The 288,358-nt window shown below is 42.1% G+C and overlaps 4 protein-coding genes and 3 long non-coding RNA genes across 7 annotated transcripts; 4 read left to right on the plus strand and 3 right to left on the minus strand.

Moving 5' to 3' along the window:
• Window positions 1–3,956: 3,956 nt before the first annotated feature.
• AKR1D1 (aldo-keto reductase family 1 member D1) lies at window positions 3,957–38,455 on the minus strand. The gene is made up of 9 exons (XM_056508456.1): window positions 38,126–38,455; window positions 21,974–22,141; window positions 17,667–17,783; window positions 13,204–13,281; window positions 10,800–10,922; window positions 8,920–9,029; window positions 8,276–8,441; window positions 7,413–7,495; window positions 3,957–4,118 (listed from the first exon to the last, which is right to left on the minus strand). Exons 1-9 carry the CDS (start codon window positions 38,216–38,218, stop codon window positions 4,076–4,078), a joined length of 981 nt encoding a protein of 326 aa, XP_056364431.1. The 5' UTR covers window positions 38,219–38,455; the 3' UTR covers window positions 3,957–4,075.
• Window positions 38,456–128,144, plus strand: LOC130261857 (uncharacterized). Its single transcript, XR_008842034.1, has 10 exons — window positions 38,456–41,273; window positions 43,746–43,892; window positions 44,074–44,167; window positions 68,846–68,999; window positions 111,957–112,075; window positions 115,288–115,480; window positions 118,143–118,236; window positions 125,819–125,923; window positions 127,231–127,287; window positions 128,018–128,144. It is a non-coding gene; the product is annotated as an uncharacterized LOC130261857 (long non-coding RNA).
• A 1,315-nt stretch (window positions 128,145–129,459) lies between these two features.
• LOC130262814 (uncharacterized) lies at window positions 129,460–143,525 on the plus strand. Its single transcript, XR_008842155.1, has 3 exons — window positions 129,460–133,480; window positions 140,819–141,009; window positions 143,204–143,525. It is a non-coding gene; the product is annotated as an uncharacterized LOC130262814 (long non-coding RNA).
• Window positions 143,526–143,772: 247 nt separating this feature from the next.
• TRIM24 (tripartite motif containing 24) lies at window positions 143,773–197,694 on the plus strand. Its single transcript, XM_056510244.1, has 19 exons — window positions 143,773–144,227; window positions 164,751–164,869; window positions 173,600–173,747; window positions 175,610–175,742; window positions 177,010–177,126; window positions 178,124–178,238; window positions 178,854–179,000; window positions 181,352–181,469; window positions 182,575–182,840; window positions 183,470–183,634; window positions 185,153–185,332; window positions 187,007–187,142; window positions 188,166–188,238; window positions 189,497–189,665; window positions 190,183–190,481; window positions 193,447–193,579; window positions 194,508–194,582; window positions 195,765–195,914; window positions 196,948–197,694. Exons 1-19 carry the CDS (start codon window positions 143,840–143,842, stop codon window positions 197,155–197,157), a joined length of 3,141 nt encoding a protein of 1,046 aa, XP_056366219.1. The 5' UTR covers window positions 143,773–143,839; the 3' UTR covers window positions 197,158–197,694.
• Window positions 197,695–199,274: 1,580 nt separating this feature from the next.
• LOC130263966 (translation initiation factor IF-2-like) lies at window positions 199,275–202,951 on the plus strand. Its single transcript, XM_056511836.1, has 3 exons — window positions 199,275–199,287; window positions 199,327–200,269; window positions 201,957–202,951. The coding sequence occupies exons 1-3, from the start codon at window positions 199,275–199,277 to the stop codon at window positions 202,117–202,119; spliced, it is 1,119 nt and encodes a 372-aa protein (XP_056367811.1). The 3' UTR covers window positions 202,120–202,951.
• A 3,196-nt stretch (window positions 202,952–206,147) lies between these two features.
• LOC130262786 (uncharacterized) lies at window positions 206,148–211,600 on the minus strand. Its single transcript, XM_056510256.1, has 4 exons — window positions 211,070–211,600; window positions 208,914–209,548; window positions 208,266–208,357; window positions 206,148–207,597 (listed from the first exon to the last, which is right to left on the minus strand). The coding sequence occupies exons 1-2, from the start codon at window positions 211,450–211,452 to the stop codon at window positions 209,428–209,430; spliced, it is 504 nt and encodes a 167-aa protein (XP_056366231.1). The 5' UTR covers window positions 211,453–211,600; the 3' UTR covers window positions 206,148–207,597; window positions 208,266–208,357; window positions 208,914–209,427.
• Window positions 211,601–255,249: 43,649 nt separating this feature from the next.
• Window positions 255,250–277,428, minus strand: LOC130248421 (uncharacterized). The gene is made up of 3 exons (XR_008839631.1): window positions 277,351–277,428; window positions 257,948–258,059; window positions 255,250–255,363 (listed from the first exon to the last, which is right to left on the minus strand). It is a non-coding gene; the product is annotated as an uncharacterized LOC130248421 (long non-coding RNA).
• Window positions 277,429–288,358: the final 10,930 nt, after the last annotated feature.

Genomic DNA, 288,358 nt, shown 5'->3' on the forward strand with positions numbered 1-288,358 from the left:
TCCAGTTTTACTCACAGTAGAAAGGCAGTATCTCACTTCAATCTTCAAATTTGACTTGCTCTAAACAAGAGATCTGAGTTTGTCTTCTTTGCTTGCTGTGGAGATTTGAGAAATGTGTTGCACATCCCAGGCATGTGATTTCTTTTCCTTTTAAAAGTCCCTATAACACTGACTTTTCTTCCACACTTAAACAATTCACACACTAAATTGAAGTATTAACTTTGATTCTAGTTACGAGATTATCTTAATTAGTTCATGAATGTATCAGCTTCTCTGCTGTTGGATACCTTTGCACCTCCCAAGAATGTGGTAATGGTTAAATATTCTGCCAGTCTGGAGGTGTGCAGCTTTTAGGCTTTGTTGGATTCCAGAAAAGAATGAAATGAAGAAGCATCAATAAGGACCATGCTGCATGCAGCCAAAGACTTTGCATTTTGTGGTCACCTGTCCTTTCTGACTTCATCCATCAGCCCTCAGTTATCATTACCCTTTGACCAGGAAAAGAGATTTCATTTTTGCACCCAGGACTTACTGGCAGGCAATGGGTGAAAACTACAGGAGGGACTTTCTTCCTTTCCCATTCCCATTCCCATTCTTCTTTCCCATTTCCCATTGTCCATTTCTACCTCCCCAAAACTGCATCCTAATTCTGGCTGATGGCTTGATAGCTACACTTTTGTGAAGTCTTTTGGCAGCTCTGTGGTACAAAAATATGATATAAATCCAAAGGGTATTCTTCAATGTGGGTCTGTAAAAATGTACACAGTGTCCATCCCACTTTGTCTCTTACTATTTTCCCTATTTCTCTTGCACAGCATTAGGGAAAATTGGATGCATGTCCTTTCTGAAACAGATTCCTATTCCAGATACTTAGTCTGGGGAAGAGGAAGCTCTGTCTCCCCGAGAAGGAACAAATTCACCTCCCCATGCAGTGCAGGGTGGGGTGATTACTGTGCCAATGCTTTCCTGTTGCTTCACCAGTGAAACGTGAGCGTGCACATGCCCAAGGCTGCTCCAAAGCCCTGTGCTTTGCCCTGAGCTTGTGTAACAACAGGGAATGCCAGGTAAGCCCAGGCTCTAATTAGCTGTTATGGCAGCTGCTGTGCTGCTGGGGATTTTAGCACATCACCTGGGTTTCTGCTGACCAGACCAGCTCTTAGGCTGCTAGAGAATCTAAAGTGCTGCATCATTTGTTCTTTTTGCTGTAAAGTAACATGTGCATAGCTGAAACAAACATCTTTGGTCTGGATTTCACTTCATTTTGCAGCTTTACAAAGAGTCACAAACAATTCAGGTTATTTACCATAAAAGTGAGTAAATTTTCCAGTACACAATTGGGTCTGATCTTGTCATGTGTGAGTGCTGTCAGAGCAGGAGATGCTGGAGCCCCCTCTGTCCATGTCTGACCCATCCAGTTGGAGCAGGGCTGTATGTGACCATTCCAAGTAACATGTTTCACACCAGCAGTGAGGCCAGTAAGACTCTGAAATGTTCTAGATGGAAGCAAATCATACTTGGGGTTGTGGTTTGGACTTTTCTCTCTCTTTGTGGAGTTGCTGATGGAATGGGTTTCCCAAGCTTCCACCTCTAGGCCTGTTTATATCCCCCATCTAAACAGTTTTTTTGTAGGACAAGCTGGAGAACAATGGGGAGCAATGGTCTGAAACTGAGCAGAGTGGGGGGGAAAAGTAGGCTATATGTCAGTAGCAATTTCATAACTGATGGAAACTTGTATGGGAGCATTTGCCCCTGGGAAGAGGTTGAATCTTTTTTTCATCAGATACAAATGAGGCAATGCAAAGGAGGAGGAGGAGGATTCTATTAAAATTAGAGGGGGGAGGAATTTGATGGCATGACTAGGGCAGGAGGAACTCTCACAATCTGTCCTGTGTTATTTAATCAGTATAGGTCAAAGATTTGATTATATGGTGTTCCCTGTTAGTGAGGTTTCAGCATATTGTCTTCTTTATACGTATAAGGTCACCTGCTTTATTGGAATCTCCAGTGCTGCCTGACCTCAGGGAAGGGGATGCCTGGAAAGAGCAGTGAGCTGTGAAAGGGGCTGGTGTGAGCATTTAAGCTAAGCATTAGTTGACATTTGCAGTTGTAAGACAACAAGAGCTTTGCCAAACCTGGCCTGAACATTGGCTGTGACTGGAGAATTGCACCTGGTCAAGTTACAGTGCAAAAATTTGTACAGTGCTACTGTTAAGCAGTTGAGCCTTGTGAGCTCTGTTTAGGGCTTGTGCTTATGAAGCAACTGGAATAACATGTTGGGTATGGTGGTAACTCCTCCTCTCTGGCACTTGAATTTAGCCTTGGATTTTATTCAGTTTTTTGACCAGGACCTCAGCTGTTTGCAGAGGGGCAAAGCAGGACTTGTGATAGCAGTTCTGAACACCCCTGGGCTCAGAGTTCCACCTGACCTTGGGGTTGTCCTTAGATCTGCACCAGGAGGTTTCTAATATACCTGAGGAGAAAGAAGACTTATATGCCCCACTTTTGTTTTTTATATCCCTCTCTGGTCTAAGTGGGTAATAGAATAAAGTGGGAATTGCCCTTGGGTAACCTCCAGGAAGCAGAATTCTCCTTTGTTGGCATAGCTTTATGAATGGATTTATAAATGCTACGTGAAGGCCACCCCTGCTGAAGGGGCCTGATTTCCCCACTGAGCTCATCCAAGGATGCATTTGCACTTGACTCCATTGGGAGCCTTCCCTGCTGCTCCTGTGGTCATCCCTGTCCCTCTTTGTCTCAGTTCTGAGGAGCACACCACGACCATACAGAAGAGTTTCCGTGAACTGTACGCTCTGGCATTTTCCTGTTCCAGTCATTCCAGGGATAATAAATAGCAATGGTAATAAATAAAAGCAGATGCTATAGACTGAAGCTTATGTATGACACATTTTCCAATGTACATACATTCTAGTACATGGAGTACTCTCTCTCTCTCAGCGTGTATGGTTCAGTTTCTTCTCTGATAGCTCTCCAGGGTACTCCTTCAGTGGCAGGAAACTGTGGTCCTTGGGCTCAGGAGGAAGGCAAAATAGCCTTCTGCAGATGTGGGTATGGGCAGATACATGTACAGGCTGCAAACAAGTGGTCTGAAAAAGAAGTTCATGCTGAAGGAGTCAGTCTTCCTTATCACAGTGTACCTGCCACTGCCTTCATGTTTATAAGAATTTTAAGTGAACAGAAATTTTCTTGGGTCAATATCAGTTAGAGGAGCATGTAAGAAGTTCAAGGGATTTTTAATCTTGTGAGATGAAGATCTCCCTAGTTGTAGCTGCAGGTTTTGTGTGCAAAGCTAGTTAATACCACCCTTGAATAACAGGTATAGTGTAATACAAGTGCCATACTGTCTTGTGTTTGACTGAGGTCCTCAGCTGAGGGGTGTGTGTGGGAATATGAACATGCTTTTAATGCTTCAGGGCTTGAACTAGTTCCATGTGGAGTCAGCTGGGATGTACCTATGGAGCAAAGCTCATATGTGCAGCTGCAGAACACTCTGGTCAGAGTTAAATGGCCTTCACTGCATGAAGCAGTGCACATACCTAGTCCATATCACCAAAATATGTGCATATATATCAGATTCAATTAGTTCACCACTCTTGACTTTCTCTTACTCGAGCTGCAGAAGAAAATGGTACTGGTTTGGACCACATGCCTCCTCTGTGGTCTCTTCAAACTTTGCCCATTATGTGATTCTGATTCTGCCTCACACCTACTGAAGTGGAAGGTTTTGTTTCAGATTAAGTGAAGAATATTCCATTAAGTGAAACCAATTTGGCTTGAACTAGTGAACTTGTTTTTAGGAAAAATCTCCAGTTTTATCAGCAGTCAGTCTTGAACTGTCAGTGTTCAGCATTAAAGCCTGCTAAGCCAAAACCAGAAATTCAATTAATTAAATAGATTTGGTCATCAATAACAAGAAGAGACTGACAAACAAAAAGAAATAAATGTCATGTTTTTAATGCTGATTTGAACAGCCTCACATGAAGACAAAGCACCAAACATTGAGTGTCTCTCAGCAAAGCCTAAGAGCACAGGCTGGCTGTCCAGACCCACCTCTTTTTCAGTATTCATCATTGAAGGGATACTCTGGATGGTCACGCCACCTGTGGAAAGGTCAGATTGAACAAGTGAGCTCCTTGGGTGAGGCAAGATATCAAATCACTGCAGTCATCCTGTGCCCAGCAAACCTCTTCTTTGCAATATATCTGTGGCCTTCATGGTAGGCTCTTCTAATTAAGCAGTTCTGCTCTGAATAATTGGCCCTGCAGAGTTGGAAGCAAGCCTGTGTATTTAAGGAGAGGACAGTGAAGGACCATTTTTCAGACTGCATATCTTGAGGAGAGATGGGGAAAATCAACAGAACTCTGGATGTCAACTGTTCTTACTATTTAACTCAGGTGAGTAGAAGTGTTTTAACAAAGGTGGATGGCTTCACCATGTGCACTGTGGAAGGGGAAGACATTGTTCAGATATCTAAAAAGACTCCTAGAAATAAGGGTTATGTGTGAAGAAGAGGTGGAGACACCAGGCTGTCCTACTTTGTCTACTTGTCTGGGTCTGGGGTGGTGCTTTCCCCAAGCAGCTGCCATATCTAAACTAAGTCTGGCTACATGTAGATACTCTGCCAGCATCTACCGTGGCAGAGAATTTACAAAAAAGCTTTAGGATGACCCAGTTCAGGGGAGAAAGGGATGGTCATGGGTGCATCCTAACAAAGACAGAGGTATTTCAGGCTTTGTTTTAGAAACTCAGGGAAGATGCACAATTCAGGATCACTATAAAAGGCAAGAAGAAAATTTCCAGGGTCAACTTCAGGTGAAAAAATAACACCGTGTTTGCCCATTATTGGCAGACTTAAGAGAGAGGTGGCTGTTTTCTGTTGTGGGTTTTCTTGTTTGTTAGAGAAGATGATGCTAAATCACAAGCCCTGGCTTGACAAACACTTTCCATTAGCTAAATGAAAAATTTCTGAAGAGCATTCTCAGGTGCACCATGGCAGCTGTCTGCCTTGCCTTACAGCACAGCACAACAAATACTGGCATTTATCCAGCTGTGAATCGTTCCAGTCTGGGAAGGACACATTTCACAATATTGAAGATAACTAACTGGAAGGCATCAAACATTTTGCATTGGTTGTGTCAAAACATTTCATTCCAATATTCAGCCAAGATCAAGTGTTTACACATTAACAGATTGAGTTGGTTGAAAAAAAAACGACCAAAAAACAAAACAAGCCACAACATTTTGGCTTGTTTGACTTCAGTATAATTTGATAATGTCTGAGTTGCCAGTGTCATTATCTCTACTTTTCATCTATTGAGCATGCTTTGCTAATCAGATCTCACATATTCAAAAGTCTGAGTCCTTTGAGTGAAAATGATTCACTTGAAGGAGTCAGTGCAGCTTGGTATAACTGGTAAGGAAAAACATCCATAGCAGAGAGTGGGAGAATAAGATAAATCAAGCAGATACATTAATGTAAAACTTGCCCTGCACAATGCTTCTAGATTTCTCCAAGAGGAGAAGAAACAATTTCAGATTAAGATTTCCTGAAGTACTCATGTTTTTATAAAACCTCCATTTTTTTTTTTCTCAGACTCTTTACTTGCTAATTCATTCCACTGATTGCATTATCCTGTTTGTATGGGCTTACTCATACCATCAGAACCACAGGTTTGCACACAGTACTCTTATGGTAGCTGATAAGGGGAAGAACCAGAGGAAAGCTGGATTTTTCCATTCCTGCTAGCATGTGCATCACAGCAGTCAAAGGTTTTCCAGGAAGTTGGCTAACCAAAAGTTTTTCTGTATCACGGTTTGACTTTTTCAGATACAGATTGCTTGGTGAAATAAGAAATGTGTTTAGGCTGGTAATTTGTCTGATGCAGTGTCAATTCCAGACATTTCAGTGTGGTAATGCAGAGGAGGCATATATATATATATATATATATATATATATATATATATATATATATTTAAATCTATATATCTGTTCCTTACATGGTAACATCACTTTTCCAATGAGGCTTTTTTCATAGCTGAGATCAGATTGTACTTAAACATTTTTCCCTAAACATGGAGCTCTTGTGAAAGCTAGAGCTGCCAGTGCCTGTCTTATGCATCCTATTTTCCTTATCCTTGGTGGCCTCCTGTGGCCAAATTCACTCTAATAAAGCAAAGCATTTAACTTATTAGTTTTTTAGATTGGTAGCTTATAAAGTTCCTCCCCTATGGGCATTTGCAGCCTTTAATTTTGCTTCTGGGAAAGGCTCTTGCATTTGCACCAAGGTTACATTTCGAGTATATAATCTTTAAAATTTAAATGATACTATAACTCAATTTTGCTATAGAAAACCAAGCTGTGTCAGATACCAAAACACACTTAAGAATCTCCTAGGCCATTTGCGAGAAGCCTTCTGGAACTAAGTACTGCTAATTGATGCAAGGCTATTTTAAGTTTTAAGAAACTAAAGCTTCAGAGCACCTGGCTGAGCTTAAATGTGAAAAATGAGCTCCATTATGATGCTTTTAACTTAGTGAATATTTTTGATCATATTTATGCAGCAGAGTAAGTGGTTTGTTTGTTTCTTTGCAACATTTGCCTGTATCTTTTGAGAAATGGTCAACATTTTAGAGTGCTATTGATGCTATTTGATGCTGTTATCAATGTTTTTCATTTCATGCTACAGTTTAGCAGGACACAGATAATCTAAGGTAAAAAGAGAAATGCGTGGACATTAATCTCTAGCATTTGGCTACTTATTGAGTGCCCTGAAAAGGGGAAAACAAAGTTTGGCCTTAAGCTGTAGATGCTTTTGAGCTGAAGGAAAAACAAACAGCCTCATCCTCTGGAGGAGGGGATGTTGGGTAGTTCTGAGCTTTCAGGTGGAGCAAAACTATATTGGGTGGTAAGCTTTAGGTGACAAGTGGCAAGAGATCAAGGCTTGTTAGTTCTCAGAAGAGATAATTAGGAAGTGGTCTGGCAGTCAAACAAGCTTCCCATTCTTCTGTTTTTCTTAGAAGGTACAACTCAATTTTATTTGAATTTCAGCTTCAATATCCACACTTCTGGACAGGGATGATGCTATGCCTTATCAGTGTCTGGGATCACCATTCCCACATAGCAGAAATAGTTTAAGGAAATGGAGTAGAGATGGAATAGCAAGATACACTCACTTTCTTCTAGGTGGACTTTGAGAACCTGAGCTGCAGGCAAATATTGTACACTTATTTTTGCAATAGGCCTGGCTGCATTAAAAGTCTCTTATGTTTAAGCCTTACCTTAGAGTAGGGTTGTTTATGCAAAAGTTAATATTAAAAGGAAGTGATTTTTTTTTTTTAATTCTCTGAAAGAACAGGAATGCTCTATGAGGATGTAGGATTTCTCCTGTACTTACATTAACAGTTCCACATAACGAACGTTTTTGTTCAGGGCTTCAATTTCTTTCATCTCTTTCTCAGTGAGGGAGAAATCAAAGATCTGATGGAGGAGATGTTAGGAATGAGTTAGCATTTCATTTCATAATCAGCCTTCATATCTTCCAGATTCTAGAAGTACAATCCCTCCTTCTCCCTGTATCTCTCCCACAAACCCATGCTTATTTACATTTGCAGGAGTCTCGAGGACATGAATAAGCCCAGTCACATTTGCCTACACCTTTTTTGCAAGAAGGGGAAGGTAGTCTGGCAATACTGAACCACCAGCTTTGAAAGCAATGTATTTCCAGGGAAAGTAGGGAGTGAGTACTGTGAGTACTGAGTGCTGCAAGGGATGCAGGAACAAAATCATCTTATTTTGGGGTGGTGGTCAAACCAAATGTTTCCTGCTGGTGTGGTTGTGACCCTTTCTGTCACACTTGATTGCAGCAACCCTTCCCTAGCACAACTGTCCTATACCTGAAGACAGGGCAGAACAATCAGTCATTCCTGAGCTCCTGCAGCCTTGGGCTGCTGACCTACTGAGTTATCTCCTCTCACTTGTGCTGCTCACTGCAGCAGCAGGTGCTGTGGGACACACCACCAGCTGGAGCTTTAGCTGCTCCAGAGGGTTAAAAGACACCAACATTTCCTCTATGTATTGCTCTATTATTTTCATATCTTGTTGCCATTTAGTGGTGGGGAAAAAAAGCACCAAATGTGGTAAAATTTACCATTGGTCAGGTCTTATATATGTCTACAGAAAAAATGGTGGAATTACCTTCTGTAGGGGCTAAGCCAATGTAAGTGGATTTGTCCATGTACTACAGGGGTATGAATTTACCTGGAAGTTCTCTCTGATGCGTTGTGGATTGAAACTTTTTGGGATCACCACCACCCCTCGCTGGACGTTGAAGCGCAAAGCAATCTGTGCCGCAGTCTTGTTGTACTTCTTGCCAATGGCGTTCAGCACAGGATCCTTCAGTAAAGGAGGGGAGGACACATTTACCCTGGGAAAAAAGTGAGAAGAAAAAAAAAAAAAAAACCTCCTCATCTTTAATGTCAAAACATAGGGGCATCTACTTGTTTGTGGACAGAACACTGCACCTTTTGACAAGTAGGGTGAAAGACAGGAGAAAAGCTTTGGCTTTTAGGTTGGTGAGTTGTCAAAGGCAACTTCCTATGTGATGTCCTAACATTGACTTAGTTTCTTCTTCCTCACCTAAGCTTCACAAGTTCCCCATTCCAAACACTTGCCTTCTGTTAGAGGAGACCTAAGGCAACCTCCTATGCAGACGCCTGGCATTCTTTGATGACAGCATGCAGCAGGAGTGTTGAAAGTTTACACTCACAACAGTAATATTTAGACACTGAAGTTCAAAGCCACTTTAAAAAATGGGGGCAGAAATATTTTGCACAGAGACTCAGCAGTGGAGAAGTATGTTTCCCTGGATATTGTCCTAGTGTCAGAAAGTAATGGGGACTTACCATGATTCATCCCTTGAGGTTCCCAATGGGCTGTACCCAACAATAACGATGTCATGTTGTCTGCAAAATTCTAGGAGTTTGGGTTGGGTGAAGTAGGGATGGCATTCTACCTACAGGAGTAACACAGAAAGAATGATTAATTAACAGGACAGACACAGAAGCAGAAGAAATCACAATACTTGTGAGAGCTATAGACCAGATGATGCTTTCAGGAAAGGATAGATGTAAATTAGGGAAAAGGGAACTTCATCTGTGTTTATTATTCTAATTGTACATTGCTGGGTGATTTTTTTTTTTTTTTTTTTTTTTGGTTTTTTTGTTTTTGGTTTTGGTTTTTTTTTTTTTTTTTTTTGTGAACAGCAGATCAACATCTGCAACTATAATTTGGCTGCAAGGAACTTTTATTGGCCTGCTGTGGAAAGGTGGCAATAAGTGGAGATTATGGAGGTAAGGCAAACTCACTAGACAAGTAGACTGAGAAGGGAACCCATCTCATGTGGGTCTGCACTCCATTTCTCTGCCTCTTGCATTCAGGATGACTTATCTGATGTTTTTAGGGAAGTATTGGCATAAGCTGTCCCAGCTAGAAAGGTGAGGGGAGGGGGTATACAGAAGGAGAGATTATGACCTTGTTGTGGGCTCTGCCCTCCCACATTGCAAACACTGTTCCCTCACAGGCATGGATTTTCTGGCTGTGATCTCAGACTGGGAAATGGATGTCTAAAAGGTGACAGAGCAACCACTGTTTGCAGTGGTTGCTATCTGGCAAGTCTGAAGCTATCTGGTACATCTGTGCTTGCTGGCCAGATGCCCTACACTGGGCTTAATCTTTTGCCTGGTTTTCCTCGACCCCAGGAAGCATCAGCAATGCTCGGCGCAGTCTTAGGGGCACGCCAGAATCAGCAATTGCATTTTGCACCCGCTGGGCATTTTAATACCAGGGAAGGGTGCTGGAATTCCCTATTCTCGCTGCCAGCCTTTCCCTTCAGGCCAACTACAGAAATGGAAGCTGTGGCCAGCCTCCTTCCCTGCCTCGTGGCCATTCTAGCCCTCCAAGCCAAGTGCTGGGAGTGGGAAGTTGGTCCCTGTTGGTCCCTGGCCTCTTTTCTATTACTGCTAATGTGGATATTTGTTTGTGCCAGATGAGCTTGTGTCAGAAGGGCTTCCCAGAGATTTCTAGGAAATGCAGTGACCTGCCAAATGCCAGAGCCAAAGGTACTGGGCACTCAGATGGGTCGCTGCCACTTGTCACCTTCTCAGAGCCCCGCTGCTGTAATTTAACTCGGATGTGCCTGTCATCCTCACCGAATTGCTCAGCTCGGGCCAGGGTGACAGGGCCTCCTTTAACTGAGTGTTTTCTCTATCTCTTACACAGGTCTTTTAGGAAATGTACAAGAGAGCAAGTACAGGAAATTCAGGAGTTGCTTCTAGTGGCTTTCACATTTGAGAAGCCTGAAGTGACTCAGGATCTGCAGGGTTGGGCTGGTGTCAACTAAGGTAGGCATGGCTTCATTGAGGACCAGTTACCTCTGAAGGGCTTTCTTGGGAATTTTTTGGACTAGAAGTAAGGTACATGGCAGAGATCTAAGATCTGCTTTGGCTCAGCATTCAATCTTGTTATGGAGCTTTGGCACAGAGTCATCTGTTTTATAGTCCTGGAGCAGAAACTGAGGAAAGTGATTGCTCCAGAGCCTTCAAATATTGATCTTTAGCCTAGATAGGAAGAGTAATATTTTCAAGCTAGAAATGGAAGTATGGAGGGCAGCATCTGTGGCAAAGTACACATCACCTTTCTGTACATGGTGGTTTAGGCTGTGTGTTTGCATTCCCCAAAGGGCAGTGGCACCGTGGCAGGCACTGCCCTTGGCTTGCAGTCATACCTGGTTGCTGACAGGTTTGTGCTTAAGTCCTGGCTTGTTCATGATCATCTCCAGTTGCCTGCGGTTGAAATTGGATACTCCAATAGACTTTGCCAAGCCTGCATCTTTACATGCCTCCAGAGCCTGCAAAGAAAGCAAAGGCAAGAGGAGTCCCACATGTTGGCTTGATTTCTTGGAGCATGCATTTTAGAGAGAGGTGGAGGATAGACCATTATTGAGACCCTTGGCTGCAGCAGAACTAACAGCTCTGCTAGCATGAGGGCTAGTGTGGTCCAGACAAACTAAACTGTATTCCTGTGTCGACCTGCTTTCCAGACCAACCCCTAATGGTTTTTACCTCCTGTGAGGGTAGAATTTGTCTGGAGAGCAGAAAGATTTAACCTGAGATATAGATATTTAAGTGCCAGGCAACCTGGTTTAAAGAGTTTTGCTTATTTTATGCTGCTTTAGCAGTGCCTTAAAGCTGGAGAAAGAAAAGTGAACAAAACAGATTGCTTTCCTGATAAGTCAATTCACTCTTTTTGATTGTAAGACAGTTTTTCATATGAAGTCTTTATTTAGTGAAATCCCCTCAATATCTGGCAAGGCACATCACAAAACCTGCACAGAAAACTTCAGTACTGTATTAAGCAGAAAAAAAAGGATGGGAGAGAGGCATTCTTTTGTTTTCCACTTTAGGCAAATCCTACTAGCTGAGAAACTCTTATGAATACTGGATATGAATATGTTCCCTGGACTTTGTTATCTTCATCTGCTGGGTTGTTAAGGGGAAAGGGGGTCCTTTCCTATAGTGTTCCCCTTTGCTGCCCAAAACACAAATAATTCAGTGACTGTTTGAGGCAGAGCAGACCCCACCATGGAGCTGGATGCCCTTCCAGGCTTTGTTATTCTTTCTGTCTCACAGGAGCTGAAAGCAGGGAGGTAAGAGGCACTGTGTGTTTGATGACCTCTAGTTGGCCTCATATGCCTTCTATCACTCAGTGACAAGCCAGCAAATACAGTCATCTGGATTAATTTTTGTCTGCTAGCACCACACTGAGAGAGTGAAATTATCTGAATTGAGACAAGCCATTTTAATTTAGATTAATGTTGCTATTTGCAGGCACTTCCCACCACCTATTTTTCTCTTGATTATTAGCTGAAGAGAGTGGCCTGCTATAGAATAACCTTTACATTAAATACCAGCTCAAAGATAAAAATATAGCAGTGCTGGGAGAGCTATTGCTTTCAACATGTGAGCAACCATTCTGTGAAAAAAGGGGAATGAGCTGCATCAGCCAAATTCAAATGTAACATAAACAGCTAACGTGGAATTCCCCCATCCCCCTGAGACCCAGCCTGGATGGCTCAGCTGCCAAGGGAAAGTTCAGGACCCTCTCTGGCTCTCTCCCCATTCAAAACTTCACTCAGAATTTCACCATTCTTCATCTTTATCTGTTGTACCTCGAGTAGAGCTAAACTGGGACATGACTATCCAGATCTGGACAGTTGAAGCTGAAGTGGAGCATGTAGTAGCACCTCTTATCTCTTGGTGTGAACTGGATGTAATTAGTGATGCTATTTCATCAGGCCTGGTGCAGGAGATCTGAGCAGCTCTGGCCATGAACCAAAGAGGTTTTGAGAGGCAGAAATGTGAGCAGGTTGCTAGTCTCACTTTCTGCCTCACCCAAGATCCTGAAGCCAAGTGACATGAGTCTTAATGAGACTTCTGCCTAAAGGACTAGAGCACATCACAAACAAATGTAGGGTGCAATCTTTCAGGCAAATGCTACTTCCCTCCAAGTTTTCTTACCAGAAAAATCTTGTGTTCCCATCTGATAAGTAAATTTAGAAGTGAGTGAACTTGTTCTAATAGCAAGTGATGGCAAGGTCTTGGGCTTTGTTTTTCAGAGGTTATGAGTGGAAAGGTGTTGCCTTTTTGTTTTGTTTGTTTTTGGTTTTATTAATACGGTTTTTTTGGTTGATTGTTTGGGGGTTTTTTATGGTGAGCTTTAGGGCAAAATGTGTTTTTTTCCTGCAAATGGAAAGATTTTTTTTTTTTTTCAAGATGACCTAGTCTCTTTTGAGGGCTCCAACTTTCTTGTTCCCTGAAGATCAGATAAAGGGAAAGGATTGGTAAAAACCTAATGATAAAAGCTTCAAGTAGTGAGTGTAGAGTGCACTCTCTTAAAGAGGGAATGTGGACATCTGATGTTTCAACAATGTTTTGTTATTAAAATAATTAAATGACAACAAAAAGAAACAAGCTTAAGGATAGAAGTAAAATTTATCCATGGAGCTTGTAGAATTATATCCATTTACCTTGGCAATTTGCTTCAGTTATGTTTATTAAAACCACAAGTAAAAATGAGAATGAATATCTGTGGGTTTAAAGCATATATGGATGGATGTTGTGTTTACTTACCTCCCAAGTGGCACATAAGTCTGTCTCATGATAGATAAATTTTCCATTTTCATCTTTTGGGTAGAGTGCATCTCCAGGCTGAAAAGTAAAACCATAGTGCTGTGCTTAAAAGAAAAAATTGGCCCTCCTTAGACCAAAAATTTTTTCACAGACTCTAGTAAACAACAAAAAAAAAGAATCGTTTTTGAAACATCCTAAGTTCAGCAGGTTGTTTATACTGGGCTTACCACATCCTCATCTGCTAGATAGTCCTTGGATACACTCCTGAGCTGTCACATGTGAGTGCACCCAGGAGTTCCTCAATGGCCTTGTTTTTCAGTAAACTTTTGACCTTTTTGTTACGGCATCCAAAAGTTTACTTCCAAAGGGCTGGGTTAGAGTACCAGCCTATATTCTCTTCTTCTCTCTTCATTTTAGCCCTTCCCTTGCCTCCTGCTTGTGTCCTAGGCACTTGGGAGCTGGACAAAGCTGGTACAGCTGGAGGGTCCAAGAGCTACTAGCAGTAAAGAGCTATGGGCATAGCTAACCTCTTAAGTGTGTTAGCCACATTTCTTTGGGCACTAGAAACTCTTTCTTCCAATCTCTATACTCTGTAGGCTTCAGAGATGATTTATGAGCTGTTATCTCACAAGCACAGCTTTCTCTTATTTACTGGTCATTTCACTGCTGTTGCAGGCAATGCATTAACACCTCTCTCCCTTGAGCCTGATCAGAATTTCACTTTTGTGTTTTGCTGCGGTTTGGTTTTTCTTTTTTTGAGCAAAAGCCCTTCAGTGATGTTTGACATTTAATCTGACTTCAAACTGCTACATTTCAAAGGCCTGGGTACAAGATGTTGACGTGGTAACTCCTTGAGAACGTGCAGCTGTGACTAATATGATCAGTAACTATCACCTCCCAATTCAGTCGAGTTCAAATCCAAGGCATTTAATGGGAAAAGTGAGCCTAAGGAAAACACAGCCTCAGATTTCAGAGGGCCAAGGTCTCAGTTACAGGCATAAGCCTCTCTCCTCCAAATGTGCTGATTTTCCTCAGAGAATTCCACAAAGACAACTTGTTGCTTTTGTTGCGCTGTCTTGCTGGAAAAAATATCTTGACTAGAAGGAGGTAGGTGGCTGCTGGGTACATTTTTTTTCTATTAGAAGGCAAAGTGTTTGCCATCATAACGTGAGGTGGAAAAGCTTTATTTGCAAAACCATCCCCATGGTATTTTGGAACAAGCCATTCATCCCATGATGCCCCAGCACACTTTCAAAGGACTGCAAGTTCAACATATTAAACAGTTGGACCTGTTTAATTTTAGTAAATGAATCTGAATTCAGGACCTTTTTACTCTGTCCCATTTCCAATTCACTAACTTCTAGTCAACTTTTTTTTTTTAATAGTAGTCAAAAGGCAGCAATTATATCAGCTAATTTACCATCCTCCCATTTTCCTCCGTTATTTGTGTTTTAAAAATGAACTCAGTCAGGATGAATGGTGCTTGAAGATGAACTTTCCTTGACTAAGATGTGGTGTGAACTACTGTGGATTTCTACAGTGATCAATTAATTCTTCCTCCTACCTGCAGAGAACTCTGCAAAGTGTTGGAGTGCAGTTGTCTCTGCTCAATAGTCTCCGGACAAAACTTTCTCTGTTTAAAACTTTTTAATAACTCTAAAACTTTCTCTACCAAGCTATCTTTTTATGAAAGGGAATTTCTGAATGGAAGAACTGCCTGCAGATGGATAAAGTGCTGAGAGAAAGGCAGTGTTTTGGTGGTGACAGCGTGATGGTTATGGAACAGGTCTTTCAAAAGTTGGTCATGCATTTTAGCCCTGGGTTCTCATGAACTACACCATACCAGTCATCCTAGAAATGCTGGTGTCTTCTCTTGCAGTTCTCTTGGAGATAGCCTTGTGTTTTACACTGGATGAAAGGTGGCTTGTTACCATACTGCTGCATGAGCACTGAAATTAATGTGGCAGTCACTGCAGGATCACATGTTGTCATGTCATGTCTGAAGTTGGAGGCACTCCAAAAGATACCAGACAGCTCATTTGCCAGGTTAAAACCCTGCAGCTGTTAACCACTGAGAGGAAAGGTCCCGCTCCCATTATAATAATTTTCTCACCAACACACATACAGAAAGACAAGTCTGCACATCCCCTTGCTTTCATAAAATGGTCTTTGACAAGCAGGCTTTCTCAAGAAAGCAATTTTAACAACCTGTGAATGCCTGCCCTATAAATAGAAGGGCAACAGGAAGTCAAATAGTGATGGAAATGGTCTGTTTTGTGTTATTCTTTTACAATTACAGGATACTTAGATGAGACTTGCTCAGAGTAACACTAAAATGTCTGCTTTCTTGTCAGATGACAGAATCACTTGGCTGGGATGGATTTGTAGATCATTTAGTGCACAAGTTGATGCTTACTTGATGAATCAGTCATCTGAGAAAGGTCACCTAAAAATCCTGCTGGGTTTTCACCCCTAAAATACCTGCTGGCTATGAACTCCCCAGGCAGAGGAAGGACACATGGTGGCCTGGAGATCTGTTTCGGCTGGCTTCTGCCTTGCTAGGGTGGAGAAGCTGAGCAACACTGCTGGGGGCTAAAGGCAGGAAGGATAGAAGTCCTGAATGGGGAATCTATGTGAGGAAAAAACACAGGAAGGTGTAGGCTCATGTTGGTAGGTCAGGGAATAATTTCACCCCATGTGGTGGCCATTCTTGAGCTGTTGAAAAGCAGTGGGACTTTGCTGAGTGGTGCTTTTTGAAAGCATAGTCCTCTTACCCTGCCTGAAAGCCCTGTGACAAATTGCTGGCTGGGAACTGCAGGGGGAAGTTTCTTACTGTTTTCAGGTGGTAGTGTAAGTGTCTTAAGTACATCACTGCTTCCAACCAGAGATTGCTTTTGCTAGACTTCTGGGGAGGAAAACACATTTGCAAATTAGGGGGGAGTAGGAGTTTCTTAGAGTTACACCTGTGTGCTCCTCATCAAAGGCAAGCATCACAGGCAGGATGGGTGTAATTGTGAGAGAGGGAGCAAAGAAAGGAAAACCTGTCACCACTGCAAAGAATGGGGTTTTTTCATTTTGTATTTGATATAGAAAAGTGTATATTTTTCAGGAAGAAAGTGAGTTATTTTTTCTCTCCTCTCATGAGAAACATAAATGAATGTCTAGGTCTGCTACTCCTTTAACTACTCAAGATTGTTGATACAAGCCTCAGGGAGTCAGATGTACATTACTTTAAAGCCAGCTGTCTATATCTTTATATTGTGAGACAATGACCTTCACTATGTGGGAGAATGAACTACTAAAGAATACAAACATAAGAAAAAGGAAACAGGAAATTGCTAGTGGTGGGAAATTTTCAAAAATGTACCCAAAAGGATTCCATACGTGTGACTGTATAAATAAAATTTTAATATCAGAGTCTGGTTACTCCTATACAGGTCTTAATAGGATATGGCCTCCTCAGGGGAAAAAAAGGCCTGCAAGTGTAATGTGATAGCCTCATTGGTAATTTGCTTCCTATCTGATAGTTCTGGTAATTTGGAGTCAGCAGCAAAATATGATTTTAATAATCAGAGGTCTACCTTTCTTGCAAAAAGAGGCCAGTTTTAGAGCTCAAACCTTGTTCAGAAACAATTAACCAACTAATTGTCTGACTCTATTCTCTCTTAGAAGAAAGATTTAATTAGTTCAAAACCACTTAAATGTTTTGAATATAATTTATTTCATTTGCCATTATATCATGTACTTGTAGAGGGAAATTGTAAAGCAAGGTACAAAAAGCTGTGAAAGCAGAAAGTTTGTGGACTTGCAAGAGGGAGGGATGCAACTGAGGTGTGAGCTCCCTGCATTCAAAGGTTTTGCCTACAAGTTGCCCAGAGCCAGCTGTATGAGGGAATATCAGAGTTGAACATTTTAGAATGAGACATGGACAATGCTTGGCACCAGTTGGGATCTAGTGAAGCTGAGTGCTGCAGTTACAGAGATTAAAATCATAACCACAGTTTGCCCAGCAGCTTCAATTTGGGACAGAGTAAGGAAACCAAACTTGGTGACTTTTTTTAACCTTTCCCTCTCCCCCTCTGAACTTTCCCCTGGCCTGTTGCTGCTTTGTAGGACCTCTTTCCTCCAGTGACTCTGCTCATGGCTTAGAGGGGATTCAGATACATGTACTGCTCAGCTGGGGTAATTTTTCAGAGTAGGATCAAATGCAGTTGGGAGACCTGTCCTTCCAGCAGAAAGACTCCAAGCAACATCTCTCCTGGCCTGTTCCCACACCACCTATAAGCCTCTCTTTGGGTGGGTAGTGCACAGGAATACATGGATAAGCTATACATCAAAATACATATGTTGTCTGCCCAAAATGCTATTGACAGCATAGGCTGGAAGCTGCAAGGAATATGCTAGATGGAGACCTTTGTTCAATCTATGTTCATACACTTTTTCTAAGCAGTTTTTCTTTTTACCTTGAAAGCCATTGGCAGCTCAATGATGTAGAGGTCAACATAGTCCAGCTGCAGGATCTTCAGGGTTTTCTCCAGGGTGGGACGCACCAGCTCTGGGGGGTGGCAGGTATTCCACAGCTGGGGAGGCAAGTACAGGCTTATTTTGGGGTGCCAGGAGGAACAGTGAACCAGCTGAAGCCCCCCATCACACAGTCCCTCCCTCTTGTTCTTCTGACAGAGCCCATTATACAGAGTGAAAAGACATTGTGGTCTCCATGCCTGCAAGGCAGAGGTGAGGGTCTTACCTTGCCTTCTGGCAGAGCCAGGTGCAGAGGTTAAAAAGGAATTCTTTCCCACGACTAATGAAGTGTTGTCCCAGTAAAGCCCTTACGTATATTTTTATTACAACACAGGTTCTTCTGAGCTGGTTATATTGCTCAATGAACATAGGCAGATTCCTTTTGTTTTCCAAGCATATGCTTTCACTGAAAAACTTTGTTCCCACAAGGAATCTGTGGTCAGTTTTATGCTTGAAGGCAGAAGCTTGGATCATGTGAGTCAGATACTGAACATCCAAGCACCCAGCAGTAAGAGAATCTTCTGGTTTTCTCCTGTGTTTGTGGAGCCTCAGAGACTGTCTGACCTAGGGAAGTTATCTCTTATTCCCCCATCTGGAAGATGTGTCTGTGTTTAGTCACTGTAATGCAGGTGTGAGTAGTTAAAGCACAGTTTCTGTATCTCTTTAATGCAAACTGCTTCCTTTCAGGGTTATGCCCCGAGGTTGCTATGGAGTGTGCTTAGCTGGTGAGTGTTCAGCACTATCTCCCACTGAATTCTGCTGATGAAAGTCTCTTACAAGAATGAAAGCATAGCATGGTAATTAGTAACCAGGAGCTCTTTGTAAACTGATTGGGTTTTGTCAATTTTAACTGCAGCAGAATTAACACACAATAGAAGGTTTAAAGTGCCATTTGAACACACACAGTAAGTCGGGCTATTTTCTTTCCTTGTTTTTTTTCAACTTACAAAACTAACTGTGTGGAGTCACGTTGAGGTTTTTGTGTTCTAACTTGTGTTGGCTAAAAAAACCTGCAGTTTGCTGGTATGGTCATTGTCTAGTCAGTTCTGCCACGAAAGCTGATAGCCACTGCATGCCAAGGTATAGAATAGACACAAAACTTGAATTGTGATTTGTGGGAGAAGATGTTGATTGTAGGTGTTAAAGGGCATAGCCTGTGTAAGTTTTAAGTTATTTTAGGTGTTTGTTTTGTTTTTAAACTATGTAATAGATGGGTAAACAATCTGCTCAGTTCTGCCCACAGAAGCAAGGACATGTTAAGTTGTGACTGAGAGCAGGACATCTGCCCTAATGTGACAAGCCAAAACACCTGGAAATTCCTACTAGGCCTTTCTCAACTGTATGCTGAGAGATGTGAAGAGTTCATGATCAGCAGACAGTGGTAAGAGGCTAAGGTGTACTACAGAAAGGGGACCAGGGTCCTGTTCTCAAGGGTTTAAGGTTGTTCCATTGAATTTACTGAAAACCTTTGGTTTATGTGTTTTTTAATAATTTTGCATGCAAAATGAGCTTAATTTGTATTTAAGTAAGGAAATTACTTTGTAGACCTTTCATGCCCAGTTTGTTACTGTGTTTTAGAAATTTGGTAACCTGAGATATATTGCCTAGAAGTAGTTTTTGTGAGTGTCCTTTCTAGCCCAGCATTTGCCAGTGAATGTACTTCCCTCTAAAGACTGCAGAGGTTCTGAAGAACCAGCCTTTAAAACCAGCAAACATTTGTGCTGTGTCAATACATCAATGCCATGGAAACTTGAGAGTTTCATAACTGTTTTCATGATTTGTACAAGTTATTGTATTATCTACCTAAGTAGAACCCATGTTTGAACAGTCAAAGCTGCCAGCTGGCTTTGGCATTTTAGGACACCACATTTCCTGGAAATGTTACTTCTAGTTTAATGAAAGAAATATCCTGGGATGAAAGAGGAGACCAAAAAGGTCTTGCTGTATAAGCCAAGTGAGATGTTGGCAGTTGATATAAAACCTCTAAAATTTCTGGATGCTGAGCTGCTGTGCCTGATCAGGCAGCCAGCAGCCAGAGCCAAGTGCAAGTGCTGATGATTTCAACTGGCAGAGGCAGCGCGATCACACCGGGTCACTGCTCCAGTAACGCTGCCACTCAGCAGGGCTGCTCCCGTCAGTCCCTGCTGGTGGATCAGCCTTCCAGCTGCAGCATCCTTGCTTAAGGAAACATCTGCACCAGGGGCTTGGGTCTGAAGGCTCTTGGCAATTCCCAGTTCTTCTGATGTCAGTAAGGCAGAATTCTGTAGTGCCTGAAGTATCTATTGGGTTGAGATTTGCCTGTAGCTCATAAGATACCTAAGTTTGTGAGGTACATTGAACTAAAGATACATAAGGCAAGGGAGATCCACTCCCACTCCTTCTGGGAAGTTCAGAGCTGCTGTGAGAGCTTTGAGTGAAACCTGTAAAAATCCTGTAGACTGCGATGGATTGAATTAGTTACAGAGTATTTTCTGTTTCTGCCTTTGAACTCTTTTCAAGATTGTAGAAATGTTACAATGGACTATCACCCCAAGCAGCTGACATTTTGTCAAGCACAAACAGGACACAACTGTGAGAGAAATCCATGTATGTGTCATCTCACAGACACACAGCAGGCTGGGAGCACAGGCATTGGCTGCTGTGGTACTGCATGCTGCAGCCCTGTGGCTTGCAGGACCTGCTGTTTTCCAAATGACTCAGTGATTATTGACTAGGAAAATCATCTGGTGATCAGATCAGACAACTGAATACGGAAAGGCTTAATAAATAAAGGAAGCTTGGAAATTTTACCAGGAGACGTGCTCTCATAGAGTCTAAAGGTTAATATGGGCAAATAAACTGCAGGGGAAGCAGTTGAGAAAGTTAAAATATTCAAAATTGTTAGGACATCTGGTTCTAACCTTTTGGCACAACTTGGTGGTTTTGATTTGTAATTTTACTGATAATTCGCAGTAATGAAACTATAAAACTGTTGAAACCAAATATTTTCTCTGATCCAAATCAACATATTTGGCATATGAGAGACTGAGAAATTCCCCTGATAAAGGCAGAGAATTTGAGAATGTGAGGCTTTTCTCAGAATGGCAAGGTTGTTATCAGTAAAACCAAGCAGGAAACTTGGAAAAGAGGTGCATATTTTACAGGTTGGAAATTGCTGTACTTGGAAATTGGTCTATAGCTGCTGAAAATCCACTTGGTCTGCAAACTATCCAATCTGAAGCTTAGTTTTCCCAGATCATAGAACTTAACAAAATTGCTCACAGTAAGCCAGGCTTCTCATCCCATGGGATCTTTCACTCTAGGAACAGTGGTGTTTATTTGCAAGTCTGTTGAGTAATTGTGGATTACGTCTTGTTTGGGAAAGGAGAAAGGGAAAATATTAGGCTGATATGTTCAAAGAACATTGAAGGAAGGACTATTTGAGGCCATAAACTCCCTTAGAAACTGGACAGGCACCATCAGTCTTTATTCTGCAATGTGCAATGAGCTCTCTTATACCTGGGGTATTTCATAGTAGTTGTGACAGCTTTTGTTAGACACTTCATTGGACAAGGGATTTCACTCTTTTAGGAGAGAGTCAAGTCATAGAGTTAAGACTTGAATGTATAAAATAGCTCATGTATTACTCCAGCCTCATTGCTCTAGAGCAGAAGTGTAATGACATCTTCTCTCCGAGTAAGTCGATTCACATCCTAACATTTTTTAATAACAGGTGATACAGTAACTAAGGGTGTAGCTTGATGAGTAATTTTCTGGCAGCACCAATGTAGGCATTTGCTGTTCTCCCATACACAGACACTGGCGTGCACGTGCTTGCTCCCACCCCTTTCATTGTGCAACCTCATGGCAAATCCATGCAGGGAATTGCTCAAGCAGAAAATAGCTCAGTTGCAGGATCATTGTCCAGCTGGGGTTCTGTGTTTGACAGCACAGTAACAGGTTAGGCAGCACTTTATGCTGAATGCAGCTGTGGTTTTAACTTGCAGGTACCTGCAATACTAAGCAGAAGGGATGTTGCATGGCTCCTACAGCTATCAGAGGTTTAAACTGAGAACAACAGTGATTCCTGTGTCTCACAGCAAACCTAGTGTTCATAAAGATCTGCAGCATTCTGGTAATGCTAGGAAAGAAAAATAAAGGATGTTGGATCTGGAAGGAAGCATTCCAGATGTTGACTGCCAGCATTCTTAAGAAAGACCATTCACGAAAATCCTGGATTTAGTGTAAATAATCTGAGTGATGTTCTCACCTTGCCGCAGTAAAAGATGTCTTCTCTCTTGATCTTCCCTTCGGCAATCTTCTCCCGGATGGCTTGTCCCACTTCATGCTCATTGAAGTAGACAAAGGCACCGTCGATGTGGCGGTAACCAGCGTCAATGGCAATCTTCACCGCCTCCAGGCAGGAGCCTTTGGGAGTCTGATGGGAGAAGGAAAAGAATGAACATAGGCTCAGCCTACTGCTTACCTCTCCTTCAGTGCTGGAGAGTCCCTGAGATGTGCAAGGTTTGTGGTGTAATTCATCCTGAGTGACCATCCCTTAGCTCCCCAGGCAACCACATTGCAGCTTCTGAACGAAAAAGTGCTGTGCACTTTTTTCTCAAAATTGTTGGGCATGTGGGATGAGACTGGGAAAAGGCAGCAAAGCAAAAAATTGTCTCACTGTCTCTGTGAGAGAGAGAATACTAATGTCCTCAGGAAGTAGAATCGAATGCATTTGATATGAAAATAATTTCAGAATTTCTTATCTAGAGAGCAAGGGCTTTCCTACAGCCATTTGATAAAATCACTTGCTCAAGAGGAAGACGACTTTTTGGTCAACCACCGGCTGATCACAGGCTGTTTGAATAGCTTGGACCTTGCAGCAGTGCAGGAATTTGGATTTGACTTCTTTCTCCTCAAATCAACTTATCATTGTTGGTATCACAATCTGAAGGTCAGGACTATCTACTGGTATTCCCAGTTCTGAATAGCTGCTTTACTGTGTGGTTAAGAAACACTAGTTGCTTTTGTGTATATTTATATATATTTTACTGCTTCAGTTGAAGATGAGCCCAAGAAACCTCCTAATAAGTGACATTTTTGTACTGTGTGCTGCATTTATGTTTGTTCATCATTGCCAAGCTTCAGAGTAAGCTGTTTTTTTCAGAACAGTCATATTTTCCATTAGCCAATGTGGCAAGCAAAATTACATGTAGGCCAAACTAAGCAAAAAAGCAAAAAACTGGACACTGAAATTATTTGTCTGGTCACTAAAATTGTACTGAAAACAACTTATGGTTCCTACGCTTTTTATAATGAGAGAACAGCTCTAAGTGGTGGTGGCCAAGGGTGTGCAGCAATGCTACTCTCACATCCTTTTCATGGGCATTGCTCTGCTGCAACAGGGGCATCTGACTCACTTCAAGAAAAACTGAGGTAGGGCAAGTCAAGCTGCTCTGCTGTGCTGCTGTCTGTCAACAACAAATGGCAAGAGTTGGATTTTGCTATCTGCAAGTGCAGGGCCAAGACCACATTGCTTCTCCTGTGAAGAAAACAGATGCCAGAGCCATCTGAAAATGAGAAAGTATGAAGAGAGGATGTCAAATTTGTTGGTTTTGACAATGCCAAAGGAAGAAGAGAAGCAGGACTGGCACTAAGTGTTGTTGGGAAGGACCATTTTTCACCATAGCAATAGCTCTCCTTCCTCTCTCTCCTAGCTGTCCTTTTACAGCTGCCACTGGCCTGGCTGTCCAAGAGTTTATCATGAAAGAAACAGTTTCTGTTCCACCACCTGCTGAACTAGAAGGTGTGAAACTCAGAACTGCTTTAGGATGCTTCAATGATTAAGGACATTGGTCTTCCCTTCCATGTTCATGAAAGAAAAGTCTTTGGAGGACTGCTGAAGACACCTGGGATGTCTTTCAATCCCAGAACTGTAGGCTGGTGACAGATCATTCTGGGATGATGGGACCATATTCCAGCCTTGGATTCCAGCCCCATCTTGGCTGACTCTGAGGGACACAAAATGGACCAACTTCTGTTTGGGCTTGAGAAGAACTTTGTGCTCCAGCATGCAGTGCCTAAAGGTTACTTAAAATGCAAAGCTGCTCACATGTACTCTGATTTATTACAGACCTGAATGAGGGCCTAGAAGCAAAACAGCACAATTTGGCACCCCAGAGTATTTACAGCAGTGATGATGCAATACTGTGTGCTTAATTGAGGGAGACAATGCAACACTTGTTTCAGTGCTTTGCTGCTTTCATTGTGGAAGCCTCCCAAAAGCAGGCTCGGCCCCTGGCAGGGCCTTTTCCTGGTTGTTGGTGGGATGTAAGGAGGGCCATGGCAGCTACCAGCTTTTCAGGCACACTCAGTGGCTACTTTTCACTTGGGCAGCGTTACAGAAGTGCAAGGCATGGAGCAGTGGCAACCTCCAACATGTTCTCTGCTTTGTCCCTGCCTGAACCTGCAGGAGAGGATTTGAGAGAGGCATCAGGATGAAAACTCTGCCATGAGTTTAACAAGCCTGCGGTGACTGATGACAGTAAGCTCAGACCTCTGCCCCAGCAATGAGCTGCACGAGGCTGGGGCCACAGTGGCAAAGCTCAGGCTGACTGGCACAGAGCAACAGGGCTCAGCTGAAAGGTCTGGGGAGCTCAAGTGTAAGTGATATTAGTTATCTGAAAGACAAGTGTATTTCCAACAGGGCTATCAGTGTTTTTTCTCTCTGAAACATGATTTTGCAAACAGTGTGTCTTCTAGATTTCTTCAGCCTGTTTGACTTTTACCATTCATGTGTATGAAAGCAGAGCATTTAGAGGACACTGATGTATTACCATAATATAGATTTTGAAAAAAAAAATTCTTCTTTTTCCATTTGTTGAAGAGACTGAAAATGGGATATGAACCTAGTATTAGAATTTCCCCTCTTCATGCTCTTGAGAGATTATATGAACACAGCTCCCTGTTGTTTCCTGGCGCTGTAAACTAAACTCTACCAGGCAAGGAAATGTTGATTATTGAGTTGCATCTTTTCTCAGTCACCAGGGCCAGTTTGGTCAATAAGAAAAGCAGAAGGAATAGGTAAGGAAAGGTAGAGTCTTACATGTAAGGGAACAGCACATGTTCAGGCATGGAAGGAGGGTAGAATAGAGGAAAATGCTTGCAGTTAATGCATCTGCTTTCAGCTGAATCTGTTGACTTGTGTTAATGCTTCTGTGAACTTCTGTGAATTTCTTAATTTTTTATGTGGGACTTACATCTGTACAAATAATCTTGTGAAAGACTCCTCCATCTCAAGGAATAACCTTATTCTTTAGGGGCTTAGGGTGGCTTTTTTTGGATCAGGTCTTGATTACCAATGGCTGGAAATAGGTTTACATTATATATATATATATATGTGGTTTTTTCGCACTAGTCCATTTCATCTGATGTGGTATATTAATTCTGACTGATTCTGATCCAAAGGTGCTTCATATAAAAATGCAAAGCAATCTAGGGAACAGTTTTTGGAAAATATTGCCTCTATTGAACCATCTCAGCTGAAGGTCTGAGACATCTGTGAGACTGGAAACTTTATACCATATGTTTATTTTCATTCTAATGGAGAAACTATCATTTCTGGCATTTCATATATTTAATCCTTCCAAATCCTGCAGTAATGGGCTGTGGTAAACTGTGCTGATGAGTTGCACAGGCTAGTCATGTTGTGGTATTGCCACTTTTTAGAAGTGTTACTTTAGGTGTCATGTCTCATTCCATTGTTTCCTGACAGACCATACCAAAGTCGGGTGACTCGGATCACCACAGCTCATCCATCTTTCCATCAGAGAGGCACAAACCAGGATCTTTCCCCTCTATTTTTCTGCTCAGTCTGAGGTGCTTAAATCTCTTCTGTCTTTCACTGGTCATCAGTAGTGACCAGATCAAAGGTTACCAACTGAAAACCAACTTTTATTTAAGTGCAGACAGAAATTTGCAATGTGTCTGTGTTGTATATGGGTCAGCACCATTTATCACAGCAGCTGATGGAACAGCACCTCCCAGACTGTTTGGCCATGGGGAACCACCTTATTCTACTCAGAACCCTAGACCTCTTCCCCCTCCTTCCCTCAGTATGTTACCTAAAATGCAGTTGCTTATTCTGCCTGCTTATTCCAGACAGGGCTTTATTCTTGCACCATTCCTGAATGAGCAGGGCTCACTTTTAGAGTAGTACAAATACTGAAATATCTCTGTGTCATAAACCTTTGTGCTTTGTTAGTAGTAATTCAGGACTCTCTAGCTTTGGCCTTAAGACAAATCTCTGCTTCTTTATTACTTTTTATTTAAGAGTAGATAAGAGGTGTTCTTGATCCTTCGCCATAATTAATGTTTCAGCTTCCAATCAGCGTGCCTTGCAACTTTGCAACTTTGATCGAGGACTTGTTTTAAAACTGGAGTTTTATAACCACTTGTGCACTGTAAGTCAGATATTTATCTTCAGTGCTTTTGCAGACAGTCACTAATTTGTGCCAAAGAACCATATTAAATTTATTGCACATTATATGATAAAAGAATGGCTGTTTGGTTGACTAGGAGGACTTGCTCAATCACTAATAAATTTCTTCAATAGCATCTGTGTTATTTTTAAGGTCATAAAGCTTAAGGAAACAAGAGACACAATTATTCCCTCTATCAATCAATAGCTTGTAAACTGGCTGATTTACCATCATGCATGACAGATTTAACTGGTATCTGTTTCCTTCAGGCTTCATGATAAAAAAATCCAGCAGAAGGGCTGGGAGAGCAGACTCAGATATGCACCTTCACTGAAAGAAAGGAAGCAGCAATTTGGCCCCTTCTCCACAGATGAAGTAGCCAACTGGCCAGTTACCACTTTCTGTGAGTCTGAAAAAGCAATGTGCTTCATCAATTCTGTCTGAAAGGGTCTGCTCTCTTTTTCCTCTGAGACCATAAACTTTCCTAATTTTTAATGTTTATTCCAGACACCTTACATCACATCCCATTTTGTCAAAAACTATTCTCCCTACCATAGCAAATGGTTCACCTTCAGTTTTGTTTGTGAGTGCACATGACCAAGCCACAGGAGAATATTTTTGTGCAGGCATACCCATGAGTTTTTCTTTTCCCACTCCAGTAGAACAGTATTTGCTCAGCAGTGTTAGTGGTTGTCTGACTTACTACTGTTATATAGTGTCACAGTTCAGCTGCCCTCCAATTCTTTTGCTTTTTCTATAGCATCTTTTTCTGGTCAAGTTTCCATTTGCTTTCCAGGTGATTAAGAGGGTTATCTCCAAAGAGAGCTAACAGAACACATTGGCAGTAGATTATAATCTTGCAAAACCATGTGAACTGCTACTGTAGTCACTACTTTTATGTCTTAAGATCAGTATTATTATTTATTTTTTATTAGTGTGTATGGTAAAGGAAAACAGTCTGACTTGGGCTCCCAGGTTTTGCTCTGCCCTGTTTTACAGGAGCAGCTTTACAGAGTTGCACCAATGTCATCAGCACTTGAGGGAAGAAGCCCTTTACCTCAGTCCTGAACATGTCACCTGTTTAGTGGAATGTTTTGCAGTCTCTCAGCTTGGAATAATGATCCTGGGGGAAGAAGCTGAAGTGTTGGGAGACGCAGGGCCATCTTCTGGAAAAATCTGAGTTTAGCTACAGCAGAATTACACAAGGCATCCAAGCCATGGGCCAAGTGCTCCAATCCAAACCTATAATTTAGGATGTGAAGCTGCTGTTTAGGAATCTTAGTCAGCTAAATACAGGAAGGAGAAAGTAGGTACATTCCTGGGCTCAGAGCCTCCTTCATCAGAGCTCGGCACTCACACACAGATTCTTATGCAAGTTTCTAGAAGCCCAGTTGCTTATTTCCATTTGCCTCTTTTTTGGACAAACTGGCAAAAAGGATTGGCTTAAGATGTTAGGAACCGAGCATAGAAAGCATGTGTACTGAAGGCCCTGCAGGAAAGCACAGGTTGAGTTTACAAAGCCAGAGGATATGAGCCACACAAGGGTACATTCTTAGAATTGTTTAATCTTGTAAAAGAGAAGCTGTACTGTACACCTCTTTCTTGGAAAATGCAACCGCCAGCACATCCCTCTCTCTCATACACAGGAAAATCTGGCTTTCATCCCCCGGAAGCATTGGCAGCCACCATCCAGGAAGCAAAACCCAGCAAAAGGTTCTCTGCAATAGCAGGTAGAGCTGGGAAAGGAGGTAGAGAACACGACTAAGAGCCACAAGCTGCTGTGCCAGCCCAGAACTTCTCTTTATGTTGCGCACTGTGTTGCCTTGGAAGGTGGAGGACAGTAGATATGTGCAGAGAAGAATGGGAGGGAATGGTGTCACTTGTGGCCTTGTGTCACACCATGAATGAAGGTGGGAAAGGGGTGCCTTTTTCCTCTGACTTGGTGCTCCATCAGTGGCCTCAAGCATGGGGTTTGTCCATACAACAGAAATTAGATTGCATAACTGCAGATTTAGCATTTCTAGAATTCCTGTGACATTGTTATTCTAGGATTTAGCCAAAGCTGTCTTCAGGAAAGCCTTATTATTGTAGCTGGCAGAGGGTTCTGGAGTTATTTTTAATGCTTGATTGCAGAATCCTCAGTTTTAGGAACACTGCAACTTTTCACCTGACAAAAAGTCAGTTAATGCAAGGTGAAGCTAAAGAGCTGCCATACCTTTTCTTCTGGCAGCAAAAGGATTAAAGTAAACCAAGAACATGATGTGCACGCCCAGGTCCCTGTGCTCACAGTGCTGGTGGGGTGGACTGGGAAAGTTTCCTGAAGAGCTGGAGGACACAACAACCAGCCAGCTGGGCCTGGAAAGCATGGATCTATCTGGGAGGGTGGGTGCTATCAAAATACCCTTCAGACAAGCAAAGCAATCACAGGGATGTGTGAGGTAGGGATGTGGAAGATAAAGCACCAGCTTGTGCAATAAAAGACAAGAAATGGTTGCCAGTAGCTCCTCTGCTTCATTCCCTAGAGTTAAAGGGGAGAGGTTTCTGGCGCCAGTTCGAAGAAGTGTTTGCAAAGGCAAATGTAAAACTTGGGGAATTCCACCACCTAGTTAGCTGAACCAACAAGAGTTGGCTTCGAAGCCCAGAGAGGCATTTTCTGCACAGTGCTTTCAAGTTTTGACAAATCTGGTCTCCTAGGTCAACCAAAGAGGCAATCCAGATGTTAGCTTCCCACATGAGCTGCAAGAACATGCTTACACTGTTTTTTGGAGAACTGTGGGGAATCAAGGATGCAGAGGAGTGCACAGCCATATTTAACGTATGGAGTTGGTCAGGGACATTTTAAAAATGGAGCTTTGCCTGGAAAATTTGGCTCTAAATGCTCTTGCCAAAAAGCGTATCTTTCAGTTGTGGTAATCCAAATTACTCACTCGTAGGGGTTCAGTTTTTCCCCTCTTCAACAATGCCAGTGATTCCCTGTCTCATCTTTTGCAAAACAATCTTAGCTTTTATTTAGATAGAATGGCTTTCCTTGTGGCTTTTGAGCAGGTATATTTAGAAAGCCATAGGAAAAGAGAAGAATGAAAGTGCTATTTTTTGGGTGTTAAAATTTGGCTTAGTATTATTGCACTGGTAACAGCTAACTTGTAATTTTTGGAAGAGGAGTATATTGAAACAGCTAGTGCTTGTCACTGCAGCACACAGCTTTGGAATGGAAAAGGTCTGTTCTCTGTTTGGTTATTTTTCAAATAAGAATCCTTGTGAGTGGTTTTGAGTAGTGCTACTGTCCTAAAAGCTTATCTGGATTAACTCTCTATTAGCTTTGGATCTGGACTGATCAGACACGATTCTACCCTGTGTCATAGACAGACACATAGTTTGGTGGGTCATGCTGGTACCTGATATCCACCATCCAAAAGTTGTTCTGACTGCCAGACAAAGTTGTCGCCTCCTAAAGCCCCCCCCTTCTTCTGGGAGCGTTTTCCTGTGGAGTGTTTTTGCCGTGTCCAAGTCTGCACGTGTTGGTACCACGTTTGGGAGCCAAATGACACGGTGCCAGAGTGGCTGCAAGAGCCAGCCCCTCTGCTTGGATTAGGCAGGCATCACTGCACAAGGCCTGGCAATTATCTGGCTGTCAATGGATTCATTAGTGCAAGTCCTCAGCTCTGCATGGGGTTACCTCTCTTGGTACTGGAGCAGTCTGAAAATGTTTTCATGCAGCAGCTGAGATGTCATAATAGGTTAGAGGCACTATCATTTTAAGAAGATTTTTTGTTTTAGGCATGCTGTGGTGGCCAGGGGCAGGGGAAGAAGTTGTTCTGAGCACAATCTGTTCCTTATAGCAAACTAAAAAATTCACAGTTTTCCAGGACCAGCAATTATGTGTCTGTTTTTCTCACAAGTCCTCCCTTGGTTAATGAACTTTGTAGCTAGAAAGTTAGTCTTTCATTCACACTATCTACAAGGCTGGGCTCTTCTTCATTAGGAATTTTACATGTTGACTAATTCTGTAAACACAGCTTTTAATCTGTTACACATGATTAGACACTGTGTTCACAACTGGAAACAGAAGCCATTAGCACAAAGTATAGATTAGTAATACTGTTATTTTCTTTCTATTAAGCTTCAGGTTTTAGGGAAATGAAGAACCACAGAGGTTTCATCAGAGAAGATATATGGAGGTAAAAAAGCATTTTGCAAATTCATCAACGTCCTAGAACCATGGGTTTTGTGCAAATTGAAGTATTAGGAGCAAAGCATGTGTCTCCAAGAAAGTTGAATGCAAGAATCTTTCCTCCAGGTTGACAGAGTGTGGTAAGTCATTTTATCGAATCTAAATTTAAAATATTGCTAAAATACAGCCCTTACACAAAAGCTAGGAGTTTCTGAGTCTGCCACATTTCAGGAAAAAAAAGCATCTACCTCTTCTAATTACGTGATTTTTCTAATTACATTACTACGGCTTCCTTTCTTAATGAGGTAAAGATGCAATCTTGCATTTATGCAAGCCAAAACTGTTCCATTGTATAACACTAGATTACAGGGAGCTAGCAGGAACTGAGGCATCAAGAGGCAGTTGCAGGCAGAGGAGGAGAGGTCAAGGCTAAACATGAAGAAGGAAGTGTTGAAGGCACCTGTTGAAAGAAATGGAGGAAGACTGCTCCAGTGGCAAAACAGAAAAGCTGTGTGGTCGAGGAAAAAATGAGAATGTAAGATAAATCAGAGGTAGTAGACATGCCACTCGAACACTTAAGAATGGGAATTTTAAAATGCGTCACACAACAGTAAGCTTTTAGCAAAAGTCATTGATGAAATCAGACCTTGTTCTGAGACCCTTTGGATTTACTTTAACCTTCTAGTGTGTATCATCACCTCTTTGTCAGAAGAAGTTTGATCTGTGAAAGCACTCTTTAATGTGTGAAACCACTTATTCCCTGGCATATTTGCCACCTCTGTAGCAAACAGCAGGGATGAATTGAGGCAATACTAGAGCCCAATCACTGCAGTTTCTTGACTCCTCATACAAGCTCTTGCCCAAGAGCCAAGTTGTTCTGTTGCCTTCTAAAAGCTGATGCCCACTGCTGCACCTCCTAAAGGCATCTGGGCACCAAATATCAAGAAATCCTGCCTTTATCTGCTCTTGGCAACTGGGTCTTGCCAGTAACTGACTTAGTTAAGGAATAAAATCTGAGCAATTGATCAATGAGGGCATCACTCAACACCAGGATGCCAGCCACTGAAGGAAAGGCATGCCACCTGCAGTCTGTGCAAGCAAAATTGCCTCAGTGTGGTTTAGTCCGTCAAGCACGAAACTAACTGAGTCACGACTCCCTGAGCAATCTGGCTGCAGATATTGGGTTTCAGGATAAATATTGCTCAGTGTGAAGGCTAGGCTAAGAGTTTACTAACAGGCAGGCAAGGAGCCCTCCAGGACATGTGGCAGATCAGGCACAGTTGTCTTTCTGGGCTGCAGTAATGTGTCTCCTTCCCTTCATCCCTAACTCAGGTGTACAAATCTCCACTTGGGTGTATCATTTTGGGATATCCTCAGGGACCAAGGGAACATGAGGCTACCCTCTGAAACATCTCACAAATCCCAGCTCTGAGAGACCTCATGTTGCTACGTGTCAGCCAGCTGTGGCTCTGCTGCTCCAAAGCGTTCCCTGAAGACAAGAAGGGCTAGAACTGCATGAGGTAATACTGCTTAAAAAGCAAAGAGCTTGAGAAAGCCAGTGGTGGTTACCAAAAGGGACTGTGAAGGGACATAATGTCTTTTGGAAATGCTGGTTAGGAGATATAGCCCAATAACTTTAAAAAATTGTTTCAAGAATTTTATTTATTTATTAAGTTCAAGGCATAAATAGGAGGCTTTGTAACCAAACATCCCAGCTGACTTCCCCAGCTCTGTTCAAATTGGGTTCCCAATATTTTACCTCTGAAAAAAATAATTCCCTGGCCTACATCTGTGGAAATTTCATGTAGGTTCATAAAGATCACTTCAGTAGAGAGCTAACTTCATACTTGCTGAGTTCAAACATATATTCATGTGTAATCATTTACATTAAAAGGACTGAGGTGTATTCTTTACATATTTATTTTAATAGAAATAAGATAATGCTGCAAGAACACTTGGATGTTAGAGCAGTTCCTGCTCTTGTCACTGCCTTTCTCATCTCAAGAAAACAATGCAGTAGCCAAGTTTACCTCAGGAGGAAGACAGTTGTCTGAATCAGAGTAGAAGAAATTTACAGGTAAGAAATCAAGAAGTGGAAGCCTTTAAGCTCAACAGTGTCTGCAGAGATCTCCCTGGAATGCTCAATATATGATTTATTTTGTAGCTTTGTGTCAGGCCAGGTGACTTTCTTTTACAAGTCACCTGAAATCATTGCTTGTTTCAGAAGCCAGTGGTGGCTTTCCAGGAGGAAAACAGGGGGGATTAAGTTGTGTGTAATTCCTCCCTTGCTGCAGCTCAGAGATCCAGATCCCATCATGGGGACAAATCACTTAAAACCTCTTTTGACTTAACACCAGGCTATGGCAGCTCCAAAAGCAGGCAGCCTGCAGCAGGGGTGCAGCCAGCACCATTAAGAATGATTGAAAAAGTTTGAGCATGCACATCCTTGTGCTAGGAACTTTTTGGCATAAATGATTCTATGAGAGCATTAGAGGCTGTTAGACCTGTACAATGAAAAATTACTCTGTTCAGCTTCTAGCTTGGGTGTAAAAAGTAATTCAGGGTGCCAAAACAGTGTTTTTACTTTTCCAAACTAGATTTTTTTAACTTGGTCACTCAGACTGGATCTGGGAGCCCTGGATGAACTTTTCCTCTCCCTGATTCAAACTAGCAATTTCTTCTTAAACAAAACCCAGACTGTCTGGGCACTCACAAGGGTTACTTTGTGGTAGTTAAAGATTTGGGGAAATGGGTCTCTCTTCCTCCTGGCTGGATGCCATACCAAGTTCTTCAGCATCCAGTGCTGTGGGGCTGGTGGGCAGTGTGCTTTCCCATGGGGAGGGTGCTCCTCCTTCTCCAGCCTGTGCGTGTTTCTTCTTGCCTCTCTCTAGCTATCACCTACCCCACAATCATGTTATTTCCCTGAGCTGTCTGATATGAATTTAATCCCCAGAGGCTGAGAGGAGGACTGAATCTGGTTTCCCACCGCCCATGTGGATTCCCTTACCAGCAGGCTATTCAGGGAAAGGCAACTGCTACCTCCAAGTGCTTTAATAATTCTTTGATTCCTCAGCTTGTACTGCCAGTGCCCAAAATGAAATGCTTTGCCATTTGTTTTGCCTGAAACTATTCCACAAAACTGCTTCCAATTTATGAATGGATTTGGCTACCTCAGAACCTCATTTTTAGCTAAGTTGCAACTTGCCAACAGCCCTCACCCAGTGCTATTCTTGAGCGCTTTGCCCAATCTAATGTTTCAGAGGTAGTGCCTGTGTACAGTGTGGTTGCTACAACCTTCTCTCCAGCCCTGTCCTCCCTCAGTCAAAACAGGAAGGCAGGAGAGGAGCTGTGGCCAAGGCCCCTTGACCTTCCAGGGAAACAGCAAGTATTTATGTGGAGACACTGGACTGATGATCTTAGCTGTGTTGACAGGGATGAGTTATAAAGTGAAGCAAGCGTAAGTGCAGTTTTAACGAGGCATAGGATTTCCAGGATTTAGGAGTGTTTTTAGCACCTTTCCCCTCTAAGACTGCTTGTCCCCACACTTCATCTGCTTCCAGATGGGTACCAGTACAACTCCATGGGCTGTGCTGGGAGGTGGTGGGAGCCTGCCATGGACTGGTCTGGTTCTGCTGCAGCACAGGGCAATGCCAGGGGCTCATCCAGGGGCTCCTCTACCACCCTCCCTTGTGGGGCTGCCCTCTCCCTCCTCCCCCCCCCCCCCCATTTATTTAATACCCTGGAGAATTGGGTCAACGGCTTGGGGGCCCTCAGGGAGGGAGAGCTGGACACGGTGCATCTGCTGGAGCCTTGGCAGAGCCGCTCCTGCACTCGCAGGGCTTTGCCAGAAGGATCCACAAAGCCAAGCAGAGGTAGAACTGGCCTCAAATTTTAAAGCTGTCTGGAGTGCATTGGTAGTCCTGAATCACAGTTCCTACTGTGGTTGCCACCCAAACCCATAAGGAGAAGGAATATTTGGGGAAGGGAAGAGAGAAGAGGGGAAGGAATCGGTGACTGAGATTTCCACTTTTTCACTTGAGTCCATCCTTGGTAGGATAAACAGCCTAATTTTTTATGTAGGCAAGAATCTAATGCAAATCATACATCTCCTTCCTTGCATGAAGGAGAATGCAAAACCAACTTCAACACTCTTAAATCTGCCTGCAAAAGAAAATTAAGCTTAATAGTTATGCAATTATTGCATTCCTTTATTTTAAAATAGGGACAGGAAACACCAATTGAACCTGTTAAAAAAAAAGTATATGCTTCTCTTGATAAATAACCTAAGTTTATGGCTAATTCTATTCTGTGACCCAGTGAAGACTCCTTTGTTCCTGTTAGCAGATGGACTTATAGCCAATGGATTCATTGTACTTTCTTGCTGTGGTAGGAGAGTAAATGAAAAGAAACCCCCAATGTTGCACTTTTTACCTCAAAGAATTAGCAGAATTGTCATCCCAACCTCTGTCCAGTCAGAAGAAAAGCTCTTTTATATCTAGGGCAAAAGAGCATTCAATTAAAATGAGTCTGATTATCAAACAGACCTTCTCTGCAGTGGTCCAGCTCTGCTCCTGTTGAGTGATATTCTACTTTGAGTCAGTAAACTTGTACAGGGGACTTTCTGTCAATAGATGTAATTTTTGTTGAGTATTTCACAACCAGAGAAGTATGACTTATCTCCCAAAGTAGTCTTTGGGAGAACAATTAAGTGATTTAAGATGAGCAAGGCGAGCTGCTGACACACTTCAATTTTGAAGGCACTGCTGTTCAGTTTATGCAGACAAAGCCTGAAACGTGAAAGCTGGCCTCCTGCCTTTGTTTTCTTCTAACCGACTGCAGGAGAAGCAGATTTCCCTGCTCCATGGCTAACTAGATCTGCCTGCTTGGCTTAACCAGCAAGCACATTCCTGCACTTCAGGAAGAACACTCTGGGCTCATTACGAGCTACTGGGCTCCAGCCTGACACTGAGGAAACAGATTTGTTTTGGACAAGCTGCTCTGACATGGAGGTGCCAGGGTGAATAATCTTTGGGGGGGAAAAAAATCAAAACAACAAACTAGCATAAAATCAAAAACCTGTCTCCAAGAACAAGATGAATAATCTGACAAATGAATGGCTCTGTATTTTTTTTTATCAAAGCACAAAATAACTAGAAGTTGCAGGGAACTGACTCATGAGCAGAAATAGTGTGCTGGGGCTGGCTTGAGCCGTTGCTACCACCAGCTGCCTGCCTCCACCGCTGGAGAATGGGTGGCTCAGATGCTGCTTCTTAAGCAATTCAGCCACAAAAGGCTACAGCTAAGCTTTTTAAGGGAAACGTGTCAGCTCTAGTTTATCGCCTCGCTCCTTAAGATAAAACTTGAAACGGTCCTGCGTTGCCACAAAGCCTCTCAGCTGTTGAGGCAGGAGGAAAAGGACAGACACCTCGCCAGGCATCCCGGTGGAAGTTGCACCAGGCTCAAGTCAGCACTCGGCAAAGCAGCTTGTCCCAGCCAGGCAGCACTCCAAGCCACAGGGAGGAGTTGACAGAGGCCCCACCGCCCTTATCAGCAAAGGAGCCTTTTTGAAACGGGCAAATTTTAAGCCGTGACCTATTTAAACATCCTGCCCCATCACCGACCAGCAGCACAAATCTGCAAAAAATCCCACAGCACGCGGCTGCCGCTGCGTCTCCCCAGCTGCTCTCTGTGACAAGTTCTTCGACTCAAATAGCAGCCCTAATCCTAGCGTAAAGCTCCAGCCCAGCTCCGCCAGATAAACACACATTGTTTCACCTGGTCTGCTGCGAAAATGAGACTTTGGCGAGTGCCTTATCGCTGCTATTTTCTCTACCTCTCCTCAGCTCCTCCTCCCACCCATAACTTTCTAACGTGTTTATCATGTAGAAAGAGAAAGCTCGGAAAATCGAACTCCTACAAAGGCAGGGGGAAGGAGAAAGGGTGGTTGGATATGTGCACCCATGTACAGTTACACAGCGGCTTCAATTGCTCCAAATCAGGAGTTGCCGTAGCAATGCCTGCCCTGCCTGCATTATCCTGTCTCCCCCACCTTCTGTTAGCAGAAAACAAAGGACGTATATGCGAAAAGCAAAAAGCCACTACCTGGGGCTGATTCGGCTGAAAACCAGCCCTCCCTAAAAATGATTCATTTTGGCTCATTGAGCGCCGTGCAAAGGCTCTCCGTACACCTCGAACCACGGGAGGGCAAATAAGGAAGCATCAGGGGTTTGCAGGACGGGGGGAGAAAAAGCAGATGTGTTGCTCTGTTGGTCTTGGGACAGCTGAATTCCTGCAGAATGAATTCTTAGCAGGGTAACGGCAGTGCCGAGAAGCAGCCTCCGTACGGGGAGTCCCATCCAGCTCCCCTCTCAGCTCCGTCAGGTTACTTTGCCACTCCGGGCACCCTGCCTGATGCCACAGTATTGGGCCACGGCTATTCCGGGTGGGAAGTGCAGCAAGGTAGGAGCTCTCGTGCTAGCTGCATTTTTCTTAACTTAAAACTAGGGCACAAATTGCAGCTTGAGGGTTGGGGGCATGATGTACACGTCTGGGAAAAGATGCTTCAAGTTCACTCAGGGCTATTTTGACACTGAATTATGCAACATTCTGCTTTGCTATATCAAAAGTCCTGTTAGAGACCTTAATTTTGTTTCACTAACCATTATTCAAAGAGCGCCATAGCTGAAGATACCTCCTGAAAGTTTAGTGGTGTGGGGGACAATGCCCAGGCTCTGAAGTAATGAATTTCTATTGATTCTCCCCATGAAAACCAGCATCATTAACCAGTGAGATCTGCACGTCCTGGGGACGTCTTACACTCTTTCTGCATCACTCGTGCATTACCTGCAGGAGTATTTGTCGAAGATTAGACACCGTTATTGAAGAACCATGGTACATTTAGTGGTTGGTAAACGGCTTTAATCAAGAGTTCTCTTCAAAAGGTACTTTTAAATACATTGCGATATGTGGAGTCATACACGCACATTGCATCGCAGCTATTACACAAGAGGGGTCCTGGCCACGATGCCTCTTTTCCAACTCTTCAAACAAACAAAAAAGAGAACTGATGAAAGATCAGCTAGTTTAGGAGACCTTTAAAAGGCAGTGGCTACTGAATTGGCTTTGCGCTCCCAGGTCGCAGAGGGAGGAAGCATCAGGTGTGCTTCCCCAGCCTCCACGGGGGCAGCCGACCGGCACGGTCAGACGGGATGCCTGCGCGGCAAAAAACCGAAGGATGCAGAATATTTGAGAGTGGTTTGGCCGCTGGCAGTCAGCTGTGGGAGCAGCAGGAATCAGGATGCAGGAATTTGAGTCTTTGTTTCAGGAACATTACTTGGAAAGTATCGGGGGCAGCCGCAAGACGGTCCGAAATTCCTCATTTTATCTACACTGGGGGCAAGGCAGGGGAGCCGACGGCACCGTCCCTCCTGCTCCGGTGGGGCGAGGGCTCCCGGCCGCCTTGCCGGGGGTGTCCCATCCCTTCCCGACCCGGGCATCGCACCCGGGCACCGTCCCGACTCCAGGTCCCCCGCGCCCCTGCCCGTGCGCCCAGCGGTGCAGCACATCGCAAGCTGGGCGGGATTTTTTTCTAATTTCTTCCCACCTTTCCTCATCTGCCCGCACCGCTCATGGTAGAGCGGGTCTTTAACTTCACATGGGGAAAGGAGCAAAGAGAGAAGTAGCCGGGACAGAAGGAAAGGAGGAAGGTAGCCGCGGGTCGGGGGGCTGTAGAGCACAGCGGAGCAGGGCGTCCCGGCGCCCCCGGACTTACTTTCTGGGGGTCGGCGTAGGTGCCCAGCCCCAGGAGCGGGATGCTGTTGCCGTCGCTGAGCGGAACGCGGTGGCTCTCGGCGGTGAGGTTCATCGCGCCGGCAGGTAGACCCGGGGCTGACTCCGCAGGGGGCGGGAGCCGCCGCTTCGCAGCCAACAGCGGGCACCGGCACCCACCGATGGCTGGACGGAGCGGACGGGCGCTGGCTCTGGGGGGGAACGCAGAGACGAACTGCCCTCTCCCGCCGCCGGGGAGCGCCTTTTTGGGGGGCTGAGCCACGTGTGCCCGCGGCTGCCCTGCACCGCGCCCCGCCGCGCACCGCCCCGGCCCCGCCCCGGCCCCGCGGCCGCCGGCTCCCCGCGCACCGCCCCGCGCAGCGCCGCGACCCCCGCGGAACCCGGGGAACGCCGCTCCTGCCAGCCCCCAGGCACCTCGGAGCGGCGTGGGGCACTGCTGCAGGGCACCGGCTTCCCGTGGTTTGGGGTGTCAGGTCTTGGAAATTTCCCCATGGAGGTGTGAAATAGTTTGCACCTCTCCTTTGCACTTACACTACTGCACTTTGCACTACTGTAGAGCAAGGAGCGAAGGAAGGAAATCCCAGACTTGTGAGTAGTTTCTCTGCCTCAGCGTGAGTCCCAAATTACAGTGAATGGGCTCAGGTTCCTCATGGTCTGGCTCTGCTCCACAGTGGAAAAAAATGTATGTATTTCCTAATGCTGATAGCCCAGAAGGAGACAATATCCTTTGTGAAATTCATCACACAGCTCTTACCGTCTTTCCTGGTCCTCATAAAACACTCGGGGCCATGCGTTTACACCACTTTGCAGTTGTACCCAGTCCTGCACTACCTCCTTTGTGACATCTCTGCTGAGTTCTCCCCATTTCATCTGGAAGTGCATGGTCTTTTATGTCTTCCTAGATCAACCTGAAATTAAGCCCTCGGGGAACATTATTCCTTAGCCATAACAACAGTCTTTGCCTGTCAGATTATTTTATCTCCTGGAATACCCCACTTGGCTTTCTGTGCATGGTAATAGTTCAACAGGTTATGCAATTCCAAGAGGGGTTAATGGATCCATCATGATAAGTTATCTCTGCAGTTCTTGAAATCAACAGGTGTGTACTAGTATGCATTTGGGTAAAGGGTTAGTTGCTGGTAGGGCTGGGAACTTACCTGGAGAATACCCTACCACAAGACCCTTTTAGTGTTACTGTTAGATACCTCCAAGGGTCTCCTAAGAAGATGGAAATAGAACCACTTCCACTTTAGGAACGTTCCAAGAAGTTCTGGACGAAGTGCAAGCCAACTAGATCCCAACCCCAAAATTTCTAGATAGTTAGGATGTCCTGCAGGACAAAGGCACTGTGGTAAAATGCTCCTTGGAGAGAGGGCTGAGTGTGGCTGATGTTTTTGGAGAGCCTGTGCTTTACCTGGACAACACACTGCAAAGAGCTGCCTGTAGGGGTGGCTGGGTTCCATCTCAAGGAGGGGAAGCTGAGGCAAACTGCAGCCTGGCTGTAGTTAGTGTGGGCAAGCTTATCCTGCTAGACCTGTCTGTGTGCTGCTGTGAGCTGTGGGTACCTGCACAAGGGAGGAAAACCAGTGACCACCTCCATGCCCCCCTGTTACTCCCATATAACTGATTTCCACTTTCTTGCTACAGGAGCAGATCCAATCTCCTCTCTCTGTGCCAAGCACCCTCCATAGGAGGACAAGTCAATGCCAGCTGCATGTCTAAGCTAGAGCCATCATTCTATTCTATTTCCAACAGAGGAGCAAACACATGGAGAGATGGAAATGGGGTGAGCAAAGAGTCTGATGTGGCAGAGGACAGTCAAAGACCTCCTTATTTCCAATCCCATACTAGCATTCCATGAAGAGGCTCTGCTGCCCTGTGGCTGATTCCTATCTCTTAGCTTCTATGATCCAAGTCCACTCCACAACCGTAATTCCTCTCAATCCAGCATCTTTTGGGGAGTTTTAAGACTCAGTTTTGGCTTATTTGCTTTGGGCTCGGAGCACATCCAGTTTACTCATGTGCCCTGGCAAGAGAGCAATGCGTGCCCGGGGCTGCGCGTGATCCCGAGCTGAGCAGAGCACGGCCGTGTCTGTGGTGCCTGTCCTGGGAGAAGAGCAAGTGCAAGGAGCCTCTCTGGCAGCAGTACATGAGCCTGATACGTGATAGCCTTCAACAACAACTGTGAAGGAAGGATTGATGGACTTGTCATAATGCACAGAACGGGGAGCTTGGGCAGAAGGACTTGTGCTTCTAGGAACAGGCAGGCAGAAGTGGTCCATCACCCACGAGGCAAGCCAGCCACACCAGGCACTGCTGCCCTGCCACAGGCACGAGCCCCCAGCACTCATCAGGGTAACAGGCAAAAATCACCTCACTTCCAGCTTCACTGCTAGACTGGTCCTTACAAAACAAGCCAGTGTGCTTGCCTGAGAAATTGGAGAGAGGCAGAGGGTTTTACAAGTCCTTCCCTCCACTCCTGCACCTTAACTGACAGCAAGTAATGTGAACACCTCTTACACATGAGACTTTTAAAGTCCCACAGCTCCTCTAGCACCCTACCCTATGGTTCCACTGCCTTTTCAGATTTTATATTAAACCCCATAAAACAGATAGGGAAATGCGGTTTTTCCCCCTTTACATCCAAGTTACTTAAAAAAAACCAAAAACTTATTTCATAGAAGCTAGAAATACTAGCAGGTTTTCAGTTGATAATGAATATCCTTTAAAGAACAAAGGAAGCTGATTAATGAAGCCTGGAGCCTGTCATGTGTAATTCTTGTTAGCAATAATTTCTGTTAGCTGTTCAGGGAAGCACAGTTCTCATTTTCAGAGCTTAAATGACTTAACCAGACTTTTTATGAGGGCACGGTATCTAGCAACTCTGACTGCAAAACAATGCAAGTTTCTAGAGGCAAATCATTGGCTGCTACTCGTTATCGATCAGTAACAATTCAGGAGCTTTTATAAAATGCAGATGTGATGTCAGTTCTTCCTCTAGGAAACAAAAACAATGAAGTTTCAGCCTGGCCTGACTAGCAAGTAATGAGTGCTGCCATCCTATCAACACAAGTTTGCCTTTTCCAGTGAAGCTCTTAAATCACACAAAAACACCTTCAGAAGCATCCAAGGTAGGTTTGTGATTCATGTCTTGATGGTGCAGGGTTTTAGAATTGCATTAGTCATCCCAGACCTAAGTAAAGAGCAGGGATTTCAAAAGCATTATCTTATATGTGTTCTGTTCCCCACCCCCTGAATCTCCACACAAATAAAATTGACTTTAAAAAAATAAAAAGAAAAATTAGATCTAAGTTTTTTTGCAGGAAAAGTGGGTCAGACATTTGAGGATTCTTGCTGTTAAAAACTTGCTGAAATCTCAGGTAAAGAAAGTACTTAACGGCCTCCTTACCTGGGCAAAACTGGTCAGGGATCTTTTAAAGTAAAGAGGTCACCTTTTTACTCATTTTATCTCAAATTGCTAAGTACCCTGGGAACAGGAGAAAACGTGTGAGGCCTTTAAATATAGAATACCCAGTTCTTGGAAGGAAGGAGAAAGAGTCACTGATTGAGAAGGACTGGCCTTGTCATCATTTAGATTTCATGTTTCCTTGGATATTCATGGGTTGCCTCCCCCTCCCTCCCTTTTTTTTTGGACAAGAGGACACGTTAAAAATAGTATTCACCTGAATATTCTTGATCTAGGTGTGTTTATATATTGTAGGTTAGTTCAGTGAAATTCTAGAGGTAGGTAACCTTTAGTGCCTAAAAATGAGGTTTTTTTAAAAAGGAAAATTGAAAATACTTTTATAATACTTGTATTTGTTAGATAAAAAGTGCATGTTGCTACAGTTTCTATTTTCTCTATGAGTCGTGCTCCACTCTGTGTAATTATCTGCTAGAATGCATACTCTGCATGTGTTTTTAGTTAAAATTTCTTAAAACACGGTCTTAAAGTCTGCATATTTTCAGCCTAGTCCTTTAATAACTCACATAAAATAGCATGTGTCCATCCTGCATGTGGGATATCTACTAAGGTATTTTCAACTATTTAGCTTAGAGATCTTGGTAGCATGTGTCAAGACTAATATTTATTTTCTATTTTGCCATTACCTATAATAAACTAACACATATAAAGGAAAACTTCTAGCTTCATTTTTAAACCAAGAAATAAAGTTTGTGTATGCTTAGTAGAGGGCCTATACATGAAATGAGATTGCTTTTTTAGTTCTTGCTACTTCTGCCACAGATGATACAAGCTGAATTGGGGAACACTTCTCTGTTAAAAAAAAATAAATCTGTAGCATCTTTTTATTCTATTTTCACAGATTATCACAATAATCATCACATATATCCCAATATACTTTCTGAGGGCACCTGATGAGATGAGTGGTACCATACACTGCCTGCATGATTCCTTCATTTAGTGACCAAGGGGTTCCTCATATGGAAGCATTTGTGATCTTTTCCCTTTGGTGATGTTTGTTGCACAGTGAGGCTGATCACTGCCAGGATAACAGCCTGGGCTTTGTTGGGAAGTGTGATGTAATGGGCATTCCTAGCAGTTTTTATGCAAACACCTTTTTTTCACTAGCTCCCACTGGTGCATGTAAACTACTTAGCAAACAATGAAACACTTAAGTGACATGCTCTTTTTTTTTCTTTTTCTTTTTTTTTTTTTTCTTTCAATAACTTTTATCTCTGCTAAGGACTAGTTATTGGTAAATTCTTCTTTGAAAGACCAAAGATTGCTTTCAAACTTTCAAGACTTACAGATTAGCAGTGATGGGAATATGATATATGTACACTTTTAGTGAAACTCTTCACTGCAAGTCCTGCCAAGCAATATCTGTCCTCCAAAGACCTCACCTGGCCTGACTTTTCCAGTGCTGGTACAGTACTTCTGCTGGATCCCTAAGGAGAGCATGAGGACAGGGAGAAAATGTGCCTACCACTTGTGCCTGTGGAGAGATTTAGGAAAATACTTGATGGCTGGGTCACTTATCCCTTCTGCTTCCTATAAATGCTCTGTGGCTACAGCTGTGATAAAGGGAAATTCCAATGTATCCTTGATGCTGTTCCATTGCTTCTAGTAACATTGGAAAAGTGAAGCCACTGCAAGCCTTTGATCGCTCCTGGGGTACAGGAAGAATGCCAGCAGCTGCTCCAGATTATGCTCCCACCACTCCTGTGGCTGTGGGGAGGTGCTCATGCTTACAGGGGCTTCCCAGGGACCAGCCTCCAGTGGCCATCCCGGTCCATCCCTGTCCCCATGCCACCTCAGGACAGGTGCAGAGCCCTGGGCTGTGGCATCCCCTGGAATGCCACTGCCACAGCCCTTGTGCTGGGTGCTGTGGGGTGTACAAATAGGCAGAGCCTGCTCAGCAGTTTGGGTTGTAGTCGCTGAGTGAAGCTGTGGTGGATGCTGTACTAGAAGCAGCAGCCACATAGAGAGTAGAGCAAGCAATATGCCACAACATGGGAGCCAAATTAGCCAGGCTGTTGATACACCACCACCATGTTTCCCATGGCACAGCAGGAGAGGGCCCAGCACTAGCAGTATAACCCCTAAAATGCACCCTTTTCCCTTTTGGTGTCCATTGCAGGAGCTGAGTTGCTCCATTAGCATCCCGGGAGTGTTACCTATGGGCTGGAAATCCCTGTGGAGGATGAGGAGCTCCTTTGGAAGATCAGAAACTGCTGGGAAAGAGATGCTCAGTTTGAAAAAGTAATCCTCCTAATCCTTTGGAAAGGTAAGCCTTTAGTCCCTTACTAATGTCATTAATACAGGCACTGTCTCATGAGCCTGCTCTCTTTTGGGCACTGTCTTCATGCTCGAGTTTGGTGTTAGTAGGGCTTGCAGCAAACTGAACCAGAAGCCAGCTTATTTCCTCCCCCTGACACTCTGTTTACTGATTTATCACTTTCTTCTAGCAACAGTATCTTAGTTTTCGCCCCTGACTCTCTGCTCTGGCACATGACCGACCTGGGAGCTGGTGAGCTCTGCCTCTCAGATCCTCAGCCAAAGGTCAGTAGCTGCATGGTGGCCTCTGGATTCCTCAGATAGCGACCCTTGTCATGTGGGGAGGCATTAACCTTTGGCCCTGAGTAAGTGTCCTCGTATCTCACCTCAGTTAGTCTGGCCTGTTATTTGATCCGGTCCTGTATAAACCCCTTTCTTTTGGCATCCTGTGAATCTAAGCCCTGTCTTGATGATTTCCAGCATGCCATCCCCCTGATGCTGGGTGGGAGATACCCTGTATTCTGCACCCAGGGCTGAGTGAGCTGTGGCAGAAGGGGCAGCTTGGGAATAGCTGACTGTGTATTCACAGCCCCTCCTGCCTCTGTGTAACCTCTCTTCCTCACCCAGAATAGGGATAGCTACTGTGGGAGAACACTGCCTGTATCATGCAACTAAGGTGTTTTGAGAGTTTGAGGTTTGGGGGGTTTTTAACTCCTGATTTGCGGGGAGGGAGTCACTGAGAGTCCCTTACTTCAAATCAGGCTCTTGAGACAGAGTTAGACTCATTACCAGATCTTAGCATGTTCCAAAAATGTGAGATCTCACTCCTCTTTTTAATGCAGAACTTGGTCAAGGGTTCACCTCAGTGCACCACCACTATTCCTGCCAACTCCCATGTTTACTTGACACGTAACCTTGCACAGCTCCCTTGGGTCTGTCTCAGGGCTGTACAGGCGTTCTTAGTTCAGCTCTGATGAATGATCATTTTACTTCCTTGCACTGGGTAAACAGCTGTTTTCCATGTTACCTGCTTTAGGAGCCTCACTGGCATGTTGTTTCTTTCCTTGCCTCCAGCAACAAGCAGACACAAGTGACTAATTGCAGCAGGACTGCACCAGCACCTTCTTGCAGTCAGGACAGCATGAAAAACACACATCATTTTCATACAGCTCACCACGTGTCAAATGGCTGCAAGATAAATTAACAGGGAGCAGGCACTTGCAGTCTCTTTTCCATATCTTTTACTACTCAAAAGAATGAAAGCAACACAGGCTTGGAGATGAGGGTCCCAAAGTGTATGGTATTGTGGGTTTTTCTGGTGCCTCCTGCTAGCGGGCAATGTTCTGTGTCAAAAGGAATAGGGAATTTAGAAGAGTAGGTTTTAAAACATCACATTGATGCATTTTAGCCTGCCTGCATGCTTTTAAAATTGTGCCAGAGTGCTTTGAAAGGCCAGAGCTTGTCTTTGCTGTGTTCATCCTCGTCCTGGAGCTGGCAGCCCAGGAGGAGGGCAGTGCTGGTGGGAGCAGAGCGGTGCTGCCAAAGAATGTGAAGCTCCACTTGAGTGCCTGTGCTTTATGAGCAGAGGTTCTACCAGGGCTGGTGGGATTTACACCTGTGTTCAGCTCTTCATTTCACACTTTTACCAAGGTGCTGCACTCAGACCAAGGGTGGGTTTTCCCTCAGGGGGCTCTCAATTTGCTGTGGCCATTTCTTTTGTCTGCTTTGCAGAGAGAATTTTTTTTCCATCTACTACTTTCCTTTTCCCAAATTGCCACTGAATTTTTGATGTTTGCATGTACATTGGCAGATTGAGAAATCTCCTGATGTATTATGAGACATGCTTATCATATTCTGCCAAGCTCTACCAGCCTTCCATACCACCTTCCATGCCACATTGCCTTTGAAACTTCATTGTCAAGTTTACTCAAGCCTGTGCCCAAATATCTATATTTTATGAAAGTGTCATCCTTCTGCCTTACCCATTTCCATGCCTTCTGTCATCTTGTGCAATGAGGCAACATAATGCTCACCTCCTCTCTCCAAGGTGTTGTGTAGCATCCCTGCAAATCAAATGGTAATGATCCAGTTTGGGATTAGGAAATAGAAAGAAGTGAAGGATTCCTTGTTTGCATAAGACTGGAAGAACTGTTGGGGCAGAGCTGGGGCTAGAACCCAAAAAACGTCATGGGACTGCCTGTCATAACAAGAAAGGGGAGCTTGTAGCAGTTTCTTTTTCTGAGATGATTTGTTAAATCTCCTGTACTTGGTTTAGTAAACACTAATAGATGGGACACAAAACAAAATGTTCTCTTCCAGCTTTCGTGGGCTGCGTGGTATCTCTCACAGCCATATGGGATTAATGGTGGCTGTAGGGTAGGATTGTATCATAAAACTTTTATTAAATGTTTTAAAGCCAATTAAAGAGACATTGCCAACTTGAGCTTTCTAAGATTTTACAAAGTAAATTTTTTCCATTGTAGTCAAAGTGCCTTTGAAGTGCTAGATGCTGAATTTTTTAACTATTTAAGAAGTAAATTGCTATATATTCTCTGCTGATGCTGAGCCAATACTGTGACAGAAATTCAACTAGTTATGCAAAATACTCTTGTGGGCAGGCAAGGAATAAAGTTCTCCAAAGCAGAATTCATTCTTCCTATCTTCTTTCATTTACAGAAGTATTTTAAAATTTAATTCAAGCGTCATTAAGTGACATTTTAGACAGGAGGATTTGGATTCTCCTACCAATTTGATGATGTGTCTTTCAGATAAGCCTTTCTTAAAATCCTCAAGTCTCCAAACAGAGAAATGAGACCTTTCACGAGTGTAATACTGATTATTAGAAAATCCTTATGTCTGGATTCTTGAATTTCATTAAAAACCAAGCTTCCATTTCAGGTATATAGTTCCCCTTATTGTAAGGTGTAAAATGTCCTTTTTCTTCCCATGGAGAACATTCAGCCTACATTTCAAGGAGCAAGCAGCCCATGACAGGAAAAGGATCTGCAGGGCTCAGTGTCTAGGGTAGAAAGGAAATGGGTGGATGTAGATGCAGTCACAGTTTGCTTTCCTAGGTAGTGTTGTACTTGCAGTCATGTGAGAAATATGAATATTTTGATGAAGCTCAGGATGCACTTGGGTTTCTGGGCTGCAAGTTCACACTGCTGGGTCATGTCCAGCCTTTCATCCTCCAGTACCCCAAAGTCCTCCTCAGGGCTCCTCCCTATCCCTTCATCCAGCAGCCTTTGTTCATACCAGGGGTAACATTTTTCAGTTGTCACTGTGATTAAAACTCCAGGATCCTTGATCTTTAGATATGAGCCTGTCAGGGCACATCTTGTCCTGTAGCATCCCCATCCTCTGAGAGGCAGAATCATCTCTTTGTTCCCTATATTTCCTTGGATGTGATCTACCTCTGTCTGTGACAGGGCAGCAGATGCTGGGGCAGCAATACCTTTTTCCCTGCCCAATCCATTTCCAGGGTGCTCTTGGTGCACATCCTGAGCTCTGCAGAAGGCTGACCTGTCCCTGCAGCATGCCTGGTCATTTCCTGCACATTTTCAGGGCTGCTGCGTGCACTTGGGGAGCCCAAAGGCTGGAGGTGAGGGGGCCTTGGCACAATGTCACCTTCCTGGTCTCACAGCTCATTGCTCACCCGCAGCTGGGACCTGACAGGCTTTTTTTGTCTCTGTTTTGTATAAATCTTCGTCACTGTAGCACTTCATCTGATGTGACTAACACGCATGGTTTTTCTCTGCTCTCTCCCCTGAGGAAGGTGGGGGGAGAATTAGTGTGGGCAGTGCAGTATTTCTGCTTCGGTCTGGTTATTTTAGAAACAAACTTAAAAACATATGTTCATTTCAGTTCGTTTATGTGACAGAGACAAGGTCGAAGAGATATGCCTGGAAAGTGTAGCTGAAACCTCCCTAAGAGCTGGGCTGTGTTCAGGGATCATGTTACACAGAGTTTATTGCAGGCTGGTATTTAAATTCACTATAGCCCACCCCATCATTGTATTTTAAAGATCCCTTTCTTTTACAAGTCTCTTCATTTTGTCTCCTTCTCCTATTTGTAGTTTTTCAATTTATTTTTCATTTTGGGACAATTTCATTTTTTGAAATATTCTCTGTTCTGCAGAAATCATCATCTGTACTATAGAAACACTTTTGTATAAATCTTGATTGCCCAAATTTTCTCCTCATCTAGATCCTCATTTTCTTGCATGTTGTGTCCTTGCTCCACAATTCCTACCTAAATTTCCAGTACTGGTGAGACAGACTGTAGCTCTGAATACTTTTGTGTTAATAAGGCAGCAACTGGGATTGGCAGAACATGATGATGGAAGATTTCCTCATGAAAAAGTGAGGATTGGCAAGTCTGGTTTTCATTTTTCATCAAAGCAAAAGGAGAGTTTTGTAAATGATGGTGGGAAGAAACTTGAGGAGGGGAGATTTCAGGAGATAAAAGCCTGTCTGCATGGGAGGGAGGTGAGGGGGGCAACTCACTTCAAGCCTCAGCTCAGCTGGACCTGGATGTAGACTTGAAGCCCCTGCCTCTGTGAGCTTGCTGGCTGGGCCTGCTCCCCTCCTGACCGGTGTTAAAAGATGTAGAAAGTGGGAAGAAAAATGAGAAAACAAATGGTGATTAACTTAATCATGGGAGGAGAGCACCCGAGTGTGATGTAGGAGACAGATGTTCAAGCCTTTGCTGAAATCTGTCACAAAAAGTAATTAAATTTTCTCCTTCATATTCTCCTCCAGTGCTGTAATCCCTGTGACTGCCAAAGCTCTTCCTGCTTCTTACCAGCCAGACTTTCCTTGGGGATGGGAACTTACAGCCACACAAGTCCTTCTTCTGGGAAAAAGGTCCCATAAAATCCTTCCCAACACTTGCAAGATTGCAAATAGGATTTGAAGTTCTCATTTGATTGTACCTCTAAGCAACATCTTCTGGTCTTTTGCACAACTATGGTTCAAAGTTTGTTTAAAAAGTGGTGTGTGGGGGGAAAGGCAAATTGAGATTTTTGGAGGGGTTTTGGTAAAGTCTTGCACTTTGTTAATGTGGTGATACTATGGAAACTTGATTTGTGGGTCCAGGGAGAATCTAAGTTGTGAAGGAAAAAGCTGAGATTTTTGGTCAGAGCATATAGTTTTGAGCACTCCTTTTGATTTTTCCTCCTAGTGATATTGGTGGGGATGTAGTTAATTTTAATGGGAACAGGATCAGTATATAAACCATGATAAGCCTTCACTAAATGAAAACTGGAAAATGTCTACTGAACTGCTTTTGAAATGTCTGGATGTAAGTAAAAGGGATCAGAGGCCTGTTTGTTGCTCAGAGAATATATTTGACTCTGGACTAATAAATTTTCCCAGATTTTCTTTAAAAAGTTAGATAAATGAAAGGCCAGTCCCATTTGTAAACAAAGCTGTCTGAATTTATTGTTAAGTAAAAGCATCAGGGGCTTTTGCAGTACTTTCCTCTGTGGCTGAGTGCCGGCACAGTTGCTTTTTAGAAAGCTTAGTGCATATGATTCTTTTTTATTAGAAAATAAACAGAAAAGACATGCCAATCAGTGGCTTCAAAAGGTCCTTGCTGCAATATCAGTGTAAGAGCTGTGCAATAGCCTCCTGATGAAATGGGAAAGCAGACAAATTGTTTTTGGGCTCTGTGGTAGAAAATTGAAGCTCTGGCCAGCTTAGTGAAAAGTTTATGAACCTTCTGGGGAGCCTCTGCTATGTTTGCCCAACCTACACTGATTTTTTTCACTGATTCTTTGGAACCAGGTGAAAACCAGTAGTTTGAGCACTCAAACCAAACAGAAAAGAGGAGAGAGGGACACTTTGAGGATGGGAAACCTTGTACAGACACCTGCAGAAACCAAAGCAGCTGTTTGCTGTGTGGCACTGGCAGGAGTGCTGTGCAGAGTAGGAGTGGTTTCCTCACAAACTTTAGGGTGAGGACACTCTATTCACTCTCCCCCTCCCCTGTGGTTGATGCTGACAGTGCTGCCAAGTTCTGTTTGCATTATCTGCCAAGACTAGAGGTCTGTGAGGTGTGTGAGCACCCTGCAATACAGTGGGAGAGATCAGCTCTGTGTAGGGACCCAGGCTGCACAAGCTCAGCAGCTGCAGAAGTGTCACAAGTGGGACTGCCTCTCCAGCCCTCCTTAATTGTTTTGCCATGGCAGTGCTAGGTTCAGCACAGGCTAAGATTCTGCTTTTTGAGCAGGACCTGTTGCAGTGGTCACATCATTTAAGTGTAGTGTCTGAAGTGCTTCATATCCCATGCCTGTGCCTCCTTCGCTTTTTATATAATGTGGCTTCTGCCTGGTGTCATTTTACTAGAACAACGCTTCTTAGGCATTGCTGTAACCAGAGATACCCTGACCTTACTGTCACATGCTGGGTCTTTCTTGTGCCAAAACAAAAAGGTGAGAAAATAGAAACTAAAGGGATATAGCAATTGCCATGTATGTATTTGCAATTCTCTCTCCTGAGCCTGTAAATAATCTAGTTCGTGGCAATGTTTCTGTTTGGGTTTTCTGCCTCATTTCTGCTTGGCAAATGGCTTTGGAGAGGCTTGGGAGGTTTTATTTGCTTTTTCAAGGGAGAGAAAAAAAAGATAAGGGTGGTGGGGGGGGCGGGTTTGACTAAGGCTGTCATGAGGCCAGTGTAGCTGCAGCACACCAGCTGGGAGCATGGCTCACTCTTCACGTGTGCTTAGGGAGCCAGCAGGTTCCCAGCCAGGGTGGACAGCTAGCTGGGAAGAAAAGGACAGCCCAAAAAGTTGTGTGGTCATGTGGCTAGGTTTTCCTTGGGCTGGCCCTCAACCCCCCTGTCCCCATCACCATTCCTAGGCAAGGCTGTCTCTCGAGGCTTGTGTAAAAAAAGAGCTACAACCTTTTAATCGAAGCTGTGTGTTTAAGCAGGTTTCTAGTAAATCAGTGCTTGTGCCTGGACTCTTATTTCAGCATGAAGTGGGGTTTTTTGTTTGTTTTTGTTTTGCTTTGTTTTGTTTGACCATTGTGTTATTTTAATTTAAGGAAAACAATTAAGAGCAGACTGCAATTAATATACCATTTTCATACCTCCTCCAAAAAATGCATGGTACAGTGTTTAAACTTGTAGAAATCATGGTAAGCAAAGCTTGATAAACTTTGGCTCCTAAAAAGAAAGGTGAAGAGGAGGCTCCTAAACAGAAAGCTGAAGAGGAGGCTCCTAAACAGAAAGGTGAAGAGGAAAAGGCTTTTCCTGAACCTGGATTTTCAAAGTGAACTCCAGGCAGTCTTTGCTGTGCCTCACTGTATCCAAGCTCCTTCCTATTATATCAGTGTGTGGTGCCTTATAGCAGCTCCCAAGAGTGACCTCTAAGAGAACAAATGCATCCTTCTCTGTAGAGAAACTCAAGGATGGGAGCACGGAAATTTCTGGCATTTGAAATTTCATTTCAATGTTCAAATTTTAGAAACATATTTTTATTAAGTAATTAAGAGTCTGTTGACACTGAATGAAAATCACAGGAACATTAGGTTGTTGTATGGGAGAGTGACTTCTTGTGTGTCCTACCAGATGAGGAGACCTCATAATAGCCAAAAAACTCTTCTGGAATCGCTGATTGAAAGGACACAGCTTTTGTGATGGCTCATTTCTCTGAAATTTTCTCGCCCACTCTGCCTTTGAACTAAGAAGCATGAAGCCTAAGGGATGCTGAACGACTTCCTGAGTTTTGTGCTCTGCATGGATGGTTGGGCGTTGCTCACGCCGCGCGTTCAGACAAGAGGGGAGACTTTGCATCGGTGCGTCCCCTCCGAACTGTCCCACCGGGCCACCTCGATGGCTGAATGAACAGCAGCTGTTCATTAGCAGGGAACAGAGATCCGGCCTGGCCATAGGAAGTGAAAGCCCTAGAGCACACTGCAGTAGCCTTGTTCTGCCTTCACAAAGCTGCTCTCTGTTAAACTGCGGCACCGACCCTCGCTGCCGTACAAACGCCCTTCGTTAGGGTTTGCACGCTGCGTTATACGAGTCCGCAGCTAAAAAGCAAACGAACAAAACCTGCTTGTGGTGATTTACTGTAATGGCACTGGAAGTCAGTTTAATCAGGGGGGAAAAAAATGATTGGGGTGATTATGCTCAACTGTAGTGCTGGAAGGAGCAGGACAGCCGGGCGCTGAGGTGGTGACTTCACCGGGGACTGTGGAGGAGATGGATTATTTGCAAAATCTCAGCCTGACATGGCTGTCCCAGAATGCAGCCTGCTCCTAAGACACACATCCATATATGTTTAATAAGGTGTTAGAACAGAACCTGAAATGTTCGTTCACATTCTCCTGCTGTGGATCATTTCAGTGACCATCTGGTGCCCCCCTTGTTTCTTTTAAAGACACTCTTGCATCCTGCACACTACTTTCTGTTTACCCTTTGGGCCCCTGCTTGGCAGAGAGCCATGGAATGTGCTTGGTGTCCTGTCCTTTCCTAGCTCAGCAAAACACTGAAGACAGTGCATAACGATAACCCATCGTATTTCCGCTCCCACCTCACCAGGAGAGCCTCATCTTACCAGCTGCAAGAGCAGCCTTTGCTTGGAAGGTGGGAGAAGGGTGTGAGAGTTTGTACAAATAGTATTTTTATTCCCAAGGAGATTTTTAACACACTTCTTGGTGGCTTGCTCAGATTTGCATACTTGAGTAGAGAGCAGCCTGGTATCCAAGAGGTAGGAGAGAGATCTGGTTGAAGAAAAAAATAATTCTTTTCATGTGTCCAAGGGTTACTCTCTGACACTAAGAGCTGAAAGACTTCCCAGCTGAGCCACCATTTTCCATGTGCTAGTGCTACAATTGCAAGCCTACTTGGGCTTTCCAGTGTGCAAATTCAGTTAATTTGCTTAGAAAAGCAGTAACTCCACCCTTTCTGAACTGACCAGTGTGGAAATCTGGATTTTAACCATAAGAAGACCTGGCAGCCTTGAGGAATGCCACTAGGAAGTAGAACTCAAGCAATTACACTGAACAAACAATGAGTTGCATACTTTTCTTAGTTTGTTTGCCTGGGCATGATTGAGAGAGGGAAAGGAAGAGGAAGGATGGACCTGACATCAACCATACTCAGTTTAAGAGGGAATGCAGAGGAGACTGTGGTTACAGACTGATTTAGGGATGCATTGAAGGAACCTGGTGTAAGTGGCTGTGGGTTGATGCTTTCCACATGGCAGTGGCCCTGCTGCTGTGCTGTGGGCACATTAAACCATCAGAGCTGCATCATCTCCAAGAGACACAGGCTGAGATAGCTGAGCCCATTTCCACCAGCACCACTGCATCTCTGACCCAGCTTCTGCCAGGAGAGGTATTTTGTTGAGGGGATGGAGCTGGGATGATTCCCAGGGCCTGGGCAGGCCTTGCTGTGCTGGCACAACACTGCTCTATGGATTCTCTGACAAGATAAAAACAGCTGAACCATTTTACCTTTAGTTTGTTTAAGTGGCCTTTTGCAGTGGCGTGAGTACACTGAACATTTTAGTTGTCCTTCTCTGGATATCTTTTGCTTTGTCATGTTGATGACGTTCTTACTCAGTTTATTTAGCCAGCATATTTTGGCTAACACTATGTTGAACTCTGCTCCAGGAGGCCTCTTTGATTCAGGTGCCTCCACAGCTTCTCTAGGATGCAAGTCAGGATTTTTCTGGTCAACAAGAGTGCATTTGCATTTGTTCACTATTGTTTCTCTTCTCTTATCTCTATTTGTATTACGTTATCATTCAGGGTGTTCCTGCACTCATCCCATGTTGGTATGGTGCCCAAAAGCTGACACTCCTGCAAGCTTGTAGTCTGTATGTGGTACAAAAAGTACCAGAGAGAGTGGCTAGGGATTGCTATAAAGATCTCAGTGTTGTATTTTGTTCTAAATGAAATCCCTGCAGTAGATCCTCCTACACACTGAAGTAAGGAATCTGTGTGAAAGTGTCTTCACTCCATGTGTGTTTATTGTCAAAGTCCTTCAGGCTTTGTTTGACTGTTTTGATATGTCCAGTTTCTTATCTGATGCTTTCTAGTTACCTTTCCAATTCAGGGACAAAGTCCAAAGTGAGACTGGCATATGCTTATGGAGTTGGCAGAGAAATGGTTTAGCTCTGCCCCCTTTTTGATTGGAAAGTTGTCCTTGTAAAATAACCCCAGCTGAGGTCTGAAAGATAGGGTTTCTGAATCTTCCTTAAGTGCTATTGTCACAGTTCCCAGAGGAATATATCTTATTTTAAATTTGAGGAGCATGGCTGTTCCCTCTGTGACACTTTGGTACACAGACAGGTGATGGGGCTGGGGCACATGTTCAGAAGGAGAATCAGCTGCAGGCAAATGTCTCTTGTGACCTGTCCTCAAGGATGTCCAGGGTTCAAGGTCCCACACCACCCCCAGGTGCTCTGCTTCATTCCTACTGCTGGAAAACAGGCCCTTACACCTCTTCTGAACCTCCCTTCCCATGGTTTAAAGATTATTACCTTTTGCTCTTACCCCAGAAAAACTCCACTGTGGATACTTTATGAATGCTCTAATGAAGAATGTTTGAATTCTTGAGAGAAGACAGAAGAGAGCAACTCATGCCTCAGAAGGCAACTCAGAGCCTTTCTGGCCAAAGACAGAAAACCATACCAGGACAGATTAAAAGCACCTAAGAGTGTCCTGACTGATAGTATTGAACAGGTGGCAAGGTTTGGATACTATGTGAGACTGGAAGGAATCTGAGAAGGTTTATTACAAACAAATTGTGTTTTCTTAGCAGGTGCTTGTGATCTGCCATCCATCCAGAGCAGGAGCAGCAGTGACTGTGCAGGCTCACTCAGAGTGAGCATTGATGAGTGTGGGAGAGTCAACCATGGAACACCTAAGCACAGCAAGACAGCAGGAGATCTTGTGGTGATTATTAATGGAAAATTTGTAACAGTGTCCAGACAATTTACATGATGAGTAGTGTAAACAGAGAGGTTATTGAATGAGGAGTGAAAACTACTAGGCAGGAGGTTAGTGGTTGTTGCTTTAACTGGGGACCAAAAAGAAAATCCTCCCTGGGGTCATTAGCTGTATTCTCCTGACACTCTGCTAGAGCAGAACTTACCTCAGCTCTCAAGTGGTCTTTCTATCTCAGCTTGAAATGCCTGAAGTGTTGATGATTCTTTCATTCTATGAGCTATGACATAAGCTGCAAGTGAGTGTCAGTCTCAGAAGATGATTGCATTTCTCAGAGGAGTTTCCTTGAGAACCTTTTCTGGTAGCTAAACAACCCACTTCAAGCTGATTTTTCCATGTTACACCAAAGCTGCAGAAAAATCAGTGGTTTTGAACAGTGTTCCACACCCATTGTTTTGATTTTTGAAAATTAATTAAGAACAACGACAACAACAACAAAAAAAATCATTCTAATCAGCTGAATAAAGCTGAACTGGCAAATCCCAGATGCCCAGAAGAAACAGCGTCCTGTTTATAAGGAAAGAGTGTGGTTACTGTGGTCAGACAGTTGGGCTACAGGCCAGACCATGCCTCCTAAACATATTTTATCTAACCTCATGTCACAGGCAGGATGTGGGCAATGTAAGATTTTCTCTTCTGAAAGGTAAGGGCCATTCACACAGAGCATACACAGGCATTGCTCCCTTACAGCTGCTTTGTCTTGCACCCATTGAACCTCTACTTCTTCATTAGGGTATCAGAGGAAATTTCTAGACCTGCTGGCATCAGGATTGGGGCAGATCCACCTTGGTGGCTTTCCCCAGGCAGTCAAAAAGGCAAAGGCAGGCTGCAGCCAGGCCTGAATGGATCTGTTCTTCTCAGCCAGGTGTGTCTCACCTGAGCATGGGGTGTGATTGTAGCACATTAATAATGGGTTCAGCTAATGTGGTCCAGAAACCATCAGTCTGTAGAGTCCCTGGAGAGTCCTTTCTCCTTCCCTGGCTGCTGATGTTGCATAGGGTGGCTGGAAGAAGCCATCAGGGCTCCAGGAGCACCTCTGCTTAGTTGGCTGAAGTTAAGGGGATGTCTAGTGGTCGTATTTGAAGATCCAGCTTTTCCTTTAACTAGAGGCATCTAATTTTTCCACTAGGAAACTGCTGCAGCTTCCTTGAAAGTGATGGGCAGAGTCAGAAATGAGATTAAAGGTGTCTTGTGTCATTTTTTCCCTGGGAAAGAAACTGCCAAATTTAATTACTAGATACAAAGGCAAAGCTCATCTCCTTGTCTCTGTGCAGCAAGGCCTGTGGTGATAGTGGGGTTTTAATGGACAAAACTGGCATGAAACTGATGCAGTCTTCCTGACAGGCCTGATGGGGTTTATTCTGCCTCTCCTCTGCAAGTGGAGACCTCAGACCATAACCACAAGGAATTTAAGCCTTGTCATTTGAATTTTTTAATGTGAATACCAGGAATATGTAAAACATTCATGGCTTAGACAGTGCAGTGAGACCCTGATGTGTGACACAGTTGCTGGTTACTCAATGTACTATTGATTTTTGCAGTAATATATCACCTCCCCTCAGACAATAATTGGGGCCTTGGTGTCAGGTAAAACTAAAAGAGACAAAACTGTATTGCCTTTATCTAGATGCTAATGTGCTGCTGTGTATATAACTATATGTATATAACTATATGTATATAACTATATGTATATAACTATATGTATATAACTATATGTATATAACTATAGGTAGCAGCATGAGACAGCACAGTAAATAAATATTGAAGGTAGATTACGGAGGTTCACTAATATACTGCTATTTTATTTTAGAATTTACAAAGATTTGCCTTGGTAAAAATTATACTGTTGGTGGCAAGTTTGCTCTAAAGGAATGTACTCACACAAAGACAGCTCTCTGGCAAAATTATCTTTGAGGCTGTGCCAGTAACAGGTAGAGAAACTCAGGTGCAGCTCCCAAAGGGCTGCTCCTCCCTGTATCATTACAGGATCATTACAGCAGGCAGACGTGGTAATGTATTGCTAAACTGTCTCCTTTTATTTTCCTCAGTCTAGGAAATGCATAGTTTTCTCAGTACAAAGGAACTAATTGCTTATTTTTCAGGCTGTTTAACCAAATGCAGTGTATACATGCCCCCCTGGAATGTGCTCTGGGATTGCTGCTGCTGTGATCACAGCAGGGAAGGATTTCGCTGCTCCTGTTGTCAAGTTTTTCTTGTGGCACATTATTAGACAAAGCTGTTTCTTGTTCTTGGATGTTTTTTTAAATGCACTGGCAAACTTCTGCTCTAGCACCTTCACCAGTTTTCTTTTTGGAACTCCAGATTAATTTATTTGAATGTTTCTCAACAATTCTTTTGTTTCTTTCTCTCTCTTTTATCATGAAGTCTTTTTCTCCTCCTCAAACCAGTGATCAGCAGAAAGACTAAGAACCTCTTGCCCTTAACCATATAATCCTAAATATAATTTAGGTCAGACTTTTCTCTACCTTTCTGTCTTGAGTGTTCAAGGCTAGTCATCACCTTGATTTCAGAGCAACCCTCAGTGATGAAATAGTTCTGGTGCTGAGCAGGGAGCACAGGCAGAACTCAGACACTTTTTTCAAACTTTCATGCTCCTTTACTTGGAGATGAATAAAATTCCCCATGTGAAGTACTGAAGTGATTTCCTTTTCCATGGATTCACAATGAAATGTAGTTGGAGTTGTTTTGGTTTGGTTTTTTTAAGTTCCTTCCTTCTCACCTCCCAGATGTTTCCAATTTATTATCTTTTCATTTCTTTGAGTTTAACTTGTTCCTATTTAATTCTTTACATACTCTTCCTCATAAATATTTTTGCTAATGTACTGAAATCCAAGAGGAGCAGTTCCGTGGATGGAGGCTGTATTTTTCCCCAGCGAGATTCTCCCTGTCATTACTATACAGGTATAAGTAGTTTAATTACCTTTTTTGTTTGGTTGCTGGGGTGGGGTTTTTTGTTGTTGTTGTTTGTTTTGTTTTGTTTTGTTTTGTTTTGTTTTGTTTTGTTTTGTTTTGTTTTGTTTTGTTTTGTTTTTGGAAGGAGCCATAGGGAATAGGTAAGGTAGTTGTAAAGTCACAAGATTTAATTTTGCCTTTTGCTGTTCTGTGACTTTTCCACGGCTTGTGAGGTACTGAAGGGCTGTATGATGGGAAGAAAACACCAAAAACCTTTTTATTAATATCAGCATGTTCTGTCTTTCCATTGTGACATCCCCTTTTCTGGCCTGGTCTAACTCATCTGCACCACCTGTCACTACTCTGGGCAGCAGTGCCAACAGCAAGCCCCTGGAGGTGAGGCTGGTCCCTCTTCTTTGCAAGAAAGCTTCCATTTTCTGGTCTTGGGGTGAGTTTGGAAGTATCTTGTTGCTTTTGTGAAGGACTTTGTTGTTCTCTACTTTGTGACACATCAGTTTGGATTTCCCAACTCCTTGGCAGTGCATCACTGCTTTCCCAGCTGTCTTGAGGGGCAGATTTGGATTTGCACAGAGTGTGTGCTTCACATGGGTGTGCTCATGTGCAGGCAGTGTGTGTCATGACTGTGCCTGCAGGTGATGCTCGGGACATCTGTCCCTGAGCTGCACTCCCCGTGCTGCTGCTGCATTCCTGGCTGCTGCTGCCCATCCCTTCTCCAGTGGAGCAACAGTGCCAACTGCTGGCTGCTGCACCTGGCCTGCCATCCCCTAAACTTAGTGCTGAGCTGCCTAAAACACAGCAGCATCCCTTTTGCTGATGGTCTGGCTGTTTAGCAATATTATCTCTGTTTATTAGTCCTTCTTTCCATACCAAAATAATATTCTGTTGAGCTCAGGTAAGCCTGTTATTAACTAACCGTAATGTTTCTGTATATTGTTGTTAAGAAGGAAAAGAGGGTGTGGGAGAAGGGAGGAGGGGTGGTCTAAAGGTTTTATTCTGAATTTATTAATCCTCTAGGTTGTTAATAAAAGTTTTCTTTACACCCTTTAAGCCTGCCTTGCTTTTGCTCCTAATCCTATCTCACAGCAGAAAATCAGTATCTTGAAATTGGCAAATCTAAATCACTACACATTTACTTTGTCTAATGTTGGTTTAAAGCACATGTCTCTCCTGGTCTCCCAGGGCTGGCTGCTCAAAGAGGGGAGAAGGTTTCTGCTCTGAGCAGTGGAGTGCCAAAAAGTGCTCCCTGAAAGTTCTTTAATCATTCAGTTGTGGCAGCAATTTGCCAGCTCTGTTTTTGGGACATTCTTATTGTTATAACCACAATGAGCTCTAGGGAAAATGAGATGGTGATTTATTTATTTCTGCACAGAGTGCACATTGCACTTTTGCTCAGGAAAAAAAAAAAAGAGGAGGGTAAGAAAAAGGAGATAATCTACAGCTGTACATACAAGTGTCATTTTAATAGCATTTCAGTGAAATGTTTTATAGCAAAAATAATTTATGTTTGTGTTTTGTTTTTGTTTGCCCAAGAAGAATAGAAAATGGAAAAGACAAGTTTGTTTCTTTAAATTTTTCCTGTGAGAAGGGGGTTACAATGTTTGCAGGAGGTGAGAGTTGAGATGATACATTTATGGGGAGTAGGAAACAGGGGAAGAAAAAAGTGTAAAAGGAAACAATTAAGAGAGATTTTCAGAGGAAGGAGAAAGACAGGGAAAGGGTAAAGCAATAAACCTGAGAGAGATGGGCAGGGGAATTTTGCAGAGGAAAAAAAAAAAGAGGGATAGGAGGCAGCCAAACAAACTGAAAGTGAGTTTGATGAGTCAGGGTTTCTGTGGGTTTCTTGCATCTCCCAAAAGTCCATTTTTTACTTCCTCCCAGCCACAAATGTTCTTCATTATTTTTGGAACAGAACACGAAAGGAAAACTAATAAATCAGCTATTCTTAAACATGCATGGCAAGTCTAGGCTGAGGCACAGGTGGACCACAGCCACAGGAGGTCTCTTAAATCAAAGTTGGAGAGCTTGGGACAGCCAGCAGGTTTAGCACCGCTTCCAGCTCTCTGATACTCTTTCAATCATGTACTGTTTTGGGGTTTGGATAGGCAAATGTAAACCAGGAAAAAAGAAAAAAAAAAAGAAAAACAGCATTTTGATGCTACCTTGATAGACAGGACCATCAAAACTCCTCTTGTACAACTAAAACCTCAGTAATTAATTTCTTCTTCTCTGATCTAAACCCACATCTTTCAGTATGTACTGCTCTGTTCCAATGACAGTTTTGACTTTTTATTACTGATGTAAATACTTAAGCTATAATAATATAGCCATGTATATAATGCCCTTATTTACTTTTTCTTTTTTTCCCCCCAGAGTTGTGGTTGTAATTTTCAAGAGTCTTGTTCTAGCCATGCACTGATTTGTTTTACTTTCACACAGACAGGTATTCCCTCTGAAGCAGTTTGTTTCTCTGAAAAGCTCCATGCTTTCTTATCCATGGCAGACCTTTGTCACTGACATAAACAGCCTCTTACTGAAAATACATAGTTATATGTATAATATATTATTATGGTCTTAGGGAAAATTATTGGGAGCAGGACTGAAAAAGCTGAGCAGACCTGATGGAGAGAGGAGCATGTGAAGGAATGGTTCTGCACACAGAGGTGGGATGTGAGGCTGGAGAAGGCAGAGGGCTGTCACTGCCTGTACCAGCCATGGGTTTTCCCTAGGATGGGAGGGAATGCTGTGGGACAGGTGAGGTGGCTGTGTCTGCTGTCCCTGCAGGCCGAGCAGGGCAGTGGTGCTGGGAGCCACGAAGCCACTAGATGTCCCTTGTCACCCGAGTGAGGTAGGCAGCTCGTCCCCATCTCTGTGATGTAGTGCTAGAAAGAAGCCTGTTCTTTAAGTGTTAAATACGGAGAAAAGTTGTGTCTGTATGTAAAAAATAAGTCTTGTGTCAGCCTGTCATGGATAGCAAGGAAAAAGTTACTTCCTTAGCCACTTTAATTTTTATTGGAAGATACTTACTTCATCATAGGGAGGATTTTGTTTTGAAGAGGTATTTACAGAGCAGTTCAATATTTCCTGAGGGAGAAGAAGTCATGCTAGGAAATACTTGGGGAGCTTAACACTGGTTTCAGCTAACCTTTCCCTGCTGACACAGACCTGTCTGGTGCAAGGTGGGGGCCTTCATCAGCTGAGCTGGTGAAGGGGAAAAGAAACCCGTGTCTTTGTGCCTTCTTAGTCACCCTGCCATTTTAGGCATGCTTATGTTGCAAAAGGCAGGTAAAATATGTCATTTCTATGAAGAACTCAGCCCTTCCACCTCAGTGGTGCAGCCATCCACCCAAAGGTGAGGGGGAAAGGCTGGTGGGAAAGGGAGCAGCTGCCGAGGGAGGTGGACTGGTGTAGCCATTTAGGGTGAAGGGCAAGAATGTCTAAAGGTGTCACAGGGAAACCTCCCAAACCTGCTCACACCTGGCCCTTCAAAAACCTTTCCTCATGCTTCCAGTCCCTGTGGCACACACAGAGCCACATGGAACCCGTGCTGCCCAGACACATGGCTTGTGTTTGTTCCTCCAGCCAGCTGTGCTGCTCCTGCCTTGCCAGTGATGCTAGTGCCTCTCCTCACCAGTTCAACAGCTGGTTTTGTGTGACCTCCAACAGCAGGAGTGTGCTGGTCTCTTGGTTTGAAGGACAGATGTTTGCTAAAACAAGGCAGAAGCTTCTTTTTGAAATGGAGAATGTAAACTCCCTTCTTCTAAGTTATTATTATAATTTTGAAATTAAGGGGCTCTCAGGCAAAGATATGGGAATTAGGAATAACAGTTCTTTACTAGGAAAATTAAAATAGCAATACAGTATCACAAAGAACAATCCCTAAACATTGACAGAGTCAGAATACAACCTGACACCCTGTCAGTCAGGGTGTTGGTAGCAATCCCATTAAATGGTGGCTGCATCCTCCTGCAGTGGCAGATGTGGTTCAGTTGAAGCAGTGGAGAAGCTCCAGTTTTCCTCTGGAATCCAGTGGAAAGAAGGTAACTGCCGTCCCAAATCTCAGTTTTTATCTGGGTAGGAAAGGCTTGGCTCCTCCCCCTATCTGGAGCATCTCCCAGTGGGATGATGTAATTTTATCAGTCATGCAGTGGGACTCAACGGCCCATCAGCAGATGTTATCCTCCTGAAGGGAGGATGGGCTGTGGGAAAGATAAAGATGATTGCCCCAGCTGGTTTTAAAGATGGCCCATTAGCAGATAATATGTGCCACAGAGATAAGGGTCACTGCCCCACCCAGCTTCAAAAGATGGTGATAGAATACACATTTCTGGCCACATCCTGTATTTCAGCCCAAGACAGCTGGTCTCTTGGCAGCCCTTTAAGAGTTAATTCCTCCCTGTGCCCTAGGCACATGGCCATGTTCTCCCCCCAGTGGAAGCTGTGTTTCCATATGTCCCTGCCTCCCACGGCTGGCACCTCGGCGCGGGCATCTGTGCTGCTCTGCATGCCTGTGCCCTTGGAAAGCTCTGAGCCTGTGGCAGTGGGCAGCCCTGCAGCGCCCTGTGTGCCCTCTGCACATCCCATGGCTCAGGGTGCAGTGGGGAGGGTTGCCCCTAAACTGCCCTAAAGCAGCTGCAGGGCTTTACCTGCCCAGACAGCATTATGAACTTTGCTCCAATATCAGTAATGACTGACTGACTGTCACCTGTGTCTCACTGCCATGCGTGGCTGAACAAACCAAGCTGTTGAGTATTCAGAGTCGTATCTGCCTGCCTGAATGACAGAAATGAAACATTTGCTGCTTCCTATTTCATTTAAGCCCGTGGGAGCCTGTAGGGCTCATCCTCCTTATGCACCAAGGTATCCACGTGTGCCACTTACCAATCAGGGGCTTCTTCACCAGTAATGTCTGAGCAAATCTCTTGATAACAGAGGGGGTACACACAGATTATTGTGATCATAATTTGGCCAACATAGGCTTTATTACTAATGGTGATGTTGGAGATGGAAAACCCAGCTTGATTCTCAGATCCCTGCTGAAAAGCAATAAAATAAAGGGGAACAAAATCTGTGTGTGAATTTGCTACCAAACCTTTGAAAAACACAAAAGTGGAACCCTGCCAATGCTATTGCTGGCAATTTTTCATAGTGGAGCCTCATTGTGAGGTAGGATTAGAAATAGAAATGCATTTTTTGTCTCTGACATTAGTATCACGTTGTTGTGTACAAATGAAGGACTTACAGTTATTTGACATTTGTTGGATGGTAATTATTGTGTGCCGCTCTTATACCTTCAGAGTAATTTTTAGTATCTTCTGATAACAGAGTAATTAGACAATAACTTCAGCTAGCATTAGAAAAAGGTGTTTATTTTATTAACACAAAGAACAGACAAAGGAAGCACTTCAATGGAAGTGCTCTGTTAAAAATGGAGCCATGTTTCTTTTTGCTTTGTTGAGAATATGGATGAAGGCAGGCTGGCTTTATGTAGTCTTTTGTTCATCCCTGGGCAATGGCAGAACTTGCAGCTGAATTCTGTTGTCATAAAATTCTATGATGGTAGCTGAGAATGATATAATATGCATACTCATTTCAACAACAACAACAAAAAAATCCTAACCCATAGCCTGGATTTTGAATATCAGAAAGAGCCTTCTCTACCAACATATGAGCCTTAAGTACTAAAAATACAGAAAAAGCAACTAGAATTTTTTAAACATAAGAAGAGCCGCTAGATATAACCAATAGCAAATAAAAAAGGAATGTAAATATAATTTTAAATTATTTATTTCACTCTCTCTTTTCTTTTATGTTAATATATCCTTGGCTTTAGTTTAGATACATGATAATTATGAATGTAAGAAAACCTAACTTTTTATTGTGCTAATTAAACTGAGTGCCACATAGACATTTGGGGAGAATTTCCCATGCTTTCTAATGGGAATGGAAGGAAAGAGCAGCAGTGCTCACTTAAAACTAGATTTTTTTTCCTACTACCTTGCAAAAAGGCATCATTGTATTTTGATTAATCCATGCTTGGTCCACCTCGGATGTTTCCATGGAAACAGAATTTTTTTCCTTGATGGAAATTGTTAGGCTCAGGAAAGCTCCTCACTGCACAAAACCACTTGAGCTCCTGAAGAACTACTTGTTTAATGTGCATAAACAGAACTCCCAAATTCCTCCTTAGTGTTATTGTTGTCAATGCTAATACAGAACTGTTTTCTTAATTATACACAGTGGTGCCTTTTCCCTTCACAAGAAAATAAAGTGAGAGTGGTATTATTTCCATTGCAAGAGAGCACATTTCCTAGTCCAGAAACAATTAGCCTGCAAACCCTCCAAAACTAAATTTTAAGAATTCTGATGTGTGTATATTATTTAATTCTGGATCCAAATATTTTGGCTTAATGGCTTTTAAAATTAATTTAATTTTGTTTTGCAGATTGGCAATAATTTAAAGGTTTTATTCTTGTATGCCTCAGTTTTGAATATGGAGTTTTGTTGAGGTTTGGTTGCTTTTGGTTTTTTCCTCCCAAAGAAAATATGCTCTTTTACTGGATGCTACTGTGATATTTGGAATAGCTTTTGAAAATCCACCAACAGAGGGAGCATTTGTGTATTATTATTAATTTAACCAAATGGTTGGAAACATGGCTCTCATTTTTCCCATCATTTCTGAACAGCATGTTTATTGTGTAAAATTATAGGATTTCTTGACCATTAAAATATCTTGGTTTGGAGTGTTTTAGTATAAAAAAGTCCAATCTTGAGTTTAGCTGACAGTGCAAGTAGCTATTTTAAATTGATTGTGAGGTTTGTATTTTTTTGTTTCATCTTTGTTCATCGTGGCAAGGAATCTGCTAAATGGAAAAAGGAAAATCACTTTGAAAGCAACCACACTTTTCAAACTTCTTCCAGAGACATACTGAAAGCAGAAATTAAATGTCAGCCAGAGAAAGCAGAAGCCTCAGTATTTCTTGGTACCTCTTTTACATTCTCACTCTTAGAATGTGAATAATAAGGATGATGGTGATGTGTACAGCATTAGAATGTGGATGATGATGATAACAATAATGATAAAAATGTTTTGCAACTGTATTCTCTCAAAATCTTTCCTCTTCAGCTTTTGGGGCACTGTTACTTTTAGCCACTCTCACTGCACTTCTCAGTTGTCCTCATGAGGAGTGAAGCAATTGCTGCTCTTTGCATTGTCTCAGCAGATCAGAGCCAGGAACCCAACTGGATGATGTGGGAGGCTGTGCAATGCTTTAGAACTATGAAATAACTGGGAGGCACCAGGACTTGAAGAAACTAGGAAGAGACTTGATGCAGCATCAGGGCTGAGCATCCCTCTTGGCTGGGAACCCTGACACTGCCCAAAATGGTTCTGTAGTCGGGGTCTGGAGGTGAGGTAGCACCAGGCTGACTTTGGAGAACTGTGCTGCCCAAAGCCTGGGGTTTCTTTGAAGACAATCTCTCTCCTTTACAGGTGAGGCTGCTTTAATGAGTGCTCATTTTGAACCTCAAGGGGATCATGTGTTAGATACCCAGAGTTAGTAAGATCTTTCAGTTAGGAAGATTTTGTTTTCCCCCGCTTCTTACTGCTTTCCCTGATGATTCAATTAGGATGCAACTCTTTGCCTAAGCCCTGAGAATGAACAAACCCAGGAACTTGTGGTGTCTCTGTCTCTTGGGGACAGGAAGACACAGAACTATTTTAATGGCATTAACAGCACCTTATAATTAAGTGGAGAGCAGTAAGTCTGCAGCAGAGGGAGAGCCCTATTTATACGCCAGCAGGCTATTCTGGGAGTGCTAACACTGGGAGTGAGCAGCTGTGAGAAAAACAGAGAATAAGTGCTAGTACACTCAGAAATGGAAATCATAGCACAGTGCCATATGTGTTGACTAAGTAGTCCCGCCAGCGCCCTCGTTTCCGTGCTCTGAAGTGATAGCTTCCAACTTGCTTGACGAATTTTCACCAAATTGCTATTCCAAGCAGCAGTCTCCAGGAATGTAGCCATTCCATTTATACAGCACATGGGATAACATGAGCCTGCAAACTTCAGTCTAACACTGCTGGAAGACCAGACAAGAACTGAAATATTTGCCTTCTTCATTGCAAGCTCATTAACCCACGTATCATCCCCTGGGAATGCAGATTCCTGATGCTGAGGTTCTCCTGTAAGCTCCATGCAGATGGATTCTTGTGTGCAGGACTCACACATTCCAATGTTTACCTTCACCTCTTAAAGCTTTAAAACAAATATCAGAACAGAATATGAATTCCCTTGGCAAGGCTGCTTTTCTACATGGTTTGGTTGTTTATTTGCCTACCACGACACCAGTTACTCTCAATAGTTTCCTTTCAATTTTGTTCTCGGGCTCTTTGAAGATTTGAGAAGATCCTGTGAGACCATGTTTGTGCAATTTGTGCTAAGCTGTGGCACCTGTATGCAGCAAAGGTCAAGCCAATGGATGTGATAGTGGGGACCTGGGGTGAATATCCTAAAATTTGTAAAAAGCCAGCCTATTAAAAGCAGTCTCTGTTATAGACTCATCTCCCAAATCCCTCTGCACTTAACATTGTAGAACATTGAAAATCCAGTGGTTCTTGAACACTCCATCACAAGTGTTAAGCCCTTCACAGGTGTTAAGCCCCTCTCAGCATGGCAGCTCCAGGCACCAGCTTGGAGTCACTTACTGCAGTCCTCAATGTAACTGCAGCCCTGTGTACATCCCAGCATGGCCTTCCAGACCCAGAGACCTGTGCCACAGCTGTGGCCCCACTTCTGTTCCCTCCTTACTCCCAGATGCAAATCCTGGTGGAATTCCTCCTCAGATCAGGCATTGCTCCCACGACATCTGAGTTCTCTGTCCTTGCTGTATGTGTGTTGGCACACCTGGTGGTGTCCCAAAAATTCAGAAAACTCTGTTTTCTCATATTTCTCATGAGGGAAATCCACTGCTCCCTGATCAAAAAGCCTGGGATCACATGGACATTCTCACTTCCTGCATGCTCAAGACCTCAAGTGACCTAGGCCAGGAGGTGTTTGATAGCTTCAGTGTTCTCAACCTGAAATCTTATTTAATGTTCATTTTCTACCTCAGGTTTGTGTACTTGTGCATAACAGCAACCTGTGCATCTAATATCAGAGGTTTTCCAGGTAATTCTTTTAATTAACCCTGGCAGTTTTGCAGTTTATTAGCTTCTCAAAAAATTTATGCATTTTTCTTATGGGAAACACCAGGTAGATGCCAGAGGAACTCACTCTGTCAATTTATTCTTCTGGATTATTTGAAAGAAAGAAAAAAGTAATTTGTGGTTTGGTTGCACAAAAAGGTGTGAGTCAAAACCAGAGTCTCAGCAAATCTGAGATTTATATAGAGAAATCCAGCTCTGCATGCCTCACAGAAAATCTTGAGGATACAAGTACACAGTAAAATATGTAACATATCCAAGGATCTAACAGTGCTGTGAGCAACCCAAGAAGTTTCCAATTCTGTAATCACTGTAGGCATCCAACTCCCACTGGCTGTCGAGGTTGTGTGTCTTACTATGACTCTTTAAAGGTCATGCTTAAAGATTAAACACAAGAGGTTTCTTGCTGGTGTTGATGAGCAGGAATAATTTGCTGTCATGATGCAACAACAGCTGTGCATGAGAAGATTGTCAGTGGGAAGTGCCCTGGATTAAGTTAAACACAGGTTTCAGGGCCACAGTTTTGTAGGACTCTGCAGCTTCTGCTTTCATTTTATTTGACTTCTTATTTGGGATTGTTCTCTTACAGCTGTAAGCTCAGAGATGGTGGAAGTCCAAGGTGAAAAGGAGGGCACTGAGTCCAGCTCCAGACCAAAATTCCTCTCGTGACTCAGATTCCTCTCACCTTGCCGTGGGCCAAGGGTGCTGATGCAAGGGCAACAGGTCCCATGAAGGAGCACAGTTGAGAGAACAGAACTTTAGGCACATGCACACAGTTGTGTGGTTAATAATGAATAAGTGGAGTGTGCTTTGGAAATGTTGCATAATGTAATTACTCACTTCTGAGCTGCAAACTCCTTGGAGAAATTACTGTTGTATGAATGTACATGTTGAACCATACAGCCATTGTATATAATGTTGTTTTCAGGCAAAAAATAGGTCAGTCAGTAATTTGATCTAAGTTCTACTTATGGGTCGTCAAATTAGTCAGAACCATATTTGCTGAACTTTAAAGTGGAGTTATTTTGGGGCCCATGGGATTTCAGTGTTCTGAGTCAAGGGAACTATCTTCATAACTTTTTTATTGATGACAGTTAAATGTCCTTTCCTAGCACCTTTAAATACAGAAATGCTTTTGCATGCCTAAAATCCAAGAAATCTAAGTAGTCATTAGTTTTTCTAAACATTCACCATTTGAAAATTGGCGACTTAAAGGAGTTGTGAGCTAAGTAGAAAAATGGCTTAAAATAGAATAACTGAGGCCAGGAGTGATGTTTGGAAGCAGCATTCTTCAAAAACTGTTGCCATGCCAGGGGAAAGGAAATAGCTGAGAGAACTTTCGGTAACAGTGTTTGAAAATACAGTGTGTGTGTGTGAAGAAAAGAGATATTGCAGCCAAAAATCAAAAAAATTTAAACATAATATACATATGTATCAAGCAGTTTTTGATCTGCTTCATTCCAAGCTTTCTTGAGAGTTTTTGATCTGCTTCATTCCAAGCTTTCTTGAGAGTTGTCCTATTCCATATTCAGACTTTTTGACTGTGTTTTTGCCACATGAGTTTAAGTGTAAGTACGGACACCTGGGAAGGTTCCAGAAGTTCACAGGTCCAGAGCTTTGTCCCTTAACCATCTCACACATGGTTACTTCGGCACTTTCTCATGCCTTGTAAACTGTGCTGTGCTTGGAGTCTTTCACAGCCTCAAGGACCACCTGTGAAAATACTTAATGAGCATTAATGAGCCTAATGAGCCCATTGGCCAGCCTTACCTGGGCCCTGCAACCCCCCCCATGGCCTGGGGTCATTCCAGTTCAGCCTGGAACTGCTGTCCCTTTCCTGAGTTTGCTTTCCTCTTGCCCCTCCCAGGTGGCTCCTGGCTCATCCTTGGCTGTGCTGTCGACCACCAATGGATACCATTGCCAGCCCTCCATGGCCAGTGTTGTAGGTCTCTGCCTCTTGGTGGAGCTGGGATGGTGGGATGTGACCTTCTCCTGCTTCATCCTGCTGTGAGTGGATGCAGGTCAGTACCTATTTTTATACCTTGGACCTGAAAAAAATGTTAAGGTAGTACTGTCTATTCTAATTTCCAACCCATATTGTTTTATGTTCATTCTTGTTTATCATAACTTGTCTGTTTTGCAATATTTTGCTATTATTTGCTGCCTCCTTTGTTGACATGAAAATTTTCATTCAGTTGTGATGGATGTTAAATAGGTTGGCTCTGTACCATCTGAAAGACCTTAAATTGAGGGGTTTAATTCATTTTAATTAGACCTTATTTGACCTTTTGCAGCCATAAAATTGCAGACTTTGAAATTATGTTCTGTGTTTATCTTTAGTTTCAAAAAATATTGTAATTTAACTCGAATTCCAGGTTTTATTTGACTTCTCATTAAGCTGGAAAATGTTATTGTTTGCCTGTAATGGGGGTCTTTGATCTCAAAACAGTCACAAGCCACATGAGGGTGAATAGTCTTTCATGTGAAGCATTCCTGTTTGCACTTGACAAAAAAAAAAAAAAAAAAAAAAAAAATAAAAAGAAACAAAAAAAACCCAACTAAAAAAACCAAACAAAAAACTCCAAAACAATCACCTTTTTTATAGAGGGCAGCCACAAAATAAAGGAGGGGTTGTCAGAGGCTCTTGGCAGGACCAAGCAAACTTTTGCAGCCTGCACAACTTCTTTGACTGAAGGTACAGTGCTTAGGTAGATGGTTTTGGAGGCTTGAGATGTCCACACAATCTTCTGCAAACCTGGGCTTGTTCAGGGCTCCAGGATGGAGCCAGCTCTGGAGTGAAATTGCTGTATCCTGTTAGATGTGGTACTTGCTGGAGATGCAAATCTCTGTCTCAAGGCAGAGAATTGAAATTCTCCTTTTGAATGGTTTTCTTTTGGTTTTAGTTTTGGGTTTGTGAGATAGAGGGAAGCTTTCTCTGGGGGAAAATCAATCAGCTCTGTGGAGATCTGGGAAAGAAGCCTCCTGACAAAAGGTGTGGGTCTGCTTCTTGGTGTGCCCCCATGTCTTGTGGGGCTGCTGTGTCTGAGCACTTTCAAGCCATGCAGGGTGGGTGTTTCCCAGCTGTCTTATGAACTAGAGGTGAATATTTTGTGTACATCAGCCTTCTATCTACTTAGTGACCCTTGAAACAATGTGTGTGGTAGGTCTTGTTGGTATTGTGAGGGAATGGGGTGTCTCAAGGGCTGGTGGGGCACCCTCATGGTAGGGGGGAGAGGAGCACACCCAAAAACTGGTTTAGGATGAGCTCACTGCAGAAACTCAAGGCCTGTGCAGAAAATGTAGCTGCTAACAGTGAGAAAGTGTGATTGCATATGAACTCTGATGTTTCAAGGGCACATGTTCCCCCCCTCCTTTGTGGCTCATCACAGGCTTGGCAAGAGGCAGACCTCCCAGCTATTTTCCAATCTAACTTCTGGAATCTTCTCCAAGGCTCAAGAGCCCTAGGGCAATTCACATAAAAGGTCACTAAGTTTTTGTTCAATACAAATTTATCTTTATGTGACTGCTGAAGTAGGGGGAAAAAGCAGAGCAAAATCACTCCAAATCTCTGATTCTTACATTCAGTGTTTATCAACCGTGCTCATGTGTGACAAGTGCTTTGGTTACTTGAAGCAAAGAACCCCTTTGTAAGTGAAACTGTTTCCATAAGAGCTAAAGATCCTTTTGTATTTTTGGTTGTGATTTTTTTTTTTTTTTCAAGTAAGGAAAAACTGATTTCATTTCTCACATTACCTATATATTCTTTCTAGAACTGATAGAACATGGCTGAGCTATTAAAACTTGTGTGACCAGAGCCCAGGCAGGGCCTGGCTGGCACTGACTTCAGCACAAGCAGCCCTGTTGCTCTACTTGTGTTCTGTCCCTTTTCTGTTTGGGAATTTTGGCCAGTGCAGGGCATGAGGTGGAAGAAAAGCACTGGTACTGCTGAGGAGCAGTGTGTGCAGGGGCAATGAGTGTGCTGGGAATTGCTGATTCTGACATTGACCCACAAAAGGAAATAATCATCAAGCTACAGCCTCAACTCATGTATGCAAAGTGGGTTTAGCTTTCGTGGTGGAGTGGTCAGAACCATTTATTCTGCAGCAGGTAAACAGTGTTTATGCTCTTGCCTCTGTTAACACAGAGATGCAGAAATGCTCCCACTGCTGAAGGCTGGGTGAATTATTATGCTGGCTGATGAGGAGGTTTGTACTCCAATTCCAGTCATAAGTCCCTGGGAAAATCAGTTTAGCTTCATCTTAGACCTATTTACTTCCACCACACTTGGACTGAATATCTTTCAGGGACAGTTAAGAATATTTGTGTTCTATAAAATGGCACAAGTAATAGATTTTCTGAAGGTATAACACATTAGTTTGAGGCTTTTAGTGGCTCACATGCCTTATGACAGTCTTCTACATAAAACATTCATAAAATAAAATCTGTTGTAATTCATTTCCCACATCTTACCAATAGCGTGAAACCACAGTCATCCAAAATGCAAAATATTTCTTATGGCATGCACAATTCCCACTTCGTCCTGTGATTTAGATCTCCATTCTTTCTAACCATAATAACTACCCATCACTCTGAATTATTTCTTGTTAATGATGTGTTTGTTTCTTTGATTAAAGGCTTTAATGTCAATACATGTTACAGTCACTCTTTACCTCAGACTTCCTAATCACCATAACAGCCACCACAATGTCTGGTCAAGTAAGTCCCATTTTGACCTTTTTGTTTCCCTTGAGGGAATGCATTTTCAATAAAAATGTTCTTTTTAAATGTTGGACTATGTGGCTTATCATTCTCCCTAGCATAAAATAGTTTCTAGCAGTCCTCAGATAACCAGTTTGGCATCTCTTCTTCCTTCAGCCTAAAGCAGAGTTTTCAACAATTTGTTCTTGATAATGTCACTGGACATGAGGCTAAAGGCAGGGAAGTTGAGCATTTGTGGTGTAGTGTGCAAGTCTCCCAAAACAAAGGTTCTGCAACTTGAAAGCAGCTCTCCTGTTCATTTTATGGTCTCCCTGTACCTTCCAAATTCAGATTTGCTCTGGCACTGCAGGGCTGACCCTCTGAAAAATGTCACAGTTATCTGCTTTTACACTCGAGCTTGTCTAGAGGGAAAAATTGCTCTGCTTAACATCTCCAGCAATGCGTGTACGTGATCTGCATCTTCTGTTCTTTCTGATAACTATGGAGGGCATCAAGGGGAATTCTTTTTCATGTTAAGCAGAGGGGAAGGAGGCTGGTGGCACTTCTGGATTCCTTAGTGAGCTCTTGCAGCAATGTCTCCATATTCAGCATGGGGTATAATCTGGGAGTCAGTAGCTTTATAAGTGGGACCAGGACAGAGAGAATGGGTGGATTTTTAGACACATCTAAAGCTAATTTAACCTGAAACTTGCTTGGGTATTTGTAGCAGCCTGTTCATCACAGTCTGTAATGCTTACCAAAGGTGACAGATCAACATCTGGGATACTGGTAGTGATATCCCCAATTTTTGTGGTTAAATTGCTTTTAGTGCCTGACTTGGTATTGTAAAAGTAACTTATGCCAAAGTGAAATGCAGTTGTGGTCACTGAGATCTACTCTCTTATGTAATATGGAAAAAATTATCATCCACAATTTACTTATGAAATTTGCTTTAAATGTACTTGTTCCTGGGTGACAACTGCTGATAACAGATGGAAAAACCAGGGTATGTTAAAGTGTTACCATTTTGCCTATACGTCTGCTCAATTAGGATGTAAGCATAAAAAGAAAGGTAAATAGGCCCCATGTTCCTTATAGCAGAGTGTCTGTACCTCAAGTTCCTACCAGAACTGGCTAGTATTCACTGGATAACCCATAATTCAGAAATCAAATTATTTGTGCATTTAATAGATAGCAAAGCACTTAGTAATTTGCTTCTTGCTATTTTTTATTTGCTCTATATAGGAATTATCTTTGAGAGTGGGCTTTCAAGGCTTGTTTCCCACTCTCATAGTTATCAGGGGATAGTGTGGGAGGCATGAAAGGGTATAACTGTGCAGCCAGAGAGGCCAGAGACTTCTCTCAGAGAGGCAAGAGTATCTCTGGCTGTTATTTCCAGGAAGCAAGCTTTTCTCTCTGTGCAGTTTTCCACATCACAAGCACATGGGTCAGTTAGCATTTGTCTCTAAATATTAATATGAGAGGTATTTACTCTCTCTGTCCTATTTTCCTATGTCTGCTTTTTAATTTTTTACTTTTTCATGAAAAGTAAGATGTGCAGGAAAAAGCCTCTGCACATTTCTGTCCTCTTTCCTCAGCACTTGCCACCTCTGGAGCCCTGCTGTCTACAGATCCCATCCTGACTCTGCAGTTTTCTGCACTACAGCCCCTCACTGCCTCCCTGCCATTCATTCTTATGGCAACCTTCACTTAATTTCAGCTGGCCTGGGTTAGAGACCATTGGTGGAAAGTTGAACTTTAAAAAAAAATTATAAAATTGTTGCTCTCTCTTTGGCAAAGGCTCAGTAAATCATTCATGTCAGTTTTCCTCTGTCTCCAGTTCAAATAATTCAGCATTCATTTACCATCCTCACCCCATAAAATACTTCAGGGACTTGAGTTTTCCTGAGTGTCTTCTCCCTAAAAGCCACACAGAGGACTGTGAGCCTGTGGATCACCCTCAGAGTTTGGAATACCATTTGTAAATGGCATCTCCAGAGAGAGCAACCTGCTTCCCTGGGGTCATTCAGAGGTGCTCTCCCAGCTCTTTCCCAAGATTTTGCAGGGTATACCCTTCTTTGGATTCGACTTTGGGGTCAGAGTGATCATGTTTTATGTCTGCTCAGCTTCAGGAGAAGGGATACTGCAGTGCTTTCCACCTGTGCCCCTTTGTGTCCCCTCTTCCTTTACCCCTCTGGGAAGGGACCCAGCCCATGCACTGAAGAGCTGTTCTGCTTCCTTGCTCCCTGTCACACTGGGATGAGTCCTAGCTCCTATTGGCATCTATGTGATACTGCTCCCTGCAATGGTTACTGCTCCTCCCCTGTGGCTGCTTGAAAAAACCCACAAAAATACATATTGTAGGTAAGGGAAGGTTAAATCCCTTTGGGACCCAGCCAGTGCTCATTTACAGCTCAGCTCATTTGCCAGGGTCTAAATTATGATTAAGCTTTCAAGAGACATCTCCATCTCTGGAATCAGTTTACTTAGTTTTTGCTCAGTACTGTCTTCTACATGGTAATCAGTCTCCATGATAATCTTGTATTGATACAAGTGGGATCCTAATTTTTGTTTTGTGGTGGGTATGTGTTTTGGCTGGTTGGTTATTTGGTTTGGTTGTTTTGGTTTGAGATTTTTTTTGTGGTTTTGTTTGCTTTGTTTATGTTTAGGTTTGGGGGTATTGGGTTTGTTTGGGGGTTTTTTATTTTTTGGTTTTTTGTTTGGGATTTTGGGGGGGTTGGTTGAGTTTTTTTGGGTTTTTTTTGTTTGTGGTTTTTTTTTTTTGTGGGATTGTTGGTTTTTTTTTTTTAGTTTGGTTTAGAGCTTTTTGTTACACCTTAAATATTGATGTTTATTGATTATAAGTAGATGAGTTCTTTGAAATTAGAAAAGACCTAACAATGACTTTGTGTTCATTGTTAGAGTTTTCCTCTTACTATATGGATGCTGTGGTCCATGCTCACCAGAGCTCTACAAGTCTGGGTAAATTCTGCCTAAATCTGTTCTTCTTACAGTAAACATGAATGTTTTGTGCACAGTCAGCAAGGCTGGTGTTGCATCAGAAATTGAAGCCCTTTGTGACTATACCATATACACAAACTGTATATACACTAATCAAAAAACATGAGACCCACTACTGTAATTTTGTTACAAGCACTAACAATTCTTTCTTACTTTATAGCACATTGTTCTAGAAGGCAAATGCAGGGCATTAAGATGGAAACAGTATCACAGTTTTAATTTTTTTCCTCTCTCTCCAGGTCTTTGTTACCCACCATCAAATTTTTTAATAACTGAGCTGTAGGAGAAGTTTCTACTATTTTACAGTTCTGTAATAGAAGTCAGTTATTAATTTATGTGTATTTGTTGATCTGACAGGAATTGATGTGTTCATATTTCACAATTATCAGGACTTTTGTGGTGATGGTTAGGTCATTGGCCAGTTGTCCAAGTCCCCTTTGGCATTGGTTTCCAGCTATGAATTCCAATGGTATTGGATTCACATTTCAGGTTCAGCTCTAAATTCTTGTCTGGCATTTTGCAGAAGTTCAAGACTGGATTAAAAAGTTTCTGTGGTCGCTAATAACTGAGCTCTTTGAAGATAATGGCACTCATTGCCCATAATTTCACTTTCACAGGAATCCAAGATGGAATCTGAATTCCTGAGATTTTTGAAATATGTAGTAAAAGCTCCTTTGTTTGCCTAGCTTGGGAAAGATTCACTGATAATTTCATTCCTTTGCTGAAGCTTTACAGCTTATTGCTCTTCTTTCCCTACACAAGTTTTAGTAGCATTGCAGAACAAAACCTTGCACAAACCAATTGCTGTTCATCACAAATCAGTTACAAGGCAACCAGTTACTTCGTCAACATCAGTAAATCTTCCATGGGTTTACCTTCCAACACTTTTTGGATATACTGCAAGATATATTATTGTTGAACCTATTGCTAGGAGTTCCTAAATCCTAAAGAAGAAAGAGGCTGCCAAAACTCCATCCTCAAAGGTCCAACTATCTGTGGACCACGTGTTCCCAAAAGATGTGTACATGACACACATGTGTGCACAGGGTCTCAGGGGTGAACAGACAAACACTCATTGCTCATGCACGAGGGGATATCTCCTCCAAAATGTAGTGCATGCTGAATACAGAAAAGCTCTTGCTTATATACTATATTTTACCTACATATTCATTGATTTTCCCAGAATAAGCACATGTGTGATGATAGTTTCCCTGACATTATTAACATATTTTCCTCCCCCATTATGCATGCGTTCTCTGATGGTTGACCCCAAAGTGGTATCTGACTGCCCAGTGAACTGGTGAAAATTGGCACAGCTGGGCTGGTTGCTTTCCAATTCTTCTTCCTACAGAATGTGCATTGTGCAGCTCCATAGTCCAGTGGTTTTTGAAGAAAAAGCATTGTGTTACCTCACCAGGTGCAGACCATTTTTCATCTGGCAATGATGTCTCTCCAGCCCTAGGTCTGGATTTCCTGAACCTGCTGTTTGTCTCAGAAGCACAGCTGTGTGCACCCTGGCTCCCAGCCCACTTACCTTCCTCTCTAGCTGTCTGGCCTGATGCTCACCACAGATCACACACTGACAAGTGCACCCTTTCTTGCTGCAGTTTCAGGTGCACCTGTGGTGAAGATGTGATGAAGTGATGCCAGACAAGATGCCAGCCCTGCTCACACGTGACTGGCCCCCTTTTCCCCACTTATCCCTCTATTATACCAAGCAGGTTTTTCTACAGAACATCTTGCATCCTCCCTTCTTTCACGTTCAGTTCCTCTGTTAAACATTCTTTTATAAATCCCGTGCAATCCTGGAATGCTCTTCCCCTCTGTCCCATAACAGGTCTCAAGCTTCCAGAGGTGGTATCCCACTCCTGCCTGATGCCGGGTGTCCTCCTGTCCACTGGGGCTGAGGCTACCTTGAAGCAGCCCTGAGAGGGCCGAGGGCTGGGGCTTCTCTTTCTCTTATCAGCTCCTGATGTTTCCTCTGAGCTCCTTTTGTGTTCATGGAAATGAGCCTTTCATTACACAGCCAAACACCTAGTAAAGGCTTCGTTAATTTGCATCTGGATTGTGCAGGTAGCTTCATAGCAATTAGTGTGTTCCTCATGACAACAGTGTCTGAATTCACCCTAACTATTGTTTTTCTGTTGTAAACCAATTTTAGATTATTTGAGGAGGTGTTTCCTCAGCTGGATGCTTGCTAGCTCAAAGCAGAGGGATTTGCCTGTAGTACTGCAAACTCTGTGGCACAACGTAGGCTTAGTCTTGGTTTGCTGTTATAAAAAACTTGCTGAAAGGTAAAATACATAAATGGGTAAATGTTGGTTTTGTCTGTTAAAATTTTGGATAATGAATCTTTCCTTCCTGGCTGAAACGCCTTGTGCTTACTCATGCAATTAACAAACATAACAGAAAAGTTCGGCACTAATTAGGTAAGTAATGACGCAGTTGTTCAGTAAGGGCTGCAATTAAAGCCAAACTAGATACTTCACTTGATTTCATAGCCTGCTTCCCAACTTTGTGGAGAAGAAGCCTGAAGGCAAAGTTTCCCGTGAACTGAGAATGGCATCAGCCATCTGGTAGGACCACATTCCCTTTACTGGCAAAACCAGGGATTTTTCTGTCCATCTTCATTGCTGGAACACTGCACTACCCCTTTGGATATGGCATCTTTTACTTACCCAGCATTTTATGAGTCCTTTGGATAGTTTTTAGGGTACTTGTTTTTCTTTCAGCAAAAGATATATTCTGCCTTGCAGTATAGCACTGTTAACCCATGTAGAGCTAGGTGACTTCTTGGAAATTTCTCCCTTATTCTTCATCAGGGTCGTTGCTGTCCCGTTATTTCAAAGTAGTGGCATCAAAGAAATGTGGGTTTTTTGCATATGCTGCAGAGTTTCTGATGGTTTTGATCTGTGACATTTTGTCCTCTTCAGATTTTGGCAATGACCTGTGGTCAAGTGAGATCAGACCTGAGATTGTAGGTGGAGAACACTCCCTCAATTTATGTCTGTAGGTGACACCAGACTGGCACCAGGACTTTCTGAAGAGATGTGACTCATGGCTCTCCCATCATTGTTAGGAAAGGCATTGACTTGCTTGTTCTTTTCTCCAGAGCTTCACAGCTATTGCTTACACTTCAACTTCGCAATGAGTTTGTTCATTATTCTGGAATAATTTGCTTTGCTGAGAAAAGTGCTAGCACATATGCAAGCCAAACCCATGTTGTGACATTTGTTTTTTATTTCACTGGCCATCCGAGAAAAGCAGTTCTACATAATCACATCAGTAAATCTCTCTGCCTTAATTTTTTTTTTCAACTTTAGAGGATGCTACCAGGAACTAAGTGCAAGAAATTGTCCTAGTTGCTGTGAAAGAGGACAATTATTTTTGTGTTTCCTAGTTTATACTTTTCAAAACTTTTAGCAGTAGGCATGTGATTGAGGCTTCTTCCTTCTTGGCAAAAAAGAAGCTTAAAATAAAAATGCAGAACAACTGGAGTGGACATCATCTCAAGAAAAATTTCTACACAATCTGACTTCCCACAATAAATGTCTTCAATCTATTAATGATTAGGTGTGTCCTGCAGTGTCCTTTCTTTAAAGCCTGATGAACACTCTTGTTTGTGCTATATTTTTGAATAATTTCAGTTGTCTAGGCTCAGGCTTGAAAAGCTTACAAAAATGCATTCTTGGTGGGCTAAGTAAGACTTCAGTTTGCCTTAGTCAGCTCAATACATTTGAAAAAATCTCTTTTCATTTAAGCTGTTTCTTTCAACACTGCTCAGTTTCTGATAATCCAAGACCAGTGGTACGGAGTATACAGGAAATAAATCATGAGAAATCCTGCAAGGGCACTTAAATTTGATGCAGAAATGTGCAAAGTGGAGCCTGGCAACAGGGGGAGGTGCCCACCAGGTGCCAAGGCCATGGTTACATATTTAGACAAATTAGACAAATATCCTGCTGTTCTATTGTCCATATGTGGTGTTCTCAGCCAACAAGAGCCTGTTTAGGTTGGTCCTTCAGGTCATGCAGCCCCTGAGGCTGTAAGTTCCTAGTCCCAGGTAATACTTGTTGTCCTAGGCAAGTCATGCAGCTGCTAGTGCCTTGCATTTCCTATGTGACTGAAGACTAATGCAATTCTTGCTCTTTACCCCCTGAATGGCCATTTCTAAGGTTTGTTGCACTGCATTAATTGCTAACATCTTTCTGTACTTTGGAGTAACTGCACTGCTGCTCTTATTTTCCACTGTGAATCATGCTCAAAGTATCTCCCTTGGACGCAGTCAGTAGAAGGCCTCCTGCACAGACTTGTCAAGAATCTCATGTCTTAATTTCTGCTTAAAAAAAAAAAAAAAAAGTCATGAAGGGAAGCTGCCAATGAAGACAGAAAACAAAAACGAAAAGAAGTAATTTATTTCCACATGTCTGTCAGCTCCTCTGTAAGCATGCAGAGGTTAGCCATGACTGCTGGCAACTTGACCCCCACCTTTCCAGAGGGTCAGCACTGTGGTTTGTAGTAGGTCATGTGAGAAAGTTCTCACTTAGTCCAGACTTGCAGGACACTTTACACATCTGTGGTCTCAAGCTGGCGAAAATGTGCTGGTGAAATTGTGGAGATAGGCAAGTCTTCTCAGTGGGTAGCCCTCTATGCACAGAGACATCAAATGAGTCAGTGGAGTGCTAAAAATAACCAATGGTGATGTCTGAAGATCTTGGAAAGTAGGGCACAATGCTCACATATCAGAATTATGGCTGCTGCTGACAAGGATCAAGGGAAAGCTTCACAGATACTAAAGTACAGGGAAGATTGTGTAGCAGATCATAGAGTTTTATCCAATAATTCTTGTGTGAGAAGCAAAGGTGAGTCACGTGTGGACTGAACCTCAAGCATGTTCTGAAGTATTTTGTTAAAAGAAGTCTGGCTTCTTTTCAACAGAGTGGGTTTTTCCTCTCCCCTCTCTTCCTGGAGCAGAAATAGGGAGAAGTACAAACAATCTCTTGGTAGTTCTTAATTATTTAGCACAGAGGAATGCAGGGCAATGAAGAGAAGTAAAATTTTTGTTGAAGTGAACTGTTCAGGTCACAGTCTCTCTTAGCTCCCTTGTGCTTAGTTTTCTTTTGTAGTGTGTTGTCTAGATTTGTATCTTGTGGAATTGGCATGGCCTTTTGAGGGGAAATTATTAGCAGATATAAGGCAAAAACAGAAAAACTTTTTAAAGGTATCTCACTTGAATAATCTGCTTTCTGTCTAAATGATGATCAGTTGAAAAGCAAATCAGTTTGGTGTTATGATGTACAGATAATCTTTTCCTGTGTCTGCTTTGGTCTTCTTCATTGCCTGTGACATGAGGAGCCCAAATGGAATAAAAGTGATTTTTGGTTGTTTTACTTGCCACTCATTTAACGTGAGTTGATGGCTGTTTGGGTTATCAATCCATTTGCATAAATAGAAGAGAAATTGCATTTCATTGCAGGAAAGCTTAAAACCCCCATAAATGTAATTTTCCTTGGCAAAAGATAATCTAAGGAGAAAAAAAAATTAAGAAAATACTAAGTAAACATCAAGTAAAAAAATCAGAACCAGGTGAAGATAGTTGGATGACATGCAATATAAAGGACATTTTGCATATAGCATAAAAATGTGAATAAATCTGTCAGAAAGCCACAACAGAAGACAAATACATATACTCAGATATTTCATATTTTTCTAAAAGAAACATGTTTTAATGAATAATTGAAAACTGGGTCTTTAGGATTTGTCCACAAAGGGAGACAACACTTCAGAAACATTCAGCTGTTCAAAATAATTCAGGTTAAAATTCAGGAAAATTGTTCATATGTAATGAAATATTTAAATAACTTGGGAACAAAGGGCTCAGACTTGTATTTGTTTAGCTTTAAAATATATATATAATGCCATCGAGATAATCACATTAAATAAAACCACTGAGGAGAACTTAAAATGAAGATAAAAACAGCATAAAATCTCATAAAAATAGAGTAAATGAACAGAAGAAGAAAGCACACAAGCTTGTCAAATTGAGAAGGAAGAAAATCAACTTATAATCAACGTGAATGAGCTAATGGATAAAGCAGAATTATTGCTTAGGAAAAAAAAATATTTACTAAAGAGCTTACCACAATAATATGGCATATCTGAACACTCTGGATCACTGGTGGACACAGAACAGATATTTAATATGAATTACTGTAACTCAAGAGGAATGATCTCAAGGGAAAAAATGCTTCCAGAAACAGGTGAGGTAGAAAAGAAAAAGGAATGTACAAATCCTGTCTAAACACCACTGGAATATATGTGCATATTTTAAATGAAAGCACCCATGTACTCATAATCATATGCTCTTTTTGGGAGCATATAAAGTACCTATGAAAATTTATTTATTATGTCTTTATTTTGCTTGTTTTTATGATTGTTCTGATCCAGCCATTGAGATGATTGAGATGTGAATATATGTTTGATCTCAGAACCAAGCTGGATGAATAAGCATTTATACATACCTGTGTATGTCAATTTTAATCAAACATATCTGAGTTACTTCAATTGTTCTTTCTTTCACCAGTTCCTTAGTATTCAGAGGTGTACCTGTCAATGATTTTAAATCTATTTAGTCACTTTTTTAATAGTAACTGTGGTAGTGAAATCAAACTTGGAGGATGAAGCTTGGGTTTGTGCACATAGTGTGTAGTATGAGGTGGTTTATTGTGGCTGCAGAATACACAGTTTCATTTGATTTTATTTAGAAATGACATCTCTATCTGAGAATAGCAGGTTTGAGATGTGAATTGCATTCAAGGTCCATGTTATATTCTGTAAGCATCACTATAGGTTTACATTAGCACGTTGTCTCTTTTCTAATATTTAACTCAGGTTTTTTTACCACCTTGGAGTCCTTAGCCATTATTTTAAGAAAATGTGGAAAAAAGAGAAAAGGAAATGAGCTCTGTCTGATCACTCAACCCTAAAGAAGTTTATGGCTGGTAAAGAATAGCATTTCTTTTACCTTTTTGTGGTTTATTTTTTGCAGGGTAAGGGATGGTGTTTGTGTGTTTTTTGTCAAATTTTATGCATCTGAATCTAGAGATTTCAAAGGGGCTGCTCATTTCACATGGTCTTAAACTGTGATGATAAATCAGTGCAAGGACAAGTATGTCAACCACCAAGTTAATATTTGTCAGAGATTTGAATGTATTTTATGTTGGAAGTGACAGGAGTGCCACAGCTTAAAAGAATCCTGTATGGCAGAGTCATTTCCTATGTGAAGTGATAATTAAATTCTAGTCCCAGATCGTGGAGAAACTATCTACAAAACAGGATTAAAATATTTTTTTTTTTTGTCAAAGAGACTAAATCCATGTCATTAAATTCAACATATGAAGTTTATCCTTGTAAAATGAACAGTAAAAAAATGAAAGCAATCTTGCAATGTAGTAAGAAATTAATCACTGAAGGGTTCTCCTCAAGCCTTGTGGTAAAGACTAATTGCCTAAAATTTCCATCGTTTTATGGAACCCTAATGGTTGAAAAGTGAGTAGGGGGGATTTAGTGAGATTCAGGATGACAACAGATTTTTTTTTTTCAGGTTTAAAATGTTCAGTGAAAAGAAACATAAAAAGTTTTATTCATTATTAAAAAGTGCATTTTGTTGGAGTTGTCTACTTTGAGCAGCCTTCCTTCAACCCCCTAAGCTATATTGGTGAGATAATGCTGAAGTTCTTACAGAAGTGGGCACATGTTTTAATAATAAAAACGTTGTATTTTATTGCTGAAAATATTTTTAAATTTAGTCCATTACATTAATGAAAATAATTTAGTAATTTGGTACAGAAAAAGGTTGGAATATATATTCCAGTGCTTGAGACTAGACTAGATATGAAAAATGAATTAAAAAACTTTCAATCAAACTAACTTTTTGATTAAAAGTCAGACAAGAAAAAACACTGATTGCTGGATGCTGTGAGCAGAGTTGAGAACAAAAAGTGGTGCCAGAACAGCTGCATTCATTTTGTCAGCAGGATATTTTTAATATGTTTTGAATTAACATGACCAGGCTATGGGGACTGTAGTAAATATTAATGACCTTGGAAGGGTGAGGGCCAGCAGCTCATGGTGCCAAGGCTTGGCTGGGTGTCTGGGCAGGTGGTGATGCTGAGGGGTGAGGTGAGAGATGCCTGGGCAGGCAGAGCTCTGGGCTGGAGAGGGGACTTTGCACAGCACAGGTACAGCCTTATGCAAGGACCAAGGCATAGGGATGAAAACCACACTGAGGTTTCTCACAGCTTCCCACCATTTAGCTGTTTCCACTCAGATCCAAGATTACAGGTGCCTTGTACCAGGGATCACCTAGAGAAGAGGTGACAGGGTCTGTTGGTGGCCCAATGGCCACCATAACCTACATGGGGATGTCTGGCTGTGGGGTCATCCAGAAAGAAAAAAAGTCAAGGATGCACAGGAGGTGTGCTGAGAGCATCTGAATTAGAAGGTCATCAAGATCACAACCCAGCCATAAGGGTTTGCTGGGGACACCCCAGATAAGAATACAAAGCTCAGCCAAAAAAAGGCCAGTCTGCAGCCATTAAGGGATATAATGGGAAGATAATAAGACTGGAAATCAGACACCCCTATAAGGAGAAGCAGTGAGGAAATATTGATTGGAGGTGAGACACAGCGAGGAGAGAGAGAATCGGAATTGCTATTCCTGAAGGGGACATATATCCAAAAATAACTTGTGAAGAGCCCTGAAGAGATGGTGAGGATTTGATAACTGTACACCTTGACCTCCTACACAGCAAGTCATCATGGCCAGATACCTTAAAGATGTGTGAGCCTGGTGCTCAAATGGCAAACTTGGGCAGATGCATCTTAGTCCTCATAGGTACAGCAGTGTCAGTGGGTGAAATCTGTTCTGCTTTGAAATAGGCTTGCCCTCTGCCTCCTCCAATACAGTCTGGAATTGAGATTTACTACATTGATAGCCTTGTGCTGCAGCATTTATCATGTTCCTTCAACTGTGTGAATGGGAAAGGTGACGTTTGCAGAGCTTCCAGACAGCATGGGTGCTCTGTGTTTGTGCTGGGATTTCACTCCAGCCAGGAGCTAAGCCCCACGCACCCACTTGCTGACTTCACCCCACTGTGGGATGAGAATCAGAAGAGTGAGAAAAACAATGGGCCAAGACAGAGTTTAATAGATAAAGCAATTCCCACACAGAAAGGAGTACTGCAGTACAAGACACAAAGAAAGCAATGTATTCAAAAATGCTAAACCCAAAAACATGTACTTGTGTAGCAGTAAAATTTTGCCACACCCTTAGAGGTGACAATCTCCAGTTCTACTTTGGTGCAGAATTTCTTTGTCTTCTTGGCATACTTTACAGCCAGATACAATGGCAAAATTTGATGATGAACTAGGTTAATTATCTCTAAATTGTAGTGTGCAGTGTCATGATGTTGTGGTAGGAGTGTGATGCAGGGTTGTGTTTTACTGCTGTTTGTCATCACATTAAATTGGCTGAGTTGGGAATTGCAGTAAAGGCATTAGCATTCACAGCCATTACTGCCTTGAACACTGTCCAGCCTTTTCACTTCCCTCTCTCTCCCCACTCGTTCAGTAATTCTGCTTTATGCCTTTTTTGAATGCAAAATAGATTCCATCAGATTGCCACCCCTCTCCTGACTGCCTTTGCTGGAAACTGCTGTAGAGAGGAAAGCTGCCTTTATGTTCTCCACATTCTTTCAGACTGGTCATTATGGGTGACCAGTTGTTTGTCGCACCTTTGAGTTTTGTTCATTTTCTATATTGGTGAGCTGTAAAATCCCTTACAAAAGTTTGAGCATTTCAGTTTACACTTATTATTTGTATGTGTTGGAGAATCTGGGCACTCAATCTTAAATATTAATAATTTTACTTCCACAAATCTATATGCTGATAGGGATGAGAAAAATTAGGGGTTTCAACACATCTAGAATTGGACTAACAAAAAAAAAAGTTTGGGTTGGGAAACTTTTAAGTAATGTGTTTCATTCATCCTTTCTGAAAATTTTCATAATAAATGTATCAATCTTGTTTTCCACTTGAAGTGTGGATTTTATCCTCATTTTCCACTGGTAGTGAAATAGAATGGATAAAAAGCTCACACTGAGGTTGGTAGAGGTCTGAATTGGTCTTAGTGGAAGCTGAGTAAGCCCTGAGTTGCACTGAGACTTGTGGAGGGAACCTTCTGCTTTCATCCAGCTCTACCCCCAGCTCATGGCATGATGAGCTGGGTTAGCTTGTCATGGTCTTGTCCTGTTGAGCCCCTAAGCTCAAATACGTTCACTTTGCACCTTCTCTGAGTGACTTTGCCAACAACTAACCACATCTGATGGGGAAAAGTGTTTGTTAAGATCCAGCTGGAATTTCTCTTGTTACAGCTTGTGTCTGTTGCCTGTAGCACTGGTTTCCCTCTTGTGCTTTTGCTGTGTACGTACAAGCAGGTTTCTCTGTCTGCTCTGCAAACCACCACCAGTTTGTTGAAGACAGCCATAAGATCTCCCCTGAGATACCTGTTTTCTTCCTCTTATGGCTGAACAAGCCCAGTGTCTCAGGCATTTCTTACACTTGTGTGAGCCAGGGCTCACAGCTAAACCACAATAGCCATATGTGTGCCAGAGAAGACAAAAAGATGGCCAGGGTGACTAAAGCCTGTCAGTGTCCCTGGGGTCCAGACAGTTTTGTACCATCCTACATAAATTTCAAAAGCTGCTCTGAAAAAACCTGATGAAGATTTGCCATTGGTCCAGACTCACCTTTAGCTACCAAAAATTAAGGTATCATTTCTAGGTGTTCCAAACAGGTGAACTGAATCACTCCCCAAAATATTTTTGTCTGTGTGCAGACACCAGGGGAGAAACTTAGTCACTAAGTTCAAGTTTTGCTTTTAGGCAGCTAAATCCAGATGAGATGAGAATTCAGATGGGATCATACCATCAGATGGTACTCTTGCACCCTTGGAGGAAAAAACAAATGCTTAGACTGTTTCACTTCAATGTAGAAATTTCTTGCTCAGCTTCAAGCCTCAAGGTCGTATCTTCAGACTGGCTGGTTGCAAACCATGGCTGTGTCTTGCCTGTGTTTGGTTGGGCATGGTAGAGTTTTTCTTGTTCACTGATGTGGTTTCCTGTGCTTTGGGTAGGCTTGTAAAAGGCTCAGAAGATATTCTTCAGGGGTTTTCCACCTGAATCTACATGAAACATGGCTTGCTACTGTACTGAAGAATGCTCAGTTTTGAATGAGATTTTGCAACCATTAAGTATGGATAATGGGAGTGTGCTTAGGATGCTGGAGGCTCTAAACAGATGCTATCCAACATCCACCTAACCTGCTTTTGGATGTATGGTTTGAATGAAAGAAAATGATGAAAGGAAAGCTCAGTGAAAAACACAACTTCCTAGGCAGGATTGAAGGAGAAGGAATTTCATCTTTTGGAGCATTTTAGCATTACTTTTGTCCTGAAAGCAAGTTCAGGAGTCTCTGAGTGTAGTTGAAATTGAATAATCAGGGCTATGACAGTCTTACATCATGCACATGAACTATAAAGTCAAAACAGTCTTAAGCTTGAAGTGATGCATCAGATCATGGAGAGAGAAAAGGACTCTTTCCACAGGTATCTCTTCAATGCTTTTCCTGTAAAAGTCTTCACAGTGCTCCAAAATCTCAGATCTGCTTAGCAGATCTTTCTCAGCTGTTGACTTTATTACTGTAAAACTACTTCTCTGTTTTCAAGTGCTGAGAGGACAATTTAATTAGATCAGGAATTGGTCTAGAAGCACCAGTGCACGAGACTCTAACCATAACCACCCGTGAGGGAGAGAGATTGTACTTTATTCCATTAACAGCTATTATGAAATTTGGGAAGAAAAGGAGGGGAATGACAGATGGTTAACAACTTTATAGAGGGCATTGATGTGGATGAGATTTTTCCTAAACTTTGTGAAGAAGGGGGTCCACTGTCACAAGCTCACTCTGAGGCTGTAGGGTGCTGCTGGGGATGGACATTTCTGTTGTGCAAACACCACAAGTGGCTGGCACTGGCACTGACCCCTCTGATTTCCAGAAGAGCACAGCTTTTCTTTCTGGAGAACCTGGGAATGGTATCACAGCAGCCAGCACAGAAAATTTTAAGGCTTACTACACCAAAGCCTGGTTGCTTCCCAGCTGTCTTGAAATCACATTTAACACAAGTAAAGATGAAAGCAAATGTAAATGAAAACTTGTTTACATAGCACAAATGTCAGCAATGCAATTACAATGAATTTAGAGACAGAACTAAGAAGAAAACTCTTCTTTTATCCACCCATACTTTAATGAACTTAGAGATGAATTTCTCTGTGCAGGGAAAAAAAATGTTTAACCAAATTTGTTGTCTGGGATTCTTTCTGGATATAGTGTTTATGCCTAATTTATTCTCTGTGGCTCCATTTAAATATAGTTTAATCTAAATGCTGATTTCAATCTTTTCCCAAGGGTTTGCCTCCTATCTACCACTTCACTTTCAGAAATAGTTTAATGTAGCTGTGCCCAAAACCCATATCTTCTTCTTAGATAATAAATAGTTTCTGCTAGCAGACTTTCTTCACTGTAAAGAAACCCCAAATTTACTCTAAGCAAAATACTCTTGTTTGCTTGGTACAGTCATATTCATGGCTGAAGGTAAAAAGCCTTTTTCACATGCTGAAAATCATATTTGCATCAATGCTCAAATTTGCCTCGAACTCTGCAAGCCTATTTCAAATAAACTGGTACACAAAGTTGTGTGTACATGCAGCACATTTAGTGCTTGTTTTTGACTGGTGTGGCTGTCACCCATGTTGGTGTGACAATGCATCATTGCCCTGCCCTTAGGAGAGCTAGTATGTGATTTAATAAATATTCATATTTAAGTACAGCATTCTAGCCAACACAGTGTCTCCCAGAGACCAAGAGAAAGTGCTAGATATAGAGAATGATTTAATTTGTTTTGAGGCTGGGGTTTTGGTTGGGTTTATTTTTTTCTTCTTCTTCTTTTTTTCCCCTGATTACACAATTTCATGGAAATAATCTCATTGTTAGTTTAGCATTAATCTGTTCCTGGTACTTTTTATTTACTTCAGAAGTTCAGTCACAATATTTTATTTGCAGACTTAATTATCTCCATAGCAACTAATTATGGTTTATTAATAATAATACTTGTAGTAATTGAAACAGAGAGATAGGAGAAGCATACTATGTACCAAACATGTTGATAAAATAATTTGCAAACAAAACATATTTTGAATTTTTTTAAGAAAAAGTGGGTGAATTTAAGGCAGTGATTGTACAGGGCAATGGGAGCTTTTCTAGACTCTTCCTGTACAACAAAATGTGTTTAGATTATTTGTACAAAATTTGTGTTATGCAGTGACTGATCCAAAATCATTGAAAATTTTAATTTCGGTGATCTTGGGGTCAAGTCCTTGTTTAAGCAATTTCTGAACCCCTTGTCAAGCAATCGTTGAGATTTTGCATCTTTCATGTGGGAACAATTAAACTGAAAATAAATTAATTAGAATTTAATCTGCTGTTGTGGTGAGGATCAGGAAATTAAGGATTAAGATTAAGGATTGTGTTTGACTGTGGAATTTATTCAATAGTCCTAAACTCACCGAGGAAGATTTCTTTCCCACATTGAATAATCAGGCTTTACTAATTTAAAGAACTTACTCCTAGAGCCCACAAATCCACGCTCATACATTTTCTTTAAAGAGGAAGAAGGCAGAGCTAACCAGGATTGCATTTTTATATTTAAATCCCAGGGGTTACAGGAGCCTTTCCTGCCTCTGTGCTTTACATCACTCTCCCAAGTAAGCCTCCAGAGTGGGGCAGAAAGCCTGGAAAATATCCCAGCAGGTCACCTTGAAATGTGTTTTCTTGCTTATGTCTTGGTTGTGGGTTAGAGGTGGGGAACAAAAGTCTTCTGGGGCCCCTGGAGAGGAAAGCATGCCATTCCTGAGAGCACAGACATGCCAGGAAGGCTGTGATAAATCTGCCCCTGAGTTTGCAGGTCTTGTCTGCTCAAGGAGGTTGATGCTCTGATGCAGCCCCTTGTCCTGTGAGGTACCCAGCAGGTTCCCTCAGCAGCAAGAAAGTGTGAAAGGCTTGCTCTGCCTCACCCTGAGGAGGCACCACTGTGGCTTCTGGCAGGGCCCTGCCAGCTCTGAGATCCCTGACACTTGTATGGGGAAGGAGACTCCAAACAAACAAAAACACCCAAACCAAACCAAACACCCCAAGGTAAATTAGTGATATTTATTGTAGCAGTGAATACCCATGCAAGTGACTCTGAGCAGTAAGATCCTACAATAAATATTTGCTCCATACAGAAAACCCCTTTCTCACAGCTTGCCCCAAGAATTCCCATGGATCTTTAGTGTTATGACAAGGTCAAAGATTCAGCCAAGGGGTGGAACCTGGCTTCTTTTCCAGGTTGCTGTTTTAATACATGGGAGAGGGAACCTGTCCAGAGATTAGGCTGCCAGCCTTGAACTTGGAAAATTGGATTCAGTTTTCTCTTCTGCAGCTGATTACTTCTAAGACCTGAGGGAAATAATTTTGTGTCAGATTCTTCAAGGAATGATGCCCATTTGTTTTCCATGGAAATTGGTTAGGGTTAGATGTGAAGTACCTTGACGTCTCTGCAGGGTCTTTGAACTTGTACCTGGAAAATGGAGATGGGATGATTGATATACTTGATAAATGTATTAACAATTGTGAAGTTCTTATACCTAACAGCTACAGAAGTCATAAATTTACTGCAGGTAGAGCTTCATAGTTCCAGATGCTAATTTGACCTTTCCATCTTGTTTGAAAGGATATTTTTGGCTGTAAATATGAACTTCTTGTAATATTCAGATCAGTGATAAATTTTATTATTGACTTCTGTGAATCCATCAACTCTTTAGGGATTTTATTCTTATTTATATTTCTTTTCTCATTATAATTGAAATAACACCTTTACCACTAGGTCTGTAAATTAGACGTACAAAAGAAACATTCAGCATCAGTCAAGGCAATTAAGAATTTGTCTAGATGGAAAAATACTGTACCTTGCAGATGGCACACAAGAAGCCAAGGTAACATTTTTCTCTAGAGCTCGAGAGATTTATATTCAATCATCCTCTCAGGACTAGACACAGCCTAACCAGGATAAAGTGGTGCTCTTAATACACTTCTCAGAAGGGCTTTAGTTACTTTAGTTCTTTGAGCAAGTTCATTCAGGGTCTCCGTGTGACCTGATATTGTGCCATGAAGAGGTATCCTGAGACACTGGGCAGAGTTCAGAGGTGAAAATAAGGATTGTACGTGGCCACAAGTAATCTTGGAGCTTAACTGATAGAGAGCTTCTGCCCCTGAAACACCTCAGAATGTGTTGGCTTTATACATTTGACCTCTGCTTTTTGCCATCTTTTCCTTCTGTGGTTTTCTCCTACCTGTCAGATGCTAATTTTTTGGCACAAACCTGCATTGTTTCATTTAATTTCATGGTGCACAAGTACTTCAGGGAACATCATTAGTATGAAAATTTACAACAGTGCAGAACACTTATTATTTACTTGCTGCTGGAGAATCAGTAGAGAAAAAGTGGTTCAAGATTCCCCCCCACACCCCCTATATATTTTTCAGGTTTTTTTCTACTGAATATATATTGAAAAAGGTTGATTCATGCCTCTTCCACCCAAGATGCATTGACTTAAATTAATGCATTTGTCAGAATAGAATTAAATTCCTGGTCACAATGAACCAAGAGGATCCTCAACGTCATCCTCCATGAATTTTAAGGAAGGAATATTTATTTTTCTTGTGTATCTTCAATCTAGGAAAGAACTGAAATTGTTCCTTTGCATTGTGCTGAATCAATCACAGGAAATAAATAGTGGTGTCAAGCTGCTTCTTGAAGGACCTTTGGTACTTTATCTCACCTTTCAGAAGTGAGCAGTTTTTGGGCAAGTGACAGATTGCTACAAACTGGTCAGCATAGGATCCAGGAATCAAAAAGGATAGCACAGTCTAATGGTAGCAAATAAAACAAGTTGACTCTCAGAGACCATTTTTTGTAAGATTTTTCAACATCAAGCAAATAGAATCTGCTAATAACAGACAGGCAGTCATTCTAATGAAGAAATCCTGATTTAACCACTTTGCTCTTATTAACCTTAATGCTCTTAGTGCTCAGAATTGATCAGACTCTGACTTACAAGGGGTGCTCTGGGATAGGGACACTCAGTTCCACCTTTGCAAGACTGTGAGAGAGAGAATTAAACAAACCACAGGACCAGTCTTATCATGGCGTGATAAAAATCTGTGCAAAAAAGAAAAATGCATCTGTGCAGACTTCCCAGACTGCCTTAACATCGTACACATTCAATATTCAGAATTATTCTGTGAATAATTTATGCAAACATATTCCAGTGGTACACCCGTTTCAGTGGGTATTTGCTGTTTTGAGACTTGTGGTTGGTCATCTATTTCCATGTGACAATTACCAGTTTCTGCATTCATGATTCTTACATGTGGCTCTTTAGGGTGAATATATTTAACTATTTGCTGAGCTTTCCCTATGTGCAAATAAATTTTGCTTTCAGCAGTGTGCAGGAAAAAAAAAGTAGAGAGAACAAAAACCAAGCAGAGATAAGGGGTTGCAAATATTTGAGAAGGAGCATAAGTTCCAATGAAATAAATTCTACGGTGATTTTCGGTGTTATGATGCTCTAGCTGTAAAAACTGCATTTCCAAGGGTTTAGGAGTCTACCCCTAAAAGCTACATCCCAGGTCAGGTTGGGAGTGCCTGGAGCCCTCCTTCACAGGACAGCTGGGGTGGAAGGGACATTTAAGGATCTGCAATGAGCAGGGACATCTTCATCTAGATCAGGTTGCTCAGAGCCCCCTCCGATCTGACCTTGAGTGTTTCCAGGGAGCAGCCCAGCACGGCTGGGTCTCTCAGCCTTGCCAGCCCAGGAAGCAGAAAGCCACGGTGTGAAGTCCAAACTCTGGACCTCTGCACTGCAGCACAGAGCCCACCTGGCTGCAGGGCTGAAAATAATGATGGTGGTTTACTGTGATTTATGGAAACGTGTGAAAAATACATCGATTTTTCCCGCTTCCTTCCTCTCCATATATTATTCTATCCTTGTTCTTGGTTAGATGTATCCATTTTGGGAAAAAAAAAAAAAACAAACCCTAAACACCAACATATATGGGCATGGCTTCTTGTTTCTGCTCTCTGTCACGTCTAGTTGCCATTCCCACAGCTTGGAGACTTCTGTGGTGCAATTCTTTGCCATGCAGCACCCAGACAGCAAAGCTGCACAGGAAAGGGACATTAATAAAGGCAGGGAATTTTCAGTTTTCCCTGGATGTGTTCCCTTCCGCTGAGCCAGATGATAATGAGGCCATCGATCGCAAACAGGTGCAGAGGAGCTGCAAACCTTCGCACTCCAGCGCCGTGCTCGGCGTCTGAGCCTTGCTATCATTCACAAGGAGTGACAGAATAATAATTCTCATCTCCTGTTAAGGCAGAGACTTGTTAAATTCAGAACCTTCTGGAATTAATGCCTTTTTTTTCATAGGTTCTTTGCATTTGCCAAGCTTCATTGCAGGAATTCCTTGAGCAAGGAAATGCACCCTTAAGAATTACTGTGTAATGAATTATTTATTCTTTATCTGAAGCTTTATAGCATTTATAAACCTTTAAGTACTTAGAGGTTTAGTATACTTTTAATTTTTTAAAATATTCCCTATTTTAAACTATAATTTTTTAACATTATGTCCACTTTTAGTCTGACCAGGTGCTGTGGTCTTTTTCACCTTGCTATGGAAAACTAGAGCAGAAATGCATATGTGCACAGCTCTTTATAATTCTAGTTTATTTAACCTATGAACACAAATATAACACTTGATGGATAATCTCAGTAGAGCAGCATTCCTTCTTCACAGAGGGGGAGAGAGGACCTGCTGTGGATAAGTATTGACCAGGCACAATGCTCTTACTGCTGGGATGGGGGGATGGCACAGTGCAGGGCACTTCCTCTCACCCTCCTCTTCCTGCAATCACCATCTTGCAGAGGTTTTTTTTTCTATTCCTCCTAGTTTTTATTCTTTCCTTTTTCATTATATAGGAGATGTTTTATATCTGTTCAATGTAAGTTTTTTATTCCCTTTTTTTACAGCTTCTTTCTTGCACCCTGAAGCAAACCCTCTCCAGCTCTCAGGCTGCAATCTTTCACTGACCATCCTCAACAATTCCTATTTGTGCTTTTCCCTCCGAAGTCATCCTCTGCCTGTATTTCAAGGCCTTTGCTGTTACTCTATGAGCATATTCTCAGGGACTCCCTGTGACAACCTGCTTAAGAACCTCTAGAAAGAAAAGACACAATGCCTCATATTCACTTGTGTCTCAATCCAGGTAACTTCTACTCAGCTTTGAAAATATGCTGAAACAACTTCTCCAGTATTTGAGTAATATATTTTAAGTTGTTACTGGAATGACATCTTTTCCTCTTCCTCTTTGAAACTATTTTATCTGATCTTTTCACTGTTCTTTGTGTCTAGAAACTTCCATAGGAAGCTCTGCTGAGAAACATATGTACACATGACTCAAAAACCATCTGCTTCTCTGTCACCTGAAAGACTTTGCACAGAAAGCTAATGCATAATTTATCATAGACATTTTTTTTTGTCACATTTGGAAGTTGTAGCTTTTTTACCTTGGCTCTACAAAGGGGAAGATGCTTTTCCTGGACCAAAAAGCTTAAAATCCAATCTTGGTACCACAGATAACAATTTACATTCTTGGCTTGGGCAGCACCTGCTGTGTACCTGGCACAGTCATGTCTCTCTGTAGCTCCAGCAGTGCAACCCCAAGCCTGCAGGTTTCATCCACTTTTATGGGATGCAGCCTTCAGAAGTCTGATACAAGTAACCAGTGACATGAATGGGACTATAAAATAGCTTAATAATTATTTTCAAGGCTTCTGTAAGGCAGCTTAAATGCAGCCTTATACTGGGGCTCTGCAGAGCCTGTAGCCAGGTGAGGAGGCAAGTCCCTGGGGTGAAGGATACTATCCTGCTTAAATAGCATCACTGCCCTTGCAGTGACATCCTGTGAGTTATGTGGGGCAAATACTGTGGACAAAATATACCTGAAAGACAAAAAACTGTTTGCAGACTAAAGGATGTGGAGGTAATTTAGGCTTGGCAAGCCTGCTGTCTAAAGGGATGCCAGTGCATGCACGTAACCTGCTGTCTAAAGAGAGGATCTCCAGACTTGATTCTCATGCTGTTTTACTCATGACAACATTGGGAATTGATGCTAGTTCTGGTGATAACATTCTTAAGACTTTAATCTGTGCTAATTACCAAAGAATACAAGTGTCTTTGAAAATAGATATCTGGATATTATGTCCCCTGAACAAGTTGCACTTGTCTTTCTCTTTCAGTACCGTATCAAGGATGCTATGACTCCTCAGAATCAAAAGAGAAAAGTTCAGTAGATATAAAAATAGTTTTATATTCCTTATTTAGGGTTTGTTAAAAGCAGCTGCTGAGGGTACCAGACCACAGTGGGTGAATCTGAGATATAGCTTTGACTGTAGAATTTTGACTTGTGCTTTCACTATAAACCTGAAATACACAAAGTGAAACCCTCACCTGTTGTTTCTGCCACGTGGTGAATAGTAACTTGACACAATATCATGTTTCTAAACCTGAACTTGTTCTTTCAGGGACTGCTTACAGCAGTGTGGGAATAGGTGTGAGGATTCCAGTGCATACACATTACCCAGCTTTGTGTAAAATCTTTCTTTAGGAACTTGTTTGAGCGAATGGCTGCAGTGCCTTTGCCTTTTGACAATGGTATTTCTTCTTTAATACTGCCTTACTATGTACCACAAGGAGTATTTTTATAAAATATGATTAAACATAAATTGTACCATTATATATTTGAAAGTTATTCTGCCACCATCCTAAATATGAAAAAGCAGATGTTTCCCTCTTAAGATCTTGTTCTCCTTGTTATATCTTTGGACTTTACTAGTAAATTGTAGCATAGTAATTTGAGCTTCACCAAAATATAAATGCTGTCTTAAGTGACTTTATCTCCTCCTACATGGTCTTAAACAACTTTTTATATTATTGTCAAGGTTCTTGGCTGTCATGTGTGCTGTCGAATGTGCTAACTGAAAATATCACTCCTTATTATATTATTCTACTTATAGTTTTCATGACAGTACAAAAATTATGCTCTTAAGCTCTTGATGTGTATCAAAGTGGTGTGTTCCCTGTCTTTACTTTGTCATTTCTGTTATTATTCCATTACATACAAATTCTATTATTTACGGTTCTATCACATTTTGCCTACTGGAGGACATCCAACATTACAAGTGAGGACACTTTTGGTTTAAAAGAGGTGTTTGCTAAGGAAGGTAGGAACCTCTTTTGAAATGGAAAATGTAAACCTCTTCTTTCCAAATTATTATAATTTTGAAATTAAGGAGCTCTCAGGCAAAGATATGAGAATATGAATAACAGATCTTTTACTAGGAAAATTTAAATGAAAATACAGTAATTACTAGAAAACCCAAAATACTGACAGAGTCAGAATCCAAGCTGACGCCCTGTCAGTCAGGGTGTTGGTAGCAGTCCCATTAAATGGTGGCTGCATCCTCCTGCAGTGACAGATGTGGTTCAGTTGAAGTAATGATTCTGGAGAAGGGTGTAGTTTTCTTCTGAAGGTCTAATGGTGATGAAGATGGGCTTGGTCTTCTTCCAGGAATGTAGTGGCAAAAAAGGCTGCTTTGATGTTCTAAATTTTAGATTTTATTTAGGTAGGAAGTGCTTGGCTCTTCCCCCTGGGTGGGGCATCTCACAATGGGATGATGTAATTTTATCAGTCATGCAGTGGGACTCAATGAGAAGATATCTCCCTGGACAAAGGGTGGGTGGAAGAGATAAAGAAAACTGCCCCACTTGGTTTTAACAGCTGGCTCATTTAACAGAGGATATCCCCCCTGGTGTTATGAGGGATGGGTCATGGGAGATAAGAGATAAGGATCACTGCTCCAGCTGGTTTCAACAGATGGTGACAGAATACATACTTCTGGTTACATTTTGCACTGCAACTTAGAACACACAGAAAAATTTAAAGGACTTTACAGCTAAATTGCCTTATGTCTTTTGAAATGAAGAGTGTTACAGCACAGCACCAATAAATAACCTGTGAAGGCCAGGACAATACTTGTGCTAGTAAAAGGCAGCCACTGTTTGTCAGTGAAGTCCATTTTTAAAAAAGTTTTGGGCAGCAGCTGTCTGCCTCAGCAGTGTATCACTGGTGTGTTTGGCCAGAAGCCTAGTGAGGAAAAGCAAAGGACAGAGGGAGACATCCTCCACCAGCTTTGGGCTCTAAACATATACTGATATTCCAGAATCCATCACATGCAGCATTGCATCATTCCTTTTGTATTTCCTTCAGCAGTCAGCAGGCATAAGACAGCACACAGCTGCTTTGGATTAATCTGATGCTTTAGTATCTTCATTTTGGCTGCTTGCAAATGATGTTACCTTGGCATGGTTTCATTCAATGACTCCAATAGATCCAGACAAATACTGGTTTGGGACTTTTTTTTTTTTTTTTTTTTTTTTTAATTCAGAAGCCAAACCGAAAAAGCAGGAAAAAATGTCTTAAGTCAGAATTTTCTGAAGTTTTCTTTGGCAAAATGAAACCAAAAAAATCTATCATGCCAAATGTATCATGTATCAAAACCTTGAATGAACTAAAATATTTCATTCCATTAAAATTACATGTTTCTGTTCTGATTGCTCTTGCTTTTTTTTTAATTGAATAACACTTTGAAAATAAGTCACAAAATTTTACTTGCAAATGATTGGAAAGGAAAAATTTGCCATCTTCAGAAATCTATAACTTAATCTTTCTTTTAGCCAAGAATTTAACTGAATTGAATCTAAATTTACTTGTTGTTTCCATATTTTGTTTTTTGTGTTGAATGTTTACAGAAAAATATCCCCCAGAACTTTTCTTTTGCTATTGAATTGATTCTGGAGTTTTCTTTCTGCTCTATCCTTGAGATCTTCTTCTACCTTTGCAGTTTTTCTTTTGACTTTTCTTTTTCGTGATGAAGAATATTTTGGTTTTGTTTCTTAATGATCTGAAAGTACCTGTCATTTGGTGTGTGAAACTGTTAAGTTTCTTCATCAGCTGTGACTTGGCCTTCCTCTGCTTATTCTGTAATAGAGTTACAGGCTAATAAGGAGTAAGGTAAATTCTGCCTGTGCCATTTTAGAGCAGGTGTTGCTGTCAATATACTTTTTTCCTTGATTTGCTTTGATTTCTCTCCTCCTCCTTTTCTCCTTCTCTCTTCCCTTCTCCTCTCCTTTTCTCCTTCTCCTCTCCTTTTCTCCTTCTCCTTCTCTCTTTTTTCTTTTCCCCAAACAGGGACATTCATTTAAAACAGAAGTGAGAAACTTTGCAAGGAGAGAGGAATCAAAGGTTCGTATTTAGCTTGGCAGGTTGCATGCTCTTTAAACACCTCTTGCCTTGAGGATGCTTGGCTCTGCCAGGGAGGCCCACAGTCCTCAGGCCAGAGTCCAGAAATGTTCATGTTCCTATTTGTTTGCTGCTTGGCCCAGAAGCCTGGTAATCTGGGCTTTTCCCAAAGTATATGTACTTGTGGCATAGGCCACTGTGCTGCGTCCAGTGCATTTGGAAGAGGTCTGATTTATGGTTTTATTATGGAAATAAGAATTGTCAGCAAGAATTTTCAGTGAACTTCTTTACAAAGCTGGAATCTGAGTTTATTTCCAAGCTCTGCACAACTGATATCCTTCTATCCATTTACCTTTAATCTTCTGTATGTGATAAAAGTGATATTATTTTTGGAGGATGAATGTTGTTTCAAAGGCTCATAATCAGCCTCTTCCAGCTTTGAAAACATCACCCTTTTGAAAGAGGTTCTCTAAGTCTGCTTTGTCTGCAAAAGTGAGTTTTAAATATTCCCATAAAACCTCTTCATTTCCTGTGCCATGTGGCTGTAAGCATACTCTTTAGTTTGTTGGGAATTTGAGGTTTGAAAATAATGCTGCATATATATATAGAATTAAAGAGGATTGGAAATAATCCTTTTAAGGACTTTATTTACATGACCAAAAATAATCAAGATCAGATTGTTTGAGAACTGGAGGATAGAATGCCAGTAATACTTTAACAAGCAAACTAATCAACTGGTCCTCCTACTGCCTAGAACTGATGAAATAAAGAGATTCTTATTAATTCTGCTTGTAAATGCTTGGGAGCCTTGCAAATTGTCACTGGTGAGAGCCAGATGGGTCCCTCGATAGCGAGATTCTTTTATAGGTTCATTGCTCATTTCTGTGGCTAATGCTTTCCTCCTGATGAGGAGATTGTCCCCACTGATCCTATTTCTGGTTGCACTGTTTTTCTCAGAGGCAACAGGACTACAAATCTGGCACATCCTTCTGGTGGCTCTGGGCACTGAGACTTGAGCTCACCTCCAAACTGCTGCTGCTGCTGGGCATGAAACCTCACACTGGACTGAGGATCCCCACTTGTGGCTGCTGCCTGGGCCCTTCCTGGCAGCTCAGCAGAAGAGAAAGAGGGCCAGGATGGGTTGTCCCACTGTCACCAAAACTGCAGGAAAAACATAAACTCTCCTACAACATTTTTATTATTAGAGAATCAAGGCATTACTTTATTCTGGCCAGGATATGCAACAGAAATAATTTCATCCTCACATTGCCCAGGTTATGCAGGGAAAAACCATTGCATCACACATGACTCTTTACCAGATTTTTCACATACATATACAGCCAAAACCCAGAAAAACTCATTGGTTCCTTGGACCAAGTTATGCCGTTCTTAACATTTGATTTCATATTGTTTATTGATCCCTTCATGTTCTATGTTAATTAGGTTCTCATTCTTCCTTCTCTTATCTAGCTTTTCCCCAACCAGGTGTCTCCAGACATATCAGGGGTGATGTTTAGAGTTGATGTTTGTTAACAGTCGTTATCTTTTTCATATCTTTTGTGCTACTCCCAGTCTGTTGAGATGTTAAATTCATCAGGCCTCAAATGGAACAGTCCTCTGAAAAGAAGCTTCAATTCCTTCCCCCCTGGGCAAAGGTGAACAAAACCCCTGACTGAAGTTATATAAACGAATTTCAAGCTTGGTATCATTTCCAACACCATGTGTGGACCTCTCTGAACTTGATAGCTGGTATTTTTGGTTGGATGAAATCACTCTCTGTAGCTTAACAAACCTAAAGTTTGCCTCCTTCCTAACACATTTTAGATGTGGTTGCATCCTTTGTTATGGCAATTTATTTCCTTCTGTTTTTATGTCCAGCATAAATGTGTCAGCATGCCTTCCTGCAGAGCTCAGCCTGATGAGATTGGCAGATTCACCTCTTGCAGATCCTTTTACTGAACAACCTGTTGCAGGTGTCTCAGACATCTTTAAAACCCAATTTCTGAGTGGACCTGTGTCTGTGTGTGCTGACCTGCTACAAGGCCCATGGAAGCTGCAGACATCTCTGGTTGCTTTCTACAGCCAAAATGCTTTCAGTGGTTGAAAGAGTAAAATCTAGAAAATGCACTATTATTGAGCTGCAAGGAGAGAAAGGAGAGAAGGCAGATTTAGGGTTACTGCCATCCTTCAAAGCGAGGGATTTCAAGCCTGTATGTGCCTGTGGGTCCCCAATGGGTTAGAGCACTCCAACATGTGCACTGGAGCTGCAGTGTGAGCTCTCCCAGCCTGGGCAATCGCCCTTTAGGAAGAAACCCCACTGAGAAGCAGAGGCTGTGGGAATCAGGTCAGCCTGATGAGCAGCAAAATCCTGTCCAGGGATACAAACAGCCATATGGGACAGGCTGGCTGAGCCCCTGGCTATGCAGACCTCATTGCTTATCAGCACTGGAGAGCCCTGCCCTGGACTTCAACCAGCACGGGATGTCAACCAGAACAAATCCATGGCTGGAAAATGACAGATCCTGAGCTGGAGAGCTCAGGAGCAGCAACGTAAGGAGGGAGGCAGGAGTGTAATTAAAATCTGCAGGAGGCAGGGAGAGTGCCAGCTGGATGCTGGAGGGCTTTCATGAGAATGACAGTGAGTTTTCCTCTCTACAACCAGGGATCCTGAGATGAATTGTGCATCTCTTTTGGTTAGAAGGATCAAAACAGTGCCCTGACCAATGTTTGACACAAATTACTGAGGATTGCATGAAATTTGAAAATGCTTTGGGCAGCAAGCAATTATGGAAACTGAGATTTTGACAAAGAGTGAGTACAGATTAGAGTTGAAATCAGGTGTAACCATGGCATGGGCTTTTACTGGTCAGTAAATTCTGGCCCCTGATGTGACAGAGATCCACTGCAGAATAAGAGGTCCCAGCTGAGTTTATGACAGAGGTTTTCTGTTGCCTGGGGTATGTGGCTCTCCTACTACACATTTCAGAGTCCTCTCCCTTTCAGGGTCAGAGTGCCAGTAATACATGTTGGATGTAGCAGAGAGTTGTTAGACAAATTGCTCTGGTATTTTACAGTGATGTGAGACTTCTCAAAGAACAGAAATCGGGACTACTTTTCTCTGCTGAGGAATGGAGTCAGTCTCAACAGGTGCTCAAGGCTTGACACCTATTTGGGAAATGCATCCTTTAATTTTTTGGCTGCTAGGGCTGTATGTAAGCAACCTATAGTGGAGAACGTAATGTTAAAAGCTGCAACAGGGAATATTACAGCCCAAATGAAAACACAGTGGTAACTGAGAGCTAGAGATGCCTACTGAGTGACTTTTTTTTTTTACCAAGAAGGTGACATTTGCTGTTGACTTGCTGTTTAGAATAGATAAAAAGAGCCTTGCTTTCCCAAACATGATATTTGGCAGCAGAACCTCAATCAAGATGCTGCTAAATTAGAGGAGCTCTTATATTACTCTGTGGAGCAGGAAATACTACATGAGAAGTGTAGGAAGACCTGTGGTATTGCTGGGAAACCTGTAGGTCCCATCCCTGTGCTACTCCAGGAGCTTGGCATGGCACATCCTATCTAACCAGGAGTGTGGTCAGCAGATTGCATTCAGGTTGTACCTTCTGCTTTTGTTTTAAACAGAAGTCTGCACAACAATAAATTGCTTCCAGAGGTGGAGCATTTTAAGAGCTGTAAGGCAATGGTAATATGCACATTTGTGTGTGAATTTGCACAATTTACTTCTTGTCCATCCAGGGTAAAGGTTATTAACAGCTCTAGACAGGGAACTGTTTCTGTTCCCTTTTCAGAGCGTCAGTTCATGTCTGCCTTGCCCTGTCAGTGACTGCTTCTGTTTCCCACCAGAAGCAGACCTGGGGTGGAGTTATGCCAGATATTTATAACTGGAAGTCATGTGACAGACCTTCTGTTTAGTTTTCTCTTGCCACATTTCCTCAGCTCCATTCATGAGCAAGCAAGCAGGCAGCGTGTCTGCGAGCAGTGTGGTTGCCATCCCCAGTGCCTTCTGTAAACTACTGCCACACAATACCACATTGGCTCTCTCTCTTCACCAGGCCTGACAACACTCTTCTTCCACCCCAAGACTTCTTCTAGCACACTGGGAGCACAGCAGACCACCCATATTCCAGCCACAGATCCATGGCTGTGGCTGTTGGCGTCGGCCAGAATTTCCCTCTCACCCTGCCTGCATTGCTTAGGGTTACAGGAAGCTTTGAGGGCCAGGATCTTCTCCTCTGGCAACACAGCACCTACTGAGTTAGTCCCCTGTTGAGAATTGTCACAAGGAATGTCACAAACAACCAGGCATACAGACACAGCATTGAAAGGAAAAGCATCCTGTCCTGGCATCTGAACCTTCTCTGGTAGCTCTCAGGGGCTGCTTGGTGTAAGAGAAGTCTAATCCATGACAGAGTACCAGTGGGACAGAGCCCAGTTCTGTTTCCTCCTCTTTTTCTTGCTGTCAGAAGAATTCACTGAATTAGCTCAAACTCAGGGTATTTTTCTCAAGCATTTTACAGGGAATTAGCAATACTTGCAGGCTATATTCCCAGGAAAAGACCATACAGTTATCTACAAGTTCTTGGCCTGAGACCATGCTTGTAAATAAATCACAGATGAAGAACTGCAGTCTCCTTAAAAAAGTGCTCCCAGGGTGTTGCAATGATAATTATTGTGATCATAAGGGAAGCAGTTACAGACCAATGAAGCTGTCTGCAGTGGCTGGGGAAGAGGTTAATCAAGGTGGTTCACCCTGGTCTAACTGTATAAAGCAGAAAGTGATATAATTAAATACAGTCTCCACAAGCACAGTGCTGTGCTGTATAAGTTTTGATGTCTCTAGAAACAGGTGATAGAAGTTTGCTAATGTCACATAGGAAAATATGCAGTGAAACTTAGACTAGAAATCATTAGATCACAGGCTTCAATGGCAGGTATGTAGTAGAAAACAAAAGATCTAATCCAGTCTGGTTTTAAAACAAGTTTATTTTGGGGTGTGTAATTCTTCTGTTTCAAGGGTATGTAATGTAATCAAAGTAATGAGTGTGTGTATCTTTCTGATTGATCAGGCATCTTAGGTGACCAAAATAGTGAATATGGTTTCCCAGACTCACCTGTCCATCTAGCTGTTGGCAAACTTCTGTGTGTATCAGGCTTCAGCTGTTGGGGTTTCTCTAATTATTTACTTTTTCACTCTAGGTTGAAGTTAATTAATTCAAATTTTCATTAACTCTTCTGTGCTCTAATAGACCAAGTCATACTGAAATAAAATGGACTTTGGAGGACAGTTGTCATAGTCTGTTTGGGTATTTCAGATTTACAGGACAATGTACTCTGTAAGTTAAGCTTTATTTTATAAGCTCGTTGAGAAAGAAAGGAAGAAACACAACAAACAAGGGTTTGCACAGACTAATCTGCCATGTGAATTCACCAATTCATCGTGTAAGTTATGAAGTTTCTAATTCATAACTTGTAATTGGCAGCTTGTGACTCAACTCATGCACCAATTACAGTTACCTAACAGGTGGGAAGATGCTCATCCTTCCTCCTCTGTCACTGCACAGCAGCCCCAGTGCAGCTGCTCTTGGATCAGCTTTCAACCTTTTTGCTTGGGGTTTTTTATACCTTCCAGCATGGAAATTCTGTCTGTGCCATTCCCATGGCTTAGCAGGTTCTGATGAAACTGCCAGACAATCACCATGCAAAGGAGTGGCTGCAGGAGACAGCAATGTGCAGTGTTAATGTCTGGGTAATGGCCCTTTATCTCTTCCTGTCCTTCCTACCCCACCTCTTTGATATTATTCCTCTGAACTAAGGACACAGCTCCCAATATACATCAGGCATGAGCTGTGTTAGCCAAAAAACTTGACCTTATCCCTCTCCCCAAACACCTGAAAGGAAATTGTAGTGATTTAAGGGTTGGCCTTTTCTCCCAGGTAGCAAGTGAAAAGAGGAAAAGCATTTAAGTTGCATAAGGGTAGGTTTAGATTGGATATTCGGAAAAAAGTTCTTCACCAGAAGGGTTGACAAGAATTGGAAAGACTGTGCAGGAAAGTGGAGTATAACAATCCTTGGAGTATTTTAATAGATGTGTAGACCTGGCACTTAGGGATATGGTTTAGTGGTGCACTTGGCAATTTGGTTAGTTCAAGGATCTTAGAGGTCTTTTCAACCTAAATTATTCTAAGAGTCTATTAAACTTTGCCAGGAGCTGTCAGGTTGATGAGTCTCCAAACTCTCAAAAAACCATCAACTCGGTTTCATATGCTTTTGGAATCAAAGAGGATAATTCCCTCTCTTGCAGCCAGACCACAGTTCTGTCAAGGACAATGATATCTTGCAATACCTGGTTAGACAAAAGTCCATTTTGGAGTCATTGTTACTGTAGCCACATCCAGGATTGGAAAAAACAGCTCTGGCTTTTTAAACATTGAGTCTGAATATCAGGAGCAGTTTTGGGGATTTGTATGCATTTATTATGCTCAGAAGCTAGTTGATGGCTATGATGTGTTGATTTGCTGCTCTAAAGCTGTTCCTGTATTATTTTATCACATTACAGATAAATTGCTGCTAAATTTGTGTAGACTTACTATTTGATCAGCTGTCACCTAATGTTTACGCTTTATTGACCATTTCATAAGATTGAACTTTCCTCCAAATGTACTGCCACAGACCTCTCCCTGCTTAGTTCTAAAATATCTGCTCAAGTGAAGCAGAGGAAACAAACGAGTCCTTTGTTATTTATTTTACTGTTATTTTATATTTGCTAACAATGGCATGGACCTGTTTTAAGATAAATGATTAGCTATTAGATACAGAAAATAACCTAATTCTCGGGGAATGTTGACTGTGACCAAGTATTATATTTGTAGCTAGCCACACACTGAAGCAGTTTATTTTGCCTGGCAATAATCAGGTTGCTGTGTCTGATTGTAGCTGTTCTGCAGTAATTGAATGGACCCCAAACTAAATGTTCACCTGTAAGGAGGGCAGAGCATGGTATACAGAAAAATACAACTCCAGTGTGTACTACTTACTCACATATAAGCAGAGTTTTCAGCCCTTATGACATAAGGCTGTAACCCAGGCTTTTATTTGCAGTGCTATGTGGAAATGAATTAGTTTGAATCTCTTTTCAATGCCTACCTCTGTCACAATGATCCTATATGGATTGATTCTTGTTAAAAGCACTTTAAAAATTAAAATGCTAATTAAACTGTGTCAAGGAAAATACAGGTTAGATACTAGGAAATTTATTTTTACAGAAAGAGTGATAAAATATTGGAATGGTTTGCCCAGGGAGGTTGTGGAGTCACCATCTCTGGATGTATTTTACAAAAGACTGGATGTGGCACTCAGTGCAATGGTCTAGTTGAGGTATTGGGCTGGGTTGGACTGGATGATCTTGGAGGTCTCTTCCAACCTGGTTATTCTGTGTGTGATTCTGTGTGTTATGCTGACATCACAACCTAAAACATAAGAAATTCTCACGTGAATATGAGAATATTTGCTATCACTTTCTAGCGTTACAGTTACCTGTAAAATATCTTAGTGCTCATTATGAATGGGTGACTACCACAATCTTGTAAAACATTTAAAGGCATGTGTATAGTTCCATGCAACAGAAGTTTGCAAGGTCATTAATAGGCAAGGGAGGAGCAACTGTTTGTAAAGACTCTGCAGGGTTTGGTATTTAGAATCTTCTCCCCAACCTATGAAGTTTGGTGGTGCCTCAGTGGCTTGATGACCTAAAACTTTGCGGGGATCTGGGTGTGGAGATGGATGTCATCTTTCTGCAGAAGTAGAGGCAACCAACTCAGCTTATCAGTGATTACAGAGGACCACATGAAGGGCCAGGGAGTGATGCTGGATGGGTGAGATCATATTTTGAAATCTGCCTAGCGTTCCTTGTGCAATGTCAGATGCTGGCTTGCAGCTGTGTCCCTGCACAAGAGCCAGAGACATACACCCATGCCCACCCAAAACCCTTCACCATGTGCTGAATCTTCTCCATCATCTCACCTGGGGCTCAAATCAAACCACATTTCTGCAAGGAAATCACACTTGTGGGCATGTGCTGCTGCTTAGCCAGTGCAGCCAATTTGCTCATTGAGGCTTCACTTGGTTTGAGGGGAGCCATGGAAAGGCATCTAGAATCTAGAACTGTTCTGCAAATCTTAACTAATGGAGCAAGCCTCAAAAAGAAGCAGCATAAGAAGGAAAAGTAGTTTTATTTTATATAAACCAGGCATCACTCAGGCACTCTTCTTGTAGTTTTAGTCTTGGGGAGCTTGAAGGGTGTCTGTCCAAAAATATTTGTGGCCACAAAGAATTAGTAAAGGTAGGTATTTAGCTCTCCTGGTGTCTTCTGGGTTGTTCTTCTTAATGGCAGCCATGTGTCTGGCTTCTGAATGTGTCTTTTACACCTTTCTAAAGTGACTGTGAATGTTTGTCTCTCCTTTTGTCTCACCTCTGTGAGTCATTAGGTAAAACTGCTGATTAACTCATTGCTCTTTTGTCTCTTTCTGGGTGTAGGCTGTTGTATTTAGGTTGTCCTTTGTTTTTTTTTCAATCTGGATGTTTCTCCAAATAGAAATTGCAGATAGTTGTGCTGGAGACTTTATGATCTACTAATTTAGATGCCATTAACACGTGCTTTTCTTTCATCACCTTTTCTTCCACTTCTTCCTGTTGTCCCACATCCACGTTTCTACTTTTGCTCTATCCATACCAAGGCTGATATTTCTACTAAAGCTCATCACAGAGTTATGTGCAGCTTTTCTGCTAAACTTGGGATCTAATAGGTCTGGGAAGGCAGAGGATTGAGAAATGTGCTTGATGTTATTTTCTATTGGAAAAATTTCCTGCTGGTTATGGCAGCAAGTCAGTCTTGTTTCAGGTTCACAGGGAGCAATGCAAACATCAACTTTTAAAATTAAAGGTAACTCATGTGAAAGTGAAGAATCATGATAAAAGAAGCTCAGTATACCTGTGCAGTAGTTACACAGTTGTCTTCTCTCCTTCAAACAGTAGGTTTGGAAAGGTGGTTTCTCACTTTCTCACCCTGCTGCCCAAGGAAATGCCTGGTGAGAACTCAGGCTGCAGATGGTCCAGTGGGATAGTCTTGCCCCCAAACAATCAAAGGTAGAGATTCCTAGGCTTGCCAAGTGACATGGTATTCCTGAAGAGAGGAAGGGGCTGCAGTTTCACACAGGGATGGAAAAAAAATAGTGAATGGTCATTTCTTCTAGAGGAAACCCACACAGGAATCCACCACAAAAGAATGTGAGCTTCCCCCCTCCAAAAAAAAAAATAATTTTTTTGTCATCTCACACTATTCTAAAACATAAAAATAAGAAAAATGACCCGATCTTACAAGGAGATTAGAGATATTAATTAATGTTTATGAAGCACTAAGTAGTATAGCAATAAATTACATGGGTGATCCTATGAGGATGTTGCTGATTGTGTATTCAGGACAGAGTTTGAATAGGATATAGTAAATGAGGCATGAGGCCATGCACTTAGCAGTGAGGATAAAACAGGCTAATGAATCGTTGCTCATTAAGTGTATGCCATCCATGTGCACAGAAAGGGTAAGGTGCCATGTAAAAAGGTACATGTTACCCTGTAATTAAAGATTTTACAGTGCATATAAGAGTTACAAATTTAATTTGTCTGGGAAACAGAGAATCAGGCATTTCCTATCCTCAGAAACACAGCTTTGCAACTCTTACAGTTTTTGAAGAGAGGCTTTTTATGGAATTCAATAAAAATTGTTTAAATATTGTGTTTCCCCTGTTTGTTTTGCCACAGTTGGCACTGAGCTCCTTCTCCCATGCTGCCTTCACCATCTGGAAGAGACCAAATGGCTTTGAGTTACCTTAAATCCCATCACCAAATCCTGTCTTCTGGGTCTATAATTCCTGACCCTCTTCCTCATAAGAGAACTCAGTCCCATTTCTTGACCAAGCTTGGCTCCATTAAACTTAGATCTCTGTCAGGTCATGCCTTTTTTTTTTCTCTACTGTGTTTTTATACCACAGAGACATGAATCTAGAAGATATCAATACAACTGCCTACATTTATTAATATAAAATGAGACCATCAGTGATTTAGTATTCTGAAGTTTTTTCACGTTGGAATAATTAGTTCAGAGAAGTGTTTAGTTCAGTCTAAAATAGGTTTTAATGAAATAGGAGCAAACTGACTATGTATGGAAACTCAAACTGACTGTTCTCTTTCTAAAGAAATTTGAATTCCAGCATGCTGATGAAGGTAAATGAAAAGCAGAGAACCAGATTGCATCCAGAATTGGATATCATCCAATATGTTTCAGTTTGGTATTGTAGGTATATTATAAATACAGTCAAGAGGAAATAAATATCCACCAGTAAAAGGGGTATTAATCAAGTTTGATATTGATACCTAATTTTCCCCCATGCTCAGCTTATACCATTTCTTTATGTTTAGGTGGAGCTTGAGGGACTTTAGTCATATACACCTTTGTTAGTGATTGCTGTAAAATTCTCTCACTTTGCTTTTAAAGACAACAGTCCAAAAATATAGAGCACACGCCCAGTGAGAGGTGGTTGTACCTTTGGGATGAAGGTGTGGGTAATTTTAGAATTATATAATATGCCGAGTTCATCTAAGGACAATGATTTCACCATCGAGTTCCCCTCCCTGCAAAGATTTCAACAGCACCAGGCTGCAGTTTCTCCACACTGCTCCACCCTCCATTCCATCCCCCTTAGCAGGTGCTTACAGCTGCAGATCCTGTGCTTGGGGAATCACTGTGGAATAGATCTCTGAGCATGCAAGCTGCATTCCATCCAGGGAGAGCCACTGTATTTTACCCTTTAATTTCTGTACTGTTACCACCTCTGTTAGAATGTGAACAAGTCTCCTCAGTTTCCTCCAGTTGTACCCCCAGTCCTCTGTCCGTGGGGTCCCCAGTCATCTTTCCACTCCTGTGGCACAATGATCTCTCTGATCAGCACATAATAATAATAATAATAATAATAATAATAATAATAATAATAATAATAATAATAATAATAATAATAATAATAATAATAATAATAATAATAATAATATAAGCTTTTTTATACAGGGTAGAAATAACAAATAGTGAGAAGATGTTTTGACATGGGCATCCACAGAAAGTGGAGATGGCACTTGGTGTCCTTTGATCTTTTGTTTCTAATATTTTTTTGCTCTAATTGTTCTAGTCTTCTGTTCCTTTACATAATTTATCCATCATTACTTTATAAGATATATTAGGGTATTTTGTTTTCCACTAAATTTAAAATATCAGGCATGTTGGTTCTTCACATCACCCTGGATTTGTCAAATTGCCACCTATGTGATCTCTCTCTGCTTTGGATAAGGCTGGTACAGTGATGCTGTTATCTCCATCCTCCTCAGCCTCCATGGCTTGGCAGAGATGACAGATCAAATGGTCACATCCTGCGATTTTTCCTGAGACCACAGAACCAGTGATTGTCCAGACATCAAAAACTCTTCAAATGTAAGATTCTCAGCCTGAAAAAATACATTGACTCGTGTGCTATAAGAATTCAAATTAATTTGTATGGTATTCACTGTGTTCTGTGCTCTTTTAAAAAGAAAATAACATTAAGACAGCATACAGATGAATTTGAAAGAAAAGAAACCAACCCTTCCCTGCTGACAAGCTAATTTTCAGTGCTTTAACAATTACAGAGTGAAGTAAAATTATTTTATTGCCTTCTTTCATCATTATGCCACAGTACTAATTATGCTCCTGGTGTTCTAAAGTTTATAATGTTATTTCCTGCCACTGAGTTCCTATTTCTTTATTAAATTATTTCTTTAAACACATGCTTTATGCTGCTAGTGAGGCCCTGGTAGCAGACTGTCATCTTACAATGACACCAGTGGGTAAGTTTTCATCCACTGCAAAGATAGAAATGATGGAACAATGGCTGTATAGAATAGAAACCGTAGAAAAATGATTAATATTTTTCAGAATGATCAGCATATGCTGCCACAGAGTGAATATGAAATCATCACATTTTAATATGGAAAACTGATGGAGTCTGGAGCATACATAATAAAAGTTATGCAAACATATCTTTGCATGCATATGAGAGACTGGAATATGGAAGGCACTATACATCCTAAAAGATTCTTGCTTTGCTGCAATCACTGCTTTGCACAGACTTCAGTAAGAGTGACCTTCCATTTCAGACACTATTCCCAGCTGATTTCAGGAAGATCTAAAAAATTTCCATCAAGAAATGAGCACATCTCTGATAAAGATAAAACCACTGCCACAGCTCTGATAAACTCAGGGCTTAACATGGAACCAAGGGTCATTGCTGTCTGGTTTGGGAAGTGTTAGCAAACTGCTTGCCAGCATAGGCAAGCTTAATAATGGCAACCACCTTCAAGGTCATTCCCAGCCACTGTTAGAAAGAGAGAGACATGAAATATGACTCTGTTCTTGTTAAGAGTGTAGTAAAATTATTGACAGAGAGAATACACAATTGAAGAATTAACCACCAAGGAGAAACAGTCCTCATGGGAACCATGCCTGTGCTACCACAGGGAGTGCCTTAGGGCAATTTAGTCCAATGACCAACTTCAATTCAAAAACATTTGAATGTAGTCCTTAAAGCAATGTTATACCTTTTCCCATGGCTTCTAGAGGCCTTTTGGCAGCTGGGGATTTCTGCACAGAAGCCATCCCTGTGGCACCCCTAGGAGAGGAGCTGCCAAAGGTGATGGCACAGGGTTTGGCACTGCTGGTTCTAATGCATCTGAGGATGTGCTGGGGACAAGTCCTTGGCCAGGGAGGAGAGGTGAGTTACTGCAGCCTCTTTGCTCTATTTGAGCAAAGAGAGGCAAGGGACCAGGGCTGGAGGTTAACAAATGCTGAGCCCATAGCAAATTCCAGCATGAAGACTAAGGCTCTGCTATTAAGGAACACATTTATGCCTAAAGGAGGTCTCCAAAAACAGGATGCCTGTCATCAGTGCAAAATATACTGGTGTGGGTTCCAGCCATACTTCCAGCAATTGTCACAGGCTTGTTTGCAGACACTGTCAGACATCACTTTGGACTCTCTGTTTCCATGTTCTTATTTTTCTCTCTGTTCACAGATTACAGATGCAACCCCCAACAAACCCATTGGAAATCACACAATATTTGGGAACAGAAACTTGACCTGATCACTTGAAGCCAATGTAGCCTTTTTCCAAGGTCTTTCAGCTACAGTCAGGAGGTTGTTTATGTTTTTAATAAATTGATGGATAAGACAGTTTTATTTTTAAGGAAAAAAACCTATTTTTTTCCCTTTTTTCCCCTCTCATTAATTACAAAATTTCTGGTATTGACTGCAACAGTACATAAGTGAGGCAACATTTTGTTTCAAGAGCTTTGTCACTGTCTTTCCTGTCCTATTACTTTACTTTAGTGTTCAACCTTTTCTGTGTGAAGACTACTAAGTTAGACAAACCATTGTAGTAATTTTGTCATACAGGCAAGTGCTTAAGGCAAATTTAGATTATCAGGATAATTTCCCATTTTTCCTACATTTAAAGGTATTTTGTATCTTATTTTCTGTCCTGTTGCTAATTATCTTAAAAGGGACTTTGTAATAGAAAAGAATTTTTGTCACTGAACCAGTCATTTTTCTGGCACACTGCACTGCTAGTAATGTGATTGCTTAAATAAGAATTGCTGCAGCTTTAACATCATAATATATTCACTCATTTCTTTGCCTTTCATTCTAATAATGTAAGACATAATGAACTCTTGGTAGATATAGTAATATCCCATAAGTATTTCTACAGGATTTATGTTGTCATTTAATATTATTTCAAAGGACAAAACATAATTCTTGCCACTTTGCTCAGCTACTCATTTTGTGATTTTTTTGTTCTCCCACTATCACTGAAAAGAAATGATCAAATTAACCATTTTAACAAGCATTTTCTAGTTGTGCCTACATACCGTTCATTTAAATGACTTGTGAAATCAATCAAATAATGGGGCCCAGTCTTCTTTCCCTGAATAATGACTTCAAGGAAGATCCACCTCCCTCTCTGGGAAAGAATGGATAGCTGGGAATGCTCAGGGGAATAAAAGGATTTAAAGCACTGCACATAAAAGGCTGACTAGAGGAGCCTTTGAAAATAAATGCAGGCTTCAACAAAGAATGAGAAAGAAAAGGGTACAGAGGGAGGGCTGGGTGTAGATATGGACAGAGCACACAGAGGAGATGCATAATACACCAAAAAAATGAGCTATAGGTGCTGGGCTGGAGGCTGAGGAAAATGCATTTTGATGAGGGGCACAGGATGTGCAGGGTCTGTTGGGGTAATGAAGAGACCTCGAAAGGAAGCCAGTCTGGAAAATTAAACTAATTATCTCCAAACAAAGTGTTGGCATTTCCACTAGTATGCAATGAGCTGTTCTTCACAATCAAAAAAATGGAGGAGAGAGAAAGAGATGAGGTCCATTTAATATTTTTAAAATTACAAGAACTCTTTTTTCTATATCCCTTGTTTAGGATTAATTGAAATAAAAGGCGCCTGATTTCTCATCAATCCAGAGTGGTAAAAAGACTCACAACATTGCCTCTCAGTTACATAACTTCTGTCTGAATTTTTCTCATTTGTAGCAAAGTCTCTTTGGAGGATTCTCTCGGAGCAAGACTGAAGTAGGCTGTATCATTTCTAGTGAGTGTTTACATACACTTCTCCAGAAAACGAGCAAACATGGAAATGATTAAAGAAGATGGTGAGTAATCTTGTTAGATTAGCATCCTTAGAGTTCAAAAGATTTTTTAAAAAAATAAACTATTTTCTCAGTTTTTGTTACTTCAGTAAATTGTTGGTGGGTTAAACATGTAATTAAAAAGGAATGCACAGATAGTTAACATTTTTAATTGTGTCAGAGCTGACAACTTCATGGAGGAATGCTAGATCATCATCACTGGCTGACAAAATTCCAATAATGTATATTCAGCCACCCCTAATTATTGAAGTAACAGTTGAGTCATGAGATTTACTCATGGATATTTGGCATTACTCTCCTCTGAGACTATTTATTGGACCAGACCAGTCATGGGTCTGACCAAGTATTGTTTTTCTAGGAGTGTTTGCAATGCTTTTGTGACGATCATGTTTGAGCAGTTCAATAATGTTGGTCTGGAAGTGCATAAGAAATGCCACTGGCCTTCCATAATACTTAGACTTCCATAATACATAGACTCAAATAGACTCAGTGTTTTCTGAATATAGGATACAACTTTTACAATAAATGTAAGTTAGGACTATGCTGACTGTGACAGATAAACAGGATAACCAGAGGTGGGTACAGGACTTTTGGGTTCTGAAGAGCGTCATCAAGGCCCTCTTCTGTAAGTTGGTGCCATCCTTTCACCATCCTCTCATGAGATTTCAGAACCCAGAGCCATGTCCAATTAAATGACTGCCATCCTTTAGTCTGGCAGCCTCTGACTATTGCTCCTTGGTCACTAATTCCTTTGATGTAAGCAGGTACCCCACAGGTCAAGTGGGTATGGAGATTTTGTCTTCAGTAGTGCTGTGAGTGACATCTGAGAAGCTCTTCAAGACTTTGATCTCCAAGATTTCTGAGAGAGAAGCCTTGATAAGATTCTAATCTTACTCTTGATAAGAGTCTTATCTTCTTCTTCTACTTCCAGCCTACTGCAGCTATGACTACATACAAAAGGCTTTGCTCAACCTGAGTGCCACTGGGTTATCCTGCCCCTTGAAAAACTCTTCTTTCTATCACAGTACATGTTTGTTGGAAATGTAATTTTTTTAGGGCTGCAAACTGCAATTATCTGAGTGTTTTGGCAGGTGGAAGAGGGTGCTTCCAATGTGGTGGAGGAGACTGGAGTGTAGGGAAAAGAAAGCTAATTAAAAAAAAAGATGGGTTCAGCAGCAAAAGGCAGAAAATATGAGAAAGGAAAGGTTTCAGCTCTAAAATTCAGATAACTGAGGGTAAAGCAGGAGGGATAGACACTGCTAAATTGATTGAGGAAGGAGAGTTGGCAGCAAATAGGGAGCTAAAGGCAGTACCTGACTGTGCAGCCTCCTCCAGGCTTTGAGGCCACCCTTCAGGGTCTGCCATCTTTGGGGAATGCCTGTACCTTAGCTACATACTGGAGGCTCTTGTCATGGAACATCCACATGAGGATTTAGGAACAATTACTCCACTGAGTGTTGGAATGCTGTAGAGTTCTGGATTCGTGGAACTGGAATCTGCTTTGTGTACATCATCACTTTGAGAAACCAGTTAACATGTGGGTTTATGGGTAAAGTTTGGGTATTTGCCTCAAAACTACCCTACTGCTTAAGTAAATTACTTAAATTAATAGAATGACTGTGCCTTACAAGTGCATGAATATATCTCTTCATGGCAATGATCAAGATTTTTTTTTTTTTCCTTAAGAGTTCTATTGAAAGGCATATGATTAAAAAGAAATAATGTTATTATTATTATGTGTTTCTGGCTTTCTGCAAAATGGAGAAAACCGAAAAGAACATTTTGTTAACAGGACATCTTTGTAATAATACAAAGAATTGCATTCATACTTTGCTTTTCTGCCATGTTGTAAATATTTCAACCCCAAATAAGTTTGTGTAGTAGCTGACAAATGTATTGAATTTGTAAGTATAAATCTTTGAGCAGTGTCATATGCTTCTTTTTTTTTTAAAGACCAAATAAATTGAAATATCTGCAGCCCTGAGGAAGGAAGGAAATAGCAACCATCTGTGAAACTTGATTTCTATATTTGCACCATAATGGTGAATTATTTGCATGTCCTTTGCCTAAAGGTTAACTTTTGTTGATTTCCTAAAGAAACCCCAAAGAATAGTCTGAGCCCTCAACTTTGCAGTGTCTGATGCTCTGCAGAACTGACCTTGATAGGCCATACCATCTTGAAAATAAGCCCTTTTTCAGCTTTCATGTGAGTAATTTTCTTTCATACTTGGGTTTGTATGTAATGCAGCTTTCAGGAAAACCCAGAATGTAGCAATGTCATCCTCTGTTGGTAATAATCATGAAGGCAGTCTTAAATTCAGGGTTAGGCCTTGCTTGTGGATGATTGCACCTGTTTGTTACCTCATTTGAGAAAAGTAGAGATCTGAAAGACAAATTAGTGCATTTTTCTCCTCAGTGCAGAGCCACTGTCTGTATTTGATTTTTCCCCTAGACTATCTTATCAAAGAGCTCATAAAAATGGCACCTGCCAAGAGAGTTCACTGTTAACAAATATTGTTTGATGCACTACTTCACTATGTTTTTGAGGGTGAATGTATAGCTGATCACACATTTTTTCCTAGTGAATATAGACTATAAAGTCATATCTGACAAAAGGGGTTTTCCTCTAATTACTTCATTTTGTTGAAGACAGTTCTCTGCACCTTTTTCTGAGAACCTGGAGCTGAGCAAGACTGACCAATAAACACATTTGTGGCAGAGATCTGGCCTGCAGAGAAACACCCTCACAATAAGAAACCCATAGAAGCTGTTGCAGCAAGATGAGATATGGTTTGCAGAAGCTCTGAGCCTCAGTTATGTTTATCCCACAAGCTGTTACCACTGCAGCCACACTGTGAAGAAGCACAATCCCTAAGATGGACTGGTAGAGAACTTTACTGTAATTTCATTGAAACATCAAAACTTAAAAAAATATGTGTACAAATATTCCTGTATCTCTGTCATTTTGCTACTTTATTGAACTAAAGTTGTTCTGAACTAAATTCAGCTTCTCTCAGCAGTCCTCTAAGCAGAAACACGGGATCCAAGAACAATTCTACCTAAGAAAGGGCTGGAGATGGAGGATTGTTGAACTGCAGTGTGTGAGGTGGGGAGTGGCAGAAAGAAGCTCCTTTTTGGTACAGTTTGTCACTTCTCTTCCTCTGTGAGTTAATGTCTTTCTCTGTTCATGCTTCACTGATTCTCTCTCCCACTAGGCTCAAATTCGGCCTCTCAAGCAGTCAAGGGGTATGGGGAATAAATCCTCAGTGAAGACAAGGGATGCTTAAGATGAGGAATCTCAGTCTGCAGGATGAACCAAGAAGCTGGATACCCTGGCTGAAGTGTGCCAAGGCTCAGAGCAGCACAGCAGCATGCCAGATCCTCCCTGGATTTGGGCATATCAGCTTGGTAAGTGTCCAGTAAGGGGGCCCAAACTGCAGTGCTTTTGTGGTACACTAGCACTATTACAGTGCCTTTACTATGGAACACTTCTCAAAACCAAACCAGTTTCCCAAGCTAATGCAGAATAAGGCTTTGAAGACAAATAATGATGTATTTATATAGTGCATTTCTTTTTACTAGCAAACATGAAAAAAAAGCACATTGATTCCAGATTACAGTACTAGAGATGTATGAAGAACATCTGTCATTATGACAGAATCATAAATCATCATGCTGAAACCTTGACATGCCTTTTTTTCATTGGCAAAGTAATTTTTTTTATTGGGATATAATTAAGTTGCTTAGAGCCACACATTATCTATTTTAAACCTATTATTTTTCTCATGTGAAAACTGTCAGGTGAAACACACTGGTTTGGTTTTGGTTTTAAATGAAGCTAATAAAACACCTGACCACTGTTCATCACAGCAATTCAGGGTGCTGCTAGGTCCCATGTGAAGAAATTATAAGGGAAATAAACCTATGAGTAAGTGAAACCTTGCTGTAGGTGCACCAGCAAACCATCTTGACATGGAAGATTGATAAGTAGGAAGAGGCCAGCATATTTGCATCAGGAATTCTCCAGTGACTTGAATATCAAAAAGGAAAACCTACAAAGATTTGATCCTAAAACCTGTACACAGGAGAAACATGCAAATGCTCAGGTGTGTTTTATAAAGGTGATCCTGCTTGATGACAAAGTGGTGGCCAATTCTCAATCCCAAAGCAAATAAGTGAGATGGGTAATAAAGCACTGGCATAAACATCTAGGGATAAAACTAGAAAAAATCAGTCCAAAAATGAGTTACAACTGTCCTGGAGAATAAAATGGAAGAAAGAGATAAATACTACAAATACTGAGAAGTTAAAGGAAGAGAAGGGCAGAGGCACAAATACCCAGAGTTGAGGGAAATGTTTTATTAATTTTACATCTTCCTTCACATGCACTATAATGATAGGTATTTAACAATGCTATTTTTTAACAGAATGACATGTGCCAGGGTAGGGAAAAAAAACAAGTAAAAGAATGTTTGAATAAGTCAGATGTATGCAAGTCTCCAGTGCTTGCTGAAATTCACTTAATACCTACTGGGCTTTTGACTTCTCTCTGAAAGTTCCTGAGGGAGTCACCAGGGCCTACAGCTACAGTGTAGCCTAAGAAGGAAATGCAGTCAGCATAATACTTACAATGTTTGGTAATTAGCAGAAACCTGACATTACAATACATATATTTTGTAAATTATTTTAAACCAAACATGCTCTCGGTTTAAAGTCTTGCTCTTCCTTAATTCTTCCCATCATGGCACCTGAGTTGTAAAAAAGGAAAAGAAAAATGTAGTAAAGTTTATGTTTCTTAAATTTGGCATTAGCAGCAGCCTTAGATTTCGACACTATTAAGAAGTAGTTGGTTGTTTGCAGAGTTATAACCATTCCTGCTTTAACAAATGGGAAAGAAAGAACCCAGGGAATTACAGAGTACTCTGCCTAATGTCAATACTGAGAAAGATAGTGCGACAAATAATTGAGAAGTAAATTCATGCACAACATAAGAAGGTGATAAGAAGCATCCAACATGAATTTGTCAAACTAACCTAATTTCCTTCTTGAATAAGGTAACTGGTCCAAAAGATAAGGGAAAGCAGTTCAAATGACTGTATGTAAGACCCAAGATGTATCTTGACCTGAGTGAGGCTTTTGACATCATCCTGCATGCTCATAAATGAACTGGGGAAAGCTGTTCTATTTGAAATCACTCCTAATTCAATCCACTGTCAAAAGTACACATGGTGTACTAATACATGGTGGTTGGTATCTGCACAACTGCAAATGCATAACTCCTTTATTGAAATGTTAACTCCTCTGTTAACATTTCAATAAAGATTTAGATGACAGAATTAGAAATAATTATGTATCTATAAGCTTGTGAGGTGACAATATGTAAAGATTTGCAGGATATGCTCAGAGACAGAATTAAAATTCAAAAATATCCATGTGAAATGTGAAAATGAAGAATTTGAATGAAGGCGTTCACAGAGGGCTGCATTTGGGAGGATGAAATCAAAAGCATAACCACAAAATGCCACTGCAGATATTGATGTAGTGATTAATGAGGGCCATGAATGAGCCAACAGTGTGATGCTGTTGAGGAAAAGAGATAAATGTAATTCTAGATTTTCTTGAATTGTCTGCTCAAGACAGTGTATGTAAGATGAAATAATTAGCATGCTTTTCTTGGCACTGGTGAGGCCTCAGCTAAAATACTGTTTTACTGAGGCACCATAATTTCAGAAAGGTGTAGATCAGCTGGATGCAATCCAAAGATCAACAAGGGTGAAGACTGGAAAACTGGATCCATAGAGCAAGGTTGCAAGTTCTAGTTTTGTTTTAATCTTAAAAAAAAATAAAAATAAGGTTATATGGCATTCAACAGGCTTTAAGTATGTAAAAGGCTATGAAAAAGAGGGTAGTTTAATGTTTTTCCATGCCCACTAATGACACAAAGAATGTCAAAGAAACCTTTTCCAACTACAATAAGTATGACAATAACACATTCTAACTAGAAGAAAAGATTACTGCTGGAATATATTAGCCAAGAAGGTTGTATAATATTTGCCATTATTGATTCTAGATACAGATCAGAGGGACTGCCATCTGCACTTATCAAGACAGTTGTGGACTTTCTTTGAAGCTGGGAGATGGCCCAGGTGCATGTTTTGTAGCAGGTGGGTGAGATCTCTGGAACTGTGACAGAGCATACAAATTATTACAATGTAATCCATAATGTATTTTCACATTATTTTAAGAAAGCCTTTGAAAATTCCATGTGTGGTTCTGAGCTGTTATGGATTCAATTGATGTTATGGATTATTGCACAGGCTGCTCAATGGTATTTCTTTTTCCAACATCTTTCCTTTGATTTTGTTTTGTAGAATTTTTGGTTTGTTTCTATTTTACCTCAGGAAGGTTTGGTACAACTTTGATTAAAAATATTGAGTAATAACAAACTACATAACCCCTTGAGGTTCCATCCAAATCTATACTTCTATGATTCATGTGTAAGCTACTGTGTTTTTCTGAGCTGTTGAAGAGCTTTGCATGTTCAAGTTTAATAATTAACTAGTTCTTTTCCCAGGGCAGTAATGACCTAATAATTTATGATAGTGCTCAAATGAGGAATTAAACAAACATCTCCAGAATAAACACAGATCAAATAATCTTTGCCAATGGAAAAGGACAAAATCTTGTTTCCATGCCAGTGGGTCTGCAAAAAAACAGCACAGATATAGACGTCAGCAAAACTAACAAGTGCAGACTTCTCAACCTGTGAGAAATTCTGTTTTAGCAATTCTTTTCAGTCAAAGTTTTAGGATGTTTTTGTATTTTGGAAAATTAGAAGAATGGGAATGAGAAAAAACATGTAAATGTTTTGCAAAGGTTGGAAAGTTTTGAGGGCTTGAATTACAACTGAGCATTTCAACATTCAAAACCCAAAATGTTGCAGTCATGGTGTACCACATATCCACATATATATATATACACATATATATATGTGTGTGTGTGTAGATATATATATATATATATATATAGATATATATATATATATGTAGATATACATATACATATATATATATATATATGTAGATATACATATACATATATATATATATATATTTATCTGTATATCTTAGCTAGGGGAGTAGAGAACCCTTGTATACACAAGAAAATTCCAACCAGAATTACTGTGCAAGTAAAATAACATTCTGCAATATGATATTTTTTTCTGTTAGCTCAAAATAAATCTCTTTAAAATCATACAAAGGAAAACTGAGCAAACCCATTTATTTTTTCTATTTCATTTTTTTACTGTTTATAACTAAGTTTTTTTTCAGAAAATATGCTCTTTGTTAGAAATTCAAGCCCACATAAAACTTCTGACAAATTCTAGTCACTACTTAATATGAAAATAACTGGCTCAAAAATGTTTTCTAGAGAAATCTGTGCTCTTCAGTGTGGACTGTAGTGTTGGCCAAAATATGACTCTAATCTAGGAGTGTTTTCAGTCACCATTGTTATTTTAATCTAGTAAAATATGATCCTCAAAGACAGGATCAGGGTTATGACTTTCCAGAAATTTATGAATATTTAGTTTTGGTGTTTATAGGCTATACATCAGTGAATATCCACTGGTTCTTTTGTTCTTTTTAAACTACATATGATATTAGACACCAAAATAAGGATTTCATACTGCACAAGAACTTTCTCTCTTATAAGAAAACCACTGGAGCGTGTGAATTTTGCTGTGCAAACGGATAAATACTGACATAATACATCTGGCTTGCATCAGGTATGTCATTAGACACCCCACCCTTGGATCAACAGCAGTAAAAAACTTGCAGAATTTCAAAGAAATTCTGGGACAAACATGTCAGGTGTCAAGGGCAGCCTTAATCCCAAAGCACAGGGAGTGGCAATTAGACAATGAGGTTGGGGTAGATAACCTTTAAAGGTCTCTTCCAAACTGAGCTCTTCTATGATTCTATGACTCAAGAGAAGAGAACTGAGCTGAGCTTGCTCAGGGCAGCCCCAGAGAGGTGATTTCATTGCTGGCACCTGTAAATATGAAGGTGGACTCTGCTTTGCAGGCCAGGGTGTTGGTACAGCCCCATCGCACACACCAACAAAGTAAAGTGTCTTAAGAGGCTTAAATAGCTTTAAGCAGCTTTGAAGACTTAAATACTGTAAGCTTATAAAGCAGATTAAGCTGCTTAAACCACTCTAGGACTTCAGCAAGGGCCCCAGGATGCTGCTCCTCGCCTGGAGAGTGAAACAAAGCTGGTGCAGCTCCCTCACCATGGGCTGGCAGGATGGAGCTGCAGGGCTGCCACAGATCCAGCCAGGAATCTGCTGATATTGCCATGCTTTGTCAGTGATGTTGTATGAAATAATGCAGCATATACTTTCTCCCCCTGGTTAACTCATTGTTACTTTCTTTTCTTTTAGCTACCTCTCTTCCCCAGCCACTGCTGTGTCTTTTTTTTTTCTATTTTCACCCATTTAGCTCAGGCTCTTTCAGTATCTCTTTTCTGTCTAATTAATTCTTCCTAAAGAAACCAGTGGGCTTCTCTTACTGCAGTGGTACACTTTTATGAAGAAAACACGTCTCAATTCAGCCTATTCAATCCACAGAGCCGTGCTGGGGGTAACTGTTCATTTGTATCACAATGGTTTAACCTAAATCTAGACTTTTTTTCTCAGAAGAAGGGCATGAGTTCATAGAAGCATTGTGGGAAAACCCAACCATGTAATCCCAGGAAGTACCAGTGGCAGTCATTAAGTTATCACCTACAGAATCAGGAAACCAGATGGGAGAGCATTGTTCAGAAGAAGGAATAAATTGCACCGAATCTGTGTCGCAGTTTCTGGCATTTTGGAGGTTTCATAAAGGATGTAGCAGGAGGAAGTCTGGACAGCTGTCCAGAAAAATGGGTAAATTTATGTTCCTACACTGAATCTCTTAGGGCTGAAAGGGCTCTGTTTTCAGTTTTTACTCCACCTGTCTGCATTTGGGGTATGCTGTGCAAACCACAAGTCATGATGTTCTCACCAAAGGATGTAACACCCCCTCCCCCTTACACAGAAGACAGCAGCTGGGTATAGGTTTGGTTTGGTTTAGTGGCAATTCACTTTGAGTTCCCATGCTAATAGCTGGGGCAGTGGTGATGATGCATTTGAGTTGGATGTGATATCCCTGCTGCACAGGGTCCTCTCAGGCCTGCATCATCCCATTTCTCTTGTGTTTGAATTCCCTTTCCAGTTCCTTTACAAGGAACATTCTTCTCTTTTTTTTCATATCCTTCACCTACTTCCTGGGGCTGTATCCTAACTTCTCAGGTGTTCTCTCTCCATAGTCCTCAATTTAACTGGGCCCATATTTTTCACAGATTTATGGAGTCCCATCACGTGCCTTTGCATATATCACACACTTCAATCACAATTTAGCTAAGAAATGTAACTGTAAAGATTATCATACTGAAACAATGTGTTTTAAAGACTTGAGAGTGTTAGCAGGAGGAAGGATAATGGTCAGCCCTCCTTAATGATCTATTTTTGCTGATTATCTATGTTATGCATTCCTAAATTACATTGCCTATCACCATAGTGTGTATTGAATGCACACCATGTTGAATGTGACAAAACTATAAAAGTTTACAAAAAGCCTTTCATTAAGGCTTGATTAACACCAAATGTTATTATTTTCCAATATCCTGAGAGCATGTTTGTCTCCATTTTTACTAAAAAAATTATTTGTAGCATGATCTATCCTTTTCAAGTCATCAATGCATTTTAATCTCTTCTCCCATTTATCCGCCTATCAATAATTACTTCCTTCAAAATGTGTTCAAAACCCTCACATATGATGTCAAAAGGATCACTAGCTTGGTGAGTGATTGAATTATTTTTTTCTTAAGTATTGGTTTGACATGCTTCCATCAGGTGACACCACTGGTAGTTAACAGATATATCTGGAGCGGAGTGTTGGAACCATGGAAACATGGGTTCATGACTTGTGTCTGCATCATCCTCCTAGTTGTCCCAGTTCCTTCTCCAGTTCCAGCCAGTTTTGCAGGAAAAAGGGCAGGTTGTCTGGACTAGCTGTGGGTTTTGTGATCAGTGTCCATACAGCTACTTGGTATCCATACAGTTCTCAGGCTGCCTTCAGCTCCAACAGTAATTTGGGTCTCGTTCTTCTCTAGGAAGCTGCTGATTTGCAGCAACAATTAATGATGTGAATTGAGGAGGGTAAGGTTAATTCTGAGCATGGAAGGGTCATCTTTTTAATCTTGAAAGCTGTATGCAGTCATTTATTCACAACTCGGGTTTTTTTTGCCATATATTCTATTTTATCTGAAGAAACAAAAGTCTTATTCATGTTGCAAGAGAGTTTAGGTAGTTTCACAATGAAGGATTTTTTGAACAATTTAAACCAGAAAATAGAAAACAGGCATCAGGTCATGTATACAGGCCATGGTTTGGCAGGCATTGACATTGTGCCCAAATTTCAATTGGAACTTGATTTCCCTTGACTTCCAAGAAACATCAGGGTGTGTTAAAATTAACTCTGCTGCTTTGAGGTGACAGCAGCACTGCATGCTTGCACGGCTTGGTAAACAACTGCATGTGCACCAGAAGTATTTTGTTGACTGTGTCAAGCCTGGCGAGGTCACATATCTGTGCTGATCCATTCACCAATGGAGAAAGAAAGTTTTCAGTGCTGCTGCTGGACTAAATCACCAAGTGCTGGCAGGCTGCCGGGGTCGTGTTGCTGGGCAGATCATCAGGTGCTGGCCAGTCACTGAGGGCTGCTCACACAGCAAAAATGTACAGGACAGCAGACTCACCCTTCCTTCCTTCCCCAAGGTCAGGACAACTGTCTCCTTGATGAGTCTGGAGGGTTACAGCTGACCATGCTACAGGACAGCATGGGGCTTCTGTTTTTTTTTTCAAAATCACTTTTTCTAATCCCTCCGTCTTCTTCAGCATTTTCTTCCAAACCTTGACACTCCCACTGCTGTTTAATGTATTTTTTAAATCTTGTTGAGCTGAAGAAAAACTTACTTCAACTTCAAAAAATAACTTTTATTTACACTTGTTCCTAGCTATTTTTTTTCTTTTTTCCAGCTTTGGTGGCTAGCTTCTTCAGCTAATGGGTGACACAGAGAATTGCCTGAATCTATTATGTGGCTGTGAAGACCAAATTCCTAAATTGCAAGATGAGCCCAATTCTTTGCTCTGCTGGAAATTATCTTAAGAAGTAGATAGAGCTTAAGATCTTAGGAAGAAACCCAGAGTTTGCACTCTACCAATATTTATTACAGGCATTCCCACCTGCATTCTTCATTCTATAATTGGGCTGTGCTTCCATCTCCTCCCACATCCTGCCTTGACTCACATCCACGTGTGGAGGACAGGGGCAGTGACAGGTAAGCCAGCAGCTTGCAGGCTGAGTCACCCCAGGAAGACAGACAAGTCATCTGGCAGCTAGGATGGAAAAGAAGGAAGTGTGCCAACCAAACAGGTGATCTGAGCAATGCATGGCACCCCACATGCCAAAACAGAGGTTGCACAATGTTGGCTATGACAGAGAAATGTGGAGAAGAACACAGGAATGCATTTACAAAATGGCCTTCATAGTAGGAATTAAGAAATACCAAAACTCAGCCTATTTCTTTTCACAGACCACTTCAATAACAAAGATGAATATAGCAATCAAGAAATAGAGCAATGGTGTAGTATAACCCTCTCAGTATTTTTGTTCACTTTTATATGGGTGTCTTTTCCTCTGCATGGAGGCTCAAAAGCAGTATCACAAACACAATTTATGAGTGTGGAGCAATTATGCTATTTGTTGGACTGCACACACAACAAATGGGTGTGAGTAATGTGCTATTAGCCTAAGCATTAATACCCTCACCACCTCTGATGCAGGTAACCACTGGATTTCTGCTGGTCAGGCAGATGGTAATCATATGGGGAAGTGCCAGACTTCATTGCTCCTTACAATAGGGTGATCCTCAGTTCTGCTGAGGTGCTATATTCTATTTTGATTTTTTTTTTCCTCAGAGTTTTAGAGTTATTTCAGTTGTTAATTTTTCCATGAGACCTCAAGTGACTGCTGCCAGCTCAACAATTTCACTTCTGTTCTTGTTTCAGCTTTTTTTTTTTTTTTTTTTTTTTTTTTTTTTTTTTAATATATCTTTCTTGGCTTAAGTGCTTGTATTGTCACTTACAAATTAGCAACCTTTTTTTAGTCAAGCAGACTTGGGGTCACATGGCCTACCTAGGCCTTGTGTTAAAATAGTATGAGTGTGAAAGATCTACTAATATGGTGGGAGACAGACTTATCTGTACTTGTTGTTTGATGCATTTTTAAGCACCTTGCTGACTTAAACACATGGGTCTTGCCAGATGGCAAAAAGTCTCAGAAATAGATACTGACACAAACACCCTGCAGGGTCAGATGTTCTATATCAGGGTCAGATGTTCTATATAACTGCAGGTACCAGTGATGGTCTTTTTAATGCCAAGCAGAAAAGTCTGGGAAGGATGGGCAGAACAAATCAGGTAAGCTCAAAAAGGGTGCTTCATAAAGCAAATTAAAACTCAGAAATAAAAATTCTATAGTGTGATGATAGATAAAAATTCTGTGTGGTGATGGAAGGAACATGGACCATGCTATGCAATTGAAGCCAGTTTATTACACTAATCACCAGTGTTTATAGTTCTCTAATGTCCAAAATTTTCCACCTGGACCCCTTTGCCTCTGTTCCCTTAGCAACACAATCTCTTCGGTTATCAAGTCCCTGTTACATTCTCTTGCACCAGCACTGTCCTTGTTGCATCTTCTCTCATCAATTAGTGACCAGACATGATGTCTTCGTTTTTGTTCTTGCCTTGAGTTTATCTCTCCCACAGCCTCCACTGTACCAGGGCCAGCAGGTCTGCAGTGCCCAGCTCAGCTTCTGCAGCTGTCTGATCTTCCACATTGCTGAGACAATGAAACGTGTGGAATTACAGGAGGGAACGTGAGAGCAAACAAATCAGTGAGAAATAATGTCCTTTGTAAAGATGCAAAGGAAAGATGAACAGAGATGTATCAAATACCTAGCACTTGAAATTGAAACTCATGCCCTGGTAGGAAACCACAGATCTTGTTTCCCGAGTTACAGAAATCCTGTGTGGGTAGTTTAAACAGGAAATGGGCTGATCAAAAGCAAAGGTAGGGAAATATGTACAACAGAGATAATATGGATCAGCAATGCATTTTAAAGAAGTCAGCAGCAGAAAGTTAGCCCTACTTTGACATGAGATTCTGTAACATGAAATGATGTGAATCACTTTAAAAGAGAATGCCTTGGTGTGGTTATTACATCAAAAAAGCAAATTGCAGTCCAGTAGGTAGCAGCAAAAACACAATGAAAAACATTTTGGTTGCAATAGAAATGCTGAGAGACCATGATGCCACTGCATAAGTAAAATTTAAAAAGTTGTTGAAAAAAACCTGGGAAAAAATTGCCAAATTTTTTCAAGATGAAACATGGAGTTAAAATATTAAAATGTGAGACTGGGAAAGTTTCTCTCTGCCCTGTGTTACAGGGGAGGTCATTTGCAGTGGAATACCATGCAAGATGACACAGAATTGGAGGAGAGCAGCCTCTGGACTCGGCCCAGAAAACCAGATATCCATGCAAAGAACGTGCAATGACATGCTTTGCTCATCACCATCTTCATTGATTATTTTTTCAGGTTGCTTGACATGGGCCTCAGGAATGCCTTGTGGAACTTCAGCTCTTACTCCATCATCCCAGCCTTGCAGAGAGGGGTGATGGCTGCATCAGGGAGTCCATCTAAGTAAGAGACTGGTTCACTTTGAACACTGGTGTGAAGCAAGGCTACACTTGCTTTCTGGGGCTGTTTAGCATCATCATACATAGCTACTGTGCAGGCAGCAAAAGCAGCAGCATTGGGGTGGGTTGCACATATCTTGGAAGCATAAATTGTGCTAGTAGCACTGCTTTACTTAGCCATAGACCTGAAAAAACCTGTGAAGATACATAACCTAGAAAAAGAAGCAAGCCAAACAGGATTCAAAATCAGTTATCAAAGCAAACATCCCTGAAAGCTTAATACCAAGCATCAAAGTCATGCTAGAAAACACAAATTCTGGGAAAGCAGAGCTTGCCAGTCCTGCCCATATCCCACTTCTGACTAATTAGGATAGAACTGACAGTAAAAATAGGAGAGTCTTCCACCACTCATACTCATTTCAGCATATGGAAATTCAAGATATTCTGTTTCAGATGAAAAAAAGAGATTTTTTAGAATTATTATTTACATATAATTTCAATGCTAAAATAGATCCTGGAAAACAGAGACATCAAAGGTGCTAGGAAAACTAGAGAAACTTGAGAAAAAGAAAATGCCTATAAAAAAGTCTGAATGTTGATCTCTGTCTCAGCATAGAGCTGAACTGCCTACCCCAATCCTCTCCTTCCACCACAGTCAGCAGGGAGCACAGGATATAATTGTTGTGCGTTCTCTGAATAGTAACCCCAGAGAATTCCCCCAAAGATGATCCAGTGTGTGTGAAGAAGACCCACCTGACAGGAGTGATGGTGATCAATCCCAACCATGTGTGCTAGAAACAGCAAAGAATGATGGCAAGAAATGGAAGATGCTACCTTCCACAGGGAGAGTAACACAAGGGCTGCAAAGAGAATCCAATATATTCTCCATGAGTGTTTTGTTTGCTTTGCAAAGCAAAACTTGCATTAGCTAGCCTGCCACTGGAGGTAATAGTTGTGAACCTTGCCAAAGGAGAGGAAAATAATGCTCTTGCTCCAGAGATGCAAAGAGTAGCTGCTGTCCAGGTGAAGGCACTGTGCCAAGTACTTCAAGGAGCCAGGGAAAACTTCTTGCCCAGGCATCACTGTGAAATTGCTGCAGCCATGGTGGACTGGGAGAGAGTCCATGTCAAGGAGAGTTGGCAGGTGTGGGACTCAAGTAGTCATGCCAGTGGAAATTACTTGATCCCTAATTAAAGGGGCTTTGCCTTTCCTGAATCTTCAAAGAGTCTACTGGTGTCATTAGCAATGATGGTTTATTTTCATGACCTAGACTGAATGAAAGATCTTTAATCAAACTGTGTTGTATTACAGACAGTTCTGCTGTTTAACCATAAATATTTGGTGTGCAATCTGGTGTTGATCTGTAAGGTTAGTAATATCTATAAAATAAGTAGTCCTCTTTTTATTTGCACTATCTACCAAGTTGTTTTTGCTTTTGAACTTAGATCTGAGTGTGCTTTTTGAGGTGATTCCTTGTTGAAATAAGGGGGCACATTGAATACATTCTGGATATATTCTTCCTGCTACAATTCTCAATCATTTTCTTAGCCAAGTTTTAACAAAAAAGCACTAAATCTCTGCTTCTTAGAAAAGTAAATCTCTACAGTCTGTTCTCAGCTTTCTTCTACATTTCTCATAATATCAAGCCCACACACAGCCCAGATTCCTCAATGGTAGCTGGTGAAATTTTCCCACCTTCTAGCACTAAATATATCCCTATGTCCTGAGCAGCAGCCTGTCTGTGTTTTGAGCACAGACTGCTGTTATTTTAGATACCTGCCTCCATAAAGGAGCATCAGTGTTTCTTACATGTCTTCATAATGAGAATTTTTTCATTACTTTCACAGAGGCTTAACCTCATTTCCAAAATTAGCTTGTTCTTGTTCTCCAAGTTAAATAACTAAATACAGATATGTGTTTGTGAGTATGTGTACGTGTAAAAAAGTTAGGAGTCTGTCCATCAAGATCCATATGTATTTATATGTATATAGTGGTTGAAGTAAAGAGCTTCATTCAGGAGGGACTCTTAAATATGTACCTTCTTTTTAAGCACCTACTGAAGAGAAGTTTCAAAGTGTTCACACACTTTTCTGAACAGGGGTGCATTGAAGAACAGGCTTATTTTCTGGAATCAAAACCTTGACTGAAATATCACTGCTTGGAACACCTCCTGCTTGCAAGGCTGACAGCAGCAAGGATAAAAACCACAGCTCATCAGTAATATAAGGACACATTGCATGTAATCATACAACAGGGTGTTTCCCAGGTGAGACCATGTGCTTTAGTAACCCAGCTTTATGCAGTGGGAGAATCAAGATGAAGGTCATGGGTCCCAGGACACAGCTGTGATGAAGCAAATCTACATTGTGACATTCAAATTTGTTATATAATTAGAGCATTCAATTATAGACTGAAAGACATACTTAGACTGTATTAGAATTTTCTCTGATGTAAATGAGGTTGGGTTAATTCCTTAACAGGCCAGGCAGTGACAAGAGGTGGAGATAAGCTCCCAGCACTAACTGGGGACAAAATTAAGCAAGAGGCATTCTTGCCTGCCCTGCCCTGCCTCACCTCCTCCTGTGCCCTGCTCCTATGGCCACGGGAGCCCCAGCCACAGAGAACAATGGGCAATGTCCATCTTTTGTTGTAATCTGCTAAGAAATGATTTCTCCTTTGGGCTCCAGCTGCAGCTCTGCCCTTGTGTAGGGTATTGGTTGGGTGGAGCAGCTGCAAGCACTGGGAACAGCTAAGACTTTTCAACAATTCCAGTAGTTTTCTTGGATTAATACTGGATTAATTTCATCTCTGAAAACAATAACTTTTGATAGGAGACCTTATTTCTCTAGGCTGATCTGGCAGGTTCAACCATAGCTTATGTAAGTGGGAACACTGAGGTTTGTTTCAAAGAGAGAGGGAATGCAAGCCAAGAAATGTAGGCCCCTGTTTTCCTCTGAAAAATATGATTAGGTTTCCATTTTCCTCTTAGGCAGCAATAAGCTATTCCTCTGAGTGAGCAAAGGGTCCTTTATATTTTGGAGATATTTGAGGAAATTGCCATGGCATTATTGTTCCATAAGTCACTTCCAAAATATTCTAGATCTCAGGCAGAGGTGAAAAGAGTCTGTGACCAGACTGCATAGCCTAGAAACAACTGAGATTAAATGCAAGGGCAGCAGGCACAATGTCCAAAACAGATAAATCAGAGTGACTGCATAGTTGCATTCTTGCTTTTCCACTGTACTAACAGAGAGGGTAAAATAAGCCTGTGTGGGAAATACATGAAAAAACACATACTGGAAGAAAGATTTATGTTGTATTAGCATATTCTCTGCTCTAAGTGAGTCTGGGCTAATTACTTATCAGACCAAAATGGGATAAGCAGGGGAGATAAGCTCTTACTATCACATTAGGAAAAATTAATTAAGCAGAATAAACACAATTTATTTGATTCTTCTCTTTTCTATTTCAATTGCTTTACTTATCAATCCCAGTAATGTTCTTTAACAAATTCTTTATTTTTTTTCTTAAACAGGGAAAAACAAAAAAAAGAAAACAAGCTGGAAAGAGATGAATTTTATCCTGGTTCCTCGTTCTCCTCAGCAGATGAAGAACTGCAGCATCAGCACAGATTTCTGCTACTCGAGTTAATGGAGTGCCACTACCAGTCACGGGTTGTCATCCTCTGAGTAAAGCACTCCCAGAAGAGGATTGCTGATGGGCACTGGTGACAAACATGGACTGAGGATTTTCTTGTTGGCTGGAATGGCGAGTAATTGGATAGATGTATATTCCAGATGCAAGGTAATCCACTGTGTCTCGTGCCATCCTTGTCCTTTTTCTTTCCCCACTTCATTCCAGACCTCATCTTCTCCTGCAGGGAGTCACAGTGGATCCCAGCTCATGATCTCCCAACCTGATGAGCTCTTTGCTTCCCAATATGACACTCTTTGCTTCCAACCTACTTGGCTGGACTGCCCTAACTCCCAGTCCCTTCTCATGATCCCATTTCTCATCTAGAACAGGTTTGGTATCCAGTATATCTGTCTGAGAAATTCTTCACAGTGCATTTGAACAACTCTGTCCTCTGTACTCTAGATTTTAACATAGGTGTTGCTGGGACTCAAGGAAGGCAGACCCCTGCTTTTCTTTTGTTGATAGACCTCTTACAGCTCATGTCCATCTGTAGCAAATAGGACCTTTTAGGAAAGTGTTCTGTTGAAATCAAAGTCATCTTTATTAAATATGCACCATGATTTTTCATATACCTGTCACTGACATAAAAGCTGTCTTCTATCAGCTTTTAAGTCCTTACACCAAACTTGCAAGATGTAGGTTTTGTCACAGAAGACATCAGAATTTTTAACCACAGCATATTTTCCCCAAAAGCCTGCCAGACATGTCAGAGATTTCTGAGTTGTTTTACACTGGTTCCCCTTGAGAATGTGTGTCAAGTAAAACGTCCTGAATGATACAATATCACATTGTTTAGACGGGACAGCAATATTAATGCATTTAATCTTATAAAAAGCATTCTAATATCTTTAGTGAGCACTATACAGACTTTTATTCCTTAGAGAAGATAAGGGATGTCCTTGCAAACAAGAAAAATTAGATCCTGTTGTGCCAAGGCCTATGCTCTAAGTAGTTCAAGGTGACCAGTGTACAGCTCAGACTGTTACATAAAACAATTTGCAAAGATCAGTGAAAATTAAACACACAATGACAGCTTCTTCAAGAAAACAAGACCCAGTGAAATGCCTCAAGGACTACACTGAAATAATGTCCAGCAGAGATTTGAAAAAAGTGATACTAAACTCAGTGGTACTCTTGCAGAGTAGCTGAGAGAAGACTCTCAGTCAGGTACGAGAAGTATGACAATGATTATGTGAGTGATTATGCTGAGATTTATTGCTAACACAGTATGTAAATATTGTCAGTGCATTGTATAATTTAAGTAGGTCTGAAGGGCTATAACATGGACAGGTTCAGCTGCAAATGTGCAGGTTTGCAGGAAGCACAATTGCAAAGCAGCAATGCACCCATAGAGCTGCTTTAGGATTTTATCTCCACCTGTTACTCACCTGTCCAAAGCTGAGTGTTCCCATCCTTGTGCTGGTTGATGCTGGGCTGGATCCACCTGGGAGCTGCCCTGCAGTCTCAGGAGGTCACTTTGCCCAGCTGGCCCAGTCTCCAGGAGCATTTTGTACCCTTCTGCAGGCCCACGTGTACCAAGATCAATCACAACCATCACCACTCCCCCACCTCTGGAATGCATTAATTATGCAAGCATCCAGACAGCTCCTCCTGCAATTCCTACTAGTGTTCTTATTTTAGGACAGATCATATTCAAGGACTGCATGGGAGAGGGGGTTGGTGTGTATGGAGGACACACTCCAAGACCTGACTTTTTTGTCACCATCACTGTGGATAAATTGATAGAGTAAATCTTACTAATGAGCAAAATCATGAGTGGTGGGCTACTCTGACTCCCTGATGATCCAAATCTTGAGCTGCAAAGATGCTGAATTTGACCCAAACTGCAGAAAGATAGGTAGGCAGCAGAAGCATAGCAGTCTGGTTTGTACTTTTTCTTTCCTCCCCAGTTCTTTAATTTTCCACATATGTTTCCCTTCGATTTCTGAGAAAAATCTGCTTAAGATACTGAAGCTGTCCTTTGGAGAGCTGCTGTGATGCTGTTCATAAACATCCAAAAAGCTGTGTTGGAGACAGCAGGGCATTGCTGCAATTTCCATGTTTCCCTGTGACCAACAGACAATATGCTGTCCTGAAGTTTTCTAGCAATGAATTTGTTCAGTGCCAGCACCAGAGAGAGAGGCTGAGTTCCCTTCCCCTGCAGCCCCTGAGCTGGCTTTGTCCCTCTCCCATACAGCCCTGCCTCTCCAGGGAAGGACTGGGCTCTGTCAACAGCTCCAGCAGCATTTCCAGCCCATCTCAGTGAACTGAAAAACTCTCTTTTCTGAAATAGAAAACCCAATACTTTGTCTTTCTTGCTATATCTAAGCCTGTTAAACAATGGTGTTTTTCTCACAGACTTTAAACAGTGAATGCAAGTTGGAGTTTTAATATTAAAGCCCGACTTTTCTGCATTCTAAATATTTTTATTCTTCTTTTCTCCTTATATTTTTCTATCTTTAACAGAGGGTTTCAAAGGTTTTATGTGATCCATATTGACACAGGAATAAACAAGCATTTGAAACATCAAACCCTATCCAAAGCTTGTTTAGCAATACAGTTTTGTTAGTGACACAGGACCTTCAATTCATTTGACCCTCTGGGTCTGTTTGCTCTACTGAAATTTGACTCAGCAAAGTTAAATCCCTTTCTATCATTCTGCAAGACAACTCATTTTATGTTTGGATACAAACCAATTCACTGCCAAAGCTGCATAATCAACTCCTGCCCTAACATTCCAGTTAGTGCTCGTAGGGCTGAATGGAAAAATGAAATGGTGAGAGTTGTATAGAAATATAATTTCTATAGGATGCTCAGTGAATATCAGAACAATAGATTGTGTATTAACTACTGTGTTTACCAACACTCTTTTCCCTTGGTGTAGCCTATATATTTATGTAAGGGGGTAGCAGTCCGCTGTCATTTTATTGTGCAAAATTCTGGAGTGGAAGTAATGAAGTAATTTTGGTTTTTTTCCAAATTTATTTTTACTTGAGAAAGTGTTCTGTAATGACAAGCTCTGGAACAAAATTTAAAAGGCAAGGCATTTTCTGTATTTGAAAGATTTCTCCATATGATTGCAAATAAGAAAATTATGGAAATAGCTATTCTCTTTTTATTTTATATTGTTCAATCAACATGGTTTTTTCTTCCCTCTTGCTATGCCATCATGTGCAGCTTTCATTTTGTCTTTGGTTCATTTTTAATATTTATACCTACTTATTATCAAACAAAGCAGAGCAAACAGTTCTTAAAGGATGTGCTGGAGCAAATCATTATAGGTTATATTTATTTTCATGTTCAGGCTATGGAAGGCTAGCCAGGGATATCTCTTTCCACTTAAAATGTCTAAGTCCATTGGAAAATAATTAGAGGTTGGTCAGATAAGGATTTTCTTCTTTTTTTTTTTTTCCTTCCCTCCTCCATTTTGTGTTAAACATTGAATCCATGAAAAGCAGCCTATTACTGTAAGCCATAAAGCAGTTCTTTCCCTGTTTCAGAGAAATCTACTTGAAATATGTGCAGCCTTTTTGATCTCCAGGCTCCTAGTCTGGGCAAACAGATGGAGTGTTTCTACCTGGGCTATTATTTTCTTTTCCTCTTCTCCCCTTTGAACAAAGCCATGCTCCCTGTGCAAGCAAAGAGGGAAGGACTTTTAACCCTACACACACCATGGTGGGGCTGAGCAGATCACAGAAAGTTCTCAGGACTCTTCAGTTCCAATAGACAGCTCTCATGGACCCCAAAGCATGGCTGCACACCTGCCTCATTTCCCTGCACTGCCTGGATACATTCCATCCCAGCTGGTGATGGCCACAGGACCACAGCCTGAAGAGGGAAACACTGAAATACTGCTTTCACCAAGGTACATATGAGAGGTATTTGCTGGTTGCTTCTGACTCACTCAATTTTCAGTGGCTTGCAGTATCACTAAAACAATTTATTTTTTCCACTACCTTGTTAAATGGAAGAGACCCTTCTCTTTTATTTGAAACATTGGTTTTCTTCAGCTCCTTATATTTCCTCTAAAAGTCCTTAGGCATTTTTTTTTATATAACTCTGTGCCTCAGCTACTGCACCTCACAGGTAACTTTGTAAGAAGAGTCTGGTATATCTGATGTGACTCCTGCATGACTCTGATCTGACACAGCCCTATAATGCTACTGGGATGTCATTGCTACATAGCAGTGAGCACCGAGCTAGCACAACACTGGGAGGAAATCTTAGAGGCTGCAAAGAATGCAGCAACATTGGGAAGAAAGCAGTGAAGTGTGGCAAAATGTGAGTAAAGGAATGGAAAGACTGGAATGAAATATTAACAGTAATGCACTCAGGGAAAAAATATGAGAAGTGGGGGCTCCTACTCTCTGCAGACACTGGAAATAGATACTGACAATGATAATAGATAATTGCTATTTTCATCTGTAATACAAAATAATGTACATAAAAAAAATGAGGCAGGAAAATGAAAGGAACAGATTAACTAATGCACCTGAAACTGTGAAAGGTATTGGACTGGCATCATTCCAGTGGCAAGAGTGGGAATCATTAACTTGAGCTATTTAGCATTCCTATCAGGGCAAAACGGTAGAAAACTACAGAATGGAAAAAATTCTGTACTGGTCTCTTGGATAACTATAAATAATTTAAAGCAACTTCCATCTTATCCTTGACAAATCAATGGGCAACTGATTATGCTGTTATGTAGTTTTACCATAGCTACCACCTTTATCAGGAAATGGTGGGGGGCATTAGGATCATGTTCATTTCTTTGGCCACTCCTTTTTTGGCTGTTCAATTTTTTTCTAGGGAAAAAGAGTTGTCATGTTCATTGCTTGATGCAGCTGCTATTCAGATCTGGTTTTACATTAATTCTTCTCAGTTTGTCACTCACCTGTGATTAATCAAGCAGAAACTAAGAAATAAAATTATGTATTTTGTAAAGGTGAACTAAGGTTTCAGTAACTCTGAAACTGTGGGTAGGAACACTGTGACAAACTGTCAGGAATTTCAACTTGGTCTAGTTCTAGCTACTTTGGTGAAAACCATATTTTCTGAGAATCTGAATTTTAAGCATCCTTGCTATGTTCTTCATAATGCAGTATAATCTCTGTAGGAGTAATAACTTGGGAAAATTTTGCTTTGGTCAATATCTGAAATGAAAATTATGTCATTAGCTGTGAGCTGTCTCCCAGGGCAAAAATACACCCAGTTATTACTTGAGACCAGGAAAAAAAATTGCAATATTCTCCTTATTTTAATCTTTTACTAGATGATGATAATGGCAAATTAGAAATTACTTCCAAGTTCCAACTTCATTTTAACATTTAGGATATCTGCCTGCTGCACATTTAAAATGATTTCCAATTACAACAGTATGTGAGATATCTCAGTGCTTGAGGTCCCTCACAACAGGCCCACAGGACAGGAAAATGCAATTTCTGTGCAAATGCAAACAGAGCTATAGACTGTTTTCCCCAGGGAAGTAAGTGATTGATACATGTGTATATATATAAAATATAGATATGTATGTTTTATATATATGTGTGTGCGTATCTATAAACTCAATCCACTTGTGTTTAAGTCCAGAGTATGTATCTGATGCATGAACCATAATCCTTGATCCCATATCCTGAAATGTCAAATGATACCCTCAAAAATATATTAAAATTCATTATACTCTAGACATACTACTAAAATGTTCCTTTGGGATATGACTTGTTTGAATAGAAGAACAAGAAATAAATTAGGCAGTTATTTACTTACATATTGCCCACAGTTCTATAGATTTATGAAGAAAACAATTCTGGAGTGCTGCATTGCACAACTCCATAACACTGCAGTTAGATTCTCCCTTGTATTTACAGACTGGCTTATTTTAAAATCTATTCAAGCGCTGGAAAAACATAAATATGCAGCTCCACAGATCTGGAGGTCAGGTTCCTATGACTGTAATACATCTCTTCCTTTGGCAAAGCTCTCCAATTTAAGGTAAAACTCTGCTTGCTTTCCTCACGTTTGATTTAGGATGGAAATACACATGAGTGAAGGAACAGGTTTTGTCAGAGTATTGTACACAGTGCTGACTGCTCCAAACAAAAATATGTACTAAGGTTGTCATCTAAGAGGGGCAGAATATGACAGTGTTTGGGAGAAATATTTCTAAGAGATCTATTGGCACATTCATGGTTTTATAGGAAATCTAACTAAAATATGCCTGATATATGGCTATTTATCCCTCCTAACCTGAAGGCTCATAGTTGAAGCCTCATTTTGACACTCTATTATTATTGGCATTTTTAAATAAAATGAGTCAACAGATATAAAAGCTGGCATCAGTCTTAACACCTTCAATTTCAGATCAGGAATTAATTTCTGTACAGCTGGAAATTGCACGTGGAAAAGCAAAGGCAAAGTGAACCTTATTTATCTCCCTCAGATATTATCCAAACCAAAAGATTTTTAAAAAGGAAATGCTCTTGGATGTTCAGCATTTGTCTAGATCCATAAAGGTCTTGAGGTAACTGAGAGCAAAATACGTGGGGTTTAGATATTGTCTATCCAAAGTTCCTATATATATATATATAATCTACTCCTTTTAATTTCATAATACCCTAAGAATTAATACCATAAATAGTTCCATTATTATGTAATCCCCTAAGAATTAATACCAAAAATAGTGATGGCAGAATGAACAAATTGGAGAGAAGCTTGGGATATCTCATCCTTTATGTCTTGGGGCTGAAATGAGTCATACTGCCATGTTTCCTATGGCAAAGAAGACTTTCACAGCTGAGAGGCCAGCTCTTAAAATTTCTGTGCAGCTGTCTTGAGACAGATGGTTGCATGGTTCAGAAGGTGTTATTCTAAGAACACAGTACTATGTCTATCCAACTGTGGTTTTCAACCAGGATTGTGACTTGTTTATCCTCTATTTTGTTGTCCCACCCTCTATTCAGGGCTGTTCAGAGGAGTTGTGTAATGAAACAGAAGAGTTGGTTCGGCTCCAGCTGGTCCTGGTGCCTGTTGTCCAATGTGGATTGGTTTAGTTGTGGGGACAACACTTGGGACACAATGAGAGAGAAACTCAAAATACTCAGAGGCTTTTGAAGAGCTCAACATTTTGTTTACTAGCTAGCTACCACAGCAAATAAAAATTTTAGTGCTCAAGATAAGATTAGTTTTATCTTTCTGCTAGGAAATTTGTAGCATATTCCTCTGACTTAAATTGATAGACTCCAAATTTTCTAACAAACTTTGCCTCTTTGAAAACTGTCTAAAACCAGCAACACGTGAAAGCAAACCAACCTTTCCTATTTTCCCTGCAGGTATAGTGAGAATCCTATCTCCAAACAACCTTAAAGAAAGTTTCTGGTGCTACTTTTCTATTCTTGTTAGTTCAGCATAGGCAACAGTAAAGGCCTTGTTGACATTAGGCAAATGTGCAATGATGCAGCAAAATCAATTTAGTCACACTGATGCAAATCCCTCACATGGATGTAATGCCTGTGTGCAAAGTAGGGCATTTCTGAATATACACAATATTTAAAATTAAGTCAGAGAGACCCTATTCCTCTCAACAGATTCCTTAATGTGATTCATATAGGTGCCCCTGGTAGCCTTAGTTGAAAGAAAGGAATTTTCTCATCAAAAATAAGGTTTGTTAGGAGTACTGCTTGGAAGGAATATTATGACCTTTAAATTGCAAGTTGCAATAGCTTAACAAATTTTAAAAATACCCTTTACCTTTAAACTGAGGATATTTGACCTTAAAATCACTAGGAAAAGAAATACGTGATTTCACAACTCCATTATATGGTTACTTTTCAGAACAGAAGTGAAAATTAATATATTTTTGGTCCTGGGCTGTTTTTAGTAATTTAATGTGATCTGCTGTCAACAAGAGGGAAAACAAACCTCTGATGCTCAATAAGACTAAGAGAACAAAATGTACCTTACTCTGGATATTCAGTTAAAGTTCTATGGGTAAAAAATGGCACAGCCTGTGAAGGTGTTATTGAAAAACAGGTGGGGTCAGCAAGGGAGGTGACAGTAAGAATACCAGTAATGAGGTAATAACCATCTTTCTTTGCAGTCTGAAGAGGTTTGGGGATTTGTTTTCTTTGTTTTTCAATACCTCGGCAAACTGTGAATTTGAAGTAAAAGTTTTAGTAATTTTGTAAGTATCTTCTAGATGTTTTGGAGGAAAAAACTTCCAAATACTTCATGTGGCAGTATATAATTTATTTAACACAGTAATAAATGAAATATCAAAATCCAGATAAAACATAATTATTGAAAGCATAGTTTTTAATCAAATACAGAATATATGGCAGTATTTTTTTAAAGTATTTTAAATTTGGGGAAACTCTTTCCCATCTGAATGAAACACATTTTGAAACCTGGGATCCTTTTTTTTTAGTGAATCTTTGATTCCCCTGGCAGCTGAAGACTCATGTTAGGGAAGTAAAAAGATATGCAGGGCTTCTTTTCCATGTCCATGTACCTACAACCTGACTGTTAAAGCAACATTTTCCTCCTCCACCCTCCCTCAAAAAGAAGACTAGGAAGTCCCTTTTCAGGAATGAAGTCAGGGCAGAATCTCATCCTGGTGGATTACAGTCTCCCAGCAGAGCCAGGTGACTTGAGGAAATGCTGGTTTGTTCATATATTGCCAGGAGTTGGCACTGCTTCTTTTTGTTCTAGCAACAACGCCAACCTGAGTAGGAAACCCTCATGAGAATAAGGAATCACAGAATATGCTGAGTTGGGAGGGACCCACAAGGATCATGGAGACAGGGCAAGGGAAGTGCTTAGGCAGGCAGGGAGCAAAGCTATCAATTATTACTGAATTTCAAACCCACAGGCGATACAACTATACCCCCTGCTTTATAATTACTGAGATTCATCCACAGGAGCTGTGGCCCCCACTGGGCAATTCCCAAGTTCCTTGAAATGAGTCTAATACCCAATGAGGTTACTTGTGCTGCTGCAGAAAGATATTCCTGGCCTTTTATGTGTCAGAAAAGAAACTGGATGTGACAGATTTGGAGCTGGCCTGTGATAATTTAGGAATATGGTCTGTTGGCCTGATTATCTCATTGAATATCTGGGTTTAACTCATCAGAGATTAGCTTGCAGTTGCATCCTTAAATTGTCAGGGTTGATCTGTGCTCATTACCCTGGGATGACCCACTTCCATTGATGATGCACAGCCAGGGAGCACAGGGACTTGAAAGGGGAAGACAAATTTTGAACCACAGCATCTGTACATGGGCAGGCCTAGCATCCTACTCAACCCTATAGGGTTCCAAAGGTCCATTGGGAATTAGAGATGGGACCTCTGGGTGTCTGATAAAACAAGTGGATAGAGCAATGTTAGGAGATATTAACTGGGATATGTTTGTGGGTATCTCAGCTGTTTCTGTGTGTTTGTGGAATTTTTGATGAAAGTGAACACTAAAAAATAGCTTTGAAAGAAAAAGGGGTTGTGAATACCACAGTCATTTCCATCAGTTTTTACCTAATCCTGGGTGTTCAGAACTGCCATATTGTCTCTCACCTTAGGCAAGCTCTTTTTCCCTGAAATCTAATCTAACAGGGTGAACCCAGGCTTAATTTACAAAAGCAGAGTGCCTTCTTTGACCATGAAACCAATAGGAAACTGTGCAGAGGTGATATTATTCTTTAGTTTACAGTGAAGGCATGTTGTGTGGAGAACTGGAAACATTAGATGGCAGCTGGCCCACTCCAGAGTGCTGGACCCAGTCTTATCTGGATTGAGCTTCCAGCTAAAACTGATCAAGCAAATCTCTTCTCAATTGTCAAAGTGTCAGTTGCTATTTGCCAGGCGCTGGAGAAATATTTTACTTGGGTAAAGAGCATATATAATAGGACACAAAAAAGGTTTCCAATCTGGAAGAAAATTTTTATGTGTGTCTCTGTGTATGTTAGGCATATACTTATGTGAAGTATAGAAAACAGGAAGTTTAAAATCCCTAAGAAAATGACCTGAACTGGGTTTTTCTCACTCTCTTTACTGAAAGAACAAGTAGATTACTATAGTTTGATGGGTTCTTGATTGTGGGGTTCCAAAAGGCAGCCTACAGATTGAAGCTATATTCTAGATCAATTCCTAGTTCAGCCTTCAGAGCTTGGGAGGCACTATGCTCATTCATTGCTTGTTCCAGATGTCTTAGTATGTAAAGTTCTCCTGTTTCACTGTTGCTGGAAAGGTTAATATATTACATTTCCCTAACCATGAATTCCTAATGTATTCTTCTTGCTTCCAGTGAACATATTTTATATTTTACAGATTTCTAAAACCAACCACTTACTAAGATGCCCATTTCTCAAAAGGACACAGACCAGTAAAGGCTGTATATTCTGGGACACATCCTCCCAGTGACTACTTTGTGTTGCTGTAATAGAGTCTGGCCAAAAAGCTGACAGATGTCATCTATATTTTGGATGACTACGGTGTCAAAAGCATTTTTTAATGATACAGATGGAGCACTGAGTCTTCTCCCAACTTCCTTCACTGTTGCCACATAAAGGTTAAATGGGCTGGCACACTGCAAAGCCCCATGGCTTTATTTTGGTCTGTAAAAAAAAAACTTTGGAAAGAGACTGTTTAGTGTCACATAGCTGTTTTAAGAGGAGGAAATGCACATGCTGGCCTTTAGAGGTAATCTGGGAAGATTTGCATCTGTTGCATTTGCAAGGCCAAGTGACTGCTAGAAAATCTAGAAATACAGGAAAGAGACAAACTGAAAGGAATAAAAGGAGGAAATTAGAGCCAGCAAGTAAATTCTAAGTGCAAGGAATCTCTAGTTATGAGATGTCCATTGAGGTTCTTCAGTGCAGCTGGCAGCCATTTCTTTCTGCAGCTGAACTTTCTGAATGATAACTTTTTGTGCAGTATATCACAGGAATGTAGATTACAAATGACAAAGATCTAGATGCAGCCACAAAGTCTGTATCTGAACAGAAGACAAAATGCTTCTGGAATCTGCTTTAAATGAGATGTCCAGAAGTAAAGGAGGTAGTAAACCAAACTGTAAACAGGAGTAATGAACAGCATAGGAAGGGAAGAGAGAAGCAGCCTCAGCTTCTGGATGTTTCCTGTAGCTAGTCATCTTGATTTCCAGCTATCAGCTTGTCACCATCATCATTCTTACTTCATTTGTTTGACTCATTCCAGTGAAACACTGAAGATGAGAGCCCAACAAGTCGTCTTCCATCAGAAACTAGACAAAACCATCCGCGAGTTCAGCACATATTGCCCTGTGGCTGGTTTATCTGCATGACCTTCTCCAGCAGCCCCAAGCCAGCTCTGCCGTGTTCCCTGACAACCAGGTGTGGTGTAGCTGTGGCCAAAAGCTGTGCACCCAGGTCAGTGTAGATATGCCACTTCTTTCACTGCTCATTGTCACATTTTGTCTAAACAATGTGGTTACATTTAAAAGTTTCTTCCCTCACGCTCTTGTCTACATGTACTGCACTGGTTGGTTATCCCAGGGTGTTTTTTTCTGTTCCTCCGTGCCCTTTTTATTCCTGTCCCAAGTACTCCTAATATGATGCTAACTACAGGCCCACTAACAGGAAGGCTCTACATTCAAATTCAAATTATGCAAGTTCAAGCTTTCATTTTAAATCAGATGCTGTTCAGATGCCATGCAACTACTCAGTTTGAGCGAGCTTTGCAAACATCCCAAGCAAACAAACTTTGCAGGAAACATAATCCTATTATTTTACTAATCTTTGGGACACTGCCTCATGGGGATCATCATTTGCAACAAAGCCTCTACTCAGTTTCTTCACAGGGTGATCTTTGTACCATTACACAGTATTGCTGTTTTCCTTTGTTGACATCTGTTGGAGAAATAGTTCATACTAGTTACAGAAACTACCTAGTTTGATGATCTTATGACTTGCTATTACGCCTCACAAATGTATTATTTACTGAGTTTCTGATCATGCTTGCTCTCAACACTGATCAACCGTACTTCAGCTATTGCCTGTTCCTCAACAGACCCCTTCTAATGGCGTTTTTGGTGATTTTCACTTTGCAGAACCTGTCCCATCCTCCTTAACGTGAATTCCAGATCCCATGCTCTCAGTCTGATAGCTCCTGTCACGATGGATTGTTAGCACTTCATCATAGGGCATTGGACAGCCAGATCTGGGGTGGAAAGAGGACTTCAGGGCTCTCTCCTACCACTTGGTGACTCTGAGTGAAGGGACAGAGGCAGCTGGAGAGGGAGGCAGAAGCTTTATTTCAGGAGATTGCTTCTGGAGACATTTTTTCCTTATGTGTTGGCAGGTCAACGATTGAGAATGTGTGGCTTGTCCCCACCATTGATATTCTGAATCAGAGAATGACATTTCCCTCTTAACAATTCCTCATTGTCAAGCCAAATCCGTTCCTTCTCCCCAAAACAACCTGTAGTATTGTTCTCCTGCTACCATGATAAATTATGCATGTGAGACATGCTGAATCATGACAATGCTCCTATATACAGTTGTTCCTTGTGCTGAAGAAGTTAGTCTTTTGTCATGTACGGCTTTTTTATGATCCTATTTATTATGGGACTGATGTTAGGGTCTTGATGAAATTGCAAGGAAGTGGGAAATATCCTAGCTTCTCTGAGAATTTAAGCACAGACATCTGGAATATTCTGAGGAGCTTGGATGAGTTTATGGTTGATCAGCAACCAATGCATAAGTAATGCTTTGTGTCTGCATGCACACATCACATAATCATAGAACAGTTTGGGTTGGAAGAAATCTTAACTATTATCTGCTTCCACCCCACCCTACCATGGGCAGGTCACCTTCCACTACATCAGGTTGCTCCAAGCCCTGTCCAGATAAATAACACAGAGAATAGAAATTTTCAGTTCCCCTAAAGATGCTAGATAGAGCTTAAAGACCAGCTATCAACAAAAGATAAAAGAATGTGAAAGTGTGCACACAGGATGATAAATGTAGCTGGATCCAGTAGATAAAAGAGATAATGAGGAATATATTGGCTTTTTGGGAAAACTTAAGTAAAAGCAGGCAACAGCTCATGTCCTAAGAGAAGTTCAAGGAAACTTGAACATTGAGGGCTCGATGAGTACAACCACCAAAGGCCCCTTCAGACAACCCTATAGGAACATTAAAGGACTTCCAGTAGGAGGCAGCTGCATGCAAATTAGTTTTATGAAAAGTGATGTTTATGTATTAGCCAGAAGTACACTGTAATCAATATGTATGATCATGATGGGATAAATACCTTATTGTACCTTCTGGCCATACACCAGATTAACAGAGCTGTCCTTCTGATGTGTCCAGCATTGTAATACAGAATGCCTATTGTCTGGTACTCAAAATTGTGTTAGAAAGTTTATTGTCTACCTGATTTCAGTATCAGTCTAACATTGCCTTGAACACTTCCAGGGTTGGGGTATCCACAATTCTCTGGGCACCTGTTCCAATATCTCACCAGCACTATACTTATGGCCTTTGATTCAATAAGATGTTGTGTCTAAACAAGAATTGTTCTTTTCTGTTTTATCTTTTTAATTGTACCAATTATCTTCAGTCAGGTAACGTGGCTGCATGTGGTGGTATTGCTGTGATGACAGGCCAAAACCTACAGACTCTCAACTGCACATGGGGCAGAGAGAAAGGTGACCTCTTTTAACGCCCTGTCCAAGGGACAAAGACTTCCACAGAATGGAAGTGAACACAGAGTCATCTGGCCCGACCTCCCTTCTCAAGCGTGGTCATTCTATAGCACACAGGCGGTTCTTGAGCATCTCTAGCGAGGGAGATTCCACACCCTCTCTGGGCAGCCTGTTCCACAGCATGGTCACCCAGACAGCAAAGAAGTTTTCCGTCATATTCAAAAGGAGAACTCCCCGTTCTGGACAGGCGCAGGTACTCCCAGCCGAGCGAACGCGGTCCGCGGTGCGGGGCTGGGCCGGTTCCCGGGGGCGGGCGGGGCAGCGCTGGCCGCACGTAGCGGGGCGGGGGCGCGGTCCGGCGGGCGGGGCGGTCCCCGGTCCCGGCGGGGCGGGCCCGGCCGTTGGCGGCGCTGCTCGGCGGGGCGGCCGCTGCCGGGGCGGGCGCACAAACACCCGCGGGGCGGGGGCCGGGCGGCGGCGGCGGCGCGGGCGGGAAGCGGCGGGGCCGCCCCGCCTCCCTTCGGCTCTCCGGCGGCGGCCGGCGCAGGACAATGGAAGAGGCGGCAGCGGCGTTAGCAGCGCCGGCGGCGGCGGGGGGGCCGTGCCCGGCGGACCGGCCGGGAGTAGCGGCGGCGGCGCTGAGCGGGGAGAACGAGGCCGAGAGCCGGCAGGGCCCGGCGGAGCGCGGCGGGGACGCGGCCCCGCTCAACCTGTTGGACACTTGCGGCGTGTGCGGGCAGCCCATCCAGAGCCGGCGGCCCAAGCTGCTGCCCTGCCTGCACTCGGTGTGCCAGCGCTGCCTGCCGCAGCCCGACCGGTACCTCATGCTGCCCCCCGTCCTGAGCTCCGCGGCCGCCGCCGCCCTCAAGGAGCCGCCGCCGGCGGCGCCTCCCTCCTCGCCCGTCTCTTCGCAAGCCTCACCCCTGCACTGCACGCCCAGTAAGTGTCCCTTGTGCCGTACCCCCCTGCCCTGCCTGGGCGTGCTGCCCTCACCCGCAGCCCCGCGGGTCGCGTTTGGGGCCCGGGAGCTGTCAGGACCGGGTGCCGTGGGCGGGGTGCGGGTGCCCGGCCGCGGAGCTGCCGGGGCACGGAGCTGTCGGGACGGGCGCTGCTCGCCAGCGCCGAGGCTGGCGGCGGCGTTGTGCTTTGGCTTGGTTTGTTTTAATGGTTATTTTTTAAATTTCCCACCTCCGAGGGAAGGCAGAACTCTTGTGGTTTCCCAGGACCTCTCTGTGCGGATGGAGAGGGGCGGTGAGAGCCGGCCTCCCGCTGCGGGCCGCGGGGCCGGGCAGCCCTTGACGGGAGAGCCGGCAGGAATTGGCCCCCGGCCGGCGGAAACCTGAACGCGCCTGATAACAAGGCACAGAACGTAGCGAGAGAGCAGCGTTTGTGTTTGGAGTGATGTTGGGAGTGCGGAGCGCGGCCGGAGGGGAGTCCCGCAGGTGTCAGCGGCGGAGCGGGGCCGGGCGATGATGGCAACGCTTGTCCGCGCGATGGGCAGCGATGGCTCTGCTCATGCATTCATGCACCACTTATCCCTAATTACCGCACCCCAGGGAGAATGCCGTCAGGAAGTTTTGTTCAGTTCCTGTACTGACACAGGAGCCTGTGACAATGTGTTCGAAAAGTACCTATCGATGTGGAATCAACTCCTCCAGTTTGAAACTACTTTACTATTCCCACCCCCCCTCCCCCTCCCGCCCCAGCCCTTTTAGGCTAGGTCTAATGGCTCACTTAGTTTTGTTCAAGGCAGTTTCGTCTTAGAAAAAAGTGCGAACAAGCATCCTGTAGTGGAAGCTGGGCATGGTTTTGGGAAAACTTGTGTAGGAAAGAGGAAGCATGATGGAAATTGAGCTAATCCATAGGTATTGTTGGAATGTGTAGTGAGGGCTCAAGTGAAAAGTAGTAGCTCTAGGTTGACCATTCTTATGTCCTTAGGAAAATTTCAGCGTTCTGACCAAAGATTACCACTTGAATACGTAATGTGTTTGCAACAATTTGTAAAGGAAACATCCTCTTCAGAGAAAGAAATATTTAGAACAGTTAGAGACTTGCTTCAGAATGTCTGAGAAACTCCCAAATATGTTAACAGGATATGTATTCATCTATGTGAATGTCTGTGCTAATATATTCAGTCAGTCTTTAATTTTAGCATGCAAAGTATGTCATAGTCAGACTGCCTAATCAAAAGTTATAGGATGGGAATATCTGTGAGACCCAAAGCCTATATACTTGAGCTTGGTTGATTCAGGACATGTAATTGCTTATAAGTCTGTGAGTAGAAATGGGAAATTCTGAGAGAAACAGAAAAACACAGACTCTGGAGTATGATGAGATATTTCAAGATGAGGTATTTATTTGGGAATAGGAAAGAGGGCTTAGATACAAGCTCAGGAGTTTGTAAGGTAGTGTCAGAGGCAGCATCATCATTGTTTTCTGAGATTCGAGGTCATAAACAACACAGGTCCATTCCCAGATGTTCTATATAAATATAGCAGAAATAGGGATCTGTAGCTGAATGAGAAATGAGATGCATTGTAAGAATTAAAAGATTAGTGCTGTTCAAGCATCTGCTTGATAATGAATCACAGCAACAGTAAACTTGTAGCTCTGATCCCTCCTTTTGACTGTGAATTTGTTCTGTATAAGTGACTTTCACAGGACATACTCTCCCTCATTCTAGAGATTCAGGCATGTTGTATTTTTGGTGACAATTATTTTTACTCTGTTGACTTTTCTTCCAAGCTACTTTCATGCTTCCATACTAGAGCTGCTTGTCCAGTGGGAAGAAGAAACTTACTCTCACTTTGAGACATTTTTAATATCTTTATTTGTCATGTGTTTGCCCTGGTTAAAATGACAGCTTGCAATGGCCAAACTTGGTGAAGTGGATTGCCTACCTTCTCTTTTCCAGCTGGTACAAAAAAAAAACCTGTGAATTTGAAGTTAGGATTGGGAAAAACCCACCTGTTACTGTTTCAAACTGATTATATAGAAGTAATTTGTTACAGCTGGAGGAGTTGTTAAATTCTCACAAGATGGTAGGAAGGACCAAAATGGTGCAAAACTGTCACCTCTTCTGGTAACACATTGTGCAAAATGCTTATGAGGAATGACATGAAGAAGTAAACTGAAGAGTATAGTCTTAGAAAGCTGGATAACAGATGACTCTTATGATGAAAATTACGAAAGTACTGTGACTAAACTGAAGAATTAAACATCAAGGAAGCTGTTTTGTTGGAAGGAATGTCCTAAGTAAGGAACACAATAGAACTGCAAACTATGGAAATGTCCTGAGAGATAAGCAGACAGGCTGCTTATGTGCCTGTGCTGAGCCTCGAGTTTCACAAAAAGAAACCTGAAGAAAGACTCCATTCTACAATCTACCTTGAACAAAAGAGAGGATATGATTTGAAAAGTGTTTCACCAAACCAGCCTTGTGTGTTGAATGAGTACTGAAATTAGCTGAGAAGCAGGTAGCTGAAGAGGTTGAGTTTCAAGAATAATCTGAAGACACTTTTTGTCTTCATTAAACTGTTTCCAAGAAGAAACATTTGTTCACTTTACTAGAAAAAAGTGTGCCTTCAAATTTCAACATACAGAGGAGTTTATTTGTTGGCTCTCTTTCTCTGAAGATTCTAACAACTAATTAAGGAGCTGTGAAAGACTTCAAGCTTGAAGTGAATTAAGAATTCTGGAGTTGCTCACTTGAATACAAGATTCAACATGAATAGCAGCAGACAAGTGACAAGACAAGCACAGGAGTTTAATGTGATAAATGTTAACTAGTATTTCCCTTGCAAAGGGAAGCTGGTGGAGAGGCCAATTGGCATGGATATATTGTATACTGCCACATGCATTCAGTTTTGAAGTAGAATAACTTATATAGAGAAGAAAACCTGGAGTCTCTGATTTCTCTACCATTCCTGAAGTTGAGGTGTTGAAGAAGCATCAGTGTATTATCAGACACCAGTGGTATTAGCACTGGAGAGTTCACTGCTTTCTGAATGTCCAGTGGTAGCTTATTTGCTATAGGTGATATTTTTGATGTTGCATTGCCAAAAAATGGGTTGTTAGACAGAAAATTATGATCTGCAGGGAGTGCTGCAAGAACAGCTCTGTGAATGTGGCACTCACTTGTGAGCAAGTACCTACAGCCACCTACCTCTATTAACTATTTGGCTAAGTTCATGTGGGTTTTCTTCTTGTTTCTCAAATGGCCATTCTTTACTGTCCAGTTGTGTGAGTTACAACTGGAGCACACACAAAAAAGGCTGTTACTAGGAGTCTGCCATTTGCCCCAGTTTTGTCTGGGCTGCACTTCAGTAAGTGAGTAGTAGCCTGTACTTAAAGGGTAGTATTTGTAATGTGCAGATCCTCACAGTACTCTTCTGGAATTTTCAAATGTGAAAGCTGTAAAGTTAGAGATGGCAATTCTATTCCTTCTCAAAACTTTTAAAGTTGCAAGTAGCCTTGTTTGTTCTTTGTCATAGATCTGTACATGAAATAGACTTGGAACTGCTGCAGGGAAGTACTTGTGAATGGACTTGCATAGCAAAGTTTTATATAGGTATCATCACAAAATCTTGCTAGTGTCAATGCCAAAACAGTAGGGGAAAACTTTTATTTTTTTTTTTCTGTAACTGCTTTTTCTGGTCCTCTGTAGCAAACCTGCTAGCAAACAAATTTATATGAATCTGTTAGAAGCATATAATGTTTGGACAATTCCATGATGTAAATTCTTGGGGAATGTCTGGACTAACATTTTAGATATGTTCAATATATGCTGTTAATTAAGGAATAAATAATTCAAAGTTACTAAATAAGGATTCAGAGGTGTTCATGTTTCAGGTTGTTACTTCCCAGAAACATTTGCTTGGCAGTAGAGTTTGAAGTTCTCTAATGATGCAGTGAAGACCTTACCCTTGACATCTCACATATGTGGATGGCATCTGCTTTCTGATTATGTCCAACAGTCGGTCCTTTTACAGACAGCTTCAAATGCTTTCAGCTTCTCACCTGGTCTTTATATCTGGACTTTCTGATTCATCACTTCATTTGACCTTGAAACTACAGCTTTTGACATGAGTTTAAATTTTGTTACTTGTCTGTTTTGTTACTTCCCTCCTTTAGTTGGATAATGATTGAGATCCTTATTTTACCTAGTTTGAAGGATATAATAGTGTCATTTGATCTTTCTTATGGTGAAATTCAATTTTTCTTCCACATCTTGGTAGTCTGAGAAGACTTGAGATTCTCTTTCTGAATTTGCTGCTAACAAATTATTATTTCCATTTCATCCTTGATATTGCCACTTGCTGAAAGTGAATTTTCTCCATCTCTGCTATTACAAAGAGCCCATGTTTTATTTGTGTGGCTATACACTCACACTTTCACAGGTGTGGTTGCCATCTATGCATTCTTTTCACAAGGATCACCTTGTTTCTGCTGTTGTGCCTCAGGAAGTGAATTGTTTAACCTCCAACATAAAGGAGATTTGGGAGTGCTAATATTTGGAAATAGTGTATGTTATAGGAATATGTTTAGTTTTCATTCTGTTTTGGATTTGTGCTTCCTTTGAATTGAAAATTCCCAGAGCCCCAGAGATTGCTTATGTGAAATGCATTTGGAATTGTTACAGGTGAAATACAGTGTTATTGTTTCAATAGCTTGTAAGGGACAAATCTCTTGGTTAAAAAAGTCACAAAGCAAGTAAAAGCTTAAAATATCAATATAAATATTAATGAATAGAGATTGTTTTGGTTTTTTTCCCCCCATTATTTTTCTAGTTAATACTCTTATTTTAGATAAAAGTATACTCTTAAGATATATACAGTAAGATATTGTATAAGTGCAATTTGAAGTAGGGACGTATTTGCCAAAAGTTACTGCTTTCCCTTCTACCAGGAATTCCATAAAAATCTGGAGGCATGCCTATGCAGCCTTTATTAAGGCAGGCAAGTGCATGTTGTGGAAATAAACTTGCATCATGCTTGCTCTGATACATGATTAATGTAAGTATGTAATAGATATTTATTGTCCTATGTATGTAGAATAGTATTTCTAAGGTAGTTTGGATGCATTTGTGTTCTTCTTTTACCTATGGAAAGTGGGAGATTGAAAAGCTGAAACCATCAAGAATATCAGATGAATGCTGAAACAACTGCAGTTGCCAAGCTCATTCCAATTAGAAGCCATAGAAAAATTAGGCTGTACAAGTTATGAAAATAGCTGCATAATTGTGTGAAACTTCTTTTCAGACAAAGGTTTCTCTCCTCAGAGGCCACCCTAGCTCTGTTTCAGTACAAAATCAGCTTATGCTGTCTCTGGTAAGCAGTTAGTACTTTTATCAGTGGAAAGGAATTCTAGATCATAAGATGAAAGGATCATAAGGAAAACAAGTTTATACTAGAGTATTAAAAATTCTCATTTGTGTAACTGAAAGTGTATTGGGTTGTTTGAATGCTTATCATAGAGATATTTCTTAAGAAAATGTCATGTCTGAAGAGCAAGGGAAAATAGTGATGCATCTGTTCATGAAGAGGCAAGTGGAAGAATGTTTTTGTGGGCTAGCTTATTCCTAGGAAAAATGTTCTGAAGAACTACTCAGTTATGCAGCAGGCTTTTAGCTTGGTCTGCTGAATTCCATGAGTACCACAAACTGACCACGTTGTCTCCACTTCACCAGTTTGTTCAATTTGAGAAAGAAATTTTGTTGAAACTCTTGATTCTGAATGTAGTGTTGTTAAAAAAAACTTGTCGTTTTTACAGGACAAATCTTTGTGCCAGTATTGTGTGTGTTTGCTGAGATGCTGTAGGAGGAATTTCCATATTATTTAGTGGAATTTCCCAGTAACGGTAGACTTGTAAAGCTGGTATTTTGCCTGTTGTATCTAATCTAAAAACAAGTCAGGGGAAAACCAAAAGGAACTTTAAGTGAATTCTAAATAGGACTGTATTTCAGGATGAGTAAATGACTAGATTAAAAAATCCACTATTTCTGAAGCTGGAAATTTAGACTTCTTTTAAAGGTTTTTGCAGTAAAATGAAATACTTTCATACAGTAGTGTGGTAGTTTGACCTTGGATGGTTGATGCCCACCAAAGCTGTTCTGTCACTCCTTTACAACTGGAAAGAGGAGAGAAAATGTAGCAAAAGGCTTGTAGGTCAAGATAAGGATGGGGGAATCACTCAGCAATTACCATCATGGGCAGAACAGACTCAGTTTGGGGAAATTATTGAATTTATAACCAATCATAATCTGAGTAGGATGATGAGAAGTAAAAGCAAATTTCAAAAAAACCTTTCCCCCTCCCCTTTTTATATTTTTTAAATATGAAAAAAAATATATTTAACTTTTATGTGCTGTAACAGTCTTCTGATGCATTATTTTTTCTTCTGCAAATTTAAAGGTCGCAGCAAAAATGTTTTCATAGAAGAATTCCAGTGATGCTTTTAAAATTTACCTCTGCAATTAGGTAGCTATGGAGTTGTGTATGTTTAAATATGTACTTGAAGTTCAAATGTACTTTGAAGGCACCAGTGCAATAGTTGAACTGACCAAATTATCTGCTTTTTTGCCTACTGGCCAGAGAGTATGTATAAAACTAAATATTTACTATCAAAGAAAGCATGAAACAGTTGTGTGAAGTAAGGAAGAAAATGACACTATTTTTAGTAGGAAACAGTCTTGTAAAATCAGCTATGAAACCAAAGGTTGAGTCAAGGAATGTCCCTAATTACTTGATACCATCTCTCCAGTGATTCAAGTAAATGCTTATTTGAAGCTTTTATGTGGGAGAAAATTGCATATTACCTTACATACATTACTAACATGATAGAGGACTGATGTTCAACAAGGTTTCTAGTTATTTTTGAAGTTTATCAGTGGGCTATGGGAAAAGGATGACAGTAACCAAGGCTCAGCTCTTTGAACTGCACTCATGGGTTTTGAGGGCCCTTGTTTGTAACGTGGATTTGGGTCATGGAGACATCCTCCTTTAAAAAAAAAAAATCTGCAACTCTAGTGCTGAAGCCTCTCTGAGTGGAAGTACATGGACGGGGAAACGAAGCTGTTTGCCTTCTGAATGTGGAAAGATTTCTGCTTCTGATTAATAACTAAGTTGCCACAGGCAACTTTCTATTAAAATGGAGAGTTTCCCTTTCAACTGTAGTCCCTCAAGTGAATATAGTGCAATTTGAATAAAACAAGACTCTAGTGCAAACACCCTTTGAACTAAAATGATTGCCTAATTTGAAAAGTGACTGTATAATTTTCCCAATGAGCTAACACATCTGTCTGGACTGTAGCTTGTAAAAAAGAAACAGGACTATTTTACCATACATGTTGACTTGGAACCCCTCCCCTGTGTTTTCTAGGATGTCTACAGGAGGTCAGAAAGCATTTAATAAAACTTATTTGATGGGCTTCATTTGTTTCTAGGCATGTGCTCTAGAGTCTGAGTGTGGTCAAGGATGTGTGGAACTGAAATGAGTTGAACTAATTCTATAATCCCGCCCTCCCACAAGTTCATATTGTGCTCAGGTAGCTGCTGCTGAACCTGCTATGTCAGAGTACTTGTAACACTGATGCTCTTAGGGGAGGGAATTTTGGCAGCTGCACAGGGAATGAGTAGGTGAGAAGAAAAGAGGGAGAGAGCTGCAGCACTGCTGGGACTGGAGAATGAGATTTTAAAGTTGGAGCAAGGTTCTAATTTTAAATGCAAGGTGCAGTGCTTTGACAAAACAGCCTAGTGCCAGCAAGTCTGTTACTAGAAATAAGCAGTAATGCAAAATTGTCTTGAACAGCAAAAGTGTGAATTGAAACACATTTTTTTTAACCTGGACTTTGCTTTGAAATGAGTAAACTAGTTGCTAAAATAATGTAGGAATGTAAATTGCATGCCCTCCTCACCAGCTGGTTCCAGGAGAAGGGGTAGCAGCTCTGAATCTTCTTTGCCTTTGGAAAAACTTTAATGACTTGTAACTGTTGTTTCAACAGTTTCCAAGTAAGAGTTGGAATTCCTAGCATTGCCCAGAACACCATTTTAGTCTGAGGACAGTAGAGCAGTGCAGCCTTGGAGAAATAAAGGATGTAACTTAGGCAAACGGAAGTCATGCAGAAGGCAAGTAGGATGCCAGCTCAGCTCTGCAAGGCTGACAAAGCAGAAGTTATGGGAAACAATGATATTGTGCTTACTCAAAAGTGAGGGTCGAGGAACAGCCACCTGAAAAGGACACTGGTAATTGAAGACCACTGAAAAAGACCCCCCAAGAATCCTGCAATGACTCCCAATAAGGGGTGTAACTATGTGTCCTGGTTTGGAGGACAGGTGTCTGCCAATAAAGGCAGGAGCCTCTCTGAAATGGAGAATGTAAATGCCCTCCCTCCAAATTATTGTTAATATTGAAATTAAGGGGCTCTCAGGCAAAGATATGGGAATAGGAATAACGGTTATTTACTAGGAAAATTAAAATAGAAATACAGTATTACAAAGAACAATCCCAAAACACTGACAGAGTCAGAATCCAAGCTGACACCCGTCAGTCAGTCAGGGTGTTGGTAGCAGTCCCATTCAATGGTGGCTGCATCCTCCTGCAGTGGCAGATGTGGTTCAGTTGAAGCAGTGCTCCTGTAGAAGGTGCAGTTTTGCTCTGAAGGTCCAGAGATGATGTGGCAAGGACCAGATTTCCTCTGGAATCCAGTGGAAAATGCTGCCTTGTTCCAAATCTCAGTTTTTATCTAGGTAGGAAAGGCTTGGCTCTTCCCCCTGGCTGGAGCATCTCCCAGTGGGATGATGTAATTTTATCAGTCATACAGTGAGACTCAATGGGCCATTAGCAGAAGGTATCTTCCTGGAGGAAGGATAGGTTGTGGAAAAGATGAAGAACCTTGCCCCACCTGGTTTTAACAGATGGCCCATTAGCAGAATATCTCCCATGGTGATAAAGATCACTGCCCCACCTGGTTTCAACAGGTGGTGATAGAATAGATACTTTTGGTCACATCCTGTATTGCAACCTAAGACACTATGTCAAATAAAGTAATACATATACATCAAGTGAGGGGGATAGCTAGTGAATATGTCATCACTGTGTATGATGAAAAGCTGCTTACCTGATTGATGCTCAGGGCACATGATTAGAAGAAGGATCCTCTGAGTGACCAGTGCACTGCAATAAAGACTGCCTGCTTCCTTATACTCAAAACTTGTTAGATAGTTTCTGTCTGATTTCAGAATCACAGCCGCAAAATGCCAAATTAGGGTAACAGGCAACTCATAAGTTGGACACGGAGATAATCAGTTTAGTGGACAAGCTTTGTTGAATGAATGTAGAGCTGTACAATGATGGGTAGTGTCCTATAGCAGGACCTCAGTAATGGCTAAATGTCTGGGAACTTTGAAACCCTGGGGCTATCATATGTCTGGATTATATTTCTCTCTTGTGTGTTCACAGATTCCTACCTTTTCTTGCTTAAGCAGTTGCTTTTCAGCACTCAATAGTTCTGTTCCTTATTTGCTTTTGTTGTTTGGGGGCCTTTCATCACATGTTAGCAGCTATTGTTCTCACTTGCTTTAGCTTATGGGCTGTTTGTTGAGCTTATTTGCTACAGACTACTTGGCCTTCAGTAGTTCAGTTTTATCTTCCCATTTCGAGTAGGGATCACTGAATTTAGAGTACTTAAATAGTTTAGCTTAATCAACTGTTAAAAGAACTTCATCTCCTTTGAGAAGTTCTAAACTTTTCTTCAGTCCCTTCTCTATGCAAGAAACTCAAATGTGGTTTCAGAGCTTATCTGTTAAATGTTGCTTAATTATTGCCTCAGAACAGACAGAATTCTTTCCTTGGATAAACACAGGTGAAGTTCAGATAGTTTATCTGAGTCAGAGTCCAGAGATGCTAGCTGCTCTTTCTTCAAATATTGCACCTCCAAGTTGTTAAATAGAATGTTTATTTTCTGCTTTGTAGCAAAGGCAGAGTCCAGTCTTGTGAAAGAGTGTTCAGATGTTTCTGGAATGGAACATGTGGGAAGACCTGTGGTCTTTCCACATCTAGCAGTGAGTTTTAAACAAAAAATGAAAGAAAGCAGTCTTTGTTTGTCATAACTCCTATCTGTACCATAAGAATGACTTGCAAGTATTGCTTTTATCACTCAGTAAGTAAGTATTTGATGCATAGACTTTTGGCACTGGCACCAATTTTGTGCATCTTGATGGATGGTGTAGGAAGACCATACTCTATTGCCTTTTGATTTTCAGAAATGGCCTTACAGCTGGACTAGATACAAGTTAGAAGCAAAGCCATGATTTGTGGTAGCTCATGTGTCTTCTAGATTATTATCACAGCCTTTGACACTCAACAGGGCCAAAGATCTCTCCTCAAAATAATGATTTTTAGAAGCTGTTTTGGCAAGATGAAGATGACTTAGTTTATGGGCATCCCAGATGGATTCAGCTGACAGTCTTCTCTGCTGCATTCCATCCCTTGTGCAAGAGCTGAATGTAGTCTGGGTTCTTTAAGAAACTAAATGCTATTCTTGCATCCTTTAAAAGTCCATTTAGCAACAGTATTATTGCTGCATAGTGTTCCAATCTGATTGTATGTATTGTGTGGGTTTTTTTTCCTTTTCCCTGCTCCCAGTTCCATTGAGATGAGGTCAGATTTAAAATGGTTTCTTGGGCTGCCTTTTTGACTGATCTAAATTATTGAGAATATAGTGTAGGTGTAAGCTGCAGTGTAGTGTAAGCTGCAGGATGTCTGGCTTCAAACTTTTACCAGCATATCTGTTGTTCTGGCTTAAAGTTGTGGCTGCTTGTTTTTACTTTTTTTTTTTGTCATTATGCCAGACAAGTGGATTAAGAACCACAATGCTATGGGGGAACAACCCTTGTGATTATTCCTTAAAAATAAAAAAGAAATAGAAGTACAGTTCTAGTCCATTGCCAAGCTGGTATTGGATGCCAAGTGTAGTATTTCTATAACTTTATTATCAATCCTTTGAGGTGCAAGAAGGTGGAAAGAGATTGAGTGAGTCTAAAGGACAGAAGATGTATAAATGGCACTTATGAATAACAGTTTTGGTAGAAGATGAATTTTCTTAAGCTTCATTCTTAGTGCTGAGAGTGCCATACTGGCAAAACAGCTTTGAAAGAGTTCTTTAATTCTGAGAAAATGGAGGAAACCATGGGAAGTCTAGATTTCTTCAGTGGATGTGGATGTTCATTCACATCAGCCAACAGGCCCTGGCTCATGGTTCAGTTCCCTACTGCAGATTACAGCAACAGAAGGAGATACTCCATGGGAACATAAACAGTATCACTGCTGGCTCTGTAACCTGCTGTTTTCTGAAAGCTGTAGGGCAGCTGTTAGAAATCCCTGTTGTTCTTGTTTGATCAATTAGTGCATCTCTTCAACCCAGAAGGAATATGTTTTGTTAGTTACATTCAGTAATTTTCATATTAATGCAATGTCAGAGGAGATGACAACACTGCTTCTTAATTAATGCTGGTTCTTGTAGGCTGCATAGCTATGTGTGAATCTCACAATGCATATATTGGTCCAGCTTGGTAATCCTAAAGCTATGTGGGAACTGGAAACAGCAGGGCACCTTGCTTTTTGAACCCTTACAATGGTGCTGTGGCATACTGGGCACATCTAAGAGAAGAATATAAAGTGAGCTGGCTTTTTGTTGCTGACCATCTACATAAAATCTAACATGCAAGCTAACTTGCAGTATACTTGGAGAATATTCTCTTCTTAGTGACTGGTTTTAGATATTGGAAGAATTCTTGCAATTGAAATTCATGCCCAGTAGTGGATAAGAGTGTTAATGTAGATACTGGAGAGAAGTGGATGTTTTTAAGGTCTAATTAATCTGACCAGGTGTAAACATCTGCTTTAACAAGGAGACCACTCATGACCTAACTATTACCTATGTCTGCAATGACTGAAGGGAACTTCATGTAACATTTAGATAATTCCCACTGAAGCTATTAAAACTTGGCAACACTGCAAAGAAACTTTATCCATCTTTCAGGTGTAAAATTTTATTCTATGGAGTCAGCATAATAAATCAGTATTAGTTTTGTGCTGCCATTAAGAGATGCTTTTTCATAGATGCAAAAATCCTGCCTGTGACAAGCTTTATAAACAACTTTTAAGTATAACATGTAGTCAGAATAAAGTGGATTTGGGAGTCTTGGGTTATATTACTTAAATTAAATGGCTTGGAGCTTTACTTTTTTTTTCTATTAATAATGTCTTGCAGAGCACTCAGATTTATCTGATGTAAATGGCAGGAAATAGGTATCTTTACTGTTTTCTCTTACTAGAAATTTTCATAAAATATTTTTTATGCTTTTCATTGTCTCTGTCCCTGGCAAAAGCAAGCTTTAAAAAAAAAAACCTAGAAAAATTAAAGGTATTGCCAGGTTAAAGTATTTGTTATATAATAGATTTTTAAATATTCAGAATTTATTGATAAATTCATAAATTTCTCTTTCTTGCTGTTGGGGATCTAAGTGCTGGACAGTGTACCTGGATATAAATGTGCTATTACCATACTGTTGTTGAAGAACATATTGAAGAGATATTGATTAGAGACACTAATTAATTTCTATACCCTCTCACCAAACAAAATAACCTAAACAAAGGCAGAGCCTATTATTTTAAATCAGCATATTATCTCTATGTACTATTAAACAGCCATTCCCTGCACAAGTATTTTACAGATAAAGTTGATGGAGTTTTCCATTATTTTGCATCACTGTAATCTGTATTTTGAGATAATTTGAAGGAGACATAGCAGAGGTCTTGATGACTTCTGAATTCTGTCCTTGAGGAGAAATGTCCTTGAGAACTTCAAAATAAATATCCATGTTGCAAAATAAGATGCCCTGAACACTGCAGTTAACAAGTTGATGGCTCTGAACATTGACACTTCAGCATTTTAAGCTTAGTTTTCATTTGGGGCTAAAGGCTGCAGTTTGTTGGGGTGCAAAGACTTGTGTGCCTCAGTTGTGTTCTCCAACAGAAATTTAAAATCACAATATCAGAAATACATGGCGTAGAATATTCAGGTAAGTTGAAATTCAGCTGTCTGAACTTCTGCCATTTCTGAATTTTTGGGATGCCTGTAATATTTTAAGAGGGGCTGGTAGATGTGCTGCACAATCCAGAGGAGCCCTATTTCCTTCTGGAATAGTAGCTGGAAGCCAGGCAGGATATTACCTGAATTAGGTGTGTCTCTTTAGGCACCTGAATTGCTCCCCTGAGGCTGGTGGCTGGAAAAATGAGGGCCAAGAGGGTGGTTTGCTGAGTCTCTCAGGCAGTTTCCAGTTACTAAGTAGTGAATGTACTGGGAATGGGAGGAGACTTGTGAAGGAACAGGTTGGAAGGATGCATTTGAGCGCTTGGAGAGGGAATAACATGAGCTAGTCAAATGCATTGAGTTGCATTATCCTGTCTGGATGACATTTATACTGAAATATTCTAAGTAAAGCCTGCTACCTACTGTTGTTCCCACTACTGTGTCTAATCATGTTCTCTTAATATGATCCAGATTCTTAGAAGTTATTTTTGAGGATTTTTTTTACCTTCGCATCTGCTCAGTGTAGATATTAGGGAACAATATTAGCTGAGGCTAAACAGAAGTGGGCTAAACACTTAAGAGTGTCACATGTTGGACTAAAGTTTTCATCCTTTCAACAAAGAATTAAAAAGAACTAACTCTTTAGTACCTGAGAAGGCCTTGGTTCTTTGGGTTGTGACTGGGTCTAACTGCCCAAATGATACTCTGCGAGCCTGCTGGTTTTATAACTATGATTTCTGGGAATAGATGCATTGTACTGCAACTGCTTAACTCACAGCTGCTGGTAGATGAGAACTCAAAAATATGAAGACCAGAGTATGAAATGTAGTGCTACAAAGAAATTATTATTAGCTGTGTTGTGCTCTAAGGCAGGGTCTAAGGCATCTTCCTACCAGAGATTCTGACTTTTTTTTTTTTATCCCAGTCATCTTTTTAAAAAATTAATTATAACATGTTAACGTGCTGCTGTTTATGGAGAAAGGTATTAATTTCCTTGTTCCAGAAACATATGGATGCAATGCACTTGAGCACTGTTGTAAAGATCCTAGAGTAACTGCAAAATGCTATTTCAGTAGAATGTGTACATCTAAACAGCATTAAACCCACTTTCAGAATGCTATTTCAAAATGAAATACTTGACTGATCAGAAAAACTGATGCAAGAATATCACAGAATCTTAACAATCTTTGCATGTTATATGTCTGAATTCATTACGTACCATTTGGAAATACTTGACAATTTCAGGACTGGAAAGAATGTATTTTAATTTTGATGAAAGAAATGCTCATCACAGTCAGCTGTGACAATTGGTTTGTTGGCAGCTTCTGCATCATCATTTAAGCATGTTCATTGCAAGACAGTGAGACTTATTGTTCATCATCTTGTACTTAAACATTGTCTATCCCACAAAATCAGTGTTTCCTTTTGTTAGCACTATGACACTTCTTACAATTGTGTTGTTGAAGAAAATACATTGGACAGCTTTGGATGTGAATGTAAACTCTGCCATCAATTTCTTAAGGTATTCAGGAATGGCTGGAGAGTCAATGTTTGCAAAATTTACAATTTTTGAAGTCTAATAATACATGCCATCTAAAGTGTTTGAAGATTGGGCATGTATAGCAAGGACAATGAACCATTTCACAGAGCAGCTGAAATATTTTAATTCAGCTCTGCAGTGCTTTCCAAGAAAGTCAATGTACTGCAGCATAAAAAATGGCCTGTAACACTCTTCCAGAGGGGGGATTACAGCTAATAGTCTTTGTCTGCTTTTCATTTATTTGCATTTTAAAGGATTTAAAAGAATTTAAATTAACAATTAATTAATTATAATTTTAATAAAATTCTTGCTAGATCAGAGGTGGGTTGGAATGTTGATATCTTGGCAGTAGGTGCCAGTTTTCCCTCGAGATGTGCCTGCTTATTGGTTTAACCTATCTCCCCTCTACTAGCAGCAGCAGGCTGTCACAACTAGATGGGAGCAGCTTTTTCTGGAACAAACTGGTTTGAAGAAGTTGCCAATTTTGCAGCACCAGGAGTGGCTTAATGAGAAGCAAGAGGAAAGCAGTAATTATTTTAAAAATTGATTCAGATGTTATTGCACATGATACTGCCTCTCAAATTAAGTTTTCTAAGTGTTTGTTCTTAACTGGGAAACATGACCTGTGTAAATATAACCAGCTTACTCTCAAACCCATGCATTTTAATGAAAAGCCTTGCAAGTATTAATGGTATCTATAGAAAGAGCAAGAGGAGAAAAGAATGTGTAGCTCACAGTTGCAACACCCTAATTTTTCTGTGTAGTTATGTTAAAAATCTTATAGCTGGTGCTGCCTTCAATCTCTGACATACCTTTTATTAGTTTTATTTAGTGTGTCCATGTTTTAGACATTGTAACTGCATGTGTAACTTGCTGTTAATGTTTTTTGTTCTGAAATCTGTATCGTTAGAATTTCAAGCAAAACATCTGTAAAACTGGCAAAGATTGCTGTACAAAACCCTAATTATTTATTCTGTAATGACTATGTTGTTGCAGGTAAAATTGCCAGTTGCTTCTGAGCACTATTTAATAAAGAGAGCTCTTTTTCAGAAAACTAGTGGGTTTTTTGACTAATTTAATCTGAAGAAAGGGAGCTATTAAATCCTCCTTTTTTTAGTAAAGCACTTTGCATCTACTAACAAAAATACCCTCTTGGTTCTACAAATGATCATCCAGTGGCTTTATTAAATTGGCTCTGAAACCTGTTTGCAACAGTGAAGATGCAAATGAGTCAAAATTGAGGCAAACCAGAACAGTCTCCTCCTATTGTCTTGGGAGGCTTCAGTGGTCTCAAATGTACTCCCAGGAAATTGAGTTTTGAGTTGGAAATAATACTGGATAAGCTATAAATCCATTCCACTGAATGGCTTGAGATGCCCATGTGGATGCAGCATGTAACTTGTGAAGAAGACTTAAAAAAGGGCCATGATTTTTCCCACATCAAATGCAGCCTAGCATTCCTTTAAAGAGATTCAGGAGCCTGTAGCCAGTGGGGGGAAACACTTTGCTTTCCTGGCACAACCCCATTGAGTCCATATTGCAATCCCTAATCCAGCTCATTGCAAGGCAGCACAAATCTTCCTGTTGCCATGGGATAGAAATGAAGAACAAGGAAGCCAGCATTGCTACTTGTGTTAGCATTGTGGTGTCCTGGCCTGGTTCAAGCAAAATCTGCATGTGAGATTCCACAACTACTTGTTTTTTGTAAGAATGCTGCTACAAAGGGTGGAGGTCTTCTCTTTCCTACTACTCAAGAGACACATGTGCTTGATCCAGCTCCCTTTGCAGCTGATAAAACACTGCTCCTGATGCTAAGATCCAGCTATTGAGATGTGCCTCTGCCCAAATTAAGGTTCAAACAAGATCATATGCTGAAGTCAACAATACAGATTTTATTTAACACAGAATGTCAGGGAGAAAGGTAGAAAGAAATGGAAAAGAGAGCAGAAAGAGAGAGATCAGGTAGATGATAGCCACCACCTGTAGGTCCAGTGTCCTTTTGATCCTTCTTCACCCCTGGGCTTTTCAGTAGTGGGAATCTCCAGATCTTTTCACTATTCATACATATTAGCAGAAAAATCAAATTACTGCTCATTGGCTTACACAGTTTACTATTCTATTGGTTAATTGATTCCCTTGCTTCTAATACTAATTAGTCCTTGTAGTCAGTCTTCCTCTTTGTTTGAGTTGGTGGTTGCAATCTCCCCCTGCCAGAATTACTTTTTACCAAGTCCAGGCTGATTTCAGCACAGTTGCTGAGCTTTCCTTGTGGCCCATGGATTCTGCAGCTGTGTCCATTATGGGCTGTACATTCTTCACCTCCCCCTAGATCTGAGATGGCGCTCAGACAGTAGCACCCCTTTTATCTTATCTCACGTTCCTGCTGTGGTGGCTTATCTTACAGTCCAAGTTCCAGCTATCCAGGGAGGCATTTTCAGCCAGCTTCAGTGGTGATTTCAGCTGTCCCAGAACTTGGGGTGATCTTTGTTTGACCAGTGGTGTGCATATGAGTTGCTTCTTGAGCCACATTTCCATAGTGGGAATTTTTGTCTGGACGCATTACCCAGAATGAGCCAACAGAGTCTCACCTCTGCCAGGCCTGGAGCTGTCACCATCCTGTCACTCCATTCTGTGCTTATCTCATGGCAAAGTCCTTCTGTGACTGTGACAGTGTTTGAGACAGCAACTGTGTTCTTTAACTCCTTACACCTGGAACAAAGGAGCAGATAAAAATGTGGGATCTGTTCACTCACTTACTATCCTCATTATCATCATGATGATTTTGAAACTCCTCCCAGTTTAAGTCATATGTTCTCACCTTCCTTTGCTTGCTGCATTAAAAAGAGATAAGAATCTTACAGAATTACTTTGATGAATATAAACCCTGATACTTGAGATCTTTTGCTCAGTCACCATCCCGAAGCTGTCTAAATCTGGGTTAAAACTGGTTTGTTTAGCAGTCATCAATCCAAGATTTTAACTACAGCAACTCTACCCTCTCACAGTGGCAGAAGAAACCCCTGACATAAGGCTAGACAGCATAAGGAATTCTAGAAAAAAAAAAAATTAATGAAGATTTTGAGAGTTATAGGCACTTTTTCCTCTTTTTTCCCTTTTCCCATCTGACACTAGAAATTCTAACTGTTTTCTTGAACAGGTGATTAGCAATATTCTGTTGGTGAAAAGACACATAAAGCATTTGGTTTATGTTAGTATATTTCCTGATTTCTTGCCTCCTCTTCCTTGTCTTCCGTATTTTCAACTTAACCTGACTTAAAAACCCTGCCTAATGCTGCTGATCTGATTCAGTGGCTCCAGGTTTAATCTCCAGTGGTGGTGGTGTCTTCCTCCCATCCATGTGCTGCTTCTCATGTTGTTTCACTGTAGGCAGTAGTGCATTTGGTCAGTGAAGCAGAGCAGGGCATGAAGAGAGCAAGAAAAATACATCCATACCTGAATTAGTTTGCCAGCTTCATTCTGTTTCTATACCCATCTCCCAAACACATGTAAAGACCAAATTAGACACCTGTGTTGACTTTGATAAAAGGAACAGACCATAATGTCTAAGTAAGGGAACAATGTGTTTTAAAGAACTAGATAAAAGAATGTGTAAGTAAACACACAGGATGCTTCATGTAGCTGGAACCAGATAGATAATGAGGAATACAGTGGATTTTGTGGAAGTTGTGTAAAAAGAGGCAACAGTGCATGCCTTAAGAGAAGTTCAAGGAAATTGAATCTCACCTGTGACACTGGGAGCTCTCAGTGAATGTAATCTTCAGAGAACCCTGTAGGAACATAAAACTACTCCTGCTAAGAGGTGGATGCATGCAAATCAGTTCTAGGAAAAGTGATGTGTATGTATTAGCCAGGAAGTACACTGTAATCAATATTTATGATCATGGAATAAATATCCTTTTGTAAAGTTTTGCGACACATCAGATTAGAGGAAATAGCCTCTGTGTGTCCAGAAAAAATACCTACTTTTTAATACTTCAAATTGTCTTAGAAGTTTCCTCCCTAGATGGTTTTGGTGTCAACCCAGAGCACTGTGCTGTGTCAGGGTCAAGAATGAGCAGTGAGGGAACAGAGGGAGGGTGGTTAGTAATTGGTGCTGTTGAAAAATGTAAAAAATAGTCTTTTTTGGAAAGTGTGTAGCTTTAATATTAAGAAATGTATTCACTCTTGACTGTGGTAAATTGATTTGCTTAATTACAGGAGAAATTCAGTACTTGCAGCTCTGCTAGCTACTTGACTTACCAGAACTGAATTTCTCAATTATCCTTGCAGATGATGGTATAAAAAAATGTGACAAAAGTTGTAGCCAAAAAATGGAATTTGTATATCAAAGGAAGCTGCACAAATGTGTATTGAAATGCAGACTGGTAAAATGGCACTTAGAGTAAAATCAGACTTAACATCATAGCTGTTCAGATGAAAGTGAAATGCCTTGATAACAAGTGAAAAACTGCTTGCTGATTTTCCAGAATGAATTGCTTTAGTGAAACGGGTGGACTTTTATTGGAGTACTGATTTATACTGAATTGCCAGTTAAATCTTGAGCATCTGTTGGAAGAATCTTATGAAAAAGTTACCTAAATCTTGTATGAAGCACTTAGAGTAAGGAATTTAGTTCTTCTGCAGTAAGTGAAATATTTAATAGTTTCTGTACTTCTGCATTTTATTGTAAAAATGAAATGGTTTAGTTAAATATGCAAGTGGTGAGTTACACCCTAGTGTTGCATTCATTGGGTTAAACAGGTTAAACAGATCTTTTTAAAGGCCCTAAATCTATGTCTGCTTTCAAATGGGGCTGAAGGTCTAGAATCTGTGTCAGGGTAGACTTGCATGACTGTTTTACCATAGGCTTTTTGCATGTGATTTCCATGTCCTAAGTGATTATTTCAGCCTAATTTAGTTTCAATTGCTTCCTTTTTTGGTTGTAATGACTGTGGTAATTTTCTTCAAGCAAGATATCAGTGCCTAGCATTTCAGAGATTTTTCTAGGATGTTAAAACCAAGCCTCAGTGCTAATAAGACATTTTCTGCAGCTACAAAAGGTGTCTGCTCAAAATTGTTAATATAGATCTTTTCCATTTCAACCTAGTCTACTCACAGCTCAGCCCCAGGTTTTGTCCTTTCCATTCTGTTGAGAAGACTAATTGTTTAACCCTTTGTGTTACTGGTTCTTAGCTTACTTCAACCTGGAGCCTAGAATGTTTCTGTCTTAGAATTGTACCCCATTGTTTCTTTTAGAGGAGAGGAGGGAGCGAGCCTTGCTTATTTATTCCTAAGTTTTTCTTGCTTTCCCTTGCTTAATTTTGAAGGTAGCCATGATATGAATACAGGTCCATTCTTCCTCTCTACAACCTGCCTCATTAATTTTGAATGTACTGCATTTATGTTCTCATATGACATGGATGAAGGTCAGTCACGTCACACTGCTGCCATGGATGTGTGTGTGGATGTGTTACTCAGTGTCACTTATTAACATTCCACACTAATAAGTGTTTACTTTAATCCATTCTGTAACAAATCATCAATGGGAATACATTCCCTTTATAGTAAAATAATTATTTTTTTATAAGATTAAGGCAAATTCCTTATGGCATTGAAACAAGAAGGTGTTTGACCTTGGGTGATAGAATATATAAAGAACAGGTAAATGTTACTTAAGTGATGAGAATTTGCTTTTTCTTGCTCACACCTTAATGGCAGGAAAGTATTAAAACATTTTTTCAAAAATATTTATCCTTGCAAGTTGTTTTTGAAGTTGTTTACTATATCTTAGTTTGTGCAAGCATAATCAGATTTTTTTTTTTCCCCCCAGTCGGTGTTATCCGCTGTCCCATTTGTGGTCAGGAATGTGCAGAGAGACACATCATAGATAACTTTTTTGTGAAGGATACCACAGAGGTTCCCAGTAGCACAGTAGAGAAATCAAATCAGGTAAGTGCATTAACATGTAATCAAGTTAACACCTTTTGGATGTGTGTGCATATCCTTGGCTTCTTGCTGTGTGGCCTTTCTGTTCTTCATATGCAGACAGAGCTTTAAGTACTTAGACATCACATGGGGTAGCTGCTTTAGAAAGTCATTTAAAATGTATGAAAATGCACGTGAAGAAGGTGGTTACTTTTCCTGAAACTATTTTTAATTGTTGGTATAAACTTGCATCTTAGTAGCAAAAGATAAAAGTAAGGAATAGGCATTAGAAGAGAAATTTCTGTACTTTGAACAGGGTACTTAAAGCACTCTTGGAAGCAGAGACTTAAATAACACTACACCAGGAGATCTAAATGGACTTTATCACATTACTGACAAAAAATGGGATTAAATAGCTGGAGTTCTGTTGCCAGGGAAGAGGCTTAAAATGCTAACTGGGGAGGATGGTATATTGTAGGGGTTTTTTGTTTGTTTTCCTTATGTAGACTGCCTCTTCTTTCTTCTGCAGTCAAGTAATAGCCATCTCATAAAAGTTGCTTATCTGGAAGAACAGTAATATTGAGTTTGTTTTCTTTCTCATGATGTTTTTTGAGGAGGCAAGTACTAGCTAGTATGGAAGCAATACCAAATTAATAGTCATATCTGTGTAGGATCACAATTGAACAATCTCTGTTAGCAAAATATTGCATGTCTTCATTTTTAGCTAGTAAGGGAGTATCTCATGCATCTCTTTACTCATGAACTTTTTATTAAACTCCAGGAACTTACTGTAAATAATTCAGCCTTTTTGTATGTTTCTGCATTCTTCATAAGAACAGTACAGTAATTTTGCTGTATGCATGTGGCTTGCATTCCAACTCATGCCCTAATTGGATGATGATTTCTTTTTATTTTGAAAATACCTCTTTTTTGCTTTCCCATTTTAGTGGGGGCTGTATTCTTAGCTCTTGAGCTGTTTGCTTTAGGGAAAGTGCCTTAGAGCTCCCTTATTTTGTGTCTTGCTGGTTTCAAGGCTCAGCTGGCATCTGTGCTTGTGTGTGTGAACAGCCACATCTCAGGAACAGATGTCAGGACCCAGTGAGGTTCATGATAGCAACTCACTGCCTATTGAAGGCATAAGTGGTGTCCTCATCTCTGAGGAAGAGCATTTGTGTCTTGCAAGCCATTAAACTGTTCACATTTTAAGGAATTTTAAAACTGGATTTCTGAGAAATGGTAGATCTTACCAGAAACTGAAATGGAGTTGCTGGAAGTACAAGCTGTGTTCTTGCAATGTAGGACTGTTTGAACTCGGCTTTTTTTGGATTTGGCAAGGGGAAATGTTGGTTTGTTTGTTTTGTTTGTCCCCTGGGAATTCCAGGAAACTGACTTTTGCAGATGGTTGTGAGATTTACAGAGTCTCTTAATACTGTACCAGTAAGATTGACAAAATGAGTAGTCCCTGTTGAAAATTTGATCATAGCTTTTATGGTGACTTTAAAATTAGGAAGATAAGCAAGGTAACAAATAATGTTAAGCAGAAGCAGTCCTAAATGTGGGGGGGTTTTTTTGAGAGGTTGGGGCTCTCCCATAGCCTCTGCTTTGTTTCATAAGAAGTCCTCGAAGCTGCTGCTTTGGAGAGTGGTAATAGAAATGGAATTTTTATTTTTCCTTGGGAGTAGTAACCTTTTTTTTTTAAAGTCTCTGATCACCCCCTCTTCCCTCTCAGTATTTTTTTACTTCCTGTGAAAGTTAAGTGGATAATTCCATTTGTTGAGTGGTGTGAGAAGATGTCAGGGAGCTTCTTAAAAGCATTTGTGTTTCCTTAAGGTCCCTTTTAGATTTTTGTCTTACTCTTCCATTCTGTATTTGTTCCTCCCTCTCCCTGACACAAACCAGCAGGTTTGCACTTTGAAAGTGAGTCTGTTCGTCAGCTAAGGTCCTTGGCTGAACTCAGCACACTTTCTGTAGCACTTGAAGGCAGACCAGCAAACTTTGTGACCAGCAGAATAGGATATTCATGTGCTTTTTTCTAAAAAGAAAAAAAAAAATTTTTAAAAATGGAGCTAGGTGTTTTGTTAGATGCTGCCTCTTGAGTGAGTGTGTACCTTTCCTCTTGGAAATGAATGATGTGCAGTTCTCTTCCTTTGAATAGATTTATTTTGGTGTGATAATGAAGCTTTTTTGTGCTATCCTTTGTACCTTGACATAAGAAAAAAGCTACACTGTTCTGTAAACTTCTCTGTTGTGGAACAGCAAAGTTAACTCAATAATAGTTAAACTGATTAGTGTGCTGTCCAGGGGGGAATATTATTATGTTTAAGGATGACACAGCCTTCTAATAAGCCTGTCTTGTTTTGCCTTTGAAGAAGCAAAGAGAAAAGAAAGAAAATTTGCCATTAGCATAGGCAACAGATCAGAGAAATTAAAGTAGAGAAGATACTGACACTTTGTAGGAAATATTGCATCAGAGATCATCCAAATTCTATCTAAAACTGTGGCTATTTTATAGGATTTTTCTACTGTTTTTTTTTATAGGATTTTTTCTATAGTTAATTTGTCTTCAATAGTTTTGCAGCTTTATTTGAACAATTAAGAAATTAGAATTAGAAGCAAGGCATGGGTTTTGTGCAAATATTGTTGTGGCTTAGAAGCACTGGTGTGTATCTGTGATTAGCCTTGTATGTGTGTTGTCAGGAAGGACTGCTTTATTTCAATCCAACACAGACTGCAAAAGAACTCTTGCAAATTAAATGTTTGATTCAAAATGGTACTAATGCTAAAGCAATTTTTAGCATACTGAATTAAAACTGCAGGAGTGAATGGCATATTGTGGAGCCTGGCATTGTAGGAAGAGAAAAATAACTGGAACCATGGAAGGGCTATCCCTCTGTCTATAATCATGTTTATCTTACCTGAGCCTGATTTGGGCAGTTCAGTACTACTTGCATAGCTGTGCTTTCCAGCAATTGCTACTGAAAACTTCAGGAGCACAAGTGAACAATGAAGAAAGTATAGAACTCCCTAGAATGTGTTCCACAAGAGCTTTCCTGGGTAGCATTAAAGGTTTTGTGCTGGGCTATTAGCATAGGAAACCTTGCAAAAGAAAAGAAACTCACAGCAAATGCAGCTGAGATCTTCCTGAAAGTAATTATTCTAAGTTGTGAGCAGCTAGGACATAAATACTTTGAAAGAGCAGATGCTTTCTAATTTTTTTCCCCCTTGTGATTTATTGAAAGACTTGGCAAAATGATCGGCTTCCAAAGAGAAGTTTGAAAATAAAAATTAATTGCACTTCATTCATAAGAGTGAGCAGAGAGGGTCTTCAGACCTAAGAGATGTAGCTGAAGCAAGTGCTAGATTTGAGTAAGACTAAAGGGAAGACAAGTGAGGGAAATTTAGGGAATTTAGCAGAAGAACATGGCCTATGCAAAGCCATGAAAATAAAAATGAGAAATGTGAGATTGATGCAAGGGAAAAGACCTTAGTGGTAACATGGGTGTTGGTGCAGCATACTGAGCCTCCAGTGCATTTTAGTCTTGGTTCTAATTCTCACAGCTTCTGTGTCCAAAACAGAATGTGTCTAAAAATATTTTTGATGATAAGAATAACTTTTTGTATCTTCGCCAGTTACTGGCCTGAGAGTTTAAAATACTGTGTTGGGAATGAAGAAGAGCCGAGTTTTATGTGAGATGATGGGAATGTAGTAACAAAACAAGGTATCAGCTTAGATCTGATACTAGATCCAGATAATAGGAAAGCAAGTCTGACTGCCATAATGAGGTGATTAATGAGGAGAATTTAGAACAATAAGTTTCTTTAAGTTTGTGTGGTGCCAAAGGAACCACTGTATGTTTTTCCAAAGAAGAACTATTATGCTTAAACAGCTTATAAAGCTGTGCTTGTGACCAAAACATCTTTGAAAGCCAGTGGTTTGTGGAGGTGGGTAACAGACACAGGAAGAGGACAATATGCTCTTGTATGCTTTGAAGAGATGTGGATATTGATGGGATGGTGGGTAAGAAGGACATGTTGATCAGATGTGCATTTTGAGCTGTCAGTACATGGTTCATATTTAGAATTACATGTAGTCACTGTCTTTGGTGATTTTCTATGTGCTGGTAGTTACATATCAATTAGCATCAGTGAGGTTTGGATCCAGTGGGGGAAAGCACTGCATCTAAGTTACATTGGTGAAGTTTGGAGTTCACTGAATATTCATCTGGACTACTTTGCTCTCTTCCTTTGAAACCTTTGCTTGATTACTTAATCTCTTTAATACTCAAAGTGTATTTAATTGGGAGAGTGGTTACTTACTACAGTAGCTGAGAAGGCAGGTCTATTACCTCAACTCTTGTAAGTAAATGTGTTTTTTCTGCCATAAAAGCTTGTGTATTTACTTAAAATAGTACTTACCTGCAACATGCTGAGTAATTTCTGCTTTCATTAAATTTGACTGAAGGCTGAATGAACACTTCCTGGGGTTATAAATACTAGAACTTGTAACTGAATTAAATGTAATTACTAGAAAACATCAATGAAAAATAAATGTCTGTCTGATCAGAATAAAGGTTTAAATGTTAACTAGGGAGAGTTTTCTTTGAAGTCACTGAAACACTGCTTCTATGGATCACAAAAATAAGAATGAAATGAATTTTAGGTTTTGTAAGTGTATAACAAATATTTACAGAAATTATACTTCCATGTACTTTAGCTGTATGGCTTACTCTAATAATTAGGAATTCTAGCAAAATCCAACCTATATCTGAAAATGCTATTTCAAATTACAAGGGGATAGGAGCAAATCTGATGCTACCTAGAAGGCATTGCTGTTTTGACAGCTTGAGTCATGATGTCTATGAAAAGCTTTACAAATCTGCCTCATGTCCACTTGGTGGATTTGAAGAGTATAAAGGTGGGATATGTATTTTTGATACTCCAAAGGAGGAGTTTTGATTCATTTGGCAGCACCTGATTATTGGTTATTGAATCACAATTTTCATCTCATTCCACATACAGCAGGTCAAAGCAGTTGGAAAAAACCCAACTAAGGCATATTGAAAAGGGAAAATAGATGAAGCACTTGGAATCTAAAGAGAATTAATAACTTGAGAAATTCTTTGAACTTACCTAAGTGTTCTGGCATGTTCATCTGCCTGATTTTGCTAAAGGTGATCTGGAAAGGCTGTTGTGGGGAATTTGGTTAGTGGTTTTGCTTTTAATTTGGTTCCTGCCTACTTTTTTGTGTCTTTTTTTTTTTTGCTTGTTTGACTTAGAGAATGCCTGAAAGACTTTTTGGGTTTTTTCCTCTGCTTATTCTGTTTCTTTTACAGTAGAAATACAAACATGTTTTTCTCCACTCTGACTTTAAAAAACATGTCTGAGTATTTGGGTGCACAGCACAATCACACCTCTCTGGCAGCAAGACTGATGTGAAAACTTTCTTGTTGTTATGAATGACATTCTATTTGTCCAATTTATCAAATAACAAGATTAAATTTAGCAGCAATTTTTTTAAAATAGCAACAGTTGTATATAAATGAATACAATCCAAGTATATTAAATACATATATTTGAGTAAATACAAAATTTGGCAGTGAGAATTTAGTATAATTGAGGTTTGTTTAAAGCATTAACAAAACCGACTGGGGGTACAGGAGGGGCTCGCCCTTCCTCACATACCAAACAAACAAGCCAAAAATCTCACTTATATGCTATATACTAATACATATTAATACAGAATTTTCTGGAAAACTCCTAGTTTCAATTCCTAAAATCTATGTCACTATGTTGTGTTGTGCATGCTCCACTGGTAGTTAGGGGTCTCTCATCCTTTCAGGGTACTTATTTCTGATGAAGGCTCTTTGTTTTCATCAGTGTTCACTGTTTGACCTTGCAGGTAGCACAAGCACACTAAGCTTGGGGTTATGTAACTAAGCATATGTTCCCACAATAAACCTTATCCAAGTGTCCAATGCCTGGAATCATCCCAATTTGGCCCATTCCAAGGTTGAAACCTTTTATTTCTAGATGCTGCTTATCAAACCTGCATCCTTCTATTACTCCCACCTAACATCTGGAGGATTTCATCTGCTTTGTCTCACCATTTCCTTTCTTTTTGCTTTGTAACAATTATTTTCTATTGATGTAAGTACAATTTTGCTAATATAGTTACAATTTAGTTAGCACGAATCACATTTATCACAATAGCTTGAGTTATGATGTCTATGAAAAGCTTTACAAATCTGTCTCATGTCCACTTGGTGGATTTGAAGAGTATAAAGGTGGGATATGTATTTTTGATACTCCAAAGGAGGAGTTTTGATTCATTTGGCAGCACCTGATTATTGGTTATTGAATCACAATTTTCATCTCATTCCACATACAGCAGGTCAAAGCAGTTGGAAAAAACCCAACTAAGGCATATTGAAAAGGGAAAATAGATGAAGCACTTGGAATCTAAGGAGAATTAATAACTTGAGAAATTCTTTGAACTGACCTAAGTGTTCTGGCATGTTCATCTGCCTGATTTTGCTAAAGGTGATCTGGAAAGGCTGTTGTGGGGAGTTTGGTTAGTGGGTTTTGCTTTTAATTTGGTTCCTGCCTATTTTTTTTTTTGTGTCTTTTCTTTTTGCTTGTTTGACTTAGAAAATGCCTGAAAGACTTTTTTGGGTTTTTTTCTCTGCTTGTTTTGTTTCTTTTACAGTACAAAGCCAAACATCCAGTATGTTACTCTCCACTCTGACTTTAAAAAACATGTCTGAGTATTTGGGGGCACAGTACAATCACACCTCTCTGGCAGCAAGACTGATGTGAAAACTTCCTTGTCCTGCCTATTCAGTTCACTCTCCAGTCAGCATTGCTGATGTAACTGAGCCTTGGGCTAGGATGGTGTAATCCTGGTTTGATTACACTCTTGCAGAGGGTTCACTGGCACAAAAAGGAGACAGCTGGCTAAGGAGAAAGGAGGGAGAGAATTTTCTGCCCAAGAATTAAGAATACTTTTAAAATACTTCTAAACTGATGTGCTGGATGCTATTAGTGTTACTTTCCTACTAAATCTGAAACCACACCACTGTGCCAGCTACCAAGGAAAACCCCCACTCTATCCCAGCTGAAATCAAGACAGAAAGCAAACATTTTCAGTTTCATGATTACAGTTCACTTCCTTTTATTGCTTTAATTCCATTTTCTAGACTTTTTTATGGTGTCCTGACCTTGGTGTTTTTTCCTAGTCTACTGGTCTGGATAGGAATAAGAAATTTTTTTTGTTAAGAGAAGGGGAAGAAAAAGAAAAACCAAGGATAAGTTAAATTTTTGGGATTATTCTGAAAAGGAAAACTTTCAGGCCTCATTTTTCTAAAGAAACAGAAAAAGGGGCACAAGCCCAATTTTTTCTCCTTTGCAGGTCACCTTTAATGAAAAGCAACTGCTTCAAACTCCAAGTGACAACAAGAGGGGTCAACATCCCTTGTGTTGTAACTTCATTTCTCAGAAGATACTTGCTTTGAGAGGTAACATGATCCAGAAGAATAAGCACAGCATTGGGAATCTGGAACTCATGTTCAAATTCCAGTTCTGTCAGTAACTTGCTATCTGGCCTAAGGCAAGTTTTGTGCTAATTTTCCTCTCTTTCCCAAAGGGGAACTGGAGCATAGTTCTATGTATATATTTTTTATCTGCATAAGATAGAAATATTTCCTTCCTCTTTAACTTAATCTATATTTACCTTTTGTGGGTGAGGAAGTCATTTGGTTGGGTTTTTTTAATCAAACTGAAAACAAAACTAAAACCTGTAATTTTCTCCTTGCTGCTCCTGTGAGCAGAAATCTGTCACTGTGATCTGTAGGATGTAGAAATCTTCAGGCACCTGAGGCTTTGGTTTGCAACAGTGCTAAAGAGTGCCAGAAATGAGTGGTAGTTACCTAAACAAGGATCTGCATAAGCATGTTCACTATTTTTTACTACCAAAACCCCACTGAAGGCAGGACTACAAAGGCATTGTAAAGGAAGGGTAGAAATGAAATGATATTATGAACGTGTGAAATGGTGTTGTCCATCATTCAGAGTTTTCAGCCTGCTGTTCAGATTGTGGTACTGTAGCAATTTTGTATTGTGTATGCATTTACTCTGTGTAGAGAGATTTTGGTCTGCTGCCATGTTTGTTTGCCTTACTTTTTTTTTTCCTAGGTCTGTTTGGTATAGTCCAAAGAACCCCAGGGGTTAACAGGCCACAGTTTGAAAATTCTTATGCATTGGTTGCAAATCTGTTCTGGGGTAGCTTTTTTGACAAACTTAAGTGGAATACAGTCTTTAAGAGGTGATGCTAAGTCACCAAGTAGGTGACTGGAAACTGAAATTAAAGCTGCTCTGTGAACTGAGAGAGGCTTCTAAAATCAGAGTAGTGTTAGTTGTGTTCTGTCATTAGTAAATATTTCACAACAGCATCTTGTACACACTAAACATTGTTTGGCTTCTAAGTGTGCAGGGAATGGCAGAAAGTAGTGGTCTGACTTTTACCATGTCAGGCAAAGATTTTAGGGTAACTCTGACAAAATGACCTGTTTCTTTGAAAAGTCACTTTCAATTACTTCTATGCTGTTATTTATAATGTCCCTGTACCTCAGGCAGTTTTCCATTCTCATTTCACTTTTTTCAGAAAACTGTGGAACTGCACTGATGATGTATGAAAAATGAACTGTGTGTGTATATTCCAAACTTATTTTAATAGCTACCTTTTCTTCCTCTTGTCAGGTCTGCACAAGCTGTGAAGACAATGCAGAAGCTCATGGGTTTTGTGTGGAATGTGTAGAGTGGTTGTGCAAGACCTGCATCAGAGCTCACCAGAGGGTTAAATTCACAAAGGATCATACTGTGAGGCAGAAAGAGGAAGTATCTCCAGGTAATATATTTATAATTTCACAAAGAATTTGTTTCTGCATTGGAACATTATATTTGACCAACACACTTTTTAAAAAAAGTGATAACTTGAAAGTTGGTTTTCTGCCAGTTTTTTTGTCTTAGGTAAGCTGAATAATGGTACAGGTTGTTTTAAACCACTAAATACACATAGATTTTATCTTTCACATGGATGGATGGATGGCAAATTATTGTCTAGACTTTAGAGATGAGCTGCAGAAAATACTTCTTTAGACATTTGGCTCCAGAGGTCTAACAAATTAAACATGAGTTTTAACATGAGCTTGATTATTGTATACAGCAGGAAAAGGAGCACTAATAGATCATATTTTTTTCAGTATTCTGATAAAAATCCAGCTAAAATTCATGTTTTAGCTAAGTATTTTTTAACCTTGAAATCCTTTGCCTTAGAAATGTAAGGGAAGTATATTATGAATTGGGGCATTTTTCCTCAGTACGATCTAGGTAATTCAGGCTAGAAGGGACCTCAGGAGATGATCTAGTCCAGCCTCCTGCTTCAAGCATTCAGTTCTCAGTTCCAGTTGCTCAGGGCTTTGTCCATCTGGGCCTTGGGAACCAACAGTGGTGATTGTGGTGTACAGTACAGCCTCTCTGAGAAATGATGACTATTCTGTGGTAGAAAATGTTGTATTTCTATTCATCCAGTACCTCTTTTGCTGCAGTTTTCCCCCACTGTGTCATTGTAGGAGAATAATAAAAACATTATAGGATGCTGACAAGCATTCTTCTGGTTCTAATACATCTATTGGACTTGCTTGATTTTTCTTGTAAATATATAAATTGTTATTTGCTTTTTAGCAATTGTTATGTATTATTTTAAATATATGTATTAGAACAAATATTTATTTTCATTCTACATTATCTAGTATTATGAGTTAATCTATTGCTCAGAAGGTATCTTCCACCATGGTACTTTGAAGATGTACACTATATTCTGTATCCCACTTTCACACATGGTTAATCAAAAGTGAGTACTGAGTGTACTTTCAAGAGAGGACAAAAGTGGGTAGAAGTGGCTGATGTTGGGCAGAGCATGACTTGGTGGCAGGAATGGTCTCAGTGCACTCAGGCTCTTTGGGAGGCAGTTTGTTGGTGGGTTGGAAAGAATTTTGACTGAAGGATACAAATCTTCTTCCAAATTTCTCAAAAATAAGTAGATGAGTGGGTATGAGAAAGAGACCTTATCAGTCTGCAGAGAAGGATGTGTGAAGCCAGTTTTCATTACAGGCTGTATAATCTTTATGAACTCAGTGTCCAGCCCAACTCCTAGGAAATTGGGCTTTGTCAGTTAAATTGTTTAAAGAAACAGATTTTATTTCTGTTATCTGGTGGTGCTTCCTGCACCCTTTGATATTTGCACACTAGAAGCTGAAGTGAGCCCTGTCACCCATTAAGAATGGGGTCCTGAAAGGAAGTTCATATCTCTTGGTTATTACATTCTATATGTTCTACGCTTTGAATGTGGAACTCCTTTCCACCAAGTCAGCTGAGAAAGAGCACAGAGCACAAGTTAACTCAACCACCTCCTCATCTCCATTTAAGAGAGGAGCTTGCTGGTTGTGCAATGCCTTTTGCAGCCACAACAGTACTGGTTACTCCTTTTGTAAATAGTTTTGTGGGGCCAGAAGAGATTATGTTAAAATAGGCTCTAAACATTTTCCATTAGAGAGGGAGCTGACTCCATGCTTGAGCAACAAGAGTGAGACTTTGCAGTTGGAGCTTATGGCTGTTACAGTGTCAGTGAGTGACCTGATACCTGATTTCAGGAGTGCAAATCTTGACCAAGTTCAGTAGGATGTACTAACACTGTCCTTTATTCTGCAGAGGCAGTTGGTGTGACCAGTCAGCGCCCAGTGTTCTGCCCTTACCACAAAAAGGAGCAGCTGAAGTTGTATTGTGAAACCTGTGACAAGCTGACCTGCCGAGACTGTCAGCTGCTAGAGCACAAAGAGCACAGGTATCAAAGCAGAGTGGATGTTTCATCCATCTCACTTACAGGAAGGTAGCCTGAAGTACATTGTGGTTCTAGCTGTGTGGAACACTGTCAGGTGAAAAAAGTGCAAACTAAAATTTTCTGCTCAGAAATGAAACTCACAAAAAACCAGAGATTGTATCCCAAAGAATGTGACTGATGAGTGTGTGTTGCATTTAGAATAAAACCTAATTCTTCCAGTTGTTCATCTGGTGACTTAAGCAGCAGACCTTTTTTATAGTCAAGTTATTTGGTTAGAATTTGTTGCTATGCAGCTCTTCAGAGAGTCCTTAGAAAACACAGGGGCTGTGTTATGCAACTGTACACTTATGTGTAATTTCTTCATTTGTCCTTCAACAAGATTATGTAACAACATTACCAAACAGTTTCAGAATGGAGCAAATAGGGATTTTTTTGCTGTGAAGAGCCTTTCAAAGAAAGAGGTAACCTACAATTTGCCTGATATTGTACTTTGACAACACTATAGCACTCAAATCTTTGTGTTGCTGTTCTTTTAGTTATCTCTTACTGGTCACTGAAGCTGAAAAGCAGAATTATGTACAACTTCTGAGTACAAGGCAAAAATCTTGCTGGTTAACTCATACAGTAGTGTTTTGGACAGAAGCACTCTGGTTAAATATTAATATGCTTGCTCTACCTAATGCAACCACCCAAGGGCTTACTTGCCTGACCAGGTGAATGTCAGTAGGTGAAGAAGTGTTGGCTGCTCCTTGGAACAGGCTAAATATTGCTCTTGCAGAGTTGCAGTCTTCCTCTTTTATTCTCCTTTTCTTAGGATTTATATTCCTTTTATAATGTGCCACCTCTTTTTTTCCTCAGATTGTTAAAGATTTCAGTTCCTTGATTTAAAATGTTGCCAACTTCTACCAACTCAGCAATCTCTTATTTCTGCTTCCTTTTCTTTCATGAAGTAATAGTTTACCTGCATTTTCACATTCAAAAGTGATGACTACCTCAAAACATTAATTTTTCTATTGCTAAAGTTAGGCTGTGGTCACACAACATCCTTTTATATTTATGAAAATTGTAAATTCTTCCCTCAGTATGACAGGAAATAGGCTATAAAATTAAATATACTATAAATGAAATGTATAAGCATTTGCCAACATATGCTTCCATGATGACAGTTAAATTTTGAATTTGAGCAGCCCCTTTCTTCAATTAAAGAAGTATTCTTTTGTAAGTCAATCTGCTTTTTACATGTGTAAATCCTCACTGCTTTTTACTACAGGTACCAGTTTATAGAAGAAGCTTTTCAGAACCAGAAAGTTATCATTGAGACACTAATCACCAAATTGATGGAGAAGACTAAGTATATAAAATATACAGGGAAACAGATCCAAGACAGGTTTGTATCAGATTATGAGAGTAAAACTGGCAGAAGTCAACTTTACATGTACTGTAGTTTCTTGAAATGTTTAAATTAGTGTATTTTGTACCTCTCTTCTTTTATTCTTCCAGAAAGAGGAATTCTAAAGTTCACTGTAGTGACTGTTGCCTGTTCAGTATGTTTGGTTGTGTTAGGTAATTCTTCTGCTCAGCCTGTGGAGTTAATGGGCATCACTTGCTTGGGTGCAACAAAACAACTTATGCAATAAAGACTGTAGGAGACAGTCTTATATGCATCTCACCATCAGCAGATTACTTTTCTTTGTGTAGATCCCTCTTAGAAAGTGAAAGGTTATGACTCCTGTTTTCATAATGTTTGTGACATGTATTTGAAGATTTATGCTTGGGGCTCTATTCACTGGGTCCTGCAATCCTAGGAGAAAAATAAATCTGTAAAATGCAATCTGCAGCAAGCCTTTGTGGCTGCTCCTTCAGCAGAGTTCAGGGGCAGCAGTACCCAGGGAGATTCAGCACAGTCAGGGATGCCAAGTGTGACTTGAACCCTTCCCTCATCTTTGCAGTTGAGGTTTCCCCAGTATAATGTTAAGCTTTGCTGTCATGAATTTGAGCACTGTTGTTGAAATGGCTAAATTAGTGCCATTCTACCTTAGATGGAAATGAGACTTTACCAGTTTTGGTTGGCATGGACCAATCCAGAAAAGTGCAGGAACTCTGAAAATGGATAGTTTTAATTACAATGAGCATTTAATTTTTATCAGTGACAGGTGTCAGAGTTACAGCATTAAAGTTTGCCACCAGTTAATTAATTTTATCAAAGATCACTCTTACTTGCTCTGTTTCTCCCAGTAATTTTCCTGACTATAAGTATCTGATGATACATGTATTAATTGTTGCATATGACCAAGTACTGTACTCTAAGCAACAGATTTTTTTTATTACTGTTTAGAGGATGGGTTTATGAGCTAAAGAACATTATTTTCTCTATCTACTTACAGAATTCTTGAAGTGAATCAGAATCAAAAACAGGTGGAACAGGATATTAAAGTTGCCATATTTACACTGATGGTAGAAATAAATAAAAAGGGAAAAGCACTGCTGCATCAGTTGGAGGTAATTTCATTTTTGTCATAAGAAAGAAAAATTTCAGTCTTAATATTTTTTTCTATGTATTCACATTAAAGTAAATTTCTAGCATTAGTCCCCTGTGTATGTCCTCTCATGATTCCAAAGTGAAGCTACTTGAGCAAGTGGGGTTTTTGGTGAAGGAAAGTTTGGTTTTTGAGGGGTGGCCAGTTTCTTTCTCCATGCTTTTGCAATTCATAATTCTATGCATCACACATGAAAAGTGTTCTATCAGAATTTTTCATAAATTCAGTAATCCAGTAGCAAATCACAGGAGAGAATTGTCTAGAATGGATACCTGGAAAATATTATCTCCAATTGTGTTTTAAAAAGTGTTTGTGCGTGTGTGTATGTAGAGAGGCACACACAAACATATATAAAAATATATGTAAAAATGTGTCATTAGCACATAAAGTCCTGATATCTTGAGTAAATATGTCAGAAAAAAACTGACTTTTCTATTTGATAGCTGCATCAGGGGGCAGGTGTCCTTTTAGAGGAGCTAAGTGAAACCATGTGATCATTGTGAATTACCAATATCAAAGTTAAGGCCTTTTAACTGTAAATTGAACTTTTTGATTGGAACTGCTTTTCTATTTGCAGACTCTGGCAAAAGAGCATAGGATGAAGCTTCTGCAGCAACAACAGGAAGTGGCAGGTCTTTCTAAACAGCTGGAACATGTAATGAATTTTTCCAAGTGGGCAGTTTCCAGTGGGAGCAGCACAGCACTGTTGTACAGTAAACGCCTGGTAAGGTTAGAAGATAGCTCTCCATTCACCTAGGGACTAGAGTTAGTCACATGTGCATGCACATGCTTGTCAGGAGTACTGGGGTATTAGAATTTTTTTTATTTTCCACTAATTGGAATATTTATATATGGTTTTCATGGTTTTATTGTATGTCTTTGTTCTGTCAGGTTCATCTCCCACAAAGTCTTTCAAAATCAATAAAAATTAAACTAAGGTATTTCTTTGTCCAACAATGACAAATCTAAATATTTCATTGCTGTAGTGACCCTTAAGATCTGAGTGCATGTTGTCTCACTAAGCTGACTGTTAATGAGGAACAGAAATCCTAGAAAATTTGAAAGAAAAAAAAACAAGCCAAAAGCTTACTTTGATTTTTCCAAGGGTTACTAGACTGTACTTGCTTGATAGCAGAAATTTGAGGCAAGGTTGAGGAAAAATGCTAGATGGTTTTTTTTCCCAATTCCTATAAACTGGTTCACAAAGTTTTTTCTTTATTTTTTCATTGTTTAGTTGAGAACTGACCAGGATGGCATTTGTTGGTTTGGGTTTGGGTTTGCTGTTGGTTTTTTGTGGTGGTGTTTTCTTTTTTTTTTTTAATACCCATTATTGATACTGCAAGAATACATAGCAGAATATTACTTGTTTTTATCAACTTCAAGTAGTTAAATTCATTTGGTCTGCCTTATATATACTGCCTCAGCCAGTCATTTTTTTTTTTTAATTGAACAGAGAAAAAGGACATCAAACTGAGTCATGTTGTTTATAATTGCTTAGTGTTGCCACCAAGACTCTGCTATATGAGTAAGAAAACAAGTTGAGTTTCAGGCATCTTAATCATATAAACATTAGGCAGCTGAAAGAAAGGACCATCTAGCCCAGAAAGTCTCAGCAAATGAAAAATATTTTTCAAAAGAACAGATTAAGCTTTAGAAAATTGGTGCTGCTTGGGAGTTGAGTAGATAACCTATCTGTGGGCATTGAAAAATCTATTTCCAAGGATTATTGCATAGAAGAGCATGTGGGACTTCTGCTCCAGCATATCCAGACAGAGGAAGGGATATCCATCAGAATTAAAGGCAGCATCACAGCTCAGGGGTTGTGCTCTCAGGCTGTGCTTTTCACTTCTACCAACACAAGTGACCAGTCAGGAGTTTATCCACAATACACGTGTGTGCACAATAGCAGGAAAATAATGGAGCAAACTATGACAGGAGCTGTGTGAGCAGTACTGGTAACAGGATGAAAGTCTAGAATTTCTGTGCTGTTATCTACTTGATTCTGGTAGTGTACACAAAAATCCTAAGGAAATCTCTATCCAAAACAGTAATAATTAAAATTTATTACAATTTTTCCATGATCATTTAAAAACCTTGAGTCACATTAAATGTTTCTTGAGTACAGCCTTAAGCTGTAATTGAAAGAAAAAACTTGTACACTGGAAGCTCTTAAAAAATTTGTCTCTCAAAAAAAAAAAAAAAATCCAAACTTGTATAATTTAAACAGTTAAGATGATTTCACCAAGTATATCTCTTTTCCAGGAAATAAACTATCACTCAAGAAAAAACAAGAGTTGAACTCCTCAAGGTTTTTTTTTCAGGATCTGCTGTGTGTGATTCTAAAATTAGTGCCTGTTATATTTTGGTGCATCAGTTCCTGACATTTCTAGTGAAACAACTGCAAGACAACATTTTCTTTTTAGGAACTAAATAAATTTGTGAGCATTTGGTAGAATATTCTCTTGTGTAATCACAGCCCATTTCCAAGATATTGGAAAAATCTGAAAATATCTGTGAATCTGAGCTTTCAAAGACAGTTTATAAAAATCTGTTCTTTGGCTGTCTGAAGAAAGCTTAAATTTAGTACAAAAGAAAATTCCCTGTGATCATACTTGTTGCCAAATGAATGGCATACTTTGAAAGAAAAATGAATGGGCTAAAATAGATTCATGGGGGAAAAAACATAAATGGTTATGTAAATCTGAATTTTACTTGCAAGTAGTTAAAGTCATTGAATATAATGGCCAAGTTTTTAGAAGGATATGTATTTCTACAGGGAAGAATTGTTATTTTTGTTTAGGCTGTAGTTAACTTCTTTTAAAAACTACTTTAGTAATAAGGGAAAGATGTTAAAAATACCTCTATATTTGTAGCTTGGACACGTTTCTCTATCTTTAACCTCTGTTCTCTAGGGGCTTGTTCAGGGCGGTTTTTGTTGGTGGGTTTTTTGATTGGTTGCTTTGTTTGGTGTGTGTGGGGGTGTTGTGTCTATGTGTGTTTGGGTTTTTTGTGCTGTTCAGATACATGGCTCTGGCCCCAGAGGGAAAAAAAACCCTGTGTTTGTTCTTGTTCTAGATTACATATCGACTACGGTATCTCCTCCGAGCAAGGTGTGATCCTTCCCCAGTGACTAACAACACCATCCAGTTCCACTGTGATCCCAGCTTCTGGGCTCAGAACATTTTCAATCTAGGTATGATAATTTTTTATTAGCCCTTTGCTGTCCTGAAACTATTTTGATAGCAGCTTTCTTTTTGTTTTGATAGCCTCTACGATATTCATTTCTCCATTTACTCTGTTAAAAATATTTCCCTAACTGTGAAAAACATTGAAAGTGCACTGCATGGGGAAAAGTATTATTTATGAATACTATGATAAAGTATTAACAAACTTATCTTGTCTGAATGGTATATGTGATGGTGAAAATAACAGCTTTCAGTTTTCTGGTCAATACTTCTAATACTTTCAGCCACAGTGATAAGCACCCTAAGAACTCAACAGCTTAGCAGGAAGAATTAAAGGTTTTGGAGATCTTTCTCTTTCCACTGTTATCTTGGTGGGCATTTTTGTTTTTCTGTCATGTGCAGAAGATTTTGTGAGATATCCGGGGGACATTTTCTGCCTTAAATCAGAATGTGCTCTCTCAGTGTACAGAGGTGCAAATGTGTGATCCTCTACAATGTCAGAGGAAGAAAGTGCTATGGCAGTTCTTTAAAGGCAAACAAGCTCCTTTTCCCAGACATGAGGACATTGGATGGTAGCAAGGAAATTCTCCAATTCCTTCTTTAAAAATAATTTTCTTAGAGACAGGAATTGAAAGTGAAACGTGTTTCCAGAAACCAGCTGTCAGGTTTTGTGGTGAGAATTCTGAACTGCTGCTCAGCTGAGATGTTTCTCATGAGCTTTTTCCTATGCTTGGTGGGCTCTTTTTCTTGTGTATGTTTATTTAATGAACTTCTGAAATGTGGTCCCTTATATTTTGAAAAGTGCTACAGTAGAAATGGCACCTGTATAGACCAGCACTGGGGTTAAGTGATAGATAAAACCAAATCATGTTTATCCATCTAGTTTCAGAAATCACAACTTTTAGGCCATTTTGTTTATGATGAGACATGTTCAATTTCTGTAGGTAAGTTAGATATAAGAACCAGTGAAGAGAAATAAAAGTCTGAGTAAAGAAACTAGTTACTTCAGAAATGTTTTGGGTTGTAGTCAGACTGCATGTCACTGTCAGTGTGATGGCATTTCTGCTGACTGCCATACTTCAGTATTGATTTTATTTATTTTGGTTCAAATAGGTTCTTTGGTCATTGAAGATAAGGAAACACCACCACATATGCCCAAGAGCCCTGTGATGGAAGCAAACTTACAGGCAGCAGGCAGCTTACCTCCCAACCAGCTCTCCAAGTTCCCCACGCAGATCAGCTTAGCGCAGCTCCGCCTGCAGCACATGCAGCAGCAGGTCATGGCTCAGAGACAGCAGGCTCAGCGCAGAGCAGGACCTGCAGTGCTGCCAACCTCAAGAGTGCCAGGAGCCATGCAACAGCCTCCTGCTTCTCATCAGGTAAGTTAGGACTGTTTTCAGAGTCTCTTTTTTCCATGGCACCGAAGGAGAAAGTCAAGTAAAATGGGAAAAAAGGCAAACAATTTAAATCTAGACATATAACTTCAGATATCTTCATCTTCAGCACGTGGCTGTGTAGATGGTTTAGAGGACATGGTCTTTACTGAGAAATAAATGGGCATTTTAAACTTGCCTTGCAAAATGCATGGCAACAACCAGCCTATATTTATTCTTTAAAAAAATTAAATCTAGTTGTATCCAGCCATATACAGTGCTTAGCAACATTTTTGTGTTTTTGTCAAGTGATCAAAAGTTAATGTCATTAATCTTTTGGCTACATCTATTTTGCATAATACCCAATGATTCTCTCATATATCTTTCAAAGTTGGGAACACTCTCACTGGCTCCTGTTGTGTCTGTTCATATGTTAAAATAATGCAAAACTGTCTACAAGGTTTTAACATTGAAATTAATGCTTTGGTCACTCAGATAAATGGTGTGGTACTATTTGTTTGCATATAATTTATGAGGAGTTTCAGAAGTTTAAAAGGACTGTTTAGTAAAAAATGTGCAGAATACAGTACAGATCTCAGCTAACTTGCAGAGCTGTTTTTATTGTTTTTATGCAGGCACCTCCACGCTTGATTCACTTTCAGAATCATAATCCCAGGCCCAACGGTTCGGCTCTTCCTTCACAACAGATGAGATTTCCCCAAAATCAGAACCTACCAAGGCCAGCAGTCAAGCCCAACCCATTGCAAATGGCATTCTTGGCACAGCAAGCTATCAAACAGGTGGAGTCTCTTTCTCTTTTCACTCTCCCATTTAGAAATTCGACATCAAATGTGCCTTATATCATCTTTTCTACTATACTACTAGAGTGCTTTTCAATTAAAACAGAGACTGTGTTATTTTTCTATGACAAGACACCCGTAGTTTTCTTAGTGAGGTAACTGTCAAGTTGCTTTCATTTTGACAGTTCTAAGCAGCTGAAGCATTAGGGAGCTGAGCACTGTGTGTGCTGTGCAGGTGTTTTGTTCTCTTACTTGCTGTTGCTGTGGTTTCTGACCACTTATGCAAAACTTAGCATGGCCATGATCTGCACACTGCAGTCAGTGAGCAGACAAATCAGAAAATCCCAGTTTAGTGACTTGATAGTGACTTCAACAGGAACCAGGTAAAACCTTGACTAAAAAGCTAGAGCTGTCATGGTTCCCCAGAGTATGGCAAATCTGAACTCTTAAAAGTGAGGGGAAAAGAGACAGTCCACAATGGTGGCCCCTCTGCTGAGTGAGACTGATCAATGCCCAGCTGATCAGCAGCTGAACTGGAGCAGAAGCAAACACATCATGTGTGTTCAGGATGTTTAGCCTCATCTTTACTAAAAAGCAAATTATTACCACACGAGTTTATGGGTGCAGGTAAGCAGAAAAGAATCAAACAAATCTGTGACCTGAAAAGGGGTGTCATAGCAGTTATGTTTGCAATGCTTATGATGTCAGAGAACTAATTTCAACTAAATGGAAGAAAGCTGTAGAATATATAAGAAAACTTTTGAGACTAAAAAGCAAGTCACTTCTGTGCCTCTGAAAAGAAGACTGGCCTGTCTACAAGGCTTTCTTTAAAGATACCTCATTATTCAGTAATGTCTTTCTGAAACTAGAGGCCAGTTAATAGAATGATTGACTAAAAAGGAATTGAGCAGAGTCAGATTTTGCCTGCAGTTGCCAGGAAATTACATTAAAGTCATTGAAAACTGCATACATTTAAATGAGAAAGAAATTCGGTCTGACTTGGCTGTGTACTTCATATCATGGTGTTAAATGTATATGTGGCTGGAGATCCAGTCAGCATTTCAAATTCTTAATGACTTTATGTCATTAAGGAAAGCACAACATCATGGACTTGAAGGCATCCAGGTGACACTGTAGCCATTTATTTGGTAAAGCACTGGAGCAGTTGTGCATTCAGGCTATTACCTGTAATGCTTTTATTTCATAAAAACTGTTACATTTCTTCCACAACACTGTCAGTGCAGCATGAAATATTAATAGATACTTAACACTGAGGTATAGCTTTGAATTTAAGGATTTGCATTCATTTCTTCTATTCATAGTTTACAACTACTTGTCATCTTCTATTGTCTTGTGAGATTGGTTCTTGAAATGAGAGAACTTCAGAGTACATCAGGATTTTATGTTTGAATTCATCTTCCTGAACTAAGCTGCTGGTTTTATCAATACATTCAGTAGATGTCTGTTGCAAAGGAAAAAAAAAGTGCTGAACTGTGGATTTTTGTCTCTTCTTTTTAGTGGCAGATCAGTAGTGGACACACTTCAACCACCCCTTCAACTGCAAGCAGCACAACATCAACTCCATCCAGCCCCACAGTCACCAGTGCTGCTGGGTGTGATGGGAAGAATTATGGTCCCCCTGTGATAGATTTGAGTTCCCCAGTGGGTAGCTCCTATAATCTGCCATCTCTCCCTGATGTAAGTGTAACACAGAGGCAATGTTTTATGGATTCTGTTTTGAAATCTTCATGTTTGTGAGAAATAGAAACCTTTTAGACTGAAATTCTGTTTGTCAAAACAGGTCTAGGAAATAAACAATGCAGAGTTTCCTGCACGTTGCTGGAAATACTCAGAACTGTTCTGAGACACAGCTGTTAGGACAACTAAGAAAAATAGGATTACAAGTTGTAATTGGATTGTTTATTTGTATGCTGCATGTTTTTCTGCAGCCTTCATAATGATCCATACAAAAATATGTTAGCTTAGCTTTCATTTACCAGTGTCCACAGATAGCAGTGGTTTGCTGATGGCATTTCTGGTAGATTTTTAACATTTTAAAATCTATTTTTAACTTATTGAAAGAGCTATTTTGGGTAAGTATTAATGGTCATCACACTGGATATATTCCTTATATATTTTCCTTTTGATACTTCTTCATATATTCTTTTCTCATATATTCTTCATATATGCTGTGAGCTGGTGGTAGAAAGAGCATAGTTAGATCATAATTTCTTAACTTTCTAAGCTTCTCTTTTATATTTCTGCATGGTACATGTTTGCCAGAAGTCCATGTTGGAGTTACTGAGTTTTAGTCAGGTGACTTCATTTTTCCACATAACTGCCTAGCCTGTTTTTTGTGGTCTAAGGTTTGTAGAGATACTTGAAGTGTCATGGTTTTCTAGCCATACCTTGCTGTTACTTCCTTTGTCTCCCATCTCTGCTTCATTTTTACCTGCATACTGTGTGTTCTCTTTATTAAAATGGAGTACATGGACTACAGAATCACTGTATCTGTCTGACATAAAGGGGGAACTGCACAATGTGGTCATAAAACTACTGAGTTTGAGAGACATTTTAGCATATTTATTTCTGTGCACAGTATTGTGAACTCCTCTACTTGCGTGTGATTGAGTTTATGCTTTTAAGATAACATGGCACAAATCACTGTAAATATGCTGACCTTGCCAAAGCTGCTGCATCCACTTTGGATACATATTATCAAACATTATCTTACATATTGGAAGAAATGAAACATTTCAAAAAATCATTCCTCCTTATCAAACCAGAACATGTAGCTTTTACAGAAAGTTAGAATGCTGCACTGGGAGCCCCTAGAATAAAGTTGTCTGGCCTGAGCCATGGTGGAAAGAACAAGTGTTGGTTTGCTGTTTCCATTTTAAGTCAATATGCATGGCTCCTGTCCAGATGGCATTGAGTGTCCTTTGAGTTTCTTCCAGTCCTGTTAAACACCAGTGGATTAAGGGGTAATTTGTGTGTAGGTATTATCTTTTTGAGTGTATTTAATGTGAGCATGTCCAGAGAAGGTGTGGAGATAAACTTAATTCAATGTATGAAAGCTCTCTCTCTGATTTAAGCCTTCTGTGTAGCTTGTGGAGAAAAATTGGCACTTAGAGAATCATCTGCTCTTAAAATGAAGCACTGTCTGGATTTGGCTATTTCATTTTTCTTTTTAGGGAAAGCAAGATGTTATGTTTCAAAGTCACTTTTGGATGGGTAAACTTTGGTGATGCATTTTGGCCTTCACTTTCAAAATTACAGTGTGGCAGAGGCTTTTTGGTTTGGTTTTTGTTTTGAGGGTTTTTTTTTTCTTTCCCAATACTAACTGCTTCCCTTTGCTTCCCCACCTTTTAGATTGATTGTGCAGGAAACATCACACTGGATAATGCTGTAAGGAAGGATGGCACTGTAGAGCAGAATCAGCCCAAACCCCCTTCAAACAGGACTGTGCAGTCACCAAATTCCTCAGTACCATCACCAGGCCTCTCAGGTAATTGAATGTGGTGCAATTTTCTATGTAAGTTGTGCAATTGAAAAATCTATCGTGGCAAGGTAAACAGTGACATCAGAATTAATTCTGTTTTATCTTAAAGATGAGAGATAAGAAAATGAAGGCCAAGTTGTAGGAACCCTAGTAGGAGGTAGAGTTGAGATAGTATTTTAGCATGGTGATCAAAAGTTAAGCATCCAAATCTTAAAACAGGGAGGGGGATAAAAATGGGTAGATTTTAGCAAATTGGATAGAAATCCATAGCAAAGTGACACACTCAGGTGTACACCAGATTAAAAAAATGCTAAAAGCTAGCATCTGTGGTAGGAGACAAATATTGGGGAAAGTGAGATAGGATGTAACAGCAGACTAGAAATGGTGCCTTGGGTGGGTAGTGCAGCACTGACACAGGATGACCAGAGGTTTCTGTGATGGGTGGCTGAATGTGGTGGACCTGCAGGATCCAGGGGGTTCCTGTCACCATGGGAGGGCTGTGTGAGTGGGAATTCCCAGGGAGCACTCACATAATGCACTCACAGGGTGCGACAGGGTAGCAGAGACAGCAGCAATGCACTCACAGGCAGCACAAACTGCCCACTCAGGCTTCCCAGGGCTGCTGCTCAGCAGTGTGCTTCACAAGGCTCTTGGTTCTCTGAGCCCCAGACCTTTGGTCTCTCCCATATCTGTCCCCCAGACTTCTTCCTGCTCACCAGCTCAAAGTTTCCTGGCAGTTCTCCTGCGAGATCTGCTTGAATTTAGTAAAACAAAACAGTGTGCAGTGATCAGGTGGAGAGGTCAGGCAGGCAAAGGTCCTCACCCATCAGCCTGCTTCATGTAATGGGCCCTTTCTTACTCTTCTCTTTCCCTCTGTTATCTCATGCCTCACATCCTATCATGAAAATATATTAAATGAGGTATTTCTCACTGCAGGGAAATATTCCCCAAAATGTGTGTACTTCTCTGAGTTGTGTCTCAGACTTGGCACAGACCTGTGTTCTATTCTAATTGATCCTTCTGTCCTAGGAGGAATCAGTGTGACAAACGTGCACCCTCCAATTCGTTCGCCCAGTGCCTCCAGTGTTGGGAGCAGAGAGAGGTAAGGAAGGAGTGTGAGAGAAGAAAATGTAATTTCACCTCCACAGAACATGCCTCAGTCTCTTCTCTCTTTAGTGCATAAAGATTTGTCTCACCTTCTCTGTTAACAGGTCAGGCCTGATGGTTGTTACAGCACTCTTTGCATTCTAAAAGCAGTAATTTAATTTGTAATGTATTAATAGAACATCTAAAGATGTATTGACTCTATAAATGATGGCCAGGTTGGCATTATTAAAAGAATACCTTTTATAAATTAGGTTTTAAGTTCAGAAAAACCAGCTAAAGGAAAAAGCTACATATTAAAGGCCCTTGTGGAACTATAAATTACTTTAGATTTAAGGAACTGATGCTACAAAGAGGGTTATTAAGAATTTTCTGCTGCAATACAGTTAAGTGAGCACTAGATATCTACTGAGAGTCTATTCAAATGTTTTTATCCCTTACTGATAGAATATTAATGAACAAATATATTTACACAGTGTTGTTTGAAGAGTGCAGATCCCTTAATGCATTGCAATAAATTAGAGCATACATGAGACATTAATTTTTCATGCAGAGAAAAATCAGATTACATTCATCCTACTTGAGTTAGGAATGCAGGTGCTTTTTAATCTAGAATACCTTTTGCTCTGTTCCATTTACATGGTAAATTCTGTGAAGGACTCTTATGAACAGTTTAAATGAACAATTTAAATGGTTGTTTGAAGAGTCTTTACTTGCATATAAAATTGTGATTTGATATGCTGCTGCTTGAATTAATTTTGTTAGATTTAAATTCTTCATTTTCATTTTAAAAAATAAGCAGGTATTTTAAAGTTCAATTGTCCATTCTCATCCTTTTAGTAGTAAATGCATGAAAAAAGGGTCTAAGTTTTGGTGGAGCTGCAAGGCTCTAGGAAAGTTTTTTAATGTAAATATGTGTTTTATCTGCCTTATTCAGTTGTGTGGTTTAGAATGTTCAGTGGAGGTGCTTTTTTGTGCATGATCTGAAAGAAACTGAGATTATTTGCAAATTTTTCACTAATGGATCAAATTCTCTAATTTTGGGGTTGCACCATTAAAATTTTCGCATTTGATAATGCTTTTTCAGTATACATCAAAGGAAATAAGCTTGGATGTTGCATTCCATAAAGGGAATACCACTCAGGATTCAAAGACACAAAGTAGATTAGCATCCTGAGATCTTGGAAAGTATACAAAATGTGTCCAGTTCTGATTCCTAATTTCCTTCTTTTCCTGCCTCTTGATGTCATTCACAGTTCTGGCTCGTCCAGCAGGCCACCAGGAGCTGACTCTACACACAAAGTCCCTGTTGTTATGTTGGAGCCCATCAAAATTAAACAGGAGACACCTGCAGCAAATGAGAGCTTTGATTTCCCAATTGTTGTAGTGAAGGAAGAGATGGAGGAGGAGTCCCGGCCTCGGAATGTAATGTTTACAGCTAGACAGATCTCCTTTCTCTTTGGAGGGGGTTTTGTGTTTATGGGGACTAAAATTATTTACTTGTGTTCTGTTGGCAACTGTTCCAGGAGAAAACTAAAAAGCTAAATAAAAGGAAGAGCTGAAATTCAAAATCAAACTAGCCCTACTGCCAATTAAATTAAATTGTGTGATCAGACTGCTTTTATCCATTGAAAACCAGGGAAATGCTGAAATAACTTGGCAGAGATGAAATTTTCAGGTGCTGCTAGAAAGTGTTTCCAGTCATAGTGCAGGAATATCCATAAATAAGGTACTAGTTTTTTGGACCACCAGAGATTTTTTTTTATTGGTGGAACAGTAAATACTATAAGTGTGTTATAGTGTGTTAGTAATTTCTGCATTCATGTTGCAAGTTGTCTGTCTGCTGGATGTAAATCTGTTATTCAGGTCAGTTTGCACGTTGTTAGGGTCATGTAAACTCACATAAATACTGTTATCTAACTTCCTTTGTTTCTTCCTGCAGTCCATACTTACTTCCTTGCTGCTGGATACCAATCACAGTTCCACTTCTGATGAAGCTGTTCTAAGAACAGATGCACCAGACAGCACAGATGACCAGCCAGGGGTACTGCAGGAGAGCACATTTCCTGGGAAAACAGGATGGATGGGATCCTCCCACGCTGGCGAGGGCAGAAAAGAGGATGATCCCAATGAAGACTGGTGTGCCGTGTGTCAAAATGGAGGGAAACTCCTTTGCTGTGAGAAGTGTCCCAAAGTATTCCATCTTTCTTGTCATGTCCCTACATTGATGAGCTTTCCAAGGTAATTATTGACTATTTCAATTCCATCTAAAATTGCACTAAAAGACATTAGACTTGGATTGTGAAACCCAGGAAGAGCAGTGTCTTCTTTTTAGTCCTGTTTGTATTTATTAGCAGTTTTATTAGTTGGAGGAGATCTGAATTTTCATCACACTTCAGCTTAATTGTATATTTTCCCACAAAATATAGCAAAACTCTTCACTTACTTGACAATTAAGCATCTAGGGCATCTATTATTAAAACTGGGACACAGAATTGCCAATCTGTCATAAAAACTTTTAAGGGTGACTGAAAATAGTTGTATTTCTTAATAATAATGATCTCTAAATAATAATTGAGAGATGTCTACAGGAAAAATCTGAATTAATATAGTATTAAATTTATTACTTCAGTGCTAAACATGGCTACACTCCAAGCATGGGATGTGTAGTGACTGACATATTTAATAACATCTCAGCGTTGAAACTAGCATTAAGCTTTCTTGGTGGGCTGTTACAAAACCATTGCTCAGTTTCTTAACTTTCAAAATAGAGTTTTAAATAGATTATTTTTATAAGCATTACCAGCGTTTGCTTCTGGAATTAGTGTATTTGATTAAAATAAACAGCATTTTGCAATGCCCCAGCTTGGAAATGTCATACAATAAGCTTGTTTGTATTAAAGGATAAAAACATTGGTCATAACATGCTCATTGGTTAATGCTTTTATAAATAATAGGTTTTCTGATTAAATATCAGCATAGTTTACTGGTGTAAAACATTTGGATAGCAACTTAGATAAGCATGTTGATATCTCTGTGCTACTCTGAACAGGCATACTTCTGGAAGTATATCCTTGTTTTAAATGTCACACAAAAATGTTTCTCTTACTTTTTGAAGCTTCAAATTCCAGGTTGTTCTGGTTTTTTTTTTTTTTAGTTAAAACAATGCTATGTTACAGCTTTATGCCATAAGGAAAACTCATTAAGGTTACAGTAAACATTTATATTAATAAATATTCTTTCTGGCAAGGACCCAAAAAGTAATCTTGAAGCAGATAGATAACTATGCACTACACAAGACTTGGTTTCTATTAAAATTAAATAATAACAAGTCTTTAAAATGCTTCATTTTTACTTGATCATTCAGTGGAAGCTGAGGTAATGATGTCTGAGGGCAAGGGAACCAAAAGGCACTTTAATGGCAGGTGTTGATATCTGTAAAGGTGCACATTACTACAGGTGCATTGTGTTCCTTGGGCTTCAGAGCACACTTAGCTCAAGTTTCTTCCTGACTTCTGATGTATCAGGTTTTTGTTTTCATCTTTATGGGGTTGCTTGCTTTTTTTTCCCAGCTGTAAGTCTGCCAAACAAACTTGAATCTCTTAGCATTACTTCCTTCAAACATGCAAAAAATCTTGTTATTATTGTGTCAGTGGTGTTAGTCTGCTGCTTTCATAGCTGCTTTTTGTTCCTGTTTCGGGTGGATAGAGCAATTTCAGAGGTTCATAGAGTCACAGGGTGTTTTGGGTTGGAAGGGATCTTGAAAGGGATCTAAATTGAACTCCCCTGCAATGCTCAGGGACATCTTCAACTAGATCAGGTTGCTCAGAGCCCCATCCAACCTGGCCTTGAATGTTTCCAGGGATAGGGCATCCACCACCTCTTTGGGCAATCTGTGCCAATGTTTCACAGACCTCACCTTGAACTTTTTCCTTGTATCCAGTCTACCCTCTTTCAGTTTAATACAACACTCCCACATCGATTTGTAAGATCACAGCATATTCTTTCCTTCATTCCAACCTACCACATTCTTCCTGATTCTTGGATATCTTAATGCATCATTCTTCTGTCTTTAATTTGTTCCTTGTTTTCTTGTACCACAAGATTTTTAGGTCATGGCCTGTGTCAGTTGTTGTGTATCTGCCACATTTTTGTAAGGCTAGTCCAGACACACAGGTGACACTGTCATAAATCATTCTGTGAAGTTTAGACAGTAAAAAGTAAAACTTCTTCAAGCAAAATTCATTCACCAATGCATGCTAAAACTGTCAGATAGTGAAAATGTTTGGATCACTCTGAATAGAAAAGAGTAAGATTTTCTTTTTAAATGTGTGAAGTCTTCTGCCTTACTATTGAAATGAAATAAAGGGTGCTGCAGAAACTATTTGCTATTGATGAAGACACTTTATAATAACATACCTCTGGTAAATAGATATAGTTGATCCCATAAGTGGTTATTCCTGGATTCTGTCTGTTGTGTGATGATTCAGCCCTCTGGTGGTTATCTGCAAGCATGCAGGTTTCTGGGATTTTTTTGTAGAGAACTACATTAAAAACAAACTCTTCATAGTTTTTTCAAAACTTTCAAGTTCATAAATTGTGTTCAACAATCAGTGCACATAGCTTGTAGAACTAACTCTTATAATCTTATTCTGCCTTTTCAATCTCCAATATTGTCTTATACAAAGTGGTAAAATCATGAACATCTGGCAGTTTTAGGGAGTGGAATATTTTCAGTTTTACAAAGAATCCTGTCTGTGGTAATCTCTGTAATTAGTAAGGTACTGTAGATCAAGATTGTAGAGGGTATGTAGTTCTCACCACACAATACTAACACTTTTCCTTCTGTACAGCCATGTGACTCCTTCCTTCTCTCTGTAGTTATGGTTGTCCAGGGCTCTTCATAGTGCTATCCTTAAATCCTGTGAGCTCAAGTGAAAAACTTCAGTATTGACAAAGGCAGAGACCATCTGTCTGTCTTTCTGCTAGGACACCATTAATGACACCAGTGCCACTAAAAGGAAACAAAGTTGTAGCAAAGCATTTTTGCCAGCTGTTGCAGCCTTTAGTACCACCACCAAGAAAACAAGAGAGATGCAGGGAAAACCCACCCCACAGAGGAGGGATTTGCCCAGAAATAGGTGGAAAGCCTTCTGGCAAAGAGTTCTCCCTCACTGAGGTCACCGTGTCTGTTTGTCTTCTTTAGTGGAGAGTGGATTTGTACATTCTGTCGGGATTTGTCCAAGCCAGAAGTTGAATATGACTGTGATAAACCTGCTCACAGCTCTGAAAAAAGAAAATTGGAAGATACCACGGGTTTGGCACCCATAGACCGCAGGGTAAGGATAAAATTACTATTTACAACTTTTAAGCTGAAGCAATTTTGAACTGCATTAGAAACTTTTGTCAGTATTTCACCTATTTTCATTTGGCAACTTGTGTAAATAACACTGAAATTAGCATTTTATTGGGGTCTTAGTCTACATGTAGAACCATTTATGGAAGAGTAGTAGAGAGAAGAAAGACTCCCAGGCTCATGACACTGATTAATTAGGGGATTATTATTGCTAATACAGTATATAGATGTTGCCAATGCAGTGTATAATATAAGCAGGTCTGAAGGGCTATAACATGGGCAGGTTTGCAGAAAGCACAATTGAAAAGCACCCATAGAGCTGCTTTAGGATTTTATCTCCACCTGTTACTCACCTGTCCAAAGCTGAGTGTTCCCATCCTTGTGCTGGTTGTTGCTTGACTGGATCCACCTGGGAGCTGCCCTGCAGCCTCAGGAGGTCAGTTTGCCCAGCTGGCCCAGTCTCCAGGAGCATTTTGTACCCTTCTGCAGGCCCACGTGTACCAAGATCAATCACAACCATCACCACTCCCCCACCTCTGCAAGCATCCAGACAGTTCCTCCTGCAATTCCCACTGGTGTTTTTATCTTAGGACAGATCATATTGCCCATCAAGAACAGTGTGTATGTGTGTGGAGGACAGACTGTCACACCATTATTTTCATGTGCTCTGTTTGTATTTTGCATTAAATGTAAGTTATAAGCCCTGTAAAGATTCTGATAAGGAATCAGCAACATAAAATCACACAGAAGCATTCTTAGAATCTCTTTCAAGGCTCAAGATCCAGTTTAATAGATTTGTATACACAAAGAAAAAGGTGAATACTGAGTTCTGTATTTTCTGTAGCTTGTGATTTTAGAATAAGCCACTGAGGGTCACTCAATCACTTAGGTATCTATTTTTCTTGACACAGAAGTGTGAAAGACTGCTGCTATACCTCTACTGTCATGAAATGAGTCCTGCCTTTCAAGATCCAGTTCCTCCCACAGTAAGTACCTCACTTCTGTCTATTTTATGTTAGCAGCTTATTTGCCATGTTTCTAATGGCTTTCTAAAGTCCATTATCATAAGTCAAATTCTACAGACATTTAGTGCATTAAACATGTTTAGTTTTATTCAAACTGTCTGAAGGGAGAAGTGAAAGCCTTGGGTTGGCAGGGGATTTACAAGTAAAATTCCACAACAACTGATTCTACTTAATACTTCAAAAATAGTTACAGAAAGTAAATTCTAACACTGCTACCTCATATCCTCAGTTACATCACTGAGAAGATAAATTGGGATATATTTAGGGCTTTTAAACATTACCTTATTTTGAGAATTGAGGTACTCCATAGTACTAATATGAAATGGAATTTCTTACTGACTTGAAATGCGTCAGTTTAAAATGGTAAACAGTACCTGGGTGCATTAGAAGTCCAAGGATACAAAGTGCTACTACCATGATCAGATGAAAAGATGTTCTTCAGGGCAAGTCAGTGGGGAAGAACAAGTCAATGGGGAAAGAGTTCATCAAAAAGCAGTATGTTCTATGCAGCCTTTAATCCATTTGAATAAGAATTCTAAAGAACATTCCAGAGTTTAATAATAAGAAATGGCACAAGAGATTGATGATTCAGATTATGGTTATGTGTTACTAGATTCAGGTATTAAAAACATGAATTTAGTTAGGAGGAAATAGGAAAAAATATATTACCACTGATTTTCATTCTTATTTACTTTCTTATTCTTTCTAAAGAACAAAAATCTTAATTCCACAAGCCACAGTTTGGGTATGAAAACCATTGATATCTCTAAAATTTTCTACCATTTCAAAGGACTTGCTTCATATGGCGGTCTTGAAAATGAAACCTAATAGCTTACTTGACTACACCTGAAAATAATGTCCAAACCAACTCTAGCTCTATTATACGTAGTTAGTGGTGTTTTATATATTTCTCTTTGATTTTAAAATAGGCATTGGAAAGATTATATTTTAGCCAAAAAATTGTCATAAATCAGTGTTACTCCAGAAACTGTCTGCATGTATATTAAAAGTGCAATTCTTGTATCTTTGAGTTGTACTTCCAAGATGAGACTAAGCCTTGCCCACTCCCTCAAATCTAAAGGTTTTTAGAACAATAAATTATGAACACAACTATATTTTGGACTTTTTTTTTTCTCTACTTAGGTCCCTGATTACTATAAAATAATCAAAAAGCCTATGGACTTATCAACCATCAAGAAAAGACTTGAAGTGACCAATTCATTCTACACAAAGCCAGAAGATTTTGTGGCTGATTTCAGACTGATTTTCCAGAACTGTGCTGAATTTAATGAGGTTAGAAAAGTAGATACTTTTTCAGGTTTTCTTGGCTTAGTTGCTTTCAGGAAAACTGTAATGGGGGTAGAACTTACAAGAACTTACTGTATTGCACTTTGATGATGAGACTGCAGTGAAAACAGATCAGATTTGACACTGCTGTGGTCTGAGATAACTCTGCAGTGCAGATCTTTCCACAGAAGGGAGGAGGATGGTAACAAACATAGCTGAATGCAGGACAGCAGCTAAAAGAAAAGGACAATTTTTTATCATACAGGTTAATGGCAGGCAGATGTAAAAGTTGGTTTTGTCCTCCTTGCTTCACATCTTAAATTCAGTGGGATTTTCATTCTGGGAGCTCAGTAATCACCCTTAAGATTTCAAGTTGCATCTTAAGTAATTGTTATTATCCCCTACTGCACATAAGGGAACGTGGTGAAACAGATGCAGGTTCTGAGTGGACCATAAAATGAGAGAGAAGGACAGTGGGAATAAAGGCTTCTCCAAATGGCCTCTGTTGGGTTCTCATCCAGTCACCCTTGACAGCAAGGAATTATTCCTACACTGGGGGTCTCTGCTTAAGGAAACTTATAGCTGTGGATGACTTTAGGACTGCTCAGTCTTCCACATTATATAGTCATTGTCTACCAAGTAATATTTTCACTGTTACTAAAAAGATCTGTAAGCTAGAGAAGTTTATAACACCCTGAGGGCATATCTATGTGTTTCACAGCACAACACAAGTCTGTCCCCCTACTCCCACCCTAGTCAGGATTTAAGAATTCTTAGAATCTTTATAGCTTGGAGAACCCAGGCAGTGTGGCTTTTGTGTGTGGCTTCTGTGGTCACCTGTCAGAGACAAAAATCACTGAGGGTTGTTGGCTGGATCTGCCCTCACTCTGTGTTTTTGTGCTCTTTGGGCCCTGGAATGTCCTCCATAGCCATTCTTGCTGCTGACTGATGTTTTTTGTAGTTTTTACCTAAAAGACCTAATGCAATCTAGTTAAAAAACTATTTCCTGATGCACTGATGTTGTTAATTCACCCAACAGCCCAACTCAGAAGTGGCTGATGCTGGCATGAAACTCGAAGCCTACTTTGAAGATCTTCTAAGTAACCTTTATCCTGAGAGAAAGTTCCCTGTACAGCCCAGCAGCCAGAGTGAAAAAGATAACCCAGAACTTACGGATGACTCGGATGATGACTTTGTACAGCCCCGGAAAAAACGCCTCAAAGGAGAAGACCGTCAGTTTCTTAAATGAGCCACATGTGTTACTACAGAAAGTTTTTAAAAACTGAGAATATTTATCACTGGCATCACTGTTTTGACTTGTAGGTTTGTGAATATTTACTAGACTTTCTACTCCCTGCCTGAAACACAAATCTAATGGAGATCAAGGCATGTGAAGAGCTTCTCTGAAGTTCAAACCTTTCATCTCTTTTCTGGAGCAGCTTAGAAATTGCCATATTTGTGGGGTGACAGCTGTTTAACTTTGCTTTGAAGAAGTTTGTATAGAATTTAACTTCAAAATACAACATGGGTTCAACATGTGGCTGAGTTTGAAGAAAATGTGATCTCACCAGACTTTTAATTTTACCAAAGGCATGTGGCTGGCCATAATTTGATCTCTCTGTACTGTATTTAACACAAGCCATGAAAAAAGATGGTGTAATGTTATTGTCCTGCAATTACTGATTGGTATAACAGAAGTGTAGTTACCCCCAACAAAGTTATTGGAAATTTTAAAATGTAAGGGAGAGGAGGGTATTCAAACTAACTTAAAAAAAAAAAAACCAAAGGAAGAAGAGGGATTTGTGTGAGAGTTTCTAATGGAGGAAGTAAAGGACAGAATATTTTGGTTTGCACCATTTTTCTCACCACCAGCAGGAAACTGGTATTTCAGTACTGTTTTGTTTAACAGGTGTCTCAACTGTGATGTACCTCTGTTTAAGAAAATTGGTGGGAAAGTCAAGTGGAAAAGTGTTTGTTTGCAAAACCAGTCATTTTTGTGAATTTTTAAAGAGGAGAGCAAAAGCATTATTTCTGTCCACAATTTCTTGTTGTTTTCCTATATTTCTAAATATGTCAGAATGCAACCAAGTATTCACTTAGGAATACACAAGTTTGAAGAGACAGGTATTGCTCTTCAGCCTTTCATCTGTCCCTAACCACCAGAAAATGAGGATGAATTACTTTATTTTGTTCCATCTACTTTCCAGGAGCTCTGACATTAGGATTCCTTCTGTCCTCCCCCTCCAGTGGGACCCTCCTGTGAAAGTTTTCTATCAGTTCTGTGGTTCCAGCTGGCTCCCTGAAAAACTCCAAACTTAATCCAAACAAAACTTTATCCAACTCTAACCTTTTATCTTAAGGCATCTCTGAGGGCTGTTGCTTGGGGTTTAATTTCTGTGAGGGAAGATTCCCTTGGCTTTAACACTGCTGATGGATGATGTCTCCAGGCTGGAAGGGAAGGGATTTGGGGTGGGTGGGACATACCTGGGGGTGTGCAGGAGCTCCAGGAGGTCAGCACCAGGAATTGCTGTCTGAGCCCCTCTGCAAACACACCCTGCCACCATTCCCAGGTACTGCCAGCTGTTCTTGGGGTCATTTTGGGGGGGGGGTCAGTGGGATCTGTCTGGGCTGAAGCACCTCCAGGTGCCTGTTCAGGGCAGCCCCTGGCCCAGGAGCTGTGGGCAGCCCTTTATCCACATCCATCCCAGCACTGCCCAGGAATCCCAGTGCCCATCCCTGGGATGTGTGCCTGGAACACTGTGCCACGGGCAGGACACTGCAGCACAGCTCCTCCCCTGCCAATACCGAGGACAGGAGGGGCTGGGTCCCTTCCTGGGGCTCCCACCTCCTCCTGCCCCCATTCCCAGCCAGCTGGGACACCTGGGGAACACCAAGGAACGTTCCTGGCAGGGAGTGGGAGTCACTGAGGGCTCCGTGCAGCTCTGGGCCAGAAAAGCAGCTCCAGCCTCAGCACTGCTGTGATTTTGGGCTGTGAACACTCACCTGCAGGAAACGCCCCTCTGCAGGCTGGACAGCCCTGACACTCTCCAGAACTTTGGCCATGGACCAAGTGAGCCCTCAGGACTTGTCCTGCCCAGTTCTTCTGGAAAGAGACATGGAATGAGCACCTTTACAGCTGCTGAGCAAATCCTGGAAAGGGCTGGTGTGTAAAACAGCGTTAACAGAAAAACAGGAGCTGCATTAGCACAGGAATTCCCTTGCTGGCAGCAGCCATTCCCACCCCAGGCAGGACCTTCCTCACGACCCTGAGATCGGCTCAGGTGCTTGAGCAGGGTGCTAAGGACAAGATTCTGAATGCAATCCCTGCATGGGCCGGTCTCATCACTATCTGATTTGATGATCGTCATGGCTCTTTCCAGCTAAGAATCTCCTGTGCTCTAGAAATTAAAGGCCAAAGTTCTCACGGGTTTTTTAAACCCACGGGTTTTCCATTGGAGAGTGCGAGCCACAGAGAAAGTGGTGGAGAGGAGGGAGAGGATCGGGTCCCACCCGGCAGGTGTCGGAGGAGCGGCGGGAGCGCGGCTCCGAGCCCCGGTCCCGCCCCGGGCACGGCCGGAGCAGGAGCGGCAGCGCCGGAGCGGCTCCTCCCGCCCGCGGCGACCCAGCGCCGCTCGTTCCGCGGGGCGGCGGGACCGGGGCTGCGGGCACGGGGAGGGGGAGGCGGCAGTGCCGGAACCGGGGGTTCGCTGCCCTCTCGGGATTCCCGGGTTCGGTTCGGTTCGTGCCCTCTCGGGATTCCCGGGTTCGGTTCGGTTCGTGCCCTCTCGGGATTCCCGGGTTCGGTTCGGTTCGTGCCCTCTCGGGATTCCCGGGTTCGGTTCGGTTCGGTGCCGGCCCTGCCCGGCAGGGGGCGCTGCGCTCGCGCCGCCGCTCCGTGTCCGCCAGGGGGCGCCCCGCGGGCGGGCGGCGCTGAGGGAGCGGCGGCGCCGGGCGGTCCCGGGGCGGTTCGGGCGCTCCCCGCGCCCCGCCCGCCTCAGCCGCGACCCAGCGCCCGCTCGGGGAACCGCCGCCCTCCTCCGGCACCGGCACAGCCCCGGCTCCCCGGGCGGGACCCCGGCCCCGCGCCGGCCGAAGCGGAGCGGCAGCGCCGGGCTCGACCCCAGCGCCCGTCCCGGAGCGGCTCCTCCGCCCGCGGCCATCCCGGACCCATCCCGGTCCAAACCCCCATCCCGCCCGCCGAGAAAAAACCGGCTCCGCCCGGGACCCCCAGCAGACACCGGCAGGACCCGGACCCGAATTCCCGGGCCCGGATTCCGGTACCGGCCCCACCTCAGCACCTCGGGCTCCACGCAGCGCTCCGAGCGCCGGTCCGGCCGCACCCGGGACGAGCATCCCCCACAGTGAGCGGAGCGGCGCGGATCCGCCGGCATTTATGGGCGGGGCCGCACAGGTGTGAGGGGCGGGGCCGCACAGGTGTGAGGGGCGGGGCCGCACAGGTGTGAGTGGCCCCAGCGCGGCTGCGCGGGGCGGGGCCGAGCGGATTTAAGTCCCCGGAATCGCCTTTGGAGCTATTCGCCTGTCAGCGCTCGGAGCGGAAGGATGGGCCGGCCCGAGCTCCGTATTTCTCTCCCGTTTCTTTTCCTTTCTTTTCCTGCATGCACGCACAATAGTAGGCTAATAGCTCTGATTGCTGGACTGCCCCTTCCTTGTATAAAAAAAGGGGGAGATATGGATAGATAAGCGGCATATGATTTGTTTAAATGCTTTTTAGAAAAGCGAAAGGTAGAAATTGATTTTAAGAAAGATTTATCAAAGTTGTTAGACTATGCTAAAGAAAAGGGCTTTTTTGCCAACCCAGAGGAGGTTTTCAAGTTTGAGGAGTAGCAGAATCTAGGGGATTGTTTGTACCGAGCAGTTAGTGACGAGGATAAGATAGCAGAGAAGTTGTCCCAGCCCTGAGAGGTTAAAATTAATTGTTTAGAGGCATATAAGGCAGAAAAAAGGATTGCTTCTGCTGCTTCAATGCATTTGGATGGCAAGCCACCTGCCGTGCAGGGCAGGTATGTATGTTTTTGGAGGAGATAATCTTCCTCAGGCACTGGTTATGAAGCAAGTTACAATTCTGCCTAGGTCTGCTTCTGGAGCGGTGCCTTTTACCCCCCCGCTGATATCGCAGCGGGACAAGCTGTCCTCAGAGGAGAAAGCGGCACGCTACCACCCAGATGATAATAAAGTGCTGAATGGTCGAGGTAGAATTAAGGGTAGGGTGGATTGGAACAAGATTATGGGAGAGGCAATAGCGGCTGGAGAGTGGGGTATTGTGGCAAAGTTGCAGGAGCCACGTGTGATGCAGCAAGCATTCCCGGTTGTGTACACCCCTAATGCAGCAGGAGGGCTGGAGGCAACAAAACCTCCCTTAGATTGGGAGATGTTAATGCAGCTACGCAGTACAGTTAATGATGCTGGCATGCATGGGGAACCAACGAAGCAAGTGCTTAATTATATTTGGGGTGTGGGATTGTTGTTGCAAGAGGATATAAAAAATATTTTTAAACTGATTATGACACGATCACAGTTTATGCTATGGCAGGCTCATTTCCAAGCCTTTTGCAATGAGGCAGCAGTTACTCAGAGAGCACAGGTGGACCCGCTTCATGGGGTCACAAAGGAACAGTTTATGGGGGTTGGTCAGTTTGCCACACCAGAGATGCAAGCTCAGCTGGGGCCAGATGTAATAAAGGAGGCAATGCGGTTAGCTCGGGCTGCGTGTGATCGGGTTAGACTAGAGCGGGGGAGAGTTACCACCTTATAGGCACATTAGACAAGGCCCACAAGAGTCTTTTTCTAGTTTTGCTGACAAAGTTACCGCAGCGATAGAAAGAGCAGGAGCACCCCAATATATGCAAGGAGCAGAACTTAGGGAGTGTGTCATTCGGAATAGCAATTCCTGGGTGAAATCAGTGATAGCTACCCTACCGGGCAATTGGGATGTGGTGGAACTGCTAGAACGTACGAGTGAGATTCCACAAGGGACTCAGGCTATGTTAGTTGAGGCCCAGAATAATTTGACATTAACCTTAAAAGCAGGGCAGTCCCAGAACCAGGCCTTTGCTGCTGCTGCGCTGGCGGCGCTGAAACCGCCCGGACCCCGGGGTGCTGGCAGGCCTCGTTCGACCAGCAAACGCTTCAGATGTGGTTGGTCTGGCCGTGTACGACGGGAGTGCCGGACTGCAAACGTGTGGTGCCGTGACTGCCAGCTCGACTCATTCTACTGAAGCCTGCAGATGTAAGAGGGGACACGGGCAGAAGAGTGCGAGGGGACGCGGCTCCAAGACACCAACTGCGACCCAGGCCTCCCAAGCATTCCCAGCGCCCCTCCCTACTCCCAGCCAGCAAACTACGGCCTGCCACAAGAGGGAGCCTCGGCTTGGACTTGGCAGCTGCAATAGATACTGCGTTAAAGGATACCAAGCAGGTAAAGATTCCTGCTGGAGTACCTGGACTCTTGATTGATTAAATGGACAAGCTTACAGAGCTCTGTTGTTAGGTCAATCCTCAACCACCTTGCAGGGCTTGACTGTTGAACCTGGAGTTATTGATGCAGACTATATGGGGGAAATCATGATGATGGCTCATACACGTTTTCCCCTATGAGTATTCCTGCAGGAAGCCGTATAGCCCAGCTGGTCCCGCAACAACAGCTGGTTAAGGAGGCCCAGGGACCAGTGCGAGGAGCTGGTGGATTCGGATCTACAGGAGGCTTGGTACTACTTACTCTTACAATGGAACAATGTCCAGTGGTGGAGGTGTATCCCAACATTTGTCAAACTGTTTTGCAGTAATGGGGGTCCCTAAACTATTGAAAATGGACAATGGCCCCACATATACTAGTGAGAAAATAAGGAAGTTTTGCCAGCAGTGGGGTATTTCTCATGTTACTGGTATTGCTCACTCCCCAATAGGCCAAGCCATTGTGGAACGAGCCCACCAAACTTTAAAAAACTATTTGATGAAATTTAAGTGTGAGATGGACGTATATTCATTACTTGCCAAAACTTTATTTGTACTGAATTACCTGTGCTTTTTGGGGTCTCATGTTGAACCTCCAGTTGTAATTCATAGTAGGAGAGCAGAGCTGGATCCAAAAGGAGCCCCTATGACGGTCATGTACCGAGATCCCAAAACAGGAATGTGGCAGGGTCCTGCTGAGGTACAATATATGGGTAGAGGTTACGTGTGTGTCATCACCCCCACAGGACCTATCTGGGTGCCCAGCAAATGGATCCGACCGGTGACCGATGGCGACACCATGCGACAAACCCCGGCTGCAGATAGCTCCGCTCCCAACACACCAACAAAGAGAACGACTGAGGGATTATTCAGCAGTACAACCGTTGGTGCTCCAACTCAAGAATTCTCTGAAGAAAAGGATTAGTTGGACAACCCTTATCGATTTAGAGACATCTGCTCTTCGAGAACCCTCAAGGCTTTGCGAATGTATTGGACTGGGGCGAAGGCGAAGTTTGAGCTGTATTAAGGGGTGCGGAAGTGGTTCTTGGGCACTGTTGAGGTGTGGGGGGTGTAAACAAAGACTTTGGGTGCATCAATCACAGCTGTGGGAACCTGCATGTACAAGCTGTAGAAGAGAAATACACAGAGCTAACTGGCAGCGAGACGCTCAGAAGGAAACTGAGAATCGTTCACTAGGAGCTGCCGAGTTGGTTTTTGATAATCGTGACAATAGATATCGATTGTTGGTACGCTGGTACCTTCAGCAAGCTGCAAAAAGGATTGAGTGGTACCTTGCTACAGTAGCCATCAGGTTCCTCTGCTCTCGAAATATAGGCATTTCACATCACCTTAGTATACCTGAAGGACAATGGGATGATACCGTTAGGAGGCATTGGCGGCTTTAGTTTGGGAGTGCTAATCCTTTGCACCCTCCCAATACAGGCATGGGTAGCAGCACAACCCAAAACTAATATTTGGGTTACCCTGGCAAACAAAACTGGGCGGGACGCCATCTGTCTGTCCTTAGCGTCACCGGGTAATCCCTTTTCCACATGCTTGGTTGGTATACCCCTTGATGCTCAGCCATGCCCCAGTAACATTCCAATCTGCAACATTAGGACCAAAAAGCAATGTTGATTCTTGGGACCAATGCGTTCCATACTTGGGACACACAGGATTAGAGCCCCAAGAGTTGGAGTTACTTGGGTCAGTTCGAGCCGATGCATCTGTGATCTTTAATTATTCTAGTCAATCCTTACAACAACCAGGACTTAACTATGCAGTTTTGATAAATGCAACCCTTGTGGTGTATCAGAATGCCTCTCAATGGTCTAACTATACCTCTGCCAACATTTCAGTGTCTACAAACACCCCTATTGCCTTGCCTCCTGGAATATTTTTGATTTGTGGGGACAGAGCTTGGCCAGGTATACCATCCAGATAAAGAGGGGGTCCATGTACGTTAGGAAGACTTACCTTACTTACACCCAATACATCAACGATTTTACAGATCCATCGGAAACACCTTTGCACCCAAAGATTAGCCCACGCTTTTAAACCTGAATGTCAGGATAATATACGATTTTGCTCACCAGAACAAATCTAGCAGCATCTTTTCTTGCTCCAGGTGTGGCTAGCGCTGGAGCTTTGGCCCAGCTTAACAAGCTTGCTGTTGGTTGGCAAAGCAAACCAACACAATTTCTATAGCTCTTTCCCAACTATTAACTGATGTTGATTCTATTCGTCATGCTATTTTACAAAACCGAGCAGCCATAGACTTTTTGCTTTTGGCACTGGGCCATGGATGTGAAGACTTTAAAGGAATGTGCTGTATCAGTCTTTCTGATCATTCTGTTTCTATTCACACACAATTGAGCAAACTGCAAGAGCTTACCAATCATTTACATGAGAACACTGGGTTAGGGTTGACTGATTGGCTAAAGTCTCTACATTTGGGACCGTGGCTAACCACTGTTTCAGCACACCCCAACCCTGCCCTATCCTTCCATCCTCTCCCTCCTCCTTCCTTCCTTCCTTCCTTCCTTCCCCCCCCGTCCCTCCTCCCCTTCCCCCCCTACTCCAAATCATCCACACCTGCCTTCAATCCTTCCCCTCCTTCCCCCCAGCCCCTCCCCACTGCCCGCACACCCTGACCCCCCACGCCCTCTGTCCCTGTCACCCTTCCCTGACCACTCCCTCTGTCCTGAGGAGAGGGTCCCTGGGGGAGTCGGGGGGGTCCCCTCCTGAGGGCAGGGTGTCTGGGGAAGGGGGTGGGGCAGCAGGGGGCGTTCCCCCTCCAGGCCCCGCCCCCTCCTCGGGACCCCCTGCCCCAGATGGGGCTCAGGGGGAGGGAGGGGCGGGTGGGGTTGGGAGGCCAGACAGGAGCGGCCGCTCGTTTGTGTGACGATTTTTTTTTTTATGTCTGTTCACGCTGCAGAGTGATGTGACCCCCTCTGCTTTAAATTAAAACTGTATTGGGAAAAATAAACTGTGGAACAGCTCATTTCCAATCCTGGACCGGCTTCTGTCTGATCAGCTGTGATTCCAGCTGCTCCCGTGGGATGTTCAGCCTGTGCGTCTCTAACGAAATGGCAGGTGCTAAGCACGACAGAAAATAATGGGAAAACTCTCTGGATCAGGGAGTGTCCCAAAGAGCTGCAGTGCCCAGCAGAGCCCTTCCACAGTGTTCCTGTGGAGCTGGCAGTGCCCAGCATTCCTGGCTGAAATTTGGGAACCCAGCAGAGCCCTGCCATAGTGTTCTGTGGAGCTGGCAGTGCCCAGCATTCCTGGCTGGAGTTTGGAGGGGACAGCACAACCCCTCCGTACTGTTCCTGCACTGCTCACCATCCCTGCCCAGGGTTTGGGGGTTCCAGCACAGCCCCCCCAGCACATCCCTCTGGCTCCCCCAAGTTCCTTTAATCAGGATCCTTTTCTGGGGTAGGGGCACCCCAACCCACCAGCGTTGGCTGTAACCAGTTTTGGTTCATCTCCCCTCTCCCCTCCTCACTGAATTCCCGCTGCCAAAACCCAGCCTGAGGCTCAGCTCCCCATCCCCTCAGTCTCCCCAGGGAACTGCACTTGGATTTCCCAATCCAGCAGGGCAGTAATGCTGTTCTCCTCACTGTGCATCTTGATTGCAGCAACTGCTTAAGAAAGAATTCAAAAAAATTCAGAGAATGAAGAGACAATAAGGAAGAGCTGCCAGCTCCACCAAGGGTTGCTCAAACCCCTTCTCAGTGATTTGCTTTAATTAACCAATGCAAATGAACCAATCCAAACAACACTGATACAGTTTTATTCTTTTTGATGGAGTTCTAGAGAAGTATTGCAGATTATGAAAGAACATTTTTAACCCCAAAACTCTTCTAGGAGATACACAGGGCAGGGCTGCACTGCACCCCCAATCTGAGAATTGGGAGAAAAGACAAATCCAGACTGACATTCCTGGGAGATTGGTGCAGCTTCTGCCAGCCAGAACAACCCTTGGTCTGAGCGCACACCTGTGAATCCCAGGAACCTGGGATGTCACCAATATCCTCCTGGGCATTTTCATTAAAAACAGATTTCCAGAGAATTACTGAAATGCAGAAAATCAGATAGAAATGGAAGCCACAGCTTCCTCTACCCACTGCCCTGGGGAGCATCCCTGAGGTGCCACAGGAAAGGAGCGTCTCAGGGACACAGAGCATCCCTGGGGATGCAGGGGAGGAAAAGGAGTTTCAGTCTTTAGCCTGATCCAGAAGCTGGGCCTGGTGGTCACTGTTAAAGCTCTGGCAGAGACCATTCCTGCAAAATCAGGGGGGAAAAAGGGATGAACCTTGGAGCTCCTGGAATTAGCCAGGAACTTTGCCAAAAGACTGGAGAAAAACTCACATCCCCAGCAGGAACAAAAACAGAGGGGAAAAAAATGCAACCCGTGGTGACAAAAAGGGAAGGGAATGATTGGAACCATTTGAAATGGGTAAGAGGAAATGGCCTCAGTGATCCCAGGGGAGTTTAGGCTGGATATTGGGAAGTCTCTGAGAGGAAAGGCTGTTCCAGCTCTGGCACAGCTGCTCAGGGCAGTGGCAGAGCCCCATCCCTGGAGGGATTTAAAGCTGTGTGGATGTGGCACTTGGGGACATGGGACAGCCAGGAACAGCTGGGCACCGTGATCTCAGAGGGCTTCTCCAGCCTGAAGGATTTCATGATTCCAAGGACACCCTGTACAGGGCCAGCACGGACACACCTGTGCCTGCTGCAAGCACCACTGCACTGCCTCTCCTTCCTTGGCTGCCAAATATTCCCTGGTGACAGGGAACACGGGAGCAGTCCTTGCTGTGGGAGGAGCCAGCAGGGTTAGGTCAAATTCCCTTCAGGAAGAGCTGACAGGATGCAGCCAGTCCTGTCCCCAGCTGCTTGGGAAGCTCCCAGTCCCTCCCAGTAGCAAGAGAGGGAAATCACCTCGTGCTGAGGGACAATGACACCAGAGCTGTGGGGAGAGAGACCAGCAAAGATGGGACAGGAACAGTAACACCAGAGCTTTCCAAAGGGAACACCTGCCAGACCAACCTCCAGGACCTGTGGAAAACGATTTCCAGCTGAGCTGTGAGTCCAGCTACTCCTGTGTTCCCCTCACTGACCTTTCAGCCATGGCCAGGAGCCGCTCTGGGTGGAAGGTCCCCTCTGTGCCCACGGATGTGGCTTTTCCCTCGCTGCTCCCATGGTGTATGGGGAGCTAAAGGAGAAGGAAAGGAATGAACAGGGAATAAAATATCCATAAATACAGCAGATATGGCCACATGCCCTCACTGAGCTCATACAACAAATAATATCCCAAGTTATTGTAACTGAAGTCCCTTTCAGCTGGAAAAATCAAGAGGAAACATTCCTGGTGCTCATCTCTGACATAGTAGCTGTCACTCTAGAGTGCCAGGACAAGGGGGAATGGCTTCCCACTGACACAGGGCAGGGATAGATCAGATATTGGGAAGAAATTCCTCCCTGTGAGGGTGCTGAGGCCCTGGCACAGGGTGCCCAGAGAAGCTGTGGCTGTCCCCGGATCCCTGGAAGTGTCCAAGGCCAAGGGGCTTGGGGCAACCTGGGATAATGGAAGGTGTCCCTGCCCATGGAACTGGATGGGCTTTAAGGTCCCTTCCCATCCAAACCACTCCAGGATTCCATGATTCTACACAAGATGACAAGTGCTCAACTTTGGGCTGAGAAGCTGGGAAGTTTAGGGAGTCAACTAAATGATCAAATTAAGTTCAAGCCACTAATATTTTATGGAATGGCAACCTCTAGACAGTAAAAGACACTTAGAAAGTCAAGGGAGGTGCCCAAATTAGCAAATAGCCCAAGGCTGTAATGTCTGAATACTGGGCTATAATGAGGTGAACCACCCACCTGACCAGTGACTGCCAGGCTGGGACACAGCTGCTTCTTCCCAGGATGGAATTCCCCAAATAACTCCATTATGGATCCTGTTTCTGTTTCTCCTGGAGGGAAAATGACAATAATAATTATTAATAAAAATTAAAAGGTCATATGTTACAAACAGATATCTATGTACACATCTATCCAACCTATAAAATATTACATGTATAGAGACTCAATTAAACACTGAATTTGGCTGAAAGTTTCAGAACTAAGAGGGAAAACTTCTTGTCATCCTGAGATGTGTTCATGCTGTGGACAAGAAGTCCAGGTGTGTTTCTGAAGATGCTGAAGAGCTGAAATTACTTGTTTTCATTTTTCGTTTACCAAAGGAATGGGGTGATGCCTGGTTTTGTTTTCCCTAAACACATCACAGACTTAAATACACCAGAAACATCCACAAATGGACAGCTCTGGCTCTTGCATCATGACTGCATCATGAATTAAAGACTACTTCTGCAGCTTTTAAAATAAAAGCCATTATTCAAGAGCAGCCTGGAAGTCTTTCATCCAACCAGGACTTGTTTTATGTGGTTCCATACAAAGATCAAACTCATGGGAAAACCCCACCCCAAATAACTGAGCTTAAGCAGAAAAAAGAAATAATAAAATGCTGACCTTTGAAGCAGCTTGTCCAGCTCTTTGGAGCCAGTGGTGATCTGGATAATCTCTGACCATTGCTGGTGGAATTCTGTGGCCATGGTGAAGCCCATGGGAACAGTTTGGCTGCCTCAGCCTGAGGGAAAACCCAACTGAGCAGTGTCAGGAGAGCTCATTCATTAATCCCCAGTAATTAATATTTCCTGCCTCGTGGAGAGGTGCCTGTATTATTCCATGCACATTTCACAGACTTTGCACGAGTTGATATCTCTGCACAGAACAGAAATTCTGCTCCAATAGAAAGCACCAACATCCCTTTTGTGTGTTTTATAAAAATATCCTTCTCTTCAGTTCAGTCCTGTCCTGGTGCATTTTTCCCATCACAAGTCATGTCACAACTCCAATCACCTTTACTGCCCTTTGGAGACTTTCCAAATTCACCATAACATTTTCAGCCATCAGAGATAAACCAGTGGAATATCTTGGGTTAAAGTTCCAGAACATCCTTACTGGGATTTTGTCAGCTTTGGTTTCACTTTTCACTGATGCCTTTCATGTTCAGCAGCTCCTTCTCTGGTGCATAATCCATGGCCTCCTGTCTGAAATCCAGCTTCTTCCAGCCTCTTCCCATCACTGGAATTTGTGCCACATTGCTGGGAGGGAGGGAGGGAAAAAGACACTTGTTAGTACTTTTGGATTATTCTGGGGTTTATTTGACAGAACACAACTAAGAATTTAGCAAAGAAGTTTGCAGATACAATGTGCTTTGAAGGAAAAGAGTTTAGGATGGATAATGGGCAGGAATTGTTCCCTGTGAGAGTGGTGAGGCCCTGGTACAGGGTGCCCAGAGAAGCTGTGGCACCTGGAAGTGTCCAAGGCCAGGCTGGATGGGGTTTGGAGCAACCTGGGATAGTGGAAGGTGTCCCTGCCCATGGCTGATCCAGGCAGAACCTCGGATCCAGACACAGCCACGGAGCTGGCACAGCCATGGATCCAGACACAGCCATGGAGCCGGGCACAGCCACGGACATGAACACAGCCACTGATCCAGGCACAGCCACGGACACAGCCACTGATCCGGGCACAGCCATGGATCCAGGCACAGCCACGGATCCGGGCACAGCCACGGACACAGACACAGCCACTGATCCGGGCACAGCCACGGACACGGGCACAGCACCTTGGGAGGAGCTGCTCCGGGGGCACCTCTGGCAGAGCTCACGGAGCCCCCAGCACACAGAAGGGCCTTTCCCTGAACCCCTCATTTTCAGCAGTTCTGCTCTCAACACCCATTTCTGCAGGGCAGGCAGATAGAACCTTCCCCAAGGGGAGGCTCTCACCAGCGAGTCCTTCCCTGCCCCTTCTCCAGGCACAGGGAATGCTGACCCTCCGAGCAAGGCCGAGTTCATCGAGTGCTTCAGAAAACCAAAGGGCTTTGAACCTCTTGGTGAGACACGGAGGAGTTTCCATCCCAGGTTTTCAGCCCCCTCCCAGGCCCTGTAGAGCAGCATTTCCTTCCATCCATCCTTCCAGAGCTGCATCACAGCCCCAGGAATGCCCCTGAGCAAACCCCACAGCTTTGGTTTGCTCGCTTGTTCCCAGGCCCAAGGGATTTCACTGAAACAAGGGCTGAAAGCCTTCCTCAGGAAGAGGAAGAACATTCAAGCGTGTCTAAGCAATCCCTCAGACCAATCTCTTTCTCTCCCTTCCTTTTGCTCGTCTCCTGTCTCGCACACAGCGCCCGCCTGGCTGGTTCCTTCATGTGCTTCCACAGAATTCCCGGCCAAACAGGAGATCCACATCCCTGCCTCACCCCCACCTGCTGTGGGGGTCACAGAGCAGGAGAGAGCACACCTGGAATGCTCCAAAACCGCTCAGCTTTGTTGTTTCAAGGACTTGCACATCCAGGGAAACGAGCAGTCACAGATATAAACACCGCATTTGCTACAAATGTGATACAGATTTGATTTGGCTGCCAGCGCTAGAGCTGGTCCCACACAGAGACACACGAGGCTGCTGCCAGCTGCCAATTCAGCAGCTCGGGGACACGAACACCACTCACACCACCCACACCTCCCTCCTCAGCCCAGAGTCCGCCCAGCATTCCCAGAGAGCTGCCGGAGCTGGAGCTCTCCCCGCAGCTCCTGCCTCCAGCTCCGGCCCGCACCTCTCACCTCCTGCGGAACTGCATCCTGCTGGCTGCTCCCGGCTCTGCTGGCCCCACAACCCGTTTTCGCACATCGGAAAAGCGCGCTGAAAGCGCTGGGTCGGCGCCGGCGCCGCGTTCATTCAACCGAATGGAAGCAGCACGGTCCTTCCGGGCCGCCATTTTCCCCTTCCCAAGGCGCATGCGCGTGATGCCGCCAGCTGGAAGGACAAGGCGTGGCGCGCCTAGCCGCCATCTTTGGTGTGGCATCAAAAGACTGTCGCTCTTTGTCTCCATCTTGGGTGCTGGCAGAAACCCTTTCCGACTAAGGCGCCATCCTTGGTGGGGTGCAGTTAAGGCCCCCCCACTCCTCACAAAGGCGTCTGTCTTTTCGGCTGCTCCACCGGCCATCTGTAGTGTCCTGTCACTTGAGTTATGCCGCTTCTGCCATCTTGGGAGTGGCGCCGGTGTCAGTGTCACCCATCAGGGGACATGTGGGGGCGGCAGTGCCCGTCTCTGTCACCAGGCAGCAGCAGCACCGCGCAGTTCGAAAACTGGAGAGAAAAGCTGGGATAGAGCCCTTCTTATTTCCTTCACCCCGATCATCTTTTCTTCGCTTTCAGGCACTTGGTTGTTTCATTCATGGATGAAAACGTTATGTCATTCCTTTCAAACCCTGCAGATCTCTATTCAGAGTTTCTTACATCCCTGTATATCATATAGTAGGATTTATTTCGAAATGAATTTATATATAAATTAGTCTCACTTGTCAATATATATAAAAATTAAAAACCTGGCAGGTTTTAGTATTCTACACACACCCTGTCCCTGTGAATTTGGTGGCAGTTTCGGGTCCCTTTGGGGAAGGGCAGCCCCCATTCCCCACTCGCCGCTCCTCTCCCAGGACACGGAGGTGCCCCAAACATCAGAGCCCCCCAGTCCCCACCCTCTCCCCCAGCCTTTCTTCCTCACCCCTGAAGAAGGTGCCCTGGACAGCCTGGACAGCAAATCGTTTCTTTAGCAAAGTCATCTACATGTGTACATGCCCCCCCAAAAGAGCTCTGCTGGAATAATAAAGTGGGTCAGGGAAAGCCTGAGCTGCCTTGGTTCAAATCAACCCAATCTCAGTCCCTGTGCTCTGAAGGGGCAAAGAAGTTTCCCCACTATTGATCTCCATGCAAGAATTAATGCATCACCTGCTCCTGGCTGTGTTCCTTGCCTGTCATACAGCGTTTTCATTGGTCATGAACAAATGCATTTCAAGCTTTTTAACTATTACTGACCAAGTATTTTTGTTTTGAAAAACAACCAAGAAAATACCATGGACAGACTTGGATATCCCAGGTTACTGGTTAGGCTAAAACAATAAAGTCATGCAAAGTGTTTCTCTCAAGAAAATGAAATATTCTCTGAAACTGGGATAACTTATCCTATGGTTTTCCCCAGCAAGAGTCACAGTTGAATGTGGTCTCCATAAAGGATTCCATATAGGCTCACCTTTTTCTTAGAGCTTGGCTGAATTCCTCAGCAATGCCAGGGAATGTGGCCATTTGAGGGTTTTGGCAGATTTGGCTAATTTGCTTTTTTAGGCTTTGTTTCCTTCTCTCAGCTTTCCCACTGGATTGTGGTCTATGGTCTAAGGAATATGTCAGTCCAATTTAATTCCTGTTCTTTTGGACAATTTTTTCATGATTCCTTTACAAAACAAGTCCTCCTATTAGGATGTTTTTCCCTACCATTCCCCAGCAGTTTTATCTGCCAGTCTATTCCCTACATTACCTGGGGTCTTCCCAGATTTCTGAGCTTCACAAGGCAGGAGATTGACTTGCCTTGGGAACTAAACACTCCTGAGTAATTGTCTGATAGCATCTCCATGTTTCACAGCTGATCCTTTTGCTGTCCTTCAGACAATTCCAAGGCTCATTGTTCCCATCTAGGAACAGTCTCCAGTCTGGATCTTCTCATAGAGTTTCCCTGCTGGGATCCTGCTCAGGAATCCATGGGGTACAAATTTAGCAATTAATTCTTCTCACCCCTGCGCAGTTCTAATTCCAAAGGATTTGGTGTCTGTCTTACCTGGCTGGAGTCTGGTTCCAGTTCTGTTCCTTTTCCCAGGAATTCCACCATCAGTGACAGTGTTTTCCACCTTCTCCAGGATTCCCTCTCTTGGTTGCTGGAAGAATATCAAAACCAGGGCTTTACTATCATTAATTACATCCCCATGTTTGTTCATTTCCAACAAGGCACTGGGCATCCAAGGAATATAGAAACAGATGTGCTAACCACTGGTAACCCCTCTGGAATGTCAGAGCTTGCAAAAATGAGCAGTTGGGGATTTTCTTGGTGGTATTTTACCCGAGAGCCCCTTCCCACATCCTCCTCTGTATCCACCAAAAATCCACCTGTTCATTCCCCAACTGATTCCTCCCTCTTTTCCTTTATCCAGCAGAATTTCAACAGGTGAATATTCCCCTCTGGAATAGCACCTTTCATTCCAAATACAATAGCAAGTGAATCCTTTCTTTTGACCTTCATTATTGGGATTTCACCAAGAGCTGGTGGATGCAAAATGATCCTCTCCTGCTCCCTGCTGGATTCCTGGATTACTGCTCCTTGATAGAGCCTATCAAGCTCTATCAGCAGTAACCATCACTTATGATGAAGTAACATTAGTCCTAAACAGGAAAAAAGTCCAAAGGAGCCAAAGGGCAAAGAGGATAAGGCCAATACTTGAAGGCAAGTGAGAGTTATAAGAGGTTTCTTTCCTTTTATCCTGACAGACTCTGTGACCTTGTCATTGCAATGTCACGTAAAGAGACTAATGAAAAGTCAGATGGCCCTGACCCATGTTGTGCTGTTCTTGGAAAGCCTGGTCATAAATCTCTTGGAATGGGGACAAATAAAGATAAAAATAGTCCATCAGCAAATGTCACTTGTGTCAATATGAAAGAGACTAAATATGAAGAGACTCCATCTTCTAAAAAGACATTTTTATAAAGCAATAAACCAGTCTGTCAATAGAAATGAGCTTTTCTACAAGGGAAGGGTAGGACAACAAGAGAAGGAAAGATGCCATCACAAATATGTTTTGGCCAAGACAAATTGTGCAAATAATTTAAACAAAGAGATACTAATTTATGCAAATAATGAGGTTTCACTCACAGTGGTCTCATGGAAGACCATGAGGTCAGGAAAGACTCAATTATAGTTTGTATTGTGCTGAAAATTCATCACTAGGGCTGAGGTTTCAGACTTTGTAGACTCCTTTACAAAAAACTTACATGACATAGCAGACAAGCTCTTGAGAAATTCAGATTTTGTTTCTTCAGCAAAGCAAACTGTTCCCCCTAGGCAATTGTAAGGCTCCAGAAAACGTACAAGCAATGATGCATCATTTTCATTCTACCTTGATAGAGCAAAAACCTGAAAGAGATAACACCTAATAGATGTCTCTGTGAAAACAGGTTAAAGAACTGATGCAAAGGCTGAGAACTGAGGTCTGCAGCAGCAAGGACTGAAATGTCACCAAAAGAACAAAAATGAGCTGTGTACATGCAGTGATAACTAGATTATTAATCAAGGGTTTGAACACCAAAAGCAATGCATCCTGTGCTCAAAATCACAAGCAAGAAGGGAACTGAAAAAAGATCACCAAAGAACTTGCCCTGGAGTTCAGAAATCTGGGATGTAGCCATATTGTTACCAGATTAGTGGGCTTAATTGTAATTCCATTATTGCCCATAGATTGTCAATTGATCTAATCTGGCAGAAGAATACCAGCAAGGAAATAACAGAAAGTGGGAATGCTGGTAAAGCAGGTCCCACTGCCTTTGGGTTGCTTTATCAGGGGTCCCATGATAGCACTTTCCAAACATTTTCCAAAAGATGTCAATATCCATCAAAGAAAAAGCTGAAGGATCAGTTTCTTGCAGATGAGAACCTGAAAGTCAGAAGTCCAAAAATGACATGTCCATGCTGTATTAAAGCTAATGCGAAAGCTAACAAAAATAGAAAATACTTTTTTCTTTGCAATATAGAAGGTCTGGAAATCCAGTTGCTGATGAAACAAACCAAAACACTGGCAAAATCCCACTAGGGGACATATTGAGTTATCTGAGTAATCCTGTGAAGAATCATAGAATCAGAATATCCTGAGTTGGAAGGGACCTGTCAGAATCACTGAGTCCAACACCTGGCCCTGCTCAAACACTCCAACAACCCCACCCTGTGCCTGAGAAATTGTCCAAACATTCCTGGAGCTCTGACAGCCTTGGGGCTGTGACCATTTCAATGGGAAGCCTGTTCCAGTGCCCTTTTCCTAATATCCACCCTAACTAACAGGAATAAAGATGTACAGAAAAATACATCACTTTAGCTCAGCACAAAGGTGGTAGCAATTATTTTATATTAATTTATTTTTGGTGTACCTCCAAAAATTCACTGGATCTAATTTTAAAGGTAACAAATACATTTGCTTTTAGCATGTATTGAATTAAGATGTTTACATTCAGAAGTGTTTCTGAAACATTCTAATAGCAGTGCCATGTAACAAAGAAATATTTACATTATAAATATTATGAGTTTTTCATAAACATTTTTACCCATGTTGCTGATTTGCTATGGGTTCCAAGTACCAAACTCATAGACTCATAGAATCACAAAGATTACTCCTTGAACAGTAAATCTGGTGCAAGAAAGTAGTTTACCAGAAACAGTGAAACACTGAAACAATTAATTTAGAAGACATGATAGAGGTCTACAGGATGTGATTTTTTTGAATGAAGAAATATACCTACAGGCTATAAGATTTTATATGAATACACATATAAAATGCTGTCTGCTTGTGAAAGAGATCTTTAAATATTAAAGCAAGAAGAGCATTAATTTAGAAGTGCACAAGAAAGCATAACTAAAATAACAGAGGTAAAGTAAATACCAGTAAGTAATTGTTCCCCTTCATCAAGATTTATATCTGTGTACTTTGTAGCTGCTCCTGGCCAGTCATCTGTGTTGTTTTATGAACATTTGCACAGCCAGGAGATAAACATTAAGGTTACAGAGGAGGCCAGTGAATTGAGAACTCACACCTTTCTGCTCCTTACAGCCTATTGAATGTGTATTTGCTCCAGTTTGAGCATGTTTCCACAAGCATTCAATCTGGAATGACTCCCCACCCTCACAGGGAAGAATCTTTTCCAAATACCCAACCCAACCCTGCTCTCTGTCAGTTTAAATCCATTCCCCCTTGTCCTGTCACTCCAGGCCCTTGTCAAGAGCATCTCTCCATCTTTCCTGTGGCTCCCTTCAGGCACTGGAAGGCCACCATGAGGTCACCCCAAAACCTTCTCCTCTCCAGGCTGAACAATTCTAATTTCCTCAGCCTTTCCTCCCAGCAGAGCTGCTCCATCCCTCTGATCATATTGGTGAGACCCTGGCACAGGTTGCCCAGAGCAGCTGTGGCTGCCCCATCCTTGGCAGTGTCCAAGACCAGGCTGGATGGGGCTCTGAGCAACCTGGGATAGTTGAAGGTGTCCCTGCCCATGGCATGAGATGATTTTTAAGGTCCCTTCCAATCCAGGCCATTCTATGATGCTATGAGTCTGTTGAGTTGAGCAAACAAACTTCAGGGTCCTCTGCACCCTGAAGGGCTCCGTGACAGGTCTCAGACTGCAGTGGGGGGCCAGGAGTCTTGAGAAGCCTGGGCTGTATCCTCCTAGATGGCAGATTTTGCCAATCCTGTGTTTCTCAGCAGGGGCAGGAAGCTGGCATGGCTTGTGCCAGCAGTCATGCTGTATTTTCCATTACTGATGGTCATCAAAGAGGATCATGCAGAAGAATGAATTCAGTAAATGATTTTGTCCATCACAGCTTCTCTGTGCTTTATCTAGTGAAGCCCAGACATCAAACCCTGAATAGTTAACATCAAATCCTTTCAATAAGAGTTTTTAAGATACAGGACTAGCAATAAAAAAATATCAGATAATGAATTCCTCTCAGGAACTAGAAAAGTTCCTGAAGAAAAACACTATGCACAGCTGGAAGACCACACAGGTCACCCTAATTTGCCAGAGTATAGCAAGTGACTTAAGTGAGTTCATGATGCAGTTAAAACAGGGATATCTAATTAAAGCTGTCTTTGGATGGAGAAAGAGTATCAAGAGCAGGGAGAAGGGGAAGGCAGGGAGAAGGGGAAGGATTGCTTTACTCCATGGCTATTGTCTCAACAGGAGGAGGAGACAGACTTCTCCGATTGTAGGTCAGTTCCTTTGGAAACATTGCCTTCTGTTTCCCGCCACATGGACTTATAAGAGCTGTCAAGAGTCCACAGGAACATCCAGCTGGACTGGTTAGGAAAAAACACAACAACCGCAAGGTAAGTACTGGAGGCAGAGGGAACCAAGCTTATTTTAATATCTGGACATTGAACTGCACCAAAGTACTCACGTTCACTGTGGGAATCCAGGGATCTCCCACAGAGCAAAGACTTCCCCTTCACTGCCATCAGCTGCTTGGGCTTGTGCTTGTGGCAGGAGCTGCTGAGTGTGCACTGACAGAATGGAAAACTGAGTTAAAGAAAACATTGACACCAAAATTATTGCTCCTGGACTCTGTGGAAATAAGTCTCTGCAATTAGACTGTTGTTTCTCTCTGTAACTGGGTAAAAAAGTGCTGCCACCCATATAGCAGCTGGGGTGTAGGATTTCTGTCATCTCTGTCTAGCCAGCTTTTAAGGTTCCTTGCAAGAGCCTTGGAATTGATTGCTCTTATCAGGTGGTGAAGGAATTTTCCTCAATGGCTTTGCATTTCCTTGTGAACAGATAGGTAGGGAACACAGTAGCCAAGGCAGGTAAAAGAGATTATGTCTGATAGTCTGCAAGAGTTATTGCAATATCTGTGTATGTGGTGGGGTTTTTTGCCAGTTCTTCATGGTGCTTTCTGTGATGTATCACTTGAATTCTTTTCCACTTACTTGCCTAGCATTTTCTTCCAACTACTCTTAAAATTTTTGAATATCCAGTATTAGTACAATTCTGTGTCTCTAGAAGCCAGAAAGAGGAACATTAATCTTTACTAATGCCTTACTACATGTAAACTGGGGAGGGGTGGAAGGGTGCCTGCTTCCTTGCTCTGTTGGAAACACTGTTCAGCCTGATTGTCATCAGGCCCTATCTCCAGGCTCAGCTGATGGTCTCCAGCTGAAGCTTCAGAGACTCACATTTTCAATCAAGGTATAAATCAGCTGGTAGACTCTTACCATGAGTGCTGTGGGATTTATTTGTGTGCCTCAGGTTGCAGCAGCAGCAAACCTGAATTTGGAAGTCCCAGCTGAGCTCCAGCTGTTATAGTGGTGCTTAAAAGGCATCTATCTGATTCACTGTCCTCAATCAGCCCGAAGATTCCTTTGTAAAATAAATGATTTCCAGGTTTTGCTTTCCCACTGAGGATATTATTTAGGATTATATTTCTCCAAGTATGTTAGCATGCATTTTCCAGGCTGAATCCTGTTTTATTTTCGGCCCACATTTCAAATGCCTGTGTGTTATTTCTCTGTCATCTTTCATTTGCAGTTCTTCTCTCATATGTATATTTTCTTAAACTTTAGTTTGTATATAAATGGATTTAAAACATTACTGCACACCTTCCCAAGTTTAGCATGTTCTTGGCTAACACTACTGTTTGTAGGCACAGGATCCAAGAAGATAAATTTGCAGGGGACCTGAAGAGGTCTTCTGGTCTATTCCCCTGCTCCACCATATCATGAGCACCACCTAAATTGTTCCTAGCAAGTATTAGCCTGGTCTTTGCTTAGAATTCTCCAAAATTAAGAATTCCATTATTTCTCTAGACAATTTATTCTGAAAAAGTGTTGCAGTGTTTAGTTTAGCTTTCTCCTGAAAGGTTTAAAATGGCTGAAGAATCACTTTGATCCTTTGTCTTAAGCAGTTTTCATTCCAGTGTCTTCCTTCAGAACCTTAAGTCTGTGTTTCTGATTAATTATCAGTGAGGGTGGAAACCAGGAATATTTCCCATTCCTTTACAGTCTCATTATTGCTTTTCATTATTGTTGTTCTGTTTTCCCAGTTTAACTTAAGAGCTGTCCATAACAGAAAAGTTCTCAAGGAAACACTCTGACTTGCCATTTAAAATCTTTCACAGCACATCAACTGCAATAACTAATAGTCACACAAAGACATCTTGGGAAACATTTTACACAAAACTCACAGCGAGAGCAGATTCTAAGAAATCTCAGTTATGTTTGGCAGTGTAGTAGTTATAGGTCAATTCTTGGATTTTTATTTTAAAGCAGCAGTTCAGTGCTGGTAAAGGGAGTCAGCCTGACCAGCACAGTGACTCCAGCCTGAAGCTCCCTGGATCTTTTGGGAAATAGAATAGGGTTTACATCTCACTGTTCCTCCAGACCCCTCGGTGGGAGCAGGTGTGGACTGATAAATTCATTATTAATGCCTTCATGCCTTTTCCTCCCTGGTCTTCTGACCCCAGACCACTGTGAAGAATGAAAAATATTTTGTGTCTGCAGCCATGGTCACTAAACATGTTACTGCAACCATCCTTTTGCTTAATATGACCCTCTGAATAGTCATTGGTTGGTAGCAACTTCTGGTAACTATGGGCCTCAATTGGATTCCATCCAGTCCCTCAACACTCAAAGAGACAGAAAAATCTTTCCATTGACTTGAAAATGCATTAGCTTGGGCCTCTCCATGGACTTCACCTTCTATCACAGTTCAGGGCCTCTGTTACTTGCACCCTTCCAGAGTCTATCACTTAGCCACAAGTAGAGCTAATGACTTTCTCTCAAAATGCCTGAAAATTGCATTTTAATTTTATTTTAATCCTTAAATATTTCACACTGGTGTGTTGCTGAAGACAGCCAGGCCCCAGCTAGCCAGAAGGTTTTAGCAGGATTACATTAGCACAGGTCAAAGATGACCCCTGGAGGACTAATAAATGCTGGCAAAGTGGTATGCTGGGGATATGGTTGTGCTGAGTCCTTAAGGAGAGATTCCACCACCTTAAACCAATTGTTTTACAGGTTCAGATTCCTGAATGATTTTTAGCAGGTCATGAACTGGGCCCTGGGGTTAGCAGAGGGCTGGTGAAAGGCAGGGTGGTTTCCCTGCTCACCTCTTTCTCTGTTTAAACCACTTTCAAATCTCCCTCTGGACAGTGGGGAACAAGATGCATCAGCTGATTTTTGGAATGACCATGTTCTGTCTGTGCTCTTCTGCTATCTGTTAACTTTTCTTTTCTTTTCTTTTCTTTTCTTTTCTTTTCTTTTCTTTTCTTTTCTTTTCTTTTCTTTTCTTTTCTTTTCTTTTCTTTTCTTTTCTTTTCTTTTCTTTTCTTTTCTTTTCTTTTCTTTTCTTTTCTTTTCTTTTCTTTTCTCTTTTCTTTTCTTTTCTTTTCTTCTCTTTCTTTTCTCTTTTTTTTTTTTTTTTTTTTTTTTTAAATTTTTTTTTAATTTTTATTTTTATTTCAGGCCATTCTTTCCCCCTGTTCTTTCTGCTCCTTCACATTCTTTTATCCATATATCTTTTCATGCCCATCTGCCCTCTTCCACCAGCTGATTTGGTTGGTTTGTCTAAGTTATTTATGTGTTATTATTTCAACTGCAGTAGCAGCAACAGGCCTGAACTGAACTCCAGCTGTGCAGTTTAAATGTACAGCAAGGGACAGTCATCACCTTCAGGAGTTTATACTATGAATGGGCAAGAAAACAGAAGCAAATTGAGTTTCTCAGGTCCTGCTGCAGTTCAGTGGAGGAGCAGGAGTCCGTGCTGAGGTCTCTCAGCCTAGTCCCTGTCTGTCATCATTCTTCCTCTTTTGTGTGTGAAAGTGCATAAATTTTTCCTGGCAGTCTTGATCATCTGTCCATGCAGGACCAACCAGGAGAATGTTGGTGTTTTTATGCTGTTTTTATGGTGGTGTTTTCCCAGAGTTTTGTCCCCAAAGTTGAGACACCCTCCAGGATTTGCATACAAAGATGTTATGCTGTGTGTGCTCCAAAGTCTCGTAAACTTTCAGCAGTCTTTGGAAAAGCAGAATTGGAATAGTTTCTGCTCCTTAAGGTGTGCCAGAGCTCCTCTGTGTAAGGCATGGGACACAGGGATAAGCAGGAATAACACAACCAAGGCTCTTTACATACAATGGGTTCAAACTGCAGAGTAGACAATCTAAGCTCTTGTTACAATTAGTCTTGTGGATAGAAAGCCACTGAGCCTGGCCTGCTTAATGCAGCTTCTCACCTCACAATGCAGGTTTAACACCAGCTATTCCTCCACTGGTTACAGCAGCTGGGAAAACTCGGGAATTAACACAGTTCTAGAAGGAATTGTTTCAAAGCTGTGTTTCTCTTTGAGAATGAGGGATGAAATTACTTGTGAGCCACTTTCACCTTGCTCTTGCCACATTTGCCACTTCTGCCCGCTCAGCTTCTGCAAATGTACTTCCAAGAGCTCATGTGTGTCATAAGTAGGGAGGTCCATGCAAAAAAACTACTCCCAGAAGATTAATCCTGAGAGATTTTCCTCTTCCCCCCTTCCTTTTTCCTAGATATTCTCCCCACTATATCCAAACATTGATCCAATCACTCCAACAGTCACCAGGTTAAAAAAAGCCTGTATTTCAGTCACTTGAACAAGTGTTTGTATAATTTTTTTTCAGCCTTGTGGTAAGAAATCTGAATTTCTAATCACTAACTTTGTCAAAGTCATATTAGCATCTAAGAAAGCAAAACAAAGACAAACCCCAAACCCAGAACACAAGCTCACCCGAAAGGCAAACAGAAAGCATAGAATTAAAAAAGAATCTGTGTGGACAGTCTCCTCTCCACAGAAAATCCTGAGCTTGGAGACATTTTTGACAAGCCAAGTGCTGGAGTTCCATGATTTATAGATGCTGCTGTCAGTAGATTTATTTTGTGGGTCTCTTCCGAGATTATCTCCAGTTCCGTGGTTTTGTATCCCGATGCAGGGCGCGTTTTGTACTATGATTGTCTGTGTGCTGGAGATGTTCATTAGGCTTTCAGAGGGATATTCCATAGCTGCAAGCCTTTTAAATCACATACAATGTGTTTCTTATTTCCCTATGGCATTCTGCTTGCATCTGCTTGGTATGTGGGACGGCCAGGCCAGCCGCATTTCAGTGGCCCGTTTGTCTCCCGGGGATGGAGCACGTGGCTGATAATACAGGGACATGCAAGCATTCATGGTGCTTTTCTTTCAAAAGCACGTGCCCAGTGTCTAATACAGTCAATACTTTTAGGGACAAAAACAAGACAGGATTGTCCCCTGTGCCCAAGAAGGCAGCAAAAGACTGAAGCGTTTGCACTTGTGGAAACTTTGCATTTAAGGTTCACAGAAAACAGGCTAGAAATTGATCCTCCTAAGGAAAGGATGAGGATTCATAAAGAATGTTGATAATGTCTGTAGGTTTATTTGCTAGCAAAAACCCTGAATATGTCTCAGAGGCTATGGAATCGCTGCATTGCTGCTTTACAATAAAATTGTTTAGTAAGGGCTGCAGCAGACAAGCAGGGTGAGGACTGAGAAATGCTGGAAGAATATCTGAGGGAGAAATCCTCCTGCTCCTCCTTTTTTTTACTTTTCTGCACTCACTGCAAAGGAGAAAGGAGAAAAGCCTAGGACATAGGCTAGGATTCCTTAAATTCCACAAACACCATGCAGCTGCCTAAGTGCCCTTGCCTCTCCCAAGTGTTTTCCCACAGGTCACTAAGCATCTGAACATCTGCTGCTGGATGGATGTACTTCCCTCCTCTCCCCGGCCAGGCTGAGTGCACTGAACCCTGGTTAAGCTCTGTTCGTCTCTGCAGGAGCTCTCCGTGCGGTTCAGCTGCAGAGTTGAGTCTAATCCATGTTTTCAGAGCACACTTCCTACTAGGTGAGACTCCCCACAGAGGAGGAGTTTCTTTCCTTGCCTCCTGCTGGGCACTTGGATAAAGTAGTTAACATCCAGAGTAGTTAAAATCTCTCTTCAGCCCAAGCACGTGTGTTCCAAAGCAGGTGGTGAATACTCAGAACAACAGTTTCAGATAAAAAGACTTTCTGGGTGCCTTCCTCTGTCAAGGACTCTGATTTCCATTTAATACTCTGGGTATATTAAAAGGCTGAGAAGCCTGTCCTGGATCTAGCATGGAAAGCATTCCTACTGGAGTGGTAGTCCTGCTGGAAGAACTCCACGGAGTTATTGGGACAGCTGTTCTCCTTGCCTTCCCTTTTCTGCAGTTCCCAGTTTTATGTAAAAGGGATGTTTGGTGTATATTCTGCTGTTTCCAAAATGAAGATATTTAGGGAGACAGAGACTCAGCTGCATCAAGCCATAGTACTTCATAAAAATTGGGAGTGTCAGTTCATATTCACTAAGGAACTGCCAGGGGTTTTAGCCTTTTTACTGCTTATTAATGTTATTCAAAGATCATATATTCAAAGCATATCATGCTTTTTAACAGAGAAAACTGCAGTATTTTAGTAACTCAGAACCTTAACAAGACATAACTGTGCCCATTTTGTTTCCCCACTTAAAATTTTGCACGGCCTGACGGAGCAGGAGGCGCCATCAAACGGGCTCAGTATCCCCTTTCACAAATAAAGCGTGTACAAAGTGTGTCAGCATTTCAACTGAGGCCCTTCTCCTGAAGGCCTTTAATTAGTGCAGAACGCAGACTTCAGTTCTTTTGCCAGGGTAGATGAAAATGATTTTGGAAGACAGCCCAGACAGAGGAATTTGTCATAGGTTAGAACTGTTCCAACTCTAAGAACCAAGTGTACAGCTTATGCAAATCACTTTGCTAAACACAGATTCTGTGTTAATTTTTTTAAGGCTTTTTCTTTGACTAGCAACAAGAGCTCACTTGCCAGATCTTGTCTGAAATCAAAAGAAGTGATTCCTTCTCTACACCCAGAAAAAAAAAATGTTTCTAGTCTGAAACATGCCGAGAAAGAGCTGGCATGTAAGAATAAGGCGAATGTTCATAGGAAGTAGGAATGGAAAAGTCGGATGACATCACCGCTCCATCTGCCCAGAGCCCTCGGATTCCTCAGGACAATGTGCTCCACAGTCCATTGGGGATGAGGCTGCATGCAGCACTGAGCAGTGTCTCAGACTGGACTGAAGAAATGGGCCTACAAATGGAAAGTCAGACAGTTTTCCTAAAAACTGGCAGGTGCTGCCACCACTGCCCCCAAGAGCCCTATTGAATTCAGAGTGCATCATGCAGGTAGGTCTGGCACCTGCTTCAAATTATTAATGCCAAATTACATCAACTGTTATCAAGTTTTTTTGGTGCTTTAAAATCTGCCAAACCAACATTTGAAAAACTAACAAAATCAACAAGAAAGCAAAGCTTGACTGGGAATTGCCCAAGTTTTCCAAATGTGGGTGCATGCTTATACCAGAGATTAAATTCAGCTTCAAAACAAGACCTCATGTACCTTATTACACCTCCTTTTAGGAGTTCCTGAAAATGTCCCAAAATGGCAATTCTCTGCAGAGATTGGCCATCACCAGTGTTCAGTTCAGTACAGGGCATCAGAGGGACTTGCAGCATTGTAACTTGAGTAGAAAGTTTCTGCTCATCTGGTTTAGATGACATGGGCAATCAGAGGCAGCGACTTTGTCATCCCAGAGTGATGCTAATTTGATTAATTTTGTTGTGATGTTTCAACTGTACTGCCTTAAAAAACTGGTTTTGAACCCTAAAGTTGGATCATTTCATTTTAGATCCATAGAAAGAAAGAAATCCCCTCTCCTTGGTGAAGCTGGAGATTCAAATGGGAAGTTGTCCTCAAAATATAACAGGTTTGTATATATATTAAAGGCTTACTGTGTGAATCATCTATCATAAGGATTAAAATGTCTCTTAATTTATGATAAGACATGAAATACAGAGTAGAGATAGCTAGTAAAATTTTAAAATTACTAAGAAATGTATATGTTATGATAGTTAAAGCTTTGACAATTCCATGTCGTTATATTATACATATATAGTATATATAAATATACAAAATATATGTAATACACAAATGTGTTATACAGACTATATATTATATGCATATCAAATATGCATATTCTTGTATGCATTATTAATAACTATTTAAAATTATGAGAGATATGACACAAATATAAATGGTACTTCATACATTCTTCTAGTTTTACATTCCAAACAATCTTGTGAGTCTAATTTCAATAGTAATTCCCAGATTTATTAACTGCAATGATTTCCAGTTACAAGGTTTTACGACTGAAAATGTTATAAAAACATCTTTGCCAATTTGAGTCCCTGTTCTTATGGTTCTCAGCTTATTAAAATCTTGCTCTGAGATCTACAGAAAAAGAGTTTGGTTATATTATCACAGACTGATCCCTTTTTCCTGAATCTTACACAAATTAAGGAAGTGCTTCAGTCTTTCTTTGAGGCTGTTTTTCATCTTAGTGTTCTCCATCTAAACTCAGTGGCCTGCTTCACAAATAAAATCCATTTCTACAGGACCTGGACAATAGGACTCGAGTCCATAGAATCATAGAATCATAGAACCACAGAATCAGAACCATTGGGTTGTTTGGGTTGAAAGGATCCTCCAAAGGTCATCTAGTCCAATCCCCTGCAGTGAACAGGGACATCTTCAACAGACCAAGTTGCTCAGAGCCTCTTCTACCTGCCCTTAAATATTTCCAGGGGTGGACATCTGTCACCTCTCTGGAAAACCTGTTCTAGTGTTTCACTACCGTCACCATAAAAAATTGTCTTCCTTATATCTAGTCTGAATTTACCTTCTTTCAGTTTAAAACCTTGTCCTATCACCTTCATGAAACTGCTTAGTCTCAGCACCAAAATGTACAGAAGACTTTTAATTGCCTTTCCAAGTTCAGGCAGGACCCAGGACTGCAGGGAATTGCTGAGATCTGGTGGATGCAATCTAAATCTAGCACAGATGTGGAAAAAATAAAAATAATAACAAAAAAGGTAGCCATATGAGTCAAACTGGGAATATTAGGTATGTTTACAGATGCAAGGACTGAGATCCTCACACAGAAGGAAAGGCTGAGAGAACTGGGATCATTCAGCCTGGACAAGAGAAGGCTTTGGGGTGACCTCACTGTGGCCTTCCATTGCCTGAAGGGAACCCCCAGGAAAGATGGAGAGAGACTCCTTACAAGGGCCTGGAGTGACAGGACAAGGGAATAGCTTCACACTGACAGGAGTAGGTTTAGATTGGATATAAAGAAGAAATTGCTCCCTGTGAGGATGGTGAGGCCCTGGCACAGGTTTCCCAGAGAAGCTGTGGCTGCCCCATCCCTGGAAGTGTCCAAGGCCAGGCTGGATGGGGCTCTGAGCAGCCTGGGATAGTGGAAGGTGTCCCTGCCCATGGCAGGGGATGGAATTAGATGATCTTTAAGGTCCCTTCCAACCCAGCCCATTCTGTGATTCTGTGATTCTGTGATTCTGTGATTCTGTGTTTAGTGGTTGCAGTGACAAAAGTCCCAGCAGATGGTGCCAGCACTTCCCTCAGTGAAAGAAATTAAACAAAATTCCAAAACAAGGCACTGAGTGTTCATCAAAGAGAAAGTGGATAAAGGCTTTAGGCTTTGTGTCTGTCTGGTTCAGAGGAAGCCATGCAGTGATGACACTGGTGCATATAATGGCAGGGTAAAACAAGAAAGATAAATTCTTTAAAAAAAATTAAGTAATTTCAGAAATATATTTGGGTTTGGGCTGTTTTTAAAACAGTTTCTTTCTTTCTTTCTTTCTTTCTTTCTTTCTTTCTTTCTTTCTTTCTTTCTTTCTTTCTTTCTTTCTTTCTTTCTTTTTCTTTCTTTCTTTCTTTCTTTCTTTCTTTCTTTCTTTCTTTTTAAAATTTTTGCATCCACAGAATTTTGCTCAGGAAACTGCTGAGTTCAGTGAAAGGAGATGACAGACCTGGCTTTGAAGCAGAGGCATTGCTACTGAAAGTAGGATTGTCACCACAAGCAGTATGCCATAAACACATCAAGGCTTAGGCTGAAAAAAATCACTGGTTGAGGTTAAACCTTAGACTTAACTATGGCAAAAAAGAAAGTGGGTTTAAAGTTGATATTTTTACACTAGAAGCTGGTTAGTATTTAAAGCTCTATTAAGTAACAGTGCTTAACTATTGCAGGGGTTTATTTGTTTGTTTTTTGTCAAGTCCAATACCGGCAAAACTTCAGAGCTACCATTTTTATACTCTTGTAAAGGCAGTGGGAGGATAAGGACTTTATTCACATTTAACCACAACTCCGCAATGAGGCTTTAGAGGAATGTTTATTACTTTCTTTGCTTCCCATAGTGTTTTCTACCAGAAGACTGAAGTATTTCCTTTTTTCCTGCTCTATCCTTCTCAGATCAGCAGAGATCTAAAACAGAACCTCCAGTTACATCAGTGAGACTACAGTTTGTCTCAAAGTCCTCTTAGAGTGCCATGTGAACTTGCCCCATCCCTTACTGCACATAAACCATTTCAGCTGATTGAACTTACAGGCACGTCAGGCAAAGAAAACATAGGTACTGACTGCTGCTGGAGACTAAAAAAACCCCCAAAGTACACCAGTTGTGCCTTTTGCAAAGGAAACGTGTTGACCAGAGAATAAGCTGCATTCCCAGTAGGATCTTTGAAACTGACACAAAGAATTTCTAGGAATTATGCACGTTTCTTTCGATGGCAATTCAATGCATTTCTCCCTCTCTCTCCCCCACCTGCCCAAATCTTTAGCTTCAGTTCGCCAGAGTGGCTGAGAACAGCGGCTGACACCCTTCCCCAGACATATAAATGTAAGGAAAACCCCGAGGCCTGATTGTATCTGTCATTTGTACCAACAGTTGTGGGCTGCAAAGGCTGAAAACAATCGTCCCCCCTCCTGTGCCAGGACCATGCAGTTATTGTTGTTGCCACTGTTTTGTCCTGCGGCGGTGACCCCGGGATCCCCGGCACGGAGCGTGGAGAGACACGGAGCAAAACCCAGGGCAAGCTGGGAACCACTTCCCAAGGAGTTCAGTAGATAAACAAGAGGGGGATGATATTTGTTGCTTCCATTTTGCAGAGAAGCAAGAGCTGGGTCAGTGACACCAAAGGAAGCCAGAAAATCTCTGCCTTGCAGGTCCCAGCTGGCTCCTTTGGTCAGAGGTATTGCTGGCTTCTCCTAAAACATCTCCTGCCTCTCCAGTGGATGGCTGCTGCTCCCAGTCAGCAGCTCCCAAGGCCTCAGGCCTGGTGGGTAAAGAGTGCAAAGTCACAAAATCATGGAATCATAGAATAGTAGAATCACAGAATCATAGAATCCCAGAATCACAGAATCACAGAATCACAGAATTGTTTGGTTTGGAAGGGATCTTAAAGATCATCTAATTCCATCCCTTGCCATGGGCAGGGACACCTTCCACTATCCCAGGTTGCTCTGAGCCCCATCCAAGCTGGCCTTGGACACTGCCAGGGATGGGACAGCCACAGCTTCTCTGGGCAACCTGTGCCAGAGCCTCACCATCCTCACAGGGAACAATTTCTTCCTAATATCCAATCTAAACCTGCTGTCTGTCAGGGTGAAGCCATTGCCCCTTGTCCTGTCACTCCAGGCCCTTGTCAAGAGTCTCTCTCCATCTTTCCTGTGGCTCCCTTCAGGCACTGGAAGGTCACAGTGAGGTCACCCCAAAGCCTTCTCTTGTCCAGGATGAGCAATCCCAATTCTCTCAGCCTCTCCTCCCAGCAGAGCTGCTCCATCCCTCTGATCAGCTTGGTCTCCCTTCCCTAGACTTGTTCCAGAATCCATGCCTTGTACTCCTTGCCTTGTTCATGACTGCAGTTCTCCATGGCTGGGGTGGGAGCATTTCTGCCCTGCCTCATGACCACTCACATCTGTGTCTCCATCTCTACTCTGGTCTCATTTTTCCACATATAAACTATACCTTCCCCTTTATCTCGTTTTATTCTCTGTTCTTTTCAACTTTCTGCCTTGTGTGTATCTGATGCTTCTATTAGTCTCTTGTATTTTCTATTTCTGATCTATGTGCAGTTTAATTCCTAGTATGACTATTTAGTTCCTATAAAAAGTGAATTTTATTATTGGGACTGATCCAAATTTGGAAGGGAAATGTCATCACTTTTTTTTCTCCCCATCAAAATTTGAGGTTTCACATTCAGCTCTCTGAGTGGGTGAGGGTTTTGCTATTTTCAGAAACATTTCAGTCAAAATCTCCTATTCCGTTGTCAAACAAAATCTGAAATTGTGCTGAAAGTTTTCACTGAAGCTCTGAGTTCCAGCCAACTTTGTCCTATTGCTGCAGCTCTACAATAATGTCACTTTGTGGCCATGTCCTAATAAACAGCTGCCAGTATGGGGGGGAAACAGCCTATTCTCATTAAAAGGATTGTTTACCCTGCAGAGTCTATCTCACAAAATAATGAGACACCTAAAAGAAGTCAGAAAGGTTCCCCAACTTCAAGAGACCCAAATTTTGAAGGGCATTTCAAATTTGCCAATAGAGAGAACAAGGCTTTTTGCAAGCAGAGTTTATTCTGCTTCCTGTCATGGCCAGCTTTGCACATTTAGCACAGGAAAACACTGACATGTCAAATCGAAAGATGAAGCAGGACTTCTAAAAGGTACCAACAGCAAAAGCAGCATGAGTTCAGATTGGTTTGTTTCATAGCTCATACCATAGGTTAAATCTGTATTTTCTGCTGTATTCCTATCCTTGCTTCATGACAGGGTGGCTGAGATGCCCAGAAAATGGTTGGAAAGACATCTCCCAGGACATGGCAGGATCACTTAGGGGTGTATCACAATTGGTTCAGGAAGGTTTTGTTACCTCCTGGCTGCACCTCCCTGAACTGTTGCAGCTCTCACCTCCATGGCTCAGAAATGCATATCCCATGTGCACGTACAGGATGCTGTTCCTGGTAGATACCAACACACAGGCATTGCACAGTGGATCATTTGAAGAAGTGTGTTTTATGCACCTTATTTCCAAGCAGTCCAGAGGAAGTGAGGACCTTGGTTATATCTGGTGTAATACCAGGTTAATACCAGATATTAAGGTAAGGAGTGACAGATATGTAAAGGCTGATGCTGTCACTGCTTTTCCTTGTGGCAAAAAATATGTGTGTGATACTGCTTAACTACATAATGCTGAGGAGATCTGACCATAGCAGCAATGAAAGACCCAGCTCAGCACTTAAGCACATACTGAATTTCATGATTCCTAATTGTTTTCTGCTGGCTGGATTATTTTTTCAGACCTGTGGATCACTCTGCCAAATGGAGAGACTCAAACGAAACCACTGAGGTGTCCAGAACAGAGACAAGAAGAGCACAGTCCCACTGTTTCTGTATAAAGAGAAATGGCTGGAAGGGACACAAGCCCAGTGGCTGTCATTGTCATGCGAGGCTCTCTCTGGGCACAGCAACATCCCAGCTCTGCATTCTGCACGCGGCTCTCGGGGCAGCTGCTCACAACAATGGGGCCTCTATTCCTTCTGGCCCAGGCAGGGAAACAGAAGCATGGTGAAAACATAAGCTACTCAGACAAGATTAAATGCAACCCATGTAGTGATGAATCCCATGAGAAGAATTTAGGTTTCCATTCTCGGGTCTGTGCCCTGCTGCTTCGAGTAGATGCCTCTCCAGGACTCTGGAGTTCACCTCCACCTCTACCTCCATTTGTGTTTTCATTGTCCCCAGGACAGACATGGAAATGCTGGAGTCCTATTTGAGCTCAGCTAGCAGAAATTCCTTAGTAAATCTGTAAACAGATTTGCAACTGAATGCAAAGACAACGTTTTCACCATTGCTATCATAAAAGAAGTCTCCAGGACACACCCCAATACAGATCCCAGAGCTTTGCCAGTCTAACTGTGCTTTCTTCTACATGAGAAGACAAAGATATTTTCACAAATAATCAGAGAAGCATGAGTAAAAATTTCCACCAAAGTGGAAATTTTCAGAGTATTTAATATTTCAGCTTTTGCACAGAAACAATTAACAAGCAAAGACATGTTGTATGTCTGATCCTGGAAAATTCTGTCCCAAATCAGCACAGCACTGATTAACTGAATGGGTTGCACTGCATAGTCTGTCTTGTAACAGTTGGAAGAACAGTCTTTTCCCTTGATAATGCCCGAGTGTCAGGTTCAGGGAGCCGGTGTAGATTTGGTGGCCATGCCTTCTCCCCTGACTGAGATTAGCCACCATCTGGTAGTGCTTCAGAGAAGAACCTTTCCCCATTGTCACTTCCTTTGTCTGATGGTCTGTAACATCTGACCTCTGCTTCACAGGTCGTGGCCTTCACCTCCTTTCTTTCCACCAGGAGTAACGACAGCAGGGTTAAGTTTATATGATACCTCTGGTAAGTGCTACTTCTGAGCATGGGCTTTGGCAGCACTGCTCCTTTCTTTGATGCTAAAGTTTCTATTTTGACCTCCGTGCAACATTAAATCAGTCTGCCCTATCTGCCACCAATCTGGCTCCTTGGTTGCAGAGCTCTGCACTCCTGTTTCTCTCTTCTGGCTCATGGTCTATGGAGAGCTTGGAAGGTGTGTGCCAGCTGTCTTTGCAAAGGTAAACATTTTTTTCTTTTCCCATAATCAGAGCCTTAAATTCTTTCTCTGATTCAATTATATAGCTCTTATTCTTGTTCCATGACGGAGCAAAGGTCCACCAACTATCAAAGCAAGAGACAATATTGCTCCAAAGTGCTTCCTGATGTCAAACAGGAGATATTTTACATTTTTCTTTGTTAAAGGACTGAATTCCATGGCAAGACTTCCATGAGCTGCTGTGAGAACAAGATTCCATGTTAAGTGATTTCCTTAAATTCATGGCAGAATGTTCTGACAAGACAAGTATGAAGCCCTAAATTCCTCGATGTTGAATCCTGTGCCACTCCACTAACAAGAAGAACACTGAGGGCTTCAGTGATGAAAGGATACCATGGTGTTCCAGTGTCACTCTTCTTACCACTGTGGAGTGTCTCCCCATTCTTATTCCCTAGACTAAGAGATTCAGGCTGACAAGGAAGTGAAATTAGATTCCATATAAATGACAAACTTGACAACTTTGGAAATGAACATTTAGCGACACACAAGAGATTTAGACATGGAAACAGAAATACAAATGTTCTTTGCCAATACAAATGAACCTGCTGATTCCTGGGCTTGGATGGAAGCTCTCTCTGTACAGTAGCAGTTTTACTTTCCCCAAACAGTCAGACACAATTTTGAAGAATTTGGACAAATGTTGGTGCTCTGCTCTCCTGGAAATCAGTTCAGGTCAGATACCTGATTACTTTTAGGTCTCCTAACTGCCATGAGAGTGCCAAGAAGAGATGCTGAATGCTTGGGTAGGTTGGTGATGTACATGGTAGTATCCTGTGTGAGTCCCACAGCCATTCCCTGCTACTGCCTGGGACCAAAAACCAAAAGCAACCTTTAGTTCACAATCTCTGCAAGCACCTGGATTCACAAGCAAGACCAGCAGCAAGGATGTGATTGCATGGGGGCAGCTGAACAATCTGAAGCCCTTGCTCTGGGAAGAGGCAAGGGAGGATAGGTGAGAGCAACCATCCCCAGGTGACCCTGGGAACAAGTCACAGACCCAGCCAGACTTGCCTCAGTCCATGATGGACCCTCAGGCATCCCTTCTGTACCTCTGTGTCTGACTGTGCCCCAGAGCATACTTCCCTGGCTCTCCAAGGTGTGGTTTGATATGATGTTCTCAGGCACACACAGATTTTGGTCTGCAGCTCCTGGCTGGGAAAGGCTGGAAACTCCTGAGGTACAATTCACTTCAAAGATGCATTTCAGACATAGGGCCAGACAGTGCCATCACTATGATCAGGGGCTGCTTTGGGTGCAATTTCATTTGCAGGTGCTTTTCAGCCTGGTTCCTCTGACACAGCCATGGAAGTGCCATACAGGCAATTTAGAAAGGGTTTGTCACCACTACTGTTTATCTAGGAAGGCCTGGAGTTACAGGACAAGGGGGAATGGCTTCAAACTGACAATCAGTAGGTTTAGGTTGGATATTAGGAAGAAATTCTTCCTATGAGGGAACTTGTCACAGGTTTCCCAGAGAAGCTGTGGCTGCCCCATCCCTGGCAGTGCCCAAGGCCAGGCTGGATGGCGCTGTGAGCAACCTGGGATAGTGGAGGCAGGGGGTTTGGAACTGGGTGTCTAAGCTCTCTGCCCACCCAGGTCATACCTCGGTTCCAAGATTTTCCAAGCTCTTCCATCAGGCTCGGGCGCAGCTGCTGGCGGTGCCGGCAGGGGCCGCTCGGGGGCCGCGCTGCTGGAGCGGATCCCGTTCCGCGCACCCCAAAGTGCCGCTCTAGCAAAAGGTAGCCAAACACAAAGTAGCCCGTGGCTGAGGCTTTTTAAAAGGCAAGTTTTCTATGTTCTCTTTTCCGTCGGGTTTTGCTCCTTCTCTTCTTTCACTTGCCTGTTGAAGCTTGAGCTGCTGGGATGGATTCTCCTCTGCAACCACCCTCCATTCAGCAGAAAATGCCGGCATAAAATATCTTGCCTTTCCTGGAGGGCTCCTCTCTGGACTAGGAGAACCTCAACTGAGAGTGAAGCCCGTGTTTTATGGCTTCTTTAGCTTGATGTCTCAGAGTAATGGCCAACATAGACATGCAGAATTGCTGAAATTGTGTATAGGTAACACAAGACATGCAAAGATTTGCTTGTCATCATTCCTAGGGGATTCCCACTTAAGAATAATTATGCACATTGTACTCAAGATGTTTTGTTTGTTTGTTTTGTTGTTTGTTTTGGGTTTTTTTTCCTCCAGACTGGATAATGAGACAATTTTTTTGCACATCCAAGGAAGGCACATGATGTGATTCTTGGACTTCATAGTCCTGATGAGTCTTTTCCAACTCAGCGTATTCTGTGATTCTAAGAACCTGGAAAACCTAGGGAAAGATATTTCAGGGCATCTCACTTTGGATTTGGCATTGACTGTAACACTCAGAAGTTAACCACACAGCTAATAAAAGAATGTGCAGTAATTAATTTTTAATGATCATTTCCTGGGTGTGGCAAGTGGTTTTGTCGCTTTAAATTCTTATGCAAATAGAATCAGGCTAATCTTCTTAAATAGGTAGCTGTAGCTGTGTCAGCCTATTCCGAGCTGGCAGGAGTGCTGCATAATACTTGGAATTCTCTAAATTGTTCATGTCAGTGGGATATCAACTATCAGCATAATAACAATGATAATAGGCATGTGTTTGCTTGCAAAGAAGTTATTGCATAATTGAGGGCCTCGTTAAGGGTTTTCAGTACCTCAGAAGAATGCCCCTAACTTTCTGGTTGTTTTCATCCTATTAATACCAACATCACACAAGCCACTCCCCAGGCAACTTGTTGTTTGAATTACTGGTTAGTTGAGAAATTCAAATGCAGCAACATATCTGAAATTAATTAACAGTGCAGTTATGGCCAAAGTGCTTTCATTAAAAAGGAGGAGTGCCTGCTTATGAGACTGCCATCTCTCCAAAGTGATGCTCTCGCATTCTGTCTTTCTTGGATTGTGCAACCATACCCCTGATCTGATTCCAGTCATCCCACATAAGTGGCATGGGAACAGTAATTGTTAAATTTAAACCTTCTAGTATTTTCAATTGCACTAAAAGAAGTGAACAGTACCAACACTGCCCCACCCCAGCAACACAGGAAACTAAATGACAGTGCTATGCCACCCAGGCAAGGTCGCCCACATCCACAATTTCAGGGCATCACAATCATAAGCATCCTCCAGGCTGACATGGGAGCCTCCATATCCCAGTCCTCATCACAAGGTGCTCCATCATCCAAAACAATCTGAAAAACTGCTGCACCACAGGGAAAGAGCCAAGAGAGAGTTTCAGCATGCCCAGATTTCCAAATTGCACAGTTACAGGGATTCTGTAAGGTGGAGATGCCCAGACCACAGGGCAATCTGAAGGATGCTGAGAGCCCTGAGGATGCCTCGTGCTGGAGTCTCTGCACAGGGGTCCAAAGTGGCTGCAGTCACTCTCTGAGGCAGGCCTGAGACCTGCAGACTTGGAGCTACAATTCCACCTGTGGACTTAAAGCCTGGGTCATTAGCATTTCTTAAGATGACAGTAGATAATCTAGGAGGCCAACCACAACCCACACTTGGAAGGAATGAAAACAAAAACAACACAATCGTCCCTGCCAATGTGACCTAGGGCAAAATTCCTTCCTGACCCTAGATCTGGTGATTGGTTTAACCCAAGTATGTGAACCACACCTGCCCACAGGTACTTGAGAAATTTTCCAATACCACTACAAGCATAAGCATGCTTGTCCAGCCTCCTTTTTTTTCAGCCAGGGCAGTGCCGGTACTTCAAAAGTGAAATTAAACTTTACAGTGTGGGTGATAAATCACAGGAGTTTTGAAGACTGTTTCTTCCTAGTCCTCAGGCAGCCAGCAGAGCATGAAGTCTGTGACTGGCACTAGATAAATACAGCACAGAAAATGTCCCCTTCAAACCCCTTTTGCTCATTCTCATTACATCCTTGAGAATAACAATACATCAACCCCAGCATCAGCTTCAGCTTTGTAGGCAAAAGCAACTCCAATGGCACAAAATCCTTACGAGTCTTTAGGACAAATACTTTCGGTAAAAAAAATCTTCAACCACACAAATGCTTCTGTAAAAAAAAAAACCAGCCTACCTGTGCTTTTACCCCTCCTGCTGTGGAATGGAAGGCAGCTCCCTTTTTTCCTCTGAAAGTAGAATGCGTCTATGGATTTTAGCATACAACAGTGCAAAGCAGACAAGGCAATCACAGCACTTTGTGAAAACTGGAAGGTTTCTGCATTTTAATCCTGTCAAGCTGTATTAAAAAGAAAAGAAAACTGGCTGTACCTTTGTTTTTAAACTCCTATTCTGACAGTCTAAGATAAGGTCAGGGCTGGAAGTAAGAGCAAGGCTGGGGAAAGAATTATGGTTAAGGATAAACACACCCAGGACTTCAGAAGGCAAAATGAGCATTGCAGTTCTTCATTGGTTATCCTGAATCCTGGTAATCCTGAATATGCAAAAGAGATCAGGTGGGCAGCAAACAGAAATTGGTTCATATTTTTCACATGTTTTACAAACCTGTTATATCAATAGGCAGGAAAATCATAACCTGATCAGTACAAAGTGGGCTGGGAGCGGCTTCACCCTAATTGTTACAAGGAAGATGTGAGGTGTTTGGACTCAGTTCCATCCTGGGCATGGACTTGCTGCAGGGATTCCATCAAATCCCTCATCCAGGCTTCTGCTTCCCCCTCACCTTTGGTTTGATGTTATTTAGTCTGAAAGCCTGGGAACAGGCAATTTTTTTCAACACGTGTTTTCTTCAGTGCCTGGCATGACAGAGGCTAATTTCACAAAATTTTCCATCTACAGAAAAGAGACAAAAGCTGCACTAAAAGAATGTTGTTTACACTGTGATTATCTGCAACACTCTGGTCTAGCAGTTAAAAAAAAAAAAAAAAAAAGTGGTCAAACTCATCTGCCAGGCAAGAAAGGGGATGAGCTCTGCCTCATCTAGGAAAACATTAACTCCCCTGCCCTCCCTTTATCTCCATTTCCATGGCTTGGACAATCAGGATGTGTAATTTCCTCACTTTCAGACACATGGCTGTGCCAGTTCAGCAAGCCTGGTTTTGTACCTGCTTCTCTTGGATTTATTTAGAAGTAAAACCCTACAAAAACTGTTTTAGAATCCTCCTACTCATCAATTTCACCAGGGAAGGATTTTTTCACCCAGAATACCTAGGACTGGAACATGAATCCCTAGGGCTTTGTCTTCAGGCCTGTGCCCAGTGTCAGCAGAAATCCTGGGAGCTCAGGAATGGTTTCTTCATGCACTGTCAGTGGGCCTGGGATGGAAAATAAAGGCCAGGTGCTGCTATAAAAAGTTACCACCAGATATTCTGAAAGGAACACTGGTCTGAAGTGACATTGCATGGGGTGCCTCAAGTGTCCATGTCCAGTGGTATTGTGGAGATTTTCCTGACAATCACAGGGAAAGAGCAAAAGGATTTTAAAAGCAATTTCAGCAGCTAAATCTATCTGGAGTTTCTTAGGAGACAACAGGATTTTTTCCCATGTCAAAACTTGCCTTAGGTGCATTTGAAATGTGCACCATAACAGAGGAAAGCACAGATAGGGGTCATCCTTGCTCCATCCTGTAGCCTCAGCAACAACACCAGCAGAAGACTAAGAGCAACCCAACAAGGTCAATAGACTTGGAGCTGACTCTGTTGAAAGCAGTGGAATTATTTCCATGTAAGTGAGAGGAGAAACCAGGCTGTGTTTTGTCCTGGGGAGCTGAGGCACCACCACCACCACTGCTGTCTCCTTTTTTCTGCAGGACCACAGGTGACATTGCAGTGGCAACAGCTGGAACTGAACCCAACTACTTAGATTAGAATGAAACATGACTGAAGAAGGCTCCAGCAACTCAGTCTTTCAGGCACTGCAGGAGCAACAAGCCATCGAGGCAGTGCCTTAACATACCAAGATGTTTCTGAGATAATGCCTTCTGAGAAAGAGATCAAATGAGAATCTGTTTTGCATGGCTGTGTTTTGCCCCACTGCCTCCAGAATTGTGCAGCTCTTTCTTCTTTGTTTTTGCTCCAGATTGTACCAAGAGTGTCTCACATCAGGTGCTTCTCAGAAGCCCTTTCAATAGGAGCAGGATAATTGAGGCATCAAATTGCATCCTGTGGGAGTTCCAGGATCAGGCCATAGAGTGGGTTATATTATATGTTTGAAAGTACAAAGAGCATTTTATGTTTTATCTGTTCACTTAGCTATGAAATGGTGAATTTTGGCTTTAAATACCTAATCATTTGCCTAGACTGCCACACCCCAAGTGTTTTTGCTAGGATGGTATATTATAGTCATCATCTCTTGATGCAACAAATCAAATCACAGAGTGGTTTGGGTTGGAGGGGGTCTCAAAAGTCATCTCTTTCCAACCTCCTGCCGTGGGCAGGGACACCTTCCATTATCCCAGGTTGCTCAGAGCCCCATCCAACCTGGCCTTGGACACTGCCAGCTTGCATGGGAGCAAGAGCCTGGCATGAGGGATTCAACATCAAGGATTCAGTATCTGGCCTTTTCAAATTCTAGGCCTGAATACTCAGTGGGTTGGCTCTGGACTTCACTTTTTCCTTTGCACACAGTTCAAAGCAGGAAAAACCACGATCCCTTTGGACCACTAAAGGACTGCCCTGGAGAATTTCTCTTTTCCTCTTGTGCAGCAAGTTAAGCTTCTTTTACCCTGCCAGACCAGAAGCTGGTGAATAGTTATGGTAATTTTTGTGGCTAGTGAAGAATTCTAGTGGAAGAATTCTTGTACTGTTGTTATTATTTATTATTTGCTGAATGTTGGCAACATGCTTCCATGCCAAAAAAGAGACTTTAGGTAAGGAAACATTTTTATCTGCATGTGCACATGTACATGAATATGCCCTCACTTCTGCCTCTTGATCCTTCTGGAGTTGGGAACCACAGCCTGAAAGCTCTGGGGCAGCTCCCTTTAAACTCAAACTGGAATCTAATATGAGCATGAAAAATACAAGCTGCACATTAGCCTCTATTGTTTATTTTGATATTGAGGAACATTTATCTTAGCCTTTCCCTAAACATCCTCAGCAGTCTTCCGCTGAAGTGGGAAGAGCAGCACAAGGAATACCGCAAATACCAAGGTAATGTTATCTGTTTTTTCTACAGCAAACTTGGCGGATTTTGAAAGGATACCCACTGTGGCAAATTCAAGGCTTCAATAAAACCTTTTGATAATGAAAATAAGGAATGTCAGATATCAATAACGAGGCCAGATTCTGTGTTTTGTGGTGGCCTTTTCAGGCTGGGGCAGAAAAGGATCCATTCAGATTTGTAGCAATGGAGTGTGAGAGAAAAGCTCAGGGATGTGCCCTCCCTGAAAATATCTAGAACAAGGGACTCACCAGGGAGATTCTGAGGTGTGCTAGGAACACATAGCTCCTGCTGGTGAAACAGCATGGAAGGCTGGGTCAAACTGGCTAGTTTCAAGTGTTCAAGGCTAGGCTGGATGGGGCTCTGAGCAATCTGGAATAGTGGAAGGTGTCCCTGCCCATGGCAGGGAGTTGGAATGAGATGATCTTTTAGGCTCCTTCCAACCCAAACCATTCTAAGATTTATGAGTAATATTTTCTTTTTGCATCTCTTTGCATCTCAACCAACCCACTAATTTCCAACTGAATCATACCTGGACATTGAGCTGTATGGAGAATCTGGCTATTGAACTTGTAATTAAACACTTCAGAGAACTTTTAACTTGGTTCATTCTGCCATTTACTGTCATGATAGGGCTGCTTGTGAACACTTGCTCCCTCCTCTTTGGGCAAACAGATGCATATGCAGCACGTTATCAAAACAGAGACAATTTAGGCCAGAAGACTGAGGAAACTACAGTGATGATGATGATGATGAGACACATTTGCCTGCTGAGTAGCATCAATATTTAAAGAAGATGCTGTATTAGAAGCACCAAGGACTTTAACATCTAAAACCCTAGATCCCATACATAGATGGTCATGCCATATGCCCTAGCAAATTTTTCTCTCCCTGAATGTACAATGTTGACAGCTCTGAAGAAGAAATCTCTTTCTCTGTTCCCTTTTGTAGGAGGACTTTGTATCCACGCTGAAAGTAGACTCTGTTTGTGTTGGCTGGAGATAAAGCAGTCCCTTTGCATCCATCGGTGTTTGTTTTCACCTCTGCCTATGCACGAGTACCACGGCGAATGTTTCTAAACAGCGGATTAATCAGAAAGCACGAGGTGCAGCTGCAGCCAGACTGTGGTTTCTTCTCTCTCTCTTTGAGGCACAGAGCATTTGTAACCACTTTCCTGTCTTCACAGAGCTGCTGATGATCGCATCTTCTTGGAATTTGCTGCTTGTGCTGGCGCACAGCGGCAGCAGAGCCGCGGCGGCCGCCGGGGGCTCGCTGCTTGTCCCTGCTCTGGGGCTGGCCGGGGTCACTCCGGTTCCTGCTTCCAGGGAAGGGGAGCCCGGAGGGGGGTGCGATCTGCCTCCAGCTAAACTCACGGACGAGAGCGAATTCGGGGAGGGAGGAAGTGGAAGTGAAGAGGGATTAACTCCGCTGGAGGAGGTGAAACCCCACAAGGTGCTGAAACCTGCAGCGGCAGCTGATGGGTGACAGGGCGGGTGTGGGACATTTGGTCCTTACCTCTCCACATCAAAGCTCCTGACAAAAAAAAACCAAAACAAACAAAACCCCAGCATTCTGTGAAAAAGGGAGGGCAATTCACCAGTGTGACAGCGCTCTCCTAGGGAGAGCCGGCACTTCTAACAAAAGGCAGCTGATCAGGGCAGCAGGGGCTGAATATAGCTTAGGGAAGATGTCTTGGTGTTGAACTTCTGATGAAATCTTTGTGTGGCCTCAGAGGTCCCCAGCCCCCTGACCTTTCTCTGTGCAGGGGTTGATCGTGGGCTCAGACAGAAGCAGCAGCAGCAGAGCACTCATGCAAAGTTTGTCTCTTGCCATCAGCACACTGGGATGGGTCTCACCTGGGATGAGTCCTTAGCCCCATTGGTGGGAGAGCTTTCCCATTTCTCCAGGTGAAGGTTTATCTCACCTCCTGTGGTATCCATTCAGTAAAGCCACACAGCCAGTATCTGGAAAAGAATTCTCTGAGGAGTTTCCCCTTTTTGATTAAATCTCTCTATATCTAATCTATCTGTCTCACTAATCTTGCCTGCCAGAATGTAACTCTCAATCACTCTGTTTAAAGCTGGAAGCTGGTCATCCTTTTTTTTTTTTTTTTTTTTTTTTAATTCCTTTTTCCTTTTTTTCCCTGCCCAATTTAGTTTTAGTTACAGCCTGTCAGGAACGTGTGCTTGCACTAGTACTGCTCCCTGTGGAGCTGCTGGAGGGTGCAGACTGTTGATACTCTGAGCAGAAATGAGGAGGTGGGACCCTGTGAACCACCTTTTGCACCTTCTGCCCAGGCTGCCTGTGTGACCTCCTCATGGGCTCTGCCATGACTTGTGCAACCCACAGCCTCTGAAGAGCAGCAGCTTGAGGGAGGGAGGTGACTGCTCAGTTTTGCCCAGGCCTGCTCAGGCTTTAAAGTGTTTTGCTTGTTTGCAGCCTCTTTAAGCACATGCAGCAGGGTGGGTGCCATCAGCTGTTCTGGCCTGATGCTTCCAGGGAGGGAGTGCTGGAAATGATGTGGATCTCCCCATCTCTCTGGCTGATGACATCCCCTCCCCAGTGCCAGCATCCTTGCTTGAAAAGCTGTGCAGGTTTCAGATCTGGGACTCGATCCATTGACAGACAAACCCCAGGATAGTAAATTATTTGTCTTCAGCCAGGCTAGCTCCCTCATTCCCCTGATCCTATCACAGCCCCAGATCCCACAGAGCTACAGCACAGTGGGCACAAGCAGCCAGAGCAAAGGAAAGAAGGAAAGTGCCATCACTTTTAATGGTTTCCCAGCTGAAAGGCATTTTTATCTCAGCTGAGAAAACCACATCCTTGCTATTGTCTTCATTCTGAATATCCTGAGTCCTGAATCCCACTCCCACTTTCCATGCAGTCCCATCTGTCCTCTCCTATCCAGCTGCACTAGACACATCACTCTCCCCCAGGTCTGGATCTTCTACCTCCTCCCCTCAAACTTTCTGATGAGCAGTTCTCAGCCTTCGCCCAGTGAATTGCTCCCTGATGGTTGATTATCACCATGGTTGACACAATGAATTGAAGCTGCACTGGCCAAGTCTTCTACCAAAACCATCCTCATGCTTTCAGAACAAAAGAATGCTTGGTCCTACTGCACCAAGCAGGAGGACAGTGTGAGCAATTAATGCCAAGAAGCATAACAGGAGGGTAAGATTTAAAAAACTGACCCAAACCCCAGGATATTGGGCTGAACACAGATCTGCTGCAAAAACAGCTTTGTTTCCATCAAAATCCGGGGATGACATATATTGCTGAGAAGGGCAATGGGGAAATCAAGATGTGGCCCTAAACAGCACTTGGGAACTCCCTCCTGGAGGAAAAGGGGAGGCAGAACTTGGAGAAAAATTACTCTCATGCTTCAAGAATTTTTTCTGGATTCCTTGGGGTGTGTCAGGCTCACAGCATGCCAACAGCTGGAAAGTGCACACTCTGAGTGCTCTCCTTTGCCATAACCTCCCATTGCTATTTGGACAAATAAAGGACCTTCACTTCATTTGACTTACTCTGTAGTGCTATTGGAATATCCCTCTTGAATTGTAAAGTCACTGCCCAGAGGGCTCTCAGCCTGGGAACAAAGGGTGTTGTCCACTAGATCAAAACACTGGAATTTCTTTTAGAGGAGTACCTTTAAGTCTTGAGAACAGGAATGACTGAAGGAGGCATTCACTCCTCTTCCTCTTTCTATTCCATTTCAGCCTTAATTCAGAATGATGGCAATGTGTCTACCTAACTTAGGGGCAGAGCCCAAGTCTGGATATTCACAGAAAATCCTCGAATTGACTGCCTGCTGGCACTGGAAAACTTGAGATTTTTATTAGTACACATGATCTCTAGCAGAAGCAGCAAAAACAAATTAAAAAAACCCACAACCAAAACCACATTTAGTTCAAGAACTAAACAAATAAATAAAGGGCAGATTAAATGTAAAAGATGTGCCAGGTCAAAATGCCAGACAGATCTATGTCCTTTGCACATCAAAGACTGCAATACCCTGAAAGGCAACAGCCACTCCAGTTCTATTTAACCTTGGTAGTGAGGAGAGGAATTCAGGCGTGATTCATGCAGGTGAGTTGAACCACAAACCAAGAGCTGTTCCACATTTGGAATAAAGTGATTAGTAAAGACCCAAGTGCTGAAGGAGGGGCACACAGACTCCAAAGGGTTTTCAGAGGTGGGTGCTGGTTCTTTCTGAAGTCCACGATCACTTGGAGCAGTGACAAGGGGCTGGAAGCACTGAACAGCTTCCTGTCTGCGTTCTTGAATCCTCCTAAAAAGACTTGTCTCCTCAGGTTTGCTCTAATCTATAGCCAGAGCACAGGAGGTATAGCTAAAGGATGCTAATGGATGCTCAGGACAGATAAAGGGAGGAATTTCAGTTCAGGAATTTATAAACAGAGAGCTGAGAAACAGTTAAGCATAAAGCAGAATCAGACTGAGCTCCTCCACAGCTGTCTGTGTGTGAGCAGGAGGCTCTCAGGGTCACCACTCTCAGGAGGGGGTGCTTGTGCTTGTTCTTGTGTCTGTCCTTCCATGCACACCTTCCAGTTTAAGGAAGAGAGAGACCTTATGCTAACACAGGCTCATTTCCACCGGACCACGGCACTCCAGCGAACCCCAGCACCAACATTGCAAGAGGGACCAGAGAAGTGACCAGGCTGTGTGTGCCAAAGTGACACTGCTGGGGTGTGTAATGGGCTGTACATGTGTTGTCTGCTTTGTGTGTTTGTGTGAGTGGGCATGAGACATGCCTCAGCCTTCAGGGTTTTGAATGACTTTTTTCTGCTCTGGCCAGCATGGGAAGGCTGCCTCCCACTGCTCACCACAGCCTCTCCCCCTCCTTTGCTGCTGCAAACCTTTCAGCTGCATCCATCGAACCCATGCGAATATTAAAGCTGTTAAATTGATGGGCTGAGTAAATAGGATTAGCTCCGTGTGCCCAAGGGGGGAGGCCTCTGCTTGCACAGACTGATAGGGAGACAGGGGGGAAGGCTGAGGAGGAGAGGCTTGCTTTCAAGCCCACAAGAATATGCTATCTGGGAGGTACACAGATAGCTTCCAATCTGCCCCTGATTGGATTAGACATGCTCCTAAATGTGAAGTGCCTATACAAGTCTGGGGCTTAGCTGGTGCCGGGCTGCTGAGAAGCTGCCGAGGTGCTCCCCGAGGATTGCTGCCACCCCAGCGAGCCCTGGAGACGCCTGGCTGTCAGGGGGCAGCAAGCCCCTGCTGCTGCGCCCTGTCTCGCACCGTCCCAGGCGTCGGATCTTTAACCCGCTCCCGTGAAAGCTGAGATCCTTTGCCTCCATCTGTTCACATGGGATGGCTTTACAATTCCCCTCTAACCTACCAAAGGGAAGCGTGAAGTGATCTCTCGCTGCCTGGTGGAAGGAAATCTCTCCCTCCCGCCATCTCCCCCTCCTCTTTTTTTTTCTTCCAGATGAAGAGTTTGAATGTCTTCATGGTCTGTTTAAAATATAAAGTGAGTTCTTGACACATTTTTTGAAGCTGTGCTTGTCTGGGCATTGATTATTGTCACTAACAGCGATGTGAGCCAAATGCTTTCTTTTTTCCCCAGGCTTTGATAATATTTCCAAGAACTATGGCTGCTTTTTTGCAAAGTTAGTTTCAGAACCAAAATACTAAGAAAGAAGTTTACACCTAGCCTGTTATGTAGGATAGCAGGGAATGGCAGTGGCTTAGTTAGACCTTTCTTAGGTTTAAAGAAGAATAGCTCCAAATATTTTTAATTGGAACACAAAAAAACTGAGCAAAAGTATTGTAGTTGCTGAACAGAGGAAAACTGTACAGCTGTGATAACTGGGGTTTATTCCATGGTTATTACCCTTTCCTTATTTTCTAGCCACAGGGAAAATATTGGTGAGGAAAATCTTTGTTTCACACCTATTTTGACAGTAGTTAGGCAGCACTCTAATGTCCATGCACTCACTCTAAATTAAACACTGTCCTTGTTATTGAAACAGATGCTTGCCCTGATATTGTATAGAGGTAAAAGTTATACATCTCTATTTTCTCTTTTCCTTATTTTTGTTTATTCTGGCTGGAGATAACAGTAACTCACCTGTGAGGTCTAAGCTGCAACAATAATTTAGATTAATAGAAAAAGCTGAGAAAAATGTAGGAAGGACCATGAGCTCTGTAGCCTGATGCAAAAATTATTCTTGTTTTAGCCAGGGAGATAAAAAGGAACAAGGAATTCAGGTCGACACCTAACCTGCTGCTCTTGTTACTTATCCTGGTAAAAGCAGGTAAAAGTGTGAGGCAGGAATAGAGCAGTGGGAGCATCCAGAATGGAACTGCAGCATTTATCTCTGCAGGAAAGGTCTAGGCTTCCTTATCATCACCCAAAAGCTGGCTGAGAAATACATCTAGACTTCAGGGAGACATTTGTGTGAGAATAATACCAGCTATGAATACAGCTGTGATACACCACAGAGATAATCTTAGTAAATGATGTCATAAATAGAATGCAAGAACATCCATCAATATTAGACACCCTGATTTCCACCAGCCCAGCCCATATGAACACCTGAGAACATGAATTATCTCCCCATTAATTCAGGAGTTGTGATGACAACATGTTTGGTTGTGCTGTTTTCCCATTAGGCTTGGGGGTATCTTGAGTGGGCCTGATTGCATTACCTTGTGTTGGAAATGGAATTGCTGTGTCCAGTGCCCCTGAACACCCAGAAATCAAAATTTCTTTCTAGCAGGCAGTAGTATCCTTCACCTTCCACTGGAATAACTGGATAATAATATACACTCTTCAGAGGAGATGAAATTCCCCTTCTTTCCCATCTTTGTACCAGGTTTAATTTTAACTGGTAAGTTAATACAAGTGAATGCAGCAAATTGATGCTTTCTCTACGAATGTGTGCTCCCTAGCACCCTTCCCTACCCCACCTCACCCCCAGCATCAGTCTTGGCCAGATCTCTGTGTGGATGTGGCCATTCCTCTGTGGTCATCCATCCTTCCTTATCTGTGTCACTCCCCTCAGTCCCTCTCCCTGCAACAAACACATCACTCTGCAGCAGGCAGAGGTGCATGTCTGCACAACGGGATGTTTGCTTACCCAAATTCCTCCGTGTGTTCCTGACTCCATCTAACTCAAAGGCTCCCTGCTGAAACCATTGAATGCTCTGCTAGTTCCAAATCAACCTTCTGACTCCACCCAGCTTCTCCTGTTTTAGCAGTATTCCCATTTCTTTGCTTGAATAGCACCAAAAGGACCTTGAAGTTTCCCTGAGTTGACTCCGTTTTTCTTCCTTTTCTGGCCTCATTAAAGCTGTTCTTGATTTTATCACTTCTTCCTGCACTCCTGCACTTGAATGTTGTGTAATTATATCAGATAACCTATTCAAACAAAGGAAGGGGAAATTAGAGATGGAAAGGCTTCTTTAGATTGAGGAGACAAGCCCCACTCCCTTGGAAGAGGACAGGAAAGGACCATGTACTCCTCACTCACCCAAGTGACATGGGGTTCATGTCTCCTGTGAGATCCAGCTACACTTTCAGACCTCACTGCAAGGAAGAATTTCCTGATCCTTTCCTTAACAGTTCCACTGCTTAATTCCATGGCCCACACCTAGTTTTGCCCTTCACCATCCAAAATAGTTTCTAAAAGGTTCATTTTTCACATTTTGTATTTAAGTGACACCAAGTACAGTTAAATGACTGCTGTAGACCCACAGTACTTAAGACAGATAGGGATCTCTTAATTCCCAAAACTCACTAAGAACCGTGTTAATTGAACATCTTAATTAGCCTTTCTGCCCCCATGCCTTTAGTGTGGCTAAGCCCCAAACTATAGTTCATGTGAAGTTTATATAGGGCTTGCCCTACACAAAAGTCACTGATTTGCTGGGTTGGGTTTCAGGTTTCCTGCCATGTATTTGGGGAGGTTTAGGATTTAAGCAGCCATGTCTGCTCTTTACTCAGCCACACTGAGGTGACATTAGGACATGGCACTTCTCTGCACCAGTTGGCTGCAAGGTCCAGCACAGCCTGGCTGAGTCCCCCCGATTGTTGAGTCACCCTTGGCTAGCTGTGTGGATCCCTGCCAAGGCCACCTGAGCTGCTCCTGCTCTCCTGGCCAGGCACTGCTGCCTCCTGTGCCTCAGCCTTCACATTCCACACCGCTGCAAGCACGTGAACAATGCATGGCATCCCTCGGGTTGTTCCCACCCAGCCTCCCTGCTTTTACTGGAAATGAAGGCATTTCTAGGAGGAAGGAATCCCTTGAGATCCAAGCAGAGGTTCCCTTGGCTGGCTGCTGTTAGGAATAAAAGATCTGAGAGCTATTTCTATTCCTGGTTGCGCAACACAAAGCAAGTCACTTAACCTTTCCATGCCTTATTTTCCCTCCGGATGAACTGACACACAGTATCCCACATTTTGGGAGGGAATGCCGTGGTGTAATACCAGCGCAGGCCTTCAGATGCCTCTGAAGGCTGCAACTGATCCTTGTATAAGCTGCCTGTCCCCCTATGGGCTATGAAAGACCCACAGGAGGGATGGAGAGCTCTGCTGAGGAAAGGCTGAGAAGATTGGGATTGCCAGCTGGAATTGTTCACTGGAGTGACAGGACAAGGGGAAATGGCTTCATTCAAAGTAGGTTTAGTTTAGATATAAAAAAGAAATTGTTCCCTGTGAGGGTGGTGAGGCCTTGGCACAGAGTGCCCAGAGCAGCTGTGGCTGCCCCATCACTGGAAATGTCCAAGGCAAGGTTGGATGGGGCCCTGAGCAACCTGGGATAGTGGAAGGTGTCCCTGCCTCTGGCAGGGGTGGGAACTGGACAATCTTTAAGGTCCCTTCCAACTCAAACCATTCTATGAATCTATGACTCTGTTTCTATTTTACCCTTTTCACCCTGGAGTCTCAGCATTGGATGCTTTCCAAATTCCACCCTCCTGCTGAGTAGTTTGATTTCTGAGTATTTTCTCCCAGATGTTAGAGAACATTTTTTTTTTTTCTGAACAGTATTACCAGTTCCCTCTGTACTGTCTGTCCATCCCCACCACTGTACAGTTGGATAATATGCCAACATTTTGATCTTCTTACCCATATCAGCTAGCAATTCCTTGCAGAAGTTTCAGCATCTCAATCTGCCTCTCTATTTCCATTCTGTACCATAAGAGCCTTGCAGTAACATTTAATCCCCCACACACCTCTTCACAGATGCAGATATAACCAATTTTAACAGCAGCCTAACTCTGACCTCTATCAGACTCCTGTACACTTTCAGAAATACCCCTTACGCAGCAACTTTCAGCTCCCTCTACACATTTGACTCCCCATCTAGGCTGAATTTAGTTTCCACATTTCATTTCAAGGCTCTGCATCTCCTGCATCTTTGTTCATTAATTAAGTGAACAGGCTTGGGCAGGTATATCTAAAAGGCTGAGGCTTTGAAAATTGTGCCTTGATTATGAGTTTTGCATGATTTTAAAGCTCATGGGTGAGGCTTTCTTTGGGATTTGTCAGAGGAGAAATAGGCCCACACAGAGTTTTCTATAGCTAGTCAGAATGCAGAAGGGTGGTTTATGGGTACATATTTTCACTGCAAGAGGCAGCAAGACAGAGAGAGAGTTTACAGAATCACAGACTCATTTAGGCTGGAAAAGATCTCCCAAGATCATTGAGTACAACCTGTGACCAATCACTACTCTGTCAACCAGATCAGAGCTCTGAGCCTTGAACACCTCCAGGGATGGTGACTCCACAGCTTCCCTGACAGCCTGTTCCAATGCTTGACACCTCTTTCAGTGAAGAAATTTTTCCTGATATCCAGCTTGAACCTCCTCTGGCACAACTTGAGGCCATTCCCTCACATCTTGTCCCTTGTTCCATGGGAGCAGAGCCCAGTCCCCCTCAGCTGCCCCCTCCTGTCAGGGAGTTGTGCAGAGCCAGAAGGTTCCTCCTGAGCCCCCTCAGCTCCCTCAGCTGCTCCTCATATGACTGACTCTCTGGACCCTTCCCCAGCTCCATTCCCTTCTCTGGACACCCTTCAGCCCCTTAATATCCTTGTCATGAGGGGCCCAGAACAGGAGACAGGATTTGAAATGTGGCCTTACCAGTGTCCATGGCAGGGGGACAGTCACTGCCCTGGTCCTGCTGGCCACACCATTGGTGACCCAGGCCAGCTGCCACTCACCTCTTGGCCACTTGTGCACAGCTGGCTCATGTTCAGCTGCTGTTGTTGAGAACCCCTAGGGCACTTTGATCTGAGACAGACTTCTAGGATGGATAACCATAAGATGGATAATCTTGCAGTGCAACTGCATCTCACCAGCAAATACACACATCCACGCTTTCTTCACTTGGTGAGGAAGAAGCAAAACTGCGTTGCCTCCCAGAGGGTGCTCTGGGATAACAGCAGGACACCGCTGATTGCAGCAGGGTGTGATAGAAGCTCAGCTCAACCCTCTTGATAAGCCCCTCCATCCCTGCAGGAGGTGTTCCTCCACGTCTCTGCCCCTGGACTGGAGGCACACAGAGCAGTGTCCGGTGGCTGAGGCTGTGTCAGGGCTCAGGGAGCAGGGCTGTGCCGGCTCCTGCCGTTCGTGTGGATGCTGCGGGAGGCAGCGCCCGGCGGGACGGTACCCAGCAGAGGGCAGCGGTGCCCGCGCTACCGCAGCCGCCCGACCCGCGCCTAAACCCCCACAAAAACCACCCTGCATTGCCTCTAGGCTGGTAATCAGCTCACACGTGTAAACCTGCTCTCCTTCCCTTTGCAGCTGTAATCTCGACCACCCAAGCATCGACATCTGCCAGCGCTTGCTGACCAGCCAAGCTGGGGTCGTGGCTCCTGGCTGTTCAATCACAACATGGAATGGCCTGGGTTGGAAGGGACCTTAAAGATCATCTCATTCCAACCCCCTGCCATGGGCAGGGATATCTTCCACTAGACAAAGTTGCTCATAGCCCCATCCAACCTGGCTTTAGTCCTGTCACTTGAAAAGCCATGTGTAAAAAAGATCCATCTCTCTGGGATGGAGAAAGATACAGTGGAAGTAACTTCTAAATGCCATCCCCCCTTCTGGGAAAATTTGTTTTCTCAGGGAAAAAAATAAAACTGTGACCTAATGGTTAATTTACATGCAGAGGAGTCAGGAGTCAATTTTTGTGTGGTTTGAACTGGTTCATTTATATCTAATTAAAACAGTAAGGGGAGGAAGGCTCATTTTATGCTCAGTTAATCAAAAGACTGCAGCAGCTACTTCTTTTCCTCTGGGGATATTGATAACTGCTGGATTCAACCCTATGGAATTAGGTTGGTTAAACTATTCCTCTCCAAAATCCGTGAAGCTTAAATCCACTTGAAGTCTTATTCCAACCCTGAAATAAATCTGATCCCAGCTCTCAAACCTATCTCTATTTTGATACATTATAGATGACTGGTCCTGTACCACAGGCATATTGTGGAATCACAGAATAGCCTGGGTTGGAAGAGACCTTAAAGCTCATCCAGCTCCCACCCCACTGCCATGGGCAGGCATACCATCCACTATCCCAGGTTGCTCCAAGCTGCATCCAACCCAGCCTTGGACACTTCCAGGGATGGAGCAGCCACAGCTTCTCTGGAAAACCTGTGCCAGGGCCTCCCCACACTCACAGGGAACGATTTCTTCCTAATATCCAATTTAAACCTACTCTCTATCAATTCAAAACAGACATATCCATCGTATCAATATTGGGATATTCAGAACTTAGCTAGAGAAGACTTTGAATTTTTTTTAGTTTTTTTTTTTAAGGACAGAAGTTAGCTTGGCTCTAAGTGGGGCTTTGGACTTCACAGATCTCTGTGGATCTCAATTATTCTACCACTTTCAGAATTTATGGCTCAGATCCTGCTTTTCATGTACATGCTGAATATTCCATGCAGGAAGGAGGTGGTGAGAAAGCCCTTCAGCCCTTCCCACCGTTTCTGCCCAGTCCCCTCAGACTCACAGTGTAGCCAAGTAAGCACTGAAATCCACTTCCCTGTTGAACAGCTCTGCATTTTGTGATCCTGTTCCAGGACAGGGAAGTCAAGGTGCTCCTTCACAAAACACTGGCATGTTACTGTTCTTATTCTCCTGGAGCTGGACTAGATGATCCTTGTGAGTCCCTTACAATTCAGGATATTCTACCTTTCTATGATTCTAGTTGGATGGGAACCATATGTCATGTTGTAAATGAGGATCTTTCAGTGTTTCTACAAACCTTCAAGGACCTGCCAGACAGGGCAGCAGTAATTTCCTATTGACAGAAGCAAAAGAAATCAAGATCTTAGGGTCTTATAACAACAACCTGTAGTTTCTCCTGAACTATAACATAGAACAATAAATCCTTAATTACTGCTAAAATTCGTCTTCAGAAAGATAAAAAGAAAAGAGACTAGAAGTGCCCAATTTGTATGTTTCTTCTAATGATACCATCTGGACTTATAAAAGGTATTTTCCTTCCCTATAAAGCTGACCTCACTTATAAGGACAATCACATGCAAAGCAGCAGAAGTGATCAGTAGACCAAAGTAAACTGATTAACTGAACTGATGGAAAACGGGCTCTAAATTCCACTATATTTTCTTAAAAGCTGTTTCTCTCAGGCATATGTGAACAGCTTAGTAGAAATAGTTATAGAATCACAGGACCTCATTCTGCTTTCCCATCAGAGCCATTCTGAAGTAATTCCACTGAAGTGAGCAGAGTTACACTGATGTGAGATCACAGTCAGTCAGAAATGGAAAATTCCTAATAGCTTATCCAGTTCATAACCCTAGGGCTAGCATACAGTTATTCCTTGCACTAAAACCGCATTTAATTCTTCCAAATATGAATCGTGGAAAATGGTGCTTGGGAGGTGTTTTGGTCACTTAGTGGAGTTTCTTTAATTCCTCACCCAGTTTCTGTTTTTGGGAAAATCCTTGTTTTTGACTGAAAGCCAAAACCTCAGCTGCATTGCCCAGTAAATGAAATATTGAACAAAATGGATATGCCACATTATAAGAGTAATTCTGGGTGTCTCATGTGCCTGTCCTCCACCTTGTGCTGGTTGTGGATTCTCATTAGGCTGGTGACACATGGAGGCTTTAGAGAACTTATTGTAAAGACAAAGCAACAGGCAATGCCAGATACATTGGGGTGTCACCTCCAGGGCTCTCCAGCAGAATTCCTTGTGTGTAGCATTGGGTCAACACATGGCACAGCATCTATTCTTTTGTCAGAGCATTTCTGCTTTCCAGTGAAATGTCTAAGCATTCTGTAGCAGGAAGATCTTCCTCAGTGAATCCAATATTCTGTGGGATCTGCTCTGTCCAATCAGACCTCATGGTAAAGAGATTTCAAACAAAAAAGAAACTTTTTTTTTTTTTTTTTTTTTTTTTTTTAGTCCTAGCAATATCTAATTATACCTATTTGGTTGTTTTCAGGCACAAGGGCATTGCTGATGTGTCTGACATAGGAGCACTGAAATTGGGCAATGTCCCTTTACTCTCTCCTTGATTGCTTAACAGGGGATCCCATGGTTGGTGTGCACTGCTTCCTGAATGTAAAGGGGTTCATACCATGTGCTCTGGAAAAAGCTTAGATGCTTTAAAAGTTTCAAAAATAAGTTTTTATGAATGAACCATTTGTTTTCCACCTTTAAAAGCTGGGGTCTAAAATCAATCTGCTTGTGCATGTCCTTGCTGAAGCGTGTGAGATAAATGTGACAATAAATCACACAAGCCACTAAGCAGTCTGATACCATTTCCCTGTGAATGAAAAGCACTAAGAAATCTCACAGCTGCTGTTCCTGCCCTTCAGCAACTTTTAATTTTTATTGATTGACACGACACCTACGCGCCACATCATCCACAAGAGGCATCAGGTCTGTTTCAGGAAAAGCAAATTATTTGGTATTGTCAACAGCTGGCAGAGGCCACCAGGAACTGCTTCTCCATTCATTTGTTTTTCTCAGACACCTATAAAGAGCTGTCATCACATATCAAACGAAGCAAGTATCGGACAGCATGTGTGTCTCAATGCTGGCACACAGCCTCCATCACTGTACTGAGGCATGTCAGCCATGGCAAGGGAGCAAGGCAGGGACAAAGGGAGTCCAGGGCCAGTTGGGGCACCTCAATGTAAGAAAAATATAAAGTTATTAGAGAGGGTCCAAGAGAGGGATATGAAGGTGCTGAAGGATCTGGAGGTGAGGCCACACAAGAAGCAGCTGAAGACACTTGGTTAGGGTGGATATCAGGAAAAGGTTCTTCCCCAGAGGGTGTTGGGCACTGAACAGGTACCAGGGAATGGTCACAACCCCAATACTGCCAGAGCTCCAGGAGCATTTGGACAGCAGTCTCAGGGATGTACAGGGTGGGATTGTTGGGGTGTCTGTGCAAGGCCAGGAGCTGGACTAAATGACCCTTGGGAGTCCCTTCCAGTTATGGATATTCTGGGATTCCAAAGTGAGCTCAAGCACAAACTTTGCAGAGTTGATTGCTTTCAAAAATCACTGTTGCTGTGGGTGGAATAGCAAGAGGACATTGTGAAGAGTTTGGACCTTCTGAGACCAGGAGAAGCCATCTGTGCTGAAGCTGTTGCCACAGTCACACTAATACTCGCACTTCACTGTGAACTGATGGTGTAAAAGGACTTTGCATTATTAAATCAACAGCTACCCCCTTGTATTATTTGCCCTGAGATAAACTGGGCTGTGAGACATGTGATGCTCTCTTTTATCTATGCAGATTCCTGATTAACAGTTGTGGAAGTACTGTGCATTTGTGAGCAGGATGACCAGGATATCCCTTGATATGCATAAAAGAGGCATATGGAAAAAGAAGTTTTACAATGTGTGTGCAAGCCATTTTGGCCAATGCTAAAGCCAAAAGGCCACATGAAATACTGCATATCCTTACTAATGCATTGTGCTGCAGTAGTGAAGAATGAAATGTTTCACTGGGCTAACAGAGAGAGCTGGAGGTGAGTGAAGTACTTTTTCCACACTGGAATGTGGTTAAGACAGGGGGTAAAAGATACTGCTGCTGAGAAAGGACCACAGATGTTCCTGAAGAGATGGGTGGTTGGGAGTTTGGTTTCTCAGTTGTGTCCCAAACCCAGCACAGTCCCCCTTAGCACCCCTTGACTCAGTCCTGACTCAGAGGGAAGAATTCTGCCCACTGAGTCACCAGCCCAGGCTCCTCCAGCTCTGCCTCCTTCTCCTGGTGATCCACTCAAGCCCAAACCTGTGCAGCAGATGGGAGCTGACAGGGCTGAGCCCCAAGCAGGATGGGTGGCACAGAACAAAGCCTTAGCAGGGACAACATGCCCAGATGACCCACAGCAGAACAGTGTTAGGGGGTTTGCTGTGGCATTTAGGGGATGGACACTGCTCACATGCTCACCTCAAGGAGAGCTCACTCTGGATGTTCACTCTGCTCTCTGGAGCCTCCACAAACATGGCCTGGGTGCTTTGGACAGATTGCTGAGCCCAAGCCTGTGTCCTGCAAGGGCAGGACTGAACAGCCTGAGGAATGTTACTCTCTCCCACCCACCTCCTCTGGAAATGTCTGAGCTTCCCAGAAAAGATGAGAAAAAGCATAAAACCCACACTGTGCTTGATCTGGACTGTGCTTAGCCTGTCTCTTCCATGAAACTACACTGAACTCATTTTGGGGTGGTGAGAAGGGAGCTTGTACTAGAAATAGAAGATCTATAATTAACATATGGTCCTAACACAAAATAGAATCACAGAGGCCTCTCAAAGTTAGTAAACTTTTAAGTGCATTCCAAGTTTTATCAGATTTCTCTCATCTGCAGAAACAGAACTTCCTAGATCTGTTGTACTTGCAAGCCCAACAGACTGGACCCAAATACATACTTTAGTTTAATGATTAAAAAAATCCTCCACTGACACACATTGTGCACATGTAAGTAATTTGAAGTTTTCAAGTACTAACCCTTCCCACACTGAAGCAGGGGCAAATTCCTTCTCTCTTCTCACAGGCCTGCTACCATTATGCCAGCTTTCATTCTGAAACCCAAACTCATATGAAAAACTCCCAGGTTAGTGAATCTGAAACTCAGCCTCCAACCATTCAGCAACCCAAATGAAAATGAAGTGTGTCTGTTAACCCATTCTTGTTTTCTCCTCTCAGGGGCAGGCTGCTTATTCTCCCAGCAGCCCAGCTCATCCTGCCATTTATGAAGTTTTCTGCAGGTGCAATGACCTGCACACTTGAACTTGTATAACCTGTATCTTTCCATGCCTCCAAGGAGGATTGTATCTGAAATTCAACAAAGGCAAATGCAGGATTCTGCACTGAGGAGGAATAGCTCCACAATTATTTTTTTCTGTATTTCCCACTATATGGCCACAAGCAGTGACCTCAGATGCTGCAAGTGGTGCTTTCTTACCTAGCTTCCCTCAGGCCCAATGCTTCTGCTGCTGCTGCCTGGTGATCTCCACACAAAAAAAGTTTGTAGGATAAGTTTCAAGTGATGGAAGATGAAGAATAAAGTAGGGTTGAAGCCTGCAGAATAGGATGAAAGAAACATCAGATCTATTGAAGAATTAATCAGTATTTCTGCCTTTAGTTTTTCCCACATATAAAATTAACAGAATAATATTTTCTTCTTGAGCTCTTGTAGCACTGTGATTAAAAATTGCTTTCTCTTTTTAAAGCCCTATGGAGTATGTGCTATTCAGATATACAGGTGGGAAAGATTGCCAACATACATTAATATCCAGAGAGAAGACAAAGAAATGAAAGCATAGGTATTATTAAAGGTGTCAGAAAGAATTAAAGATGGAAGCAGGAAGGAACAAAGATTATTAGAGATATCTAACTGCTAGACAAAAAAGGGAGGGAATGAATATGATATGGAAAAGATAAAGGAAAGATAACTTATCATAAAGATAAATGGACAGAAAAAGAACAGTAACAAATAAGAACAAAGAGAAAAACCTGTGAGGGAAGAACTGATGAAGATGAAAACACTGGCTTCCCTTAGAAGGACTGGTTACCATCTAAGTACCACCCAGTGAGCTGCACATGACAAGGAGAGGGCAGAAAACAGAAAAAAATTAAAGAGGCAGGAAAGCAGATCAACAGGAAAAAAAATGTAAGCTGAGCCTAACATCTTAATGATTTTTTAAAAATTATTTTGCCAGTAGCTGTGGTTTTCTTTGGGGAACCAATATTTTTTGTTAAAAAGAAATTCCAACAAAAATCTTCAATGTTGGTCAAAAAGAACATAAACCCTAAGCTTGGTAACCTAAAACCTTTCTGCATTATACTTAAAACTTTCATGTTTCTAGAGTTTTTTATGAAAACCTGATGTTTCTGTGGGAAAATCATCACTTCCCAGACACATCTATTTTTAGGCCCATGTTCTCAATTAGCCTGCTACTCATTTGCAGCACCACAGCAACAGGGTGTGTCAAAGGGTTACAAAGGAGTCTGCCTGGAATTAAAAACCCACCCCAGTGACTTTATGGTAGCTGCCAGCCAGCCTTTCTTTTTGTCTCTGCATCTCACAAGAGAAGTATGAGGTGTCAGATATTCTGGTGAGAACTTCTCATGGCACAGGATCATGATGTGAAAGAAAGTGAACTGTAAAAGCACAATGTAAAAGAATTATAGCATTATGGAATGGGCTGGGTTGGAAGGGATCTTAGAAGATTCCAGTTCCAGCCCCCTGCCATGGGCAGAGATACCATCCACTATCCCAGGTTGCTCCAAGCTGCATCCAACCCAGCCTTGGATACTTCCAGGGATGGAGCAGTCACAGCTTCTCTGGGAAACCTGTGCCAGGGCCTCACCACCCTCACAGGGGCCAATTTCTTCCTAATATCCAATCAAAACCTCCTCTCTGTCAATGTCAAGCCATTCCCCCCTCTCCTGTCACTCCAGGCCCTTGTCTCTGTGGGCTCCCTGCAGGCACTGGAAAGCCATGAGTGGGTCACCCTGTGGCTGAACAATCCAGTTCTCTCAGACTTTCCTCACAGCAGAGCTGCTCCAGCCCTCTAATCACCTTGGTGTACCTGCTCTGGAATCATTCCTTAACAAAGCTGAATTCTGAATTGCACTTTGGATACATGATTGATCCAGCATCATCTGTAAGTAATCCTTCTGCTTTTGCCTTTACATGTCTGAATCATTAGCTAAACTTGCTCTGGGAGAGAACCTGTAGTGGTTCTGTCAGAACAGACAACTGCAGTGCTAAATGTGAATAAGTCACCTGAGCAGAAATTTGTCCTAGTGGCACTGTTCCCACTTACAAGCTTTGTGCTCGAGGGGATGAGAAAAGCTGTCCAGATGATCCTGGGAAAGTTTGTACACACAGCAACTCAGCCAGCAAAGTGCTGGGCGTAGCACGCTGCCCACGCGTGGGTGTTCAGCCTTGGAGCAGGTTGGATCTTGGATCCATGGATCTGCTCCAGCACCTGCTTCACCTTGGTGACCAGAGCAAAGCAGCCCTCTGAGGGGCAGGAGGGCACCATGCAAGAAATGAGCCACCAAAGGGCTCTGGAATATTTTGGTGGACACGTGTATCTCCTACAGTGTGGCTGAGTGTTCGGGGTCCTGATGGGTCCAGGATTTCTCTCACCCCACTGACTACCCCAAACCTCTCCACTGGGCAACTCCCAAGCTCTCTGGCATGGCCAGAAGAACACAGCCTGGCACCCTGCTGTAATGGAAACCCAGAGACTACTTCTCCGAGCTTCACCGAGCTGGCACAAGGGAGCTCTTGTATTTGTCATCACCGGTGTTGCTATGGCCACGGCACACAGGTATAAACCTTGCCCAGGGGACATTGTTACAGGAGAGCAGGGTGCAGCCCAGGAACCAGTGCTGCTTTACTGACATGATTTATCTCTGTGACCCGTCCAGGTCTCTGGAGTTTATCCATTCAGTTGCTTTTACAGGAAGTGTCCTTACGATAGAGCCCTCAGTGCATTTAGTAATAACATTTTACATCTATATTGGGCTCTGTGCATTCCAAGTGCAATACAAACTCATTCATCTTATCTTTTTATCTCATGACAGTTGCCTGCAGTGCTGAGTTGGTTTGATCCCAGCCTCACAGGCTTGTCAACAGTGGAATTGTTACCTGACTAATTATCCGTCTAAGTCACGATGAGGGACTGGTGGCTGGGCTCTGCTCTCAGTTTTAACCAGCAGCTCCTGCCACTCCACCAAGAGGGTTCTCATTCTTTCTGCTGCTGAAGAGAAGGAAAAGAAAATCATGGAGGGGATTTTCATTTAGTTTGTTTTAGGGTGTTCACTGGGCAAAACTCTTTGCAGAAATAGAAATATACTTGCCATTGATCCACAGGAAACACGTCATTCATCTCTGTTTTAATTTTACCCACAGGAGATGAGACTGACATAGACCCAGCTTGTATTGCTCCTATCCTTTCTCCATTTGCTGCACTAAATGATGGACTAATTCAGTGTGCAGTCTGTGGCCATGCCTTTAGAGATTCTTTATATTAAATTGGTGGGTCACTAGTTGTAAATATGGGATAATATTTTCCATAGCAAGCACTTTTGCATGCTGCATGCAGATCAGGTGACTCAAGTGCAATAGTGATGAACCAGACTAGAGGAGATGCAAAAAGGATTTCAGTGAAGGTGTACAAGGAGTGGCTGCAAAGGATGGGGAAAAAAATAGCAAAATGTTCAAAACTGTTGAAAAGAAGTAGGTCCTAAAAGTTACAGCTATCATGAGGTGATGATTTTCAAAAGCTGAAATGGGATAGCATTATTGAAAGAAATTAAGACAAATGGAACAAGTGGTCTCACACAAAAAACACAACAGAAAGTGGCTTATTTAGCTTTTTTTTAACCTAGGGAAAATATCTCAACAGGTATATGACTTTTTCAGGTTAAACATGTGATTTGAAATTTTGGTCTTTGATATTAATGCTGACCACCAGCATGATAGATATGAGTAAAAAGAATGTTCCAAGTTTAAGTTTCCAAAACTTAGTTTACCCAAAGGGATGGGAAAACACACAGAAAAGATCTCTCACTGGGCATCATCTCTCCCATCATGTTGGCTGCCTTCAGGACTCTGCTTCGTTGCAGTAAAAGGAAACAGATCAGCACCATAGTTACTGTTTTTTAAGTGACTTCCAAGAATTTTCTTATCAGGATTAAAATGAAGCAAATTACATAATGCTATGGAGCCTGGATCCAGCAACTCTTGAGGCTGCCAGAAATATCAGCTGTGGAATACAGATGGGCTGTATTAGGTGAGACTGAAACATATTTAGAAAATGCATTAAAAGTTTATTTTTTGGTTTTTTTGGTTTTTTTTTTTTTTTTTTTGGGTTTTTTTTTTTTTTTTTTTTTTTTTGGGGTTTTTTTTTTTTTTTTTCCCCGAGACGTCTCTTGCAACCTGCCATCCCCAGTTTTTGCTACCTCAAGCTTCACTCACAGACTTGGAAAATTGTTCACCAGGAATTTTATATTCAGTTAATATATTAAAAGTTCCTTAAAACTTGTCAAGCTACTTTTTGCATCAAATCACAGAATGGTCTGGGTTGGAAGGGATCTTAAAGATCACCTTGTTGCAACCCTTTGCCATGGGCAGGGACACCTTCCACTATCCCAGGTTGCTCAGAGCCCATCCAGCCTGGCCTTGGATACTGCCAGGGATGGGGCAGCCACAGCTTCTCTGTGCAGCCTGTGCCAGGGCCTCCCCACCCTCACAGGAAAGAATTTCTTCCCAATATCCAATCTAAACCTCCTCTCTGTCAGTTTAAATCATTTCCCCTTGTCCTGTCACTACAGTTTCTGATGAAAAGTCCCTCTTCAACTTCCCTATGGCCCTTCAGATACTGGAAGGTGCTCTGTGGTCTCCATACAACCTTCTCCTCTCCAAGCTGAACAGCCCCAAGTCTCAAAACCTACCTCCACAAGGAGGGTGCTCCAGTCTCTTTATCAATTTTGTGGCCTCCTCTGGACTTGCTCCAGCCTTTCCATGTCTTTCCTATATACACTTACCCAGCACATCATTGTTACTTTGCAGTGGAAAAGTAAGTTTGCCACAGCACTTGGTATTTAAGACCATGTGGGATCTCCTGATGAAGTCCTTGTGACCCAGGGCAAATACATTTTTATGCTACTATTGCCAGTTCAATATCTTCTGTTGTGCATGTTGTGCCTTCAGCATCTTCTTTGTGGATCTCTTCCTTCCTCTGACTAAAAACCTGGTCTGTGGAGAGGAGCTCCAGCATTAACACTGCACTCACAGGATTCGGTTGACTTACCTACCCCAAATAATATAGTCTTTCTGGCCTTCACTGAGTAATTCCATAACAGAGCACAGTCTGAAGCCACATTTGCTGTATTGTGTAAGACAATTTGTCAGGCACATGTAGCCATAGTGTTTTGGAGACATGCATGGACAAATTTGGTGAGCTGGAAAAACCCCATTTCTTGCAGCCAACAAAAGATGCAGTGATTCAATACCTCTGTTTATTCTCACGGGAGGCACTGTTTCTTTGCCCAAGTTATTGATTCAAGTCAATTCTATGTGTGGGAGTTCTCCATTAGAATAATCTGGAAACCCTATGGCTTCAACACTGTGCTTGAGGAAGCTTGAAGTCTGAAATGGTGACCTCTACTAAAACACAAATGGGACTGTCCAAGTCCAACCTTTCTGTCACCACTAGACACAACTGTTTTAATACCCATAAAGAGGACTGTACTCACTGCCATTCACTTTTGGCCTGAGCAGGGGCTGATCTGTGGGACTCTTGGTCTCAAATGATTTTCCCAGTCTGGCAGAGCTGGGTTGGTGAAGCTGAGCTTCTTCTGGTGGCCTGAGGAACACATTCAGGTAGCTCCTGGGCAGGTCCCCTGGCTGGAGAGGCACTGCCCTGCCCAGCCTGTCCTGGAGAACGGGCTGGCACCATGGCTGGGCACCATCTGCTGCAGCCTCTCCTCAGCTGCCAATGCTGTTTGGGTGCCCATGGGGATGTGAAACTGCTGTTTGCCCACAAGGTGTAACTGTTTGTCAGCCCAGCCTACCACGTCCTTGCTGCTCCCTCAGCACGGTTATTGCTGTCCCAGCCTTTGATAAGGCGAGGGCTGAGATAGCTACTGTACTTTCAGGCGAGGCTCCAAGTCAGCGGCTACCTTTCATCTTCATTTTATTGCCAAGGACAGGGACAGACAGGCCAGACCACTAGCTAGCTAATAAGTAATAGGGAGCTTAGCTAAGTCCCACAGGCCTCCTCCTCAGGTGGTACATTTTTCATCCATATAGATTTATATACATTTTTTGGATATCTATAGCTCTCACAGCATGATGAGCAGGTGAGGACCTGTATACACACATGGTATATGTGTGTATATATGACTGCAAAGGAACTCATCTGTAATTGGATAACTCAACAGGTAGAACAAACTCTTGCAGCCCTTTGCTCTTTTTAGTCCCCAAATATGACAGCTTAATAATTTCCTAGATGCAAAATGTCACAGAGATAAAGCAAAGTTTATAAAGGACGGCTGGTCACATCACAGAAAAATCTGGTGATATATAAAAGCAAAGAAACTCAAAGTTCAGGAAGCATTTGTTTTCCTCTGAACTTCCCTCCTTCCTCTCTCTCAGCACTCACAAAGCTGCAAATTCAGCCTGAAGGTTCCTTAAACAAATATAGCTCTGTCCTTTACATCACCATACAGTTCACCATCAATGCCACATTAGGTAAACTGTGAAAGTCGAAACCCAGTTGCTTTGTTCCAGGCCTTCAAATGTACAGAGGTGCTGAAATTTTACTGAAATAGGAGTTTCCTGTAATAATTACATTGTACCTTTATGTATCTTACAGTATCATCAAACACATTCAAATTTAGACATGATTTTCTCCGTGTCAAAGTGGGAGCGTCTTGGTGCTTTCAAAGCCATATTTCAGCTGACAGGAGAAGCACTTCCTCACCATGAGAGATGGGGTCACAGCCTTTCACTTCCCTTCCAGGGACATCACTTACAACTCCATGGAGGCTCATCAGCCTCCCCTGCTCAGATTCCCAACCCACTAATCTGGGTTGTATCACTAAATTTCAGCTTAAAAGACAGGGTCTGTTTTGCCTTTGTGTGTGTATCATGGTTGAAGCCCCCCATATGAAATTCCACCATGCAAAATCATCATGGGCAGGGGGCAATTTGGGCCTTTCACTTTTTGATTTGTGCTGTTTGGGTTTTTTTTGTTGTTGATTGTGTAACTATTTTGCCAAGTGTTGAGCAAAGAATACATGAGTAGGAGAAGGAGCCCAAGAAGGAAAAGCTGCATCTTCCAAGCAAATCCTACCATTAGCTCATAAAACCATTAGCACAGCAAATATTATATACCTTGAGAGGACAAAGGTTGGTTTTTGTGAAATGTATCATTGTACATGTGTTGACTGTGCAGGACTGTCCCTGAGCTCCAGCATGATTAGTCAGGTGACTTCTTGTAAGTGCTTTATGGGTGCCTGGATGAATCACCCCAGTTTGAGGTTTGTAATTTTTTTGGTATTTTGGTAACACATCTTAGCCAGCAGAATGATTATCTATATTTGTTTGCTTTTGATTTGACATTTCTTTACCAGAAGAGCTTTGAGGAGGTTGGTGGCTTTCTGCAGCTCACAGTCTGAATGGCAAGATGAGGTTCACCCACTGTGTTTATTTGTAATGTCTTAGCAACTGTAAAAACACCCTGGGGCCTTCACAGAAATGTTGGAGGATGCAGTCCTAGCCCAGGGCAATTTTCATTTTCCATCAACAGCCAGAAGGTGTGGAAAAGCCTTAAGAAAAGCTCTGGGAATAAGAATAAATTTGCCCCATTAGCTGTGGCTTTCCAGAAGGTAGTAGATACCATGGAATCACAGGATGGTTTGGTTTGGAAGGTACCTTAAAGATCATCCAGTTCCAAACCCCTGCCTTGGGCAGGGACACCTTCCACTATCCCAAGTTGCTCCAAAGGCCATCCAACCTGGCTTTGGACACTGCCAGGGATGGGGCAGCCACAGCTTCTCTGGGAACCCTGTGCCAGGGCCTCACCATCCTCACAGGGAACAATTTCTTCCCAATATCCAATCTAACCCTCCTCTCTGTCAGTGTGAAGCCATCCCCCTTGTCCTGTCACTCCAGGCCCTTGTCAAGAGTCTCTCTCCATCTTCCCTGTGGCTCCCTTCAGGCACTGGAAGGCCACAGTGAGGTCACCCCAAAGCTTCTCCTCTCCAGGCTGAACAATCCCAATTCCCTCAGCCTTTCCTCCCAGCAGAGCTGCTCCATCCCTCTGATCCCTTGCTGTCCCCTGGCTCCAGCAGCTCCCTGTCCTTCCTGTGCTGGGCCCAGGGCTGGAGGCAGCCCTGCAGCGGGGTCTCAGCAGAGCTGTGGTCACTGTCCTTTATTTAAAGTGGACCAAGTCAGGACAAGTAGTGAGATGTCACTGGAGGATGAACAACTGCATTTAGGGTTCAAAATCCCTATAAAAGCAAAATATGCCTGGTTCAGAGAAGTCCAGTTCACACAGTATATATTGCAGCCACAGAGGCAGTCCTTTCCTTTAAAATCCTATCTTGAAGCTACCAAACTTGATCTCCACTTGGATTATTCTGAGCACAGGTGTGACAGTATGCAGGACTTCACCAGCCAGCCACTGACTTTCACCTCTGGATGCTTTCTTGATCTCCTATAACTCATTGCCAACAATATTATTTTGCTTTTTTTTTTTTTTTTTTCCTTTACAGGAGTGTGGGTGCATATTAGCTGTTAAAAAGCAATTTACATACCTTAGCTGCACTCAGCCAAGAAGCAGCCACAGAATCCAACCAATAAATCACAACAAGGGGAAAACAAAGAGGAGGTGCAGAATGAGGGCAGCAGGACACTCACAGTTTCAGCGCAGAGGAAGAGCAGATGAGTGTTTCTAGCAGTTTCCAAGAAAGAATGCTTTCTTATTCAAACTCTGGTGTAGTTTCTGTTATCTGGCCACCTCTCATCTGTAGTTTCTTCTGGAACCATAAGAAACCACACAGAACATCTTGCTAAGATGACAGATAACTCTTTGATTGCTTTTTAGAAGGGTTTGCTGCAGGTTTAGCAAGATGGATTTACCTTGTGGATTACAGGAAGGGAGTGAGTAAGGCAGCCCTGGTTCAGATCAGCTCCAGTCACTATGGAAATTCAGTTACAACCTCAAAATGAATAATGACACTCAGGATTTACCCCCTTCAAGCTGAGGGGAATGATGGCTCTGGAACTGTGTGGTAGTAACATAGATAAGCTATCTGGATGCTGGGAGTTTTATTAGAAGCATCTATCTAATAGGATAATCCCAAACTCAAGCAGCTCTCCCCAGGGTCAGAATCCACAACTATGCAGAGTTCATATAGAAGAACCACAAGTTTTTTCCACAACAGCTTCCTGTAAAAGTGACACCTTTGCCAATACAAAAATCTGTTGGATATTGGAGATAATATGGAAAGAGTATGAAATGGAACATACCTTAAAACAAATAACTCAGGGACTATCACCAAGTGTACTATTGGCTTTTATATACAGTTGAGTGAAACCCACTGGATTTTCCCTGCTTAAAAGAATCTGCTACATAATTTTGAGATTGTAATCCCAGTGCCACATATTTGCCTCTATTTTGTCACAGATCACATGTGAGCTTACTGAAAACCCAAATTAAAACACAGAAATGGACCAGATTAAATACAAATAATTTAAGCCCAAATATTATTTGAGGGCAACCAGTGGTAAGAGAATGGAAAGTGAGGGACAGATACCAAATTAATAAAATGTCTTCTTAAAATGCTGTGAGTTGTACAACAGAACTCTTTCAGGGAAGTATTAGAAACAAAGCAGAAGCCAATTGGAAACAGCAAGGGATGTTGTCTTACCTGCTTTACTTTCACTGAGCAAAAGAGCAGAGAGTAAACAAAAGGTTCAGGGAGAAAATGCAAAGGTTATTTCAAAATCATTTTAGCTTTAAAACTTCAGCAACACATTGGCCTGAAGCTTTAACTCTCTCTGTGTCTCTCTGAGTGGTGCAAAATTCTGTCTCTATTACCATCAGTGCTTTGTGGTGCTTTTGCTCAGCATGTGCTTGCCTTTCTAACAAGCCATGGCAGCCAGAGGATGCACTCCTTGTTAATATTAAGAGAGCAGAAAACCACTCCAGAAACACGTGGCAGGGATGAGTAAGCAAAGCCTTCCTGGTTGTTGATCTGTGATAGACTCAGCAACTCCAGCAGAGGAAATATTTATCTTAGAAGGGTGCACAGCTTCCGTTAGGTTTTCACTCCAGCATTAAAACCTGGCGCTGAAAGCTTTCATGATCAGATGATTTTATTTCTTTTTTTCTTTGAGTCACAGCAGTGCCTTTTGCTGTGTGCTGTACCTGCTTAAGCAAACAGCCAGTGCTATTTGGTGAACTTTGGGGGCCAGGCAGGAAATTTCTCGCAACGGTGCAGTGACAGAGCAAAACATTCACCTCCACTGCAAGTTAGCAACACAGATAAATAACAGAGCAGATTGGCTGGGTCACAGGTAGGAGACCACCCCTCCTCCAATAAAAGCTGCCTTCCAAGGCTGGGTCCCTGGAATCCTAACAGTGCTGTTAGGCCAAGAGCAGAGATCCTCATGCCTGTGGTATTTGCTCAGAGGGCATGACCACTTTGGGCAAGTCTTTCATGTGAGTCAGCTTTAGCTGATCCATGGGAAAATTCCTTTGTGTTGTCAGGCAGGGTTTGCTCACAGTTTCAAAGGATAATCCGACTGAAAGGAAAATACATCTAAATTTTAGCATATTTTGGTTAGTCTTTGACTAAACACAGTGCAAAGCAAAGGATGCTTAGTGTTTTTGCAGGCCACTTTTAATGAGGAAAGCCCTCTATAAGCAACATGAAGAAATACTCCACCCTGTCTCTGGATTCTACCTCATCTCTGACCACACCAAACATCGTATGTGCAAATACTGATGAAATAGATTCAGGTGAAAAGTGTAAGTTCCAATAATGATGCCTGAAGAAAGTAAAGAGCAATTCCTGCAAACTGGTTACCCTGAGCAGCAGGGTCAGGGCAAAAGCAGGGCAGAGCATCTTCCAGTCCCCTTCTGTGTCTCTGTGTAAGGAGCATCCAGAAACCTCCAGTGCCCCATTGCTGTGGAAGAGCTGTTCATTCAGAACTGAACAGGGGCACTGGAAATCTTTGTGTCATTTCATTGTCACATGGCTGTGACAGTCAGGCCTCTGTCAGTTGAATCCGCTGCTAGTAATCTGCAGTTTCTTCCAAAGCCTTCCTGTACCTGAAGGGATTCTGAAAGAAAGGTGGGAAGAGACTTTTTGCAAGGGCATGGACTGACAGGACAAGGTGTAATGGATTTAAACTGACATACAATAGGCTTAGATGGGATATTGGGAAGAATTTTTTCCCTGTGAAGTTGGGGAGGCCCTAGCACAGGTTGCCCAGAGCAGCTGTGGCTGCCCCTGGATCCCTGGAAGTGTCCAAGCCAGATTGGAAGGGGTTTGGATAGTGGCAGGTGTCCCTGCCCATGGCACGGGGTTGGTTTTGGGTGATCTTTAAGATCCCTTCCAACCCATTCCATGATTCTGTGATTCCTTAACACACACACACACACACACACACACACACACACACACACACACACACACTCCTTGCCCACCCTTGGTGTCCTACTGCCATGTAAACAATTGATAGTCCCTGTAGGATGGTGAACATGTCCTGGACTTTCAGAGCCATGCTGCATTGTACCTGCAACCTGGCTGAATTCTCCTCTGATTCAGGTATTGCTTCCCTAAAAAAGCCAGCTTCCATGATGGCTGAAAGACAAGTGACTAGAAGGGGTTCATATGTTGGCCAGCAAGAAATCCTGCTCTTTTGGCTCAAAGAACTTGAGGACAGTTGCAAAGAATGAAGAGCTGGCAAACTGGATGCAGGACACAGTAGTTTAGTCACAGACTCCTGGTTAATGTAAATTCTCATGGCCTTTTGCCTTCAGTGGATGAAACTCTTGTTCTACACCAGCTGAGAAGGGCAATACACTGCATTGTAATCACTCAGCCATCAGTAGTGTCAAGAAAGAAGTTGCTAATCGCACTTTTGGTTTTTTCCAGTATAAGTTGCCAGTCCTTTTTTTATAAAGATAACCTTCAAAATGCCTTCAACCTCACTGCTGCTGAAAGTCTGTCAAGGTGAGCTCTCTGACATAAATCAAAGTAGTCACTGCTCTTGCCTTTACTCAGGGCAGGCTGTGAATCTTCATAAAGTATAAACAAGATCCATAGCCTGAATCACAATCCAGCCCCAGCATCCTCATGAAGTGAAGGATCTGTGTGCTGCTCTGAAGATGTGTCACAGAGGTGAACCCTGTAAGGAGATTTCTGGTGGCCTGCAAAAGCAGACAGAGTAGAGATCCCACTAGATGTCCCTCTGCCCCTTTATGCACTTGCAGAGTGTTGGCATTATGAACTATCCCAGCTGTGCTCAGGTGCTGGACCTGGAAAATGGGATGGATAGATCCCTGTTACATGGAGCTTAAGGAAGAAAAAATGCATAAACAGCTGGGAGATGCTTGGATACTGCAGCAATGGAATTCATAAACATTCCTGAATGTGCCCAGTGTCTGATGGCTGCCCATGCAAATAACTACACATTACTCAATTCTGCCACACTTCTTGCTTTCAAGAGTCTTACAAAGAAGGAGGAGGAGCCTCTGGTCCTATAGAGGACATCCTGATGGGCCCTGAAACTCTCCATAGGATGCAGCCCTTCTGGGCTGACTAAAAGGGCTTTGATATTTTCACCATTTAACAAAGGTTTTATGAAAATCTGTTTCAACTTCTTGGCTGATTATGAAGAATTTGTTGTGGCTACAGTTTGCATGTTTGGTGCCCCCAAAGATGTTTGCAAAGACCTTGTGAGTGTATCTGTGTGTGCGTGTGTGTGTGTTACTTGCTACAACATGAAGAACTTGAAAAGTAAATACAGTGAGAAAAATCAGTACCTAACATTCCTCAACACAAGTCACTGGAAAATTGTTTGGAGGTTGTGTGTCATGTACACGAAGGTTTCCACAGGTGTTCCCTATAAACCCAATTGAAAGTCCTTTTTTTACAAAGGTTCCTGTACTACCAGTCTCCAGTGCCATGTGCTTAGACCCTCACAGTTGCATGAGGCCAATCAGGATATTTATTTCAGTACCAAATTTCAGAGGATGACTGAATCAGTCCCAAAGTGCAGAGGCATCTAGACCCCATTGAAAATACTGACAATTAGACACTTAACCACTCTAAAGAACTGGGGGTTTGGACATTGTATCGGGTGGAAGGGGGCACAATATTCACATTCACAAACAGTAAATTAGAAATGACAGCTGACATGGTTTTACCCTAGAATTGGGAATTAGTTAATTTGCAACCTAGCAGGGACAAAACCTCCAAATTAATAAATGATGCTTGAATCAGATACAGTTACAGAACCAGGGTGAGGGAAGGTATTCTGCCCCTCTGCCCCGCTCTGCTGAGACCCCCCTGCAGGGCTGCACCCAGCCTGGGACAGCACAGGAAGGACAGGGAGCTGCTGGAGCCAGGCTGGAGAAGAGACACCAAGGGATCAGAGGGATGGAGCAGCTCTGCTGGGAGGAAAGGCTGAGGGAATTGGGACTGTTCAGCCTGGAGAGGAGAAGCTTTGGGGTGACCTCATGGTGGCCTTCCAGTGCCTGAAGGGATCCACAGGGAAGATGGAGAGAGACTCTTGACAAGGGCCTGGAGTGACAGGACAAGGGGCAATGGCTCCAAAGTGAGACAGTGGGTACAGATTGGATATTGGGAAGAAATTGTTCCCTGTGAGGGTGATGAAGCCCTGGCACAAGCTGCCCAGAGAAACAACCATCTTTTCAATGTGATGCAGGCTTTAGAAAATATGTTTACTGTGACAATCATTGCTTACTTAATTAATTACTGAAGGGACCCATCTCTTGCTGGCAATTTTAAATCACCTGTTGTGCTTTCAATATCTGTTGAAAAATATTTGGAAGTGACCGCAGTGCCATTATGAAAACTAAATAACTTGCCTACTAATACTTCAAACAAGGCTGTGTTACATGCACTGTTCATCTGGGGAAGAGCAGACTGAGGCCAGAGCTCACAGAAATTCTGCAGTTTCCTCACGAGGGGAAGAGGAGAGGCAGGCTCTGATCTCTGCTCTGTGTGACAGGGACAGCACCCAGGGAACGGCTGGAGCTGTGTCAGGGGAGGGTTAGGGTGGGTATCAGGGAAAGATTCTTACCCCAGAGGGTGGTGGGGCACTGAACAGGCACCAGGGAATGGTCACAGCCCCAAGGCTGCCAGAGCTCCAGGAGCATTTAGAAAACACACTCAGGGATGCACAGGATGGGATTGTTGGGGTGTCCTGGGTAGTGCCAGGAATTGGACTGGATGATCCTGGTGTGTCCCAACTCAGAATATTCTACAATTCTATAATTCCACATTTCACCTCTGATGCATGTAATAATTTCTGTGTGACATTTTCAGCCTCAGAAACTCTTAGTAGTGCACTAAGTCAGGTAACCCAAGCCCACCTCACAAGTGTACTCAGTGTAATTAAAGCTAATGAGTGTTTATAGGTACATGCTTACTAGTACTTTTGATACCAGGCTAAAAATAATTTGCATATGAGATAGAATCCAGTACTCAAGTTTAGGCCTGTAGAGCATGACTTTTGCCTTTAGTTTTCAAAGGAGAGATTGCTTTCTGGGGTACCAGGATTATTTGCACAGAGGGTTTCTCGAAACTAAAAAAAAAAACCACCTATCTGCCAAGGCCCAGCTTCTTTTTGAGACACTGTTTGCACACAGAACTGCCCGAGGGCTTTGCTAGGAGGCAGAGCCTTGGGTTCCTGGACCCAGTAGTGAAAATGAGACCTGGGAGGCAGGGCAGGTAGCTGGCAGGGCAGGGAATCACAGGGCAGGGAAAAGGGCACCATCCCAGCACCTCTGAAGGAGGCAGAGGAGAAAGAAGCAAGGGCATCAGGAGCCTCCATTGCTGAAGAGCTGTAGACAGAGTCCTGAGCTTGCCATGCAGCTTTTGGCATAGCATTCTGTTCCTCAGAAATTCCACAGAACAGCTGTATCCAGCCATCAAAGCACCTGGTTACAGAGCACTGTGCCTTCTGCAAGGCCCCTGACCTCACACAAGCATATCCTTGCAAACAGAGGCCATTCCACCTGACCAGAAGAATATAGAGGAGAAGATAAGATTCTGGCTAATAAAGAGCTTTCTGGAAATCTGGAACATTTTTCTTTCCCCCTTGCTTTTCACTTAGGTCACAGCTTGGGCTTTTCTAGCAAATGGCTGGGAGCCAAATTCCCTAAAACTGCTAGAAAGGCAGTTCTCATACTATTTACAGCATAACTGGAAGCCAGAATTAGCAGATATCTCATGAGTAAGCTCATTCTCATGAGATTTCTGGTCCAATTTTGCACAATGGGGGAGACAGAAGTGTTATGGCAGGACCAACTTAAGCTTCATACAAATATTGCACGCCCAGACTGGTGCACTGTGCTTTAAACTGAAGGATTTTAATCAAAGGTGTGCCAGCACCCTAGAAACAGAAAAAGGGAGTTCCCTAATGACACGTTTATCTCACATTCTGGCAGGGAGAGCTTTTCAAAGCCTCTGGTCTGTGTGCTCCACACAGATGGGGCCAGGAAACAAGATGTTTACTGGCTGGTTTTGGTGGGGCTGTCCTTTTTCAGGAGCTAGGAGAAGTGTTTTGGATTTCTCCCACTTGTCCCCAAACAGACCTTCTCCTTTCTCAAGATGAATCATAGATTATTGGACTATGAGGAAAAAGAAGATCCATCCCAGAAAGGTCAGGCTCTTGTGCTTCTGGGGATCCTTCTGGTTTGGATTCAGAGGTGACACGAGTTGGGGTGACAAGCTTCAGGATGTGGGTGTTTGCTGCATGTCTCCTACTCTAAAAACTCCAATGCTGAGGGAATTTCAACCAAGCAATGCAGTTGGAGTGTTCAGGTGCACTAGGAATGAGTATTTCAGGATGCCTTGTATTGCACATTGTGCTGCAAATAAACACATTTTATGTGTTTGGACCAATGTGCTCATCCCTCTTCTAGTTTCTGGATTTGCAGATTGGTGTCTGCATTTAGTTTCAATTCATTGCCATGTAGCAAAAGTGAAAACCACCCAATTATTCTGGGTGAACTCCTCATCTAAATTATCACTCCCTTTACTCTGAAAACACAAGGTAAAACTCAATCCATAGGAGCATCTTCTCACTAAGCAGCTATTTATTTGATGATTCAACAAGACTTGGGGTTCTCATGTCAAACTTTAAAGCAATTCAAAATGATGATTTATGAACTAAAGTGGTATGGAAACCATATGTCAAGAGACACAGGGAGCTTCATGGGCCTTCCTCAACAGCAGCAGCAGGACTTTAATTCATTTCAGTGTATTTAGACTTTAGATTTAGCTTTTAAATTGGGTTCAGTGAAGAGTCCTTTTCTCTTACTGTTTCTGTTAGAAAGGAAGATCTATTCCTATGCATACTAGAGGCAAGGCCAAAATTCTTTTTTTAATATATATTTAAGAGCAGGATCAAACCACTATTTATTTATATACCAATTAAGAAGTTCCATCCTTCCAGCTGGGAAAATGCTGTCAGACCAAATTTGTTACGTACTGTACATTTTATTTTTGGAGCAGAGAGCTAACAGTAAGTTGAGAGATCTTTTTTTTTTCCCAGCAGAAAAGATATTGTGAATGTTTTCAGGCATTCCTGGAATTAGATCAAGTTTTGAACTGGAGGCAAAAATCAGTGGCTCACATCATGAAAAACAATTAAAAAAAAAAAACAGAACAGAAAAGAAAAAAAGAGAATATCAAAACCTGTGTCATTATATTAGTTAGACTAATATTAACAGCAATTATTGTCACTGTTGTTTATTGATCAATGCCTATTGAAATTGGCATTTGGGAATCAATTCCCAAGAAGCTGTGGCTGCCCTATCCCAGGGGCAGGTTGGATGTGGCTCTGAGAAACCTGGGATTGTGGCAGGTGCCCCTGCTCATGGCAGGGGGCTGGAACTGGATGATCCTTAAGGTCTCTTCCAACCAAAACCATTCCATGATTCTGTGATATCTGTGGTTTCAGGAAAATTGCAGTAAATTTTCACCAAATTCTCATTTGCTGTTTCCAGCATCAGTCCCATTTCTCCATCTTGGTCATGTTTGGTCTTCACAGTAAACAGCCCAGTGAACTTTTTGTGGAAAAGCTTTTTGCTTCAGGATAAATTCTACCCAGATCCTGCAGAACAGTTCTGTGAAGCAGCTGGAATGAACATTTGTGATTTGCTTTAGAAACCTAACTGCAGAATTTACATTCCTCAGGGAACAGGGACATTAGCTCTGATGACATTTTTTCCAGTAAACTAGCTGGAAGTTCAAATATTTGCAGCAAAATATTTCTGTTGACCACTGAGATATGTGTATGGATCACAACAGCAACACAACTAAATTTTAAATAGGTCAATGAGATAATTTCCAGGGCTGGTCAGGAAACAAGGATTCCATTCCACACCTAAGAAAAAACTGATACCACTGAGAAAAGTATTACTCAACAAAAGCTGAAAATTCACAAAATACCAAGATCACCATTTGCAAGTCAATTGAATGAAGGGTGCATCAATTAAATTATTTCTTTTATCTCAGTTAATCTGGATATAACACTCAAATAATGTTTTTTAATCACATTCTGGAATAAGTTTTCTCCATCTGAAACAGCTGCCTCAGCAGGTCTCTCTTGAGCTCAGAACATTAAGAAAAGAGGGGCAGCTCAAGAAATTATTCTTACAGACTATTTCCTGTAATAATGCAGAATAATACAAAAAGCATTGTTTTTCTTTGGGAAAAAAAAAAAAAAAAAACAAAAAAAAACAAAAAAACAAACCACACAGTTATATAATTTTCTAGTTAACTCATATAGAAAAACCCCAGTCAACCAAAAACTCAAAGAAATGGTCAAAAGATCTTGATCTAAAAACTCCACAAACTTTTTGTACCCTGAGATCTCTGCAGCATCCAAAAGGATTTGGCATCAAGGGCATCCCATGGTTTGGGAGTACCTGATATATGAGCAAGTGCTCAGAGGGAGGGATCCCTAAAGCTTTTTATAACATCTGCAATAAACCCATGTAAATTCACTCCTCTGGCTCTGATTTCATTCACCTTGATACTTTGGGCCATCATATAAAGAACTTGATGTAGTAAAATTCTGAGGAACTCCCAAATTGCTGGCTCAGACCTGTTGGAACTGGTGGAACTTGACAAAAGAACACCTTTCATTTTCCTCGGGCACTGATGCTGAGAAGGCAAAACTTTTAGCCAAGGACAGGTAGCAGGACTCTTCAGATCATCCTGTGCTCCATCAGAAACAAGTCCTGCAGGAAGATTTCTGTGTATTACACTGTGCTAGTAGCAGGTTAGTAAAAAGAAGGCAATACACCTGCAAATGTCTGTATTATGAAATATTTTGCATCTTGGCTAGCTCTTGTTATTCCCACAGCAAAACCAGCTCACCCTGCCTTTTTCATTCAAGAAGGAATTCTTTTTTTATGCAAAAGCTTCTTACAAAATTACATATTTGGGATTTGAAACTTCCAGAAATTCACTTCTTCCCAGACTAAGGTGAGAAAATATCCTTCTCAGAAAAAAAAAAAAACAAAAAAAGGTGCCTTGAAAAGCTGTAAGCATCCAAAATCAACATGCTTTAACAAATCATAAATTTAATGTCAGCAGACACAAAAGATGCTTGGAACAATCAGGATGAAAGAAGAGTGCAATGCAGGTTTATTATACAAGACTTTTTTTCCTTTTTTAAATCTCCACAAGTTGCTTCCCTTGGCATCTGAGAAAGGCCTTATGACACACATATCCTAGCTCCTGCTACTTTTTTTTCAAAATATTAAATTTCTTTTGTAGGAAGCATGAGGTGAGGAGAAGGAGGAGGAAGGTGAGCAGGTCTGACTGGGTTCTGATCATGTCCCTTGGTGTCTTAAGTTCTGGTCAATTTTGGATGTTATCTTGTTTTGTCAGTGCCAGACATCTGTGTTTATCACTTTGATTGAAATTAACCCGTGTGGTCCTTAACCTACCAAATACCACTGTGCTGGAGTCCAACAGAGAGAAACCCAAAATGCTCAAAAACTTGCTCATTACCTTCTCTCAAAGATGAGCACTGCTCTGAGCAGGAGTTTGGGAGAGAGAAGGATGTGCATTTTGTGATCTGATATCTCATAAGGAAACAGCAGAGGAGTTGCTTGAATATCCCAGCCTCTAATGTGCTGAATGGGCACCGAGGCTGCTCATTCCCTGCCATCTGTTCCATGAGGAGTCAGAGCACTATGGAGTTCTTCTTTCAGCCTGACAGATCCAAAGACACTTTTATCTGGGAGAAAAGTGTCCTCAAGGGGGAAATGGTAGGAGTTAAACCTTCTGCTAAGACTGTGCTTGCTGGCATCATGGCCATCATTCAGGAGCACTGAAAAGAAGTGGGATTAGAGCAAAAACTGCTGACATGTGTTTGGATGAGACCTATGCAAGACTGTCGGTCAAGTAGATCCCCAAATCTGCATCTATTCCAGGTGCATGCCATAATTGGTCTCCACAGGGGGTAGAGATGAGCCAAAGGGAAGCAGATCAGAGAGTTTGCTTTTGGCATCCCTGCATTTTGGTTGCACAGCCACACATGAGCATGACCTTAGGCTGCCATACGGATGGGGCATCCTTGTGAGGGAGATTTTTCACAGCCTGGGTGGGCAAATGGAGCACCAGGAAAGAATGCCAGTGCAGAAAGCCAAGGGCTTGCTCAGCCCAGCATGTCTGGTTCCATCATAAAGCCTTGGCCTGAGAGGACAAACACTGGGCAAGCAAAACATTGCTGAAGCTGCCTGGGAGATAGAATGAGTTCCTTGTGTCCTTTCCACCATTTTCAGTGAAGGGTTGTGGGAGCAGCAGAACAGCATCACCTCTGCACCCATCCAGCTGCTTGCTAGACCCCAATGCACACCCCTAGGTTTCAGCTGCCTGTGCCCCAGCCCAGCCCAACCCAGCCAGGGTGCAGCTGTGTGACCTTGGATCTGACTGCTGGGAAAGAGCTGGGAAAAGCCTCACTGGGAGACTCTCCTCTTCCCTTGGGAGCCACCCTTAGCCTTGGTGTTTGCATGAGCTACAAAGCAGCTGTGCCTATGCCTGACCATGCACCTCACTGATCCACACCAAAGTCCTGCCTCATTTCTCCCAATTTTCCTGGCCATCACTGACCAGGATGGCTGCTCCTGATCCCTGGTACTCTGGTCCTGAGGCACTTTTGCATTCAGGTGCTGCAGGGCTGCACCCTGGTTGGTGAGACACCACCCTGCTCAACCTGTTGGTGCCCAGATTACCTTCCATGGCTAATCTTCCATCATTCAACTCCCAGCTGTAGCTGCCTGCTCCATCACGCCAGTCAATGAGTGGCACTCAGGAGAGGGAATAGCTAAGCCATAGTTATTTATCACTGGTTTAAATCAACTGAATTTAGGGATCTGTTTCTGATGCTTGATAACCAGAAAAGAACCACTGTGCATTCATTAAGGGTGGGAAAGGCTTGTTCATTTGTTTTTGCTTTTAGGAAAATATTGCCCCCTGTAATCTCCAGAGATGTGTCCTGCTTATCTTCTCTTCATATGACTGAGAGACTGGAAAATTCATCATTTCCTTGAAAGACTATCATACAACCTAAAAAATTCTTAGCATTAGGAAATACTAAGAAAGAAGGCATCTTCTGGGAGGAAACACTTTTAATCAGAAGCCTGTGAACTGAGCCACTGACCAAGCAGCAGATTCTATGCTGAGATGGGAAATATTTTTTGTCTTTGAAAGCCACGGACCACTGGAAGTGAGACCCATAAAAATCCCAGAGAAACCAAGCAACCAACATGTTCCAGGTATCAGCTTTCCCAGTGCCAAAAACCAGAGTAACCATCTGAGTTGACACGTCTGTGCATTCCCACCCAATGGAAAACTCCCCATGGCTCCTGAGCAGCCTGGGGATCCCCATGGATCTACCTGTTGCCTCATGGTTTGTTGCAATTACAGAAAAGCTGCCAGGGAAGATTCCATGAATATCCACAAAGACAGTTTGCTGTTTACAGAGAACTATCTTTGTGCAAGTCAAGGAGATCTGATCTCCACTGATTTTTTCTGTGGTTTGACCTGTATAAAAGGCCACTTTAATACGAAAAAATAAAGTTCTATGTGTACAGAAAATCACACTATGGAAAGCCATAAAGGAGACAGAGGAGTCCTGCACTTTATTCAAATAAAGGGAGAGTCCACTGGGGCACACCTGCAGGGTTTTCTCCCTCGAGGTTCTGGAGGGTGCAGCTCTTTTTATCCTAAACTCAAAGCCACATGTTGCCTTCTTCCCTTCCCCACTGGCTGAGGTACCATGAAGGTACAGCCTTCCCAAACCATCTATCACATATCCCCTTGAACCTGTCATTTTACCCCAAAGCTCAGAAACTCAGACTTGTGTGGCCCCATGTTTCTGCTTTAGGAGTCAAACTGTAGCGTTCTGTATTATACCTGGGGCTTGAAAGTGGTAGAGATATTAAGACCCATTCCAAAGACATTAATACCCATACTTTCACCCATGGAGTTGTTTATAAACACATTAGCACACCTTTCCTTTCACATACAACCACTTGTTTTCTTTTCTCAGTGACCACTCCAACCTGGTTTTCCTCTAATATCCTTCCCTTTTTAAGGCTATAGATTTATTACCTCCTTCTGGCACAGTATTTTTTAAGCAGTATTGCTGGAAGAAGCAGAAAGAAAGATTTATTTTAAAGGCAGTGCAGTGCCTGCCTGGAAGCACCTTTCCCAATCCCAATCCAAGTGTGGGAGGGTATATTTCTTTAAGGCTGGTTATGTGTTCATGTAACAAGGCAAGTGCATACGTGAAACAAGCTTCTGCTGAAGCTTTAAGTCTGCAGGGAATTTTCTAATGATCGTTTTTAGTTAATAGGCACAAGTTGTTAGCCTGAGCTGGGAAAGCCTTTTTTTGTGCGAGCCAATTCCACCCCCTCTTTTTTTTTGTCATGGATTTAGTTCCCACAGCTAATGCACCTAATAATGAGACTGGGCTAGCGTAATGATATGGAGCTTGTTTGGCCCTGACAAAGAGCACGGAGCGGCTGCAAGGCCTAAAGGACAGGCCCAGGCTCCATTCATCCCCACAAGGCCGCACCTCGGGGCGGGCGAGGTGTCCTGCAGGCCCCACAATGCCCCCTAAATGTCACTAAACGGGGGGTGAAACCACACAAACAGTCAAGGGTTAAGCCCTTGGCTGAATATTTTAATTGCTGTTTCGTAACACACATCTGCGGCAGCTGGTTAGAGAGAGGGAAAACATCCTTTAAAACTTACCAGACAGGTTACCAGGAGCTCCCTCAGCGCCGGTGGACGGCAGGGGGTGGTGGTCTGTCTTTTCAAGCGGCATTTTCCCCTCAGAGCTTTTCCCCTGCCCTTCCCCTCCTCTTGCAAGCTGAGTTAATAAACACCTAGCAGCTTACTCCGTGGCGTCTGTGTGCAAACAGCTCCCACTGAGCCAGTGAAAACTGTCCCTGCAGGAATTCCATTAGAGCCTTTTCCACCTTGGCCTCCCAGAGCACTGCACAAAGGAAGGTGCTGTTCCCGCATTCAGTCCGTGCCATGGAGCAGGCTGGCCCAGATCCTTTGCCATCATTTGTGTCCTGCCAGTTCAGTCACTCTGGCTCTCTATTTCTGTGGCTTGGCTCTGGTTTTCCACTTGTCACAGCCCACCAAATCCTCCTTAACTCAGGGAGCTCTGAGTGAGAGAAGATCAGGTTAAAATCACTGTGGCCATGAGAGACATCGCAGTGGGATAGGGCTGGCAGCACTTGGAAGCTCAGTGGTGTCCTACAAGACCACACTAGGACTCTTCTTTAACAGGGATCCAACCAGAGGAAATGATGGGCTAAACCTTGAGGGTCGTCTTAGGTTACAAAGATCTCTTTTAAAGTAGCTCTATGGATAAGTAATTTGAGAGAAACCATTTAATCTAATGTATTTTACCTCTTCCAGAATTTCTGCCAGCAAATTCTCATAACCCCACAAAAATATTCAGTACTGAGGAGATTTTTTCATAATTTCCATAATATTGCATTATTTTAAAAAGATTTCTCTCTTTTCTAGAGGAAATCATTTGCTTTGTTATAATTGAGTCTATGACATATTCCTTGTCCTAAGCTGGATGACCATGAACTCCAGTATCCACCTGTGGAAATACTGACCCATCCAAGGCTGAAATGTGTATAGACCTGTTGCTGGTGATAAATAAACTGTGAATGCTCACAGAAAGCTGACCTGAGGGGGACATTAGTATGGCTGGAGCAAATTCCTGTATGGATTTTAATGAACTCTCATGGAGAAATGTTTGCAGGACCAGTTTGATGTGGAAGTGTCTGATGAGATGTTTCTATATAAAATCAGTACTTGACATATTGGCAGAACATCCATAAAACTGCCTTACACACTCTTTATGGTCTTGTTATCAGGCATAGGGGAGATGCCATTACACAGATACAGCTTCTTTGCTTCCCTCTAAAGAAAATTAGTAATCCAGCTTTTGTGGTTATGACAGGCAGGGAGATGGCACATGAAGTTATGGATTCTGCTTTGTTACTGCAGGCTCTAGAAGGAAACTCTCAAGAAGCAATAGTCTGGGTTAGAGGTAGCATTGAGGTGTAGCATTATTATTTTTTTTTTTAATCAGAGCCTTTTACTGTACACTATAAAAACCCCCATTAGCATTTTCTTTTCAGATGCTCTGCTGCACCACAGCTGCTGTGACTCTGCAGTCAGGAAAGCAGAACTGGTGTGACTGCAATTCAGGAAAAAAGCTGAAAAGAGAGAAGAAAAAAAAATAAGGCTTTCTAAGACAGCTTGAAGAAAGCATGCCAATTAAAGTTTTAAAGAGAGACAGAGGGTAGGAAGAAAAAAAATAAAGAGCTAAAAATCTGGAGGAACCTGAGGAAAGTTGGGGAGGGGAGAGGGGAAGGAGCACAAGAGAACCATAGAAATGAGAAATGGGATGAAGGATGAAGTGAGGAAAGTTAAGGCATTGTACAGCAGCAGCACACAGATTGAAGCTAATTACTGAGGGAGAAGAAGGAAAGGAGGACCAGGAGAGGACATATGATGAAACAAGGAAAGAAGTCCTTGCAAGAAAAGAAGTGAATCCACATAGAAACAAGACAGAAAGAAAAGAGGAATGTGACCAGGACAAGAAACCTTTCTTAGAGCAGTGCTGTGCCACTGAACAGGAAGGTGGGGAGCTAATGAGACAGGATGTGTGTACAAGCACATTTTCCCATTGTTCCCTCCAGCAAGCATTTGAATTTCACTGCAAGCAGTGGCTTTGCACTTAGTGGGGACCCTCGAGTGTCACATCCCACTGGTAGGGGTAGAAACAGCCGTTCACTAGCTTGGGTGCAGTGAAAAACCCTCTGGCCATCAGAGAAACCATCATGGAACCTCCAAGGGAAAATGTTTCCAGGTGGGGCAGGGTCAGCCTGCAAGCCTTGAACTTTCACTGCACCTCTCATTGCAGTGCTGTGTGTTCCACATGGATGTGACACCATCCAGCCCCTCAGAGAGTAATTTCTAGCACAGTGGCTGTACTGTGAGATCATTTAAAGCCCAGGATTAAAGTTGTATTTCCTACAAATGACATTTGTGAGTCTCCCTTGCATTTCCCACCCAGCTCAGTTTAATCACATCCTGGGAAGAGAGAAAGTGGAGCAACTTCTGTGCTCCCTTTGCCTCTCTCAGGGATCCTCTGTCACAGCTGGAAACCTCTCTTCTGACCAGAGAAGAAAGTCTTATGAACAGATTGAAGGTTTGTGGGCACCTAAAGGCACAGCCAAACGCCCACAGAATTTTCCAGGAGCACTTCAGCTACCTCAGTGCTTTCCTAGTGCCTGTCTTCATCCTGAGGTGCCTACATGCCTTTGAAAAGTTGGCCTTTAGCCCCTTATCCTTATAAAAGTATTTCCCCTGGAATAAATGACAGGCAATTAGTTTAAGAATGAGGCACTCCCTTTTAAATCCAGTACAAATAGTGAGAGTAGATAAATCACTACAAGACCAGTGACTCCAGATAGATGTTTTGCCAAAGTAAATCATGAGAATATAATTTTTAAGCTGCCTATGTTAATGCACGGATAAAATGTTTAAATCCTGTTACAGAAGTTTTTTAAATATAGTTCTCACTTAGCAACTATTTTCCAAAATAAAGGTACTAATGTCAGAATTAAGGTGTGTTGAAAAAGAGGTTTTCTGATGCATCCTGAGATACAGATGGGAATGAACAATAAGATGTTAAAAGTACTAAAACTCTTATAATATTTAAAAAGCAAACACAAAATACATCAACTAGCTGGGGCAAGTTTCACAAGTACAATAGTGCAAAGTTCTTCAATAAAGTGCTTGACCAACCACTTTCATAGATATCAAATTAGAGAGATAAAATGTGATAATACCCACAGAGATGATTTTCATGTGTTTCTCAATACATTCATATCTATTAATGTTCATTGACAAAGATTCTCAATGACCACCAGTTATAGAAAAAACCTTTCCAGCTAATTCAGGCATTCAGGGATGAATAACTGCTGGGAAGGAATGAAATCTATTAACAAATGAGGACAAGGAAGAGGAAGTTCAAAAGAGCAACAGTGAACTCCTTTTCAAAATGTATCATCAGGACAATAAGCTGGAGTTCTCGGAGAAGGACCGAGTATCCTGTGAATATAAACTGTTGGTAAATGGCAGGAAAGAGACCTCCTGGCACTTGTGAACATGCAAGAAACATCTGGTGCTGGCCATAGTCATCCCAAACCTCAGCTGACACACGGAGCATAGTGACACCCTGCACTTCAGATGGCAAGTAGCCAGAGGACATTTCAAAATCAGAGCATTAGAGGTTGTAGGAGATGTCTCTGGATTTTAGTCTGTCATGAGCTTATCCAGCAAAATAATAAAAATCAATTAAATCTTCAATTTTACTGAAAATTTAATAGTTTTGACTAGACAGAAACTCACTGAAATCTATTGAGATTTATTTATCTTGTTGTAATTTTAATCTCTTTGGCTGTAAACAAAAACTCTGATGCTGATTTACATCTTCTGAGGTACCAGCTCCATTTCTAGAAGGTGTTCTAAAAAAAAGAGCAAAATGCTCAATGTGGGAGGAGTCTAATGGGTTAATTTGGGTTTAGTTGCATTTCAGGAGTGCCCAAGAGGGTAGAGGAAGAAAACTGATGCTGTAGTATGAGTTGTGAGTCTCTCCACACTGGGAGAAGAAGGGATGAATAACTGAGGAGAGAAGGAAATAGTCTGAAGAGGCAGTGCCACTGAAAACAGATAAGAAATAAAACAACTGTGTTTAGAAACATGTTTTCTTCAATCAGTCAAGCCGATTCCACAGTTTCCTTTGACTGATTGTATTACAGCACACCATACAGATGATCACAATAGCATCTTTTGGCCTTTTATCGTGACCACAAGGCTTTTAGCCCTGTTGCTGGGAATGGCATCCTCAGGTGACAATCCCTGACGACCACAACTCCCACACACTGAAAGCTCTGGTGAAGGAACAGAAAAATAGGAGGTCTCCCAGAAGAGACCACCTCTGAGGAAAATACCTGCACCATAAACTTCTTGCTGGGTGCAGAACACATAAAGGCAAGGGCTGAAAGACACTGTGCTGGGTGGCACAGCTGTAGTGACACCAGGGCTCTACCTATTGAAATTACTGCAGTTTGAGCAGTTAGGACTCTCAAAAGAATATTCCTTCCCATTCCTCAATCTGTTGCCAAGATTTTCGTCCTGTTGTTAGAAAGGCAAGGAACATCACCAGCGTGAAGCATGTGCCAAGCAAGAGATAAACCAGACTTCTTAGGTTCAGTCTTTGCATTTAGAAAATAGGACAGCTGCAAAGGCTCAGCAGTAAGATGTGGTGTGAACAGCGGTGGCCCCAAGCCACAGGGGCTGGTAACAGAGTCACACATCAATGTAGAACAAAGCATGGGTGAAGAATTTTCACACTGGAAATGTGCTTCAGCCTCATAACAAAGCAACAACCTTCTGTGAAACCCAAATATAGGTTTGAACTTGCTGTTCCTCCAGAGCATGGGTTATGTTCAGTGAGCTCCCTATTTCATTTTGATATCATAGTCTAACTAGCTAGCATGGGAAAGGGGTATATATTTATGTAAATACCTTGGCTGCTTCTCTGATCCTGTCTTAAGAAGAATCCCAGTTTATTCTTTTATTTTTGTGGATGAGATGTGTCCCCAAGCATCTTCATTTTCTTCAGGAACACTGGTTCAGTCCTCCCTCACCTGCCAGCAAGCAAATTTGGCTTTCACATTGCAGCTGCAACATTTATTCTTATCCTGGGGTTGTCTTTTTAGCAATTCAGCTCAAAGTATGATATTCCCTTTGCATTTGTACCATGTTTGTGGTACAAACACCATGACCACCAGCAAAGTTGTCATCCAGAGCTCTGGAGACACAGATCCTCATCAGTCAGGCTGGGGAATAATCAGAGAATCATGGAAAGGTTTGGGTTGGAAAGGACCTTAAAGACCATCTCATTCCATCCCCCTGCCACGGGCAGGGACACCTTCCACTACTCCAGGGTGCTCAGAGCCCCATCCAGCCTGGCCTTGGACACTGCCAGGGATGGGGCAGCCACAGCTGCTCTGGAGAACTGCTCCAGTGTCTTCCCATCCTCATATGGAAGAATTTCTTTCTAATATCTTAACTTAACCTACTGTCTTTCTGCTTGTTGCCATTCTCCCTTGTCCTGTCATTACAGTTCCAGATGAAGTCCCTCTCCAGGAATAGCAACAATAACAATAACAATAACAATAACAATAACAATAACAATAACAATAACAATAACAATAACAATAACAATAACAATAACAATAACAATAACGCTTGCGTCCATGTACACTTCTTACACATAGCACTGCCTTGTAACAGATTTTCAGACCAAGAAGTTCCATTATCATCTAAGACTTCAGAATCCAGGTGACAATGTCAATATTAAGGCCAGAGTTCTGATTATTGAGTTAGATCAAAATATTTACAGTACTCCAAAAAGGCAATGAATACCCCCCCTTAGTGCCTTCCTGAGAAGCCATTCCAACAGTTCCTGCCCCTCCTTGTTTAAGATGTGCATCTTATTTCAGACATGAGCTATCTGGGAAGTTTTATGACTGGATTTTGTTATGCTTTTGTCCACACAAATAAATGGTTCCTGTCCAGCTGTAATTATCCCCTCACATGGAGGTGCACTCAAAGAGATCACAACTCCACCTGCAGCAGGTGGCTTGTAGGTTTGACCAGCCCAGATCACACGCTGGCACCAGCACCTGTGACTGTTGATTATCACACCTGAAGCACCTTCTTCCTGGGCTGTCCCTGCCAAAACTCCAGCTGTCCAGCAGCACCCACGCACTGAACAGTGCCACACTCCGGACATGGCTGTGGCTCGATGGGGGGAAAGGCACATGAGAGTGTGTGTGTGTCCATGGGATCTGCTGCTTAAATGTTTTCCTTTCCCAGGGGATATATTTGACATCAAGATAAAGGGGCAGGGTGGAAAACAAACTTACTTTCCACTCCCCCCGCTTGGAGTCTGGTATTGTAAAACAAGCTGCGCTAGCTGGGATTCCTTTTGAAAGCTCCCGGTTATCTTAGCAGCTGTAATATAAACCACAGTCTCCTTGAAGTATATCCCTGCCACAGATCCCTTCCTGGTGCAGGGTGGAGGGGCAATACATACCATAGTATTCACAGGGAATAATGCTTTTATTTTATTTTTTTTTTCAGAAGGTTAGGCATTTTCTGAAGCTGGCTAATGCAACCCCTTACGTTTTCTTTGGGACTCTGCTAAACCCGCTCGTCACAGATGTGCAAAGTGTGATAGCGTCCATCCCCCTGCACCTCATTAACAGTATCTCCCTTGCCTTTTGTTTTGGTCAGGATGAACTGGAGTGGGAAGTAAAAGGGGTGATGGTTATGAAGTGTGTGGGTGAAGGCCATAATCAGAGTGGTTCTGCCTGAGTGTTGCTTGTTTTGGTGTTACGGCTGTTTAAGGTGCCTCCTGCTGAACCGTGTCCCATGCAAGCCAGCTCACGTCTGTGTGCCGCAGAGGAAACATTCCTGTCGTTCTGACACCGTGAGAGGAGCATGCCTGGAATACAAGCACCTGTGTGGCTGGCTGGTACCTCTTGTGGTTGCCCAAATGGACCCAGTGGGGAGACTCTGGGAGGTGTCTGGGTTAGGCAGTGATGTCCACACTCATGTTCCTTAACCCACTACATTTTTTCCCCCTTCTTCTCAGTTTCTTCTTCTGCAGGTGTGAAAATGACTAGAGAGAAAAGAGGAAACTGGAGGTGCCAGGCTGGAGAAGACATGGGCTCCCTCTTCTGCAGCTGATTTGCCACTACAAGCAGTAGCCAAAACCTTCCCCTCCTCTCATGCCCCGGGCTCCCTGCCAGGCTGAGCACGATGTTCCCAGCGATGCAGCGGTGGGAGCCCTGAGCCGGGTCAAGCCAAAGGCACAGCAATAAAGGAGGAGGAGGTCATGGAAACCTGTTTCCATTATGATCCTTGTAAATAGCCTTCCAGATTATCTTCTTGATTATCGTGCCCTGCCTGAGCTGTTTCCGTCTCGGAGGAGCTGAGCGCTTTTAAAGCTTGCAGCCCCACCCACGTGGCACAAGGTACCTGCAGGGGCAGGGTTCCAGCAGGAACCCGGCTCAAGGGTTTCAGCGCCTCTGGAAGAGGCTTTCTCCCCCTCTCAGGCAATGCCTGGCTTCCTAAGAGCACTACATGAAGGAGGGAGGGCAGACCTGGAGACTACCCCTCAACCACGTGTGTTGCTGGTTATCCCCTTGAAAGCTATCTCTGTGTAATCCCATCTTTCACTATAATCTGCACCTTAAACTCTGTCCTGCAATTGAAACTCTTTAGCTCTGGAAAACAGATTTGTCACTCTCTCAGTTCCTTCAGAGAAGCAAATAAGTGAGTAATGCTTTCAAAGCTACTGAAGTAACTCAGGAACTTGTGTCCCATTGTTAGCAATTTTGATTGATTTGTTTTTTTAAACTTGGCCCAAAATCTAATTTCCCAAAATAATGAAGGCACTTTGGAGCCACAAAGTTTAACTGTAAATTCAAAATCAATGGCATGCTTTGGAAATGCTAACTTTGATGTTCACACAAACACAGTATGACTGCCAGCACTTTTTACATGTTGTTGCTTTCTTCACATAATTCAAGAATGGGACTGAAGGGCTCAAACAACACCAAATTAAAGCATCCCAGCAGAACCATGGTAGGTTCATATGCTCTTACTGTCCAGTCAGCATGAGTTGAAAAGTCCTCAATTCTGCCACTTTCTTCTGAGGTTTCACAAAACCTGGTTTTCCTCACTTCTGCCATGGACTGAGCATGCACACAGACACCACTGAGCAGAAGACAGACTCCTGTAGGAGCAGCCATGAACATCACCAACCAAAATAGCCCAATGATGGAAAGTTAAGGTCATGTCACCTCAGGGAAAAGAGAGGATGGAACTTGTCTATCCCACATCCTTAATGCTAAGAGATGAAAAGGGACACATAATTTTTTCCTTTGGTTTCGTTGGTGTACCTTAATACATTTTTTTATCCAAACAACTTTTCAACGAATACCAAATTTGTGAATTTGATATATAGTCTATAGTTTATAGACTATACAACCAGCTTTTTTTCTCAGCAAAATTCCCATTTGCCACCAAGGGGAAAGAAAAATCACCCAGCTCTGTCTCACTGCGTGTGGGTGAGCTGTGTTTCATATGAACTCGAATCCTAGCCTGAAAAAAAGCTGCAGTGAACCAAGACCAACACATACATTTGACCTCAGCACCATGGTCTGACTGTCCCTACACACAAATCTCATTTTGAACATTTCCTGTGACAAAAGGTGAGGATTCAGGGCAGGGAGAGAGTTGTGTCCCTGCCATTTTCTGGAGATGTGAACAGCACCTCCCTTGCACACCCCCATGTATTATATTCCACTTGTCCCTGTCACGCTCTAGATAATGTTGATTCTGTGCTGTGAAGGGTGTCTGGCTCTCCCCCTGACTAATCCTGGGTGCTGGAGGGTCCTCCCTGGAGCTTGAGAACTTGACCTCTGCTGACACAAGTTTGACAGGGATGCAGATCCATGTGGCTGCCCTCACTCATCCCCACTCACCCCAGGAGTTCTCCCCTGATGCCCTGTCAGCACAGGCTTTCAGACAAAAGATACTGGTGAAATCAACAACACCAAAGGAATGTGGCCTTCTGGCCTTTGATTGATATTCCTTATTTCAACAAAACCTTAACTCAGTTGAAAATATAGTGAACAACCTGTTATGGCATTTCCAGACAGGACATGTCTGCAGAACTTGCAGGGTCACTGAGGCAATATGTTTCAAAACAAATAATGGGTCTCGCTTTCAAAATCACAAGGTCACTTTATCTGTACTTCATTCTGCAGTCTGCCAAGCTGCTGCTCTCAAACATAATCAACCCTTAGTTACTACCTGCCTTACAATGATGCCTAGAAATTAAGAGTTTTCTGTTGCCAGATGCATAATGGGAAACATCTCCTGCCTTAGAGCTTCCCATCCCACCAGGCTGTTTGCAGACAGGGATCTGGGGAGAGCTGAGACTCAGAAGCAAAAGCTCAGCACAGAAATCTGCTTTGGGAGCCATGCCATGCCCCTTGTACATCCCTCTTAAAAACAGGAACCCCTTTTTCCAGACAGGGACCCCCTTAATGCCTTACTGCTGGGAGCTTTCTGCCCACCATCTTGGAGCATCCTGACCACCGTGCCCAGTCTGTCAGAAAGGGCACCAGCCAGAAAAGCCAGGAAAGCAACTGTGATGTCAGACAGATATCATACCCTTTACAAAACAACCCTTTGCTCTTCCTGCTCTCCACAGGGAATTTTGTAGTCACTCCCCCTCTAAGAAAAATTGCAACTCTCTCACATAAAATTGGAAACATTTAAAAGTTCAGGCTATGGCTGGCATCTACTCTAGGCCAAATTTTGATCTCTTTAATGGAGAAGTGAGAGAATTTCCACTAGGGATAGGGAGTCAGGAGAGATTCCATGTGCAGAGACCTCTGTCTTAACAACAATATTTTACTGAAATATTAACTATAACATCGAGGTATTTTATAGCTCCACCCTTTGGGAATTATTTTTGCAGAGAAGAGAAAAAAAGTTTAATGCCCCAGTTTTTCTCAGAGCTATTCAGCCCCCACTTCCAAACAAAATTTTTCAAAATATTTTTCTTTCCTATCACACCCTCTCTCACTTCTTTGGGTGTCAGCAACTTCTTCCTTCTGATGCAGCAGCCCTGCCTTTGACCAGCATGCCTGGCTCCTGCTGCTCTCACATTAGGAAGGAATCATTTATTGTCCTTTGCAAAGCTGCCAGGTACTCCTACATGACAAAAAGCCCCAACTGTGCTTTAGGCAGAGCAGCCACCCCCTCTTGCTCAGTTCTAACTGGTTAATGAATAGAGTGATCCCAGGATATCCCAATATTTGAAAAAGACACTTCCAAAAACAACAGATATGTGCAGTGAAATGTAGCTGCAAATCAGGAAGGTGGAGAAGGTTTCTTTGCACGTCTGCCTTTAGTCCATCCTGACAGAGAAAGGCTGCTGACGACCTCACACAAGTAGAACTTAGGCCTTTATTTCTGACACCTTCACAGAACCACACAGAATTACAGAATCATGTGGGTTGGAAAAGACCTCCGAGGTTGAGTCCAGTCTTTGACTGATCACCACCTTGTCAACTAAACTATGCATTGAGTGCCACATCCTGCTGTTTTCTGAACAAAAGACTGTGACTCCATCACCTCCCTGGGCAGCCTGTTCATATGCTTCCCCCCCTTTCCATGTCCTCCTGATGTCCAGCCTGGGCCTCCCCTGACTCAAATTGAGGCCATTTCCAAAGAGGAGCACCAATAAATACTCAAATAATTAACTTAACTTGCCTTTATAAGACTGTGTCTGCTCAGCTGCCCATAACATATTTAGGGGTGGGGGTTTTTGGGTGGCAGGACCTTTTGCCCACTTTGGTACCACTAAACATAACCAAATTGTCTCAACTTTCCTTTGAGTAAATCAGACTTGGTCTTCTCAAGTACAAACATTACAACAGATACCAAGAATTGTAACATTCATTAAGACACATTAAACACATTGTTTGCACTGGTGATAGTCCTATGTGAGACTCTGGAGAAGACAATAAAATTTACATGTGAGAAATCTATCAAAGGAGGTAAAAGA

The sequence above is a fragment of the Oenanthe melanoleuca genome, chromosome 1A (genome assembly GCF_029582105.1).
Source record: "Oenanthe melanoleuca isolate GR-GAL-2019-014 chromosome 1A, OMel1.0, whole genome shotgun sequence".
In the NCBI taxonomy this organism is placed as follows: Eukaryota; Metazoa; Chordata; class Aves; order Passeriformes; family Muscicapidae; genus Oenanthe; species Oenanthe melanoleuca.

What these genes read in the sequence shown, in the direction of transcription:
- AKR1D1 (XM_056508456.1), bottom strand. Translation starts at nt 38,218, where the DNA reads ATGAACCTCACCGCCGAGAGCCACCGCGTTCCGCTCAGCGACGGCAAC. An exon ending in ACCTCAAGGGATGAATCATG is followed by an intron (nt 8,442 to 8,919) that starts GTAAGTCCCCAT and finishes CTTTTTTCCCAG; the next exon opens with GGTAAATGTGTCCTCCCCTC. An exon ending in CGTTATGTGGAACTGTTAAT is followed by an intron (nt 4,119 to 7,412) that starts GTAAGTACAGGA and finishes ACCTTTCCACAG; the next exon opens with GTGGCGTGACCATCCAGAGT.
- TRIM24 (XM_056510244.1), top strand. Translation starts at nt 143,840, where the DNA reads ATGGAAGAGGCGGCAGCGGCGTTAGCAGCGCCGGCGGCGGCGGGGGGG. An exon ending in ACCCCTGCACTGCACGCCCA is followed by an intron (nt 144,228 to 164,750) that starts GTAAGTGTCCCT and finishes TTTTCCCCCCAG; the next exon opens with TCGGTGTTATCCGCTGTCCC. An exon ending in CACAGCAAGCTATCAAACAG is followed by an intron (nt 183,635 to 185,152) that starts GTGGAGTCTCTT and finishes TCTTCTTTTTAG; the next exon opens with TGGCAGATCAGTAGTGGACA.
- LOC130263966 (XM_056511836.1), top strand. An exon ending in CGGGACGAGCATCCCCCACA is followed by an intron (nt 200,270 to 201,956) that starts GTGAGCGGAGCG and finishes CCTTAAAAGCAG; the next exon opens with GGCAGTCCCAGAACCAGGCC.
- LOC130262786 (XM_056510256.1), bottom strand. Translation starts at nt 211,452, where the DNA reads ATGGCCGGTGGAGCAGCCGAAAAGACAGACGCCTTTGTGAGGAGTGGG. An exon ending in AGGATGCAGTTCCGCAGGAG is followed by an intron (nt 209,549 to 211,069) that starts GTGAGAGGTGCG and finishes CCTCCCTCCCAG; the next exon opens with CAATGTGGCACAAATTCCAG.